The 288,358-nt window shown below is 33.4% G+C and overlaps 4 protein-coding genes across 4 annotated transcripts; 3 read left to right on the top strand and 1 right to left on the bottom strand.

The window, feature by feature from the left end:
* Positions 1-46,883: 46,883 nt before the first annotated feature.
* LOC129220091 (uncharacterized) lies at positions 46,884-89,432 on the top strand. Its single transcript, XM_054854430.1, has 12 exons — positions 46,884-46,994; positions 48,117-48,208; positions 50,096-50,249; positions 50,879-50,952; positions 51,078-51,273; positions 61,002-61,033; positions 63,723-63,819; positions 75,777-75,836; positions 83,138-83,211; positions 84,511-84,738; positions 88,756-89,392; positions 89,428-89,432. Exons 3-12 carry the CDS (start codon positions 50,153-50,155, stop codon positions 89,430-89,432), a joined length of 1,500 nt encoding a protein of 499 aa, XP_054710405.1. The 5' UTR covers positions 46,884-46,994; positions 48,117-48,208; positions 50,096-50,152.
* Positions 89,433-129,249: 39,817 nt separating this feature from the next.
* On the top strand, positions 129,250-155,139 carry LOC129220088 (uncharacterized). The gene is made up of 6 exons (XM_054854427.1): positions 129,250-129,353; positions 134,824-134,961; positions 145,581-145,745; positions 148,308-148,434; positions 154,022-154,316; positions 154,987-155,139. The coding sequence occupies exons 1-6, from the start codon at positions 129,254-129,256 to the stop codon at positions 155,137-155,139; spliced, it is 978 nt and encodes a 325-aa protein (XP_054710402.1). The 5' UTR covers positions 129,250-129,253.
* Positions 155,140-171,404: 16,265 nt separating this feature from the next.
* Positions 171,405-254,607, bottom strand: LOC129221519 (microspherule protein 1-like). The gene is given in 15 exon segments (XM_054856011.1): positions 171,405-171,552; positions 173,266-173,385; positions 173,387-173,482; positions 177,497-177,579; positions 190,537-190,629; positions 195,077-195,105; positions 196,305-196,380; positions 198,763-198,898; positions 201,203-201,314; positions 203,327-203,436; positions 213,686-213,766; positions 222,978-223,016; positions 223,183-223,508; positions 229,834-229,908; positions 254,531-254,607. Coding segments are annotated over 14 exon segments (1,431 nt in total). The 5' UTR covers positions 229,889-229,908; positions 254,531-254,607; the 3' UTR covers positions 171,405-171,477.
* A 346-nt stretch (positions 254,608-254,953) lies between these two features.
* LOC129221520 (dnaJ homolog subfamily B member 11-like) lies at positions 254,954-281,219 on the top strand. Its single transcript, XM_054856012.1, is given in 11 exon segments — positions 254,954-255,035; positions 256,796-256,952; positions 260,189-260,286; positions 269,676-269,805; positions 270,893-271,035; positions 275,993-276,075; positions 276,180-276,237; positions 279,496-279,607; positions 280,751-280,798; positions 280,800-280,911; positions 281,006-281,219. Coding segments are annotated over 11 exon segments (1,086 nt in total). The 5' UTR covers positions 254,954-254,955; the 3' UTR covers positions 281,071-281,219.
* The last annotated feature ends 7,139 nt before the right edge of the window (positions 281,220-288,358 follow it).

Raw genomic sequence — 288,358 nt, 5'->3', positions numbered from 1 at the left:
TCACTTTCAATTTTAATGACGAAGCTTTTTTGCCCTCAATTTGTGTAATGATTATTTTTTGTAACTATTGTTTCAAGGAACTTTTTTTAACATGAATTGGCTGAAGAGTGCTGTTTAACATATACATTAGATCGCGGTTCATTAAAAAGAGCAACTGTTTTAACTTTCAAAGCAGTTTCTATTTCTGTAAGGTACTGTACTCTATTATTGAAAGGTACACATTTTTATTTATGTTTTTTCATGTAATACACGTTTATTACTTTCGATTTTAATGACGAAGCTTTTTTCCCTCACTTTGGTAAATGATTATTTTTTGTAACTAAAATTTCAAGGAGCTTTTTAATATGAATTCTCTGAAGAATGCAGTTTAATAGATACATGAAATCGTGACTTTTGAAAAACACCAACTTTTTCTTTTAAATCCAGTTTCTATTTGTATAAATGTATTTTAAAATGTTGTTTTTTTTTTTTCTTTTTTTTTTCGAGGAATTCATAGCAAATGAAAATGAATTAAAGCTTTTAACAACTATTAGCGAGCCATGCATTAGAAATGTGGTACATGACCATTACAAGCTTAGCTCTCACACCATTTTCTTGATTTTGAGAATTGTTATGCAAACGATTTATAACATACTGTTGAATAACTTCTCCAAAAAAAAAAAAAAAAAACTCACAGATAACTCATGATAAATTTAATTATATTTTTTACTCTGAAATATATGCATCAGTATTGTCCTTTTATACCAATTGTTTAGTTTGTTTCAATTGTTCAGATGTTTTGTAATTATTATTGGGTATTGGAGTGATTTTTTTCTCTAAAATGTATGCTGTTTCTTTTGTTTGTAACAGTTAGAAATATGGCTAAATATTGGTTTATTTTATTCCACCTTTTTTTTTGTTTTTTTTTCATTTGTCTGTATTTTTATCAAAGGAAATCAATACTACTGTAAATCATTCGTGTGAAAAATGCAAAATATTTATTAGTTTATGAATAAGAAATATGCACTCCCCGTTTATCTTCCCCATCTGTCTTAATCATTTTACAATTTACAGTAAGCAAAATTTATTTCGTACTTTCTTTTGCATTATGATTTGAAGTTGAAGTGTATTTTCTTTTTACCCATTAAAATTTTCATTTTTATTCATTATGTATATATTTATTGCGAATATAATATTTAATGTGTCATGCATGAATTTTAATTTAGTTTAATATTTAAGAACTATTTGTGTCGATATTAAAACTCGAACGATATAAATTTTTAATTTAGATGTATCGGAGTATTTCATGTAAAAATTAACTGTTTTTTTTTTAATGGATTGGATTATGAAAAAATCTAAATTTTTATTCACGGTAGAGCTATTATGAGATGTAAACAATGCCTTCACGGCGGCCATGTTGAATGAGCGCGCAGGCCTTGTGTTAAGATGGCTGTGCTCCTTCAACCGCTGTAACATGGAAATCTAGTAAATGGAGAGGTTTGGGGGAGGAGTTATGATGTCAAATCAAAGCATTTTGCTACCGATATTTCCTACGGGTTCGTATGCCCTTGAAAAACCTTGAAAAAAATCAAGAATGTTTCATCAGTGCAATTTTCTGAACTTGTGTTCGATATATAGCATCGCGAAAAATTACTTCCTGTGTTTGCGAGTTCAATCTTTTTGCATCTTGTTAATATTTTGATGTTTTTGACAATCAGAAGTTATTTTAACATTCTTTAACTTAGATTAGCTTATTTTATGTTTAATTACAATAGATAATAAACTACTTTTTTTTCTGAACCATGGTAACATCAAACTTTCTTGGACTTCGCCGAAAATTGCTTGTCGTGTTTGAGATTTCAATCTTTTTGCATCTTGTTAATGTTTTGATATTTTTGACAATCGGAAGTTTTTTTGACATACGCAACCAAAGATAAGCTTATTTTTTGTTTAATTTTAATAGATAATAAACAACTTTTTTTTTTCGAAACCATGGCAATATTGAACTTACTCTTACTTCGCGGAAAGTGCTTGTCGTGTTTGAGATTTCAATCTTTTTGCATCTTGTTAATGTTTTGATATTTTTGACAATCGGAAGTTATTTTGACATACGCAACCAATGATTAGCTTATTTTTTGTTTAATTTTAATAGATAAAAACTACTTTTTTTTTTTCGAAACCATGGCAACATTGAACTTACTCGCACTTCGTGGAAAGTGCTTGTCGTGTTTGAGATTTCAGTCTTTTTGCATCTTGTAAATAATTTGATATTTTTGTCAATCACACGTTATTTTGACATACTCCACCATAGATGAGCTTATTTTTTGATTAATTTTAAAAGATAATAAACTACTTTTTTTTCGAAACCATGACAACATTGACCTTGCTCGCACTTCTCCGAAAATTACTTGTGTTTGAGATTTCAATCTTCTTGCATCTTGTTAATGTTTTGATATTTTTGACAATCGGAAGTTTTTTTGACATACGCGACCAAAGATAAGCTTATGTTTTGTTTAATTTTAATAGATAATAAACAACTTTTTTTTTCCGAAACCATGGCAACATTGAACTTACTCTTACTTCGCGGAAAGTGCTTGTTGTGTTTGAGATTTCAATCTTTTTGCATCTTGTTAATGTTTTGATATTTTTGGCAATCGGAAGTTATTTTGACATACGCCAACATAGATTAGCTTATTTTTTGTTTAATTTTAATAGATAATAAACTTTCTTATTTTTGGAACCGTAGCAGCATTGCACTTATTCGAAATTCGCGAAGAATTGCTTCTTGTGTTGGAGATTTCAATCTTTTTGCATCTTGTACATATTTTGCGCAATCGAATGTTATTTTCACATATGCTATCCTAGACCAGCATATTTTTTGTTCAATTTTAGTCATGTTTAGTTTTAGAGAATTTTTTTTTTTTGGGGGGGGGGCGGGATTATGCCAACAGTGAACATACTTCGCGAAAATTTGATTCTCGTGTTCAAGATTTCAATCCTTTTGCATCTTGTAATTATTTTAACATTTTTGAAAATTGAAGCTGTTTTGACATGTGCTACCTCAAATTATATTATTTAATTTTATTTTTAAAAACTAAAACTTTGTATCCTTTTTTTTTAATACTCATAATGACTATTTCAATTTGAAAATATAGCTCTATGAATCTGAATTTACATTTATTTATTACATTAAGTTATCCAGTAAAAGCAGGCTCAAATTTACATTCAGTGTATTAATCGCTTAAGCAGCATTTGTATATTTTTGGGTGTGGTGACTTCAATGAAAAATTTTCTTTCTCACTAATTTTTATGTATACTTAAAGACAGTTACAATATTTTTTGGTGCCGGAACAACTAATACATACATATGAAGAAATAATTTGCAAACCTCTAAAATTTTTGAACTTAGTCAGTCAGTAGCGTTGCCAGAAATTACCTCCTCCTTTGGTGTTTGGTCATAAACTCTCATATGTATATAAACTTACCATACTTAGGTTGGAAATATGTGTAAAAACCGAGGGCTGTGGAGGGGGAGGTGGACTTCCTGGCATCTAAACTATATCTGCTGTATATCATGTATATTTTCTTGTCTTGCGGTACCTTATATCAACATGAATTCTCTTTAAACTGGTTATGTGAAAAATTTTGTAAACCATTATGTGCTAAGGTGCTTAGTGTAATAAATGTATCTAAAAGGGTTTTATTAGGTATGCACTGATTCATCGGTCACTTAGGTGATTATTTTTGATTAGCCAGTTTTTATCTGTTACTTAGTAGAAAATTTATTTTACAATTCAAGTTACTCTGTAAGATGATCAGTTACATGCTTGCTTGTCACCCCCCCCCCCCATCCAAATGTTTGTGTAAATAATATAATTCAATGGATAAAAAGTTCAATTGTACAGGAGGTGATAAGGATTTATCATTAAAAATCATTATTATAGTTAATTAATGAATTATCTTCATGTATTTATTGCCAGGCAGCTAATTTGCCTTTTGGTGCTTCCCTGGGTTTAACTGTGAATGGTCCTCCCAAGGTCCGCTTTTTAATCCTAACTGGTCCTCTTTGGTCCCCTTTTTGATTCAAAGTGGTCCTCTTTTACCCTTTTCTATGGCTAAAATGTGTTGGGAGCCCTGTATTGGGCGACAAGTAAAGCAAAGAGGGGGGAGGGAAGGTGAGTCAGCGATTGCACGTGTCTCATTGAGGAGAGAAATGCTGATCCACGTGCGCGAGCAAGCCTCATCGCGTCGAAGCGAAGGGACAGGAAATCCTTCGACCTTGGGCAACAAGTAAAGCAAAGAGGGGGAGGGAAGGTGAGTCAGCGATTGCACGTGTTTCACTGAGGATAGAAACGCTGATACACGTGGGCAAGCAAGCCTTATCGTGTCGGAGCGAAGAGGTCAGGGAGAGGAGGGAGCAAAAGTACTAGTAAGAGAGAGGGATGGATGTCCAGTTTATAAAGGGAATTTACCACCTCCCGCACAAAAAATGGGTTGCTTGGTCAAGTAACCTAATGGGAAACTTTAGCCAATCGAGGGATGCCGAAGGCAAAAAGTGCAAAATGGGGGATTTTTAAAAATATTTCACTATTGTTAATTAAAAATACTAACGAGAAATAAAAAAATATTTTTTATTTTCATTTAATCCAGCTTTCTTTACTACTGATTGCACTTTTAAGTTGTTTAATGCTAGGTGCGCGCTTATGGAAGGTGCGGCGCTTACACCGGGTGCGGCGCTTATTCCCGAAAATACGGTATTGCATATTTTTGAAAACTTTTTTTTTCTGAAAAAAGGAGAAATGTTTTACTGCTACATTCTAAATTTTCAGAAAGAAATATTTGTCTGGTGCAATTGGATGGGAATCTATGACAAAGTAAACACAAGAAAGGGGCAAAAAATCATATAACATTTGATTAAGAAAAAACTAATTAAAATTTTAGAATTTTGACTTTAAGGTACACACCCTCGGGGTATGTTCGAATTTTGTGCCAAGTTTCAGAGCTGTAAGTGCTATGGGGTCTTCTGGCCATAGAGTACAAACAACGAAAGAACGAAACACAATCTCTCTCTCTCTGTATATATATGCTGGGTGTTCCATTTTCATCTGCTAGACTTTTATTTTCTCAACCGCTAGTACTAGATATATACTTCTAATTGAAAAAATGTTCAAAATCAGATGCAGAGTTAAGATATTAAAAGTTTGAAGTGAAAATAAAGAGTCAAAAAATACAAAATTTAACTTTGTATACGGGCCCTAGATCCCTTACTAATATTTAGAGAAGTAATCTCCATTGAAAGCTATTACTAAATGTTGGCCCTCGGGAAAAGGACCAACGGATGTGGAATGGTAAGTTCCGGAGAAATGAAGTAATGGAAACTGAATTTCAATTTAAATAACATTTTATTTAAAACATATGTATAAGTATAAATAGGAAAAACAAACTTTCAACATTTATAAAATCAAATCCCCATAAAAAAATTAAATATTTCCCCCCAACATACATCAACAAGAAATATCACATTATTCGTTTTCTCTAAATTTCAGTTCTAAAACGTCCTTAATAAAACAACCCTAAACACAATGCCACATTGTTGGTACAGTCCAGGAAAAAACTAATGGAAAATTTCATACCCCTGGGAGTCCACACACAAGCACTTGGCACACAAACATGAAGGCCACATCCCCCAATAGGATGAACTGTTGAGTTGAAAAAACACGTCCACACGTGGACACAGACCATCCTCTGTCAATGGTCACTGCATTCCAGGCACACCCATACCACAGTAGAGGACTCCTCACCATATGCAGTACAGGAAATTATTTACCTGGTTTGTATGCCAAACAGGAGAACATTTAGTAGTAGAGGACACACAGTCTATTAGAGGTCACCTCACCCTAATAGGGGACACATAGTCTATGAGAGATGCATCACCCCACACTGAACCCGTACGGTCCGACCAGCTCGGAACCTAGGATGAGCAGCTTCGAATCCTCCGGTCCTGTTAAGCCTAATTCTCAATACATCAACTCTTCTTTCTAAATTTTATTTTCACAAAACCGCCTTCCACTTATCCTGCACTACCAGCAGGGAAAACAAATTTTAATTTTTACATTTCTTTATTAAACTTCCACGTCCCCTGCGTAGACAAATCAACCAGAGCTCACATGCTCACATCAAAACAAACCCTCTGCAGAACGGAAGCAAATCATAAGAGATCGATTGATTGATTGACTTTCTATTTAAACCATCACTGTTACCCCGACGCAATGACGTGACGTCATCAAAATTTGCATCTGTTGCATCCAGGGTTGGCTTTCTGCCGGCAGAAACTGGTTATAACCGGTAAAAACCGGCAGAAACTGGCAAAAATTAAAAAGCATCTTTATTAATTCAAGTAATTTCAAAATGATATTTGTTTAAGTAAACTGAAAAATATAATTCCATTTCATCATTGTAAAAAAAAAAAAAACTCATTGCCCTTGATTTAGTTTGATCAGAAAGAGAACTATTCAACTGCAGATGCTCGTAACATTTGTATTAATCTAAAGGAAGATGAGAATCTTAAGGCCACTTAAGAAAAAGAAGTAACTTACAGATTTAAACAGGCAGTTACTGATTGTCATTCATTAGCTTATATGCGTCATCTAAAATGCTTGGGATTAAAATTATCATGTGCTCAAGAAGAAAATGCCAGAATTTTACTTGTCCATAGTAACCTCAATTTTATACCTAACATCACAGCTTTACAAAACAAATTGACCCTATTTCCCAAAACTTATTTTTCCAGTTAAATTTTAAAACCACCACAGTTACTACATAGTGGACCAGTTTAAAAAATAAATATACAATTGATGAAAGTTTCAGGAATCTTAGCTGGATCTTTGATGGCATTGCCATCTAGTTCTTCTGTTGCGAGAGTATTCTGTTATTTCTCCTCTATTCATTTTAAATTAAGAAATCATTTATATTTTCAATCCACCTTTTCTTAGAGACAGCTGCAGGGTGCAAAAAACATAATGTTTAATGATATTGTTATTAAATTGTGCTTTGGCTAAAATTTCATTATTTTCCAGTGCTAAATTCCTATTAGGTATCAAAGATTTCGTTTATGTCATTTTTTGAGTTTTTGCCAGGTTTTTGCCATGCCGGTTTTAACCGGTTTCTACCAGTGGTTTTAACCACCTTGGCAGAAACATGCCAACCCTGGTTGCATCTCAAAGCAACTCAACACAGTTACTATTTTAACTATTGCTATTTTTAAATTATCTTCTTCACTGATTTCAGCAAAAAGATCCTCAACTCTTGAGGCCTGACGTCACGTCCGCTGATGGGCGAAACACGTGATTGACTTGTTGGGTGTTTAGTCACTTGGGGATTGCATACGCCCGCCGGTATTTAAACGTTTTAAAACCGGGAATCTATTTTTCTCGGATAGGTTTGAATTTGCAGGTAAGTTTTAAACAATTTAAAATACATTCAAGCCTTTTACGAATCTCTCCAAGAACCAAAAATAATGGCTTTCGCCAACACTAAAAACATTAAAAAAAAGACATTTTTGCTGCTAAAACTCAAGGAGATATTCCAGTTCAAAGTTTTAAGGGACCATACAGAAGATGAGATTGGAACTTATCGCCCTTTGAGAAGAATGATAGGTTAGTTGTCAAAGTAAAAAAAAACAAAGTATTTATATTTTTCATTGCTATTCAAAAATAAATGCGAATACTATGCCATGATTGGCAAAAACTTACTACAATACTTCGAACAATTTGAAAAACCACGCTCTATACACACATATAATTATAACACTTGTTAACCGCTATATTTCCACCCGAAAAGTTATTGACGGCTAGTGACAAGTGGTGTAAGTCACAAAATGTTGAGTTTCATATCTCGGTGAATATTGATCGTACTAATTTTAAACTTTTTGTGTTGGAATTATTTTTCAATGGAGATTATTTCCCTAAATATAAGTTAGGGGACCTGAGGCCGGTATAAAAAGTTAAATTTTGTATTTTTTGACTCATTTTTACTTGAAACTTTCAATATCTTAACTCTGCATCTGATTTCAAATATTTTTCCAATTGGAAGTATACATCTAGGACTAAAATTTGCAAAAAAAAAATAAAGATCTTGCAGGTTAAAATGGAACATCCTGTATATAGATTACAAAAAGCTATGAGTTTGATTTAAACTTAAATTTTCAGCACCAGAAGCATTTTGAAAAGAGCAACTTTGCGAGGAACAAAGACATAGTTTATGAAGATTTACCCACCTCTGATGAAAAAATTGGAACTAGGGCTAGTGCTATGGCAGAAGTATGATTTTAATTTCTGGAACTAGTTATTTTATTATGTTCTGAATAAATTTTAGAGATATATTTTTCTCTTTTGCTGTGCAAATATCGTTTTCTATCAACATGCTTTTATTACATGCAATATACCAGACAGCCGGGTTATCACATCTGGAGACTGTAGTTTCTTTCTTATTAGAACTAATCAGTCTGGTATAGTGAATAATCGAGCTGGAGGTAGATGTCATCTCGTTGAAGCTGAGAATGCCAACAAAGTGGCCATAAAAAGTGAATTTATCTCACCAGCGAATGTCCCCAGCATGATGCGGTTCACTTTTTCTAACAGTTTGTTGGTGCTCTCAGCTTTAATGAGATATGATAATTTTGTATCTCGCCAATTGGCTTGTGCCCATGTTACGGTTGCACTTTATGATAGTTTCGTAATTTACTCATCCATCTTATGATAGTTTTGTTCTTAAAATTGGAATAGAAAAAGAACCACATCGAATTTTCAAAAAATGCTTTGAGGTGCACACCCCTATGCTACAAACTAACTTTGTGCCAAATTTCATGAAAATCGGCCGAATGGTCTAGGCGCTATGCGCGTCACAGAGATCCAGACATCCTACAGACATCCTCCGGACAGAGAGACTTTCAGCTTTGTTATTAGTCAAGATTGTTAATTTCTGAATTTATAATTGTAAGTTTTTAATGCTTTAAAAGCAAGTGGGCAAAAGGATATTTTGTCCTAGAGCACATTTTTCCCGGTTTTTTCCAGGTAGAAGAAACTGGACGAACCTGGTGTCAGTGGTAACCTAATCTGTAGAGGTTGCCTTTATATTTAGGAAACTGTTACTCGCATCGTAATGTGATTCTGAAGTGTTTTCTGCTTATAACTTCAAACACTAGTCCACATGTAATCAAACCTTGGGAGAATTATGAAAAATCAATTTTGTGCTTGTTACATTTTGCTTCAGCTACTGCTCTCTTTTAAAGATGTCTTTGGGGATTAGTACACAGTAGACCGCTAGTTGCAGTGCTTGGTTTCTGCGAGCCTCCCTTTCTCTCACTACATTTCATTACATTTTTCTTATTTTTTGTACCACATAGGCTACGCGAAATGTATGAGTGATCTTTTTATCACTTGGATTTATATAAATACAGATAAGTATTCATATCTACTAGCAGCTGGTTGTTATTAACATTTTGTTTCTTTATATGTTCCAGAATTCATCAACTTACATAGGTGTGTGCCCTATATGTAAAAAAAATATTCCTTGGATTGATATGAACACTCATGTTCCAAGTTGTGCTACATTCAACAATAAATGTTCCAGATGTGGGGAAAAAGTGTCCAGTGAACAGTTAAAAGATCACATGTTAAGGTTATGTCCAGCTTTGAATCACAATAAATCAGGTGTGTGGATGCTTTTACATTATTAATCATTTAACTTTTTTTTTTGTATTGAAATTTTGTTTATCAAATCAATCAATTTGAAATCAATAAATAATACTGTAAAAAGTCAAACACGAAATCCGCTGAACTTCGACAGTTCAAAATTTCAGACACTTCTTAACTTAAGATAGTTAGCATTTTGCTTATTACAAAGCTCATTACCTTTGGGCACTACTTTGTCCCAGTGGCGTATCCAGGATTTTACCAAGGGGAGGGTTTGATCATATGATGATTTTTAATGATATATATTTATATATATTTCATTAAAATCATCATAAGAAGTTCACACAAGTTCATAATTCAAGCTAAATTTTTGTCAAGGGGGGTTAAACCCCTAACCCCCCCCCCTTGTATACGCTACTGCTTTGTCCACATGTTTAGCCTGGATCATGTTTGTAATACTAAAAGAGTGATTATTTTAGTTTTTTTTTTTTTTAAAGTGAACAAAATCTTTCGTCACATAAAAAAAAAAACTAATATTTTTAAGGCATTTACTCATCAGGTAATGTAGTTAGTTATTTGAGCAGGTTCGTTATTTTTGTGTAAACCCTTTTAATCTTTAAAGTAATGCAGTTGCACCTTGTTAAAGCAAACTCAAAGGGACCTTCAAAAATTTATTCCACTTAACCCTAGTTTGCCTCATCCGAAAAATTATAAATTCTGTTATGTGTAAAAAATACCCCAGGCTAGGGACCACAAATATAGTTAGTTTTAGCAGTAATTTATTTTAAGGGTGTTCAAGTTAAGAATTTTGGACTGTATAGCCCTTTGAAATAAGTTTTGGGAATTGGAAGTGAAGGGATTGGAAGCTCTTTGAAATAAGTTTTGGGGATTGGAAGTGTTTTGAAATTTGGTACAAATGTACCAAATTTCAAAACTGTAATGTGGACTACAGGGTCTCCTGATCATCGCACACAGGCAAAAGACAAATAAACATATTCTCCTTTATATATAGGTTCATTAACATGATCTTCACATAATGTTAACATTCAAGCATTTCATTTTCATAAGTCTGCTGCTTTGCTCTTGAATGTTTTGCTTGTGCGTATTGTTTTCTCCTCTGGATAAAAAAATCAGAGTCTTTAGGGCTTCATCTAACCAGTCAAACACAAATAGTGGAAGATACGAGGGACCATGGAGTGTGAAGTACAAATATTGTAAGCTCTGTGCAATGATAAAAGAGATATAATTTTTATTTTAATGCTTTACAGGATATGCAGTTCGAATATCTTCAGTAGATGATTCATCTAGTAGAAGCTCAGCTCCTTCAGAGAGCAACAAGGATCGCAGTGTAAGCAAGCATTTTTTTCTATTTAAAAAAAAAAAAAAACCATCTAAGAATGTTTTGACTATAAATACTAAAACATCTTTGAAGTTCTTAAAACTCTTTTAAAAAACTTGAAAAATCTTCGAAAAGTTGAAATATAACTGTAATTGAGTAAAGATGCTTAAAATTTAACTATTCATTAATTATAGCCTGTTTATCAAAAGTGAGGACAATAAGATTTTAAACTAATATACTTCAGTCATATACAGTACTTTTACCAGTGTGGAGCTCATTATTATACTGAAATAAAGTGACAATTTTTGTGCATATAGTATCTGTATTCGTTTTGTATCTATCTCAAAGAAAAAATTCCTCTACTTAATTTACATATTTATGCACAATATAAATGCAGTTTGACCACTGATTTTATGAAATTTGCAAGCTTCCAGTTAAGATGAGTCTATATGAATGAAGGGAAAAATAAAAAATTTGATTCGCGCGTTCCAGTCATTTGAGTGTGACTTTGCTTAATTTAGAGGGCACCATACATCTGCAAAAGCTGTCATCCCTGAAAAATAATGGATGCATCTATTTCCACCTGAAACCCACATGTTTGCCTTTCCAATTAATCTGTGGTCAGATGTAGTCATTAAAATAAAAAATAATTTACAGTTAGAAGTTAACGAAAGTTTTTTTTTTTTTTTTTTGTCTTTCTTTTTTTCCCCTGTGAATACTGAATTTTAAGTTCAAGACTTTAATATTATGTTATATGTTACAGACTGCTCAAGAAAACACATGCCCTTACTGCAAAACTAAATTTCCTAAAGTGTCTGTTGTGGACCACATGATGAAGTGTTGCCAAGAATATCAATGCTCATTTTGTTTAGAAACTGTGCCAAGAAGAAATAAGGAAGTTCATGAAAAATTCTGTCCTAAAGTGATGGGAAATCACACAAAAAAAAGTAAAGTATTAGAAATTTAGTTCTTTTGTTCCTTATTTTATTGAATTTTACTCGCATTTCATTCAGCATTTGTTTTCATATGTATGATATTTGAAGAGTAAATAAACAACATGATTTATTGGTATACAACATAAAATATTCACTTTATGTCAACTGGATAAAAAGGTCTTGGTCTGAACTAAATCATTGCAATGATTTTTTTTTCTGTTAAACTCAGCATTTGTTTTATGATGAAGACTTTAAAATATTGGAAAATTTTCCTAAAAAATCAGAGCTAATGCTACCAATCTAATGGAAGCTAAACATTTAATTAATGCAGTTATGTAACAAACTGTCAACGTAAATTACCTTGTGAGCAATGATACATTAAGCTGATGACGAAAAATCACAGAATTTTGGCAGTAGCCAGTAAAGAATCCTATATTGATCTAACATTGGGTTTTGCAAATATGCAAGAAAAACATGAAAATTTGTTGACTAAGTTAAGGACTTTGAATTCACAAATTATGGTTTTGTTTTCACTAAATGCTACATTCAAACATCAGTGAACGATTACTGACCGTCTCCGAAAAATTCTACTATTTACATTGTTTTTGCTTTGTCTTTTTATCCCTTTGTTCTGCCACATAAAGAAAATATTGTATTCACAATACAAAGTATTTCCCTCTAAAATTTCAACCTAACTTTCCTTGAAATTCATTCTTGAATCAATTTTGATTTTTAAAAACAATTCTTTTATTTAATGCTTTTCACTTTGTATAAATTTATACTCTGTTGCACAACTTTAAATTTATATCATTTTTCAAAATGTGCATAAAGTGGATTATCTGTGTCATTCACTTATCCGGCCCATCCCCACCCCACTTAATGGGGAGTTTGCTGTATTTGGATTACTGTTCTGTTTTTGGATCCCCCCTCCTATGAAAACTGCATAGAAACAAATTATGAAAGCTCAAAATATAAGTTTAACTCTTTAGTTTCTGTTAATTATCCAAAAGCTAAATTTTACTTACTATCTTTTGAATTTTTTATGTGCACAATATTTAATATCTTTCTCAAACACTTGTTACTGATAGATTATGACTAATTTGGCACCTCTGCAATATATTGCTCTGTATTACAACAGATGAATATTTAAAAGATTTTCAGAGGAAAAAAACTGCAATTCAAGTACATTAATTAGTATTCACAGCAGACTAATTAATGAATAGTTAGAGGGCAAAATAGCGAGAAATACTGCTCTATTTCAGACAACACAGGGTTGCCACGCACCGGGAAAACCTGGAATTGTCAGGGAAAATAAAAATCGCTGAAAATCAGGGAAATGTCAGGGAAAATGAAAAATTGCATATTTCCGATCGTTCTTAGCGCGGCCTGCGGTCTATGACGTCAAAAAAAAAACTTTCTGCCTTGTTTTTTTCGCCGCCATTCCCTTCCCATTCGTCGTTTTGTCATTCCCCTCTTTCTTCTTCCCCCTGCAGTTCTTTTTATCAACAACTCTGCCATAGGCACGTGCGCCATAGCAGTGGGTGTGCACCATAGCAGTCAGCGGCGGACATGCGCAGAAGGTACTTCTTTTCTTCCTCGTTTGAGCGGACTCTGTTTAAGCGCTGCTTGTTTACGTCAGCAGTTCTGAAGTTATGATGCACAGCACGTTGTTTTGTCTGGGAGTGCCGACTGAAGTTTTTAATGAGCTGCAATAATCTTTTCATATTTTATATTATTTCTTTAAATTAATTAATGAAATCGTATTATTCTAAACAATTTTGTTCTGTAAATTTAGTTCATTAGACAATTTTAAACTTAGAAAGTTTCTTTTTTACAGAAGTATCGCTAATCTTTTAGTATTTTGGTAGTGATCTTTTAAGACTTCCAATGCGCTTCTTTCTTTCAAAATAAAAGTAATCCGATTTAAAAAAAATCTGCACATCAGAGAAGTTTCTGATCAATGCTCAAACTTTATGACAGGCTGCCCACAGGAGTGATTATGGCGCAAGTTGCGCCATCAATTTTTTGGGGGGGGGGGGGGATTTTTTAATTATTTATTTTACTTTATTTTTATTCAAATTATTTACTCATATTATTTTACTTTATTATTTTCATCTGTGTGTGTGTATTTTATTGGGGAGCGAGCACACTTTTTTTTCAAAACAATAATAATTAAAAATAAATAAATAGGTTTAAAAAAATAAAAAAAAAGGGTTAAAAATAAAAAAAGCGCTAAGGCGTTCAGAAATATGGGGGGGGGGGAGCACCCCTGTTTTATGGGCAACAAACAGGGGAAATATGTGAAGCTAAAAGGTGCATGATTTTTTTACAGGCCAAAGTCTAAAAGCGCTTTGAGTTCAATGGATTGGAGGGGTAGAAAGCAATAATTGAAAAAGTTTAGGTTTCATAAGTTTTAGTTCAGATTATTTTAGCAATTAACTTTATTTTTGTGATACAGATGTCACAATTGCTAATTCTGCAGTTCTTTCACTTGATGTAAGGCAGTGGCTCCTCGCTATTGAAAATTAGATATGCCACATTTACATTAATTGTTTATTACAGTAATTTGCTTCACTTGTGTTAGTACATTAGGGTAGTTCAAAAATACACTTAAAAAAAAAAGGGTTTCTCCTAGAAAACAGGACACCACTCAATGTTTTTAGACTTGTGGATAGTAAAATACTGGAGGAATTTTAACTTCCTATTCGAACTGAAAGAGAGTGCTCGACCCCCTCCCTCAAACTTCATAAGTATGAGGAGGGGGTTAAAAAAATTCATTGAACTGAAAAAACAATGTTACATACTATAATCTACACGAGTTATATGCATATTCATTGCAATAAAATAATTACTTACATAAAAAAAAACAGCTGGGGAAATTAAATGTTTCTAAATCTGACTTTTTCTATGCTACTAGAGCTAATGTTAAATGGAGGTGTCATTGAGCACCCTCTTAAAATTTGAGCAAGAAGCTAAAACTTTTACAGCACAATACTATTAGTAAGTCTAAAAAAAATAAGGGGTTCTTGGACTCGAGCCGAGAGAGAAAAAAAAATTGAACCACCCTTAGTACATATTTTTGATTATTTCAGCTTGAGTAAATTAAATTTGGTAGCCATTGTTTGTAAAGTTTGAAAATGAGGTAAGTTTTATCAAAATTTGAGATGTATATATTAATGTTGCAAAATGAAGGTGGAGATTGATAACCTGGAATTTTTCTCAAAACCACCTGGAAAACCTGGAAATGTCAGGGAATTTCATTCTTGAACTTCCGTGGCAACCCTGCAACAGGATGTTTAAGTGTTAACATGAAACATTCCAAGTACAAACATAAAAGTCATTTTATTTCAAGTTAAAAGTCTTTTTCCTGGTTCTCTATAAGGAATGTAAATCATATAGAACTGATCAACTTCCATCGACGAATATCATGCATTAACAATCAAATGTGTGAACAGAGAGCCAAAAAAATTGAGGCAGTGAAAGAAAAAGGATGCAAGTGCCAAAATTAAAAATTTGGCAATAACCAGTACAAATAATAGGAGAACCTCTTTTTTGTTTTAAGGCAAGAGATGCTACTAGCAGCTATGGACGGTATGTGGCATGGTTTTTTAAAAAAAATTATTGAAGTCTACCTAGGATCTGAATTTTAAATGTGTTTGATTTGGAACTTTAAGGCTGCTCTTCAGTGGGGAAGAAAAACGATCTCGCTCGAAAATGGGCTTTTTCTTTAAACGAAAGCAATGTTCATCAGTGAAGTGATTGACACTTCAACAACCAATAGAACGAGCGGTGGCCGATGAAAGTGTGGATCATGTGACCTGTCACATTTTGCAGGGGGACAGACCGGACGCTCCCCTGCTGTGCAGAGTAGTCGAAGGAGGTAATAGCTGACGGCGAAATGAAACCGCAGCTTTTTACAGACCCTTCCAAGGAAATTCTAGTTCTTTCCCTCTTGAGTCTTGACTACATAGGTAAAAGAAAAATTACTCAGTGTAAAAGGCGCGGCATTTTGCAATCCCGCTTGTGATATTAATTTATTTGCATTCGCACTAAAATTAATTTTTGAAACGAAGATTCTTTTCCCCATTAATACGGTTCCTGATCTCATCTAGGAAAAATTAACGAATGAATGAATATTTGCAATAAATAAATTTATAAATTCGTTTTATTTTTAGAAAAATGTTCGTTATTGAAAATTGATAATATCAAAAAAGGAAGGAAAAAAAAGATAGCCTACATGACCACACTGAATTTTAACGAAATGAACTCCAAATTCTAACAAAAAAAATATTCTTTAAAAATGGATGATCCTACTTAATAAATCTGAAAAATCGAGTGCCGAATAAAAGTGGGGACTAACTAGTTATCGGTTGGCGAAATTCCTTCACTTCCTCTGCCTGTTTGCCACTCTCCCCAACCCCATCCGAGTTAGCAGAAAACATTCTTAAAAATGAAACTAGATCCTCTTTGCATAGTTAATACTTGATTGTACAATAAACATTAATGCCACTAATTACTTACATTAACCTTTATTTGAACTGATAATATTTATATTTTAGTGCTAAATTAAATACTACTTTGTTGGTTAGTTACCTGTTTTACAAATGTAGTGGCGACTAGAAAAAAATGTGGCTACTATAAATGCCTTTTCTCACCACTGGTGACCAGAAAATTCCCCTAATCTTTATCTTTGAATCCTTTTCTTTTTGAAAAAATATTTATTTATTTATCTAAGTACTATATGCAGATGAGAAGGCTACGATAGCATTTCTCAAGGGGTTGTTATGGTGAAAGTTCTTTCAAATTGAGCATAACAACGGCAAAGTCGCGGACGGCTACGGATAAGGATTTCCTGAATTTGAAAAATTAAAGATTTTTCTCTGATCTTTGTATGGGGATCCGGACAAAACGTTCCTTTGTATGCAAGGGTGCTCACCCTGCTCCAAGCTCAAAGGCAAAAATCACTCCTTCCCCCACTCTCAATGTTTGTAAACTATCTTGCGTTGAAATTTTGCAATAAAACTAAACCTAGCACTTTTAGAGTCTCAGATTCCCAGTTAGTAAATTCGGCAAAATACATGAGGTATTACATGCATTATATGACCAAAAGTATTGGGACACTTTCAAAAATTCACAATTTTACGGATTTCTCAAAAAATAAAAGACCAATTGCTCTCTGCTCTGTAATTTTTTTCTCATGAAAAGTATACTCCAGACGTCAAATCCAATAACAATTAAGTCTGATATTCATTTAGGGGACCAGCAACAAATAATCTGTTCTTATCATGAATCACTCTATAACGATGGCAGGAAAGTGTTGCCAGTTTGCTAACAATTCCTTACCATTCGTCGCCTATCCTAGAATTATAGAAATTCGGCTCATTAGATTGCTGATAACTTTTTAAAATTTAAAGAAATTGCGGTGGAATTTTTTTCATGGATTGTAGGATGTATCTGAGCTTTGAATTATGAACGTTATAAATTGCTATCTTTCGTGTCTGCGCAGTGAAAAATTAATAGCTTTAACTGTTCATATTTCAACAAATTTTCAACATTTTAACTTCAAATTTTATTATTATGTTTCTCTAAAATGCTGTCAAATATTTTAAAAGTTTAGTAACGTTTGACGAAATACTCTGCGTAATATAAGGTGAAAACCTTCAAAAAAATTTTGCATTTTTGAAAGAAATGCTTATATTTCCATGGGTATAAGAGATACTTTCACAAAAATATAAAAATAAGTTTTTGATAGATTTTTAACTCATTTCTGAAAATTATAGCTTATTCCCAGCAATTTGCAATGAAAAATTATCAAAAAACTTTTTTACTCAATTTGTTGTCGGTCCCCTAAATGAATAGCAGACTTAATTTTTATTGGAAAATGACAACTAGAGTATACATTTTATGCGAAACAAATTATAGAGCAATTGGTCTATTATTTCTCGAGAAATCCCTAAACATGTGAATTTTTGAAAGTGTCCCAATGCTTTTGGTCATATAGTGTATATAGTGCTTCTACTTCAACACATTGAGTTTTTATTAAAATTTTCTAATGAGTCTTGTTGGTGTCTGATCCTCGTTAGTTGTCATAATAAATATTAAGGGTTGTCCTTTTTCTCAGAAGGCACGAAAATATTACCTACATGTATATCTGCCTGAAAAAAAGAAAAAAAAAAAATCTTGAAATACTTAGATGAAAAAAATCTCAACGCCTCGCTCTGCCAGATTTTAAAGTTTTTATCGCTCTGCCACGTTTTCATGCATCTTGCATTTAATGAATCAATAATAAAAAATAAAAAAAAGGGCAAGAAACAGATTTGCAGGAAATACATAAAGTTGAAACAAAAATGAAAATGAACAGCTTACATTTAGGAAAGCAATTATAGGTACAAGTAAGAGTTCACAATTAAAAAAAAAACAAACAAGACAAACTTTTTCTTTTAAGTTCTGTGTTACGCACTTCTGTGCCGAAAAATTATCGTATCCTGTCTTCAGTCACAGAATAAAATGAATGTTCTAATCCAATGATTATCAAGTAATTTTCATTCGTATAGAACAAAAATCTTTTTTGAGATCCCACATTTTCTATTCTATTGACTCCTAGTAATATGTAAATACAGCGAGAGAAAGGATTTAGCTTCTTGTTTAGGAGAGGGAACCATTTCTATATTTAATTAACATGATCTTTATCGTAAGCATACTATTTACTCAGAAATACTCCCTATTTTCCCAAGCACTCTGTTTGGGGGCTATGCCTTTTAATTTTCTCGAAAATAAAAATTTTCAAAATGCACTTTTAGACGATCTCTGGTAGTATTTGGAAGTAAGTAAGAGGTCCTGTGATCTTCCACCAGCAAATTTTTGAACTTGAAACGCCAAAAACACAATTTCAGGTTCTTCAATTCTGTTAGGAAACGGGGAGTTCGGAAGCTTTCCCCGAAATTTTTCGAAATAGTCTAAAAACGCAGTCTTAGTGTGATGTTGGTGGGGAGGCAAAATTTTTAAAGTGTTATAAACATGATTGTAGGCCATCTTTATTAACGTTGGGGACATGCAGGTTTTTGAAATCCAAAAATGCAATTTTAGACGACTTTTTTTTCTTTTTTTTTTTTATGGTCAAAGAAGGACTTTTCACAAACTCCCTTCCCAAAATTTTTTGAAATTAAAGCCATAAAAACGAAATTTAAGACGATCTTTAATGATGTTTTTTTAAGGGGGGGGGGGGTGCTTATGTGACCTGAAAACCTTTATGCCTGTAATTAATTTTTTCTACATTGTATTAAAATGTTGATCTAGCTTCTGAGAATGAAAATAGAAAACAGTGAAAACTTGTAACCCCCATTCTATATTGTTCACATTTTAGTTAGCTTTGTCGGCAACATAAGGCTGAAAACGTCATTAAAACTAATACATACAATGCTTAGTAATTCTACCACGGTGTGTTTTTTACATTAACTGAATCATATTAAATTGCTAATATATTTTTCATGATTTTCTATGTATTTAATGAGTATGTTGGTGTACGGAATGTTTTCCGCTATTGAATTTTCCACCTCCCAAACCTTCTAAAGAAATTTGACGAGTCTGGCTCTTAAAGACACAAATAATTTTCAAAAATGTTTGTTGAGCTGTGGAAAGCACTTTATGTGTGTACCATTTGTAGTAACATAAAACACATGTAAAACGATGCAAAATACCCAGTATCTGGAATACGATTTAATCTATATATAAAAATATTTTTCTACTGGAAGGGAAAAATGTCAACTTTTCGCATTCGACAGCATTGTAACAATGTTCATTATATTGTAAATAAACAATTTGACTCAGAAATATTCCTTTCAAATATATTTCTTTTCAAACCACAAATTTGAAAAAAAGCAGATGTTGCGAATTTAACAGCTAATAGCACGCATCTACATGGATTCACTTTCAAAAGCACTTGATTCTTCACGAAAGCCTTAGGAAAAGAGGAAAGAAGAAAGGACGTCCAGCGGAGGTCATTGAGGGGAACTAATGAGAGGGTAATAAATCTTACACCCCATTAGCTTTTACCCCTCAAAAAGGGGAGGTAACTATTCTAGGGCGGGGCAAATGCAAAAAATGAACGTATTTTGAAATTTTTTTCAATAGTTAGAACATGATATTTGTTTAAAAAATGGTCGCATTATTTCAAACAAGATCTCAAAAGAGAGCTGGAAATATTTTGCGTGTCAGGGCGTTCTTAAAATTTCGATAGCACGAGTTGCAGATGTTTTACAGAGCGAAATGTCCAACAGTACCTCGTTTTCGAAGAAATTCATTTTTTCTCGAATTTTAAAAAATCGAAGAATGGACACATCAGAAAAGTAAAAACTAAAAGAAACAGACATGGTCTTGAAAAAAACTCAGAAAAAAAAACGGATCCGAAAACTTTACAGGAATTTGTAAAACAAGCTCCAACTTTCCCCGTAGGTTAACATTAGATCCGAATCTTTCAGACTCTCAGTGAAGAGCACCCTTAAGAAGTCCACTTACATCCCTTTGCTTCTCAGTGCCTCAATTGTAAAATATTAGGAGCCATGAGAAAAAATTAGGTGCCTGACAAATTATTTCTCAGCGTTTTAGAAAATTCAGTGGCTTCTGAAAGATTCTTGTTCCGAAGGATCCAGTCGCAGAAGTATTTTTTCTAGTCGCCTGGGCAACCAGATACCCTGAATATAAAGGTAATGAAGACCTATTTGTCAGGGGACCCCCTCCCCCCATATCTAAAACTGATGAACCATGTAAACGGTAGGTGCGGGGGACTTCAGGGTACCATATTATGTATGAAGATAATTATTGTCGGGCCCTGTGTATCAAGATTATTATGGTCAGGCACTGCGTTTGAAGATATTACTGTTAAATCCTGTGTATGAGGATAATCAGGGATGCTCACTTGAAGGGGTCATGGTGCAGACTGCACCATTGAAATTTTCAGGGGGGGGGGGGAGGATGATTTAAGGGACATTTTCCTCTTTTTTAAGGGGCCCTGCCCTAGCTCTTGTGGGGGGGGGACCCCTGGGATAATTATTGTTGGGGCCCTAAGTATGAAAATTACAAACATCAAAAAAAATTAGTTGACTGAAAAGTTTCTGAGAAAGCAAAAGTTCACTAATTGCATCCTTAACATAAAGCAATAAACAAATAAATTCATTGTTGATTCAATTTATTCTTTAAGCCATTTCTTAGTCCCATTTTTTAAATTTTATTGATGACTGATGTATTTTGTTTTGTAGGTACACAGTCAGTAGCAATGTCTTCCAGCAAAACCTCAAGGAACTCAAGAATCAGAATTGGGGATGTAAGTTTGTTTTTAAGTTTTTAAGATGTGCAAGTCAAATACAATTAGTGTCATATTTCTGCCCAGTGGCATAAAGCATTACAACAAATGGCCTGTCTGCATAGAGTATGTTTAAACATACAGTTTGTAAATGTACAAAACATTTAAACATCTATAGAGGTTTATGAAAAGATCTTTAAATATTTAATTTTCAATAGGTTTTTAAAGAAATGCTGTGCGGAACAATTTTCATTTGTTGTTTTGAAACAAAACTAAATTTAAAAAAAAAATGAAATGTAACTAAAAGCAAGTGTAGTGCCATATATCTGAATCCGGCAATATGAGAGACACCGGATATCCAAAATCTAGTATCAGTCAAAATCACTATCCGGTGCATCCTTGTATAAAAATAGTTTGAAAATGCTAAGTTGTTATTAACATCTACCAACATTTGTTGTAAATTATGATGCATTTTATAGCCCAGTAAATTTAGGCCAAAAATAAGGGTCGATGCGCCACAAATTTATATTTAGCTGAATTTGTCAGGAATAGTTCCTGAACATGTGTAGAACAAATTCTGAAAAGTCCCCTAAGTTCCCATGTGAGCTTATTTTCTATCCAAAATGGCGGATCAAAGACGGCCGCTTAATCAGGGCCGTCGGCAAGGGGGGGGGGGGTGTTACACCCCGTAACTTTTTTGGAGAAAGGGGCCGCCAATTTTACGTTATTATTAATTTCTAATGTAAGGAATAAAACCGCAAATGGAAAAAAATGTGGAGTGTTCTTAAATGAAATTTAGAAGAAAAATGAAATATAATTAAAATTTTATCTAGCAGTATCAGTAAACCTGAAATCTAAAACATCCAGTACTTATCATCTATTGCGGCCCTAGTCAACAACAACAACAAAAAAAGAAGAAAACAATCAATGGGGCCGCGAAAAACAGCTAAGAATCGTTGCGAAAAATGTGGAATGTTAATCGCCAAGTGGAGGGCCGCGGGAACGATTACATACCGGTCGTATCTCATTAGGAAAAAAAAAGTACTGTGTAAACACGTACGAGAACTTTAAAAGTTACTCCAACATTTTTAGTAAAATCTATTAAGTGGAGTAGGCATGAATCAATTCTTTTTGCAGAAGTATTACATTAATCTGTTTCAAACTGCGACAGAGTTCTTTGAAATTTAAAAGAAAAATAAAATAACTAAAACATAACTAGTAACATCAGTATACCTGAAATCTAAAACATCCGGTACTTTTCAACTATTTAAAAACTATAAATGGGGCCGCAAAAAAAAAAAGAAAAAAAGGCAACATTCTTTTTGGGTGGCATTCGATGCGGAAAATACGAATATATCGCTAAGTGGGGCCAGGTGAACCTGAATTTTACAAATCGATCATCCCATGTTTGAAAAAAAGTACTGTATAAATACGCGCAACATTTTCAGATTTTCAGCACACTGCCACAGTGGTGCTTCAAGAAACTTTCCTTGGGAGAGAAGGTAAGAGGGGGAGGGGGTAGACTGTTTCGCAGAAAAAAGATGCTATTTTGTGTCGAAAATCGAAGGGACTAATTGCTTTATAGCCTGCGGATCTGTAGTTCTCGCCACGTCTGGTTGTCATTTGATAGTATCGTACGGGGCTCAAGCAGTGCCTTGCAGCCCTTCGTCCCCTGTGTGGTACCATCACGTGTTCTAATAGAATTCTGATTGGTGTGTCCAGTTTGCATGAGGGGTTTTTGTTCCGAGTGTGACCTTGAGAGCCCGAGGAAAGCAATGCTGAAAGAGAGAGGGGAGTTGATACATTTCCGAGAAAGCGTCTGATTTTATTTTTTACTCGTCCACTGTCAGTTGAGTGTTGACAGAAATTTTTCCTATTATTAATTGGAGCTCATGCTCATAGCCAAACACTACTGGAGGAGCTGCATAGAAAAGCTGCTTTATCCAGCAACATTAAAAGTAAGTAGCAATAAGATTTTTGAACGAACTGATTTAGTCCATATTGTACTTGAAAGCGGCGCTCCGCTTTTTACATTTCATGTCTTTAACTTTTATTATTTATATTTGCTCCTCATAAAAGCACTCTTACTCTCCCTCGGCCCCTCCCAACCTTCGCGTGTAACTTCACTTTTTACTTACTTTTTCTTTATTTTTTTCAGTTAGAAAAAAAGAACAAAAAAACTTCTACATCTATAAACTATAATTGCCTTAACTAATTTTGCAACCATTAAATGTTAATCTTGTGTATGAGGTCATTGTAATACCTTAATAGGTAAGATTTGTCTTACATCGTGGCGCACACTGCGGCACTGAAGTTTTTAGAGGGGTGTTTTAAGGGGTATGTTTCTTTTTTTGGGGGGGGGGGGGGCGCCCGAGTTGGGGGGTTCTTTGTGATATTGGGGGAGGGGAGAATGTGCTCTTGCTCTTGGGGGAGATGGGCACCCCTGTTTTGCAAGGGAAAATTTAATATTTAATATTTAATATTAATATATATTTATATATATTCTTTCTTATTGAACAAAATTATTTTCTTCTGTATATATCAAAATTGTTTATCAGTGTGGAGTATTGTTAAATTTTCTCGTGCGTCATCCCATAATTTGTGAAATTTAACATTGTTGAATGTGTACAAAAGGATGACATATTTAATAAAAAAAAAGGGAAAATTTATTTCATTGATGAGATTTCAATTTAATTTTAAATTATTAGGGTCCCCGCCCCCTGCTCGTTGACGCTCAACAACCTCCAAAAATTCTTGCAGTATTTTATTTGGATCGCGAAGATTTATGCCTTTTCGAAAGAATCAGATTAAAATAATTGCTACGATTAGAAAAAATAAAAATTCCATTCCACCCCCTCCCCTAAAAAAAATAGAATTTAAGTAACGAGCTCAATTTATTTCGAACAATGTTAAAATCCCGCTCCCTCACGAAGAAAAAATAACTTATGAAAATATATTTAGCAAAACTATTAATAAACTATTAAAAAAAAACCTTTAAAACCCAAACTCTTAATGTATCGTATCACATAAATCATTTGAAGTGCTTGATATCAAATGTCTTAGATTTCTCATTGCAAGCTTAGACGTTATCATTTTTTCAGAATCCTTGCAAAAATGTAAATGGAGAGCACCCCATACTTTTTTACATTAAAGTTGATTGTTTGATCAATTTTTATTCTCATTGCTTTAAGCTAATTTATACTTAGCTGTAGCTCTGTGGGGCATCCTCTCCCTGTTGAATGTACTTTACATTTAAAGATTCTTTTTTACTTTTTAGTTCATTCTCGTACAAGAGCGTGTCAATTAGTTTTTTAAACTATTGTTTTATTAATATTTTACTTAGCTATTTCTAAGAGTCATTGCTTTAAATGAGTTAAAATTTTTTGATATTTAAGCAGGGCCAGTAGAAGTCATGCCACCCTAGTCGAAAACAAAGGAGCCGGCCCTTGGAGGGGGGGAGGGGTTTGGAGTAACAGTAGTAAGTTTTATGGGGGGGGGGGTGCTGGCAAGGGGCCGTTGGATCTCGGTGGTCCTGTATTTAAGGCTGGAAGGTCTGACTTTTTAACCTATGTCCCTCTTGCAGGCAAGCCCGCGTCACCTCTCCAGATATTTCCTAGGGCAGTTTCTATACTGTTTAAAAACTAAAAACTCATGGTGCAACAGTAAATCTGGGGAGGGGGTGGCGCATAATGAAGCGCTTAGCTCTTTTTCTTTTTTACTTTTCTGGTGGAAAATGTAACACTTTTACGATCTAAATTTTTAATTTAAAAAAAAATATATGTAGAGAAAATTTCATGAGATAGTACTTTTTCTCCAACAACTCCCTACTGTACCTACCTTTTAGCGCGAATTTTAGATTTGTCATATATCACAAGAGGAGTAGTGAACTATTGCCATGACCCATGCCGAATGCCGGAGTTCGAGCTCAGTTCGTCTCGGTGGAAAAAAGCTGCCCTATCCATTAGAATTCAATCACTTGTGACTGTTCCTGGCAAACATTTTGACTGTTAGAGACTGTTCTGGTAGAAGTTTGCTCTGTATTGAAATAGATGTATTCAGCTGGGAATTAATGGATAGGGGCGGCTCCAGGGTCGTGCAGTCTGGGCAGCCGCACAGGGCCCCACCGCTAGTGTATTCCGCGCTGACTTACAGTAAATATCTTGGAATAAGAAATCTACAGTTTTTGAAAAAACAAAAACTGAAAGTTTCTTACAAGTTTAGAACAACTTGGTAAAACTATTAGAGACTGGAAAATGCTTTAAATAAATTTATTTATACAAGAGTCCTTGAAAATAATTAAATTAGTCGTTGAGTGTTCAGTAAGATCTCTAAAGTTGACCACCTGCCTATGTTGACTGCTTTTGTCGGGAACGGAATTGGACCTACCTTATATAATGAAGGAAAACCTCTGTAACTTGACCACCTCTCTATCTTGACCACTAATGTACATCAAATTTGGTTTGGAGTATTGTAAAAAACCCTTTGTAAGCTGACCACTTGGTTTATTTTTTTTTAAAACAAGCAAATTATTTTATTTTATTATTATTATTTTTTAAAACTTTCCAAGAAATATTTTGATGCTTAAGACCAGCATTTTACCAACTAAATAAAACAGCAGCATAAAGCTTATGCTGCTCTTTATTCTCCGAACTTGTTTTTCTGTTGTTGTTCTATTTGAGATTGCCCTTTTGTACACTCTGTTCAATGAAAACAGAAAACAAATGTCTGTAGAAAAAGTACAAAGTATTTTCTTCCAGTTGCAATATTTTGTGGCAACACTGGAACTGTGCTAAAAAGAAAAGTTATTTATTTCTAGCGCAAGAGATTAAGAGATAGACCATTTTCATTTTCAACTGCCTTTATGAACTAGGAGAGTTCAGCTTTGTTGTTCTTTGTAAAAGTTTTACATAAAATGGCTTCAGAAAAAAGTTAGTTGAACTTGAGATTGATAAAAAGTGTTACGAAAGGAGGTAAATTATTTTCCAAAAGTGTTGGCAACCTTAATTTGCATTAGTTTTTTCTCATTCGTTCTTTCCTTCTTGCAACAAGATTGCGTCAGCAGAATATACAAATTACCAGTAGCATTTAAGCTCCCGGCATTTTGCCTCATGCTCTTCCCTTTCAATTTCAACTCAAGTCCGACTTGGTTATTTTTTTCGGCAGCTCTGTTGAGTCTGTCAGTTTTTGCCGATAGCTTCGGCTTACTGCTTTTGACGTGAATATCATAGCTCAACAGTGGCGTAGCTAGACCCGACTTTCGGGGGGGGGGGGGGGTTACTTCTTTTACAAATATATAATACAGTCGAGCCTCCATATATCGAACTTCCACATATCGAAATTTTCTATATATCGAAATCCCAGCAAATTTCAATGTTCATTACATAGAAATATTGTTTCTATATATCGAAAAAATCTCTATATATCGAAAAAATTTTCGAGACATTCGTAGATTTTTTTTCCACTTTATACTGTTTGTCTCATGAAAAATGAAGGTTAGGGGAGAAAATAATGTTTACTGAAGGTTGCTAAGAAACTCATAAGAAATCTGGGTTTGAGGGGTGTGTAGATAAATCGTTGTTTCGTTCTGGAATTCTTAAATTCCCTCAAGTTTATTTCAGATCTAAGTTGTAACCAGTAACATTGTAAAATCAGTTTCAAGTTATCCCTTTTGTCTGTTGATTATCATTCCTAGTATTTTAACTTCAGTAAAAATCGTTCAAGTTAAGTAGATTGATTTTTTACTTTTCTCTCGTATGCATTGTCAAAACGAAAAGCCCCTCATGTTGCGAATCAAGTTGAACTGCCGAAGAATGAAGATGTATGAAGGCACAAAAATGTAATTTCTGTTAATTTTTCAGTTATTAACTTTCGTTTAATCCGATGCTCGTATAAATTAGAAATTGGGTTTCATGCACGAAAATTAGTTTTAATTTTAATGTTTTAGGAGATTTTTATGATAAAATAGGATCCTTTCTATATATCGAAATTTCTATATATCGAATTTTTTTCCGGCTATTTGCTACTTCGATGTATGGAGGTCCGACTGTATATGTATATATATATATATATATATATATATATATATATATATATATATATATATATAATCGCTTGGAATTTTTTCCTTTTCTTCTTTTTTTTCTTTCTCTTCTCTCTTCTTTTTCTCTTTTTTTTTTGAGACTAACGTTTCGGGGGGGGGGGGGTTGTCCCCAAAACCCCCCCCTTAGCTACGCCCCTGTAGCTCAATATGATTAAGGTTTCATACTTTGACTTAGATTATTGGCTTTAGAAGTCATTTAAAGTATAATGAGCTACTTAATACTGTAAAGAGCGTATTCTCAATATTTCGTTTAACATGTCATTGTAAATATCATAGCCATAATAAACAAGTTACTTTTAACTTTGGCTCTTCTTGATGTTGCACAAGATAAATATGTTTTTTCAAGAAGTATCACACGTCCTGGTTGAGCTTCCACTAAAAGTTAATAAGATGAGCACTTTTAAAAACTCACAGTTTAACATGTTTTATGAAATATTAAAATTAATTGAAAAGGTAGAACGTTGGATAAAATTAGCTGACACTTACGGATTTTCTAAAACTACAGTGTCTAATTTAGTAAAAAACGAGGGAAAAAAAACAAAAATATTTGAATAACATTTTTAATTATTGTTTCAAAGTAATGTTGAACAATAAAAGTGAGTTGAACAGAAAGAGTAAGTGCCAATTATTCCAGAAATGAATGCATGGTCCATGGTGCAAGAAATGACAAAAAAAAAAAAAAATCATTACCACCCTTTATAAGTTGACCACCAAAGTACTGCACCGCAAGTGATCAACTTACACAGGTTTCATTGTACTTGAAAAGTGCTTCAATTTTATTTCTTATCTAGTGTTTTAAATTGTTTGAATGTCAAGGATTTACTCTTTCGTTACCTACTTTTTGAATCTCCACACCATTTCTTTTAAGAATTTTATTTATTTTTTACTAGTTATTTTGTTTGTTGTTTGGTTAAGGGGGATGATCAAAAATTAATTCTAACAAAGGCCGATGTGAGCAAGTGACGATACGTTGTCCATTCTCGTCTCCCTCGATCAATTTCGACGATTTGCCAAACCGAAAAAAAAAATTATTTTGCAGTTTCTTAATTTGCAAAAAAGAAAAAAAGTGTGAAACTTGTAAAAAGTTATGGTTTGTCTATTATTTTATTGGTATTTTTCTAGTTCGAATTATGCTGGATAAGGCCTCAAAACGCAGGATTTTACACCTATTTTTCCAAATTTTTCACGGGAGAGAAACCCATGGACTCCCTCAAGCTGAGTATTCTATATCGCATTTAAGATCGTCGTCTTCTCAAACCCTCTCCTGACACTCCCCTCTTTCCAAGTTCAATCGTACAAAAAGTCTGTATGTATGTGGAGGATTGTATCGAAAAAAAAATGCTTTGTTAATCTTAATTAGGTATAATTAGGATTAAATTATTATTAACACAGATTTGTTTTATTTATAAATTAATAGGGGGGCATTAATAATAGGATCTACGTTTCGAAAACATTTTTAACGATTGAACTTTTATATACATTTCCTTTAAAGCTTTCCACTCCTTTACGGTATGCAATCTCAATGAAAGATCACAGGGAAAAAAAAAGGATAAAAAAAGATGCTGCCTCATGATTGTCAGTGTTGATTATTCTAGGATATACTCAGGACAAAACGCCAAAGGGTAAGATTTTAACAAACTAATGTTTGAACTTCTTGCATTTACATTATATTTGTACAAATAGTTCTTCATTTCAGTTGAATTTTTTTTTGCATATACTTGAAAACAGTAGAGCTGTTTAGGCCCCCCCCCCCCCAGATATTTTAGCTAGCGACGGCCCTGCGCTTAGTACTTTTTCTTTTCCTTATAACTCAGTCAAAAATGAAAAGTTTTCAGTTCTGAAAAAAACTGTAGGCTGTGGAATTAATATTGTTTCAATACATAACTTAAAATAACCAGTAAAAAATTTCTAAAGTTTGTTTTGACACCAAAAACTGGAATTTCTGTGTTCTATGTAACATGCAGCAGTACACATAAGCTACTAAAACAAATAATTTTTTACATTTTTTGAGGTATTGTTCAAAAAATATTTTCCGTCATACATTAGTCAATAGTTGTTATTTTTCCGTTTAAAAAAAATGCTATGTATGTTTGAATTGGTGCTTGTGTTTTACCAACATATCCCCATTTCCCCGTAAAAAAAATTTAAACATATATGATCTGAAAATTGTGTTTTTTGTCTGAAATGCAAAAATTTTTGGTGGGAAAATTCAATGCTAATCTGTTTAGCTGTTTAAAACTACCATAAATCGTTAAGTGGCTCCAAATTCCTTTTGTAATATTAAATGAATTAAAAAAAAAAAAAAAAAAAACTCATTGTAACGATAAAAATATGTAAAAAATTGTTCAAAACTTTTTTTTCTTTTTAATAACAAGATCATTGTTATTTCAAAATGGTATTTTTTGTACATTTTAGGTCGCAAATAGTTACTCAAGAATGATTTTTTTAAAAATTAGGTTTCCATATAATTATGTGACAATGGAAAAAATGTTGGTGAAAGCTCACTGCCTTCTACTTTAGGAAGTTCTTTTGGGAAAGTTAAACTTCAGAAGAATAAAAGGGGTTATTAATAAGAAATGAGAGTTTTGTTCAGTCTTCCTCAGTTTTTGACCAGGATGCTCCTGTTTTCAAATCAAACAATAATTTACGAGATAGCTCAAATATGAATAAGCCCCTCAACTACCCCCATTTTTTGGTTGGGGTTCTCTGTGAAAGGATAAAAACACATTGAATCACACACATGCTATCATTGAATTAGTAGAGCCTTTTGTTAAGCCACCCACCACCAATCTCTTTATCCATTAAAGATGAAGGATTTCTTACGCACACATTGGCATGGGAGGAGTTAGACACATAATAAAAAGGCATATTCCTCAAATACTTCAGGTGTCTTCAGGAAAAACTTCTTTTTATGTGAAGCAGTGGTTTTTAATGGATGCGCTGATGCATTACCAACTAACATTGGGAAGAAACAAGGAAGGGTGATGTCGAAAATGTTTGAGACTACTGCTTTTTGAAGAAAATGTTGTGGGAATGACTTTATAGACTAACTTTTTGCAGAATTCTCAGAACACATCAAGATTAATTCAAATTATGATGGAATACTTTGGATTAGAAGGACTGACTGTTGTACAAGTGGATAGGGAAGCCAATGTATTAATTTGCTTAATTGCAATAAAAACATGCCAGAACAGCTCCAGATCAATCGCAGTAATAGTTACTGATACAGATCTGCTCTCGATTTTCAGTGAAAAAGGTATGTCTGGAACATCACTATTTTTACCCCTAAACCAATTTAATACAAAGAAAAATGTTGCAATATATTGAAAGTACAAGAAGCCTTGGGTCTCTTCTTTTGCTCCAAGCAGCCACAGGATGTGACTCCGACTCCACGTCAGCTATATTCAGAAAGGGTTCTAAAGGAAAATCTCAAACTGCTTTTTCTGATCCCACAGCTCAGTAGTTTTCTGTTTGATCCATCCAAAAAAGGTCACCTAGATTGTAGAAGTGTTGCTGGTGGGAGTAACACTTAATTCTCTAGGCATCTTACGATACAACCGTTGTAATAAATAAGTAACCAAAACTCCTTCTTCAAAATTTAAAGCTTGGCAACTCTTCCACTCACAAGTGCAGTTGCTTCACAGCATCCATTTTGTGTTTATCCAATAGTACAACAGTGGCTTAAGAAAAATATGAATCCAATTAAATAGTGATGTGTTATGAAAGGAGATGGACTGCTCACAACGCTTTTTGGCACTTCCCGAACCTTCCGAAAGAATTCCGCATTTAATGTTTTGTTACAACAAATTAACAGTACTAATGTGAGACTGGTTGCCAATGAAAACGCAGACCTTTAATGTTCCAAGTTTTGAATGCATTGTTTAGGTAAAATATGTAAAAATTCAACTACTTTGCACAGTTTCGAAAATAAGGATGATGATATTGACCATTGATGCTTTTTTTACTCTACATTTTTACTGACATTACTATCTCTTCTTTATATATTTTACATGCTTTTCAAAAAGATATTATATGTCAGTTTTTAAAGTACTAAATAAATGATATTCTGCAATTTTTTTGATAATTCATTATAAGATCACTTTTTTTTCTCTTATATTCTCATTCCAAAGCTAGAAATAGCAAGATTTCTTTCAGAAATGGAATAAAAGCTACTTGATTATTCAATGAATGGAATATATCAATCATTTTGCCGTTCATATTTTAAAAAGAATACCATAAAAAATTCTTTATTTTAGTAGCTTTTTCGTTCTGCTTTACAGTCGACTCCCGCTACAACGCGATTCGACTTACGCAAAATGGCTATAATGCAAGTTTTTTCTGAGTAACGAATTTTAGGGCTAATGCAAATTCCTCTTCTGCAATACAATTTTTTTTGTAAGGAAGTATTGGTTTGGTTATTGGGTCTTAAATATTGATTTCGTGAATATATTTTATCCCTATTGCGTCACTGAGAGCGAAAGTTCCCTTCACCATACTAGTCCACGCATCGTAGTGGCACCTTAGTCCACTGTTTCGTCTAAAGTTTGTAAAGATGCTTAACTAAAAAGTACGTCGACAGTAGCACAACATTAAAGTATAAGTGATGTTCGTGCCATGTAGTTTTATTTCATGTCTTTCCCTGCCATTGATCATTTATTTTGTGCATCTTAACAAGAAGTTTTTTTATGTTGAATGTAGCAGCTTTTTTATGTTTTAATTACAGTAATAGTACAGTTCTTAATTATAAGAAACTTTAATGTTTTGTTGAGGAATGCTTTAAAGCAGTTTGAGAGGTATTTATAACTGTCTTAAAGAATTTGTGTGGTATGTTTCAAAAGAAATTGTGTACACACCCTTTTCTACAACGCAAAATTTCAACTTAACGTGAAGAGTCTTGGAATGCATCGATCGCGTAAGTCGGGACTCGACTGTACGTAGAAAATAGAAATTTTAGCTTTATGATGTCAAAACAATTGTTTGAACTTTTGTATTGGTTATTTTAGGGAATATGAAACAGTATTACTTTTAGAGCATACAACTTTTTTTATAACTGAATAATCTTCATTTTTGACCGAGTTATAAGGAAAACAAAAAGTACTAGGGGCCATCTTTTTGATCTGCCATTTTGGATGGAAGCTCACATGGGATCTTAGGGGACTTTTTAAGATTTACTCTACATGCTATGAGTAACTAATTCTGAAAATATTTCACAATTATAAATCTGTGGTGCAAAAAATCCTGACTTTACTTGGCTATGTATTGTTTTAATTATTGAAGATTTAATCTGTAGCTGAACATAGCATTACCTGGAATTTACATAAATACAAATAAGTATTCATATCTACTAGTTACTTGTTGTTATTTATGATATGTGTGGGTTTTTTGTTTTTTGTGCATTCCAGATTGCATCAAATTACATGGGTGTGTGTCCTATATGTAAAGGAAATATTCCTTGGGTTGATATGAACACTCATGTTCCAAGTTGTGCAACATACAACAATAAATGTTCCAGGTGTGCTGAAGAAGTAGCTCCTGAACAGTTAAAAGATCACATGTTAAAGTTATGCCCAGCTTTAAAAGGCAATAAATCAGGTGGGTGAATGTCTTTACATGATGAACCAATCGTTTCTCAGTCTTTTTTTTTTTTTTTTTTTTTGAATCCAATTTCTTTTTTTTTCCTATTGGATGTTTACTTAGTGAATCAAGATGAAATCAGTAATATAAAATCAGATGTACGGATTCCTCTGATGTGTAGTAATTCGGAATTTTTCATCAATGATGTTTTTTGAATCTTACGCAGAAAGAATAAATAAATGAATGGGTTAATTCTTGATTTATTGCTTAAACCATTTTTTGATGCTATTTTTTCAGTTGATTATTGTCTGATGTCATTTCACCATAGGTTCCCAATGTCATGTTGCGCGCGATTAATTTTGTCAAATTATACGAAAACCAAAAAAAATCACGATTTTAGGCCGTGGAAGTGGAAGCATCGCTGCCGCGCATAACCTCAGACCAACGACTGCCTTGAATGCCCGAGAACAAAAATTTAAAAGAGACTTACCCGGGGGTGGTGTGTTAGTTGACGATAGGAAGCACAAAAATAATTACCATACATTCTTTATTCAACGTTACTTCAAAGCAGACATGAAGATAGGCACTAGGCGTGGTGATCACCAGAACATTTCACTTAGTATAAAAAAAACAAATGTGAGGAATACAGACTTAAGAGTTCATGAATGGAGCTGGGTTTTGTTGCTAAGTTCGTTAACGATCAAAAAAGGTAGAGTTCTCGCGGAGGGTGGTGGAATATTTAAATTGAAATGGAAGAAGGACGTACAGTTCGCTATGAATATGGTGGGATGTTATCGAGGGATGGCTTTTGATAAAAAAAATGTCCGTTGCAGGCCGATGTACGTTGAGACGAAAATGGTGCAGGCTGTAATCACCATGGTGACAACGTTGAGCTCGTCACACGCTTAAAAAGGAATCGAGGTACTTTCAAGGTAATTGCGGATCCATGCCGTCACCTCATGCTCATTTGATTATCGAAAAAGTAGTTACATTAAGGGGACGCTTCAGGTGCACTCTGCGTGCCGCCATCGGACGCCATCATTCAAACAGGTGATGGATCATCAATGCACTCATCTTCAGCTGCGACGAAGTACGGTCTTGATTAATATATTTTAAACATATATGAAAAAATGAAACGTTCACCTCATGTTGAGGTTATTAACGATTTTGCGGCGAGCAACGGCCGTCCCCAGACGCCGTGCGCCGATGCATCATTATCGCCATCGTAAAACAAAAACCGGAGCCGCAGAAAATGCGACCGTGCGGACAGAGAGCAGCAAGTCGAGTGAAGTGGGGTGGAAAAATGAATCGGCAAATGAGCGATCAGATCCGGGTACGCGGTGATGCGCGGGAACCAATGAGTGCGTTTGGCGCCCAAACAACGAAGGGAAGGGGACGCTACGCCATTTTAATGGCCGACAAGAAGATGCAAAAAATCGGATCGACGCTTGAAAAATTGACAAAAAGCTAAACGATGGGAAAAGTGAATAAGTCATATTTTGATATCGTAAAGTGTGCGAAATTTAACGGGGGAACGCGGGGAAAACGTGGAATGCACAAGAAAATAAAAAAACAACAAAATGGGGGAAGAAAATGATTAAAATGACCGAAAACATGGGAAAAATGTAAATGGGTAAAAAAATGTGATATGCATTATCACATACACTGGCAAAGCGAAAGAAAAAAAAGAGAAAAAAAAAGAAAATTTTAAGTCCAGCTCCAATTTACCGAAACATTACACAACAAATTCATACATCATATATATTCAAATGCATAAAGAGTTGTAACATCCAAAAAAAACATGGGATACAGTTTTATACTATCGTCAAGGTAGAAAATGGGTAAGTCAAAGAAAATGAACTGTTTGCATTTTCTTTTTGCATGTCATGATTGCACCCTGCTCACACAACAATTTGCCACACACGACCAACCAAAAGGACAAAAAAGTACACACAGTTGTGATTACGTGAACAACACATAGCATACCAAGAGTTAAAAATATAAACATTCAAAAAAAAATTCACAACAACCCAACACATGTAGAAGGTATGAATACAAAAAAATGCAATAACCCTCAAATATGACCATTCTCGATATGCATTAAATTATACAGAAACATATTAATGCACAAAAAACATTAGAATCATTATCTTGACTATCTATGTCAAGTGTTACACATTAGGGTAACATGAGTAAAAAATTTCAAGTAGAAATTTTTTTTTTTTTTTTTTTAAACAGTTCATATTGTTAAAGAGTTCAACAGCGTAGTGCACCAAATTACCAGGAGCACACTGAGTACAAAATTTGTATTTGAAAAAAAATTGAATGTTGAAGACACACTAAGATTGAGACGGACAAATTCATAAGCATGAAGAGTAAGACATAATAAGGAAAAGCGGTTGTAGATATTAGGACATAATCGAGAGATTGACATTATTATGTGGAGGAAAAATTGTTACGCACATGTTGACATACATATGTTGGTACCAACAGCAAAAAATATGACAGCGTCCTGTCATACGTAAAAATTAAAAAAACACATAAGAATACATTTCAAAAAAAAGAAAAAATGAGATCGACTTGCCTTGTATTAACAATACATTCTCATCACTGTGCTCCTCAATGAAAACAAACATAGGGGAGAAAAAAATTACGTTCATAAAAGACATAGAGAGAATCACAAGCAAAATGATACGGATTCCGGAATTACAATCACGACCAGCACGACTGCCCGTACATAACAGCAAGTGGCACACCCTATGATTAAATTACTTACAACTACGGAGAAAGTAACGGGTTTGTTGACTGGGATGCTGAGGTTGGTGGGACACATTGTTATCTGTGTTAACAGACATTAAATTGCTTTTGCGAGGTGGGGCTAAACGTAAACGATTGACATGAATTACAAAAGGTTGCGCGGAGTCATCACCTAAGAGTTTAATTTTACAATTTACCTCCCCTACTTTGCTTACTACAGTATAAGGACCATCAAATCTAGGTTTAAAAGTGTCAGCCGACTTCATGTATACAATATCATTTTGTTTAAAATTTCGACTGTGAGAAGCAGGCAATTGCCTATTGTTTTGATTGATCTGTTTGAGTTGTAAAGAAGAGTACGCCTCCTCATAGATTAGGCGAAGATCCTGCAGAACATTTTGTATATAATGTGAGGTGTTAAGAAATCGAGGTTGCACGTCATTATCAAAAGTGTCAAAAAACAAGGATAGTTCCCTTCCCAAGTGCAACATGTTAGGAGTGAAACCAGTAGATGAATGAGTTGTCCCATTATATATAGACATGTGAACCATAACAGCAACTTCTAAAGACACATTCTGCTCGAGTAAAGACAGTAAACTAGACTTGATTTGACTATTAATTCTCTCAGAAATCGAATTGGACTGGGGATGAGCACGAGAAGAATGCTGAATTGTAACACCTAAGGCCTTGTTCAGAGAGTGAAATACATCACTGTCAAACTGACGGCCTAAATCTGACAGAAGATACGACATTCTACCATATAGAGAAATGTAATTCAACATGTGCTTAACTATTGTGTTGGCAGTAATATTTTTACAAGGATAAAGGACAACGTGACGAGAAAAATGATCAGTAACCGTCAAAATATATCCATATTGGCGAATTGGACCTACCAGGTCGATTGAACAGAACTCACCAGGTCTCCTCGGAATCCAAATATTTTGCAATGGGGCGGGTTTAATGGAATAGGGCTTCAGTCGAATACAAAAATCACATGATAAAACAAAATTCGACACATCCCGATACATTCCTAACCAAAAATATTTACTAACAACTACCTCATACGTTTTCTTTATTCCGGTGTGAGAAATGTGACAAATTTGCAAAACTTTAGCTTTCAATGTGTCGGGAACAACAATAGTAGGTAAACAAGTTTTGTTGCGTACATGCATTAATAGGTTTGTAGTTGGACAAATGAAAAAATCCTTAAGCTTGTGAGCATGATGCAGATTAGGCTTTTGCAAAAAGGAAACAGCTTCTTTAATGTACGGATCATTAAGTTGCTCACGTAAAAAGGTTTTAATAGATATTTCATTATGTGCATCAGTTTGGGCACACACAAATGAATGAGAGCTTAAATTATGACCTGACTGAGGTTCACATAGGGAAGTAGGGTGCGGTCTCAAATAATTAACCACATTAGTGGATTCAACACAAGGAGTATTAGAGGGTATATCACACAGCATATTGTCAGGGGTGGAAATATCAGTGAAGGGAAGGATCAACTCCTTATCCGCATTGGGTTGAAGAGCTGATTCATGTAAATTGGGGTCAGGGCTCCGAGAACAGAAATCTGCTAAAATATTCTGAGGGCCAGGGATATATGAAAAAGTATAGGAATATTGACCAATTTCTAACAACCAACGAGTAACAACATCGGCTGGCGAGGTTACATTGCTGTAACGCTCTAAGGGCTTACTGTCAGACATGAGAATAAATCTTCTATTAAAGAGGTATGTCTTGAATGCTGTCATTCCTTTATATATAGCATACAACTCGAGTTTAATTGGAGGATAATTACGTTCAGACTTTGACAAAGCTTTACTAAAATAAGACACGGGTTTTAGAATACCGTCTCTCTTTTGCATCAATACAGCAGCAATTCCCTGAAGTGAAGCATCAGTATTTAAATAGAAATCATCATTCCAATTTGGAAGAACCACAAAAGGCTGCTTAAAAAAGGTAGACTGGAGATCATCAAAAGCTTTTTGGTGAACATCATTCCATTCAAAAGGTTTATTTTTTGCGGTTAATTGTGTCAACACATGGGTGCGTTCAGCATACTTGTGAATTAAATGCCTATAAAATCCACATAACCCCAAGAATTTCTTGACCTGTCGCACAGTGCGAGGTGGGGCAAATTTGGTAATTTTGGCAATATTAGAAGTAATAGGTTGAATACAGTTGTGTGATATATGAAATCCCAAATAATCAATTTCGGTCTGGAAAAAAACACATTTAGATGGCGATAAAGTTAGATTATGTTTGGAGAGAACAGAAAAGACAGCCTCGAGCTTAGATACCATCTGGTCAAAGTTTTCGGCACAAACCAAAAAGTCGTCTTGAAATGCATGAATTCCGTGAATTCCTAGCAATTTTAACTCATCAATTAACTGATCCACGGCAGATTGGAAAATGTTGCTACTTACCTTAAGGCCAAAGGGCAAACGGTTATGAGCAAAAGAGCCAAATTCGGTCGAGAAAGTCACAATATCTTGGAGATGATTGGGAAGGAGAATTTGCCAATAGGCCGAATGCAGATCTAAAACGGTATAGTACATATAGGATGAGACGGCATTGATTAACGTAGAAATTTTGGGAAGTGGGTATGTGGAACTTTCGATGACGGAATTTAATAATCTTAAATCTAATGCCATACGGTACTTAGGTGGTTCATTAGGCCCAGATTTCTTACGTACCATTATCATCGGACTCGCATAGTGGCTCACATTTCTAGAAATAATTCCAGCCTCAATTAATTCATCCAATTCTTCCTGAACCTGTCCTTTTAACGCCTGAGGAATTTCAAAAGGTAAGGCCTTAATTGGATTATTGTTACGCAAAATGACTGAAGGAGTGACAATGTCAGAACACCCTAAAGCTTTGACAGATTTACTAAACACAGAAAAATTTTTCATCAAAATGTTTAATAAAATATCTTGTTGTGAAGTATTTAAGTGATCTAATTTAAAATCTGAAGGACTCAGTTCCTCTTTCCTGATTTTTAATACTTCGTCTGATGCAATAATTTGGTGACAAAATTGGGATTGATTGCTTGAGCATGTAGTTTCATTCAAAGAATCATTTAAAATTTCAAACTGTTCAGTGACATGACCCATTACCATACCTTTATTTAAATGAAGAGGATTGTTACCTATATTTCTGATAATAGAGGAGAAATTATGTTTCTCGACTAAGTGCACAGCGGGATGAATTTCACAAGTTATGTCATTAACGGTAGGAATAAAATAAATTTCAGATGATTTGACCGGTATGTCAGATAACGAAAAATTAGCAATGGCAGTTTCCCCCGGTTGGATAATTAATTTGTTTTTAAGAGCAACAGAAAAAGCCTTGTCACTATGCAGAGAATTAATTTTGGCCAAATGTTGTGAGATGTCAGTTTGAGGCATTAAAGGAGCTTTAAAATTATCAAAAGTGGCACTGCCGGTCTTAGTGTCAATTAACACATTGAAACGGGTTAAAAAATCATAACCTAATATCCCATAAAAAGAGGAAGGTGCAAAATCAGCAACAAAAAATGGGTGCTTAAAGAAATTTTTACCAATTTTAAATGAAACCTCAGCGCACGCAGAAAATGATAAGTTAGAATTTACAGTCCTGATTGTGACAGTGCGTGAGAGAAATCTGCATTTTGTCAAAGATTTTATCTGTTCGAAAACAGCTTTTGAAAATAAGCTGACCGAAGATCCTGAATCCAAAAGCATTGGGAATATCTCATGACCAATTGAAATATTAAGTATAGGTAAGTCGCTAACCTTGTTATCAGAATGAACATTAAAAATGGATTCGGATTGTTTGCATTGAGACTCATCAGGCATTGAAAATTTCGACAAAAATTCCCCAATAGTATCTTTACCAATGGAGCTATTTAAAAAGGTATGTAAATCTGGATATGTATTATGTTTCTTACATTGAACAGATTCAGTCTCCTGTACACTAATATTTTGAGGGACCAGAGATGAGAAATCAGTTACCGAGGCCAAGCCGTCCCTCATGGATGACCCCCTCGCCAGTTTAAATTGTCTCCATTTTGTGTTGGAGTATTAAGTCTTACTTCCGGCGATGAAAATCTGTTTTGCGACAGAAAATGTTGGGGTGGAACAAACTGGTTGGGGAAATTAAAGTTACCTCGTGGCCTAAATGGAATACGAGGGGCAAAAAAATTTTGTGTTTGAGGCCTATTGTGACCTTGATTTGAGAAATTGTTAAGGGGTTGACCCCCATTGTAAATCCGGCAATTAATCATTAAGTGGTTTGTTCTACCACAAAATACACAAAAAGTGTTATTAGAATTTGGAGAGGCTTTTTGCTGGGGTTTGGGCAAAACAGTTTTCTCATTAACGGAAGAGACGCGAATGTACAAAGGACATTCAACAAGTGGGTGTGGACTTTCCCCACAAAGACGACAATTTGACATTAATTTAGTGACACATGTTGTTAAAGATCGTAAATTTTCGGCCAAGGCATCTATTTGCACTTGAGCACTAGTCATAGCATTTGTCAATTTTGGTTGGCCTGTTACATGTAAACAGTGTAACTTATTAGCCTTGTCGACTAAATCGGTAAACTTTGACGTGTCGACATCAAGTAGTTTGTCCTTGATATTCAATGGTAAAGCCGCCAAAAATTGGTAAGATTTTATTTGGGTGAGGGCAGCACTATCCGTAATAAAAGGATATGCTGAGTGAGCAGCACGTTCAACACGATGTGCTAAACTCTGAATACTCTCATGAGTTTCAAATTTGATATTTTGAAATTCTGAAAGGGACACAGAAGAAGGGGTATGCATTTTGAAAAATGCACGCAATTTGTCACAAGCCTGGTTAAAAGTCATAGACTCCAAGCAACTGGGATTGGTCGCAAAAAAATACAAGGCAGAGCCGGAAAGTTTTGACTTTAAAAACATAAGAGTCGTGGGATCATCCCAACCGTTTAAATTCTGCAAGTCCTTAATTTGTGATATAAAAAATTCAACAGTTTCTGGCTCGCCTGAATATGAGGGAATGGGGAAGTTAAAATTCCTACTCGCCACAGCACCTTGAGGTGACTCATTGGCCATATTCACACCTTGGGGTGGGTCGGTTTGAGTACTATCAGTTGACATGGCAACAAATGTGCCGTCTTTTACTTTAGCACAAAAATCAATGAGCATCTAATATAATTTTCACTTAATTCACACGGTGCAATCATGAGAAACAAAAATTTTTAAATGCAAATATTGTTGAAAGCACATGCACACACGAGAATAAATGCAACTAATAAAATAAAAAAATGACATCAAATTTTTGAACTAAATTAAAAATATAAAATTAATATATCCCCCCATTAACATCACAGAAATACAAAAAGCCATATGAAAAAAACAACAAAAGTGCATATGCATTCAACTTCAGAAAAAAAAGGCATTCAAGACCTGGTCAAAAACGGCGCCATTATGTCATGTTGCGCGCGATTAATTTTGTCAAATTATACGAAAACCAAAAAAAATCACGATTTTAGGCCGTGGAAGTGGAAGCATCGCTGCCGCGCATAACCTCAGACCAACGACTGCCTTGAATGCCCGAGAACAAAAATTTAAAAGAGACTTACCCGGGGGTGGTGTGTTAGTTGACGATAGGAAGCACAAAAATAATTACCATACATTCTTTATTCAACGTTACTTCAAAGCAGACATGAAGATAGGCACTAGGCGTGGTGATCACCAGAACATTTCACTTAGTATAAAAAAAACAAATGTGAGGAATACAGACTTAAGAGTTCATGAATGGAGCTGGGTTTTGTTGCTAAGTTCGTTAACGATCAAAAAAGGTAGAGTTCTCGCGGAGGGTGGTGGAATATTTAAATTGAAATGGAAGAAGGACGTACAGTTCGCTATGAATATGGTGGGATGTTATCGAGGGATGGCTTTTGATAAAAAAAATGTCCGTTGCAGGCCGATGTACGTTGAGACGAAAATGGTGCAGGCTGTAATCACCATGGTGACAACGTTGAGCTCGTCACACGCTTAAAAAGGAATCGAGGTACTTTCAAGGTAATTGCGGATCCATGCCGTCACCTCATGCTCATTTGATTATCGAAAAAGTAGTTACATTAAGGGGACGCTTCAGGTGCACTCTGCGTGCCGCCATCGGACGCCATCATTCAAACAGGTGATGGATCATCAATGCACTCATCTTCAGCTGCGACGAAGTACGGTCTTGATTAATATATTTTAAACATATATGAAAAAATGAAACGTTCACCTCATGTTGAGGTTATTAACGATTTTGCGGCGAGCAACGGCCGTCCCCAGACGCCGTGCGCCGATGCATCATTATCGCCATCGTAAAACAAAAACCGGAGCCGCAGAAAATGCGACCGTGCGGACAGAGAGCAGCAAGTCGAGTGAAGTGGGGTGGAAAAATGAATCGGCAAATGAGCGATCAGATCCGGGTACGCGGTGATGCGCGGGAACCAATGAGTGCGTTTGGCGCCCAAACAACGAAGGGAAGGGGACGCTACGCCATTTTAATGGCCGACAAGAAGATGCAAAAAATCGGATCGACGCTTGAAAAATTGACAAAAAGCTAAACGATGGGAAAAGTGAATAAGTCATATTTTGATATCGTAAAGTGTGCGAAATTTAACGGGGGAACGCGGGGAAAACGTGGAATGCACAAGAAAATAAAAAAACAACAAAATGGGGGAAGAAAATGATTAAAATGACCGAAAACATGGGAAAAATGTAAATGGGTAAAAAAATGTGATATGCATTATCACACCCAATCAGTGGAAATGCCATCTAACAAGGGCTTCAGAAACTCAAGAATCAGCATTGAAGATGTAAGTTTGTCTATTCAAATATAATTGACGTCTTCTTGCTGCCCAGTGGCGTCTTAGACAATAGAACAAAAGATTCGCATGCCAAGAGCATGTGTTTGAATCCAGGCAAAAGGGCATGCATTTTATTGATCTGTTAACACTTGGGATCGTGTTCTAGTGATTTGGGACACACTTTTAAGGTGTAGTTCCTTCTGCAATCTTTAGAGGCACTTCTTGCTTCAAATGTTTAACCTAATATAAATGGGTCATTCGCACAGAAACTGTTATTTTCATATCTCGGTTATAATTTATGAATGTTTTATGACTCATACATATTTTTAGGGGTTCAAATACTTTTCAGGGTAGAGTTTAACAAGATCATAAAAATAAAATTTCTATATTTTATTTTAAATGTCCTTAATGCAAGTCTAAAGTGACTAAATGTCATTCCCTCACTTGTCCCTACTGTTAGTGAAAAATAAGCAAAAATTATTTCTAAAAGAAAAATCAATAAGTTCACATTTTTGTAATTTTTATTTTAAAATATTGAAGCATTTATGTAAAAAATAATAATAAAATTAAAAATAAAATAAAACTCAATTTTTATTAAAAATTAGCTCAAGTAATTATTTTTAAGTTTGCCCCCAGCGATTGATGTCATTCCCTCACAACAGCGGATTTCCTTCAAAAATCACAGCGAAATAAAAAAATTTCATCAAAAAATATGTTTTAGAGCTGGAAACCCACATAAATATGGCAACATGTTTGGGTCTTTAATTTATCGGAAATTATTTCTTGGAATCTCTATAAAAGCATAAAATTAGAGAAGGGTTTTTGCATCTGTCATTTCCACACATCTGTTTTTACAGAAAAATAAAGTAAAACACTGCATGAAAACTGCATGATCATAAGAGTAATATAATAAGAATCCAGTAAGTTGCTTCCCGGTTTGAGAATATTTATACAAATAAACTCAAATATCAGTTAGGTAATCAACTAGAATCTAATTTTAATGAATTCGTCATTCTGTGAGGGCTTAAGTGTTTTTATAATGTTGAGGGTATAATGGGCTATTCAAAAATATTTTTGTTTTCCAGGACCAATATTTTTTTCATGAAACCCTTGCATATATCTATCTGTGAAAAATATTTCATCTGATTTTCTGATTTTTAATACGCTACAAATTGACTTTTTATGATAATGACCCAAAAACATTAGGTCCTTTAGGTTAAAGCCGAAGATTTAAAAATGTCGAAATTGAAGTAATATTTGGTTTTACTTATTCAGTCAGATCAATTGTGATTTACATAAAATACACTGTCAGCTCAGTCATTCCATCCGAGGACTGTTGGATGAAATGACTGAGCTGGCGGTGTATTTTATGTATTTCTGCCTTAGCCCTGGCTATAGGGTGGTAACTTACTGACAATTGTGGTTTGTTATTGCAATGAGTTAAAGGAAGAAAATATTAGATGCAATCCAAAATTTTAGATGGCAAGTTTGACATCTAGGATTGAAAATCTGTGCCTAAAATGAAAATTTTAGTTGTAAAATATACCTAATAACTGGCTATTTCAAACACTTTTAATGTGTTTTCTTTTGGGGTTTTATTTAAGAGCAATATTCACTATTGCTCTTTTATTTAAGCCATTGTAAATTTGGCACAAAAAGCTAATCCACCGTCTTAGATCATATTTTTCGGAGATCCTAGATCCTCGGGATTCGGACCTAGGAAGCTGAACATTTGCATAGGTTAGTTTCAAAGGCATCTCTAGGCCTCTATAAAATTTCATCCAAATCAAAGATGGTCGAGTGGGGACAATTTGAAAAATTAGGTCAATTGACATGGAATGACTCAAATATCAATATAGCCCACCTTGAACCAGAGCATTTTTTAAGGAATTTTAACTAGGCAACACAAGTTTAACATAAAGGCTGTAACCTTCCCAATAATTTTCCTCTTTTCTTAACAAACATGTGTCATCGCTTCAAAGTGGTATTTCTGTAATCAATACTGTTTGCTCTGAGGCAACTGTATAGAATTTCTGATTTAAGAGAAAGCCGATAAGAACAAACCAATTAACTACGACGTAAAGGGAACCGAAGGGCGGGGGGGGGGGGGGGGGGGGGGGGGCGGGGGGTTCCCTGGAAAATTTTTGAATTTGTTGTCTTAAAATTGCATTTTAGACGATCTTTGGTAATGTTAAGATAGAAGAGGTTAGGAGGCGCTTCCCTGTCTATTTTTCGAAATTGTAGCTCTAAGAATGCAGTTTTAGAGGTTCTTTGATGATGTCAGAGGAGGAAGAGATTTGGGAGCCTATCTAGGGAAATTTTTCTGATTTGTAATCTTAGAAATGCATTTTAACTGTCTTTCATAATGTTAAGGGCTTGGGTGCAACTCCCCCCCCCCCCTCCCCACCGATTTTTCAAAATTAAAGCCTTAAAAACACAAACATTATCTCCAATAATGTTAAGAAAAGGGAGGTTTGGAGATTCTCCAGCAGATTTTGTTTGCAATTGTAGAGCTAAAAACGCAGTTTAATACAATCTTTTCGCGATGATACAGTGAAACCTGTGTAAGTTGACCACTTGCGGTGCACTACTTTAGTGGTCAACTTAAACAGGTGGTTAACTTAAAGAGGTTGAATTATATGATATAGATCTAATTCTGTGCCTAAAAATAGCAATCAACTTAGACAGGTGGTCAACTTATAAGGGTGGTCAACTTTACAGGTTTTACTGTACATGGATTACAGATTCGGGGGTCCACACCAAGAAATTTTTCTAATTTACAGTCTTAAAGATGCATTCTAATTATCTGTGGTAATGGTAGGGGAAAAGAGGTTTGGAGCGCTCCCTTGGAAATTGTTTGAAATTGTAGCTCTAAAAAGGCTGTTTTAGACAATTTTTAGCGATGTTTAAGAAGATTAGAGATTAAAAAGCCCATCCCAGAAAATTTTTCTAATTTATAGACTTAAAAACACATTCTAGACTATCTGCGGTAAGGTTAGTGGTTGAAGAGATTCTGAGGGTCTGCTCTCAAAATTTTTTCAAAATTGAAATCTTTAAATTGCAAATGTAGGTAATCCATGACTCATGAGTCACCTTTAGAGGACCAGCAATTTTTCGAAATTAAAGCTCCAAAAACGTAATTCTTAAAGACTTTCAATGTTGTTAGGGAGGGAGGAGTTCTCCCCTGGAAACATTTTGAAACTCAAGCGCTTAAAACAAAATTCAGCCTGATCTTGTATGATGCTGGCGAAAAAGAGATGTGGGCTATGCCCTCCCTCTGGCATTGTTTCCATTCTTGTTAGACTTCACATGAATTACAATGAAATTGAATGGTTAAAAAAACTGTACTTGAAACTTCCTCAGTGTGGTTTTATGGCTTTTTGGCATTGCTTTTATATTCATGTTAAAATTCAAGGAATAAAAAGGATTTTTTTATATTTAGCTCTAAAAAAGGTTTTTAACTATGTTTGAAACTTTCTCAGGAAGGGGTCATGACCCCCCTTTCATTGTTTTCCTCATTGTTAGACTTGTATGCATTATAAAGGAAATTTTTTGCATTTTTGCTCAAAAAAAAAGCAGATTTTAACTATTCTTGAAATTTTCTCGGGGCGGGGCATGCCCCCCCCCCCATTTTCTCATTGCTGTTTGAAACAATTTTTGACCTTGTCTTTAAAAATTACTGAAAGCTCCTTCCTTTTTTTTTCTTGACCTCCTTGATGTTTTCAAATTGATGCTGTTTCATCTTTTTGGTTCTCGGAAATAAGAAAAAGAAAAGTCATACAAAGCCTGGTCAGGCAAGTGAGGTGAGTGGAGCTTCACCTTACGACAAACAACATGTTTCCACTTGACGTTCTTTTTGATTGTCATTCAGCTTCCGAAGAACAAACTTGTCAGCAAATCAAATCTTCAGATAACATTGCTGAACTGAGCTCCAAGACAACCATTTGTACCGAATGGAAAGCAAAATTTTACTTGTACACGTTGTTTGTTTAAACTTGCCATCACAAAAATCAAAGCAATAGCAAAACAAATTTAGCAAAAATAATCACTGCAGATAAGCCCAACCAGCCAGATCGACAACACTGGATCCACTAAATTGGCAATGAGTCACGCCATACTCATCTAGCAGCAGAAATGCATGCTACACAAACTCCGCCAACAGCAATGCTCTTCCGGTTATTTTCAGATCCCCGCTCATATGTGTATAAGAAATGAATTTTCATGTTTTCTGTAATGTTTCACTTAGTATGAATCCTTTTTACTCTTTTTTTTTCTTTCTAGATTTCAGAAGAGACAATGCAAGGAAAATGTCCATATTGCTCAAAAAATATTCCCAAACTACGATATGAAAATCACTTGATGTACTGTTCTCAACGGGAGAAAAAATGTAAATTCTGTGAATCAGTTATAAGTATTGCTGATGAAGAAAGTCACTTGAGCAACTGTATAGGATTGAATCCAGTCAGGGACAAAGAAGAATCTTGTAAGTAATAGAATTGCCAATTATATGTTCATTTGATTTTGTGTAAATTGATTTGCATGAAAGAGAAATTTGACATTTATAGATTTGAAGATTTTAGAATTTCATTCTGAAAATGCACTCTTTTTTTTTTTTCTAAAAACAATTGTTTGAAGCGTTCCTTATAGTGGTTGTTGAAGTATAATATTCTAGTAGTCTATCATCTTTTGCACAAAACCCAGGGGTATTTGTGATCCAAAATTTCAAACATTTTCAAAAATTTTGGATTGTCGCTTCCAAAAATTTTGGTCTGTCAACATTCTAAAACTGAAAAACTTTTTATAAAATTTTTTTTAAAAATAGTTGTATGCATATTTGAAGACTTTTTATGGGGTAAGGGATCGAGCTTCTGAAAATTTCACTGTTTTGAGAAAATTTTACTTGGGTCCTCTTGCACCCTTGACAAAACCCCATAAGTCAGGTGAAATATTTTTTTGAAAATAGGAGGCACTACAGGGAAATCCTTTTAGTCAAACATTCAACAATGTTTTGCTCAAAATTGCTTTTTTTTTGACTGACAAAGCTTTTTCTCTGTACTTTTCAAGTACAGAAAGGCCTAGATCTTGTTTGAGAAATGGCATAACTGAGTGTACTTCAATGTCCCCTCAATTACAGTGATTTCTGTGTCTGATTTAAATTCCACAAAAAGATTGATAAGCGGGTCATGCCTACAGCCAAAATTAGTCCCATTGCTTGTGAAACTATTGAGAGAAGATATCCTTGTGGCACATGGATGCATGTTTCCACTAATGAATCTATGATTGATAGAAGTGCTGGGGCTAGAATCTACAGTAAACATTTTGCATTCTATAAGGTAGTAGGAAAAGATACAACCAGTTTTGAGGATGGAGTGAAGGCCATTTTTATAACTGTCATTCAACTATTTGCTCGCACAGATAATTTTTCTCATGCTGTCATTTTATCAGATTGCAAAGCTTTATAAGTTTTTGTAAGTTAAAAACAAAAAGCTGTGAAAAGTCAAATAATTTGAAATTCAAGTAAAAAGCACTTGTTTTTATGTGTTATTTTTTTTTTTGCATTCATATCATAAACAGAGAAAAACTCATATTTTACTATGTAAAACAGATGCAGCCACAAATTTGACATCTTATAATACTGCAGTTGGAGGTTACAAAGCAAGAGAGAGAGACAGAAAACCTACAGCAGGTTTTGGACAGGTGAGTATTTTAGAGTGTGTAGTTAATTCCATCATAAAAAAGGTTGAATTTATATTTGATGTGCAATTGAGAAGCATAACAAACTACTAGTACTTCAATCAAACTACTAGTACTTGGAAATTTTTAATTTTATTTTCTTCCAAACACATAAGCTGTATTATTCTTATTACTTAATTTATTCTGCTCTTTTTTTTTCCCTTTTTGTTTGAGAAAACTTTGATAAATAGAAGAAAGATGATCACATTTTTCTCAAGCTTCTTAGAAACATGGAAAGTAATATGGTGATAAGTGCTAATGAGGGAGGGGGGGGGGAGCTAATGTAAGGAGTTTTGGAATTAGCTGAAAGCATTCCTTTTCTTATGCAGGGCTGTTAAAGATCAAGGAAAACTGAAAATACCAAAAAATCATGGGATAATGAGGAAACCAAAAAAAAAAAAAAAAAAACGAATGGTTGGAGGAAAATTTGGTGAAAGAGGAAGCTAAGCCTGTTATTGTCACTTAAATACAGAATGTAAAAAACATTTCAAAAGAAAAATCAATTATTATAAATTTTGTTAAATTATCCCTATTTTTTTCTTCTAAGAAAACATGTGTGAAGATGTGTAGGAATGTAAGAATGGTTTCTGAATTTCTTTCCTTCTAAAGTTTGAGTAAGTTTAGTTTAATATTAGGGATGATAGTTCTTGTCATAGTATGACCCAATTAGTCCAGACTGCTGTAAATTCTGTAATCAGAAGTAATTTAGGAGGGAGGCAGAGTATTTTTAAGCTTAGAAGCCCTAAATTTAAGGTCCACCTGTATACTTAGGTTTTACATATTGTGTACAGAATTATAGAGAGAGAATTTGTGTAGAATGGTAGATATTATGTAGTAAAAAGAGAAAAACATAAAACTAGTGTTCAAGAAAATAGGTTACATTTTTCGTTTTCTCCTGGCTTTGCTACCATTCATTATTTAAAAAATCATGTAGTTTTGTCCACTCATTCGGCGTATCAAATTTAGTTACAGAATTATTCACAATGCAATGCTTTGATCACAAGCATAAAAGTTTTAAAATGTGGTATCATTATTAATTTAAATATAAATTTTATACTAACAACCCTTCCAATTGCTTCATTTGTTTATTTTTGACAATGCTTAGAAAAGCATGGGGTATCATTTTTAAACAGCCAAGAAAAGCTTTGAAAATTGCTTCCAAAATGCTTTGTTTACTTCAAGAGAAGGGAAATGACTAAAATGTTTTTAAAACAATGGTTTAATAGTATATTTATTAAACAAAATGGGTACAAAATCATTATAATTATAGGTAATATTAGAAAGAGATTAACAAATGAAAAAATTTCGCTTTTTCTATTGGAAGGTCATAATGTCAAAGGAAGAGGATCTAAAATTTTTCTGTGAAACAAGGATTATACTTTTCTTTAAAAAATGCAAATTTATATAAATAAGCAACAAAATATTCGAACCTGCACCTGTACCTTTGGGCGGACAACAACTCAAGCAGTAGGAGATTTATCAACTGGTACACAATAGAATTTCACGCCCTTACTTGCTGTAGAACAGTAGAGCAGACACTGGTAAAAACATACCATGCTAGTGTACACTCACTTCATACTTTTTCAGATCACTGTTGAGCTATTAGCAAGAGTTTAAATTGGACACCCGGTAAATCCCCAGTTTCCAGAATCCCTTCAACTAGTTCGAATTTCTTAGGTTTCACTGTATATATGTTACGTCTTCAATCTGAAAGTCTAAGTTTATTTTTAATACTATGTGTTACTTTTTAGCAATATTAATTTGAAATATTTCTCCTGCTTATAAGTAGCTTTCAATTAAAATGAAATTTTTTAAAAAAATGAAAGTTTCTGAAATTTATATTTATTTTAGCAGACAAAATCTAGTTGTTGTTCAGCCAGTCCTTGCAAGAAAGATACCAAAGTCTGTATGTTCTGCAAGGATAAAATCCCTAAGTGTGAGGAGAGAAGGCATTTAGAAGTCTGTGCATTTAAAGAACATGATAAATCTCATAAGATTGCTCCAGGTAATCATTATAGTTTCTTTCAAGAGTTCTTTTTATTCAAATTAAGGATTTTAATCTTTATATTAGCTGGATTTGAAATCATTTTACACTTTCCAAGTAAACTAAGATCCAGGGACTCCAACTATTACTTCTTCTCCCTAGTCAAGCTTCTTCATAATTTCTGCAATTTTCACTGTCCTCAGGAAATTTTACTTGAATTCATGATCATCTCTGGTATCGAACTATGCTTGATTTTATTGCAATAATTTTTGATCCACTTGCCATTCAGTGAACCCCTTCCTCCCAACTGGAGGTTTCATGCCTAACCTTTCCCTTAAAATATGTTTTTTTTTTTTTTTTTGGGGGGGGGGGGTATATTTAGGGAATGCTTAGTGGTTTTGAGTGTTCTTTTAAAAAGTGATTGAGTTTGTAAAAGTGTGAATTAAATGGACTTTTTTTTTTTCATTATTATGAAACTTCTGTGTTGCAAAAATTGTAATGACCTTAAAAGACTATGTTTTTCAAAATGATTAATATTGAAAAAATGATTTTCCTATTCAATCTATATCCCAAAGAGGTACATTTAAAATATATTATTTGTTTGAAAATATGAAATGTATATTTTTTCAATTGAAATTTTTAATTACTAGCAAATGATGAATGGGAAAAAAGAGATGGCAAAAACAGTGGTGCAGTTTCAAAATATTCGAAATTTTCCAATAAAGTAAGTATCTTAAATGTACTTGTGCAAATTTTGAAATTTCTTTATAAAAATAAACTTATTTGTATCTAGATAGGTGATAGTCCTTCTTATTTCTAGTTAGTTAGTTCTGTTTTTAATCTTTATAGGTGGAATCTAGTTTGAAAAAATGCATCTATTGTGATGTGTACTTCGATGCTATTTTGGATCCTAAACATATGGATGAATGCATACCAAATTTGGGACAATGTACCTTATGTTACACAGTAGTGACCATAGGAAATTTTAAGAAGCATTTGGAAAATGATTGTTTGAAAAATAAAGATGATGAAAAGTGGTCTAAAGGTTTGTTTGACTTATTAAAGATTTTGAATGTAATAAGTTGCAAGTTATAATAAATAATATTAAAGTAAGGCTCATGAAGCAGGACCTGATAAACTCATAGAGGGCCCAGAGCCTATTGCGACATCAAGTCCTGTCCCAATTATTACAATATATGAGCTGCCCAGAATGAAAGTGTTGTAAGTCACCAAAACTATGTTTTGAGTAATTGAAGTTTTTGTGTAACAACCAGTAAAAAAATCTAGGTTATACATCTTTTGAAATGGTTTCATTGTATTTTTCACATAATAAAGGCTTAATTTTTTACTGTAAACTTAAATTGGCCAAAAACATTCATTTAAAGCTGTACAGCTTTGAGTGACTTACACTACTGTCATTCTGACCGTTATATGAGATTTGTGAAAAAAAGTCAAGTTGCATTCTGTTTTTGTATTTATTTTACAACTATTTTTGTAAAATAATATGAAGTTTAGTTTTAAGTGACTTCTTAATGTTTTAAGCATTAAAATATCAACAATTTTAACTGAAAAAGTTCAATTTTTAGCTTTTTTCTATTGCTATGGAAATGCCAAAAAATTATGATGCTAGATCATCTTTGTTAATAATATTTTCGGCCTCATAATTCATGGTCAAGGGACCTACATTGTCTTCATCATTATTAGTACATAATTTTCAAACTACGGAAAAATCTGTGGCGGACTAGAGCAGCGTTGGCAAAAACCCGGGTTTTCTTTAAAAGCCCATGTACCCAGGGTTTTTTTGGGTTTTTTTAAATAAAACCCAAAAAAACCCAACTAAAGCTGGGTTTTTTAAAAAGAAATGTGGGTTTTTTGTCTTTTTTAGGGAAAATGTGGGGTACTTGTAGCATATTGTAGCTAAGTATATGAACATAGCACAAAAATTGTCTTGGGGTAAAAAAAGCTGGAAAACTAGTTAAAATTCATCGTTTTCTGAAGAAAAGTATAAAAGACGACGAAACCCAAGAAAGGTGAAGTTTCAGATTTTTCAGTTTCCATGATTACCTACAGTTAAGGCAAAGTAACTTCTTGAGTGATAAAATCTATTGTTCGTTTTTAATTACTACATTTTTTTTTTGCATTTTACTTTATTATATTTCATTTTGTTATGCAAAACAACTGTAGAACCTCAAATAGTTGAAATCCATATTTACTGAATTCCAGCTTAATCAAGACATTTCTTTGAATTTTATGTTGCCTGCTTTTCTATTTCTGTGTACAGAGTAAGAAATATTAAACTTTTTCGTAAGATAATGAAAATACTGTACATCCTATTCTGTTTTCTGTCCGACCGTTTGTAAAACCAATTAATTTCTAAAAAAAAAACCTTGTTTATTCGAGATTTGCAACATGTTGGGTTGCAGAAAATAATTCACACGAAAGCCTTTTAGCTAGAGTAGTTTCCTCTGTACAATCTACAAATATTGAGAAAATCAGACGTGACAGGACTTAGTCAAGATAATTTGAGTTATTTATTGACCAGTTAAAGGAAAAAGATAAATCTATGTTTTTTAAATCATTGAAGTATTTTTTTAATGCCCTTAAGATTTAAGAAATACTATTAAAGTTCAAAATTCATTTTTTATGTCCATTGTCTGTGGTGAAGAAGACATAAAAAAGAAGTTTAAATTGTGAAAGTATTTAAATTAATTAATTTTTTAAAAAATTTGAGAAAATTTTAAAAAACCCAAAAGTGGGCTAAATAATGGGTTTTTTCAAAAAAAAAAAAAAAAAAAAAAACCATTGGGTCCAATCCACAGCCAACCCTGGACTAGAGAGATAAAAGGTAGCAATTCATCATGCCATTTTTTTTTTTTTTTTGTTCATGGACACTGGTCTAACATAAAGGTACAACAGCTCATAGGATAAATGTTTTGAATGAACTGGATATTTTTTAACTTTTAAAGACAGTGGCGTAGCTAGGGAGGGGCGGAGAGGGCGGTCCAGCCCGGGCGGCACTTTTTGGGGGGCAGCAATTTCACACTTTTGGTGCGAAAAAATTTAACGCATATTTCCCAATAAGGAAATTATGCTTTTGATCTATAACTGGCGGCAAAAAATAAAAAAAAAAGTCTTCGAATCGTAAGGTTTTGGTTCAACTATGATAATTAAATTACTCTTATACAAAACATGTGTTTTTCTTGTGGACATCTCAGCACTATTATTTGTTTTTTCTCTTCCTTCGTCTGAAGCTACAGACTGGGGGAGGTGGTAGTGTAAAGTTAAGGGACCATGATTTTTTCCTTTTACTGTTAAGGTTCACTATTGCGAAAGAAACAATACACTTCATAACGTTTCATTATATGATGAAACTATTACTTTATTTTAAGAAAGTTCCTTGAAGAAACCACCTTATTTAAAAAAAAGAAATCACTTTTTTTTTAAAGGAAAGTGACAACAGTAGTAAAAGGAGAGAAGTCTCAAATGGTGGGTGATTTCTTGCTTATTTTGAAGCTAACATTATCTGTTTCAACAATTTCTTTGATTGGTCATTGATTACAAAATTTTCACTAAGACAGAATGAATTTTATGTTTATTAAAAAAAAAAAAAAAAAAAAAACACTTATTCGCAACTCAAATAATAATTTCTTGTGATACCGTTTTATATCAGCAAAATCTTTTTTTAACAAATGAGTTAAATGAGTTTCAGTGAGAAACTCATTTAGTCATTCATTTTAAGTAAAGGTTTTTAATCAGTAAAAATTTTTCTAGGCAAAGACTTCACATTTCCATCAATCCACATTACATCATCCACATTTTGATGCTCAACTTTTTCTTCTCATGAATCATAGTATGGTGAAACGAATGTAAAGGGTCTCTTTATCTTATCCTCAATCAGTGAAAAATAGAATCATCCAAATTTGGCAATATAGCAGTACCGGATCTAGGGAAGGAGGAGGGGTGAGTCTTGCTCGTACCCTAGGTGGGAACTTCTGAATTTGTCAATATTAAGTGATTTGCTAAAGCACAGATCCAAACGGGAGTTATAACTCCCCCCTGAGAAACCAAATTGACCCTTAGTTAGCATTTCTAAAACTTAAAATTAGGAAAATTTCCCTGATCTTTAAGATCTTTCCTATACTGTCACAAAGCTTAAAATATATTTTCAGGACTTGAATTTTGAAAAATTTCCAGAGGAGAGCCACTAACCATCCCATTCTCCTTTAACTTGGCCAAACATATCCTAAAACAGCGTTTTGTATGGCTCCATTTTCAATCCTCCCCCCGTTTTCGCTGTGTAACGTTTCCAAAGAAAGCTTTAAAATGTTTTTTAAGGCCAGAGAGTTTTCACCCACCAACAACAGCTTAAAATTGTTTTCTTAAACCCTCAAAAGATGTCAAATTTTTCGGGAAGAGCAACCGAACCTTCCTATCTCTTAACGTCACCAAGCACCCCTAAAGTGCAGTTTTAGGCCTTGAGTCTCAAAACATTTCCAAAGGATAATGCCCACCCGATCCCTTCTCATCTCATCTTTTAGCCTATTATAGAGTTTTTAAAACTTCAATACCAACAAATTCCTGAGGGCGGTCAAGCTCTGACGCTTCCTGTAACATGATTAAAGATAGTCTAAAATGCGTATTTAGGACATCAACTTCAAACTTTAAAATTCCCAGCTCATTCATTGTCTCCCAAAATAGCTTAAAGTAGGCTTTTCGAAAGTTAAATTTCAGAAAAATTCTAAGGTAGGGACCCTAAATGTGCTCGAAATCTCTAATGTCATCACAGTTGGTTCCAAACTTCATTTTTTAGAAATTTCTGAGGGAAGACCACAAAGTTTTTTTTTTCTCAGTGATGAAGAGTTTAAAATAAGAAAGTTTTGAAAAAGATTTTGGGCGGGAAACCCCCTTCCGAACTCTCTCTCATTGCGTTGTTCGCCAAACCGGCTAAAACCGCGTTTTTAGGACGTCATTTTCAAAAAGTTTCAAGGGGAGACGGGGAAACCATTTGACTTCCCAACATTTGGGAACCTATGCCATCAAAGATAGCCTTTGCATTTTTTAAGCTTCGGCATCTGAAGAGAGCTCCTGAATGTTCCCTATTCTCTTTAACGCCATCAAAGATAGACTAAAATTGATTTCAAGTTCGAAAATATTTCGGGAGGAAAGTCCAATCTTTGTTGGAGTTTGGGGAGGCCCTTATACCGCTAGATACTGCCTATAGTTATGTGTTTTTGAGTTTAGTTGAAAAGCTTTCCATACAGCTCCCCCGAACCTTCCCCAGTATCTTCAAGTATTTATAAACAGCCTAAAATTGCTTTTTTTAACATCTCAATTTCGGAAAATTTGCTTGCGAAGTCCCACCCCCTAACGTCACCAAAGAAAGCATAAAACTAATTTTTATTTTGAAAAAAACAATCTGGATTGAGTTCCAAGCCCTTTTTTTTATAAGCGTTACTTAAAATTGCTTAAAATTCCGAATTTTGACTTAACTTTTGGAATATTTTGTTGGGCATCTGAATTCCTTTTTTTCTTCTGCAGGAAAAATACGATACGAAAGAAAAAAGATAAGTTTCTTTTCTTCTGTTTAAAAATCTTATTAAATACATTTTACTTTTTTATGTATTAACTATTTCCCATCAAAAGGGCGGCAAATTGAGGAACCGCCCCGGGGGGCAGAAAGTGTAGCTGCGCCACGCTTAAAGATCTGTAAAACATCTTTTTAACAGCAGCAATAATATGATGTCTGATGTAAACAATCTTGTGCTTGGCGATTGTTCAGCGCTTCCTTCAGGCAAGTCAACACCTTTGATCTTTTGAGTAATGATACAGCCTGGTACATTATCGAGTGAAGCCTTGGAAAAGTTAACAAACTGTCAGTCTGTTTTATGACTTACAACACTGACATTTTCAATCTTACAGCTGTTTGGTTCGTTTACATAATGGGTACTGCTCAGAGTGGCTAAATGTTGAACTACGGTGTGACTTACACCATTGTCATTTTCAAGCTTACAGCTGTTTTGGTTAGTTAACATAATTGATGCTACTCATAGTGACTAAATACTGTCTGCCTCGCTTATCGAATATTGTCGGTTCCAAGAAATATTATTGGATTGATCGGGTAAACTCTTTACCTCTCTAAAATGACGACATTTGTCTTAAACGTAATAATATAAATCAATAGCTAAATAAATGAATTAGTTAATGTTATTGGCAAAAAGTTATTGAAATAAGCTAAGTTAAACATAATAGTTGAATAAGCAGTATATATATTACAAGTAGGTATGAAAATTATAATAAATAACTTACAACTTGAGTTATGAAATCTTTGTTTTACCACCTTTTTTCAGTACATTATTTTGAAAAAATTCTGTAAAAGTGGGTTGCTTGTTCAAGGTCTTTTGGGAATATGTATCTGACTCCCCCCCCCCCCCTCTCCCTTGTCTGCTGTGTTTTAAATTTAATATTTATCAATTTATTATTGTCTAAAATGTGCATATTTCTATGTGTTTTGTATTTGATATCGACTGGGCCATCTTTTTTTGTAATGGCAACGATAAAGGAAACTATAGAATAGTGGAAACCATTTTGATGGAATATGAATGTTGTTTTTTCCGCCCAATGTCGGCGTGTAATTGTCGTATAATTACTTGATATTTTATGTCAATAATTGTTCTTTCTTAATTTATTCTAAAAAAATTCAGCAAAAATATTGCAAATCAGCATTATTGGATTATCCTGGGAAATTATTCGATAAAGCAGAGATCTTTAACTTGCGTCTATGGGAAATATTCTGTACCGCAAGGTTTTATTTAAAAAAGGGGGTATTCGTTTATCCGTTACTCGATTAAGCGGGGTGACAGTATTGAACTACTGACTTACATCACTGTCACACTGAATAGAGGAGCTAAAAAGGAACATATTTTGTACGTAACCAAAATTTGAAAAATGTGACTTACACCACTGGCATTCCAATACAACTCATGTGAAAGTCACGGTTCAAACTATATATTAGAAATATAATTCAACAATTGAGACATTGCAAGTTTGTATAGTCATTTTTAATAATACAGCTAAGTTATACATTTGTAATATTTATTCACTATTTGTATATTATTCACTACATATTTAGTTGCTGAAAGTCGCATAATTATATGACGACACAATGGGAGTCTTACTGAGCTCACGTAAGAGCCACATGCTGATCTATAAGCTACATCTGTCCTCTGTTGCATTAAATACATCCTTGTAGAAATTATTTGAAACAAACTCAAGAAATAGAGAAAACTAAGAAGAATGGTATTTTATTTAAACTTATATAAAATCAAAAGTTTTAGTTAATATGATCTCCACTAGTCTTTTATTAACATTTAGACCCGATACGGCATTGAATCCAGCATTTTTTTTTCAATCACTTGTAATATTTGGTTCCTTGTACCAGACATAAATGGCATGGTGATTAGCTTCTCTATATTTGGAACAGTCATTACACAATAGGCGATTCTTGCATATAGCACAAAGATCCTCTATTGGGTTGATATCAGGAAAGTTCGCAGGCTATTCTGATGTCTTAATTTGGTTGTCAGACGGGAATTTCGTGACCATTTTGGACGTATGGCAAAGGAGCTAAATTCTGATAGAAAATCCCTGCTCCATCTAGGGTACCCATTTTTCAACTATGGTAAAACCTTTTTTTTTCTAGAATAGTAATATATTGCTCAGAACACATCATACCCTCAACAGGCTGCAAAGAACCAAACCCCTTGTAATGAAAAACAACCCCAAAACATCTTCTTTTTAGGGTGTTATACAAATTAGTTCATGTGGCAATTCTTTCACCTGTAGATCTCTGCACATGTTGAGTTCTTGCTCTGGGATAATGAAATGACTTAGATCGCTAAAAATATTACTTTCCTCCAATTTTCAACAGTCCAATTCTTATATTTTAAAGCTCGCAAGCTAGCACTTTTTCTTCATTCGCTGGGTCAGAAGCTGTTCCGTCGTAGGCCAATAGGATGGCCGACCGGCTGCAATGAGGCACCTCCAAAACAATAGAAGAGCTAATAAATATTCCATGCTCTTTTAAATCTCGATTAAGTGTTGCACTAGTCTTTTTGAGGGTCTTTTTTACTTTGCACAGGGCTCATAGTCCTCCTATATTTCCTATATTTTCACAATTTTTTCAGATATTCTCCTATATTTTCTTACTAACTCCTATATTTTTTTCATTGGATGTTAAATGCTACCCAAAAATGCAAAAATCGTTGAGCCATTTTTTTCTCCTTTCCTTTCTCCCCTGAACTATGTAAATTGATATTTTTACTCATCGAAATTGTAAATAACAGCTATATTTTCTGAGAAAAGATAAAAAAATGTTCACTATTTAAAGATGTATGCAATCCATGTTATTTTTCTTTTTTTCAACAGAAAAAAAAAATCTTGTTACATACATTATATACATTTGTGTAGATATGTATGCACACACTAACAGAAAGTTATTGATGTTGACTTGAAAATGCCGTCACAGTGAGCGCTCAGTAATTGAATCAGCTTCTTTAATGAATCGGCTCCTCAAAAACAGAGCTAAATCCAACTTTATTATTAAAAAATTGCCGGATATTTGAATCAAACACTCTGCATAAATGAATCGAGCATTTGTTGATTGAGCCATTTCCAACAGACATTAGATGCACTAGCCCAGGTTTTTTGATCCAAAATACCTTCTGGAGAGGGTTTTCGGTGAAAAAATCCTTCTGGAGAGGGTTTTTTGATGAAAAATACGTTCTGAAGGGGATTTTTGATCAAAAATACCTTCTGAAAGGATTGTTTTTAAAAAAATCAAAACAGCTATTCTCGTCATATGCATAAACTACTGTATTAGAATTTACATTTATTTCAAAATCGGGGTGTTTTCACCCCCCATCCCTCTTCCCTGCGCCACCGAAAGCCCCTCTTCGCTGCGCCACTGATTGTGATACATAAGTGAAGTTTTTTTTTAATATTTTGCCTTCATTTAGCAAAATGATGTTTTTTTTTCTGTAAGTAGTGAAACGAGGGGGAGGGGTGTTGCAATGCTTTTAGGGACAGCTTTCTCAGGATAAGTTCAACAAAATCGGTGAGACAAAGAGGGACATAAAGTCGACAGGACTTCTGTACTTGGCTTTCTCATCGTCAGCGTTAGCATTGAAACAAAGAGGTACCAATACCAAGGACTAGAGGCAGATTTATGACATAATGTCGAAATTAAGTACTACCTATTTTTAGCAATCAATAAGAGATGCATTTTTTAAAGCACATAACAAAAAATCTGAATTTCGTAATTGCTTTTTCATACTGTTTTATGATAAAATTCTTTAAGTAATCAGAGTATGGATATTGTGATATACAGTATACTTCTAATGACATCTGGTTTGTATAAAAAATTAAATAAAGTTCTCTTAATAGTGTATGTAGAATTCCATGTAAAAAAAAAAAGCACACAACATGCACACATTTTTGCTTTATTGATTCAAAGCTGTTTTAAACAAACATGATTCATGTAAGCAGTGGTCACTGTAGTAGGACTTTCTGATGATTTTCCAAATGTGCTCCGATGGCTTACTTTCTTTTTTGAGTGTTTCACTTTCACTAATTTCTGTGTAGGTATGAAAATTCATTTGCTCTCGCATCTGTTTCTCTTCACATTGCCATGACTTCCATGCAATGCGATGTTGAAATCGTATTGATAATGGCACTGTTTGTTTTTGTATATGTGCTCCAAACATACTAACTTCTATATTTTTTCAAAATTCCTTTTCTACAGAACTCCTACATTTTCCCTTTTAAAACTCCTAAATATTTTTCTACCAAACTCCTATATATTTTTTTCCATTTGTTATGAGCACTGTTTGCATGGGTGGAAAAGAGTCATCTTTTGGTATTGTTTTCAATTTTTGACCACATTTTTCTACCTGCTTTGGAGCTACAACTTGTTACAATACTGACGCCAACTATCTTCGAAATCTCTCTATCAGTCCTTAGGTGTATGTTTAGTAAGAGTTAATCTTAGTACACTTTCGCAGTGTCATATCCATCGCTGATGATAGTAAATTCTCAACCGATTAGATCATAGCTAAAGCTTTTTCTCAATGGAAGCTCAACTTCTTCCTGCACATGCACTCTCAGAACCCCTCTGATTGGTCGAAATTGATGATAGGTAAAAGATTTATTCATGCCCATCCATATTTTTACAAGTTTTAGTAAGATTGGTGAAGAATACTAGGAATGATTTAAAAATGAATGACAAAAATATTTTGTTTCAATTACTTTGCATAAGGGTGTATGCTAAAATGCTTAAGGCCTTTGTGTTGCAACAGGGTAGAGCGTGTATAAGGTCCAAATGAGCAGTTTGGTTTTTTTATGCCTTACACAAAGAATATTTACATGCTATTAGATGTATTACACTTACGTATCTCGGATCAGGCCTTGCGTTATGAGCCCACAAACACACAAAAGTTTCAACTGTGAAGGAGTGAATTATTCTCTCAAATTAAAGTTACTATTTTATAAAGGTCCAAAGAAAATATTTTTTTATTATTTCTAAACTGAGTCAAAAAATTATCCTCCCTCCCTTCCCCTCCCCTCGGTAGCTGCTAAATTATTTTTTTATTATCATTTTGAAATGGTAGTGCAAAAGCTCTTTTTTTTTTTTTTTTTCTAATTTTGTTTTCTTTGGTTTCTTACTAGATAATGTTATAAAGTCATAACTTATAACTTTGGTATTTCTTTTTCTTATAGCTGGTTCAAAAAAGAAAGGAAAGAATAAATCAGTATGTGTTAATGTTTTTTTATAAATTTTTATTCTTTACTCATGCAGCTATTAATTAATCATTTTCAGTCATAAACAAAATTATAGTGATTTCTTGTCTTTGTAAAGTTTATTTATATCTTGATTTGGTTGCTATAAGTTACATATGATAGCTATTGGTTATTTATGTCTTGACTTGGAAGCTATAAAGTTGTATATGTCATTTAAAAAAAAAAAAATCATATTTGTGATAAGGGAAAAATTAATATATATATTTTTTAAATATTCAAACAAAATGATAAGTTAAATGGGATAAAATATTTACATGGTGAAATTTTACTACTTTGGTAATCTGACGTAAGAAAATTTTAATTTTTCACCTTTTGCAAATTTAATTCATAGTTGATTATATATTTCTTGAAGTATACCTTTCAAATTCGTAACTTAGGCAAAAATTAAAAATTTTTCTTTGATGTATATTTAAGGCAGTGAAAAACTAAGGGATGTACGTGGACTTTTTCAAATTTTGTTTAAAGTTCAGACCCTAGGTAGGCTTTATTTTTAATTTTTTTTTACATTCTGCATTATAGCAGCACCCACCAGAGCTACTAGTACAACCTCTTACCCCATAACAGAGAAGAGAATCTCCAAATATTTGCCCTAGTTATCTTGGAATTTTTAGTTTCTTGCCATTTATATCCCTTTGCTTCTCACTGCCTCATTTGAGTTAATGCTGCATCATGCAATGAATATTTTTTTTTTACATAATAAAAGCTGCTTACAAATTTATTATAATAATTTCCTTACTTTTGGGGTGGTCTAGTCTTTTCCTAAAATTTTGATTTTGCTTGTGCAAAAATTTTTGCTATTTTATGTTACTCTTTCTCTGTATACTTAGGTTGTCGCGTTTGACTGCATTTGTTAATTCTTAATTCTGTACCTCAAAGCCAGAAGGATGTAAGTCACATTATGATAATTTTACAACAGAGAGGAAAAACTTTTTCTGGCTCATGCAAAGGCTGGAACACACTCTCTTTTAACCATGGTAAAAAATTAAAAATAACTTTTTAAAATGAATTACTTTCACAAGGCTTGATGTGAAATAGGCTTCTACATAGAATGCACTAACAAATGGAAAATTTCAATTTTTGGACTTGCGTCCGTCTGGCTCTGAGGTGCAGAATTTATCTTTAAGAAAATAAAGTACAGTAAAACCTGTAAAGTTGACCACCTCTGTAAGTTGACCACCCGTCTATGTTGACCGCTTTTGTCAGGAATGGAATTAGTCCTATCTTATATAATGAAAGAAAACCTCTGTAACTTGACCACCTCTCTATCTTGACCACCTGTCTATCTTGACCACTAATGAACCCCAAGTTTGGTTTGGAGTATTGTAAAAAACCCTTTTTAAGTTGATCACTTGGTTTATTTTTTAAAATTTTATCCAACAAATTATTATTTTTATTATTTTTTATAGCTTTCCAAGAATATTTTTGATGCCAGACTAGCATTTTACCAACTAATGAAACAGCAGCATAACTAAACCTCCTTTTGAGTTTAACCACATGGGAAAACTACTAAGAACCCTTTTATTCTCCAAACTTGTTTTTCTTTTGTTGTTAAACGAAAAAAAATTTTATTTTTTGATTAACTATAAAGTTTTAGGAACTATTAATATAAAATGAGTAACTTTTCATAAACAAAAGACTTTTTTTTTTTTTTTTGATCAATTTACTGAAATTTTAAATTTGCATAACATACTATATATCGTTCTGGGAAAATAATCTCTAAAAATATTTGAATAACATTTTATATTATTGATTCAAAGTAATGCTAAACAATGAAAGTGAGTTGAACAGAAAGAGTAAGTGTCAATTAGTCAAAAAATGAATGCATGGTGCAAGAATTACAAAAAAAAAAAAAAAAAAAATAAATAAATAAAATAATAATAATAATAATAATAATAATTACCCCCTTTATAAGTTGACCACCTGTCTAAGTTGACCACCAAAGTATTGCACCGCAAGTGGTCAACTTACACAGGTTTCACTGTAATTGCAATGGAGATTAGTTAGTGATTTTTCTGAACTCATTGGTTTTGAACTTAATTATTCATGCCTTAGTTTAAAAATGTTAAATTTAGTAAAATGTGACACTACTTTTAAATGTTTCTGAAGAAGAATATGATCTAATTAGTACCCAATTTTCCATAAGGCCAATGAAAGACCTTTTTTTAAATTAATTCAGGCATGTTATCTGACAAAATTTACTATTATAATCCAAAAAGTTTAGATTAAATCTATGACCGATTAAAATTTGGATTTTGATTCGTGTAAGATAGTTCGATTGAGTACCACTTATTTACACCCTGGTACTGCAGTATATAGGCTGCAAAGATAAAAAGATGCAGGATTGTAACTCTACAGCCCTTTCTACAACTATGCTATTCAAGGGGCCCCTGCAGATGTGTTGGACTTTCAGTGCCAAAATTTTTAAAATGGGCTTTGGTACTAATTCGAATGACAATCTTATGCGAATGTTAGCATGATTCACGATAGAATAAGTAAAAAAGGAAGGGAACCAAGGTAATTCAATTTAGAATTTACATGACAGTGATATTTTCTTGTGTATTCAAATGCAGGCAGGGAATGAAATTTCTTAATTTTGCTATCATATTTATATTATTTATATTGTTCATAATTTTCATACAGAATATGAGTTCTTCAGCTCCTCCAAAAGGATCAAATATTTGGAACTTCTTCAAGAAATTCACTGCAGATTACGGAATGTCGTCAGGATATGATGCAAGTAAGTTGAGCTATATTTTCATCTATAAAATTGCTGTACAGAATTTGTTTATACTTGTTCTGCTGCTTTATTTTATTCTTTTTCTTATACAAGGTTATAAATTTTTTACTCTGTGAAAAATCTACTAAGAGCAGCCCCTGAAAAAAAGAAAGAACGTCTAAGCTAGACACTAAAAGCTTTTATAACTGCTTTGATTGACTAAATTCATTTACCAAACCATTTAGTTAATTTTCTGAGAAATGCATTTTGTGTCATTCCTCATTTCTAGCTTGAAGTTTTGATCATATTGATATTAAATTTTATTTGATACAAGTAACTAATTAACACTAGAAAGATTGTGGCCCCTCTCGTAGTTTGTTGTTCCATAAATCGAATAATAACTAACTGAACATTCTTTAGTTTTCTGAATCTTCATAAAATTGCCCCATTTAAGTTCTTATTTAATCATTTAGTCATTGGCCTCATAGCTGTGTAAATATTGAATGTTATATCTAGAAAAATAGGAGGGACCATAGTGGTCTGTATGGTATTTTACCAAACAGAGAAATTCTTTTCTTCTACTTATTGTAACATGAAAAAATGCTATTCACTGTAGTTTCACTTTTACACTCTTCTTTTTGCAGACGGTTGATATTCTAAATGCTAAACACTACCAACTGTCCACCAGCCAAATAGTAGCATTGCTCTTTGAGAAGAGAAATTCTGTACCTTAGAGCCAGACTGACATGTCCAAAAATTGGGATGTTCCATTTATTAGTGTAGTGTAAAGAAAGTCTATTCCGCATCGAGCCATGTAAATGTAATTCTTTAAAAACAATTCCTTGTCAATTTTTTACCAAGGTTAAAAGAGCGTGCATCCCATCTTTTACATGGGCCAGAAGAAAGCTTTTCTCCTGTAAAATTGTCATAATGTGACCTATGTTCTTCTTGCTCTGAGGTATAAAATTAACTCCACATTCTGCCGTTTAAGGATAACATCACTGAACATTATCCCGCGCAGTTTTTTATTTAGCTGTAACAAAAAATGCCTATGGCGTGTGAAATCAAAGAAGTTTTTAAAGAATTAACTCAAAAAATTGAAAGCAATTACACTATATCCCTCTGTTTTTCTAGGCATATATTGCAATTTTCAGTCTTTCTGGTGTTGATGAACCTGAACTGTTTAACTATTTTGCTATAATAATCCTTCCATAACTTGGCAGGGTCATCAAAAACAGTTCTATCATCTAATTTTAACTAATGTGTGTCTGATTCATAATGACTACTAACTTGAATTGAGACATCATATGAAAAGGTTTGTTGTTTTTTTGTTGTTGTTTTTAATCTCCCTTGGGTCTGACGGAGTCAGACCAAATCGATAAAGCCGTTGACCCTTATGAAATCTGACACTAGCAGTGGACTGTCGAATATGTCGTTCCAGTTCAATCCCAGGCAGCTCAAGATATGCTGTGGTGATGCCTGGTCTTGTTGGCATTTAGGGCAGATGGGGAACCTCTTGGCGCTTCCAGAGAAAGTGAGACTTTTCAGATGTCCACTGGCGAGGCGAGACAAAAGGGTGTTAGTCTGCCTATCACAGGGAAGGGCAAGAGATTGTCCTGGCCTTTTGCCTTTGTACCAATTGTGAGGTGGAGGTATTAACCATTTTTCTTTATTATTGGCTTTTTGCTTGGAGAACAGTTCTAGATTGGTGAGCTCCGAGGTGAAAGGTGTTGGATGGGCAAGAGTCTCTTTGGCAAGAGTATCGGCCAGCTTGTTACCGTAGATATCGACATGGGAAGGGATCCATTGAAAGTGGACCTTATGCTGAAGGGCTATGAGCTTTACTTTACGTAGGATTGATAGACTAGTTTTGTCTTCTATGAGGGACCAGTTTCTGAGGTGTTGAATTGAGCTTTTACTGTCAGAAAGTATCCAAAGATCTCTGAAGTTGTTTTCGCACATAATTTTCTCCAGTCCTATGTGAATGGCAATTAATTCACTTCGGAAAACTGAACAAAAATCTGGATTTCGTTGCTTTAGGAAGAACTTCTCGTGAGGAGTTTTAATGTAAGTTCCACTACCTGCCTGAATATTCATTTTGCTGCCATCTGGATATATTGTAATATCATTTGGAGAGATTTTATTGATGACTTCCAGGGCCAGTTGTCTAAGAAGTTCAGGAATACATTCTTTCTTATTGAGAGTGGTAAGGAGTCCATCACAAAACTCAACATTGGAGAGGTCTGTACAAGTATTTAAGTTACAATGAATATAGTGAGGTTCCACATTTGATGCAATTAGTTGTTGTGATTTTATCAGTGAAAAGGGGCTGTTTCTCTTTAGTCTTTTATTGCTTGTCCAACTGTTTAGGTAGCAAGCAGTTTTGTTTCCATGATCTATACTAGAAAGTTTATTGAAGTATTTGACTAAACTGGCCTGGCGTCTCATGGAAAGAGGCTGTAGATCTGCCTCAAAGAGGATGCTTTTTGATAGCTGCGTTTCATTCCAGTAATAATGCGAGCAGCACTCAACTGGACCTTTTCCAGTTTATTCAAGTTGGTTTCAGATGCACAACAGTAAATGGGATATCCATATTCTAAGATTGGCCTAATAAGAGCCTGGTAGGAAGTCTTAAGAGTTTTTGCGTCTGCTCCCCAGTTTCGACCTGCAATGTGTTTCAAAATGTTGAGACGCTTCCTGGCTTTCTGGACTATGAAATCAATATGTTTATTACACAAAAATTCTGGATCAAGGATGAAGCCGTAACCGTCGCTATAAGGAGGCCCTGACAACTAGCGGCGCAAGTTGGGTGACTCATTGCTTGCCGTCCGACTGTAATCTCAACCGCAGCGTAGCTTTCCGCTTGCTTGCTTGTTTACATGTGCGAATTATTTCTCGATTATGCTAAAATTCTACCCGTTTTGTATTGTTAAAGTTTTACGTTGTTGTTGTTACGTTTTATTGTTGAAGTTCCTCGTTATTATTGTTATTGTTTCCCCATCATTGGTTAATTTTATTTCTTGCTGTTTGCTGTTTTGCATCTCATCGTGTTCTCCATGCCGGACCGTTGTTGTGTGCCGGCTTGCAAGTCTAATTATACATCTAAAGATTCTGTGGGGTACGTAAGCATTTTCAAGTTTCCAAAGGATGATGAAAGAAAGAAATTGTGGTTGAAAAAAATCCCTCGACTAAACTTCACACCTACCAAGCACTCGGTTGTGTGTGAAAAACATTTCCGAAGTGATATGGTAATTCGAGAAGAGAATTTTACAGACTCCAAAGGCATAATTCACAAAATGAAACGCAAGAGTCCTGTTTTGTCCGATGATGCATATCCATGCATATTTGATGGATGTCCTTCCTATTTAAGTGAAACAGTAGCTTTCAAAAAAAGACCAAGCAGAGAGGATAAAATATCCAAACTGAATAGTGAGCGGATCTCAACATTTGTACAGGAGGATCAAATACCAAATTTTAAAGCATTTGTTGATGGCTTTTCGGTCAAGATGGAAAGTTTCTTTCAGCGAGAAAATATTTTAGTTTACCGTTCGGAGTCGAAATTTTATGTTCTGTACATGAGTTATCATCCTTCCCCAGAAGTGCTGAAAAGTGTCACAATTGACAATGAGATGAATCTAAGCGTTTTCATAATGCAAGAACAATTAGATCTTAGGAAACATCTAGCACACATTTTGAACAATACTGAAAAAATAAGCTTGTGGAGTGAAGTAGAAAACATCCTGACTTTCATTTATAACTATTACGAAACAAACCATTTAAAATGTTCGGAAGATCCATATACTGCTGCTGTACAAGCATGGGATAAATTAGGGCAAGAAACTGAAAATGAGTATTCCTTTCAAATGTTTATGCTCGAGCAAATGAAGCTTCATAAAAAACCAGCTAGTGGTAGAAGGTATAGTCCCCATCTCACTACTTTGGCATATTCTGTGTTCATCAAGTCAACTGCTGGCTATGAAGAGCTTCGACAAAGTCAGCTTTTGTATTTGCCATCAGTTAGACACCTGAAATGACTAACTTCATCTCTGAGTTTGTCAGCATCAACCAATAATGACAGTAATGTGTTACATTTAGAAAAAAAGTGTCAAAGCTTTTTGGCTCATGAGTGAACCGTCAATTTGTTGATTGATGAAGTACGTGTGAAACCAAACATTTCATACAAAATTAAAGCTCTTTATGGGTTTGCTGAAAATGAAGCTAAAACTGAAGCTGCTTCAGTTCAAGCTTTCATGATGACTTTAGTTTTTAGCAATTATAAGGATATCATTGGATTAGTACCCGTAAAACATATGAGTGCGACAGATTTGACCGAGTTAACGAGAAGTGCTCTGTCGATATTAAGTCAAACAAATTTTAAAGTTCTGTCATTAATATCTGACAACAACCCCCAAAGCAGAATACTACTAAATTTGCGACGTACGTCGCAGAACAGATGCCTGAGCTGCAGAACAATTCTGTTCAAATGTGAGAGGAAATTTTCCTCTCAAATTTTCCAGACAAATTTTCTGCAGAAATTCTGCAAATTTCATTGAAATTTCTGCAGAAACCACGGTGCCAAAAATTTGCAGAAATGGCGATGCCGAAAATTTGCAGAAACCGCGGTGCCGAAAATTTGCAGAAACCGCGATGCCGAAAATCTGCAGAAACCGCGGTGCCGAAAATCTGCAAAAACTGCGGTGCAGAAAATCTGCAGAAACTGCGGTGCAGAAAATCTGCAGAAACTGCGATGCAGAAAATCTGCAGAAACTGCGATGCAGAAAATCTGTAGAGTTTGCAAATTTCTTAAAATTAGTAGAAAATCTAAAATTGTCTCAAATTACGATAATTTGGGGGAAAGCTCGCGATGTTGAATTCGATTAGTCCTTTGTAGGTTTTTCCCAATCGATCTTCATCCTCTACAATTTCCACCATGCATGTTTAGGAAACATGCCAACATGTCCATCGCTGGAAATTGCGTGTCTTGTTTAAGATTTCAATCCTTTTGCATCCAGAAAATATTTTAATTGTTTTGAAGTGTTTTATTACATGCAACCCAAACTCAACTCATTCTATTTATTATTTCAGTAATTTCTTTGTTTAGTAACATTATTTTAATTGCTCCTTCATGTAAAATTAACCAAAAAATGTGGTTTTGACACCTAGGTTCGGATTTTCATAAAATTTTGTATCTTTGCTTTTTCTATGCATTTTGGAAAGCATATAAACTATTTTTGGAGAATCGCAATCGGTTTAGGTTTGACACCTTGTTAAAATTTTTTTGATTTTATAGTTTTCATGATCAACTAATTTTCCAAACTCAGTGCTCTTTAATTAGTCATTTGGTTGAAAGCTGTGATGTTTCCGGAAATATCTCATTTCCACAAAAATAAATAGTAACAGTCCAGCTAAAAAAGACTATGTGAAATGATTTTGATTTTTGCCACCCAACTTGTTTAAAATGTCACGTTTTTTCGCGTACAATGCTTAAAGTACTTGCAGTACAATTTTAGTCAAATGATTTTCCGTTGCAGAACATCGTAAAGTATTCTGCTTTGGGGACAACAACCGAATAAACAGAAACATGTTCCAGAATCTTCGACCTCTGGCAGATGACAATATCTGCATTAAAAATCCTTTTGATGATTCACAACCTCTATTTTTATTATTCGACTCCGTACATATCATGAAGTCAATAAGAAATAACTTGTTGAATCAATTAGATTCTGAAAAACATTTCTTTGTCGAGATTTTAATGACTTTACCAAGACTGTTTCTGTAAAATTTTCTTTTTTAAGGAAAGTTTTTAACATTGAGAGAACCTCTATTGTGAAATATGCTCACAAGTTGACTTTTAAAACTGTTTATCCCACAAGTATTGAAAGGCAAAACGTGAACTTGGCTCTCAATGTATTTTATGAAAGCACACAAGCTGCTGTTCAAATGTATGGACAGCAGAATGTTTTTCAAAACTGGGAGGCCACGGTTAATTTTTTGAATGTGATAAAGAAGTGGTGGAATATCATGAACATCAAAAATCCTAAGGTTGGAATTCTGAAACGAAATGCAAATTGTTTGGACTTCCGTTCTCTTGACGATGAAAGGTTTCAATTTCTGGAGAAATTTCTTTCTTGGGTAGAGGCTTGGAGCAAATGAAGTTGAAGCCTCACTCTGGATGTTTGAGTGAGGAAACTTTTTATGCACATACTCAGACAACTAAGTGTATGTTGTCTATTATAAAGCATTTGCTTCAGCAAGGAAGTTCATACGTTCTCACCGGAAAATTTCAAACAGACTGTTTGGAATCCAGATTTGGAATATATCATCAAATGTCTGGAAGCAACTACCATGCTTCCGTTATTGACATTTGTGAAAGTGAGAGGAAGCTCAGAATCAAGAGTATCCTAAAGCTTAATTCTTTCAAACTGGGCCAAATTTCAATTAGAAGTTTAAGTAGTAGTGATACTATATCAAGTGACGTTGAGGAACTTGACATCAGTGATTTTTATGACGTTTTATGCGACATAAGTATTGATGTAATTTTGGACGAAGTAGAAGTTTTAACTTATATTGCTGGATATTGTGTCTTCAAATTGAATATCTCCTGCAATGAGTGTTTGGGAATCTATGATTCAAACCACAACATTGTGATAGAGCCAAACGCAATTGACCTAGCACCAATTTCAGATAGTAACTCTGACTCTTTCATTAGTATTTTAAACAGAGGAGGGTTAAAAAAACCATCAAGGCTTGTCCTAAATGTGCTTATACACTTGTATTGTGTTTTTAAAGAAATCCTTACTCCTAATTTTGAAGAGAAGTTTCAAAAATGCAGCATGCAGCAGTATAAAGTTCTTGTAAATGTTTTTAAATTCTACTTGATCAATTGTGATCGGTTTTCTTTACACGAAAAATGTGATTTATGTGGAAAGGAGTTATTTTATTCAATTAACAAAATTATCCTCATTTTCAGCAACATTTGTTTGAAAAATTACACTAAGGTTTTGAATGACAAAAATCTGGTAAATTTATAAGAGGGCAAGTTAAAAAAAATTCAAATCAAAGTAAAATTGCTTTACTTTATTGTAAGTAAAAGTTTATCATATTATTTATTTTGTTTCATATTGTCTCACAGTCAGCATATTTTCAGATTTTTATAAATTATAACCTGTTTTAAATTTAAGATGTTAATTTCAAATAAATTGTTCGAACACATGTGTATCCTAATTTTTACCTTATCTCTCCTGTGTGTTAATACAGTATTTATTATATACATGCATGAAAGTGCACCCTAATTTGTTTGATAAATGTTTTTCAGTAATAGCTTTACTGCAGTACTGATATCACAAAATGTGGACAAATTTTTACTATAGGAGGTTCAAAGTTTCTTTTTAAACAATCTGGCAAGTTTTTTTACTTAAATATTTTGAACAAATTATCCATGTTACTAATGTTTTATAAACAAACTTTCAGTAGTTTGATACTGAGATAATTATTTAATTTCTTTACAGTAGCTTTAAAGAATATTTATTGCAGTAGAAATGTTCAAATTTTAAAATTATAAGGATTGAATAGAGTACTTTTGAATAATTCATTTATATTTTGTGAAGGATAAAAATTTGACAGGTATGAAAAGAAACTTATTTTGTTGAGTTTTTTATGTTCATTACAAATTAATATGTACTATAGTATTATCATTATCAATGATGTATAACTTCCTTTCTTGGCGTTTCTTACCCAATATACATTTACACGCCTTTATTTGATACAAAATACTAAAAATTACTGGGAGAAGTGTATTGTTATGCATTGCAACATATTTTTCTATGGTTGAAATATTGATGTCAATAATATACAGTTGACTACCTCAAATCTGTGGACCTAAAATCTGTCTAAACCCTACACATGATTTGAGATGTAAACAATGAAATTTATTATGAAGTGTTAAGATTTTGGTTGAAATAACATTATGAATGTTACATGTTAAAAAGAAAGAAAAAAATGTTATAGCTTTTATTTGCAAAAATTCAGTTTGAAAAATCTATCATAATAATTTTTTGTAGTCATATGGCAAGTTTCCCTTGTTTTAACTTTTTGAAAAACCTTTTTTTTCATCAAAACTTTTGTAAACTGAGTTCACGCATTCACATTTTATCTGATCAGATGTAGATCATGTGTTTGAGAGCTATTTGATTTTATAACAACGTACCTGTATTCGATGCAAAACACTTAAAATTATTGAATGAGTTGAGAAATGTATTATATTATACTTTTTTTCTCTTGCTGTGTCAGAACTATAAGAAAAGCCACCAACAGACTTCATGCTGGAACTTTAAATGATGCATTGTAATTTTTGGGGTGTCGCTAAAATACAATTTAAAATATCATAAAAAACTGTTTTACTTATCTATAAATTCACAATAATCTGTTTTGTATAAAATAATTTTTACTTAAAAACAGTTTAAGCTTTTCCTTTATTGACTTTTACAAAAGTTCAATCACAACTCATTGCTCTTTGTGTTGATTATGTTTCCACATTTGATCTTTTTTAAATGAATTATTTAGGACATATGCATATGTATAATAAATACTACTTTTGTTGCATTAATTAAATAACATTTAACTGTTTTATTAAAATAAAGTTAAAAGTTAAGTAGAGCTTTTCAAATTTTGATTTTCTGCATCAAATTTTAAGGTTTATTTGCACATTATAATTACTCTTGAATTTTGCTTTGAAAAAAAATGCTTTTTAACATTTTGTTGTAATAAAATACGGAAACTTGAAATAACATTTTAGAAGTATTGTTCTTTTTTAATTATAATTATTTATTTATATATAATTTAATTACACATAGTTATTTTTTCTTTGCCAAGCTATTTATTGTACGTTTACACTATGATTTATTTTTCATTAAAAACAGCATATATGCTTATTTGCAGCTCGATAACAAATTTTGAAACAAAGAAATATTGAAAAAATAAATAAATAAATAACTAAAAAGAATATTGTATGTGTGTAAAACATCCTTGCAAAACACATTTTTCTATTTATTTCTATTCCATTTTTTTATGGAAGACTCAAAAATATTTTCCAGAAATTTTTATTTTTCAGATATAGAAAAATAAAAAAAGTCACAATGTACTTGTTTTTATTTGTATGTAGTATGAGTATGTTCCATAATTTCCATTTCATTTCAACTTGAGTTTAAAAAGCAGGAGCAGTTATCTAGAAAGTAGAAATTATTGCTTAGTATAGCAGGATTTCACTGATTTGTTTGTTTCGCTACTACATTCTTTTCACCGCCGGCGGCGGATGGAAGGCGAAGTGTGAGTCACTCGCAGCTGTCATGGCCTTCTTCTTTCGCGTCGGTTACGATGAAGCCCAGGTATTTTGGGTGTTTCTCGTAGGTGAGTTTCTGGTTTTTGAGCATCAAAGAAGGTTGATAGTTATAAAGCTTTTTATTGGTGGTAAAGAAAGTGGTTATTGATTTAACTGGATTGAAGTTCATTTTATGTTCATCTGCAAACTTTGAGATGGCGTCCAAGGTACTATTGAGTTCGGATTCAATTTCATCGATTGCTCTGCCTGAGCTCCAGATAACAATATCGTCTGCAAACATTCCAACAAGAGTCCTCGTGGAAACGGTTTTTTCAATTCCGGCCATAAACAGAACAAAGAGAGTTGGGCTGAGAACGGTTCCCTGGGGAACACCCTGGCCTAGGCTAAAAGTATCGGAGAGGGTTCTATTGAACTTAACTCTAATTGTTCTCTGTTTAAGGTAATCAGAAATCCATGCTAAAGTGTTTCCCCGGATTTTAAAGACATCGTGCAGTTTTATTATAAGTTTATCCTTCCAAACTCTATCAAAAGCCTTCGTTAGGTCCAGCAGAGCTGCAACATTGTGGTGGGTTGGCCTAGAGTTTTGGGCATCTCTGATGGTTTGGGCAAAATAGAGTACTTGATCAGTCGTGCTGTGGCCTCTCCGAAAACCAAATTGTTCTCTAGGGAGTAAATTATTTTTGCTCAAGAAGTATTGGAGTCTGATCAAGACCATTTTCTCCTTGATTTTCTGATGGTACATGTCAGTGCTATAGGTCTGCAATCACCAGAAGAACAGGTATTATTATTTGGCTCCTTTATTGGTATGATAGTGGCCCTTTTCCACTCTTGAGGTAATCGTCCATTTCTTCAAGAAAAGTTGAAAAGGTCTAGTAGCTTTTGTTTTCCAATGCCTCCAAGATTTTCAATCATATGACCGTGAATTCAGTCTGGGCCTGGTGATTTGCTAAGGTCAAGAAGGGACAAAGCGAGCAAAAGTTCTTGGTTGTTAAACTGAGTAGTCATTGTTGGGTCTCCATGGTCCGAGCTACGGCATCCATGAACAATGTTTCTTGCTTTAAGTAAGACATGTTTGTCGTCAATTGTGAAGTTTAGTCTGCTAATTTGTTGGTAGTGAGCAGCAAGGCCATTGGCGGCAGATTTATCATCTGTAAACATTTGTCCATTCTTCTTCTTCATCAGCACAACAGCCTGGTGCAGGCCAAGGCTTTCTCCGTCTGCTTCCTCCAGGCGGTACGACACGTTGCCAGGTTTCTCCACCTGTTCACTCCCAAAATTTTAAGGTCCTTCTCAACACTATCCAGCCACCTTGTTGCTGGTCAATATTATAAGAAGTAAACACTTCTATTAGGTTCTTCAGTGCTCCACCCCTATATAGGGTACGTAAGTTCCATGTCCCAATTTTCAAATCCATATTCATTCCATGTCATCTCCGTCGATTCCATCCGGATTTAGCTTCTTGAGATTTCTGAACAAGATATGTTTTCCGGGGTGAGGTTGTTGGCCTCACGCTCAACCCCCATCCTGGAGGACCAGGGTGTTCCTTTTAGTCTGGCACCTACCCTTCGACCTGTCCGGCTTGGGAGACCCTACCAGTAGCAAAGCTACCGCCGGCATAGCTTTCCGGGTCATCGGTGCACGCAAGCTCCACCGCCCCTTCAAGGCAGAAACACCATCGGTGAGCATTTGTCCATTGCTGTCTTTAATTGTGTTGCAGCTTACATGCTGGGGTTGTTCCTTGTTAATGCCCTTAAGAAGTTTCCAAAGTTTTGTGTCCGGCGTCCTTGCATCAATATTACTACAAATCTCATTCCATCTATGCCTTTTGAGCTGAGAATAGGCAAGTTTAATTTCTGCATTAATTTGGTTGATCTCAGTTCTCACGTTATCATTTGGGTGCCTGGTAGAATCTAAAAGTAGTTTTCTTTTTTCAAATAAGGGTTTTAGAGTGGTCATCAGTTGGGAGTAATGAGGAGGTGTGTGTAGGTGCTCCATCATTAAGTATCATAAATTCATTGTCATCAACGATCTCCAGGATATCTAGTCCTCTGTCATTATCTCTAGAACATTCCCAGGAAGAGTGTTTTGCATTGAGATCACCAAGGATAATAGTATTTTTGTCCATAAGGTTGGAGAAAAAATCAGGTAAATGTTTTTGGTTGGGAGGATGGTAAACATTGAAAATACTTAAGTATTTTCCTTTCCAGCGTGTTTTGATACCCTGAATTTCCAAATCTGTAGTTGCATCTGAAGGAATGTCTAAACTTTGGTAGTTGAGATCACGGATGAAGAAGGCCAAGCCTCCTCCTCCCTTAGTAGATCGGTCTTTCCTGTATATATTGTAGCCTCTGCACTTCAAGATTGTTTCCGTCTTTAACTTGGTTTCTTGCATAGCAATAATTTGAACTTGGTTTTCGTCTGCCATTTTCAACAGTTGGTCCAGTTTGACTCTAATAGCAGAGGTGGTTAATATGCATTTGTGTTCCTATTTGGGTCATGTTATCCCTCTTCTCAGGTTTAATCTGTTAACTGAACTGAGCATTGACATTAAGATTGTACATAGTCTTTTGTTCTAAAGAATTTAAATAAAAGTGTAATGTATATTTTGGTTGTTAAATTATTAATTCTTTTTAATTCAAAGCTGTGGAGAATACTGGGATTTATGAAGCAGACCGTGACTTCTCATTAGTTTATGAAAAAAGTAAGTGTTTTAACTAAGTATATTTTTTAATGAAGCAATTTAAAAAAAAATCAATTGTCACTGGGAAGATATAGTGAAGCATCTATTCTTTGTCCTCTATTTGCGGCATTTATTTTCTATGTTTTACTTCCAGAAGTGGGTAAAAATTCTGTGAAATAAATTTTTAAAAAATATCTCTGATTTATATATCCATTTTAATTTTAGATCAAATCATTTCAAACGCGCAGTTTGTGTGGTAATGCAATTCAAATGGATTACCCTTCTCATGGCCACTTTGATGCTTGTTAAAGAATAAGTTAATAATCAAAGAAGTAATTGAATTGGCATTACTACTCTATTTATGCAAAACAACCTAATCCTGAAGGCAGATAGCTGTATATTATGACTTGTAATGCATTTTTCAGCCGCAAATAATTGCTTTTGTAATGAATTTCGTTTTGAAACAATTGCTTACCATTTACTGGTTTGCATTATTTGTATTACTACAATAAAATAGAAAACAGTATTGCAAATGTGTAACATGTTCATATCTTAGCTACCTGCATTACATTTATATTTATGCATGCTCCTTTCATAATTTTTTGTACAATGTTTAATGTGTTGCAAATATATTTAATAACTACATGTAGGAACTTTAAGAAAGATATGTTATGTTTTCCCAATTACCTGCCCAACAACAGGGCTTAGTTATTTATTATTATTTTTTCGGACAATCACAAATTGATTATCCTCACTTGACCGTCGTGGATGTTTCTTTGATTTTTCAAATTACCATGACGATAAGAGTAAGTCTAGCTCATTGTTTTTAATATTTATTTAGAGCGACTAATTTTTGTAGTCATGGTTATAAATCATCTGCAGTTTGCTTTCTTTTTTTTTCCAAGGCTTATTTCAAGGAGATTCTACTCTTTAAAAAAACATGTTTTTTTTTTGGTAAAATAATGCTTTTTCGGGGAAACACCTGCATAGATGAACTTTAAAAGGAAAGCAAAACAAAACAAATAAAAGTACTATCTAGAAAATCATCGGTCATAATATGACAAGTTCAAATCTCTTTTCCATTGTCATTGCATTTGTAGAAACAAGAAACCCAAAAGGTAAGGTCCCATCACAATTCTTAATTTCAAAATACATAAGATAAGAGGGCGCTACAGTTGCTGGGGAGTGTTTTTGCTGCTCCTGAGATAAGTGATTTTTTTACTGTAATTGTTTATTTTACTACTTTAGTTTCAGTATTTTTATTGTATTTTATCATATAATTAAGTATTCTTGTGCTTTTAAGTCTTATTTTTGAATTACTTGCTTTCTTAAAGTGTTTTTCTATTCTGTGTAGCTAAACCTAAATTGTGCTGAGTTCTTGTTAAGCCTGACTGCTCTGTTTAGGGTGTAACTTGTTTATTTTAATTTACTGCTTATCTTAGGATTTAGTAATATTTGTATCTTTTACTTCCAATGCTTTCTTAATTCTAATAATTAGCATTATTTCTCCAATTTTGTATTTTTGTATTGACTTTTTAAGTGTACCATTTTGAGCTAGAATGGGAGTTATATGCATAATGAAGGAGGTTAAAAGTGGTAAAGGGGACAAGTGGATTTCTTGTGACCTATGTCAGATGTTCTGCTTGTTTAAGGGGAAGGATGAGTCTGAGAAGGATTTCATTTGCACAAATTGTGTTAAACTCTCAGAAATCAGAGTTAGGATGCTTACTTTGGAGGGTGAGTTAGCATTAGGCTGTAGGCGTGTAAATGGGGTAAACACTCCAGAGGGAAAGGGGGAAGTTAGCAAAAAGGAGGTTGGCATTAGCTGTGTGTTAGATAGTGGGAATATTCCAGAATTAAAGGAGGAAGTTAGTAAAAAGGATGTGGGAATTAGCTGTGTGTTAGATAGTGGGAAAATTCCAGAGGTAAAGGGGAAAGTTATTGCTGAGGCGACTGACTGGGAAACAAAGGGTATAATTTTGGGAGATTCAATGGTGCGTGAGGTGGGAAACTCAATAGGCAGAGTTAGACGTAAGGTGGCTAGATGTTGTTTGCCAGGGGCTCGGGTGAGAGATGTAAATAGGGTTGCTGAAAAGAAGGGGGTATTTAATAAAGAGGATGTAGTTACTTTGTGGGTGGGAACTAACGATGTAGGCCATAGTAACAATGATGAGTTTACAAAGGAATGGGATTCCCTGTTGGACAAAGCAACCAACTGTTCGGCAAATGTCCAAGTGGTTGGTTTGCTTCCCAGGTATGGAGTGCATAGGAGTTGGTTAAACCAACGGGCTAGGTGTATGAACCTGGTACTCAAAGAAATTTGCATTAAGCATAGTATCAGGTTTATTGATGTGTGGAATAGATGTAAACGAGATTGGATTGCTAGGGATGGCCTACATCTGAGCTCTACAGGGGTCAAAATGGTTAGTGGTCTGATTTTAGAGGCTTCAGAATCAAAAAACTAAGTTGGAATGGGGGGCATGGTTTAAGGAGCAGAATTCGAAAGGGTACTAACTATCGGGATTTTAGTAGAAACGGAAATAGGGTGGCTAATAAGAGAAAGGATTTTAACACTTGGGATTCAAACAATCGTGCAGCATTAAATAAAAGTAAGATGGGCTTAGTTAAGGTTTTTTATACAAATGCTCGTAGTATTAGGAACAAGATGGAAGAATTGAAAAGCATAATTATAGACGAGAGGTTGGATATTATTGGAGTTACCGAGACATGGGCTACCGAAAGTGATGATGATTTATTATCTATTGCTGGGTATAATTTGTTTAGACAAGATAAAGTAGGTAAAAGAGGTGGTGGGGTTTTATTTTATGTCAGAGACACTTTAATTTGCAATGAATTGGTAATTAATGATAAACCTAATGAGATTGATACGATTTGGCTGGAGTTGATTAGTAATAAGGGCAAAAAACTACGTTTGGGGAATATTTATAGGCCACCCAACTTAAGCCAGGGTCAAGACGAACAGATGTTTAGTATTATTAGTGACATTTCTAGCAAGGGGTCAGTCATCATAATGGGAGATTTTAATTTTCCAGGAATTGATTGGAATAATTTTTACCATAGTAATAGCAGAGAAGAGGATTTTTTGAAAGTAATTGGTGACTGTTTCTTAGATCAAATTGTAACTCAGGGTACTCGACAGGACGCAATTTTAGATCTAGTTTTCTGCGACATGTTCAGGGGTTATGGGTAGGGGAACACATTGGAGATAGTGACCACAACAGTATTAGGTTTGGGATTAAATTTGATATGCACAAAGTAGAGAATTTTAGGTTTGTGCCCAATTTCAGAAATACTGACTTTGTGGCACTTCATCAGAGTTTGAAAACAGTTTTTTCTTCTGGATTGGACAATAGCGATGTGAATCTTCAGTGGGCAGAGTTTAAGGAAAATCTAGCGAATATGGTTAGGGATCATGTTCCTTTTAGGAGAAAGGGTGTCAACACTAAAATTTGGCCAATGTGGTTCTCCAGGGAAACTAAAGACGCTCTAAATTACAAGCAAGCTGCTTTTCATAGGTTTAGAGAAACAGGTCACAGTGCAGATAGGCTCCAATATTGTAAGGCAAGGCGTAAATTTAAGTATTTGGTACGGATTCAGAAAAGAGAGTTGGAGCAAAGACTGGCAGATAACATAAGCAGGAATCCCAAGAGGTTTTTTGCATACGCTAATTCGGGGAAAGTTCGAAATACTCATATTGGGCCACTGGTTGATGAGCACGGAATTTTAATTCAGGACGATAGTGATATTGCTAATGTTCTTAATAACTTTTTTTCGAGTGTTTTTAACGATAACTGTATCTCAACAGTTGACACCAACAAGACACAAGCTATAGTACAGCTTGAGGACTTTGTATTTTCCAGGGATGACGTTTTACTTCATTTGAAAAAAATTAAAGAGACTAAGGCTCCGGGGCCAGATAATAGTTGTCCGAAAATTTTAGTTGAATGTGCAGAGGAATTAGCAGATGTAATCGCAAACATTTTCAATGCTTCTTATAATTCGGGGACAGTGCCAGAGGACTGGAAGCTGGCTAACATTACACCGCTCTTCAAGAAAGGGTCTAATGGGAGTGCGGGAAATTATAGACCTGTGAGTCTAACTTCGGTGGTTTGCAAAATTTTTGAAACATTGATGAAAATTAAGATAGTAAATTTTCTAGAGACTAATAATCTATTGACTAGTTTTCAGTACGGTTTTAGGAAAGGTAAATCTTGTGCAACTAATTTATTACATTTCTATGACAAAGTTACCATGGCTTTGGACAATAAGAAGCCTGTAGATGTTGTTTACATTGAATTTCAAAAAGCTTTCGATAAGGTACCGCATGTTGCTCTACTTAGCAAATTAGCTGATATAGGAATAGGAGGGAAACTTTCATTTGGGTAAAAAATTGGCTGACCGGAAGGAAACAAAGAGTAGTTGTAAGGGGAAATTATTCTAATTGGAGTGAGGTCTTAAGCGGGGTTCCTCAAGGATCAGTGTTAGGGCCTGTTTTGTTCATTATCTTTATGAACGATATTCACAAAAATATTTCTGGGAAGATGAATTGTTTTGCTGATGATGTCAAAGTTATGGGGACTGTAGAAAATGAAGAACAAGCAAATCAGCTGCAAGAGGATCTAGATCATATTACAGAGTGGGCTGATAAATGGGGTATGGCTGTTAATGTTGGGAAATGTCAAGTGCTACATTTAGGGCATGGAAATAAGTGTACAAGTTATTATTTGCAAGGTTCAGTCATTAGTCAGGCAGACAAAGTTACTGATCTGGGGATCCTAATAAGCCAGGATTTAAAGTTTAGCCAACAGTGCAGCATTGCTAGCAACAAAGCCAATAAGATGCTTGGGTTTATCAATAGATCTATTTCAAATAAATCTAAAGAAGTTCTTCTGCCCTTATATAGAAGTTTGGTAAGACCCCATTTGGAGTATGCTGTTCAGTTTTGGTCTCCTTATCTTAAGAAAGACATTAATGTATTGGAAAGGGTTCAAAGGCGGGCTACAAGGCTAATAAGTGGACTTCCCAGATCCCATTCCAGGCCTAGAAGGCTAAAAATGTACAGTGTTGAGCAAAGAAGAGACCGTGGGGACATGATTCAGCTGTTTAAATTTATTACAACGAAAGATGTTACGGGGCTAAAGTTTAGCACTGAAAACAGGACAAGGGGTCATTGTTTTAAGCTATTTAAATCTCAGGCTAACATGGATATTAGGAAAAATTATTATTTTAGCAGGGTAGTGGAACCTTGGAACAGCTTACCGGAAGAGGTGGTAATGAGTAAAGGAGTAGACAGTTTTAAGAAGGCCATTGATCTTCACTGGGGATTGTAAATTGACTAGGACCAGTCTAGCTGGGCCCAGAGCCTGTTGCTGGTCGTCACTTTTGTATTTTGTATTTGTATAATTTGAATTCAAATTTGAATTCAAATAAATGGCAAGGGCTGGTTGTTTTTATTTTTTTCTTGATTCACTATAAGATTTCAAACTGCTAATTTTTGAGTACATACTCTTTTGCAAATTGTAAAATGTAATTTCCATCCAAATATCAAGTGTTAATATATAGATAGAAATTATAATTAAGTGCACAGAATCTCAGACAGGTTGATGACACGCATTTACCAATCCAACATTATTTCTCATAAATTAGATAAAAGTTGTATACTCATGTTTTCAAGTTCTAGAGAATCCATTCTTGAATTAAAAAAAAAAAAAAAAAAAACTGTGCTAGGAAAAATAAGCTATTCATGTATATCTTCAATAGAATTCTTTGTTCCCAAAGCATATGCAATATACATCCTCCCAAATTTGAGCCGAATAAGGCTGGAATTGTTTATGTGTATAACAGGAGTCTCTGATGGTTCGCTTTTCCCACCCAAATCCTGTTTTTCAGGGTAAAGTCCATTTTAGATCAATTTTTAACATTTTGGTCTGATTAGCTCGCTTTTATATTGTTTTTACTGAAAATTCAGATTTTAAATTTTTCATTACGTTAAAAGATACTGTGTGCTGATTTTTGTTACACCCAAACAGGCGGCCGCGGCGCCTTTTTCTATTGAACCTGTTTTTTTTTTTTTTTGATTTCGCTTCAGATTGACGTCATTACTCCTCCTTCAACCACTGCAGCATGTAAATCTAGGAAATGTAGAGGTTTGGGGGAGGAGTTATGAACTCAAATTGAAGCCAGGAGCTACCGATATTTCTCCAAGGTTCGTACGGCCTTGAAAAACCTTGAAAAGTGCTTAAAATAAAAATTTCATTTTCAAGTGCTTGAAAAAATTTTATAACCTATAAAAATATGTGAAAGTTATTTTAGTACTTGGAATCGGAAGAAAATCATTGAATTGTGCTTAAATATATTTCAAGAACATTTCATCTGTGCAATTTTATGAACTTGTGTTCGACGTGCAGCATCGCGAAGCATTGCTTCCTGTGTTTTCAAGTTTGCATCTTGTTAACATTTTGAATGTTTGATAATCAGTTATTTGGACACACATTACCTTAGATTAGCTTATTTTATGTTTAATTTCAATAGATAAGAAACTACTTTTTTTTTCGGAACCATAGCAACATCAAACATACTCGGACTTCGCCGAAAACTGCTTGTCGTGTTTGAGGTTTCAATCTCTTTGCATCTTGTAAATATTTTGATATTTTTGGCAATAGGAAGTTATTTTGACATATACCACCTTAGGTTAGCTTATTTATAGAGTTAGCTTTTAATAGAAAATAAACTTTCCTATTTTTGGAACCAAGGAAACATTGCACATAATCAAACGTAGCGAAAAATTGCTTCTTGTGTTTGAGATTTCAATCTTTTGCACCTTGTAAACATTTTAATCTTTTGAACAATCGAATGCTATTTTCATTAATGCAATCTTGGACTGGCATATTTTATGTTTAATATTAGTTATGCTTAGTTTTAGTTGAAAAAATATATATATTTTTGGAAAACATGCTATCAGTGAACGTACTTCCTGAAAATTTTATTCTCATGTTTGAGATTTAAATCTTTTTGCATCTTGTAATTATTTTAATATTTTTGGAAACTGGAAGGTATTTTAATATGTGATACCTCAGATCATATTATTTAATTTTTTTTTAAAAAGAACTAAAAGCTGAATTACTTTTGTATCTCTTTATATCCTTCTTTGTTATTGAAAATACTTATAATGCTTAATGTAAAATATCCTGTGATTGTTTTGAAAAACTATGTATTCATTCATTTATTAATAGGTAAAAGTCATTTTGAAACTTATGTTAATCAAGTTTAAAACACTAAATATTTTCTTTGAATATTTTTAGGTGCATCTGAAATAAAACTGCCTTGTGAATTTTGCGAAGAATTATTTTCTATGGTGTCATTAGTTGAACATCAGGTACACTCCTACTTATTGAAAATTATTATTTAAGCTCTGACTCAATTTTGAGAATAACATTTCCTGGTCTTCGAAGTGCAATATCATTTGCCAATATTTCAAAGTGAGTCCCAGACAAGACAGACTTCTCAATACTGGCTAAATAAAAAGTAATATGAGTTGAAATTGGAGCTGTGCCTTAGAAAACCCCTTAGCTTTAAAAATACTTAAGAGAGTTCAATTGAACCCTACCCTCTGAATATCTGTTGAAGTTAAATACTACTTATAGAAATATTTAATTTGTCGTGTTTGAATTTGTCTGAAAATATTTTTTATAACTTTAAAAATAACTTGATAGAATTATGTTAGGCAAGGTAAAGTTAACCAAATGATTTTTTCAAATATAAATTTGAATGAAATAATTATTTATGTAAATAATCAATTTTATTCTGTTCAAAATTTGCAAAAAATACATTAATTTTACACATTTAAAATTTTTTAAACAAGATACATTGAAGTATAAATAAATTATCCTTTAATGGAATAATATAGTTTTTAAAATTTTAAAAATACTATCAGCTCCAAAGAATCATTAAACATTTTCAAATGTTGCTGCTAAATTAGCTTAATGCTTTTAAGAAACTAGCTGAATGTTTGACTTTGACCTAGAATAAATGTCCGAATCTTGGATGTTCTGCCATTTGTTTCTTTGGAAATAAACAAATTAGTAATGAAAAGCAAGACATAAATAATAAAGAAAAATCTCCTTGATCATCAATGCTCAAATTCGAGATTAAATGCTCATTATTGAATGAACAAATGGTGTATATGCGAGTACTATTTGAATTAATTTTTACCTGCCTTTCAACAGAAAATTCCTTTGCATTTGTTTTTCATTTTAATCTAACTTGGGGGTCTTCAACCTACAACCTACAAAAAGCTTACAAATTGATTTTTTTCCTTCAATTATTTGAGAAAAAAATTTGTTTTTGAGCATTTTTAAATAAAACTAAATACTCAAAAACCACTACTGAGCTTTCTATAAAGAAAAAAGTAATGAATAAATCTGTGGGTGTATGGGGGGGGGAAGCGCTAACTGAACCATGTGAACTGAAATACTGTCAGATTATTGGCCCTACTCATTTGGAAAAATTTACAATATGGCCCTTAAGTTGAAAAAAGTTAAATGGAGGCCCTTGATCTAAATTATAAAATTGTAAATATACTTTATTTTAACTACTGCTATTATATAATTATTGTTTTATCTTGTTTAATTAGTGAGATTTTTAAAGTTGTATTTTAATATTTTTACTTTTATAGTCTGGATGTCGGCCTGATCTTGTTCATTTTCCACCAAATCATGATAGACAAGATGTAAGGAAAGCTTCAGACTTATTGGCAACAAATTTTTTGGATGAAAATTCATTTCCTGCTGATAAAGAATTTACTTTGCCTGAAATGAAAAGAAAGTTAAATAGAAATCTTTTTTCTCGATTTGAGACTGATGCTGCTCCTGGGTCATTTTTGGAAGAGTATAACACTTTTGAGGTAATAACAGCCATGAAAACCTAAAAATTCCTTATTTAACAGGGTTCACATGGTCCTTGAAAATCCTTGAAAGGTCCTTTGAATTTAATTTTACCAACTAGGTGCCTTGGAAATGCTTGAATTTCCGATGGCAGAAATTTCATAGTTCTCCTGATATCCCACTCGAAAATTTAAATCAAATGTTTCTTTGAAGTTTATTATGATGTTATAAAATTAAAATGTGCTGAAAAATTAGGATGGGATAGAATGTCAAAACTCGAGAGTTTTGATAGTAATAATTTTGCATAATTCAAAAAATATTGTTACTCAAATTCAGGATTTTTTAAAAAAATCTTTCTTAAAATTTTGGTGATCAATTAATGAAATTAATAAATTCTTAAGCATCATCAAGCTTTTTTTTTCTACTATCTTATTTTAATCTAAACAAACTGTTTATGAGAGGAAGTAGTGGTGTTTGGATAAAAGTTTAATTGACGGCCATTTCCAAAAGTTAGGAAGTCTATTTATTCTATTTTAACAACATTGCTAAAATCCATTGTTAAAACCTGGGCAAAAGCAATAAAAAAAATTGCGAAGAGTTGTAAGATGTTTTGCACTGAAAAGTTAGGGGAATAGAAAATGTAAATGGTACTATTTACCTATTTCATCCCTAAAGATAAACAATTATTATATTTTAGCAAAAGTCGTTCAAAATACAACTAATAAAAAGCGATTTCAATTATATCAAGTATAAAATAGATTTTAGTTCGGTTTGATTAAATATATTACTTGCAATGAAGTGAAGCTTCACATTTGTGGATTTCAGGGTGGAAAATCTGCTCCAATTCTGCGCAACAACTCTGATTTTGAAATCCTGCTACATTCTGCTCCCAAAACTGAAATTCATTGATTTTGTGCCAGCCTACACCAAAAATAAGAAATAAAAAAATTTTGTTTTAAAAACTCGCCCAAGTCGGCCATAGAATGTCCAAGACTTCCACATTCTTCTTCAAAAACTGAAATTTGCCAATTTTGTGCCGGCCAGCAATCGAAATTAAAAAAATAAAAAATTTCACTTTTTAGTTTTCCAAGAAGAAAAAAAATTTCTTTCAATTTTTTTTCAGCAAGGATTCTGAAAATTCATAAACTGTTGTCAATTTTTTCAGTACAATTCGGAGTTGCCACCAATTTCAATTTTGGCGGAAGACTCCCATTTTTTAGCCGAATATTCTACTCCCTTGCTTTGCAGTTTATTTTCCCCATTTTTTTATATTTTTTTGGTCATTCTTAATAGTTTTCAGACTGTTAAAAAAAAATAACTGAATATTGATATTAAAATTTTTATGATCAATCCTATCACTTCGAAATTGTTTGTTGCAGCACTTTGCTATGTGAGCTGATAAAATTTATGTAATGAGTGTTGCTTATCTGTCGAGTGTAATTCTTGCATTAATAAAAGTTCATGTCTTGTGAAAATTCCCTTTACTTTATGCCGTGAAAGCGACAGCAAACTGGATAGATTGAAAAAACTGTCAAAAATTACATCCGTGCTTGAGGTTGCAATCCTTTTTTCATCTTATAAATATTTCAATGATTTTAACCTATGCTAAGTTAAATTGCCTTATTTTCGTTTTTACTTTAATAATTATTTTTTAAATTTGATTTGTTATTATTAAACTATTAGTTTTACTTTGTAAATTAATCTGAAATGTTGACTTTTTTTCTATTCTGAAGTCTGACTTCCATCCAATAGCAATAAAACATAATTTTACAGACTTTAAAATTTCAAAAGATTCAGTAACACTTGCATGGGTGGTTTGATTTACATTTACTATGCACTGCTGGGAAATTTTCCCAATCTTGTCACAATTTCTTAAATTATGAAAAGTTTCTGAAGTGAATATGATCCTGTGTGCATAGAAATTGCTAACTTATAACATTTGTAAGAAATAATATCAAACAGTGCATGTTAACCTTTAAAATTGTATTTGGACTTTCTTGGAAACCACAAGTTACTGTTCTAAAATGCAGTGTAACCTGCTCCAAAATTCATCCAGAAATGTATTTTTGATCCCCCCCCCCCCTAAGATTCGTAGATGATTTTTATTTTTGAAATGTGCTTACTCTTTTATATAAACAAGATTCATACAGGTCATGGAAATCCTGGAAAGTCATGGAAAAAAAATTTAGATTTTAAACCTGGAAAAATCATGGAAAATTAATATTTTTATTATAAGTCATGGAACTTTATTTCAAGTCATGGAAAAATGTCTTGGGCAGTAAGAAAGTAACAGAAGCTAAAAGAACATTAGAAATTTTCAGTGATTTAACAGTATTGCATGTAAAAGCTATTTACACTGGAAAACTGAACCATCCCAAAAAACGAACCTGAGTTTTGGAATCCTGTTGCATCCGCTTCTGTTACAGCCGTTTGCCTTTTTTTGTAATGTGGTTTTACACTGCTGCTTATTTAGAATTCACATTTTTTTTCAGCACATAATATATTTTTTTAGAACTGGACTTGCACGTTCTAGATTTTGCCACACCCACTCAAAAAGTATAATTCAATTGCATATAAGTCCATTTCAACCACTCATACAAAATCATTATTAAACTTGTCAGAGTTTATCTTAATTTGTTGAAGGCTTTAGAAAATAAAGGTTTAATCGGGCAATATAACAAAGAAATAGGGAATTCTAATACTTAAAAAAAAAAAAAAAATTTACTGAAAAACAAAGCTCAATTCAATGAACGAAATTCAATGAATGAAATACTGTCAAGTTACATAGATTATTAGATACACTGTTGGCACCAAAGGGCAGTATTTTTATAAAGTAAATTTATTTTTGAAAACTTTGTAATGAATCATAAAATCTTTGTCCCATTTATTAATATTCTGCCCCATTTATTACTACAGTAAAACCTGTCTAAGTTAACACTTTTTTCAGGCACGGAATTTGCCCTTATCATGTAAATCAACCTCTGTAAGTTGACCACCTGTTTAAGTTGACCACTGAAGTAGTGCACTGCAGGTGGTTAACTTACACAGGTTTCACAATATTATGCTCTATTTATTGAATTATTTAATCTCTCTAATTTATTAAATTTTTTAAGCTATATATTGCATTCACTATTTTTACCTTACTCAAATTAAAAAGAAAAATAAGAATAGTTATTAGTTTCTGTAATATGGGCTGATGTTTTTTCAGTCACAAGTAAATGTTTTGATAAGGTAGTGGCATTCACATAATAGTTTTGCCAATACTCATTGCAGAAAATTGGCAAATAGTACTATTTTTTTCGTGTAACAAGGTCGTGAAAATGTTTATGAAATCATGAAAAAGTCTTGGAAAAGTCATGGAATTTTTTCATCCAAATAGAGTATGAACCCTGTATAAATGATTACTTGAAGCAATAGTTGATGGAATATTTGCTCATCTGCAATGTTCCATCGGGTAATGAAATCGAAAGTGCTGGTCTTACTGCTTTATTGGGTTTTTTTTTCAGTGAACTCAGTCAGAAGTTCTACAAAAACAGATAGAAAAACTTTTCTTGATTTTTTTTTTTTCAGTCATAAAAGTTTTTATGAATTTTATTTCTAAATTTTATTTTTAAGCTAAATTTCTCCTTTTCCACTACTTAAAAAAAAATCCTTGAACTGAATGGTATTTTCAGAAGATTTCCTCAACTTTTCCAAAATCTGGAAATTCCATGTTTTTTCTCACTTTTGCAGATTTTCACAATTGTTCTCCATCCTGAAGTAGTAAGTGAGAAACTGATACTGACTTGAAAAAAGGAAAACATTTGATTTAAATTTATCATGTGTTTTTTTATGTCTAAAATGTGTAAATCTATGGTCTTTGAGTTTTCTGAAGAAGACCTGGAATTTTTTTCTTGATTGAGTGAGAACCCTGTGTATTTGTACTTAACAATAACTTTTAATTTCATCTTTATTTCTTTTCTTTTTTTAAATTATTAATTTGAAATTTTAATCTGCTTTGATGCATTATGTTGTAATGTATTTATTTATCTTGACAGGAGAAAAATCATCAGTATTCTGGAAAAGAAGAATATGAATTTAATTATGTTGCAAATCTCAGTTCAAAAAATTCAAATATGAAAAATAATACAAATGCGGTTGAAACTTTGCCTACAAAAAACACCAGTATCAGTAGTAAGAATTTAGAAATTCATAAACCAGAATTTTCAAGCTCACTGCCCATTCCTCATGCTACGGGTTCTAACTTTAAGATAGAACATATTACTGAAAAGGAGTCACATTTTTCACTAGGTGATTGCAAAAATGATGAAAATGAAAATATAAAGATTAAAACATTTAGTAATCAAAATAAAGTAATTGATTCAGACAGTTCAGATGAAAGTATTGATGATGTAAAAAGTAAAAAATTTAGCAGTCGAAGCGAAATAATTGATTTAAGTAGTTCAGATGAAAATATTGCTGAAGATGTAAAAAGTAAAAAAAATAGTAATAAAAATGAAACAACAAATTTAAGTAGCTCAGACGAAAGTATTGATGGAGAAAACATTGATGCATATATTACGTATTTGTCCAAGAAACATGAAATCCCGGATATGAACGATGATGAAATCAAACGCGATATTTATCACTTGGAGGAAAGTTTATCAGCCCCACACAAATCTGAATTGGTTTCAAGTATTCCAAAGATTAAAAATTCTTGTGAAGCAAAGAATAACCTTGATCACATTCCTGGAAATATTGATATGAATGGTATGGTTTTAAAAAATTAATTGCCTTTTTATGCTAGGGTTAAAAAATTAATTGCCTTTTTATGCCAGGTTCCAATTTGTACTGAAAGACTATATTCTGCCAAATATGCATGAATTATTTTTATTTATTTTTGAATAATCAGCCGAATTAAAAAATCAAAATTTTGTAGTTTTGTTTAGATTTTGTAAATTATTTTTTTATTATTAATAACAAAGCCTTGAACTTAGGATGCCTATATCTTGAAGTTTATACTCTTTCAGTACATGATTTTTTATACACTCACAAAATATTTTGCATTTATGATTGTTCATTATGCACTGCATAAAAACATAGCCCATTTTATTAATAATTTTTAGGAAATAGCTAATTTGATGTATTCACCTTTTTACCTTAATCACAATGGCGTGTTTAAGTGTTCAGAAGTTAGATTTTCTGAAGTGTGGCTGTTTTTGTAGATGTATTGCTTATGATCAACTTTTTTTTTTTTTTTTTTTTTTTTTTGTACTGCTCCAACTTTAGTCCTACTCCTTTAACTAAACATTATAGAACTAGATACTGACACATTCTGATATTATGTGTTGTTCTAACCATTAGCTAAAATCTTTTTGCAGTAAAAGGCCAACTATGAAGAGAATGACAACTTTAATATTTGCAAATTTTCCCTACTGTTAATTGCAAGTAAATTGCCACTTGTTTTTATGTTAAGAACGAATAAGGATGTAAAAGATAGAAAATCTGTATTTTATTGATGATAGTTCAGTACAGAAGCAACGTTTTAACGTAAATCATATGCACCAAAAACGAATCCTTTACAAAAATTTAAAATGATTTTTTTTTCATGCAAAAATATGAACATGGTACATTTTGGATCATGGTTATGTTTATAAAATTTATTCACTTTCTCGGTAAAGAGTTAATCAGCAAAAAAAAAAAAAAAAATTCCAATTTTTCGTTAAAAGATCAAGGATTGATTTAAGAGCAGGTTTCGAATTTTTACCTAATTTCATCTCTAACCCGTATGCAAGTATGTATGGTCAGTTCTTTCTTTTCTTTAATATGCTTTTTTTCCCCCTTGAACTTTCTCTGATAGACCCCAGTTAATCGGGGTAACAAATAGTCAAATACCACGGCAAGGATGGGAGGAAAATGGCTGAGTTCAGCGTCAGGATGGTAGGGGTCAACCTAGGACCACAACAGATCGTGAGGACAGAGTGATTGTCCAATCAGATGTCACAGCGGCTTCTTCATCTCTATCAACCATCAGACATTCAACCCAAACACCAGTTTCCATCATGAACATTTACAGACGATTGAGACAGTGAAATCTACCCTCACGCCAACCATTACGCCACCTGCCACTGACGCAAGCACACTGTCAAGCCAGATTACAGTGGTGCGTGGCTCGATCAAGTTGGAATGATGTCCACTTTGAACGTTTGGTCTTTAGGGACAAATTGCGCTTCCAACTGTGTCCTGATGATTATCGAAGACATGTTTGGAGACACCCAGGACAGGGGGGGATCCTGCTTTCACTATTGACCTCCACACCGGCTCTCAACAAGGCATTATGGTCTGGGGTTGCATTTCCTTTGACCACATTCCCTTTGGTCATAATTAGAGGACATTTACTGCACAGCGGGTAAGTCGACAACATCCTACAACCTGTTTTGCTACCTTTCCATTTGCAGTACCCTCGGCTGGTTTTTCAGCAAGACAATACGAGACCACATACGGCATGTGTTGCTATGAACTGTCTGCAAGCTTGTCAAACACTTTCTTGGCCTGCCAGATAGCCAGATCTCTCTCTCATCGAGGGATATGATGGAAAGGTGATTGCATCTGGCACGGAATGTTGATGACCTCGTTCGACAATTAGACTGAATTTGGCAGGAAATGCCACAGGACACCATCCATTAGCTTTATTGGTCTATGCCATGCTGTGCTTCAGCTTGTGTCTAGGCTAGAGGCACTTCAATACCTTATTGAACTTGTTTCTGTAACTCTGACAGAAATTATTCAATTGTTCTGAGATTTTCATCATTTACTATTCTGTACTTTGTTTTCCTGTCCACTAATTTTCTTGTCAATCGGACGAATCCTTCCTGGTGCATTGATTTTTTTGTTATAGAGTGTAGTTATAGGAATGAACTTTTATCTGAAACATATAACATTTTACAAAATTTTGGGAAAAATTTCATATGGATTGGTGGAAATGTTGGCAGTAAAAACATTTTCTGCACCTCTGGTTCCCGGTTCAGAATGTCTCAGCAACAATAAGGTTGGAAAGGTCTAAGAAAACCCCAATATTTCCGTCAAATTTGTACAACTCATGGTGCCTTTACATTCAAGCCCATGTTGTTCAGCATTTATTGAGAGGATCTTCTCTAGTTTCAGATTGGTCCATTCTAAACTTATAAATAAACTTGGTCTACAAAAGGCTACAAAACTGATATTTTTTACCGCATGCAACAAGGGAAAAAATATTTAGAATGAGACTAAATAAAACAAGCGACTGGCTCTGATAAAGATGTCTATTCTATTAAGTCTGTAAGTTTGAAAGTGTACTAGATACATGAGCAATCTTCTTACAGCGTTGGAAAATTAAAGGAATTAACAGTCATTAAGTTTAGTTCCAGTTTTTTTATAATTACTTTTTATTCTATAATTATAAGAGCTCTTTCATTTATTTCTCCTTTTTTCTCCAAACGAACAACCTGTTGAATCAAAATTATGCTTGGGATTGTTTACTGCACATCATTTCAGAATTCTAAAACTCCAAAAATTTGTTCTAGTGTCTAAAATCAAAAACTATAAAAAAAAGATGAATTTTTTAATGTATTTTTGTAATCAATATTGAACTCAAGTAGGTTTTTCATGTCAAAACCATGTCAAAAAAGGGTTTTTGACTTGACGGCTAAAAACCGTGGTTAAAAGCGGATAAAATCTCCGACTGTCAAAAACTTGCCAACCCTGATATATATGTATGGGGCAAAAAAAAATTAATGTGGCAATAATGTTGAATTTCCGCATTTTAAGAATTTTTTTTTCATCGATACCCCTTGCATACCTTCAGAAATGTTCTATATTATGTATGTTTAAAAAAAAAGAAAAGAAAATATATGTACCCGAGCATTATACTTTTTATGTTTTTTTCTCTTATGTGCAAAAAATTATTTCACATGCAAACATATTCTTTCTTTTTTTTTCTTTTCTTTTTCTTTTTTCTTTTTTGAAAAAAAAAATAAGTTTTTCAATTTTTTTTTATAGATTTTAAACTCTCATGCCTCTATGAAATGCAAAAAATTTTGCTCTATTTCGAATATTCAGTTTCACTTGCATGAAATCAAATTTCGGATGAACTTGCATCCCAAATTGCATGTCTGTAGCTGCAATAATATGCCATTGCCCATTCTTATTCAGCAAGTAGGGTGATAAAAAAAACTTGGTGGATCACTAGTATGGTCATTGATTCTTTTCCTTTCTGTTTCATATATTCAGCTGATGAAAGTTATGATAATATGTTGTTGAGTGATGATGATGATCTAGAGAACAGACTTGATAAATATAGTGCTCCTATGGAGGCCGAGATGCAGGAAAGAGATTCTGTCAAGCGGTACTTAGCTGAAATAAACTGGTAAAATATTTTTGAAAGAATCATTCATGTTTTAATGAAATACAATGGCTGTTTCCTCTAAAGTAGTTTATGTTTCAGGTTAAGACATGTTCTTGGACCCCTGCTGTGCATCGTTATCTTCTTTTTAATTTCTTTTTATGGTACTAAAATATTCCATATTTAGAAATATTAGTTAACCTAAATGTTCTAAAAAATTTCAACTAAATAATGCATTACACTGTGTGACACGATTTTTCTAACATGAATACAATCTCCTATGTTAAATTACTTATTTAATCGTAACAAAAATTGCCAAATGATATGGATGTCTAACACGTCACGTTTCTTGGTTATAGCATCTATAACATTGTCAAGCCCCCCTCGCTTATAATGTGATAAAAAGAAATAAAATCCATCTTTAGTTCAATAAATTGAAGTATAAATGAACCTGTTAGTATGTACTGTGAAAAATATCATCTGTAACAGTTATTGTGTGGTGAAATATATTATTTCAATCTGCATTGCTGTAAGGTTCTGAAGTGGCAAACTTCATTTTTAAATTGACCTCTTATTGTGCAAGAAAATGATTCTTCAGCCCACATATGAAAATTGGTTTGACAAAAAAATTTCTCAAAGCTATGGATAAAAATTGCAAAGGATTTTTGTATTTGAAAAGTATTTTTTCCAAATTTAGTGATGCTAAATTAAGGAAGGCATTTTTGTCGGCCTACAAATAAGAAAGCTTATGAAGGACAATGACCTTGATGAAAATCTCACCCAAAAAGATAGCGGTTTGGTTATCTCTGAAGGACATAATTAAAAGATTTTTAGTCAGTCATAAAACTAAAAAGTTTTTAGTGGAAAAAATTGTTGCGAAAAAAAAACGATGGGTTGCAGAATGCCATTGAAAATACATTTCTTGCATTCTCACTTCGATTTTTCCCCTCCCAATCTTGCAATGGTGAACACTTTCATCAAGGTATCAAACGTATGGAAGAACATTACCAAGGAAAATGGAATGCAAAAATGTTGGGAGATATATGTTGGTTTCTAATTTAAGCGGAATTCACTATTCACAAGAGGAAAATTTAATTTTTCATCATTTTCTTTTATAATAACATGTGGCTTATTTTTCTACTCAATGATAAAACCTGTGCTATTTCTCCTCAAAATGTATGTATAAGTGCATGTTGTTACTATGTTTGCATTAAGGTTTAAAATATAAGTGGATAAGCATGTTTTGATTAGATTTAAAATGTTTAGCCATTTATAGAAATTAAATTTGTCATAACTTTAACAAGGTATGTGTTACAAAAATTTAATTTATATTCAGTGAATTCGCTAGAGCTCAAAGTCAGATAACTCGAATATTGCTATAACTCAAAGTTTTTATCAAGTCCCGACCCCTTTGTCTTTAACTCCATGCTAATTATTCTCAATATCTCAAAGTTAACTTCTTTTAACTCAAAGTTTTTTCAAAGATGACTCAAAATTTATTTTGAAAGAACGAAAATCAAAGACAAACAAACAAAAAACTATGAGAGAAAAATTAATTTACATTTGCTTGCAATTCCTGCACAATAGACCTCTAAAGCAAGAAGATCACCTGTTGAGCCAATGTGCAATAAAGAAGTTACATGTGCAGAAATAAGTTAGTTTGTTTTCTTTAGTTATACTGTACTGTTTACGCTTCAACATGTTGCTGAACTACGAATTTGCATTTAATGTGTCAAGTTGTCAAGTCAACTGATTGTACCTTTATTCAAAGGCTGACCTAATAGTCCAGGCTAGAAGGACGTATACCTCTTTTTCGAACATATATAATGTTTTTTGACTGTTCCTGTAGGGGAGAGGAGGGAGGAATGGGACAGTGGGAGGAGTGGGACAGCTAAAATTATGGCAAAATAAATTACTTTATTTTATTGCCAGTTTGACCACTAGAGGACCTGTTTATAGCTTCTTTTTGTTCCATACTTGCAGTTTATCCAGCAGGAAGTTTCAGTTAATAGTTGGAAAAAGTTAAATTTCTCACCTCCAAAGAAAGTTTCTAATCTATTTTTAGTTTTATTTCTTTATTTATGTAATTTGTAAAACTAACACAATGTATTATCATTGTAATCTTAAGTATATAATGTATGCTTATCTATAATTTAATTAAGCCTAAAACCAGCATGGTTTATGTGACAAGTTATTTTTTAGAAGCAATGTGTAGAGGGAGGAATGGGACATGCCCCATAAATATGTCCCTTCTGTAAAGGGGCCGTTCAAATATTACGTAAGCATGTTTTTATCAATTTTTGACCTCTCGTCCCCCCTTTTCAGCAGAAATAAGCAAATCGCAACCCCCCTTAATAATAACATAAGCTAATAGCAACCAAAAGTTGTGGCTGCAAGAGGTAATAAGCAAGTAGGAAAAGCAACTTCAGCAAAGCGTGGAGAGCTTGTAACTGTATTATGCATCATTAATGCAATAGGAAATGCAGTACCACCTGTATTTTTTTTCCACGAAAAAATTTCAAAGATATTTTTATGGAAGGAGCACCTGTTGGTAGCATTGGCTTTGCCAATCCCAGTGGCTGGATGAATGCGGAAATCTTTTCAAAGGCACTGGGCCATATAATTCACCAAATCAAGAGTTCAAAAGATAATCCAATTTTGTTAACACTGGACAAACATGACCGGCCTATTACAGTTGAAATAATCAACAAGGCAAGAGACAATGGTGTTTTTATGTTAACGTTTCCGCCTCATTGCAGTCAGGCTTCAACCACTAGATATATCGGTATATTCCTCATTTAAAAGCCGGTATAATGCAGCTTGCAATGATTGGTTGATAAACACAATCTGGGAAAACTATTAACATCTACCACACAGCAAAGCTTGTTGGGATTTCCTACCAGGCATCATTCACACCAAAAAATATTACTTCCGGGTCTAAAAAACCTGGAATCTATCCATTCAACAGCGAGCCGTTTGGAGATGAAGAGTTTTTGACATTGTATGTTACAGACCATCCTTTGCTGATAAATAATGATAATAACAGTAGTTTCCTTCACCATCTAAACCACCTGACAATCCTGTTAATATCGTTGTTAGCATGCCATCCTCATCTCATATTTTGTCGCTTAGTCCTGCAGACATACGGCCATTTCCCAAAGCAGAACCTAGGAATCCCCTGAAGAAAAATAAAGAAGAAAGGACGCGAACAAAGATATTTACAGATACCCCAGAGAAGATAGAAATTGAAGAAGCAGAAGTTGCCAGACTAGAAAAAAAAAAAAAAAAAAGCATCAACTGAAACCTGTATGCAAAAAAACAAAAAACTAAAAGTTAAAAAAACATTTGAGTTTAAAGCTGAATCCAGTGATACTGAAGGGTCAATTTCTTTACACGACACTTCAGATGAAGAAATATTTTATCCTCATATGCATGATGACGTGGAAATAGCACAAGAGACTGACTGGATGGAGGACAAACCAAACATAGGAGAAAATGAATTTGTGCTTGTCAAATTCCTTACCAAACGGTCAATTGTTTACTATGTTGCAAGGGTGGAGAGCATTTATGATACTGAAAGCTACAATGCAAAATTTATGAGAAAGGACATGAAAGGAAATTTTAATTTTCCTCAACAGGATGACTGTAGCATTATAGATAAACCAGATATTATCATGAAATTACTGCCACCGCAATTGGTTGGTGGGTTTTAGTAGAGCACAGTCTTGTTTTTCTTTTAATGTGTACCTTTCTAATTATGACATTCGCTAATTTTTCTGTAAATTTCAAATGTGTCCCACTCCTCCCATTCTCATGTCCCACTTCTCCCACCCAGGAGGGTGGAATGGGACAAAATTCTTGAAATTTGTAATTAGTCAAGTGTGCAAATAATAAAATGTTTAAACATTGTGTATATTTTTAAAATGTAGTTATAATATGCAAGTTTATTGTGTGAGCTTTTGCATTTATGAATAAGTAGAGGATTATGAATAAGAATCATTTATGTGAAAAGGGTCCCAATCCTCCCTCCTCTCCCCTACTATTTTGACCTGCTGATTCCAAATCCGTTGAGTGCCAGATGCTAAACCTTGAGCATTTTTGTCAAAATGGCAATATTCAAGATGGCGGCTATGAAAGGTAAGAAGCAAAAATAGAAAACATAAGTGCGATCAAATTTTTTTGAAATTTAAAAATTATTGTAATTTTTGCCAGGACAAAATATGTAGTAAGCCCTTATTTCATCCAAACTCTTTTAAACCGAACATCGCTTTATCCAGACAGCCATTTAGATGTACAGATTGTATAAATAAAAAACGAGTCGGTGCACTAATATTTTTTGTAGCCCTGTGTTATGCTTGTGGCACTGCGATAGAAGTTACTGTCGTGCCAGTGACGTCGAATGGCGTCAACTGCAGCAAGCTGGAGTTTCTTGGGAATTTTTACTGCATGCAGTAGTTTATTTGTGATTCATAGCTCAATTTATAGGTTATTTTGTTTGATTTTTACTTTCATTAATTTGGAAAACCTGGGTCATAAATCTGGATCAATGACGTTCTACTGTTAATTGGAAAGAAATATTTATAAAAAGAATACGAACAAAATCAGTCCGCCCACATACAGACTGTAATAGAACAAGTTGTCGCTGAAACGAAGAATAGTTTGCAAGAGAAAAATGATATTCAGATGACTTTGCACAAATTGTGTTTTTATTTTTCTTAAAAGTAATTTTTTAATTGTTGCTATCATTATCGTTATCATTATTGACATTTGGTGGTTTTGAAGGATACATTTCTTAATTGTTGCTATCATTATCGCAATCACTATTGTAATTTGATGGTTTTGAGGGATCTTTGCAGCCAAATCCATAGCAAAAGCAGAATCCAGGACATGGCATAGAGAATTTTCGGCATTGAGCATATTAAATGCTGCATCCAGCAGTGTGCTTGCAACTGTTGAAGTTGAGCATTTCGCTTGGAGCTGACAAATGTCATGGCCATAATTCATCTAGGTGTTCCAATGGCGACAATAAATTCTGTGATACATTCAGCATCAAAATTTATTTCCCGTATATATGGCCACAAGCAGGATGCACTGACTCTAGAAAATTTGTGACAAATTATGTTGTAAAGGGAGATCTGAATGGAAAGAGTCATTTATGTATCCAAAACTTAGCGGTTTGCCTTCTGGAGAAGGAAGGCAAACTGCTAAGTCAGTAACCTACTAACTGACCTACTAACTGACCTACCTACTAAGTTAGTAACCTACTAACTCTGAAGCTGGTTTTTATCCATACTTGAACACTACCAAAAAATTTCATAGAAATCACCTGGTTCACCTTTCTCACTTTCTCTCAATCCTCTTGATTATGGCTAGGAAAATTAGCAGTGTATTACAGCCAGTGAAAGCATGCACTGTTAGGAGGTTTAGCATGATTGTTTACTAGTTTCTGGTGATCTTCTCTTCGTGATCAACTCTGTTCCTTAAAGCATTACTCCCGTTCTTATATAAAGATGATGAGCTAAGATATAAAGAACCTGTGTCATCAGAAATGACTCTTAGATGTGACTTTCCTTTTGCTTATTCGCAAATTATGTGGTTTGCTATAATCACTTCAGCTGTTTTCAGGAAAACAGAAGTCTGCTTGCGCTCACACACCAATTTTAATGGTAAAAAGATCGGTACCAGTAACAATTACACTCACCTAAGTGGTGTTGGCAAAAGCCTTTTTTTTTAGGTTCTTGGAGAGATTCATAAAAAGCTAGAATGTGTTTTAATATTGGAAAACTTACTTGTTAATTCAAACTATCCGAGAAAAATAGATTCCCATTTAAAAGTCATAGAAAACTGGCGAGCGTGCAGAAATCCCCAATGTCTATACACCCTACAGTGATTGATTGTAATTGTGATTGACGGGTGTATTAGAGGTTTTTGCCTATCCTTCAAGAGGAGGCTTGTGCCCCAGCAGATATGAGGGTTGACATCCCAGAGCAGGGAGGAACAGTGAGAAGACAACACAATAGATGGTGGTGCCATCTATGGACAGTTTGAGAATTTAGAACCAGGCCAGGAGCCGAATAACTTTCTGGTCTGGCACCCCCAGAGGTATCGTTTCACTTGGAGGACATTGTGACCATGAGCATATTTAATGTCGCCCAGTCACCATTAATGACGACGGCGAGAATCGGCTTTGACCGGCGAGAATCAAACCCGAAACCCTCCGGCCCCAAGTCCAATGCCTTACCGATCAGGCCACCAGGGCCTCCACCCAACAGTTGATCAAGTGTTTTGCCCATCGGCAGAAGTGACGTCAGACCTCAGGAGTTGAGGATCCTTTTGCCGATTGCATAGCAGGAAAACAAATTTAAAATTACAAACAGTTGAGTTGGCTATGGGATGAATCAGATGCAAATTTTGACGACGTCATGTTGTTGTGTTGTGGGTAACGGAGATGGCTTAAATAGCAAGTCGATCAATCGATCCATCTCTTATGATTTAGTTCCGTTCTGCAGACAGCTTGTTCTGAAGTGAGCATGCGAGCTCGAATTGATTTGTCCACTCAGAGGACGTGGAAGTTTTTTTGAGAGAAATGTGAAAGTAAAGGTTCGTGTGCCGGCTAGAAATGCAGGAAGTGTTCTAAAACAGTACCCTATGTTTGGAAGGTGGTTTTTAAAAAAAAAAGAATTTAGGTTTAAGGAATTGAAGTATTGAGAATTAAGCTTAACAGAGCCGGAAGATCCAATAAAACTTATCTTAGGTTTCAGAACTGGTCGGACCGTACGGTATTCAGTGTGGAATGAGGCATCCTCTCATAGACTGTGTGTCTTCTACTACTGAATATTTTCCTGTTTTGCTTGGAAACCAGGTAAATAATTTCCTGTGCTGCATACGGTGGGGAGTTCTCTACTGTAGCATGGGTGTGCCTGGAATGGAGTGACCATTGACAGGGTATGGTCTCCTCCACAAGTGGACATGATTTTTTTTCAACTCGACAGTACATCTTACAATTGGATGTAGCCTTCATGTTTTTGTGTGCCAAGTGTTTGTGTGTGGACTCCCAGTGGTATGAACCTTTCATTAGTTTTTCCTGGACTGTACCAACAAGGTGGCATTGTGTTCAGGGTTCAGGGCCGGATTTGGAAGTGTGGAAGCCCCGGGGCAACGAAGGAGTGAAGGCCCATAATCAGGGTTCGAAAAGATCATCATATTTTCGAAAATATCCAATACTTTGATATATACTTGAATAAATTGATATATATGTATATATCGGATATTTTCGACCCGTGAAAGTTAGGATATTTTGTAAAAATTTTATTGTAGGGCCCCTTTGTTGTGGAGGCCCCGGGGCAGTAGCCCCGCCTGCCCTCCCCTAAATCCAGCCCTGTCAGGGTCTATTTATTAAGAACGTTTTAGAACTGATGTTTAGAGAAAACGAATATGTGATATTTCTTGGTGAAGTATGTTGGGGGGAAATGTTGTTTAATTTGTTTAATAGGATTTGATTTTATAAATGTTTGTCTTTTCCTATTTACACTTATGCATTTGTTTTGTATAAATTGTTATTTAAATTGAAATTCAGTTTCCATTGCTTATTTCTCCTGGACCAACCATTCCACATCAGTTGGTCCTTTTCTGAGGGCCAACAAGCGGTGGGGTGTTGTGGAGAAGAGTAACCATTACACTTTGACATAGAGGGACATTAATTAAATTCAGTCTGCTCACAACCAAACTTAATTACTTTCATCTTATTGGCTGCTACTTTCAAGCTGTTGTCTCTTTTTGCAATTTAGCTGACAATCACGACAAAAACATTTTTCTCGACATTGTGGCTTGGTGCTAAAGTTATTGTATTTGTCAAACACGAAATGTCCCTTGGAATACTTTGTATGCGGAGCTTAATATGATTTTCTACAGTATTAATACAATCACCCACCACTGTTAGTGTTGCGGGCCGAGATACTGCCTCTGCGTAAAGAATGATAACTTCTGGGGGACCCCTACGTCCTACTTGTAATCTACTTTCAGTTTTGACTTCAATGCAGATTTATTTGAATCTCAATTATTTCCATCATCATCACATTAAGCAGTAGGATGAGGAATCAGTTCATGACTAAGTAATTTCTGCAAGGAGACTGTTCCCTTGATGGTGTCATTAAACAAATTATTTTAGCATACATAAATCCTGTATCCAGTGTATGATGTTAATCACCAATTTTTTGGTGAATATGGTCTTTGTTTTAACCGCCTTTCTTAATGTCTGGTGGAATTTATGAGACAACTATTTCTCATATGCATGCCACTGTGACTTGCCAATTTTAAGTCTTCTACATTTAAAATTCTATCATTATTATTGATAATTATACCAGAGTAAATGTTAACCACTCCAATCCCTGGGTGATCAGAGCTATTTAATGCATCATGCAAGTGGAAAGTTTTTCATGAATTATTTGTCTGCCATTTGTGTCTGAAGCAATAAGAGTGTAATGCTCTTTGGCATGAAAAGCGAGTGCATTTTATACCTCACCGTTCTTCATTGATTCCAATTTGTTTTTCAATCGACTAAATATTCCTCATAATAATGCCAAAGTAGCAGTTGTCGTTTTATTTAGTGTTTTCCCAATAATATCTGATGACCCATGACCATAGCTTATATAGGTACTACTTAAGTTTTCTGATATGTTTTTAGCAATCTTTTTTCCTCCTTTTGAGTTTATTGTTACGCAAAATCAAAACTTTTATACTCTCATCAAATTTGAAATCAGCAAGCCGCGTTCTTATAGAAAACACCAAAAAACCTTATATATATATATATATATATATAAATATATATATATATATAAAAGAGATTTCATGACATTTCAATGGACACTAGCCTGGGGTATAAGTTAAGATGGGTTCCCCTTCATTCTTTAATTCGATCATTTGCTGATTAGTTCCTGAGAGAAAGAGTGAGTTTTCTTTACTATTAAAGATGTCTAGGCAAGTACTCTGTCAATGATATTAAAAGGAAAAGAAAAACTTCTAAAGCTGAAGAATCCATGAATCCGAGTTTGAAACGAATGAAGATGTGCACCTTTCCTGAAGCAGAATCAGCTCTATTCAAGTGGCTCCAGCAGTATCGAAATCAAAACCTTGCTTTTGATTTTTTTCTCTCTATATTTTTGATTAAACTGTGCATAGTATGCTTAAAAACTTTTAAGTTCTATAATTTTGTCTGTTGTATGTGCCAGTGGCGGCTCGTGGCTTAATTTGGCGGGTGGGCCCGCTGTTATCAGGGGCGCCCTGATGGAGGTCATTGTGGCCTCCCAAAAGTTTCTTTATTTGGCAAATTTGGTGTTCATATAGCTTTTCAGGTCTAATGTATCTTTTAATTATGTTTTAGTATGTGTGCATGCTTTATTTATATCATTCGGTCAAGTTCGGAGCTTCATTTTGTGAATTGAGAACTCAACCACTCTCCTCCCATCCCAAAAGGTCGGGTTGCCTCTAACGATTGTATAAAATTTTCACAAGAAAAAGGAAAACAGATAAAATGAAGAGAACTAAGATGGGCATGCCAAATAATAAGGCAATGAAGACCAATACCCCCCCCCCCTCCTTTTTTCCATACAGAATAACAAAAATTAGATTGTGACTGGGATCATGCAGCAGCATTAACTTTCTTTTTAACATGTTTCGTTATTATATGAGGTAGTGAGAAGCAAAAGGATGTAAGTGAACATTTTCAAGTTTTGACTAAAACGCGTTTAAAGATATTTTCCTACGTAGGCTTTCATAGATTTTTTTTTTCTAAATCATGCTGTAGAGCAGCAGCTACCAGGGCTACTAGTGCTAACTCTTGCCCTAAGACAGAGGAGAGGTTCACCTACCATTTGTACTGGTTATCTCCAAATTTTTAATTTTGCCACTTACATCCCTTTGCTTCTCACTGTCTCATATATATCAAATTACAAAACTGGTAACTATTTTTCCTAGAAACAGTTTACTTAATTACCAATATATTCTTTTTATAAGAAATTTAATTTACTTTTAATTTTCATTGTGTAATAATTTAGGTTTGCTGAGCGTTAGAATACGTTAGCGTAGAAAAGGCATGATAATAAGGCCAACACGATTAAGACTTATTACTTTAACCAAATATCATAGTTTATAAGAAAATTGAAAAAATCTCATCCAATGAAGATTATTTTAGGTGCAGCTTTTAATTCTAAAATTTAAAATCTTATTATATTAGCATGACACTGAAAACCAACTGAACCTAAATTCAAACTAAAACTTAAAAAATGGGAAACGCCTTTTCGAAAATAAAAAGTCCATTCAAAAATTTCGAGAATGCGCTCTAAGTTCCATAAAGAAAAATAAACAAATTAAAATGGACATTCCATGCAATTAAATGAGTGGGAACCCAAAATATTGTAAATCCCAGTACCTCATAGTAACAGCCGTTTAAGATTAAAGAAAAGGAAAAAATGGATTAAATCAGAAGAGGGAGAGAGAGAGAGAGAAAGATAAAGCGATGAGAGAACTTTTCCTTTCCCGTGGGGTGAGCTCCGAAAATTCTGCCCATCACCTCACTGAAACTTTGTATGAGCGATGCGAGACGAAACACATTGCTCCCATTGATTCTACTATTGCTGTTGGATGAAGATATTTTTCGAAGGGGCAGGAAGGGAGCCGGCCCATGGCCCATACGCATCGTTCGGTGTGATGTCGCTTGTCGCTTTCGTTACTAATGCTCGCAGTTGGTTAAGTTGTGGGCCGCCGTTAAAATGGCCTAAAGAATCATTCTTAAAGCGCTGTCGCTATTTGATAGAAAAGGAACACTTTTCTCTTATATTAGCGATTAGCAGAGTGCTGGAAATTTAAAATCTGTTTCATGCCCTGATTTTATTTAAAACTGAAACACAAAAGACATTTTTAAATAATCTAATTATGCCCTATTTTGTCGGGTGGGCCCGGCCCACCCGGCCCATAGTGATGAGCCGCCACTGGTATGTGCATATTAATTAAAGTATTCGATGATTTTTAGTATTAAAATGTCGAAAACCGAAATTAGCGGTAAGTCAAACTTCTGATAAGTCGAAGTTTTTCATCGGTCCCTTTAGATTCAAGTTATTGCAAATTGACTGTATTTATGTTTAGCTGCCTCAACGTGACATAAATGAGCTATTTTTCTCAATACTATAGAAAAAGTAAAATTTTGTCACACAGTGTTATTAATGCTACAAAATGCTGCATGATAAATCTGGTAATATGGAGATTAGTTTGCTTTTTTTAAACTTTAACAGGCATGAAGATTTGTATAGAAATGGGTCCTCCATTTCTTGATTCTTCCTTTAGTTGCCAGCAAGGTTTTGCAAAAAAAATATACTTAAGTTATTTTTCCTCCACCACTGGGCTTCAGGGAAATTAACCGGTCCCCTGGAAAGAATATTGGCACAAGACCTTACTTCAGACAAAAATCTATTTCCTTTGCTGTCTTTTTCCCGTATATCCTTCTCCATTTTGCTGAGCACTAGAGATTTTTTTCGGCAGCTTAGCTCAAATGCAAACCTTTGTTCCTGTTTCTATCACATACCCTTAATGACCTCCCTGCTTTATAATACTTAGGTTATGGAAATGTTATCCAAAAAATGTAAACCTTGGTAAATCTTAAAGAATTACGGGTTTGTCAACTTTCTGCTTAGAAGGGTGAAAGAACTGTGCTGCAAAACTGCGCCAATTTTCAATCTCTGGTACATCCTGATACAAAAAGCTAGGTGTCCACACACTGGGAAAGTCATGGATTGTGACTATGATCGAAAATGGTTGTGGAAAATTATGATTTTCAGAAAAAAATGCTCAAAAATCATGGAAACTGACAACTGGTCATGGATTTAGAGTTCAAGAGCATGCAAATTTATTGAATTGTACAGATTAGGTGCATTCATTTTGGTTATTGTAAACTAAATATTAGTAATTATTAAATTATTGCTAGTCACAGATTTTTTTAGAAAACTACTAGCTTTATAAAAAAAAATAGATTCATTATTTGTTTCTTCAATAAAATATTTATTTAAAAAAATTAAAAGGAAAAAGAAATAAAAATCAAGCTAAAATGTTTTGCTGTTCAACAATAGTTTTACTTCATTATTGCTGCATATTTGAAGCTTTTTTTTTTTTTTGTTTTGAAAATTCTTTTGCAGTTAAAACTATTTTTCAGTATTTTTAGTGATTGAAAAATTATTGTGTATCATAGCAGATTTTTCGGAGAAAAAAATAATTTTGTTTACACGTAAATTATTACCTACTTAAAAATTTTGTATGATTTATTGGAATCCAAAAAATATTTTCAAAAATTTTAAATCTAAAAACATTGATTCTTGGTAGCAAAATAATTAAGTTCAAACTCTAATTTTTTCATGTGTATCACTAGTCATTGTTTCATAAATTGTTTTTCAGTTGTAATAAAAGCTGAGCTAGTTATATATGTTCACAGCATAGATCAATTGCAATTCAACTTTCACAAAACACTAATTTAGATATTATTGTGTGAAAATTGCATCCCGTAAGTCATGGAAAGTTGCGAGCAAAAGTCGGGGAAAGTCATGGATGTGAGCTTGTGCATGGTGTTAACTTTTCTGTGTGCGCCCCCTCAACCCTAAGCCCTCTTGTCGGAGGGGTGAGTAAAACCACACCTTATGAGTTGCCTTCCGAACGTCAGAGGAAGCAGCCATAAGGCTGTCGCCCCAAATCTCAATTTGTGTTAAAGATACAAGCGTATCTTATTCTTACATCATATAATGCTTTAGTTGGAAATAAATTGTTTGTTTTCAGCAACAACTCATCAATTCAGTCAAAAAGGTTAAAATACAGTACACTGTCAGAAATTTAGTATTCCCCCTTGAGCCTGCAGATCCAAATGAAATATGCAGAACTTTGCTTTCATACACTCACATCTTTTTGCATTTGAAAAATAGGGTCATTGTAATCTCAAAGCATATGTCTACAATATTTTTTGAATTTCTTGCTGGTGCTGGAATCCAGGGCCGGATTTAGGGGAGGGCAGGCGAGGCTACTGCCCCGGGGCCTCCACAACAATGGGGACCCCACAATAAATTTTTTACAAAATATCCTAACTTTCACGGGTCGAAAATATCGGATATATACATATATATCAAGATATTCAGATATATATCAAAGTATCGGATATTTTCGAAAATATGATGATCTTTTCAAACCCTGGACAGGGGCCTCCACACTTTCAAATCCGGCCCTGCTGGAATCTGTTTATCAGTGTCTTGTATTATATGCAATTTCTATACCTTGTATATCTTATGGAAACTATAAACAAGCGTTTAAAATTTTTTTAAAAAGATGCATTGCAACATCATGATGTAAGATTGGCAATGCATCATGATGTAGAAGTTCCTACATCGCCCAGCCCTACTATGTATATAACTATTTAAAAAATTTATAGTTTATTGAACGCATTATCTACCTGTCGCTAATGTTCGTAAGAAAAGTTCCTCTGGTACCAGATGAAATTCAAACTAATCAAAAATGGCGCTCAAAAATGAATGCATGCTGACATAATAAAGTTTTGTAAGGTGCACAAATGTGTGGTTGTGGTAGGTAATGTGTTAATGTACATACAAAACAGTCATATGAGATCTGATTTTTTTTTTGTAACTAAAAACGAGAAGTGATAATTTTTTTCACAAAAGTTCAGTAAACTTTTTTTTAAATTGGTCATCCTCACGAAAAGAGTCATTTTCAAATCTTTCTGATATTTCCCTACTGTTTTTGATGTTGATAAGTTTTTTGCCTCTCACTGAAGAAATCCAACAGTAACCACACTTTTGCAATAAAAACTGCTTACTCATATTTCTCAGTACAAGAAAATGGAAAATGTGTTAAAAATAGTGTACTTGACTCCCTGGAGCATTCCGAACACTTACGAAAATGAGTCTGTTTTTGAGGAGGATTATATTTGCACTAAATGTGCTGAACTCTCAGACTTAAGACTTAAGATGCTAGTTTTGGAAGCCCAGTTAGCATTAGGGTGTAGGCCAGTTGTAGAGGGTATAAATGTTCCAGAGATTCAGGGGGAAGTTTCAAATGAGGAGTTAGATTGGGAAACTAAGGGTGTAATTTTGGGGAACTCTATGGTAAGGGAGGTGGGTAACACAGTTGGGAGAGTAAAGCGTAAGGTGGCTAGGTGTTGTTTACCAGCTGCTCGGGTAAAAGACGTTAATATGGTTGCTGAAAAGAAGGGAGTATTGAATGTCCAAAGTCCATGTCCAAAGTAACCAGGACATGGTTACTTTGTGGGTGGGAACAAATGATGTAGGCCACAGTAAAAATGAGGAGTTTTCTAGGGAATGGGAATCCCTGTTGGATAAAGCAACCAGCTTTTCGACAAATGTCCAAGTGGTTGGTTTGCTTCCCAGGTATGGAGTGCATAGGAGCTGGCTAAATCAACGTGCGAGGTGTATGAACTTGCTACTGAAGACAATTTGCGAAAAGCGCAGTATCAGGTTCATTGATGTATGGAGTCATTGTAAACTGGATTGGATTGCTAGGGATGGCCTGCATCTGAGCTCTACGGGGGTCAAAATGGTTTGTGGATTAATTTTAAGGGCTTCGGAGTCAAAAAACTAAGTTGGAATGGGGGGCATGGTTCAAGCATTAGGTATCGAGAGAATGAAATTTTTTTGGGTATTGCTAGAAATGGAAATAAAGTGACGAACAAGAGTAGTAATGTTAACAATTGTAATTTAGGAAATTTCAGTCTGTTAAATAAAAGCAACTTAGGCATGCTTAAAGTTTTCTATACCAATGCTCGCAGTATTAGGAACAAGATGGATGAATTGAAAAGCATAGTTATGGATGAGAAGTTGGATGTTATTGGAATTACAGAGACATGGGCTACCGAATCTGATGCAGAGTTATTACATATTGCTGGGTATAATTTGTTCAGACAGGATAGAGTAGGTAAAAGAGGTGGTGGGGTTTTATTTTATGTTAGAGACAATTTTATTTGCAATGAATTGGTCATAAATGATAAGCCTACTGATATTGATATGGTTCGGCTGGAATTGATAAGCAGTAAGGGCAAAAAGCTACGCTTTGGAAACATTTATAGGCCACCTAATTCAAACCAGGGACAAGATGAACAGATGTACCGTATTATTAGTGACATGTCCAGTAAGGGATCCGTTATCATAATGGGAGATTTCAATTTTCCGGGTATTGATTGGAATAATTTTTATCCTGGTAATGGCAAAGAAGAGGAATTTTAAAAGTAATTGGTGACTGTTTCTTAGATCAAGTTGTAACTCAGGGAACTCAAGAGGAGGCCATTTTGGATCTAGTTTTTTGTGACAGAGGTAGTTTTGTTCAGGGGTTGAGTGTAGGGGAGCATATTGGAGATAGTGATCATAACAGCATTAGGTTCCGGGTTAAATTTGAAGTGTGCAAAGATGATAATTTTAGGTTTGTGCGCAATTTCAGAAACACTGATTTTGTTGCACTTAGGCAGAGCTTGAAAGAGGTTTTTTCGTCAGGGTTGGAAAATAGCGACGTAGATCAGCAGTGGACGGAATTTAAGGATAAACTTGCTAAAACCGTTGGGGACTATGTTCCATTTAGGAGAAAAGGTGTTAGTACCAAAATTTGACCCATGTGGTTATCCAGGGAGACTAAAGAAGCTCTTAATTATAAGCAAGCCACTTTTCGTAAGTTTAAAGAAACTGGTCAGAGTGCGGAGAGGCTCCACTATGGTAAGGCAAGGCGAAATTTTAAGTATTTGGTACGGATTCAGAAAAGGGAATTGGAGCAAAGGCTGGCAGATGACATTGATGGGAACCCTAAGAGGTTTTTTGCTTACGCTAATTCTGGGAAAGCTCGAAACAGTCAAATTGGGCCTTTGGTTGATGAGTATGGAAATTTAATCCAAAACGATAGGGATATTGCAAATGTTCTAAATAACTTTTTTTCCAGTGTGTTTAACGATAACTGTATCTCAACAGTTGATACTAATAAGACACAAGCTATTATACAGCTTGAGGATTTTGTGTTTTCCAGGGAAGAGGTTTTATTTCATTTGAAAAAGATTAAAGCAACTAAAGCTCCGGGACCAGATAATATCTATCCAAAAATTTTAGTTGAATGTGCAGAGGAATTAGTGGATGTTATTTTGAATATTTTCAATGCTTCTTATAACTCTGGGATAGTGCCAGACGACTGGAAGCTGGCTTACATAACACCACTCTTCAAGAAGGGGTCTAAAGGTATTGCTGGGAATTATAGACCTGTAAGTTTGACTTCGGTGATTTGTAAGATTTTCGAAACTTTGACCAAAATTAAGATCATGAAGTTCTTAGAGACTAATAGTCTGTTGACTAGTTTGCAGTATGGTTTCAGGAAAGGTAAATCCTGTACTACTAATTTATTGCATTTCTACGACAAGGTTACCTCAGCTTTAGATAACAAAAAATGTGTGGATGTTGTTTATATTGATTTTCAAAAAGCTTTTGACAAGGTACCGCATGTTGCTCTTCTCAGCAAGTTAGCTGATATTGGAATAGGAGAAAAAACTTTACTTTGGGTTAGAAATTGGCTTACTTGTAGGAAGCAAAGAGTAGTTGTGAGAGGAAATCATTCTAATTGGAGTGATGTTTTAAGTGGGGTTCCTCAGGGATCAGTTTTAGGGCCTCTTTTGTTTATTATATTTATGAATGACATCAATGAAAATATTTCTGGAAGCATGAATTGTTTTGCTGACGATGTAAAAGTTATGGGGATTGTCGAAAATGAAGAATGAGTAAAACAGCTGCAAGAGGATTTAGATCATATTACTAAGTGGGCAGATAAATGGGGTACGGCAGTTTATGTAGGGAAATGTCAAGTGCTACACTTAGGTCATGGAAATAAGCGTATGAGATATCGTTTACAGGATTCAGTCATAAATCAGGCAGAAAATGTTGTGGATCTGGGTGTCTTTATAAATCAGGACTTCAAGTTTAGTCAACAGTGCTGTATTGCTAGTAACAAAGCCAACAAAATGCTTGGGTTCATCAATAGATCTATTTCAAACAAATCTAAGAAAGTTCTTCTGCCTTTATATAGGAGTTTAGTAAGACCTTATTTGGAGTATGCTGTTCAGTTTTGGTCGCCTTATCTGAAGAAAGATATTTTTGTATTGGAAAGGGTTCAAAGAAGGGTAACTAAATTAGTAAGGGGACTCTCAGATTTAGATTATGATACCAGACTTAATAGGCTTAACATGTATAGCCTGGAGCAAAGGAGAGTCGGAGGGGACATGATTCAGTTATTTAAATTTATCAAAATGAAAGATGTAAATGGATTAAATTTTTGCGGGGAAAGCAGGACAAGGGGTCGTTGTTTTAAGCTATTTAAATCTCAGGCTAACTTGGAAATCAGGAAAAACTACTACTTTAGCAGGGTCGTGGGCACTTGGAATAGCTTACCGGAAGAGGCGGTAATGAGTAAGGGAGTGGATAGCTTTAAGAGGGCCATTGATCTTCATTGGGGACTAATTAATTGACTAGGACCAGCCTAGCTGGGCCCAGAGCCTGTTGCTGGTCGTCACATTTGTATTTGTATAAATATTGATTGAAAGTTTGTGAAATAGACTACAGTAGACCCTCGTTTTACGGGGGTTTATTTTACACGGTTTCGATTATATGCGGTTTAAGATTTGACACCTTTATTTTCTTTTACGCGGATGCGGCAATGCAAATAGATAAAATTTTCCCTTTTTCAAAATCCAAACTCCTAAACATTACAGATTACGCGTAATCAACTGCATTTTAGCGTGCTAATAATCGAGCTTGGGCCACTGGTGACATTTTGTGCAACTGGTTCGAGAGCTCTTTCCAGAAGTAAAGTTATTAAACTCACGCAGTTCAGAACTCACTGGAAGAAGAGCTTTTAGGAATGACAAAGGAGGCCCAAAACCAACCAGGATACTGACGTCGGTGACCCACAACCAAAAACGTTCACATTGAAAATTTTGATCCATTCCTAGACAATAGAAATGATTTTTCTGATTTGTTAGTGAAGGAAGATTCTATCATGGAAATGATGCAAGTGATCGGATGCATTAATGCTCTGCAAGAATTACAGAGAAAAATTCTTAACGACTGCTAAAATATGATCATAGCCAGCTCCTCTTTATAAACAGGGACTCATTAATTAATGTTTTCTTTATGCATGTTGCGCATGAAAGTCGATATAAGTACACATTAAACTTATTATACAGTTAGTCATCACTAGAATGAAGTATTTTGTTATGTATGGAACCAAACCCCTATTTAAACACTAGTATTAGGTCTCAATTTACTCGGTTTCAATTTACGGCATTTCCGTGGAATGTAACAACCGCATAAAACAAGGGTCTAATGTAATTTATAAAGAGTTGTTAGTAAGACAACATACAGAAGATTTATCAGCAACTTTCAAAAACATTTCTTATAAATACCAAAACAAAAAAAAATCTTCAAAACATGATGAGCTTCTAAAAAGTCAGACAAATAGTTGATAAAAATAAATCTTTTTCTTCTAAAAGGAAAAAATGCTGTAATTTTTGAAGGTCCAAACATGCTGAAAGTCCTTGAAATAGAAAATTACTAATCCATTATAAGTATGTTTACATAGTTCCTTTCAGTATTGTGTTTCTGTCTGTTGCTTTTTGTGCTAATTTTTATACCTTATCAAAAGTACACGAAATAGTTATTCCGTGTAAACCGCTTGTTTAGAGGTTTGTTCTGCTCTTATAAAATAGCTAAACATGTATAGTCTGTTTTCTTCTCTCTTATTAGCCAGAATTACCTATCTGACTTAGTTGAAACATTAGGATTTATGTTACAAAAAATGTCATGATTGTAAAATCCTGGTTTACTTATGGCATTTTGGATATGCCTTTCAAATATTCATTTGTCTTTAATGGATATTGAAACATTTATCTTCCTCCATGCACTGGGTTATGGGTTCAACTTTTACCTATAATGGCAAATTATATTTATTAGTAATAAATGATATTCATTGGATGCATTATTTGAAAGTGGAATTTTATCACCTTTGTTTTAAAATTTTTGCTTCTTGCAGTTTTAGTTTTATGTAAGGTTTGTTATTGTATCTATTGTGGTCCATGTTTTTGTTACTTATGAATTTCAATGGAACTAACATCCTCAAGTTGGTTCTCAAAGCTTCTACTGTACTTGTCTGTGGGGGATTTCACACTCCTAGCTAAAAATGGAGCTTTGCAGAAAGTCTGAGTTTTTTGTTTCAAAATCAGTGCTAAGTGGAAATGTTAAAATATTAGGATATTAATTTAAGAAAAAAATAAGATATTTGTGACGTAATACTGATGATGATGAATATTATTTTAAATATAGTTTTCATGTGTATAATCAAAATATTTAAATTATTTCTACTATGGTGTCTCTAGTACTGGAGAAAAATGTTGAAATATTTAAATGACTTATAACTGGCATATACTTTTTTTACATTTAATTCAACTTTTTAATTGTTGAATTAAATTCTTGCTAATGTTCAACTTTTTAATTGTTTAATCTTGGTAATATTATCCAATTTATGTTTAAAACAAAAATTTACAGATGTGAGTATAATTTTTAATCAAGACATTTCTATTTCTCCATTTTCAGCGAATTGAGAAAGAAAAGAAGCCCAGAATTCAAGGCAGAAGCTTTTCACAAGGTAAGTAAAATAGAAGAAAGATTGATGGGAATAAAGTATACGTGGATTGTGTGCTCTTCATGAAATACAGCTTTTATATTTAAAAAGTGAAAAGTAATTTCCAACTGCTTCCTGATCATTAAAAGCAATAAGATATTTTGTTGGAACCTATTCCGCTGGGAAAAGCTCAAATACTCTGCTTTTTTCCCTTGATTTTAACAGAGGATATGAATGCTTGTGCTCTGGGAGGGGTTTTAACCCCAAAATCTCTCCCGTGACTGCGCCACTGCATTCCTGTATGTTATGCGTAATATTAATCTAAATTAGCTATAAGGGCAGACAGCCCAGGCGGGCCCAAAGTTCAACTAGTTTACAGCCGGACGCTCTACCGAAAAAAACAATTTGACCAAACAACTTAGTCCAGTGCTTTTAAGCTTTACTTTTCTTTCAAAAAAAAAAACCAGCTGAATTGTGAATTTTTTTTCGCCGATAGTGGAGCAAAAAATTGGAAAATTGGATTAGAATTTTGCTAAAAAAATATATAATCTGCATAAGAACTACAGGCTGCAGCAAGGAGCATTTCCGAAAATTTGATTTTTAAATCGTAGGTCTATTTTTCGTCATTAGCCGGCTCGATAAGCATTAAAATTAGGTGGGAATTTCTTCAAGAAATAAGAAAGATCTGGCTTACTGACAGAAAAATAATCCACAGAAATAATATATCAGATAAGATATTGAAGAGAAGTGCTTTTATTTTTGAAAATTTGTACAATTTGTTATCACAGGCTTCTTGACCCGTTATGGTTTAGGTCGCAGCACGTGTTTATAATTTAACTGAACGATTAAAATACAAAATCAGTTGAACTAACATCGTTTATAAGCGTAGCTTTTCGAATGTAGTAAAAATGTGACTGGCTATTTGTTTTTTGCCAAAAGGTGAAAAAAATGATATCTTACCCAATAAGTTGTTAGTAATTTTAATGTTTTCCTTTGTATTCTCTTATAAATATTCATAGGTTAACTTAATGAAAAGCGTAATTTCAATCTGGGTTTATAATTTCTTTATTTATACAAAAGGGCAAAAACTGTCATCAGAAGAATCTACATTTCAATAGTATATGATTTTTTTTTTCTGAACGAAAAATTATTTACCCTGTAGTCTAAAATCTGAAACCTGATACTTATATTTTTGCTTACGTCATACTCTTTTTCTGACCGTAGCCAAAACTGTAATGACAAAAAAAAAAACTTTTAAATGTCAGGAATATTATACAGGCTGCATCTAGGAGTTTTCCCAGCTCATTTATTTTACTGCCTCACGTACGTTACTTATGGTTTGGCAAGGGTACATGCGATGCGCGAGATAGGTCTAATTTTCAGATTTCAGCAAATTGTCCAGGGCATGCCCGAACACTCATCCTTCTGGTTACCAGACGAACACTCTACCGATCAAGCTATTCAGCTCTGTCACTCACAGCTCAAGTTAAACTTATAAATTTAACCGAAAAACTTAATCTGATGCTTTTAAATAGGTTTTTTTTTGACAGAAAAAGCAATGTTTAGACCCTGGGTTTATTTTTCATTAGCTTGCTCAAAAAGCTTTAAAATGAAGGGTAAATCAAGGAAATTGATCAAGAATTTAGGAAGCTCTTGCGTAGGAAAAAAAAACAGGCTAAAGAAATAATATATAAGGATTGCTGCCTTATTTTCTTCCCCATGTAAAAGTGTTGCTTTTTTTTTCTGTTCTCATTGGTATTGTGGAATAATTTTAATGCTCCCTAATATTTAGATGTCTCTTTTTTTGAATTAAGTTACCCCTTACTCCAGCAGAGTTACTAGTATATTTGTTGTTACTTTTTCGTTATATACAGTTCTGTAGTTGGAAAAAATTTTGTAACTTAATTTTTTGACATGCTGAAATAGAACCTGCGATTTTTGGAATGGAAAACATCTCTTACTATTCGGTAACTGAGAAACATGTTACAAAATGAACTATATTCGCTTTATACATCTAAACCTGAATAATGTTTTTTTGATTCATTTTTCACAGGCACACTTTCTCACGTTTAGATAGTTTAGTTAGTTATCCTTCAAAGAAGATTACTGATCTAATGATTCGAATGTACGTGAGTATGTTGTGCAGAGAAATCACCTGCAACTTTTTTAAATGAACGAAGTCGTTCAAATGAATGAGTTAAATGAACGGATCTACGAACGATCCTCTGATGAACGGATCACTAAGAAGAACAAAATTGCCCACCTCTAGTATTCATTGCTGAACTGAAAAATTCTTGGGGCAATCTCTGGTCTGCCACTGACAATTCAAAAAGCGACTATTTTAGCCAAAATATATGCAAAGATTTTGCTAGTTAGTTGTGAAAAACTGCAACTATTTTAGTGAAAAGCTACTGAAATACATAAAAGCTTTTAAGTTTTTTCCCCCCTAAGGCATAAAAACATGAAAAACTTTGCAAAAAAGTTCACCCTATACTTTTCAAAAAAAAAAAAAAAAAAATCAGGAAAGTTTTTCCTTTGTTTCCTTTTTTTATTTTGAAAATAAGAATTTTAAAAAGTAGAAAAGTAAAATGTTATAAACATATTCACAATTAGAAATGTGTGATGATGTTCTTATTTTTGTACAAAAGAGTTGTTTTTGCAATCGTGATTTTTGTAAAAGGTTTGTTTTTGCGGTTGCGAGTTTTGCAAGAAGTTCACTTCTACTTCTGTAATTTTTGTGAACTGTTATTTTTTTTTTCTGAATGGATGTGAATAAAATTTTGCTTTTTAATTTCGTGTAACGTTATTACATTATTTATTTATTTATTTATTTATTTTTGAAAATTTGAGCTAGTTTTTAGGTTATCAGAAATATTTCGAATCTGTCATTTCTAAGACTTTTTATGCTGTTAGCCTTTTACTGCTGCCTTTAATTAATGGCCAGACACTGAAAATCAATGCAGAATGTCTCACTACTTGTTTCTTCAATGTTCATTCAAAAGGTTAGGGCAAAGATCTGGAAAATTTGTTTTTAAGTTTTTTTGGGGAGGGGGGGGGGGCAATTTTCTGAAACTGGCGACTATTTATCATATTACAGGCTTCTGAAACAGCTATTTGTAGTAGAGTAACTCAGTGGTAGCCCTGTAATCTTATTTAGTTACAATATGTTAGGTAATTATTTATCAAATATAACTAGAATAGGTTATTACATTGCTATTGTTAAATACTGTTTTCATTTCAGTGGAGAACAGCTAAACCTACAATTGATTCCAAGTCCTGTTCAAGTAGCTCAAGTTCCTCAGATACAGATTGATTAATCGATGATAAATACTTGTACATAACTGTTATTTTTCCATTTTTGTACTTCTTATGTACCATGTTAAGAATCTGATATATAGAAAAAGAAAATTATCTTGTAAGTTTTAAAGTTAGAGCAGTTAAATAAGTTTAACACGGAAGTGCTTAACCTGAAAAATCAATTAGCACAAAATGATATAATGGTCCGGACTGTATACTATTCAATTTAATACAAATCTTTTAACGTGAAAAAATATTTCGGTCCCCTTAGTTTTATGTTAAACGTGTTTACATTGTTATAATGAAACTTGTAAGAGCTTTGGAGCACTGTGATGGACAGAGAAGGAACTATTTTTAGATACAATTTTTTCAGCATAAAATAATAAGCATTGCATCTTAAATAGCAAAGAAGGTAATTTTAACACATACTGCACTGACACATCAAATCAATGTACATCTTGAGATTTTCAAACATACTTTCCATTGATTTTGATTCCATCCTTTAAAAGAGCTAAATATTGATAAAAATTGTTATAATAACTGAGGTTATATGCCCAAAATAGCCACCAATATTGTTACATAAGTTTTCATTGAGGGAAGCATGTTTTGCTGCATCCTCTTGCTCTCTTTAATAAATTTTAATGATTTTTTTAATTTTAAAAGTGAAAAGGGAAACACAATTTTGACTCATAAATTTTTCCATTTGTTTTTGACAATTTGCTACTTCATGTCAGCAACATCTTTTGAGTAGCTGAGTAGCTCCTCAGTTTTCTTCTCTTAGATTTTATTGCAGAAGAAGCATGACAATTATTTAAAAGAATGAAATTAAACTGAATAGTAATGGAATATTTTGTCAAGCAATGAAGTGAAACTTTAAACCAAGTGTTTCAAAATTTATTTATGTATCCATTACAAGTAATGTGTAGTTTTGGATGCTTCGGTTTATTATTACATTAATTTTTTTCTAATAATTTTTGAGATGATTTATTACTTGTGTGTAATTTAGTATGATATAAATGTAAAAAATGTGAGAGAAATACATCCTTAAAATAAAATAATATTTATGAATAATCCTTAAGAAGAATTTTAGACCCTTGTTTTCTATAAAATGGTTTATAAATCTGAAATATAGTCAGTCAACAGGGTCATGGGTTACTGATATATAATCACATACTATAACTATAGTAGGCTACAGTGCATGCCTCCCCCTTAAAATTTCTTACACTCTAAAGTTTGAAATTGGAAAAATTTCATTTATCATTTCAGCACCACAAAAACAGACAAATGTAACAAAAATATTTCATTGAAATAAATTTATAATTTTGTTGCATTTTAAATTAATTTGTTTTTGTACTGAGTGAAATGTTTGTTTTGATGTACTTACTATAGTTGGGGCAAACCTAATCTAGCAATATTGTGAAGACCATAAAGATCCTAATTGCTGCATTATGGCATCGCCAGGTTAGGCTTGCCACAACTAAAGGGATTTATTAGTTGAATCTCTTATAGTTCTTTTTTTGCAGTATAATTTTATCATGTATGGGGACATTTCTTGAAGAAAAAAAACCTTAGAAAATTGCATATGAAATGAAGCATTCATTTTTAAATGACATTCTAACTTCTGTCTGGTGTTCTCAAATGATGTCACACTTTGAAGAGGGGAAGGGGTTCAGAAAGTATCACAGTTTGTAACACAAGGGGGGAAAGAGGGGATAAGAAGTGAGATCACACATTTTTAAGAATATGTTAATAAAAAATAGCATGACATGTGACGAGGGGTAAGGTAAAGTGTGACACTTTGTGACAAAGGGGGGAGGGGTCAAAATGTTGAAAAAGTGACATTATTATGAACAGCCCCTAAGGGATGTAAAGTCGAAACTTTCCTGCTGGAAATAATTTTTATGATAGTATTAAAGATCCCCACAATTTCTAAAACACCCTTTTTTATCATTATGTTTTAAAATTAATTTTTATTTATATATATTACATATTTTAATTGTGTTACTTAATAGTGATTTAACTTTTTTTTCTGCATAAATCTAAGAAGTACTCTTGATTGAGTTATACTGTTTAAACATAAATAAGTATCGAATTTTTACAAAATCAAACTTTTCTTAATGTTTTTAAAGCTATGTTTTTTGGTATTAGTAGTAAATATTCTTTAAAACTTAAAAGGTATTGCAACCATAAAAAAAAAAATCATGTGCAATGTTTGTTATCAAGTTGTTTTGCCAAATTTAAAACTTTGAGATTAAATGTTGTAATACAATTTTTTAAAAAAAAAATCCTTGTTACTTCAGAAAAGGAAAAAAATATAATAATAATTTAGCAGAAACAAAACCAGTATGTTCTCATTGAACTTTTACTTGCAGCTTGGCAGAAGAAATAAGAAACAGTTTTCTCCTTCTGGAGGTTTTGTCACAATTTGCACATTATTTGTGACTAAGAAACTCTAAATGATTCTCCCACAATTGTCTCCCTGGCGTTTTGAAAAAGCTGGTCTAATGCTGTGGAAATAGCAAACTAATGATTTAACTTTTGGAAAGCATTGAAATTTCAGAAATTAGAAGTGCATCTTTGTTACATAACATTCTACAGATAGAACTTGATTCATTATGTAGTTAATTCATCTGTAGAAGGGATGCACACTAAAAAGCTGGATATATATTCTCCCAGCTCAGTTACGCTGAAAAATATGACTCCTTACTAATTGTGGTCAATGAAAAGACGTAATATATATCTTAAAGTTTTTTTTTTTGCCCCTTAATTGGGGGAAAAAAATGAAGTCTGTATGAAGTAGATTTTTATTCACAACAAGTTAGATTCAAGAAATGCGTTGATGTACTTTTAGTTTGTTTGGATTTCACTGTTAAGTACATTTTTGTTTCACAATCTAGAAAAAAGCCCCATCAAGGCAAGCAAATAATAAGAAGCATAAAATAGTTTGAAACAAAAAAAAAAAAAAAAACCACACATACACAAATTGAGTCATTGCTTTACTTACGATGTGGCAGCAACTATTTGGTGGCATCTGTGTTCATCTTTTGTGAAATATTTGATGAAATTGCATTTAAAAAATGTTTATGATATGATTCCATTTTGTCAATTATTATAATTTTGTTTTATTTCTAATGAAGTTTGGAGACTTTTTATCAGTTTCTGGAATTTGAAAATTGTGTGTAATGTTTCAAAAACTTCTATAGTGTTGACTGGAAAGGTTTATCATTTCCACAGCTCATAAAAGAGCGAAAAGTTGTCTAATTTTTGAAATTGAACTTTTATAAATAAAGTGTTTTAATAATTAAGATGCGCATTTATTTTTAAAGTTTCCTACACATATTTCCACACTTTTATTATAATTATTATTTATTTCATCGAATGGTACGAACATGGAGTATGATTAAGTTCAGTGCATATAGAAACCCAGGACACACTTAGTATGAAATAATAAATTGAAAAAGGTGAAAGCTTCTTATAAGGGCCCCTATCAGTTTGAAAATACCAGTAAATTGGAGAAAAAATGCATGCGCTGCCGAAATATTTTAAATAATAAGAAAGTTTAAAATAGAAGATAGGGTATTTAAATTATCTTATACAGTTTTTCTCTATTTAACAACTTCCAAGGAACCACAAAAAACCGTCCTAAAAGAGAATGCTTCTAAAACTACAGTGAAGCATCCGGGGCAGTGAAAAATCGTCTTTAAACTGAGAAAGACGTTAAATAGAGCGTCGTTTATCAGACAACCATCTGTATATTATTTCTCTCGCCTGCTTTTCTGTCCGTCTCCCGAAATCAACCTTATTCCTTTATCAAATTCCATGATTTATTCCCCAATTCAAAGCTTATCTTCCTGGCTAATGACAAAAAACAGACCCATGGTCTAAAAGTGTACCTCTTCTCTGAAATTTAAGATTTAAAAGTCATTTGCGTGTGTGAAAAGAGAACTTTTCATGGATAAATCAGTTTTTCAATAGAAATCAAATAGGAGCTTGGATTGTCAAAAGAGAAAGCGTTCGGCTTTCAATCGATTGGTCCCAGGATCGAGTCTCTGTTCAAGTGACCGGCTTTTATAGCATATTAAAGTTAAGTTAATATTTGCTTAAACTTCTTGAGAGTTAAAATTAATGCAGTACGAATTCTTCTTTTGACTCCTGATGCAGCTTACAGTTCTTATACTGCGCCCCCCCCCCAAATGAGAAAAATACTCCTCAAGACAACCCCCTGAAAATTTCAATGGCGCAGTGTCTGGTCAGTCTGCGCCATGATCCCCCCCCCCCACCAAGTGGGCACCCCTGTGTTATACAGTTCATTAAGCATCCTGAGCTATGACAGATTATGCCTTTTTTCGATTTCTTTAGTTACTCGTGTCCGGTGAATTTCTACTAATCGAATATGTGAATTTCTGCGTGGTAATTTTTACAGCAGTGCCATACATTGAAAAGTAAATGCCTTCACATGGGTTAGCTATTTCCAGAATCAAACTCCCATTTTTTGGAATTGTGTTGATTTTATCGTTTGAATGTAGAAATAAAGCCACGAAATTTGAGTCTTCTACCTCTTCTTTCTTTTTAGCTAATCTACCCCGTTCATTTGACGTCACTGCGGCTCTACGACGACATTGATTATGCGGCTTGTAAACTCTTCTTTCTGTTTAAAAAAGAGGTCTTTTGAAAGTTTTCAACTTAAGAAACGTAAAAGAATGATGAAAGATTTATTTGGTACGAAATACTCTTTATTTATATTTTCATTATTTAAGCCTCTTGGCTCATTATCAGAAACATGTTGAAAACCCACATTATCTTTTCATTTTCCAACTTTCTCAGCATTTTTTATGCAGTCATACATCTTTATAGTCCTACGCATGTTCAAAACGCATATCAAGTCCACTGATTTTCAATCAAACGAGTTTCTACTGCACTATTAACACTGAATACTTCACCGAAATACTCACACTTTTTGTTTTATGTTGCATGTCCTCTTTTGTGTTGCATGTATACTTGAAGTAATGAGTGATCTAGCTTCTAGTTTTCGAAGTGACATTTTTATAATACACTGCTCGACTTTCAAAATGCAATGCTAAGAAGGAGTGGTCAGAAAGTGATGAAATTTGCGAAAAAGACAGAGACAGCAAGGAATAATAAATGATCTTAATTTCAAAATGATAGAATACAGAGAGAGAACGACATCGACTCAATAGGATGTAGGACCACCACGGACAGCGATACACGAAGAAACACTTCTAGGCATAGAGTCGATAAAGGTGTGGATGGTGTCCAGAGGGATGGCTCTCCATTCCCTTTCAACCATTTGCCTCAGTTCGTCTTCTGAACGTTGCAGGGACAGAGTCTGCAAACGGCGTCCAATCACATCCCACACATGTTCGATTGGTGACAGGTCAGGAGAGTATGGTGGCCAGGGAAGCATCTGTGTGCATTGGAGCGCATGTTGGCAGATGCGAGCACTGTGTGGTCAGGCGTTATCCTGCTGAAAAATTGCATTAGGTAGCCCTTGAAGGTAAGGGATTGCCACCGGCCGCAGCACATTATCCATTATCCATGTATCGTTTGGCCGTCATAGAGCCCTGAATACGAATTAGAGGTGATATGGAATTGCAATTGCGCCCCAAACCATTATTCCACGTTGTCGTGCAGTGATACGTTCCACAGTTACAGCCAGATTAGATCTGTCTCCACGTCGACGCCACACACGTATGCGGCGACTATCACTGGATAAACAGAAGCGGGATTCATCTGAGAACACGAACGCCATTCTGTCATCCATGTACCTTTAGTCCGGCACCATACTAAAGGTTGCTGTCTATGTTGTTGGGTCAATATGGCAGTCTTCTTAGCGGACGCCGTGATTGCACACCACGATTCCACCAAACGAAGGGAAATGGTTCTGGTTGACACGGGAACGTTGAGGTATCTTGCACCTGCTGCCGAATCGAGGAACAAGTGACTTGTGGGTCTGCTACAGCTTGTCGGTGAATGCGTCGATCCACGCGTTCTGACGTCACTCTGGCTGTCCCTGCACCCCTCAATCTTGCCACATTTCGTTGTTCCAACCATCTTCGGCATAGCCGATGCACTGTGCTCGCATCCATGTGGGTATCAGCTGCGATTTGACTTGCGGACCAACCTCCCCTTCTCAGTCCGATCACCATACCCCTCATAAAATCGTCTATCTGCTGGAAGTGCCTTCGTTGACGGTGGCCTGGCATTCTCTCGTGTTACACGTATCCTCTAAGACAAAAACAAAATTTTCTTCGCTAATTCTCCAGTCAGAAATAACGACACGAATATTGCCCATTCTGCAAGTTCCTTCCCTTAGTGCCGATTTACACGATTCCCGCTTTCGGACATCTGACGTCATTTTGAGCTCGAAAACCAGTTTTCGCGCCTCCAAAACCTGCCTGACTTCATCGGGAATGGGTTGTGGATCGTCCACAACTCCAAGTCAGAAAAGCGAAGTCCGACGTGCAATGATTGGCTATTGATGTCACATGCTTTCGTTTCTATGGTAACAATAAACCTTCTAAAATCAGGGAAAAGGTAGCCATCTTTGTGTCTACGGTAATGATTTTGATAAAGTGAATTTCAAAGTGTAACTTCGAAATTGAACAAAGCTACGTAAATCATTGATAATCGCGCGAAATGAATGTGCCTCTTTTTTATGAAGGACCATCATGCACTGGGAAAAAAAAAAAGCGATTTTTAACATGCATGGAACTGCAGCGTAGCATCTATACGAATTAGTTGGGTAATTCTTATCGGCAGAATCATTTCTGTATATTCTGTCATAAGAATTATCTTGCTGGCAAAAAGAAGATATTATAATTTTATTCTTGCTTATGGAGGCAATGAGAAGATTTACTAGATTTTCAATGTTACACCTGAAACCTTTTCAAGTAAGTACCATTGTGATTGTTTATCATGCAAATACTTTGTGATATTACTTAGATTATTATGTAATAAAAATAATGACATTGTTTTCATTAGTAGCTAGAAGTGTTTAAACAATGTTTTATGCAATATTGTAATAGCTTCATTTCATAACAAATGAAGAAATCTTAAAATAATTATCAATCAAATGTTGTAAAGTCACCTTTTTCGTAGGAACTTCCAAGTAGGTACATATTCTCAATTATGGGACCGCTTATAGTGCAATGGATTCTTTTAAATTTACTGTGTTTTATTCTAGGGCATAATTGTTCGTAACTTATTATGGGACATAATACTATGTGTACTAGTTATTGTAAAAAAATATTCACGACAAATTGTTATGTGCTGAATCAGTTCATGATTTGGCTGGGCTGAAGCTCTGTTCCACTCCTATTTTTAATCAACAATTGTACTAAATGTTGAAACAACAACAGATTTTGGCAAAATATTCAGTATTCAGCTGAAGATAAGGACAGAATTTAAACTTAATGTTCAGTATTCAGTGCATCCCTAGTTTTTGGTTTATGCGGTCTTTTAAAAAAAATTCGAGTTTACGGAAAAAACACACACAGGTATAAATTTTACATTTAATGATAATGATAAAAATAAATACAATGTGTACAAGTTAATTACAACTTTTTCTTTAATTTCCTGATAAATATTTTCCATGAGCATTCAACAGGAGTTGAAAAGAAAGTTATTATTCATTAGTTGGCTACATAATAAGAATATTAAATGCAAAAATTTTGTTCGATATCTTTCTTTCCAAAGTTACATCAACATTGGAAAAGGATAGGCATTACTTGCGAGCGTCAAACTATAGTGAAAGGTGGGTGGACGAAAGGAAAACTATCTCAATGCATGTTACGCATGTTCATTTTAAGCTATATTTATCTGATTTTTCTGTTTATATACAGGAGGGGGTATCTTCAAGGGGTTTTTTTTTCTTGCCATCATTGAATAAAAAATGACCATAAACATCTTTCATCTGACTAAAATTTCAATCTTTAAAATAGTTTCCTCTCACATCCTTCACAATTAAACCTCTGGTTTTGCTAATCAACTTTAGCTGAGGGTAAAATATTTATCTTCGTGTTTGTTGTTTCTATATTCATTTCCTTTCGTGCTTGCAAGTAGCGAGAGTCAAAAAATAATAATAATTTGAATTTTGACATCTTGAATTCAAATTATGTTTTTCGCAATCACTAGTGTGTATGTAGGGGTGTGTGTTTGTGTCCAGGCATGAATGTGGGTATATGTGTGTATGTATGCGTGTGTGTATATGTCTGTGTGCAGGCATGAGTGTATGGGTGTGGGTATGTCTGTCTGTGTGTGGTGTCTGTGTGCAGGCATGAGTGTGTGGGTATTTGTGTGTGCATGTAGTTGTGTATGTATGTGTGTGTGTAGGACATGGATGCAAAATGGAGACGGTTTTGGCTAGGGGAGCAGCATCGTGAAGAGCCGGTCGACGGTGATGCTGCAGAGGGTGCTGGTGGGAAAATAAAATCATAGGACATCAAAACAGTCGAATGAAAGCAATAAGCAATCATGATTGCTTAAAAAAACCGTAAAGATACACTTCTGAACATTTCTATGGTCCAGACTGCATCATGATCCCCCCCCCCCCAGTAACTTCCCACCCATAGTCACTTCTTTGACCACCAGACAAGGCGGTTGGTAAAACTAGCATTTGTAAAAACCCCAACTGGATTTTTAAAGGAGCACCTGGATTTTTTCAGGTAACTTTTAAATTTTGGTTTCGTTCAAAATTTAAACTGATTATTTTTCAATTAAATCATGGAAAAAGTTAAATAAACAATAAAAGTAAAATCTATATATCTAAACAAAATATGATGTATGTTAGTGATTGTGTGTGCTATGTAGTTTATACAAATCCACAATTAAGGCCAGATTTTTGCCAAATTTGTCACAAAGGTCCTTTGATACTTGAGAATTTACATGAGGAGTTTCACCCCACGGTGCACAACCATGGGAGGGAGGGGGGTTCCTTACACAAATACAGTTTATCAAATCTTGTGCAGAGGCAGTGGCGTAGCTACATTTTCTGCCGCCCAGGACAATTCCTCAATTTGCTGCCCTTTGGTTGAGAAACAGTCAAAAGTATTTAAAGGAAAAATAAGAACTTAATTACGAAGAAAAATAAAGAATATGCTCTATTCAGAAAAAATTTCTAAATTAGCCCTAAGAATGCATTTTAACCTTTTGGTGACACTAGGCAGGAGCTTAGAGGCCGGCACTCTGCACAGGAAATTTTCCTAATTTAAAGATCTAGGTATGCAATTTTGTGGTTTCTTTGGTCCTTTCAAAGGGGGGTAATGACATCCTTTTGGATCCGTGCTGGGGTGCCTGTCTTAATGTTGAAAAACTCGGAAATTGCCGCTTTCCTAGATCCAATACTGCCATATTACAGAATTTGGATGGTTTTCTTTTTCACTGATACAGGGTGATAAGATTAATGAGCCCTATAAGTTCGATTAACCATACTGATTCATGAGAAGGAAAAGTTGTGTATTGAAAATCATTACTTTCCATGTGAATGTGAAAGGTTTACTTAGACATCAATTCACTAATTAAAAACCTTCTGCTTAAATGAATGTCTCAGTTTGAAACTCGCTGTTTATAGGAATTTTACTGATATAAAGCAGTAAGATTAGTCGCAGTTATTATTTGAGTTGTGAGTAAGTACTTTTATAAGATAAACATAAAATTAATTCTGGTCTGAATAAAAGTTTTGTAATAAGTGACCAATTAAAGCAATTTCTGAAACAGATAATGCTACCCCAAAGATAAGCAATTAATTGCCCAGACCTCTCTTTTCTTACTCTTGTTGTAACTTTCCTCAAAAAAATAGTTTTTTTCTTAATAAGGTAGTTTTTGAGTAACTTTCTTAAAATCAAGTGCTAATTTCATATTATAACGAAAAGTTTTTTTTTTTTTTTTTTTGCCTCCAGTAATTGATCAGAAGCATGATTTCCCTATTAGCAAATGTTGAACTTTTTTCACATCAAGAGCATGAAATTGCCACCCCCCAGCAAAATGCTGCCCGGGGCGGACCAACCCCTCCGTCCCACCTTAGTTATGCCACTGTGCAGAGGTCGTGCAATGCTTAGGAATACACATAGGAGGGTATTCGTCTACCTATGGGGAGAACGCCCCATAAGGAGTTTTCCTTATACAGCTCCATAACTTGCAACAGATCTTTGCAAAATTTGGCGTCTTTTTGCGATTTTTAATTTGTGGTAATTCCTCTGCTTCGTGTTATCATACATAAAAAATAGTTTGCTCATATGTATATTATTTAGATGTGCGTAACATTTACTGTCTGGCCACGGATTGTATGGAAAGACAAACATCCGTTTTACAGCCGGAAATGGACAAATCTATTATTTTTTATCGATGCCAGCTTTTGCAGAAGCAGAGTCTCATTCAAATGAGTGGAATACGGGCATCAAATTTTTACTTTTCCCCCTTATTCACATAGATTCGTCTTATCTGGACATATAAAAATTCCATGCAATCCGTGGTTGGACAGTATGTACTTCGGACAATAATTTAGGTTAACTTTTTAGTTCTGAAAAGTAATGACTTGACCATAATTATTCAATTCCCCTCCCTCTCCCTTTATTTCTTTTACTATTTGTGTATTAAAAAAAAACTTTGGAAGGACTACATATTTGTTTTAGATATTAAATTCAATGCCTCTTGTAACAGTTCCGTTTTCTTGTAACGGCTGCATATTAGCCATTTCCCATTTTTCAAAAAAGTACTTATCAGACTAAAGTAAGCAAGAATTATTTCAATAAAATTCCAAGACGTTTTTTTTTTTTTTAAATTGTTGGGGGGAAATGTTTTGATTAACTGAAAATGGCCATCTTTTTTTTAACAACAGCTCAATGCAAGGTTTCCAAGAGAAAAAGCCATAATTCAAAAGTCAATTCCTATCACCCCTCCCTTACATCCACCCTTACTCGAAACAACTTCGAGATGAAGAGATAACTAACTCCTGCTCAAAGGTAAAAACGTACACTGTGTTCAAAATGAAATATATATACATTACTTTCCTTTTGATACATCAAATAAATGCCAAACGTATTTTTTCAATACTGCATTTGTCTATAAATCCTCACCCCAGGAGTTAACTAGAATTTTCTTGAACATTAATGCATAAAGGCGCTCAAAAGACATTTGCACAATGGCGCCAATCAGGCTTGGTGCGGGCCTGCATACACGTAGATTTGCACATGTGTTAAATGTAGCCTCCCCCCCCCCCCCCCGAAAAAATATTTCAACACCACTGTTAGTATTATTCCACAATAACATGCAAAGCAGTTCTAAAAAAATAGACATTTTGATACATCACTACAAGCATTTTATTATACAGTGAAACCTCTCCGAGAAGCCACCCCTTCGTTCAGTGAAAATGTGGACACAGAAGGGGTGGCCATACTTAAGAGTTTTCATTATTGAACTCGAGCTCTACTATGAATTATATAATTCAACACTTTTTAATGATGTTTCAAGAAGGGGTCAACATACACAGGTTTCACTGTATCACTAAATGAAAAAATGCTCCTCATCGAGTTCTGAAAATGTAATAGCAATAACACAGCAAAAATTATCAACTGTTGTTTTCCGAGCGGCTATCAGAAAGAAAAACTTTTGCACACTGAGAACAGTGGTGTTCCCATAGGGTACATTCCATGTATGCCGTATATTCTCAAATTTTTTTAGACATATAGCGTATACCTTCAAGTTTCAAAAATTTCCATATAAACACATATTACATATATCGTTGCCTCAGAGCAACACTAAGACATCTAATCCCCGAAATAACATTAAGATATCCTACTGTTGCTCTGAGGTAACGATTTGATCGCATACAAATATTGTGCGTAATGGATTACTGGGAGTATACCCTCAGAAAAATAGATGGGAACATCACTGTATGAGAATAATTTGCACAAGCCAAAAACCTCATTTTTGAAATTGATTAAAATAAGCAAATAAATAAATATATGTTTCAGTATTCTAAAAATTATTTTATTTATGAAATCCTTGTGCTATTTCATTTTTTCATGCATACAACAGCAGCATGATGTGATAAGCTCCTAGAACATAGACCATTCTATTTTTTAAATTAATCTTTGAATTTCAGGGGAGGGGCGGGAGGGAATGCTTGTTCGTTGAACCCAGAATTATCTTCTATTTATTTTTTTAGCCTGGCTTAATTGTGCACATGTTATGTATTGAATATGCACACAGATTTAAAAAAAAAAACATCGGTAAACCATTACCGCGAAACACGGGAAAGCACTGTTTGGCAAATTTAGAATTTTTTACTTCTATTTTTAGCGTGGCTCAAAAAAAAGATTAAAAAAAGCGCTATCCAAGACATGTTTTCTAAAAAATAAACCTTGAACATTTACGGAAAACACTTCAATTCTTTAACAATTAAAAAAAATAGTAGGAAATAACAGAAGATTCAACGGAAGCAAATATAAACAAACAGGTGCAGACGCCCTGTCAAAACATCGAACCGGTTACGAAATTTGCATACGCTTCCCGCTTTCCGCCTTCGTGTAAATGAGCAACGATTTTCCTCTGACTTGTGACGTCACATGTCTGCCGTCCGATGTCCGAAAGCGGGAATCGTGTAAAAGGGGTCTTATATCTTATTACTTCACGTGCGTCGGAGAGCTGCACATTTCACATCATTTACATAACTCAATGATGTACGTCTACTCTAAAATTTGCATTAAATTTCTGAAAACTCCTTCTTGGTGTTGCATTTTCAATGTCAAACAGTATATGATCAGTTTTTTACGCTAGCTTTGTTCGCGTTATGATGCCCTTGGATTCGCGCTTGACTTGAGATGTATGGAGGCAGCATAGTATTTATTAGAGTCCCAAATTGTCTCTAAGACAGATATGGGGCTGTTTTGCGAAAGGGATATTCAACTGCATTCTTAATTTTGGCGCATATAAAGTTTTAAAATGAGAATTTTTTATCTAAATATATTTAAGTTTCGGATTCAAATGTAAGTATTGATCATGGAGGAGTTTAGTCTACTAACCGAGCTGATGCACTTTTCGGTGTATGATAAATGGCAACATACTTGCAGTAATTTTTCATTTTTGTAAATAAACATCGATGTCGTATATTTGAGGTTTCATACTGAAGTTTTTGAATTGATATTTTTGTGATGCCTTTTCTAATGCGAGTGTTATTGTCGTTTCTATCTGTTAATGCTGGCTTCAATGGATTGTTGTTGTTTAATGCATTTCTTTTGATTCGTTCCTTTGGCAGTGTTCAAGGTAATCTTTTGTTTCAGTGTGATGTACATGTTAGTCACGTTTTTCAAACAATGTTTATTGTGAACTAATAAAAGCATTATATTTTCGCCAGATATTATTATTCAAAATTTGTTTTCCTCGTTTAATTTTTGTCGTGTATTCCGAAATATTAACCAAGATAATGCTGTCATATTCATAATTATTCTCTGGGTAATTGTTGGTAAAGTCATGCCTTACGTAGGATAAATATACGTAAGCGGTTGAGGAGACGTTATAACTTTACAAAGTATTCAAATTCATAGTAGTAGTGCTTATTTATGTATTTAAATCAAAAAATTAAAACATTATTTTTGGAATTAAGTTTTTTTACTTTATGAATGGAATTTTTAAGGAATACACGTGGTGATGGGAAAAGTTAAAGACATTTTTAGTAAATTCTTCTTATCGAGTGCAATTTTTGTACCTTTTGTAAAAAATTGAATTAGATTATTTCAATGTATTGCTTCACAACGTAGAGCATTGTGTCCCATCCGATGACTTCCAAATTCCTAGAGATTCGTAAGGTGCATAAGAGGATTTGAAAATAATATTGAAATGGCGGAATTTTAAATCCAAGCGTGCCAGAAAAAAGCATTTGTCTTGACTCTGTGACATAGTTCAAGCTTCTGCTGTAAAATGGTTCCCAAAGCTCACTTAAGACCTCTGTGAACATAAACCTAGGTATATGTTGACAGATAGATATAAATTGAATGACTATGAGAATTATTGTCCATTGTGATAAATGCTATAAACATATACCGCCCAATACCCCTCTACCACATACTGCAGTCTCATTCATATTCAGGATCAGACCCGCCGTAAGCGGGCGTGCAAGGCGTGCGCCGCACACCTGAGGAGTGCCGAAGGGGCGCCAAAGACAGTTTCAACTTGCTAAATCAATGGAAACGAAATTAAAAAAATTAATTTGAATTTTTGGCATCTTGAATTCAAATTATGTTTTTCGCAATCACGAGCGTGTGTGTTTGTGTAGGCGCATGTGTGTGGGTGCGTAAGTGTATATATGCATGTGTGTGAGTGAGTGTTGTGTACGTGCGTGTGCGTGTAGGTGTTCGTGTGTGTGCGTGTAGGCGTTCGTGTGTGCGTGTAGGCGTTCGTGTGTGTGTGTGTAGGCGTTCGTGTGTGTGGGACATGGACGCCACCGCCCAGCAAAAGTGGATTTCGGGGGACAGTGCTCAGGACCAGCCGCGCCGCCGCCGGTGGATGGTGGTGCTGCAGGCCTGGTCCAAGCTGAAAAAGGCACGGACGCCAAAAACGGTCAAGTGAGAACAATAAGCAATTGTGATTGCTCAAAAAAAAAAAAAAAATCAGTTTTGACTTTCCAACAAATTTTGTTTGCTCAAAGCGACCCACCCACCCTCTCATAGGAGACCATTCAGTGTAAGAAAATTTTATAATCGCAAGAAAGAGGGCTCTTTTAGCTTCACTCTTAGTACCACCTGTGGCCAGTGCTCAACAAAAAGCAGGCGGAAGAGAATCTCATGACCTTTTGTGACCTTTTCCAAGCAGACCAGATAGCCCTGTTGTTTTTGGAAGTATATCAAGACAAGAAGAAAAAATAAATGAAAAGGAACCCTCTAGGCTGGAGAGGGGCTCACGGTTTATTCACTGGCAGTGTAATAAAAACTTGTTCTGCTTGTGTTTTGTTCGGTCACTTTGTTCAGTGTTGCCGTCCCGTTGGGACATCAAGCCAAAAAGGTAGTGATGTACGGGATTGGGGTGTGAAGTTAAATGGCTGGTCTTATTATAAAGACTTATGTGCTAATCATCCCAGCTCATTGGAGTCCGGGCGCCAGCCGGGGATGAGATAAAATGTGTTTCACAATTTCCAGAATTCTTTTTCATGTCTTTCGTGACAAAATACGGCCCGGATAAGCTTGAAGGGTTATATAGAGGTATGCGTCTGAAAGGATTTCCCTGAGGTTCGGCATCTTTCGGCGGTCCATCCACGGTCCGTGAAAAATGTGGTGATGATCCGGGAACGTGACCTGAAAGTATTGATACTCATAATGCGAATGCTTTGGTAAGTTGTGGTCCTGTTCAGGTACATAATCACAACTTCCCCATCAATGATGCTGGTAGAAAATTTGCTGCCAATTATTACAACAGAAATCTTTCAAATGGTTAGAAAGTCAATAGAGATTAGCTTGTTTATTCCATTTTGAAAGATTCAGTGTACTGTTTCTGTTGTAAAATTTTTGGCACCAATTCAAGTAGTATTAGTGATGCAGAAGGCTTCTCAGATTGGCAGCATTTGTCATTAAATTTAAAAAGGCATGAAACAAGTGTTTCCCATAATCAAAACTTAAAATCCTGGTACAAATGAATGAGATGTTAAAAACTAAGACAACCCTAAATCAAATGCAGCAACTGAGGCTATTAGATTCCAAAAAAAAGTATTGGTACGATGTGCTAGAAAGAATAATTGCAGTCGTCAAATTTTTATCGCGGCAATGTTTAGCTCTTCGGGGTTCATCGAAAACATCGTTTGAACACAATAATGGAAATTTTTTAAAAGCAATAGAAATGATTGCATCTTTTGATTCAATTATGCGGGAACACATTCTTAAGATTGAATCCTCTATGTGGTCAGATTCAACTAGTATGGCTCATTATTTGGGAGAGGACATTCAAAATGAAATCATCGATTTACTCGGCAGGACAATAAAAAGTTATATTTTGGATAAAGTAAGAGAAGCGAAGTATTTTTCCGTTATTTTAGACTGCACACCAGATGCAAGTCACACAGAGCAATTAACAATAATACTGAGACATGTTTGCTTAAATAATACAAACAAAAAATAGAGATATGCGAAAATTTCATAGGTTTTTGTTCTATAACCAGTTCTACTGGCGAGGGTCTGTTGGATTTTGTTTTAAAATTATTTTCAGAGTTAAAACTTTACATTCAAAATTTGCGTGGCCAAGGATATGATAATGGCTCTAATATGCGTGGAAAACATATTGGATTGCAAAAGAGAATTTTAGAAATTAGTAGTCGTGATTTTTTTGTTCCTTGTTCAGCTCATACTTTGAATTTGGTAGTCAATGATGCAGCAAGGATTTCGCACGGAACTATTAATTTCTTTTGACTTGATCCAAGAACTTTGTTTTTTTCTCTTTATCTACCAAAAGATGGTCCATTATTTGCAGACATTCAGCCGACATAAAACTCAAACCTTTAAGTGCTACGCGATGGTCAAGTAGAATTGACGCAATCAAACCTTTGCGTTATCACTTCGACAAAATATTTGATGCTCTGCTGGAGATATCAGAAAATTCTTCGGATTGGGACCGCACTACAACACACAAGCTTATTCACAGCTTATTCACATGCATTAAACATGCTAAATAATAAATTTATATGCTCAATTATTATTTGGTTCGATGTTTTAAACGAAATTAATTCATTAAGCAAGATGATGCAAAGCCCGTGCTTAAATACACAAATGTGTTTAAATTTTTTAAAAAATTTAGTAGCAAAATTTGAGGAATGTCAAACAGATGAACAGTTTGAAGTAGTTTTAGAATAAGCTACCAAATTAGCTTACGAACTCAACATTGAAGCCGATTTTCCGCCTGTAAAATCACTCCGTCCAAAACGAAAACCCAAACAATTTGAGTATGAACAACACGACGAAGTTCTGTTAGATCCTAAAACCAATTATAAAGTAGAGGTTTTTTTTTTAGAATCTTTATCACACATTAATTTCTTTAAGAGGTCGATTTGAAGAACTACGAGCATTTGACGATGTGTTTGGCTTTTTCGGTTGCAAATTATTTAGTCACACAAAAGATGAATTACTAAAGCATTGTAATGATTTACATTCAAAACTAAAAGACGACTCAAGAAATTAAGCAGACATTGACGGCGTGGACTTATTTGATGAGATTAATGCTTTAAAACTACACTTTCCAGATAACGAGTCTAATGATCCACATACTCATTTACAATATCTCTTTACAAAGGAATTAATTTCAACTTTTCCCAATACAGCAACAGCATTAAGAATCTTATTAACTCTGTCACTTTTGGTTTCATCAGGTGAAAAATCTTTCTCGAAGTTAAAAATCATAAAAAAAAGTTTAAGATCAACTATGCATCAGCAAAGACTTAGTAATTTGTCAATTTTGTCTATAGAACATGAAATTTTAGACAATTTGGACACACAAAAATTAATAGCAGATTATGCGAGCAAGAAAGCAAGAAAAGTTCAATTTGTGTTGGATGCTGTATTAGCACATATTAGCACACAAGTCATACAAATATTATCTCCCTCTCTTTGTTCTAGAAGTGAAGTCGCATCCGTTTTTAGGCACTACCTCTACTACCTCACCCTATAAATTCTCCACTTTCTTGAACCATTCTATTTATTACAGGTATTTTACTTTAGCAACGATCTGAAAAAAGACTGCCTGGTTTCATTTTGCTCTCTCTTTTTTTAAATTCGTGCCTCGAAAAGCTAGACATTGACATATCAAAAATTTTACAATTGCAATCATTTTTTAGATCATCGTTCAACAGAGTGCTTTTTGCACTTCTAATAAATTTTACTGTGCCTTATCATTGATGTACTTATTTATCCAACATTTAGTTTACTTCAAACCGTTTATTTACCGACCGAATGTGCTAAACATTAGATTATCCTATTCAGAGCAATGCAACCTACTTGAAATATCACATGTTGCTCGTAGTTGAACATGGTTTGTTCTAAACAACTTGCAAGAAAGCAAAAAAATACGCCAATTTCTTTGCAGGTATTTTTCATTTCTTTTTTTTTTCTGAAAAACTGTCTTTTGCTTTGTACATTTAGCACGAAATAAGGAATAAAATGTTGTGTTTTCTTGAAGGAATTTGACAATCCGAAAAAAGTAAGAGTTACTGGGAAGTTCTTTTTCTTTGTTTTGCTTGTATTTTTCCTTTTAAATCAAAAAATGTTATTACTTACTCCCTTATGTTTTCTACTTGATATGATTATTGACTTCTTCTCTACACCCACTCATAATCATATTGGTTTTTGTAACTGTTTTAAAACATTTTTAGTGGGTTTGAAACTTTGTAATAGAAATGTAGTACAAAAAAAGTTCTCAAAATAAACATACAACTAATTGCTGTACTTATTTCTGTTACTGTTTCAAAGGTATATTCTTTCAACTATATAATCATGATGCATAATAAAATAGTTTTCCTCTATTTATTATATGTTTTTTGTAGACTTCAATTTACGTCACATGACGTGACTGTACATACTTTTGAGACATTGACTTTGATTTTATTTCTATCATTTTGTATTGATTTTTTATTAGCTTCATCACTTGTAATTTATTTTATTTAATGAACTTATTAAAAAATAGTAATGTTTTCTTTGAATTTGATTTGCTTTTTAAATTGGTCATGATATTTAGAGGAAATCAAAGTTTCTGTTTATTATAGGAAATGTTCAAGTTTGTCACAGTGTAATACCACCAATTCAAGGACTCGAATATGAAAACTGCACAATGGTGTGTAGTTTAAAGTTTCAGCATGCTGTTTCGGCTATAACAAGTGATGAACTGACTTTATGCGTAAAGAGTATGTTTTTTGTTCATGTACCTCTGATTTATATATATATATATATATATATATATATATATATATATATAATAATAATAATAAAAGTGAAAAATATTGAAAAGACCACACCAAGAGCCCATAGATGCGCAACGCAGCAAAACTAAAAAGCCAAGTAAATATGAAATTAAGCAAACAGAATTACAAATATTAAACAAAATATAAATAACAAAAGATGATAAAAAGGAAAAATGCAAACAGCTATTAAGTAGGAATAGATAACGAGTGAATCCAGAGCTAATTATCGGAACTTGTTTTCCTAATTAGTCGAGGCGAAACCCCCTGCTTTTAGTTTTAGGTTTGAGCTCTAGGTTATTGTTTTTAGCTTAGCAAGTGGTGCGTTTGCGCATTGTTACTCAACATTACATGTACTGGAGCTTAAACATTCTCTTCTAGTTTATAGTTAAAATTTTGGTCTTTTGACCATAATTAATGAATCCTCCACGGCTGATGAGCTCTGGATTCACTCTTTATCTATTCCTACTTAATAGCTGTTTGCATTTTTCCTTTTAATCATCATTTGTTATTTATATTTTGTTTAATGTTTGTAATTCTGTTTGCTTAATTTTATATATATATATATTTATATGTATATATACATATAAAATAAGATGTTTGTGTGTGTGGCGCGCTTCCTGGGAAAACGGTAAATCCTAGAAAGATGAAATTTGGTATACAGGTGCAGTTTTTGTCGAAGTTGTGCACCTCAAGCTTCGATTTTATATATTTTAATTAGAAAAAGTTAGTTAATGTTTTATGTGTTTTTTTTGCACTTTTTAGTACTTTTTACCTCACAGACCCCGAACCAATTGTACCACACAAACATTTTTTGTATTGTAGTGTAGGAAATTTAATTTTAAATATGATGAATGAAAACATTTTAAAAATAGAGCAATTTTTGTATTTTTTATCAAATTTTGAAAAAAACTTCAATTTGCATTTTTTGCTGTATCTATATTACTTTACATTTCGTAGTTGTGCGCATTTAATTCAATTAAAACAGCGAGATTTTTTTTCTTTGTCAAACGCTATACTTTTTGCTCACTACGGGGAATTTTGGAAGATTTTTTTTTTTTTGTTTTACTTAAATAAAAAAAATGAATTTTTTGAGTGATCTTTGTTTTAATTAGGAAATGAGCGGGGAGATTAAAATAAATAGAGATGGATAAGAAAATTTAGAGAGAGATCGTAAAGGTAGATAGCCGCCGAAGACGGCAATCTCAGTGTAAAAATGTTAATGGCACAAAAAAAGATAGATATGGATTGATTAATACTGCTGCCAAATTTATTTAATTAGCCGTCGAAGGCGTCAAACTTGAAGTAAAAAGGTAAATGACAAGTTAGCCAAACAGCCGCCATACGTGGCTGCTTGCATAGAAAGGCGAATGGCGTAAGAAGGCGAAACAGCTGGTCGCCGCAGGCGGCTAGTATATAATATATCTGTTGTACATATGTGTAGGGGAGAGTGGATTGCAATGAAATGAAATTTGCTGTCAATTATGTTTCCTTGCATTCTACATTACACAAAATATATCTTTCTTGATACAATTGTTCATAAATTCTCACGTGTATGATAATAGCTACTTTATTGCACTTAAAAGAAAAAAAAAATCTTCAAATTTATGTAAATGATTGGTTTGGAAAATACTCATTGTAAGCTATACACCATGAACACTAGTGCAATATAAAACTGCTATTTGAAAGGATGCCTATGAGGGCAATCTCTTCCCAAAATGGGAAAAAACATTGATTGAAACAAAACATACAAAATACATATTTAAAAAAAATGCCTTTTTAAAGGTTTTAAGTTCTCATAGGTAATTTTAAATTATAATAGCAAGAAAACAAATACACTAAACATGTAATTTCCATTTTGACCTATTGATATATAAATATACAGTAGGCCCCGACTAATGTGATCAGTGTTATTGTTATCAGAATCACCAAGTCCTGGAACTCTTGTATATTAACACCTGTTAAAAAAAGTCGGATATTGTAATCAGTGCCTTCATTTATTGTTATCACTTTTTCATAAACTTTTAATTTTTTCCCCTTTTCTTGTTCCTCAATTAACAGAAATAGTACAAAGGCAAACTAATTTTCAATGTGGCATTTTATAGGTTTTGTATATCAATGCAATCTTTCTCTAGCAATGAAACAACAGGAAGTTCATTCTGAGACACCCCCTAAGTTGCCTTTTGTTTGCACATGCAAAAAATAAGTCATTGACCATATTGCTAGACGTATAAACTGGTATTTTTCTTTGGTAGCCAGTGCATAGCTACCAAGTGCTTCGTTTTTCCTGGAGTTTCTCCGATTTTTATTGAGTACTCCAAAAATCTGATTTATTCCAGAAAACTCCGTTTTTTTTGCCTTTGCTTGTACACTTTTTGATTTCTGAGGAAAAAGAAGAAATTCCCCTATGCTCGACGGCAGGAATTGTGCACAAACTCAACAAAAGAGAAGACAATTTGATGCTTTGGAAGCATTAGTGTCAGGATATACACTGAGGGGGAATGTGGATCAGAAAACGTCGTTTTTTCATCAAGCATTTCAGCTACGTGCAAAATGTAGCCGCCATGTTTGGTCATTCACAAGATGGAAATAGATGACGCTTAAGTGCCTTCGTTTTCAAAGACAAAGCAGAATTGGGTGTTTCTTTTAACTTCAAACTCATGAAAATAAGCAAAATGTGTGGGGTTTTTTTCTTTTTTTGTTATTTTAAATATTTTCATTGAGAAATATGAAAACAATTATACTATTTAAAATTTCATCTTATCCTTCTTGCTTTCGACACGAATGTGCTAAAAATTCGCAATTAAATTGTTGTTTCATGGGGATTTTTTGTTTTAAAATTATTTTTATGCAACAAATTCAAAATTTTTTATCTGAATTTTCAACTTAGTTGCCATATTTGGTCATTTGCGAGATTTAAATACACAAGACTCTTAAGTGGCCAAGTTTTTAAAATCGGAATTTGATGTTTATTGCAATGCAAACTATTGAAAATAATGCAAAATGGTTTTTTTTTTTTTTTTCAGAAAATTCTTAATTTTTTTTTCTTGAAAAATGCAAAATTTTTTCTTCAAAATATCATTTTATCCTTATTAGTTTAGATGCTAATTTGCTAATGTGCTAAAAACTCACTATTTCATCTAAATTTTAGTTTTTTAAGGATTATTAATGATTTATAATTACTTTTAATGCAACAAATTCAAAAATCTAGCATCTTAAACTTTTCATGTTGCTGCCATGTTTGGTCATTTGCAACATGGAAGTAGACAAGACTATTAATAGCCTAAGTTTCTGAACACAGAATTGGTTAAGATAAATAAATACCTTTGTGCTGAATAGTAAAGTCAGACCAAACAACGTAAGTAGAAGCACAAATTTGTAAATTACAGCAGACACGTGTTTCGGCGTTACAGGGAACGCCTTTTTCAATGCAAAAAATAATGAGCTTATGGATGAAAAGACATCCGACAAATCGGATGTCTTTTCATCCATAAGCTCATTATTTTTTGCATTGAAAAAGGCGTTCCCTGTAACGCCGAAACACGTGTCTGCTGTAATTTACAAATTTGTGCTTCTATTTACGTTGTTTGGTCTGACTTTACAGAATTGGTTGTTTATCTCAATGCAAACTATTAAAAATAACAAAAGGCAAAAAGTTATGTTTTTTTTTTTTAATTGTTTTCTTGAAGGGGAATTTTTGTCTTTGATCCTCATTGCCTTAAAAGCTTTGCTATAAGTTGAAACTATTTCATCTAAAATGAAGGTTCCTGGCGGACTTCTGATTTATTTATTTATTTAAAATAAATCAGAAACCTATTTTAGCTTAAATTTTCCATGTGCGAAAAAAGGATTGTGTAACTCTCTTTAAATCCTATTCGTCTATTTTTTTTATGAAAGATGTAAAAACTGTCCCCCCCCCCTCTAGTTTGTATTTCAAAACTTGGTGGCATTGGTGGCCACTAAGTTTTTGGAGTCTAGTGGCCACTAAAAAAATTCCGAATCTTGACCTTTTCTATGAAGTTGCTTTACTTCTAAGTATAAGAAGTAATAATGTTTTTTCATCTTCAATATGTTCTTAGGCAACGCATTTTCAATACATGTAGGATATGTATAAAAGAATATTTTTAAAAAATGTTGTAGTTTTATTAAATCAAACAGCAATTATGGTTTTTTTTTACTTTTCAATATGTATCTATGTAATGATGCTTTTTTAATGTAAAATAATTTTATTTTAAACTTGGTTGTAGTTTTGTTAAAAATCTAACATGAAAATTCAGAAAAGCATTGTAAAGGTGCTTAGAACTTAAGTGCTCTTATTTTATTTATCTTAAGGATGGCAGGTATGCTAGTGGCTATTAACACAGAAAACTTTGGTAGCCACTTCAAATTTTTGGTAGTCAAACACCCACACGCATCTTTATATATATATATATATATATATATATATATATATATATATATATATATATATATATATATATATATATATATATATATATATATATTTGTAAATTTGTATAGGCGTAAGTTAAAAATCTTTACCCTAACCAATAAAAATCAGAACCAATCATTATTTTCTTTTTCTCATTGAAGAAATTAGAGTATGACTTGGATTGAAATATAATGTTGCTAATTAAAATTTCAGTTTACAGATCTATTCAATATAAAATATGATATATTAGTGCAGTATACAAGTGTAAAACTACTTAGTACTCTTTTGGAAAATATTCTGCAGTAATTAGTCGCAGCTTGTATATGATAATATATACATGTGCAACACCATTGTCACATTACATGTTTTGGAAGCAGAGAAATAATGGTGCTTTATAAATATTATATTTTTGAAGTAGAAATTGGCACTTGAATTTGTAATGCATATTTTAAGTCAAAACTTTAGTCAAAGTGTAAAAAACTGTGTGATATATTTACAGAATTAGTTTATGTTCTTCAAAAAGAATAAATAATTTAAAGTTCTAATAGAAGGGAACATTTCACTAGGAGTATTAATATATTTTGTTAAATGCAACAAAATAAGCTATTTTCTTTGATAGTTACTTTGGAATATTTTTAAAGCATAGATATATTAGATTTAATGCAACATTAATATTAAAAAGCATCTGCTCAAGTGATCAAAACTGAAAAAAAAGTAGTACAATTTGAACAATTTAATATACATAATTCTGCAAAATTTGATGTCTAGAGTGACTGACTTTAATGGACACCTGCCACTATAAGTTTATATCCTTACTGAAATCCTTGTTCGTTATTTTTTGGCCATTAAATTTGATTCTCAGCCTTGCTTCAAGTGTATCTCATTTTAAAGACATGCTCTTCATGCCTATGATATCTTTCCTAGAACTCCACTCTCTCTCCACCTCAGCATTACTAGAGGTAATGCAAAGCATGATATCCAGTAATTTTTGCATTTTTTGAGGTGACTCAGTTGGTCACCTCAAAAAATGCATTTTTTTATTACTGACATTGCAACATGCTATAAAATATCCCTTGTTTCCAAGGTTTGAGATGTTTTTCAACAATGTCTAAAAAATTTGCTAAGGCAAATTAAAAAAAAAAAAAAAGAAATACAGTGGGGATAAAATGTTACACTTTTAAGTTAAGCCTTTTGCAAAAATGTTCACTTCTGATGCGTGGTATTACTAAAAGCTAAAAATAATTAAAATAAAAGTTGCAAAAATAAATAAATATAAACAGAATTTATTCATTTTTAGTTATTAAAATATAGTTTTCAACTGTCAAAAACTTTAAAACATTTGAAAGGTACAAAAGGATTGAAATTTCAAACACTGGAAGTAATTTTTCTCAAATTCCGTGTGCAATGTCGGCATGTCTCCCGAAAATAAAGGTATTTATTATTTGTTAAAATAAAACTTAAAATAATCAAATTTAAAGTAGCTTATGCCGAAACAACTTCTGATGGTCCAAAATATTGGAATATGTACAAGACAAGATATGTACAAGGATTGAAATCTCAAGCACGTGATACAATTTCCTGCGAAGCACAATTACAAAGGAAGCATGGGTCCAGAAGTTAAATCCATTTATTAAAATTAAACATAAAATAAGCTTATCAATGGTAGCCTGTCATAAAATAACTTCTGATTGCCACAAATATTGAAATTTTTACAAGATGCAATAGGGTGGAAATATCAAGCCACGAGATGCAAATCTCTGTGAAGTATGATTTCCAAGTTCAGCTTCAAAAGCTAATTTATTTATTAAAATATAAAACATGCTGATCTTTAGTAGCATATGTCAAAACAACTTTTTCTTGTCAAAAATATCAAAATATACGCACAAGATGTAAAAAGATAGAAATTTCAACAATGAGGTGCAGTTCCCCGCGATGTACGATTACAAAGGAAACATTGGTCCACATGCAAAAATAAATCCATTCATTAAAATTAAACATAAAATAAGCTAATCTAAGATCGCCTGTGTCAACATAACTTCCGATTATAGAAAATAATTAAATATTTACAAGATGTAAAAGTATTGAAATTTCTATCCCAAGATGCAATTTTTCGCGCAAAGTTCGATTTCAAATGCAACATGGCTCCCTAAATAAAATCATTCATCAGTCATTTGACTTTGTTTGGGTTAGGGGATCATTTCTGCTGGAGCATAGGAGTTTTTCACTTCCCCCCTGAATGAGCAGTGTTTAACCACGTGCAGGTGGTTTTAAGCATCAAATGCGAGGTTTCAGCGATTCAGCTAGGAGAGAGGCATTATTTCAACTTTTCTTGTACATCAATGAGTGATGTCACGCCCTAGAGGAGCATGAAAAACTGCTTTCGAATCACAATGAAAACAATAACGAAAACTTGGGAAAGGTTTTATTTATTTATTGATTTTTATTTTTTTTTTGGTCACCCAGTGGCAATCGGCACTGAAATTTTTGGTCAACACTGAAAATGTTTGGTCCCCACTTGGCGAGTGGCGACCACTAATCTGCATCTCTACATGTTGCAGGTGGTTATCCCCTCTCACTGTGAGAGAATTAATACAGTTTTTGAGAAAGCAAGTTCATTTCGTATTAGTTGAGCAGATGGGTTTTTTCTTTCTATCCAGTTACACTAAAATTTCAGTTTAAATTGTAAAACATTCTAGCCATAGAGAAAGAGTGCGATGATCTTTTAATGTCTTATGAACAATTCTATGTAATTTCTTTACAAAACATGGTTTTTTATCTTAATGAACAGCGTTTTAAGACTGGCATTGTTGTTGATTTTATTGCTGCAGGGATAAGGAGATAACAGTTGGGGTGGAATAATTAGTTTTAAAAAGAATCAGTTGTGTTGTCACATCTTGATTTAGTGTGATCTCTGCAATAATAAAATCAATTATTGTAAAGCACTGGTTGGTAACCCGTCGATCTTGAGCCCATTTTCAGTCGATCACAACAACATTTTAATTCCTTTTTTTTTACAGTTAGTTTTTAGAGTACCATTAATAAATATCATTTTCAAGGAAAAAACTTGACTCATTTTCTTTAAATTAGATATATTTTATAAATTAATTTAAAAAATGTTTGCCAAAATTTTTAACATTTTCAATTTTTCCCCTTTTTAGCCTACTTTCCCAGTAAAAGTCAGAAAAAGAAGAAAAAATTATGAAATAAGGCTTAATGCATCTTAAAAATATCGCAAAAAACAAAAAAAAAATCAAAAATAAATAAAATTATTAAATAAATATCGAAAAATTTAAAATTGGAAAGTAGGGTATTGAGATGGGGAAAAATGTCTGCCTGTCAATCTGTCTGTCCCCCCCCCCCTAATAACTTTTGAATGAATAGTCCGATTCGAACAAACTTTCTTTTGTTCAAAAGATCTCGGCGAGGACACCTCATTCCCATATTTCACTTTTTGATTTGAACTATTTTTTATTCAGTTTTGAACAATTCAAAAAACTTAACATTAGCGCCTTTGGGGAAATTTAAGGCAATTCCGAACTGTGAGGCAAATTTGCTTCAAACAAACTTTGTAGGAAAAAGCTTTTGATGAAAAACTTGTATATAAAATCTCTTTTTAATTTGAACAATTTTCCTTTCAATTTTGAACAGTTCAAATCCCTTAACATTAGCGCCTACGGGTAAACTGAAAGTCAAGGTAGATTCTGTACTTGAAGGCGGATTTACCTCAAACAAATGTTGTTGGAAATAGCTCTTGAGGCCAAACTCCAGATTTCGACAATTTAGGGACACCTGACTCCGACTCCGAATCCTGTGCCCGACAATTAATCGAACTCCGACTCCCCGACTTCTACTCTGACTTCGTAGCTTTGGCAAAAATTTATACATGGAGGACAAATGACCAAGTCCGATCCTCGGATATTCGACTCTGACTCCTTTATCTCAAAATGAGATTGACTCCGACTTAGACGCTATGGTTTTAACTGTGAAGTAATTATTGTTGATATGACTTGTTTTTATTTTCACACTAAAGTTTTAATTTAGGTATTCAGTTTTCGGCGAATAAACTCGAAGTCATTTATGTTTCTACATAAAGATATGCGCAGACGATTTTTTTTTTGACAATGAAAAGTATTTCTTTAAGTTGACATTTTATTTTTATTTATTTTGGTAAGTGCATTAATTCATTTAAAAATTATTTTCGGCAACAGGGGAAAAAAACGATTTATTTTTATATGATGTATTTATTTTAATGAACTTATGAATTTTAATTATTATTTCTTCGTTTTAAAAGCTGTTAAAGATTTTTTTTAAGTGGAAAAAAGTGTATTTATCTGTTTTTTTTTAAAAGGTGCTGCTATTTTATTTGTTCTTTTTTTCACATCTAATTTTTTAGATGAGTGAGGAATATTTTATTCCTAGAAATTAGCTTAAGATATTTAAAAAATATGTTTGAAACAATTAGCGATTTTAGCTATTTTTGAGAATATTGATCAGGTACTAGAAAGTAGTATGGGTATACGGGAAAGTAGGCTCGTATAGTTCTAGACGGAATTTCTTGTTGTTCTTGATAAAATAGTCTGCAAAATTTATAATAAATTTACAGAAAAACTTTGACATGAATGTTTTGTGACTTTTGAGGGGTAAGAAAACATTGTTCTGAATGGGATTTTGCATTGTTTTTTTCTTTCAGTTGTAAAAAATATAAACACCCCACTTCAAGGGTTATCCTAAATGTAAATCTATCCTAAATTTAGTGGATTATTATTTCAAGAACATTAAAGAAAAAGCTGTCTTTAATATATCAAACATGTTGTACTTAGTATCAATTTAAAAAAAAATTGTTAAAACATTATTTAAAAGAACAAAAAGAAAAAATCATGTGAGTTAGGAGTACACATTTTCTTTCTCTCTCCCCCGGAAATTGGGTATTAATTGTACTGTCAAGTAGAGCAAAACCAGCTTCTATCACTGCAATTATCATATTAAATAACAGGAAAAAATAATTTTTTACTGATCTGTAAAGATTTTTTGGAACCATTTTCAGTTTTAGGTCAGTTGGAAAAGTTGGTAAAGTCACTTGCATTCAATTTTTGTAGAAATGCACTTACTAACAATACGAAATATCAGTCGTCTCAATAAAAATGTTCTTGGTGAGTTTAAAATACATATTGCCGTAAAAAAATTTTATTTTGTAGTTTATCCATTTTAAAAGGTACAATATATTAGTGTTCGAAATTGTTTAGATGTGAAGTAACAGTGCTCACTTAATAATGTTTTAGTAGTTTAAAGTCGTTATTCTATCAGCATCAAAATCTGTTTTCACAAAAGTTAAGCTATATGAAGTCAACTGTGTAGTTTCAACCATGCATAAAAAACACAATCGCTGAAATCTACTCCTCCGCCCCCCCCCCCCCCCCCCTAAAAAATCTATCTTACTTTTCGCCGAAATTAGAAAGTGAAATTAGAAAGTCGATCGTCAGCTAATTCAGGTTGCCGACCTCTGCTCTAAAGACTGATTATGTTATCATTATGATACAGATGCTTACATTAAGGAGATATTTAGTTTAGCATTACAAGATGGGAGGGGGATTGAATAATAAGTTATTTTACATTACATGAAGTACTTTTAAATACAATTGTTGTGGCAGTTTTGAACCTCTCATGTCACATGGATTTTCCCCTCCTAATCAAAGCTCTGTATCTATATGCTTGTGCAATAACTTGTGTATTCAGAAGTCACTAATTCCAAGAAAGTCAAAAATAAGTCAAATTATAAAACTAGTAATCAGACAAAATTAATTTGGCATCAAATTATATCTGGTCTGATACTTATTGTCATGCCAAGGGCTGTCAAAAGCATGTTTTTTTGGGGGGAGGGGGGGGGGAGACCTATTCCATGAATTGAATATTATCAATCCTGGTGCTCTGTTATGTTTACTTTGCTCTGCATACATATATGATTAAAATTAATTTATTGCTTTATGAAAGCTTTTAAGTATTTATTGTCTTTCGCTAAAATTGTATAGTTTAGCATTATGAATTGATTTATTTTTATTTCATTTCAGTGAGCATAGGAAACTGCAACTTAATAAATTATAGGATTTTCAATTTTTTGTTCATTGATATATTTTAGACTCAACTGTAGCAGTATTTTGTGCCAACCATGCCGACTGCCGTCAGTATCACATTGGAGCGTATTGTAAAATGATTCCTTGTCTATGTACGGCAAAGACGGGACCTCCTGGATCATTTATATTTGATCCATCTTTTAAGGTGCCACGATTAAGTACATGTGTAGGTAAGTGATCGTTCTCCTAATTTGAATTTTACCCTTTTTAAATTTGATTGAATACAATGTTTATTTTTAGGGAAATGTGCATATCATGAACGTTCCAGTTTCATGTACAGTACAAAATGCTTAATGTTATGTTAGCTTAGAGTAAAAGGTATATTGTTCACAGTGTAAACATTCTTGGTATTCATGCTACTATTTACAAATACATTATAGTGGTAAAAACTTTTAAAAGACAATTTTCTGGTAGAAATACTGTCTTTTTCTTTTCCGATATGAGCTGTTAGAGCATCAAATATCATATTGTTTGCTTATTTGGATAATTCTAGATGATTTTCAAAAATTTTGAATTAATTTTTCATTAAAGTAAAGTCTTGTAAGCAGAAATGCACTGAATATATCATATTTTGCCGCCTACCAAATATTTAGTTAATATTTCAATCAATTGTTTGGCCGAATATCCAATGTCTGATTGCAATTTTTTAACTTTAATATTTCCATTTTTATTTTATGTTAACTTAAAATAGAAAATGTTTATTTGTTTATTGTCTTTTGTGAAATGTAAATACATTGCCATTAATCATCTTAAATTTATCTACATTCGAAGTATAATTATTAATAAAAAATAATGAAGTGAACAAAACATTCATAAAAACAAATTAGCAAACTTTTTTCTATTAAAAAAGATTTTTCAAAACCGCAAAACACATGTCGACAATCAATTACTAATTCATGCTTTATTGACATTGTATTTACTATTGTTACTAAGCAATTAGGTGTTTAATTTTTCTTTTTTTTTTATATTACCTAAATGTTACTGCCAATTCTTCTTTCTTTTAGGTTATTAACTTGATTGTAACATCTGCTAAAGTGCATGCTGCTGTAATATATATTGCAAACTGAATGTTTTGTAAGGGCACCTTCATATATGTAAATTTCAACAGAAATGTTTGAAATGCAAACTTTTATATAAAATAAATGCATAATGTTGTTGCAATTGCAAGTCCCAAATTCGTACAGAGTAATTGTATTAGTTATAATGCTATGTGAATCAGAACCTGTATTTATTGATACATTTATTCGAACAAATTAGTGTTTCAGTCAGGGCTGCAAAAAAGCCGGCCTTTCCTAAAAAAGGCCAGGCCGGGGGGCTTTTATTAAAAAAGCCGGCTTTTTTTTACTTTTATTAGTCATGTATTATATTCTTCATAATAATGATCTCTATGCATTTTAATAAGCTAACAAATGTCAATTTAGGTAAAAAGACAATACATTTGCTGAAACTAAAATGATAAAAGGAACACATACACAAAAACTGCAAATCATTTCTGGCAAAACCCTGATACTTTTGTTGGATGATCCACCAACTAAGCTGTTGTCTTTAACACTGAAAATAGCATCCTTGTAACCTTAAAACACTTGTATCAGCAATTTTCCCTTTTTCATGCCTTATTAATTGTTCTCTTTATTTTTTTTAAATCAATCTTGATGTGTATTTGTAAAACAGAACTAAATTTTGCATTTATTAAACATCATATTCTAGATTTCTCCTGCTGTAGATTAGCACCTTAATGTGAAAATGAAAACTGATTGTCATAATTAGTGTGGTTTAAATCACACTAATTTTTTTTTTTTTTTCCTCCAGGTTCAAGTCAGACAGACCTGTTTCATGTACTTTCTTCTTCCCATGAACAAGTATTTTTTAAATCCTGAAAATATTAAACTACCATTTCCCGCTACAATACTACCCAAAGTAAAAAATTTTAAAAGACTTATTGCATTGATCAGTTGGCTCAGTTTTTACCACAGCGGCAACTATTTATGTAATGCACCTATTAAAAATTGTAGGTCTATGTCATTCAGGCAGAATTTAAATTCATTCACCAATATGGTCTTGTTAGTTTTTTTTATGTATTCTTATTTAGGAAACTTATTTTTTCTAAAAATGTTTTTCACTTTTCTTTAGAAAATAAGAAACAGTTTTGGTGATTAAAAGAAAAGAGAAGTGCATAGTTATTTAAAGTCTGAACCAAATGACTGGTAAAACAGCAGCATTGTCATGTGATCTTTTGAACTTAACTAAAATTTATTTATAAACATTTGAATTATATTGAACTAGACTAATTTCTTTATTATAGATCAAGTTTTTTTACAACTACCAAATTTTTATTCTTTTTTCATGGAATTTGATTTAACACAGTAGTAGTATTTGTATGTGAGTAGTAGAATTTGATTTAACACATTAAGGATACAAAGATAACTTTAATTTTAATTAAATTACAATAAAAATCCCCAAAAAAATTATTTTCTTCAAAAAGACGGCTTTTTTTAAGCGGTTTAAACCAAAAAAAAAAGCCGGCCGGTCTTTTTTGGCCCGGCTAAAATTGAACAGCCCTGGTTTCAGTTGTATAATTTCTTGTAAATATTGAGCAGTAAATTTTCTCTTGTCCCCTTTTAAAAATTTAAATTTGAATGTTTATAAATCATCTCTTTATTTTCTTAAAAGAATGTTTTTAGTATACATTTAATATTTATTACTAATGTATGTATGTATTTTCTGTCCATTAGTGTCTGCCAAATATGTGAATCCAGACTTGCCAATTGTACCATTTCCTTGGAAGACACTTCTTATTGTTTGTGCCATCGTTTTTGCATTTGCTACTTGCCTTATTTGTTTGCGGTGGCTTTCCCCTATGTAAGTAAATTTTCAAAATCGAAGCAACATAACAGGATCTTAAAAATACTTAAGTTTTCTGTATTTAAAATACTTTTTAATGGTTTTTTGGTTTATGAAGAAACAAAGAATGTGAGGCCAAAATATTTAAAGCTAACGATTTTTAAATTAAAATTATTTTACTTGTTGAAATTATTACTTCTGTTTGCACAAGCCCTTACAATGAAGTTCCATAAATTTCTGATTTTGTGTCTGCAAAAATATATTCAAGTTGAAAGCATATGAGATGTTAAAAGCGAAGCACTCTTACATTGGGTATACTAAATTCTGAAGACTTCCACTAGATTCATAATTAGAACTTTTCATTCTCAATATTATTTTAATCTGAAAAAACAACATTGTTGAAGTCATAGATTTAAGCTGTCATACTCGGTCTTTGCAATTTGATTGGAACTAAAATTAATGCTTATTTACTCAGTTGGAAGCAAAAGCATTTGTACCTCCGCATCAAAACTTTAGTTTAAGATATTGCAGAAAGCTGTCACTTATAAATGTTTGTTGAATATTATCCATCATTCAAAACTATTGACCGCAAGGATTTAAATAGGGATGCACTGATTAGCCAATTGGCTGGTTACTGACTAATTGGCCAATGATACTAGATCAATTACTGATTAATCGGCTGCCGCTTCATTATAATGTTGATGATTTTCATTGCTGCAATTTCCGTATCACCTTTTTTTAAAATTTATAATTAATTTTGATTTTTCAGAATTAAGTAATAGCCTGTCTTTTCTGTGACTGATGATTTATTTTTCTCTATTTTCATGCTTTTAAAAAAATTGATAATAAAAAAAATTATTCAAATTCTGTAAGTCAATTTTCTTATGATTGTTGATAAAATTAAATTTTGTTAAGCAGACATGAAAATTCAAATATTTGTTAGCTATGATCAGTAGAGGCCTTTAATCTAGTTGCCACTTTATTATTATGTTTAGTAGCCATCTTATAATCCAGGACTTTTATTCTTTATGAAAATCATAAGACAATCCTAAAGCACTATACTGTAGGTAAAGTAGTACAAAAACCCATTGACACATGAGACATGTTAAAACATTGTGTACATTAGGGTGGGTCGAAAAACAACTTTTTTTTTAATTTCGATGATGGGTAGTGCGGAAAAGGTGCCATTCGTGGAGCAAAGTGCGCATAAAAAATTTGAATTTGTTCTGACAATTTCTTGATCTGCCGCAATTGGGTTGAAGTTTCGAAAAAATTCTGTTTTTTCAAGTTTTTAGCCAAAATTAGTAAAAATAGTATCTTTCTATTTTCGATAAAGAGTTACGCTGTAAAGGTGCCATTTGTGGCACTAAACTCCCATAAAAATTTTGACGTGTGAGGTATAGTTCTTTCTTTTGCCACAAATGAGTAGAAGTTTCAGCAATTTTCAGTTTTTTTAACATTTTCAATAAAAATTCTCAAAAAGTAAAAATTTTGTTTTTGCTATATTTCTCTGCCATAATTATATACACTGGTGTGCAAAAATTAAGGACGAAGTCGAAAAATTAGCATATCAGCTGAACGAAGAGGCAGAGCGGACAGAAAGACCAATCAGGAGATTAAGTAAGGTGATGTACGGTAGCACATGCGCAGATATGCAGGCAGACGTAATGGGGGAGTGTCTGAGTAGTATAAAGCATGTTGTCGGTGTAAGACCAGTATTTCTGGCAAAGATATTACACTCCGTATAGCAGTTAAAATCACACCGAGTTGCTGCCTCAGCGAGAAATGGCGAATAATCAATCTGTTAGACAACATCTGGATGCTTTTACCCAAGGTCGAATCATTGGGAAGTTGGAGGAAGGTCGCAGTGTGACAAGTGTGGCTGCAGAGTTCGGAATTGCTCACAGCATCGTTTCACGACTTTGGAGACAATTTCAAACTACAGGAACAGCTATCCGCGGGTTCAGTAGTGGTCATCCACGAGGAACTACACCCGGATACCAGATGACCGGTATATTGTCTTACAGGCCAGAAGAAACAGGCGGCAGACAGCGGGAGAAATCGCTAGACACATGACACAGGCGACTGGAGGACCAATATCGCGTTTTACCGTGGCCAGAAGACTGCAGGGTGATGGTCTGTTTGCACGACGCCCTATACGGTGTGTACCTCTAACGCCTGCCCATCGGAGAAGGCGTTCTCTGTGGTGCCGGGAACACCGGAATTGGAGAGACAATGAATGGGGACGAGTACTCTTTACAGATGAGAGCAGATTCAGTCTGAGTAGCGATTCTCATCGCATACTCATCTGGAGAGAGCGGGGAAGCTACAATCATCCCTCAAACATCATTGAAAGGGACAGGTATGGAGGTCGCGTTGTTTTCATTTGGGGAGGCATCATGCTTGGTAGTCGTACAGATCTTCATATCTTCAACGCAGGTTCAGTCAGCGGGACTTGTTATTGTAACGAGATTGTTCTTCCATATGTGCGTCTTTTTAGAGGCGCTATGGGTCCGCAGTTCCTTTTCATGGACGACAATGCACTATGTCATCGCACAGTAGCTGCCGAACAGCTCTAAGAGAGTGAGGATATTGAACGTATGAATTGGCCGGCACGATCTCTGGATCTCAATCCCATTGAGCATGTATGGGATTTTCTAGGCAGACGCTTGGCAGCTCGTACCTTACCACCAGTAACGATTCAGGAGCTTCGATTGGCGCTGCAAGACGAATGGGCAGCAATGCCTCAACAACTCATTGACAACCTCATTCTCAGCATGAGCAGATGCTGTGAAACCTGCCTGACAGTCAGGGGAGATCATATCTCCTACTAAAGACCGGATGTTTCTTGCTGGACACCCATCCAGGGATGTTTCGGCCTTCAGTCGCATTGCGCTCCATGCTACTTTTTCAATAACGCTTCTTTTTATCCCTCTGATTTCTCTTTTAGTAAGTGTTGCTTACATTACACATGTCCTTACGTATTGGGGATCTTACGGTATTAAATGTGTTGATTTGGAAAGCTTTTGTACAAAGTTATATTGAAAAAACCGTCTCGTCCTTAATTTTTGCACACCAGTGTAGTTTTATCACATGTGATGCATTTTTAGATGCGTGGTGTGCTATAAATTGACTACTTGTATAATTTTTTTAATTTAAAATATGCTATTCGAAAACTTTGTGCAGCTGTGTTCAAAATTAAGGTTAAACAGCACAGAACTTAACAAAGAACTAAAGATGTGGATGTACAGAAAATTTCTGTTTGTATTTTCAACAGAGAGGATATTCTGCATTTTAGTGCTTTTACTTCTGTTACAGTATTGCTACAATGAAAGCATCATTTCCTTCGTGGACATTGCACAAATTCGGTGCTATTTCTTAGCAGTTTTTCTATTTACTACACACAGCTGGCGTAGGACTTCTGGCTCTAAAATTTTTTCGGATACTATGTTTATTCCAATTTTTTCTGATGAAAGACATTTTGTGGTTCGAGGTTGGTTGACATTGGTTGAGAACCAAACCGAGCATATCGTCGTATTCAGTTAACCTGAATTTTAATTTTGGAACCTTAAACATTCAAATTTCTTGATACTTTTTTCTTCTTTTAATTGCTTTCTACTTATTCAATTAGTATTCATCACAATGTTCCTACACCTTGGGTTTCGTCTGTTTCCATTGCTGTGGTAGCATTGCTGTGAATTCTTAGGAAGGCTATGTTATTTACTCTTTTAAATCCCTCTTGCATACCCTAGTCGTTTCTTTAGGCGAATCATATGGGCAAATCAATTCATACTGTGAACAGTGCGAGAAAACGTAAGGCATCTTTGGGTTTCGAGGTACTTAAGTGCAAGCAAAGAATTCTGTAGGCAAGCTGTGAGCCACCAGAGCTACGTAATAGGCCCTGGTTGGCTGTCTTGTAACTTTGGAGAGCACAGTCTAGTTGAAACAGTAGCACAACTATCAATTATGTGTTTTTGGTCTGTGCTCAAATATTCTATTTTTTTTTTTTTCTTTTGGCAATGTAGAAATAAATGACAGAGATATCCTAGAATGATAGCATAAGCAGGTTTCTGCATGCCATCAGCTTGGGTTTGATTGGGCCAGAAAGTTCTTAGGTTCAGTACTTTCTCTAACTTATTTATCAGGTGTCAAACCGGCAGTTCATTCGTATGAAAAATTTACACCAAAAATGTTACAGTTCTTTATTTATGTCCTTCTTTTTTTAACGCCTGCAATGACACCATTGTTTTTTGTTTTTTCTTTTCATGTTCTTACGGGAGTGTCGTTTCACGTGACTGTTTTTAGTTAAGAAAGAAATTTGTTCTTTTTTAAAAAGATTTATCTTTGATTAAAAACGAATTCTGCTTTACTCCCGTTGGTTTTGAACGCTAATCAAACAGAGACCCGCACTGAGTTTTCTAATAGCATATTTTAAATTTAAAAATTTATACGCTATAAGTAGTCAATTTAGCACACCACACATCAAAAAATGCATCACATGTGATAAAACTATAATTATGGCAGAAAAATATCGCGAAAACAAAATTTTTACTATTTGAATTTTTATTGAAAACGTTTAAAAAAACAGAAAATTGCTCAAATTTCTACTAATTTGTGGCAAAAGAAAGAACTATACCACACACCTCAAAATTTTTATGGGAGTTTAGTGCCACAAATGGCACCTTTACGGCGTAACTCTTCATCGAAAATAGAAAGATATTATTTTTACCAATTTTTACTAAAACATGAAAAAACAGCATTTTTTCGAAACTTCAACCCAATTGCGGCAAATCAAGAAATTGTCAGAAAAAATTCAAATTTTTTTTATGTGCCCTTTGCTCCACCTATGGCACCTTTTCCGCACTACCCATCATCGAAATAAAAAAAAAAGTTGTTTTTCGACCCATCCTAGTGTACATGTGAGAAACACAAGTATTAAAGTGTTGGAAAAAAATATTGTTGCTTCATTCATCAATTTAAAATATATATATATATATATATATATATATATATATATAAAGCATGTTTTTAAAAATCAAAACATGTTTCATATCATTTTTGTAAAATGTAAAAGCAGTAGTTTTCAAGACATCATAAAATGTATGTTGTAGTTATGTGTATATACAATGAATACCTTGACTGAAAAACAATGAAGTTTTTTTTTCCTTGCCCAAAAGGGAACATTCCTTCAAACGTTTGAAGCACAGAGAGAGAAACAGAGGGAGACATGCATATAACCATCTTACGATCACCTAACTTTATTTTTTAACAATGAAAAAATTAGATCTTCTTCTTGTTTATAAATTTTTTCTTTGGCATACATAAAATATTTTTAATGAAAAATTATTTTCCCACCGATTATAAGTAATCAGCAACGTGGCTGATTACTGACTACTGCCTCAGTGCATCCCTTGATTCAAAGAAATACTTTATCAGTGGGAATAAAGAATTTTGGGGCATTCTGAATAAATTGTACATAAACATTTGTAAAATTAGCATTTGACTTTCTTGACTTTGTTCCCTATGGTTGTATGTTCTGTGCTTCATGAGCAGACTGCTATACTTGAATGCAGAAATAATATTTCATTATATGCTTTTATTACAGAATCAGGTCCATGCAAGCTAAACGTAACAGTAGAGGTAATAGGGAAAGGCCAACTGCAACTCAAGAAGAGGCAAACCTGTTTGTTCCGACTAATCAACAAAGTGATTCTACCCCGTTTACTTATTACATTCCTCAGGGACTGCCGCGGATCTATCGAGCCAATCCCAGAAGGTCTCAACGCAGTAGAAGAGCTTCATCGAGAGCTCGTTACGCTACTTGCTCTCAAGCTGAGGCTAGCTTGTCTAGGACACAGGCTAATCAAGATAAACCACCACCATATGAAACAGCAATTCAGGTAATGGTTTGTTAAATAAATTTCTCATCTTTTATCAAAATTCTGGTAACCAAACCAAAGGTTTCACATAGTGTTTCACAATTATTGTTTATGTATTTTTTATATTGCTAATCCTAATTGGCAAGGAAGTTCCCTTCTCCTCCATGTTTTCATAAACTTGTGCTTATTGTTCTCTTTTTCCCTCTTACAAAGTGCTTTTTTTTATAAATCTAAAACATAGCTGCTCATCCTGCAATTGCAATTATTTTCACTTATTTTGCACTAACATGTGCAAAATAGGCAGGTGGCCAAGTGCTGATTCCTGGCGGTCGACAAAAGTCCACACAGGGAAGGCAGCTTTCTCCCAAAGTATGAAAAAATTCACAAAATAATTTTTGTCTAGAGCAATATAGTTCAGTAACATTAGAAAGACTGAACTTTGCTATCTTATATATTAAAATCCAACTTCTCAAACGCGAAATGGCAACACCTGCCTGTACGTAGGTGTGTATGTATGTCATTCTAACTTCTTGAAAATGGTAGCAATTTAAGGTTTTAACCAGGGGTCAATAGATTGGTAATTTGTCAGGTTCCATGTTTGTTAAACTTGTATCTTTGTACAACTTCAATTTATAAATACTCTTCATTTTACACTCCAGATTATCTTGATTTTTTTTCCTGTTTACTATAGCTTCCTCCACCAACTTACGAAGATGTAGAAAGAGCTATTAATGAAAGTCAAAATCAAAGTGCAGACAATTCAACACAGACAAATAACCAAAGGGTTGAAGGGAATGCAAGATTAGAAAGTGTAGCAGAACATCCTGATTCATTACCAACATAAGTGCAAGGTATTGAAGCATTTACATTATGATATGTGATCTTCTGAGAGAAGATAAAGGTTATGTACTTAGTTTTGTTCCTTTTTCATTATTTTTAATTTCATATTTTAATATTGAGACTGGCTACTATGCCAAGAAATATTGTTACCGAGTGGAAACCACAAAATTCATTTAATGCGTTGTTCTTAAATTTGACTCTAATAGAACTGTTTATCATTGACTGATCACTGACTGGTGACTCAAAATTGAATTCTTACCAAAATTATTCTTAATTTTGTGGCAATGGAATCAATTCATACAATATTCATATTGCACTTAAAGAAATTTTAAATGCTATTAAATCAACGCCCACATTGACTTCTAGTACAGAGGACAGCTCTACCTAGCCGCAATCCAATGATGGGGTTGCTACAACGATGAATTGAAACTCTCCTCACAAATATTCATATATGGTAAGAATTCTTAAAATAGTATTACCCAGTGGCTATCCTACAAAAGCGTTGCTATGGCAGTGGGTCCAAACAATTCAATTCAAATTAAATTATAATTTATAATTTTTTTAAGTTTATATTTAGAAATTAGCCAACAGTTAATTTTTTCACTATTAAACTCAAATATTTTCGATAGATGGAAGTGGCTTCCTTACCAACATTGACTGGTCCTGGTTTGCTCGTTTTGAGTTCTTTTTTGCTTTATTTTAAAAGCAAGAAAGCAATCGACATTTATTATGATAGGGGCGTTGATTAAATTAAGCATTGGGAAATGTAATTTTAAACTTTTCATGTTTGATAAAGTTACTATTTATACTTTAAAATAAATCTGCATTTATATACATATGTACAAATTAGGAAAGAATTGTTAAATATGCTGTAAAATTTGAAAATGATAAGTATTTATGTTCTCACTTTTTCCGCGAGATGTTCTCCCATTTGTGGTAATCGGTCATTTGAGTTGTGTACATATTTTTACATTTCAACGTCCTTTTTAACTTATAATGTATTGTTTTTTAAGTACTTTGTTACGTGTGTAAGTTTTTTTTATTTTTTCCTTTCTTTCTTTTTTTTTTTTTTTTGAGTTGTGGATTTGACTAACCATCATCCATTTAAATGATAAGCTAGTTAAAAAAAAATAAGTTGCTGCAAATTTTAGGTAAGTGGACCCCCTCCTTGTTTTTCGCTGAAAAAGATTTCAACTTGTGATGCAATTGTGAGTGTTATATTTCCATGTATAACTTAGCATCAGAACATCTGTTACATTTGTCCTATTTGTGATAAAATTAATATTGTTCTTCACTGTTTGTTTTTATTCATTAGATATTTCTTCATATGTCAGAAGTAGGTTGCATTTTGAAATGAAATTGATGGAAGAAAAATAAAATCTATATTAATTAATATCCCTCCTTGTTAATTGGTCATACACAGACATCATTTTTAGCGATATAAAATGCAAACTTTTTCCTTAAGGGTGTTTTTATTATGTATTATGGAACGTTTGTAACTAAATCTGAGATGTAAAAATATTGTTAAATTTCGAGTTAGTATTTTGTGTTGAAAGTTCCTTTTAAAACTGCATTTTATATCTCACACAGTAGTTGTTAATTTGTGATGATTAGTTTGAATATATCCTTGTATTTACTGATCATCAATTTTTTAATCATCAGATTTTTAAAAAGCTATGAAACTTTTGTTATTATTAAAACAAGTGAACATTATTGTGAAGTTTTACTATGTGTTTTGTACCTTATATACATTCCATGTAAACCAGGGGCATTACAAATTAAAATTTTTAAGAAAGTGGAAACTCTTAATTTACTGAATGAAATTCGGAATTTTACCGAATGATGAAGCACAAGCATGCACACATGCCTGCATATCAACTGAAAAAAGCCGTGTAAGCATCATTAGAAAAACCTAATTGCAATGTGTTAAATCTAAATGTACCAAACCATCAGACAGAAATTTGCTGAAGAATGAAATCTTTTATTAGCTCACATTGATTTCCTACCAGAGCACCCCCAATGTTAATATTGATACTCAGTTTAGGTTTTTAAATTATTCCCTTTCAGAATTTTGTCAATTTGGTTTTCCATTTTTATCTTGAAGATATCTCAATTCACATTATTATATCTATTCAAGAAAGTGAACTGACATTTTGTTAAAAAGAATAATGTGTCATATCATTACACACACACACACACACACACATATATATATATAACTTATTTTTTCTGTTAGATCCATAATTTTTTTGTTTCAGTCTATTTCATCCAAATTTAATATAATATTAATTTACCTTATGTTAATTGCAGAAGGAATCATTGCAATTACTTTTGTTATGTTTAAAAATGCTTTTGCTCCATAAAAATTCCTTTTCTACCAGTACTTGCATTTTTGATACACCTTTTCATCAAGTGGATTATGTCTGTATGTTTTCAAAGTAATTCTAGGAAAAAGTCATTTTTTATCATTTAACTCATTTGCTTACAAATAAATTATCTTGCTCTAATTTTGTTTTACTGTTAGAGTTAAAATATTAACTCTCGGTAGGTAACTTATAAAGACTGCATTATAACAGGGTTCGTACTTCCTTAAGAAACCCTTAATTTGATGAAGCAAAATTAAGAACCTTAAAAAACCCTTCAAAAGTCCTTAATTTTCTGAAAATTTCCTTAATTTTTTAAACACTGTATCAAGTTTGGTACCCTTTTTCTTATTTTTTCCTTTTTACCCCTTCAAATCTTTATCTTTTGCGATATCTGCCAAAAACGTATGTTTTGGAGACATGCCAACCACGTTAATCTTTTTAAATGTTGGAAGGTTTTTTTACCATATGCTACTTCATACCTGTTTATTTTTTTCATTATTTAAATAATATTTTTATTTCTTAAATTTATTTTAGAAAAAATGCAAAAGACTATCAAAGAAATGTGGTCCAACTTCCAGTCTCTGATTGTATTTAAACTTGTCATGGTTACAATTTTTATGTATTTAAAAAAGCTTTCAATATATTCATGGTGAATCTCTAATGGTTTAAGGTTAGGCTTTACGGCCTGTAAAATTTTTTGGAATTTCATGATTAAATGAAGAAACTTCAGTTTTTTTTTTTTTAAATCCTGAAATAGTATTAAGTTTTTTTAAACCAAATTATAAGTTTCATGCAAGGAAAACAGATAATCAATTATATATACATTCATTTTCAAATTTTTTTTGTAAAAAAAATATTTCCCCCCAAAAAAATATAAAAAATATTGATATTATTGAGTGATGCAGCCAAGATTGAACTCTGGCTCCATCAACCCCTTTATTCGGGGACTTGGGAGTTGGAAATTGATGCCTCTTTTAAAACCTAAATTCATATAGAAATAAACAAACTTGCAAGAAATAGTGCAATATAGCAAATTTGTACAAAATGAGATTTTAGTAACAATAACAAATGTTTAGAATTAGCAATAATAACAAAACCCTAATTCAAATATCTTGAAGAAAAGAGGTTTTAGTTCTTTTCCTTCAATTTGCCTCTCACTCCAATCATGTATGCTAAAAAACAATGCTTTAATATAAAACTAATTTTCTACAGCTATCTCCATTTTCCTAATCTTTTTTATGACTGAAATTTGAGAAATAAATGCTACGTTTTAAGAACAATATGTACCATCTATTATATTAATTATTACCCAATCATTTCAAGCATAATTAATAGGGAAAAAATTTCGTATGATCTTTGAAAATGGTTAATTCGCTGTTTTTTGTTGAATTTTGGAATGTCATGGACTCAAAGGGCTATTTTTATCAAATCTCTTTTCTGCTTGATTTTAAAAACTCTTTTTTTTTGGGGGGGGGGGGGATTTCCTCCTTTTTGCTCTTCGATCACTCTCATCCCAATGATGTGAAATTTCGAAATTTTATTCACTGATAATGAGACATCCAAGTCAATTGCACCTCTCCCTGCTTTTTGGAAACTGATGTATTTGTGCATATATATTTAATATGTATCATGTACTTTGCCCCCCCCCCCCCCGGAAACTTTTAAATGGTGTACGTAAAGCTATCTTATCATTTCCCGGATAAGTCCTTAAAAATTTTTGCGAGTCTTTAAAAAGTCCTTAATTTTTACTTTTAAAAATGAGTATGAACCCTGTATAATCTCAGGAATAGGCAAATTGATTTCACCTAAAGATGGGTCATTGAATCATGGCACGCATTAAATTCATTAATATTTGCATGAGTATATCTCTTTTGTTAGTGATTTAAGATGACGCAGTTTCTGATATAATTTATCTTTTTTGCGCTATTGTATTAATTATGATTGAAACAATAAAAATGATTTCATTTTTTTTTAGTTCATCTTCACATGCTCTTAAATTATTTTCAGTGCACCTCTTTTAGTTAAAAAAATTTTGTAGACAATGCATAAAAAGAAAGCAGCTATTTTTGCAGTTTTATAGCACTTACTCTATTTAACCGTTTTCACTTCATACAAACTCACCATCATTTAATACATTATTGTTTGAGATGTTTTCATGCTACCAACTAAGGTAATACTCATATATTTGGAATATTGCTACTAGGAAATGGACTATTCCATAATGTATATTTTTTTAATACTTTACTGAATTGAATGTCCTGTTTCATTGATTTGATTTATAAATAGTGATATATTTTATTGTGATTTTATATTTAAAAAAGTTTTTCTTGGGCACAGCATCAAATTTTTTGTAACCTGTATTTCTCACTGATAAATATTTATAATAATAAAGTTTTTAAAAGATTCGCAAATCCAGAGCTCAAATACGCTACCTTGCGGTAATTAACAATACTACCAAAAAAGGTAAAACATTCCATTCCACGTCTTTTCTTTGGGGTTAATTTCAGGCTTCAGACAGTTTGTGGTGTAATGTAATTTGAGAAGAATAGAAAAAAAAAAAGCTTCCCGCAAACACGATGAAAAATTACTGTCATTCACTAAGCGTCAAAGCAAGTTATAAGTTACGGCATTTGTTTGTTTTACCTTTTTCATCTGCCATTAGACAGTGGCTGCAGCACACCCTATAGTTCATGGGAGTTGCAAATAGAACTTTTAAAGATGAATGGTGGAATATTTTGTATGAAAAACAAAAGCATTAGTAACCTTTTTCTTGTTCTTTCTTTGTTTGGCAATGAAAAAAAAAAAATGTACATTAAAATTTTGGAGTGTTATTTTTACTTTCATAATAAGTTATTTTTTTAAAAAAATTTCTACTTTTTATAAAAAGAATAATATTTGTTGTTTTAAAAGAACCTAAATTTTTTTGATATTTACATATATTGAGATTAATCTTTAATACAGTGCTTCAATAACTTTCACTTTAATTTCTCATGCTATTTGTATGTAATTGTAATGATTATATATTTTGAATTCCTACATCATCATCTTTTATATAACAATAATTAAAAACCCTTTCAAACACATATTTTTGTAAGGTTTATTTATGAAGTAATTTGAAAGTGCAAAAAAGAAAGAAGTTTTGTAGAAAATAATACAATTTTAATGCCAAAGTTCTTATTACCTTGTTTCCTACAATTTTTTTTAAAATGTTGGCCTAATCTTTTTACATGTTTACTTTTCTGTTGACTTGATTATTTTTATATGGTTCTACACTCCCACGCTTTAATGACACTTGATGGCGTTTTCATTATGTAAATTAGCAAAAACAAAAAAATGTTGTTTATGCCACTGCCATGTTTAGATTTTACATTTCAATTGAACCTGTTTCATCTATGACTTGATACATTTACTTTTCAGATTATTTTTTTTTAGCAGTTTAATAATTTTTTCCCCCCATTTAATGGAATTTAGTGTTGTAGTGTTTATTAAATGTTTATGTAAAAGATATAATAATGTATGAGATCACCAAACAAGCGTTTTTTTAAAAAAAAATTTTATACACATTTGATTAAACATGGTGGGCAGCAAAAAGTAAAATGAAAAATAATCACTAGGATTAAAAGTTCACCAAGTGTAGTATAACAGAGTAACTTATAACAGAAAAGTACCATTTGTATGTTAGTAATTTTATATTACTTCAGTTATTTATTTTCTCCAAGGAAGTAAACAATGAATTTCTCAAAATAAAAAGCATTTGAAAGTTATCAATTCCAAAAAATAATTTTTAAAAAGTAATTAAACATTTTGAAAAGACAGGGTGGGGTGAGAGACTTGGGTGAAAATTTCCAAAAAGGTCTGAATAATCTCACTCATAAAAGCATAAATTTTAAGAATTTAAATAAAAATTAATTAAATTCGAATTTACATGCATATACAAAATTGCTTAGAGGAAAACAAAGTTTTTAACACCCAAAAGAATGTCAAGTAATTTGAAAATGTAGTTAAACTGCACCTGAGTATAGAATACATTATTATTAATATTTTTTTTTTCATATAATGTTTTATATTAATGATGAACTACAAGTAGCAAAATATTTCATCTATTTTCATTAAGCATTCCAAGACCCCGTGCTCTCGTAATTTTTCCAAATCTATTTATCTTTGTAATTTTACTATCTCCAGTATTGCACTTAAAATTTAACTTAGTTACACGGTTTTAGACGCATGTAAAATATTACCAATAATGCTAACTTGCAAATGAGTGTTAGAATACAAAAACAAGCAAAAAAATTATTTTTACATAAGGTAGAGAACTTTGGCATTAAAGAAAAATTTGCTTTTGTGTTTGGCAAGCTATACGTTTTATACAGCTTTTGAATTTTTGTCTTCCATTCTACTGAATTAAAATGCTGAAACTAGGCATAAATGTTATAGTGCCTTTTTACGCAGCATTGCAGGATTTTGATAAATATTTTGTTTTGATGTGATATGAATTTTAAGCTTTTTTCAATTATACAACCGTTTTACTTTACTAAAGTATTTTGTATAAATTTGTACAATGGTCTTTCATTAAATGGCATGTTGGTTACAAGTAAGTAATATTGCTTTTATGTACATGTATAGACAAATAATCTAGATGTATGATAAGTTTCAATAAAGTGTATTGAAATAAGTGAGATGTATGTTTATTAAACCACAAACACATCCACACATCAAAGTTCTTTTTCTCCTGCTTCAATCTCTGCCTATTCAGCTGTGCTTCTTTTACATTTGTAAGCTTGAATACAGAAAAAAAATACCTATATTTAATATAGTACAGTAGAACTTCGATTTAACAATTTCCTTCATTTAGCGATGCATTTCACAGGTCCGGGTTGCAGCAATTTCATAACTCAACTAATATTTACTCATTACTTGTCTTTTGAAAATTGGTAAAATAACAGTTTTGGAGACGATTCATGTGAAATGTAGAACATAGTCAAATAGTCGGGAAACAATTTTAGAAACTATGATTAGGAAATGTCAATGGAGGTTCAATATGGAATTCTAGGACACTGTCAAATATCACTAATTCTGCAATGCTGAAACTATATTTTGAATTTAATTTTTGGCAAGATGTCATAAAATGGTCGCTAAATAAGTAGGTAAGTCTAAATTTCTACACCATGCTCAGCAGTTTAACTATGCGAGCAGCATCTTTTTTAGGCTCAAACAACTGGATAAGTGTAGCAATTAACAGTTTCAGTAACGGTTTATAATAATAGTTTTGCAGATTCTGTTAATATAGTATATTAACAAGAAGTTCCGTCTAGAACTAAACAAGCCTACTTTCCCGTATACCCATACCACTTTCTAGTACCTGATCAATATTCTCGAAAATAGCTAAAATCGCAAATTGTTTCAAACATAATTTTTTAATATTTTAAGTTGATTTCTAGGAATAAAATGTACTCCAATCATCTAAAAAATGTGTTAAAAAATGAATAAACGAACAAATAAAATAGCAGCACCTTTTAAACTAAGCAGCTAATACACTTTTTTCCATTAAAAAAAATCTTTAACCGCTTTCAAAACGAAATATAATAATAAAAATTAATAAGCTCATTAAAATAAATACATCATATTAAAAATATCGTTTCTTTTTCCCCTTTTGCCAAAAATAATTTTTTAAATGAATTAATGCACTAACCAAAACAAATAAAAATAATAAAATGTCAACTTAAAGAAATAATTTTCATTGTCAAAAAAAAAAAAAGTCTGCTCATATCTTTATGTAGAAACATAAATAACTTCGAATTTATCCGCCGAAAACTGGATACTTAAATTTAAACTTTAGAGTGAAAATAAAAACAAGTCATGTTAACAATAATTATTTCACAGTTAAAACCCTGGCTGCGGAGTTGGAGTCACTCATTTTAGGATAAAGGAGTCGGAATCGAATATCTAAGAATCGGAGTCAGTCATTTTTCCTCGGTGTATAAATTTTTGCCAAAGCTACGAAGTAAGAGTTCGACTAATTGTCGGGTACAGGAGTCGGAGCCTGGAGTTTGTCGTCAAGAGCTATTTCCAACAAAATTTGTTTGAAGTAAATCCGCCTTCAAGTACGGGAATCTACATTGACTTTCAGTTTCCCCATAGGCGCTAATGTTTAGGGATTTAAACTGTTCAAAATTGACGGAAAATTGTTGAAATCAAAAAGATATTTTATATGCAAATCTTTCATCAAAAGCTTTTTCCTACAAAGTTTGCTTGAAGCAAATTCACAGTTCGGATTTGCCTTAAATTTCCCCTTAGGTGCTAATGTTAAGTTTTTTTGAACTGTTCAAAAATGAATAAAAAATATTTCAAATCAAAAAGTGAAATAGAGGAATGAGGGGTCCTCGCCGAGATCTTTTAAACAAAAAAAAATTGTTTGAATCGGACTATTCACTCAAAAGTTAAGAGGGGGGACAGACAGGCGTTTTCCCCCATCTCAATACCCTACTTTCCAATTTTAAATTTTTCTATATTTATTTAATTATTTTCTTAATTTTTGTAATATTTTCAAGATGCATTTAGAGGCCACATCAGACAGATTCCCAGTTTTCCACTCTGTATGTTAACCTACGGGGCAGAATATCTTCTCATTCGAGCGATAGCTCATCGGGAAATCAAGATTTTCAAACTTTTCTTTTTTGGACTTAATCTATGACAACTATGGCGTGTTTCGGTCTCTGCGGTAATCTATGACGACTATGGCGTGTTTCGGTCGTTGCAGTTTTTCATTAAAATAATTCAAAATTTTTTTAAACAAACTTGAAGTTATATTTTGAGAAAAGGTGAATTTTTGACGAACCATGAGGAGCATTTGGATTTTTAAAAGAAGCAAATCATAGCATATAAGCTCAGTTTTCTAAAGATGTTAAAATATTTTTGATAGCTTTTTTAGAACATCAGTAATCATTTAAAAGGTGAGCCCATTCCAATTCACAAACTAAAAATTTCCATCCCCCTTTACGAAGGTACGAGATTCGCCTCTACGCGAGTGATTTATGGCCTTTGCACAGAAACAGTCGGTTTCCCCACTTGTGGGCGGGTTTCTTCTCCACCTTTGTCCACAGATCAAATGTCCGAAAAGTCTGTCTGCAAAGCATTTTTTTCCTTCGCTTGAGAATTGGGAGGAAAAAACCTTTGGAAAATGACGCTACTTAGATAATTTTAGTTTTCCTTTATTTTAAATAATTTTTTTTTTTTTTTTTGTAAATTATGTATATAAACACAAAAATTTAAGCTTTAAGCATATTTGAATCACACTTCAAGTGCAGTAGCAAAGCTTTTTGATGGGATTGAGAGTTAACGTGCTCCTCTCGAAGGGATAAAATTAATTGAACTCGCCCATTAAATAATTTTTGATTCATTTCATCATAATGTAAATACACATTTTTTTTTTACTTTTTAAATCATACAAATAGGAAAGTATTTGAAAAAAAATCACTTTTGTTTTCTTTTCAAGTATTGTTGGAGTTTAAGGTCAGTGCGAAAGAAGACTTGTAACTCACTGGTTTTAAACCCAAGGGCATATACTGTCATGATCTGTCCATTACTTCTTTTTTCATAGAATTAGTTGTCTTGATCTGTCTAGTACTTCTTTTTTCATAGAATTAGTAATTAACATTTTAAAAAAATGCATACATGCGAAATTTGAAGAGTCATGGCGGGCAAGAAAGCAAATCATAAGTTTATGATGAACTTCTTTTCAGCTTATATGAAACCATATGGTAAATTAAGAGTGGTCCAAAATAGGCCCTTTTTATTATTTTTTATTCCATCTGCGTAAAAAATAATTATTGTGAAGTCTGAGCTCATAATTATAACATTTAGAGGTAAATAACAGCCTCGAAGTTCTGCATTTTTCCATTTTATGCTACAAATGAAGGTAGAAATAAAACGGACGCTAGGAAAAGTACATAAGAAAAATAAAATTTTAGTTTTGTGTTTGCATGAAACCTCGTTATTCGTGGGTTTTCGAAAATTAGTCCCTTGTATTAGACAGAAACTGTACTGAAAAAAGCCGCGTTTTGATAGAAAAGGACTACCTATTTCAAAAACAATGAAGCTTTCAGGTGATAAAACGTTGTCTTTTTTTGCAAAGTTAAAAAAAACTGCGGAACCCAAATCCAATGAAAATATATCCTCAGATTCTGAGACTAGGACGGGGGGAAGAATCAGTCTGTGAGTATTTATCAATGTCCAAATTACATTCATAAAATATTTAATTTTTAATTAGATTTTCACCGCATTTGTAAGTGAAGCTTTAATAGTTTATTTCTGCATACAAGATGCATGTGTCGAAAGAAATGAACCGTCTTTACAGAGATATCATTACATAAAATCTAAAAAACTGCAGCGACTGTCGTAAGAATCTATTATCTTAATGTTTTTTCTTATTGTGTGTAATTAATGTGCAATAACTTTTTAGTTACGTCAGTTAATGTTAACCACAACATTTATGCTAAACAAGATGCCCATTATATTATAAGTGGCTATGTAAAGCTGAACAGGATTAAAACTTTTTTCAACACAAATTCAAATTTCACCGTTAGAACAGGAAATATCATACTGTTCCTTTACAGCTTTTCAAGATGAATCCCAGAGATCAAACTAAGTGATTTATTTCAATTATTATCATTTTAATTAAATTTAACCTAAGTTCAAGAAAATTGCCGTACGTGAGACTCCATTCTGAAGCATGACTAAAGGGTGTTCGTGATCCGAAATTTTCGAAAATCTTGGGTTACCCTTTCCGAAAATTTAGTGCTAACAATGCATTATAAACCTGAAAAATTAAAAAACTTTGGAAATGGTTGTTTCTATGACTTTTGTTTCAAATTTGAATTTTTTTTTACGAGGGGAGGGGGGTGGAGCTTGTTCATAGTTTCTGAAAATTTCAGACTGCTTTCAGAAAATGTTATTTGAGTCCACTTTCACCCATGGCCATGACTCCTCTAAAATGAAATCCTGTATCCACCCCTGATGACGACTAATGCATGCATTTGGTTTTGCAGTGTTGGCTTAAAATATTTTATTTAAAAAAAAAAAAAAAAAAAACTTTGTTCGTTCAACACGACAGAAAGGGAATTTTTGACGAACTATGCGGAATATTCGCATTTAAAAAAAAGCAAATCATACACATGATCTCAGTGGCGGATCCAGATGATCCAGTTGGGAGGGGCGAATGAGTCATGCATTACGGGGAGGAGAAGGTGACTAATGAAATTAAAATTTTCAAAAAGTTTAAGAACTAAAGCATCAAGTGCTTTTTTTTTATCGAATAATGTATATGATTCAAAGAGTTCGAAGGAAAGTTATAAGTGTTTCAAGTACCATTGAGAGAGAGAGAGAGAGAGAGAATAAAAAAAAATTGAAAAAAAAAAGGGAAGAATTCCTACAAATATTCTAAATCCTGGTCTGGGTCCATTAACCAAATTAAACCCTTCAACTTTTGATCCGTTTGAGGACTCGTGAAGTATTTTCAGTAGCCATTTAGGTCCTCAATTGTACTTTTTTCCTTATGAAAGAAAGGTTGCAGTATCAAGATGACTACATTTTTTACCAGTTTTCGTACCAAACATAAAGAAATACAAATATTGCATTTGTAAATAAAATTTGAAGATAGTTATGTATTTGTTTGTTGTTTGAGCTGTTTAACATTAGTGCATAAGTAGGAGAGTTTATGGGCACTCCTCTGGAACAGGGTGGCGACAGAAACTGAGAAAAAAAGTTCCCTGACTTTTCCCTGATTAGGTTCATCAAATTTCCCAGATTTACGTTACCAATGATAATGGTTTCCTTTCGTTGCTCTGCTTGAAATCCATTGTATGTTTGTATAAAATGCAGCATCTTAAACGTTTTAAGTTATGTAAAGTTATTGAACTAAAGATATAATTTTTAAAAGATGCTGTTTTTTTAATAAAATGTTTAAAAAAAACATATCAAGTCAATTTTTTTTGGAAAAAAACCTTACAAAACAGTATATTAAATTTTTCTATATGCAAAGTTATATAAAATTTAAAAAAAACTTTACTTCCAGTAACTACTTCGCATAAGAATTTTAAGAAACTATTGAAATCACTCTTAAAAACATATATGTATTTATGATAGAACTAAAAAGTAATTGAAATTTTTTTGAACTAAATTTTCAAACAGTATAATAATTTTGCAAGAAAAACAAGTAATAGTGAAATAATAGAAATAATGTACAGTTATTCTTATGTAACTATTTGACATATTTATGCAAAACAGATGAAACCTTTTGACATCTATTCATAAAAAGCTTTTCTCTAATCAAGAACGTAGGTTTTAATGAATGATTACAGCATTTTAACAATAGAAAAATAAAGATATTTACTTAAGTGCACAAGTTAACTCTATTTCAAATGATTTCAGTATGTACCGAAAAAAATCTTAGGTTGCTTTTGTAACAAACAGCTTTAAAATGCAAGGGGAAAAAAAGCAATTGGTTAATTTCAAAATATATAAAAGAATACAACTTGGTTAAAAAAAAAGAAACATTTAAGCCTGAAAAAAAGAAAACCTTTCTAATCTGCGGTGACAGCAAATAGTATAACGGCAAAAAACAAAGTTTTTTTGATTCAAAGTTCTATTTTAGCAATTACATAAAAAATGCGAAGAAGTAACAATTTTTAAGCTTTTATCAGTATTAATTAAAAAAACAAAGATTTCTTCTTGAAATCTTGATTACGATACGCTTATTACTTCGAGACAATGGAATAAAGGCAAAGGAGCTAAGGCATTAATGACGGTTTCCTTTTTGCCTGTACGGTTGTTTATTTTACGTGGTATTGAAAGCGTGAAAGCAAACTTCAAGCTAGGTAAAATAAACAACTTTACAGACACAGAAGCAATTTTAGGAAGTTCTTCCTGTGGTTAATAAGTATGATGCAATACTTTGAAGTTGAGGAAAAAAGATGCACAAATATGCGGCAGTGTATAATCACACCTCATAAATGAAAATTGGCGGAAAATGCATAGATAATTAGGGTACTTAATTCTGCAAAGCCAAAAAAAATTTTTTTTCTTCATAAAATCAATTTTCCTTGTTTTTTTTGTTATTTTTTCGAAATTCCCTGATATCTCCCTGACTTTTCCCTGATTAATAAAGTTCCCTGACTTCCCTGACCTGTCGTCACCCTGTGGAAAGTTTTGACAGGAACGCATTTTTAGACTATTTGGTGGTTAATAGGAGGATTATTTCAGTGTAAATGTGAATATGTGTTTGACATCTTATTACGTCAGAATATATGCTGTTTTAAATGAATCAATTAACCAACGTTTTGAAGCACAAAAATTGCAAATTACTAAATTTACTTTACAAAAATACTTAATTTTGAAGCACAAAAATTGCAGACATGTGTTTCAGTGTTACAAGGAACACCTTTTAAAATGCAAAGAAGTGTAAGTTTCTGGATGAAAAGTCATCTGAACTTTTTTGCATTGAAAAATGTGTTCCTTGTAACACCAAAACACCTGTTTGCAGTTAATTTGCAATTTTTGTGCTTCAAAACCTTGGTTAATTGATTCATTTAATTTTCAGCACAAACGTATTTCTTTGTTATATGGTGTTTTGCTTTTCTTTCAGAAATTTAAACAATTTTCAAGCATACATATATTTTTTTGGTTTTGCTTATTCCCCCTCATATGAGAAATTAAAACACTTAAACTAGGCAAACAGTGTTTTGTTCACTAATTTCAAAAGTTCATTTTCATTAGTAAACTTGTTGTGAAATTTTCCGGTAACATTTTTTATCCTAATGAAATTTCAAATAGAATTTTACTTCCTTAACTCAAAATAATAATGTAAGAAATGAAAACCAGACAAGAGCGACAATAAATTTAAAGGAAAAAAAACGTAAAAGTATATTTAAAAAAATAGATTAAATTCTGACAAATTATTTTCTTTTGCACGCGTCAAGGGGGGGTGGTCTGCGAAGTTCACAATTTTTCTGGAGGGGGGTCTGTTTTTCCGGAGGTCTGGCGTTTGGGAACTTCTGCTGTAGATTGCAAAAGGTAAAATAATACTGAAATAGAACTGTTATACAAAAAGTTTTGCTTTTCGAAAATATAATTTCAAGTCAAGGTAGGCTCTTAAAGATTAGGGGGGGGGGGTATTTTGGAACATTACTTCAAATTTTGATTAATTGTTTCATTCTGATGAGTTCAGCCAACCTGTAGGAATTTCGCGCCCATTAACCTGAACTTGGTGCTAGACAATAATGATGCGGTAATATTTGGTGAACAAGAGTGGCAAATTTAAATCGCAAAGTGTTCCGCAATTTACTTAATCAATCCTGTGCCTGCTTTTGATTTGCAGATTGATAATGCTGCATTTCGAAGGAAAACAAAATGTTAATGATCCTACTGCATATCCTTCTTGTGCATAAAAAGTAGCATGTAAAAGCATTTTAGTAAATCAAATTTAGAAAACAAATAACGAATATAATAATTAACTGAATTTCAAGTTGCAGTAAGGTCAAGTACGAAGGAATATGCTTGGAAACAAATCTGTGTCACACTGAGATTACCCGAAAAAGTTTTAAAAATGACCTTATAAAGGATTATAGTATTTAAGACCTGACAATATATCAAATAATCCATAACATAGAATTCCTAATCAATGAGCAGGGATTTTAGAAAAGTGGCTTTTTATGCGGTTTAACTCATATCGAGGTTTGACTGTATTCAGAAAGAAGTTAGAGCAAAACTTTTAATTTCGCGCCTCATCTTACTTTGTAGTGTTATTAAGCATATAGAGTTATTCAGGATGAAACATGTTTAATTTTTAAATGGTGGCAATTCAGCTGCAGCGTCCTTTTCCAGTGAAAATAAATGCTGCCAATCTCTAAGAATTTAATTGCTAAATTTGGATAGTATGACCCTTGTAGTGCTTAAACATTTTAAATCCACTGTTCAAATTCGGTACATTTGATTTGAACACCCTGTATAGTGATACTGATTAAATGGAAGTCACATGAGGGGTTAAATATCAAAACCAGTTCAATTCATTTTAAAAATTTTACAGGAGGCCGAAAAAATTTCATGGTCTGTCCACTTAATTTTTTAGCCAAAAATGTTTCTGGGAGGGGTTTTCAAAATCGAAAATTGTTGCTTTCTTTCCCATTCATTTACAATGCGTAATTATTCAATATCAAAAAATTTCTACAGATTAGTAATTATTCAAAGTAACTGCTTAAAAACAATTAATAATTTCTATTGATATCACTATAAAATGAAGAAAATGGAAAAAAGCACAGAATATTTATTATTAGTTTTACTTTAATCTTATATTCATTTTTTGTGTGTTTTTCGCGAGATCATTTAAAACCTCCTCCTCAAATACATTCATGTCTTTAAGAATGTCATATGCTAGCTAATAACGGTTTCGATCTTTCGATGAGAATTGGTTAAGAGCCTCAGAAAATCTGGTGCGGGAGGCTTCCTCTCTCTAGATGTCCGTAAAAAGGATTTGTGAAGTGATGGAAGTGCTTAGGGACCATGATAAACTGTAGAGCTTTATTGACACCATTTTAGCTATCTTATACCGGGGGGGGGGGGACCTGGGGGGGCACATTGCTGCGTTGTATGAATAGCGTAAAATTTTAATCAGGAAATATTTAAATATTTTCGGATAATCCGAGTTTTCAGAAATCCGAGGAAGCATGAGCCCCAATTACCTCAGATTTTTGGGACTCTACTGTACTTACAAAATTAAAGGCAATGTTACAAGGCTTGAAACATGTACATGTGCAAAGAAAGCTGCTTTAAAGCTTTTAAAAATTTGTTATTTTTCTTGTAAAGGTTTTAATAGGGAAAAAATGCAATATTTAACCTAGCATTAAAATCAAATATATTTATTTACAAGCTTTATACAAATACTGTTTATCAAATGCTGTGAAGAAAGATATTAAGGCACACATATATCAGCAATTGTTCTTTGCTTTAAGTGGAGCTATTGCTTCATGATTCACAATAAAAATGAACCGCAGAATTGTTATCTGAAAAATATAAGGATGATTTAATATAAAACAGATAGACAATTGGAATAAACATGTAACATTTTTTATTCAACAAGCTTGAATGCAGACTTTTTTTTTTGTTCATGAGCAAACCTCATTACAAGTCACTTTTTTGGACTACCTACAAAATGTCTTCATAATAGAAATGACATCTTTATTGGAATAGCTTCAGAATACATGATTAAATAAATTATATCAAAATTATGGCTTTGTTAAATTAATAAACATGACATTTTACATCAGATTTAATTAACATAGTTTTTAAATTATTAAGACAAGGTTAAAATCCTAAGAAAAATTGATGCTTTTTGTATTTCACACTAAAATGCTTCCTAATAAGTGTTTGCGTACTTCTTTAATAATACTTGAAACAATCCTAATGTCTATAAAGTTGATTTTTAAGTGAATACAAAGGTGCTCTGATGTAGCCCACTATCAATAAGGAAGAAATCAACTCTCAGAACCAACCTAGCCAATCTAAGAAGTTTAATATTATCTCTTTCCTCATGTGAAAAGTTTGCAATGACTGTTCAACTGCAGCTGAGAAGCTGTGGCATAAAATACAAATAGTTACTAGTAGCAGAATTCACTTGCATTGTACTGTTTACAGCACCTTGCACCATCAATTGATACTCGTTGAAATATTTTTTATAATACCATAACATTTCCCCTTTCTTCAAGTACATTCAGTTCAAATTCAGTCATTCTGACCAGGAACTCTCTTTGACAGTAGTTTGTAAGTGGGACTTTAATTATGAATACCCTGCATATATTACATGAGCTGCACTTTTCGAATAATAATATAGCTCATACCTTTTAATATATACTATGCACACATAAACCACTGCATTTTTTTTACTCCCCCCCATTCTGCAATTTCCCCCTCAAAGCAGTAAATAAAAACAATAAATTAATTTTATGCATCTCTTTAAATAAACTATGTTTAATTTTTGTAGTGTTACTTAAAATTTTTAACACTTATTTCATGATCAAAAACAGTAACAGACATGCTTAAGACATTGCTCTCAAGTTAACTCAATTTCCTGAGCCTTTTAATGTATTTAGAATTTTTAAACTATTTTTCTCTCATGCAACTACATCTCATCTAACGTTTGGCTGCTTTTGGATCCTCTGAATTAGTTAATTCTATTTTTATTTTGCTGAATTTCCAAAAAAGGTCAGACCCCCAGTAACAGACACCAAAAACATGTGATGATATCCAGTAACAGATAGGATGTGGAAAAGATGGGTAGTGGACAAAATTCCCTTTTTTCCCTTCAAAATGTGCAAAAGTTCTTTGTTTTTAGAACTAAAGCCTTATTAAATTCAAATGAACACGAAACACCAACTGAACCTTGTAGTAGTGGCTGTTCATAACCTTCCACCAATGCCTTGGAAATACCAACTGGCTCATAAAATTCACTCCGATATACTAGATGGTTGCACCATATTCATGGGCCGCAGTAACATATTTTACCCACTTAAAATTCTAATTATTTAAATCAAAATTAATGATTGACTGTTACTGGTGCTGTTACCATACTATTTGTTTATTTTATATTTAAACCAGAAAGTTTGGAAATAACATAAATAGATTATATTCATCTAATTAAAGTACTAGATGCAATTCAGATTTTGTAATTAATGTATATAAATAAATGTATACAACTTTCTTGTATTTAAATTACTTACTTCTATGACTGAATTATTATTAATTTTGCATTTGTTTCCACTTAATACTGGCTTGCCATCAACAAAAATAGCCTTCTTCCCTTCATTTATAATGAAAAAGTCTCCATTATCCTCCATTTTTTATGATCCCTTGCCTACGAGAAATTTTCCATGCAGGCCCTTCTTGTGAAAAATCTATATCAACTTTGTTGTCTTTCGCAGAACGACCCAAAGTTACCTTAAAAATAAAAAAGAACATAAAATAATAGTTTTTTGCTTCATCATTACTTCAAGATAATTTTTTATGGCAGATATTAATCTTTTTGCTTTTAAAATTACTAATGTCGATCTTACTAGGTGAAAGAAGGGTAAAACCGACCTAGACCTCCAAAACACTCAAAAAATGAGACATAGGATGTAACAGGTGTAGTCAAAAAAGAAAAGAGTTGAGATACTAAAAAGCTGCTGCTTCCCTCTCTCTTCCAAAAAACTTTACTTTGCCATTCATATTTTCAAATTTTTCGTTTAAAAAACATGTTTTTGTACTTTTTCTGAAAAGCATTCTGGATAGCTACTGCAGAAAAGAGTAAATATTAAAAGTAGTTTTTACACAGTATAAAAAAAATTATAATTAATGGCAATTAAGAATGTTCACTAATAAATTATGGCGAATTTCTCCAAATTTTTTAATACTAAAATATGTCAGTTTAAAAACCTAGAAATACTGCGGTGAACCCAGAAAGTTTCGCCCCTCAGAGAAATTAATAAGAATTATGAGTTAGTGGTCTTTTTTAAACATTCAACAAGTCTTAATGAATACGGGGGGGGGGGGGGGGGGGGTCGGCACACTCGTCATCACCCAAACGAAATTTTAAAATAGATAGATTAATGAATTAATATATATGTATATCTATAAACTGTTGCTCCTCCTTCCATTAAGAAATAAAGATATTGATAAAAATAGGTCATTTATCATGTTACATTAGCAAGGTATAAACATTTTCACATCTATATTTGTTTACAAAAGTAAAAACTGCATTTTAAGCTTTGAGGGTCATTATAAGACATACTGTTTGACCACAGATTGTATGTAATTCGGCAATCTGCCAAGTAAAGACGATTCCATCTGAATGAATCTAGCAGGGGAGAAGGAAAAATAATGATGGGATTTTGATGCACGCGTTTCATAATGTCACTAGTGCCTTATTCATTTATTTCATTCTCAAAAATAAAATAAAGAGGAAAACAAAAATAAATAGTTACCATGGAAACAACAAAAAGAAAATAAAATGTTTTCATTTCGTTCAAGAACGTAAAAGCAAAATTGGTTAGCTCAAAACTTTGTTGCGAATAAATAAATCAATTAATTTTTGCTGTGAGAATGTAGATCGAATATACTTTAGATTTAAAAAAAATGTTGCTGTGAGCAAATTTTCATTTTTACAAAACTAAGGCTAAATAATAGAGAGGCAAAAGTGCACATCTGAAACAAACCAACATCCCTATAAAGTAATAGATACGGTCCCATTTCCGCCTGTAAACCGGATATTAGCCTTTCCATGAAAACGATGGTCAGACAGTACACGTCTCCTGAGTTCATATTTCTTACTCTATTAAAAAAACCCTAATGATGATGTGGGAGAAGTCAATGAAGTAGATGAAAGGTTATGATGTATATTGAGCTGAATTACATAATTGACACATAAAATTTCTAACAAAGGGGAGTAATAGATTAGATTTTATAGTTAGCAATAGATTAAAATAATGCTGGAGTACTGTTTTTATACAAAATTTGTTGTAAAACATTATCACATTTATTCAGCGAAATGATCTGAATTCAAACCAGGCACAGTATTTCGATTAGTACAAGTTAGGTGGACAAAAGTCATGTTCAAAATTCTAAACTTTGGTATTGGGATAGTGTAAACAATAAATCAAAGCTTGGTACAGTGAAACCACTCTGATCGGCTACCTGCAAATTTTCGGTTGTTGAGAGGGGGTGGCCGCTTCAAATGGTTTTTTCGTTTCAGTTACAATATAATTCTATAACACACAATATAAGCAAGTCTAATACACAGAATGAAGTTTGAGATCGTTTTAAAATAGAAATAGTATATTATTCAACTATTGTTTAGTTTTTGAAGAAAGGATACAATTTGTGACTTAAGTTTTTAATCTTCTCCAACAATAGTTTTTAAATTCGAATTCAAAATGTTGCTTGTTGCAATTCAAAATGTTTTTCAATTCAAAGTCATAAATAAATTGCTCAAAACCAATTTATTGGTCATTGCATCTGAATTTCTGATGACTTTATTTATTATACCCAAAATCATTTCAGTAGAAAGTTTAGTTTGCTCATGTTTACAAAATGCAAATTGATTGTCAGAGGCCAAATTAGTGGCATAAATATGTACTTGCTCAAAAGATGTTAATTACACACAGCGAACTGATTAGTTAATTTAAACCAATCTCAAAATAATATATTACATTTGATTGAAAAACACTTATTTTCGCATACTCGTTAACCAAAAGATGTTTCTCTCAGTCGTCAGTGTAAATATCAAAGCTCTCCATTGCTGTTTCATGCTGGAAAGAATTCAAAATCGTACTTTACGCCAATTTTCCGTGTTCATATTGCTCAGAATTTCAATATGTAGTTCCAGATTCATAAAATGATCTCTAGCAGTGTTGTTTGCAACCCAGATTACATGTACACACTGACCAACTAATAAAATAAACATGAGTGACATTTTTACTCCTAAATTGTCGGAATTCGTTAAAGGCCAATAACAATTCTTCCCTTTAAACTGAAAAGCTACAGATTAGAAGCAGAAAGTGAATAGATTTTCTTGAAAAATGGAATGGACGCATCCACTTGACTGCCGTTCAGAAGGGCTGGCTGGCCGTGGATAGGCATGTTTTTAACATTAAGTCTATGAGCTAAAAAATTCGTGCCACAAAAAAGTAGCCGTTAAAAGGGGTGGCCGCTCGGAGAGGTTTCACTGTACTTAGTTATTTGTTTATGTCTAACTCTCTTCCGTCACATGAGTAATAAGGTTCAAAGGTACGTATCCGTTTGTAATAGAATAAATCAGTTCAGTTCCAGTGATCATTTTATCACACAAAATTAAAGTGTTCCTAATTTCATATGATTTTATTGTTCAAGATGGATATTATTTGTACTAGTAAGTGCTTTTTTTCCCTGATTTAATCAATCTATCAGATAGTTAAACAATGTTAAAAAGTTTTTTAAAGACAAAGTGTTTTTTGTCTGTTTCAAGATATTCAAGTGATGGCAATGATTTGTACCTATTTGTACCCGGGCTAAATTTTCTGCTTATAGTAGCTGCAGCTTTCCCATTAATTATAAGCTGCATTATAGTCAGCACACTCGAGTACAATATATTTATTTTCCCCAAAGCTTTGGGTGCTTCAATCATTCTTCAAAAAATCCCTACTCGAAAGAAAGTACTCCAGAGAAAAAAAAATATGTTGTACTCGATTGAGCTGACTATAATATGCCTTATTAATAATGGGGAAAAGTGCAGCTATTATATGCAGAAAATTTAGCCTGGGAACAAATGGGTAAAATCATTACCGTCACTTGAAAGGTTTTAAACAAGCAAAAACGTCTTCGTTTATCTTTTAAAAAATTTTAATAGTTTAATTATCAGATAGAGTAATTAAACTAGGAAAAAAAGGCACATACCAGTATAAATAATATCCACCTTGAACAATTAAATCATGTGAATTTAGGAAAACTATAATTTTGTGTGACAAAATGATGAATTCTGAACTTGACTTTTGTCCACCTAGCTTGTATTAATCGAACTACTGTGCCAGGTGGCAAATGGAAAGCAGTAGAAGTGATCTGAATGGAACTGCTTGCAATTTCAAGGGCTTGGTGAGCGACAGCGAGCAGGAGGTAGTAGTCCCCCCCCCCCCCCCCGAGTATTTTATAAATTCTCCAAAGAAATAATTACAAATTAAATTTTTTTTACATTGAAGCAGCAGAATTTTAAGTTTTAGCAGAAAAAAGTTATTGTTTAAAACATATTCTGGTTTTTTCCCCCTTCATTTCTTTTTTTTTTCTGCTGTTAACACAACAAACTTCAAAATTCCACTTCAGAACTTAAAGGATAAAAGGCCTTATCAAAAAGTGAAGTACATAAAATAAAAACTGAAGTAAGTTGCAGGAAATGTAGTTCCAAGATGTACAAAAATAACTTAAGGCACCTCTGTTTTTACATACCTCTGCTGATTGAATAAGATATCTGACAATTCTTCCAGTTAACACTGCAAGAGTTTTTTTGTCAAATTCAGGTATGCTTACACCTAAAAATTATGAAACACAAAATATGAAAATTTCATTTTAAAATTAGAATAAATTACAAATCAAAGTTAAATACAGTGAAGCACCATTTATAAATTTCTCTTTTATACATTTTTATCAATTATACGTTTTTTAAATTGGTCCCTGCAGAGTCTAATACACATTAACCCAGTGTTTTTCAACCTGTGGGTCGCGACCCCCCAGGGGGTCGCGAAGCCTTTGTAGGGGGGTCGCGAGAACTCAGTAAAAAATCAATAAATTTTAAAAAGGTAGATATATTAAGAAAAAAGTCGCGAGAACTCAGTAAAAAATCAATAAATTTTAAAAAGGTAGATATATTAAGAAAAAAGTTTACAAAATGATACTCGTTATGTTATTTATACACATTACACATTAACATACTACACATATCACACATTACCAAAAAATAAAATCTTCGAGTACTCGTTCATTTTAATGTGAAGGTTGCGCTTGATTTTGTTCAATCAATTTCTCCCATCATGGATCCGTTTTTGCAACATTAAGTATTAAATCGTTTTCCAAATTTAAGCGATTCTTTAGTTTACTTTTTATTTGGGCCATTGATGAAAATGTCAACTCGCACAAGTACGAGGTAGCAAATGGAATCAAACACTTCAAAGCCTCGTTTGTTAATTCTGGGTATTCTGTTTTTCTTTTTAACCAAAAGGTATCCAAATTTTCAGACTTGAATTCCAATTGTAACATCCCATCGGCAGATAATTCTAGCAGATTCTCTTTGAGCTTAGTTGCTAAATTCGCCTCATTTATAGCTGCATTTAAAAACGGATTTAAGATCCATCTTTGCCCAGTGCTATCCGATATCTCTTGCACTGAGAAGTAATGACATAATTCTTTCTTCAAATTATCTAACACCATTTTCATACCAGATATATATGAATTGATGTTTATCTCGCTTCCGACTTCTTCAATGAAAGACTGTGTCGACGAAAATGAATCAAAGTTGTTTTGATTTATAGATGATGACCAGAATTCAATTTTTTTGATAAAGGCATGGAGTTTGTCTTTTGCTGTAATGACATTTTCATCCCGCCCTTGAAGACTTTTATTCAAGTTATTTAAATGCTCAAATAAGTCCGAAAGAAAAGCCAGTTTCAAAAGGAATTCCGGGTCAGAAATGAATTCAGAGTAATGTGACTTGGCTTGCTGTAAATATACTAATAGTTCAGCGCGAAGTTCCATAACTCTGGTCAGTACTTTGCCTTTCGATAACCACCTAACCTCTGTATGGTAAAGCAAATTTCGGTGGAGAGCCCCCATATCATCACAAATGAGTCGAAACAATCGAGTCTGCAACGCTTTTCCTTTAATAGAATTTACAATACTAATAATAATATGTAGAACTTGACTGTATTCTTGTGGCAAGGTTTTGGCTGCAAGAGCTTGGCGATGGAGAAAGCAGTGCATCCAACAAGCGTTTGGCATCTGTTCTTTCAGTCTAGCAATAAATCCACTCTTCGCACCAGTCATGGCTTTTGCTCCGTCACTACAAATAGCAATGCATTTTTGTGCCCAATCGATATTCATATCTTGCGTAGCTTCAATGAATATGTCATGCAAGCATTGACCTGTAGTATTTGTGGGAAGTGTCTTGCAAAATAGTATTTCTTCAATTAATTTTTCATTGGATTCAAAACGCACAAAAGCTACAAACTGCGCACAACCCGCAATATCCGTTGATTCATCAAATTGCAAGGACACAAAAGAACTTTTCTTTATTTTTTCTATGACTTGATCACGAACATCAGTCGCCATATTGCTTATCCGGCGTTGAATAGTATTGTCAGAGAGAGGTATACTTTTGAGCTTTTCGATCTCTTGCTTGCCAAACATAATCTCTGCTATATCTAAAGCCGCTGGTAAAATCAAATTTTCGGCGATAGTGTGAGGTTTTCCTGCTTTAGCCACACGAAAAGCTACTCGATAACTAGCAAGCAACGCTTTCTCATTTAGGTTGGACATTTGTCCTATAGCAGTTTTTTGATGTTCAAGAGCTTTTAATTTTCGCTCAAAAAATTCCACGGGTTTATTTTTTTCATTAGGATGTTTTGTGTTTAGGTGGCGTACCAACTTCGATGGCTTCATGCTTTCTCTTGACAAAATTTCAAAGCAAATTACGCACTGCGGTTTATTGTCAATCACAGTAAACCCAAATTTCAAATAATTCTCGTCATAAAGACGTTTTTTCTTTATTCCACTACTCCCGCTAGACGTTGATAGTTCTGATGATCTTTTCAGAAATTTATCCATTTTCAATGAAAACAAACAACACAAATAAATACGTAAAACAAGTGTTTGATATCTTACACACAGTCCGTATAACACCGTAGTTTCACTTCCGAATCGTTTTCACGTATCGCGGTCTTGCTTCCGATTTCACTTGCTTTGCGCTCATGCACTCAACTGCAACTGCCGTAGCCGACCGCCCCTTTTATAGGCCTGCGCATTCTAGCGAGAATCATCTCGAAGCGTAACGAAACGTCTCGAAACCTGTGGACCTTTCGCGCGGGGGACTACCAGTGCCATCTGTCGGTAGCACTCGGAACCTGTACTGTTTTACGTACTTAATTATATATTTATATTCGAATCCTAATAACGCAAACGCCTAAAACTTTTGTATGGATTAAATATTTTTAACATACATAAAATAAAAAAGGTCGGGGGGGGGGGGGGGGGGTCGCGAAATATTTTTTGATACTAGGTGGGTCGTGTCATGAAAAAGGTTGAAAAACACTGAACCTATACCGTAAACGCGGGCTACTTTGGCCCAGATTTTGGAAATGTTCTCATTCTTTTCTCTTTCTCTCGCTCTCTCACACACACACAATAATTTTATAACTATTCATATTTCCAAGCTGTAGAAAGTTGTTTTACACATCTAGAGATCTGTTATTGTTTTTTATTTGGGCCAATGTTACCCTTGCATTGGGGTTACTTTGGCCCAAAGTGGTTTTTCCTATTTAAAATCATCGTAAAACTAACTACAGTCAAAGAAAGACGTGTTTTCATAGAAAAAACTGTTTATTGAAAAGAAAAATACATTTTACAAGAAGTTTGAGTCAGACATATTAGTTTTAAGGAAAAGTATTAATTTTTTTAAAAAATATATGTGCATACCTAGTTATTGTCTAAGAAATTATAGACGGAGAACAGTCATCTTTTCATCAGTTTTGGAAGCTGAATAATTTAATTAAGATAATACCTGAAATACACCACCAGATCAGTCATTCTAGCCGAGGACTTCAGTTTTGTGCTTATTAGTACTCATCAGCCCGGCATAGGAAGTGACTGAGCCAGATGTGGAAAACCTATAGGATGGTAACTTACTGAAAATACTATGCCTTGCCTTCAATCTTAGAGTTGAATCAAACCATTGCTTCGGTCACTCGTCTGGTCTGCGCTAATTCTATTTTAGCTACCAGTTTGTTTGGCTCTCTTGGCTCCCTTAAGAGATTTTCCACCTCCGGCTCAGTAACTTCCTATGCAGGGCTGATGAGTGATAATAAGCATGCAACTGCAGTCCTCGGCTGGAATGACTGAGCTGGCGGTGTATTTCAAGTACGTCTGCCTTAGCCCAGGCTATAGGGCGGTAACTTACTGAAGATAATACCATTCGTAAAACAAAGGATCCTAAATTTTCAGTCACTTCCAAAACTTTTTGGTGCGTTCCATTGCTTTCAACATTAGCTCCTTCTTCTCTCGCATAAATAGCTATCCCTAGACACCAGAGCTCATTCCATTCTAGAATAATAAAATTCCGTAATCTTTCCAACAATTTTAACAATATTTGTAAGAAATAGATGCAACTGGGTTTACCTTTTTCTAAACCTCCTGCAACTTTTAATTTCTCTTCATCTTCAATAATGAGCCATGTAATTCAGCGCTAATGAATTCAGTCTGCAATATCTCTCTTTATCCATTACCAAGAATTCCAGGGTTTTTCTTGTGTTTTTCCTGTTTAGAGTCTAAATTTTAGCTATTCTTGACTTTTCCAAATCTGTTTTGCGGATTTTTTCAAGTTTTTATGCTGGGCCAAAGTAGGTCGTAATTTTTACGTAAGAGATATGTTGTCACTGTCAATTTAAAAAACAACAACACATAAATGAGAAGTACAAGTATGGCATAGAGTATTAAATAGTGCTCATAAATAGGTACTTAAGAAACTCTTAGCTGGTGTAGAACTGCTTCTACATTTAGAAGTTTGAAAGGTTATGAAGGCACATGTTAGCACAAGGAACGCAGAATCACTAGTGCTGCTTCTTCAGTAGAGCTATAGAACTGCTTGGTATACATAATTGAGGTCTTGGGGATGCTCACTAGTGGAATTTGTCAAAATATATTGGAAAAATTGCGACTTGAAGGTTGACAGAGGACGTTGTATCTTTTTCTCCATTTGGGTCAAAGAAGGATCCTAGGGCCAAAGTAGCCTAACAGTTTACAGTACCTAATATACTGTAACGGATTCGGTGCGACTTCCACTTTCTTGAAATGAAGACACAGTTCTTGATAAAAACACAGGAAATTTATTTACACTATGTACAGGAAAGATCTTCAACAACTGCTAAATTATTCATCAGCAATTAAGCAATTATCACACAACACCGTAAACTCAACGTTTACACCCGTATTTACTTCCAAATACGAAAACAACACAGCGAAATGCCTCGCTATAAACAGAGCGAAATGTTCTCAGTTCGAAATATCAACCGAAACTCACTGTTTATCCATCGCTAACGGCTTAAATACACCGAAAAGAATTTTCTCAAATATTCCACACGCTTCTCGAAATGCGTTGACCGTTATCAAATTTTATCAATGAACAAAAAGGGAATAGGGGTCGTATATTTTAGCCATATGAAAAAGGGGTTGTATATTCATTACGGGAAACTATTTACAGGTTACGTTACTACAATAATTACTATTTACAGGATTTGTAACATTGCCCCCTTCCTAAGGACTGCACGTCCCGGGCAGTACAATCCCCAGAAAGGGTGCCAAACTTCTAGCACATGTTCACAAATATACACATTAATTAATAACTAACAGATACAGAAAACACAATAATAACAAGAAATATTACTAAACATTAAAAGCAAAAATTATCTACAACTTTTATGTTATCAACCATGGTTGTTTACGTAATACTCATGAACTATGGCCATAGTATGGGGCTAACCGATCATAATGTACAACCCTAGGTTTTGCATTAGGTGATTTTTGGATCCTCACTACGACGTCATTTAGTCGGTTAAGGACTTTGTAGGGTCCATCCCAATGCGACTGCAATTTGGGTGACAGACCTTTCCGTCGGATGGGATTCCATAACCAAACCTTGTCGCCTTCGTTGAATTCATGTCCAGTAGACCTTGTGTCGTATCGGGTCTTCATCTTCTCCGCCGCGATGTTGATTCGCTCTCGTGCGAAGTTATGAACGTCTTCCAACCGGGCCTGGAGATCCTGGATGTACTCCTCAGGCGATGCAGGCGCATCCGGAGGACGACCGAAGACGAGATCACAAGGTAGCCGAAGCTCTCGTCCGAAGAGCATCTGAGATGGGGCATATCCGGTAGTCTCGTGGACAGCACTGCGGTAGGCCAGCAGGAACAAAGGTAGCTTCTTGTCCCAATCCTGTTGATTTCTGGATACCATAAGTGAGAGATTGTTCAGGATTGTGCGGTTAAATCTCTCCACCATGCCGTCCGATTGTGGGTGTAGTGGTGTTGTCCTAGTTTTCTCAATTCTGAGAATTTGACATAGGCCCTAAACACAGCAGAGATGAAATTCCTCCCTTGATCGGAATGAATCTGCAAAGGTGTTCCATATCTCGAGATCCAATGTTGGACTAGAGTCTCTGCTACGGTGGTAGCCTCTTGATCTGGAATGGGATATGCTTCCGGCCATTTGGTGAAGTAGTCGATGGAAACAAGAATGTATTTGTTCCCATCAGCAGTTCTTGGTAGAGGACCCAGGATGTCGATCCAATTCGTTCGAAAGGAGCTCCAACGTTGTACAGATGTAGCTTCCCTCTGCTTCTCTTCTTCGGTCCTTTACGAGCAGCACAGGCGTCACAAGAATGGCACCACTTCTCCACGTCATCCTTCGCCTTGCTCCAGAAGAAGCGCTCCCGAACTTTATTGAGAGTTTTCAAGACACCAAAATGTCCTCCAGTCGCACTACTATGTATTTCTTTCAGAACATCTGAAATCCTGGATCGAGGAAGTAGTAACTGCCACCTAGATGTCTTGCCGTCGTCAGATTCCCATTTCCGGTGTAGCACGCCGTTCCGTAAATGGAGTGAGTTCCATAAAGCCCAGTATCTTTTTGTTGCAGGACTGAAGATGGAAATGTCCTGCCAGCTAGGGCGTCGACTATCACTTTCCATGAACTCTAAAATTGGTTTTATGTCGGGGTCTTCAAGTTGATCTTTTCGAACTTGGTCATCACTCCATGGATCAGGTTCTGATGATGTTGGAGTCACTGTCACCTGATAGGCGGTAGGGCTAGTCGTTCCATACTGTTTCTCGATTCGGGAACAATAGTGGCAGTTCTCAGGACAGGGTCTCCTTGATAAAGCGTCAGCATTACCGTGAGATAACCCTTTTCGATGCTTGATCTCCATGTCATATTCCTGGAGCCGCTGTATCCATCTGGCTATCTGACCTTCTGGATTCTTGAAGTTCAAAAGCCAAGTTAACGAGGCATGATCTGTCCGAAGCAGAAATTTTCGGCCGTAGAGGTAATGATGGAAGTGTTCTACAGCTTTCACTATGGCCAGTAACTCCTTTCTGGTGACGCAGTAATTTCGCTCCGACTTTGATAAGCATTTGCTCCAGTAAGCGATGACATGTTCATTTCCGTCAATTTCTTGGGATAAAACAGCTCCGATGCCCTCGTTGCTCGCATCAGTGTCCAGGATAAAGGATTTTTCAGGCTGAGGATAGGCGAGGATAGGCGTTGATGTTAAAGCCTCCTTCAGTCGTAGAAATGCAGCTTCGCATTCTGTGGACCATTCAAACTTTTGCTTGCTCTCCGTCAGCTTATGCAAAGGTCGTGCGATGTTGGAAAAACCCTTTACAAACTTCCTGTAGTACGTGCAGAGCCCCAGGAAACTTCGCAGCTGATGGATGTTTTCGGGATGACTCCAACTCCTGACCGCAGATACCTTTTCTGGATCGGTTTGTACACCTTCAGAAGAGATGATGTGACCAAGGTAGTTCACTTCCCGGCGGAACAAATTACATTTGGACGGGCTTAACTTCAAATTGGCTTCCTTAAGCTTTTGCAGCACCTTCCTAAGATTTGCCAGATGTTCTTCGAAACTGCGTCCCACGATGATGATATCGTCTAAATAGACCAGACAGGATTCGTAGGAAAGTCCTCTTAACACTGTCTCCATAAGACGCTCGAACGTAGCTGGTGCATTGCAGAGGCCGAAGGGCATCACTTTAAACTGCCATAAGCCTTGTCCAGTTGTAAACGCTGTCTTCTCTCGGTCATCAGGGTGTATTTCAACCTGCCAGTAGCCGCTCTTCAAGTCCAGGGTCGAAAACCACTTGTGTCCGGAAAGAGTGTCCAAGGTGTCGTCGATCCGTGGAAGAGGGTAACTGTCTTTCTTGGTGATTTCATTCAGTCGTCGGTAATCGACACAAAATCTGGTGGAGCCATCTTTCTTTCGGACCAAGACGATGGGAGAGGCCCAAGGACTGGATGACGGTTCGATTACATCATTCTCCTTCATCTCTTTCAGGAGTGTCTCAACCTCTTCCTTCTTGGCAAACGGTAGTCGTCTTGGATGCTGTTTAATAGGGAGGTGTTCTCCAGTGTCAATCCTATGCTGCGTTAAATTCGTACGGCCAACATCCTCCGATGTAGATGAAAACAGATGCTTGAAGTCGTCCACCAATTGTTCCGCAGCAGTTCTTTGATCTTTCGATAATGGCGCACTCCCAATTAACTTCGACGTCAAGGACTCAGAAGACACAGTCTCAGGGGAATTGATTCTTCTAATGATGCAGTTTACTGGAGTACAAGTTGCCAACACTTCACCTTTCCGGATATTCCTTGGCCTTTCACTCACGTTGGCGACTCTCACAGGAATTACATCCTTAGAAAGGTCCACAAGCGTAGATGCTACCAGTACTCCTTTTAGGCTATTGCTTAGGTTAGGGTATTCAATGAGTCCAAATCGAAAACTATTGCTTTCTTCAAGGGAGCCAGGTATTAATGATTCTGACCTTGAGGGAATCGATAAATCTGTTTGAGCTATTATTTGATGAGCGGATTTTACATCACTCTCTGCAGGGAAAACGGCTATGTCTTCTCTCATCGAGTGCAGCTCATTAGTCTTGAAGTCGAGAGTGAAGTCATATTTCTTCAAAAAGTCCAATCCGAGAATGAAGGGGTCCGTGATATCAGCAACGAATGCCGTATGATGGTAGGTGGCATTCCCAAACACTATTTCCAAGTCCACTTTACCCTCAATCTCAATTTTGTCACCTGTCACAGTCTGGAGACTTACGCGTGGCGATGTCCACAACAGTTTCAATCCAAATTCACGAGCCACATCTGTCCTAATGATTGTCACATTGGCTCCAGTGTCAACAATCAGTCTGCAGGGGTTCCCATTTACATGTGCGCAAATGAAAAGTCCATCACTGCCACTACTAGAAGAGGAAATCTGCAGAGCTTTAGTGGTGGTGATTTCCTTCCCTCGCGTAGCTTGGCGAGCCGGACAACTCCTTCGCAGGTGTCCTTCACTACCGCATTTCCAGCACTTCTGCTCTTGTTTCTTTTGGGCTGTTATGCTGCTCAGATGTCTTGTCAAGTCACCGAGTTGTCTCTCAAGTTCAGCGAGGTGGGACGACCTGGAATCAGACTCATCAGCTTCCCGAGTCCGGATTAGATGGCGATCCACACGGGTTGCTTCTTGGGCGGCCTCGTATCTCATCGCATACATCAAAGCGGATTTCAAGTCGTTTACATTCGCCATCCGGAGGGCCTTCTGGATCTCAGGATTCCGAACTCCGTCGATGAAGTAGTTGAGTGCCAGGTTGTCCCGAACATCCGCAGGACAGTCGCAAAAAGCAAGATGAGACAGTCTTTCGATGTCCGCCGCGAGCTCTTGCAGGGTTTCTCCGGTTCTCTGGAAACGGGACTTCAACTGGAGTCGGCTGAAATCTTTCTGGCACTTCTCACCGAAGCGAAGCTCCAACGCAGATGTGAGGGCGGCGAAATCCAGGCGCTGGCCAAACTGCGCACAACCCGCAATATCCGTTGATTCATCAAATTGCAAGGACACAAAAGAACTTTTCTTTATTTTTTCTATGACTTGATCACGAACATCAGTCGCCATATTGCTTATCCGGCGTTGAATAGTATTGTCAGAGAGAGGTATACTTTTGAGCTTTTCGATCTCTTGCTTGCCAAACATAATCTCTGCTATATCTAAAGCCGCTGGTAAAATCAAATTTTCGGCGATAGTGTGAGGTTTTCCTGCTTTAGCCACACGAAAAGCTACTCGATAACTAGCAAGCAACGCTTTCTCATTTAGGTTGGACATTTGTCCTATAGCAGTTTTTTGATGTTCAAGAGCTTTTAATTTTCGCTCAAAAAATTCCACGGGTTTATTTTTTTCATTAGGATGTTTTGTGTTTAGGTGGCGTACCAACTTCGATGGCTTCATGCTTTCTCTTGACAAAATTTCAAAGCAAATTACGCACTGCGGTTTATTGTCAATCACAGTAAACCCAAATTTCAAATAATTCTCGTCATAAAGACGTTTTTTCTTTATTCCACTACTCCCGCTAGACGTTGATAGTTCTGATGATCTTTTCAGAAATTTATCCATTTTCAATGAAAACAAACAACACAAATAAATACGTAAAACAAGTGTTTGATATCTTACACACAGTCCGTATAACACCGTAGTTTCACTTCCGAATCGTTTTCACGTATCGCGGTCTTGCTTCCGATTTCACTTGCTTTGCGCTCATGCACTCAACTGCAACTGCCGTAGCCGACCGCCCCTTTTATAGGCCTGCGCATTCTAGCGAGAATCATCTCGAAGCGTAACGAAACGTCTCGAAACCTGTGGACCTTTCGCGCGGGGGACTACCAGTGCCATCTGTCGGTAGCACTCGGAACCTGTACTGTTTTACGTACTTAATTATATATTTATATTCGAATCCTAATAACGCAAACGCCTAAAACTTTTGTATGGATTAAATATTTTTAACATACATAAAATAAAAAAGGTCGGGGGGGGGGGGTCGCGAAATATTTTTTGATACTAGGGGGGTCGTGTCATGAAAAAGGTTGAAAAACACTGAACCTATACCGTAAACGCGGGCTACTTTGGCCCAGATTTTGGAAATGTTCTCATTCTTTTCTCTTTCTCTCGCTCTCTCACACACACACAATAATTTTATAACTATTCATATTTCCAAGCTGTAGAAAGTTGTTTTACACATCTAGAGATCTGTTATTGTTTTTTATTTGGGCCAATGTTACCCTTGCATTGGGGTTACTTTGGCCCAAAGTGGTTTTTCCTATTTAAAATCATCGTAAAACTAACTACAGTCAAAGAAAGACGTGTTTTCATAGAAAAAACTGTTTATTGAAAAGAAAAATACATTTTACAAGAAGTTTGAGTCAGACATATTAGTTTTAAGGAAAAGTATTAATTTTTTTAAAAAATATATGTGCATACCTAGTTATTGTCTAAGAAATTATAGACGGAGAACAGTCATCTTTTCATCAGTTTTGGAAGCTGAATAATTTAATTAAGATAATACCTGAAATACACCACCAGATCAGTCATTCTAGCCGAGGACTTCAGTTTTGTGCTTATTAGTACTCATCAGCCCGGCATAGGAAGTGACTGAGCCAGATGTGGAAAACCTATAGGATGGTAACTTACTGAAAATACTATGCCTTGCCTTCAATCTTAGAGTTGAATCAAACCATTGCTTCGGTCACTCGTCTGGTCTGCGCTAATTCTATTTTAGCTACCAGTTTGTTTGGCTCTCTTGGCTCCCTTAAGAGATTTTCCACCTCCGGCTCAGTAACTTCCTATGCAGGGCTGATGAGTGATAATAAGCATGCAACTGCAGTCCTCGGCTGGAATGACTGAGCTGGCGGTGTATTTCAAGTACGTCTGCCTTAGCCCAGGCTATAGGGCGGTAACTTACTGAAGATAATACCATTCGTAAAACAAAGGATCCTAAATTTTCAGTCACTTCCAAAACTTTTTGGTGCGTTCCATTGCTTTCAACATTAGCTCCTTCTTCTCTCGCATAAATAGCTATCCCTAGACACCAGAGCTCATTCCATTCTAGAATAATAAAATTCCGTAATCTTTCCAACAATTTTAACAATATTTGTAAGAAATAGATGCAACTGGGTTTACCTTTTTCTAAACCTCCTGCAACTTTTAATTTCTCTTCATCTTCAATAATGAGCCATGTAATTCAGCGCTAATGAATTCAGTCTGCAATATCTCTCTTTATCCATTACCAAGAATTCCAGGGTTTTTCTTGTGTTTTTCCTGTTTAGAGTCTAAATTTTAGCTATTCTTGACTTTTCCAAATCTGTTTTGCGGATTTTTTCAAGTTTTTATGCTGGGCCAAAGTAGGTCGTAATTTTTACGTAAGAGATATGTTGTCACTGTCAATTTAAAAAACAACAACACATAAATGAGAAGTACAAGTATGGCATAGAGTATTAAATAGTGCTCATAAATAGGTACTTAAGAAACTCTTAGCTGGTGTAGAACTGCTTCTACATTTAGAAGTTTGAAAGGTTATGAAGGCACATGTTAGCACAAGGAACGCAGAATCACTAGTGCTGCTTCTTCAGTAGAGCTATAGAACTGCTTGGTATACATAATTGAGGTCTTGGGGATGCTCACTAGTGGAATTTGTCAAAATATATTGGAAAAATTGCGACTTGAAGGTTGACAGAGGACGTTGTATCTTTTTCTCCATTTGGGTCAAAGAAGGATCCTAGGGCCAAAGTAGCCTAACAGTTTACAGTACCTAATATACTGTAACGGATTCGGTGCGACTTCCACTTTCTTGAAATGAAGACACAGTTCTTGATAAAAACACAGGAAATTTATTTACACTATGTACAGGAAAGATCTTCAACAACTGCTAAATTATTCATCAGCAATTAAGCAATTATCACACAACACCGTAAACTCAACGTTTACACCCGTATTTACTTCCAAATACGAAAACAACACAGCAAAATGCCTCGCTATAAACAGAGCGAAATGTTCTCAGTTCGAAATATCAACCGAAACTCACTGTTTATCCATCGCTAACGGCTTAAATACACCGAAAAGAATTTTCTCAAATATTCCACACGCTTCTCGAAATGCGTTGACCGTTATCAAATTTTATCAATGAACAAAAAGGGAATAGGGGTCGTATATTTTAGCCATATGAAAAAGGGGTTGTATATTCATTACGGGAAACTATTTACAGGTTACGTTACTACAATAATTACTATTTACAGGATTTGTAACAATACGTTTTTTCATTTGTAAGCTTTTTTTTCTTACAGACCCTTCAAAAACATATAAACGGTGCTTCACTGTATACATAAATAAACTGAGTGTAGAAAACTATGTTTCAAATAGAAAAATTTCACACAATTCAACAAGTAGGAAAAACACGATTTGAAAGTTTTCCTACTTGTTGAAGGGGTGAATTTTGAAATTAAGGATTTAAAACTTTTTAGAAGATACTACTTTTAGAACCATACAAAGCACAAAAATTTTGAGAAATATTTCTTAAATTCATAAAAATCTAAATTGCTCATAACTGAATGAAAAAAAAAAAAAAAAAAAAAAACTGCACATTCAAAAAAGAAAACAAAATTGTGAAATATTTTTGTGAATTTTTCATGTAACTTACCAGTTACACACTCAACAAGAGTTTGCATTTTTGGGATCTCATTCTCAAGTTGTTTAATTTCCGCCAAACTCCTCTGTCTAGCATGAGAAAGCTCTAGAAAGTAAGAAATTGCATTTGAATACAGCTTTGAATAATGGATTTGCTACTGTTTTTACACAAGCATTTGACTATAAAATGCAATGTATTTCTACAACCCTTTTCTGCTCCCTTCAAAATCCCTTGATGAGATTTCTCTCTCTACATCTCTCACTCATAAAATTTCCAGGCTGAAATGAAGACCAAGATAGCAAAAATAATACATTTATGCTAATACTGAATACATTTTTATCTCTAAAATAAAAGGAAGCTCGGTCTCATTTTGGGGCACCCACTTTTTGTTATGGAAATTTTTTCTAAACATTTTATGCACATTGATGCAACACTGACTAATGCTAAGTGGCTTAGCAAAATTCAGATTAAAGTTGATTCTACCTTACCGACTGACAGAAATTTTGCTTATTACATGGATGCCACTTGCCAAATCGATTAACTCTATAAAACAAAAAGTAGAGAAAAGTTATGAAGAAGATGGGGTTACTCATAGGAATAAATAGGCCCTCGTGTTGCATTTTCTGCCATCACATGGTCTGGTACTGAACAAAAACATTAATATAAATTCATATGCTAAGCATTGATAAAGCACTATTAAAGCAGAAATAAGGATTTTTCAAGAAAGTGGAGTTCATCGATTTGGCAATTGAGACATCCACATATGTTGCAATTGAATTCTCAGCAATATGGGTAATATCATGCTGAATCATATTTGACACTTCACAAAAGAAATTAAATGCCATAAAAGTACATTGTAACAGAGTTGAATCAAGTCCCACATTTGAAAATCTAGCTTATGGCTACATCAAATGCGACCTCACTTTCTATAATTATTTAATTCTTTCAAACATTTCTGTTTAGCAAGTTCTAATGATTGCAATCCCTTTAAAAAACAGTTAAAAGCAGAAACTGGAATTGCTAAGCACAGTTTTACAGTTATATTTAGGCCCCCTAAAGTTCTGAGGGGAAACTCAAGCTTCACAAGCCTTTTGGCTAATCAGGCCCTGATTTTACCTACCACAGGGTGGCGACAGGAACTGTGAAAAAAGTTCCCTGACTTTTCCCTGATTTCCCTGATTAAGTTCACCGAATTTCCCTGATTTACGTTACCAGTGATAATGGTTTTCTTTCTTTGCTTTACTTGAAATCCATTGTATGTTTGTATAAAATGCAGTATTTTAAACGTTCTAAGTTATGTAAAGTTGTTGAATTAATGATATGTTTTAAAAAGATGCTACTTTTTTTAATAAAATGGTTAAAAAAAACAAGATTATTTTTTTTTTTTGGGGGGGGGGGGAATAACCTACAAAACAGTATATTAAATTTTTATACAATGGAAAGATTATAGAAAATTAAAAAAAAAAAAAAACTTTACATCGAGAAACCACTTAGCATAAGAATTTTAAGAAACTATTAAAATTACTTTTAAAAACATATGTATTTATGATAGAACTAAAAAGTAATTGAAATTATTTTGACCTAAGTTTTCAAACAGTATAGTAATAGCGAAGTTTTCGATTTTTCAATTTTATTTTTATATGATAGAGTAACATGTATGAACATCATAGGTGAAAAAAATTTTGCGATACGATAAGCAGTTTTTTTTTAAATTAATTTTTAAAGTTCAAGCGCCTGTGACGTCAGATGGCATAGGAAGTGACGTCCGATAGGAGAGAAACGCTAGCGAACCGGTTCCCATGTCATGGGAGAAACCGAAGAACGTGCATTCGACTTCGAAGATGAAACGTAAAAGGCTTATCTCCTCGCATTAAACTCCTCGCGTTTCTGGAATATTAAACCTCTCATCCTCTCGGAAATATTCGAATATCACCATTGATATTATTTGAGGAAGATTACTTAGATTGTGCTTTAACGAATCCGGCCTCCATAGTGTGTTCAAAAGGATTATTGAATTTCTAAAAAATAAAAATATAAGCGCGCTCAAAATGTCCCTAGCGAAAACAAGGGATCTTCGGCGGAAGGCTGCCCATTCGCGCCCTGTGACGTAAGCTCGTGACGTTTCAGAAAAGCGCACTTTTGCGCGTGGATTTTTAAAAATTCATTAAAAATCAACCACGGTGTTTTAAAATTCGGCGATGGTGAATTTTTTAGTTTTGAGGGTCAATTAACAATATGCAATAGCCAAAATATGAACATTTAATAGGTTGCAACTTCCCTATTGTTGCAAGAATAACAAGTAATAGTGAAAGAATAGAAGTAATGCAGTTTTTCTTATATAACTAATTGACATATTTATGCAAAACAGATGAAACCATTTGACAAACATTCATAGGGAGCTTTTCTCTAATCAAGAACATAGGTTTTTAAAGGATGAATACAGCATTTTAACAATAAAAAAAAAAAAAAACATATTTACTTAAGTACACAAGTTAACTCTATTTCAAATGATTTCAGTATGTAACGAGAAAAAATCTTCGATTGCTTTTGTAACAAACAACTTTGAAATGCAAGGGGGGAAAAATGAAAAAAAAAAGCAATTAGTTAATTTCAAAATATATAAAAGAAGAATACAACTTGGTTATAAAGTTAAAGAATCACTAAAGTCTGAAGAAAAGAAAACCTTTATAATCTGCGGTGACAACAAATAGTATAACGGCAAAAACAAAGGTTTTTTAATTGAAAGTTCAATTTTAGCAATTAAATTAAAAACGCGAAAAAGTAATAACTTTCAAGCTTTTATCAGTATTAATTCAAAAACCAAAGATTTCTTTTTGAAATCGTGATTACAGTAAACTAATTACTTCGAGACAATGGAATAAAGGCAAACGAGCAAAGGCATAATTGAAGGCTTCCTCTTTGCCTGTATGGTTGTTTATTTTACGTAGCATTGAAAGCGTAAAAGGAAATTTCAAGCTATGTAAAATAAACAACCTAACAGACACAAAAGCAATCTTAGGAAGTTCATCCTGTGGTTAATAAGTAAGATTCAATACTGTGACGTTGACTAAAAAAGATGCACAAATATGCGGCAGTATAATCGCACCTCATTAAGTTTACTTTTTTTTGAACAGATAATTGGCGGAAAATGCGTAGGGAATTAAGAGTACTTAACTTTGTAAAGCAAAAAAAAAAAAAAAAAAATTTCTTCAAAAAATCAATTTTCCCTGATTTTTTGTTATTTTTTTAAAATTCCCTGATATTTCCCTGACTTTTCCCTGATTAATAAAGTTCCCTGACTTTTCCCTGATCTCCCTGATCTGTCGCCACCCTGTACCAGATCACAAGACTCGAGTATTAATAATGAAGTTAGAGATAGTCTGGTCACAAAATAGAAACATTTCAATGCTTTCGCACATGGCACTATATTACTATTTTTATAGATTTGTAATATACAGTCATACTTAGTATTAATATACAGTCTAATATGGTTAATAGGACCACATCAAGACCGATCCTAATAACCGCCTGTTCCAATTACAAGACCAGGACACGTGTGGCATAAACGAACATGCTATGCATAACATATTAAAATGCTATTATAATCATTGTGAGGCCTACATGCATGATGATCATACAAAGAAGAAATATTACTGGTTATAAAACTATTTCATTGAGAAATAAATTAAAATAAAGCAAAGAATCTTTCTGGACTTGTTCACACACACAAGGTGTTCAGACTAATATGCTTTACATACATTCCTTCCAGTCAGTATTGATTCAATTCAATAACCAGAAGCAACTAAAAATGGGAGAGAGGGGAAAAAGAAAAAAAGATCTAGTACTTAACAGCTATTAAAAATTCCAATGAAATGTTAAATTACGTATTTTACAGATAAAGATTTTTTTTTTCTTTGAAAAAAATTACATTTTATTCATTGAGCTATATGCTGATTATTTAATTGTATGTGCTAACTAAACTGAATACATTTGAAATTTCACTGAACTTTGATCTTTGCAGGAACAGCCTCTCCATGCTGTGGCAATTTGCTAAATATTTTCCTTGTAAATATTACTGGGCTTAATTGAAAATTACAAAAATCGTAACTAACTTTAAATACCCTAATTTTTCTGCTGACTCACTTGAAACCTGCTTCAAGCCAGCAGTTAAGGTCTTTTTTTCTTATTTATTCTCATTTTCTTGGTTTGATTAAACAGATTTTGAGTTTCAATAAGCAAATAATATTATTCCTTAGGTTTTGGCTTGGTTTTTTAAGATTTGGTTCAAATAAGTGGATTCCAATTTTCCAGTGGATTTAAGAACTAATATTTTTCTCTTTTAAATAGTATTAAAAATATATGCATATTGCATACTATACTGGAAGCAATTCATTATTGATCAGAAAAGTATTGTTATAAAAACATTTTTAACATAACTTTTTCACTTTCCATGTGAGTTGGAAGAACTTTCAACCTAACTGGTTGGAAAAAACATATACATATAAATAAATTTACTTAATGCCCAAAATACTTAATAATTATATATACTAACCTTCTTCCAGCACTGAGTTCTTTGTTTCCCTAAAATAATAACAGTAAAAAGAGTGAGCAGAGTACATATACACTTATCAAAGAACAAAGAATATTTAAATAGTGTGACTTCCTTATCATTTTCCCCACATAAACAACAAACTAGAGCCCAATTCAGTTTCGAGGGGTGGTCTTTGAGGTGGTTAAAAGTTTGAAATATTGCACCATATTACTATGTAAATATTTTGTTATGTATAACTCATAATTAAGGACTTTAAAAGAAAATTCTTGAAATTCGGGCTTTTTGCCGAGTGGATAAAATTATCTGACAGGTTTGTAATTTTACATAGTAGTTTGCGTTTGGAAGATTCAAAATTCCCGCATAAAGATTAAATGTTCTGCGAAATTTAAAATATTTTATAAATATCCTCTTAGTTTGATTTTTTTCTCTAAAAATTATGAAAATTGAAACCTCTTATCAGAACCGAAAAACTCAGAGTCAAGAAAGTTTTGCATAGTAATTAGTGTTAGGGAGTTACAAGTTTCCCGCATTAAGGTGAAGTGCTCTGCACAGTTTTGATTTTTTTTCGCCCGCCCTCCCCCTAATGTACATAAATATAACAACGTCCTAACACTCCAGTACTATTGAGTTTTAAGAAAGTTGATAAATAAAACTAAGGGTATTCATTTGTGCAAGTGCTTCAGCTCCATCTTTCAATCAATAAATCACACCATATTCTCTGAATCTTTATTCTTTCCCCTTTATATTTTGGATTGGAGAATTCTTCAGTATGAGAATTATCTGTTATTATTCGCTCCTTTCTCGTGAAGGAGAGATGAAGGGTGAAAAAAGGAGATTACACAGGGGTGCCCACCTAAGGTGGGTCAGGGTGCAGACTGCGCCATTGAAATTTTATGGGAGGGGGGGGGGGTGTTTTGAAGGGTATTTTTCTCATTGGGGGGTACCCTTGGATTTCATGAGGAGTTTTAAACTTGAAAGTAAATTATTGTCCAGTTTCCAATTTATATATATTTTTCTCAACAAAAGAGATAAAATAATAGGTTATTTTCTCAGAAAATAGATGTAGAAAGGAAACTGTCTTTCCTAATAAATATGCTAAACAGTTAATATAGGTTTAAAGTTTGAAACTCAGCAATAAAAAATAATTTTATTTTTGCTTCAGTTGACAATTAATCTAAAATGATGAAGATTTTTAAGGTAACAAAGAAACAACAAAAAACAGACTTACTGCACATCAGAATCTTCCAGAAAATCTTCTGCATCAGAAAAATTTAAATGACTCTCCACAGGTAATGGCTGGTGCACTAAAATTCAATACAAAAGTTAAGGTACATCACATACAAGGTGAAATTTAAGTTAAAAAGCAGCATAATAATAAAACATTTCATTTTTTAATTAAAGTAGGGTAGTGTGCTAATTATCAAATGCCAATCAATTAAGCATTCTATTCCTTTCAGTTTTTTTTTTTTTTTTTTTCAAAGATTAAGCACTCAAAATCGAAAACATTACCCTAACATATAAGGGAATAAGGACTTAGGAGAAAAGGGAAAATTAAGGTGAAGACAATTTTATGTCTTTAGTCTAAAGAGTGAAGGATAATTATTGCATACCATATTTTTTCAATCACTTTTTATTCCCTATTAAATACCATTGAAATATACCTTTGCTACAATAAAAGTATATATTTTGACAGTTAAAAGCATCCCTGAAGTCCAATTGCCTGAACTTTTGCTCATCTGAATAAGAGGTCCTGACAGATTTGGCTTACTAACGTAATGTATAACAGGTTACTAGACACTATAATACAATTAAATTTATTGGTGACGCATATGATAAATGTTTGTGGAGAAAAAGTAGGAATGCAATCAAGGCCGTATCCAGAAATTTTTTCGGGAGGGGCCCGGATTTGCCCATTGCCCTAACACACACACATAGATACATATAGATACACACATACGCATAAAAATATTTAACATAGAAGATGTTTTTGTTTTGAATTTTAATGATTCCACTGTTGGACTCTTTTTATTTTTATTTCTTATTATTTTTTTTATTCACCTTGTAGTGGTAAGGATAACAGGAGAGTGTCCCCTTAAGTTAGCTGTAGAACATCCATAATTTCAGGGGGTTCGGGGTTTTTTAAAAACAGATATAAAAATCTGTATTTTGAGGCCTTATATGGGGTAACTGAGACTACAAAAGTATGAAGAAAAATATGCAAACAAAGTCTTTAATAGTTATGCATTCTTTTGCAGATCAAGGTCAATCAAAATAAAAATTGCTTGCTCGACAAATCGTTGACATTAATTGACAGAGGAAAAGCAGCTTTTAGTGTAGTTTGTTTTTGATCACCTTCCCCAACATCCCCCCCCCCCCTTTCCATCAAATGCCCTACAGTATAAAAATTGTATAAAATGGTTTGAAAGAAATGGTGTAGATATTCAGAAAATAAGAATGAAAGAGTAATATTCTGGCCATTTGGACAATTCATACTTTATTTTCTTGATAAGAGAAAAAATTCGAAAACTTTTCAAGGAATTTCAGAAACTTAAATGATTTTCAAAGACTCTAGAACAGTTGAAATTATTCAAAGCACTTAATTTGCACTTTTCAGAAGTTGATTACATAGTCTTACAAAATGATTAACTTTGAAAGATACACCCGTTTTCTGTTAGAAATAAATGTAACATTATATATTTTTCAAAGCAAACAATTTTTTTTCAACCACAAGTAGTGCAGGAAATAAAATAGAGTGGAGTAAGTGTTATTTTTTTCTGTTTTATTAACAGTATGCAGTAAAAGTAAGATAAAAACAAGTAATAACAAAAGAACTTCCAAAATACTGAATTCGGGGGGGGGGGGGGGGGCCTTCCTTCAGGATGCGGCCCATAAATGCAATCTCACAATAAGTACAGTCGGTTCTCTGTTTAAAGACAACTTTTCACGGTCCCAGACCCCCCACTGTAGCATTAGAAAAATTCTGCTTAAGAACACATTCTACTTCAGAACATTTTTTTTTTTTTTTTTTGCGGTCCCTTGAAAGTCAAAAAATAGAGAATCGGCTGTATTAAAGCACCTCTTTTGGAACCAGAGATGTGATTTTACCGAGTCAATATATCATTTAATATATTTTAATTGTTATCAAGCATGTATAGAGGCAGAAATAAAAAAGGAGTTCATCCAGAACTGAAATGCCCACTTTCCTTAACAATAATATTAAATTTACAACACATCTTTCATACTTCCTTATTAATGAGAAAGGTCATGTGTGTTTCATTTTTATTTCAGGAACTATTTTTATTGTTTCATTTCTCATTTTCACTATCTACCCTCATTTAAAGGTCAAAAGCTTGTTTGCTAATTGGATTATTAGGGGAAAACCCCTTTCTTATTCTGTATTTCATAAATTTGAGGATGTATTACTTTTTTTTTTTTTTTTTGCAAATGAAGGAGCTTAAATTTAAACTCAACATATTGAGTTTACAACCCTTTTTATTACATAAGATAGTTGCTTTACTTTTTAATCCTTAACATATAAAAAATATATATATATTTATGATAATAATACTAAAAATATTAAGAAATTAAGAATGAAAATTACAGTTCAATAATCATTTGGGTAAAAAAAATATAAACTTCAGATTTTTGCACTTTGTTTTTTGAAATCTAATTTTTCTTAAACTTACCAGTTTGATCATGTAGGAGATTGTATTGTTTCATTAGAGTCCAATGAGCAAATAGGACTTTTGCAGTTCTAGACGGTAAGAAAACTGCTACATTCAAATCAAGTAAACTTTGGAAAACTTCAAGATTTGCAAGGGTCTGAAATGATAACATGTGTTGTTGAATCAATTTTTCCATGAAAAGTGACACCATTTAAATATCATTAATTGCACACATCAATGAGAAGAGGTTTGCAATTGAACATGCATACAAAATTAAAAATTTCATTGAAAGCACAAAATGACAATGAAAGTTTTAAAACTAGATTGCGCTCGATAAATGTTGCTTTTACCAGGATTTTCAATATGGTTGCATTTTTCACAAAATGAGAAAATACTATGTAAATTATGAAGAAACAAGGCATTTTCGCTTTTTTGCTGAAATAAGAAAAAAAAGGGGGGGGGGGAGATTTTGATGTAAACTGATTTGAAGAATTCTATTTCAAGACCATCATCAGGTTGTCCTTGCTCCTAAGAGATAAACTTCTATAGGTAGAAATTAATTTTTTTCTCCAAATAATATGAACAAAAAGAAAGAAAAAACCTACGCCATTGCATCAAAAGGCGTTTAGACAAAGTGAATCTGATAAATCTCCAGAACAGATATGTTACAAGCTGTTGCTGTTTTTTTTTTTTTTTTTTTTGAAATTATCATTTGCTTCATTTCCTTTTTGTAGAAAAGAAAAATAAGCACCTGGGAGAAACCAAAGCTCAGATGAGTGTGGTGCAAAAATTGGATAGAAAAAACTGAAGCGAGGGGGAGTATGTTCAGGATTATGGAAGAATTTCACTTTTAAAGAAAAGGGGTGGAATGAAGGTTTCACGGTGGATTACTTTCAGGATTTTGCAGTATTCTAGGAAACTGTTAGCTCTTCCAAGACATGTTTCTTTTGTAGTTATACAAAGCGAGTATTTGTGATGCTGTTTCACTCATTCCTGAATGTTTAGGATGGAAAACTTGCAAGAAAAGTCAAATTAAGTTAAGAAATCGAAGTTGGGGTAGCAAAGAAGAAGGAAATTGCATTGATGTGAGTTGTACCTCAACGTACACTTTCAACAATAAAAAAATCAAGATGTTTACCAATGGGGTATTTCTGATAGAAAGTCTATTGCAAAAAGAAAACACTTAATAGATGGAAGATATTCAGAACTTGAAGAGGCCTTAGTAAAGTGGTTACTAGCAACTAGAAAGCAAAATGTTCCATTATCTGGACCAACCACTCGTGAAAAAGCAGACGTTTCCGCAAAAAATATTGGCATTGCAAATTTTGAAACAAGCATAGATTTTATGGACTTGGCAGCAGTCGATGACGTAATTTTAGAGGTATAGTAATTGGTGAAGAAATTTCATCGAGCATAATGGAAAATATTGAAAATGAGTGTTGTGATGAAGATAAGGAAGAACTTTAATCAGTGATAAAATTACCTTCTATTCAAAAATGCAAGAAGAGCAGCAGATGTATTGCACAATTTTCTAGAATGCTGTCAGAATGTTCCTCACTCACTATTTGATGCATTGAAAGTATCCGAGGACAATTTAATGAAACAACTAATTTCTGCTCAGAAGCAATGTTTGTTAACAGATTTTTTTTAAAAATGTATGTATACTTTTTTGGTAAGTAAGAAATTGCTATATTTAGCATAAAAATTTAAGCTATTTTCCAACCTATACAAACTCCTGAATTTATATAATTATATATGTTAATTTTTGTTTCCGTTTTCAATAAGCGGAATTTTTGATAACTCAAATTTTTTTTTGCTTTCTCTTCAACTTCCACTTAATGAGGTTTCACTGTATGTTACGAACGTTAAAACGATTGAAATCTTGAACACAAGAAGCAATTTCCCATGACGTATAAGTTCAATGTTGGCATGTTTACAAAAATACAGTAATTTTCTGAGCATTAAAATAAGAACGATACCAGGAAAACAATACAAAGCTCTCCTACAGTACCATATTTTATGTAGGTTTGCAAATCCTCATATATATAATAGCCAATGATTGAGTAACGCGCGAGTTTCAACAATGAAACTCGCGCCACACGGCATGATAATTCGATAATATGTTTTGGTAAAGTTTAACATGCAGAGAAAGGCTTTATTGTGACAAGGCTGAACTCAATCCGGTAATTTAACTGTTTTACTGGTAAGACTTTTATCATTTCAGGGGAATGAAGAAACGAAAAAATGTCCAACGATGAACGCCACCTACTGGAGTTAAGGGTTAATACACTGGAGTTAGGGTTACAATTTCAACTATCAAAATATCACCAAACAGGCAATGGCTTTGTTGAAATGTAGAAGCTATTTTCCCCCGTCATACTTAGACAGGCGATTCTCTAGTTAATAAATAATAAGCGTAAATTTTAATTTAATGTAGAAAAATATCATTACAAATACCCACTGTTGATGGAACAGAAGCAATTAATTTTTCTTCTTCAGCACTAAATAACACTTTGGCTTGAATTTGAGAAATCACTTCAGGGTTAAGTTGCTTTATGGCAAACAAGGCAGTCCTAAATATTTCACACAAATAATTGAAAAATTAAACTATTAGATTAATAAATCAAAAAACTGAATGAAATAACTTAAATTTCACAAGTAAATAGTTATTTCAAATTCAATAATTTTAAACTTAGCATTTTTTCCTGAAAATATTAAAGAAAAAAAAGTGTTATTCACACTGCATAAGCTTATACTGCCATGCTAATCACTAAAGTCATATCTGCAGTTTTCATCAAAATTGATTTATTGTCACGAGGTGGTTCTTTATAACATATTTCACTTTTTTATAATGCTTTATGGTCGTTTGTGAATAGGAAATATTTTTAAAGAAATTCTGAAAAAAAGTGGAATCAGTCTCAAATATATGGAAAAGTAAAAATTTGAACAGCAGTTTTTTATTTTAAGCTCAGCTGCAGATACTGATTTTTGGGTTTAGCACATCATTATGAGCAATATCTTCAGCAGTTTCATGAATCAACCATCTTGATACAGTAATTGCAATTATCTGTTACTATGATTTCTACACCAAGATTATTATTTTTTTTTCTTTCAGTTTCTTTCTATGCCACACACTAGCATACTCTCAATATTGATCAACCAGTCATTGGTAGTAGGGGGATGTAGGGTGAAGTGGAATAATTAAGATATCTTAACTTTCTCAAAATGAATAAGTCGAAAATTTGTTCTGAAAACTACAGTACAGAAGAAAAGAATAAAAGAATAATGTAACAGTATAACCTCGATTTAATGATTGTCAAGGGACTGGAAAAACTTATCGTTAAATCAAGGAGCATAGACACTTAATGCAGTCAAATCCGAACCAGTGAACTGTATCATTAAATTGAGGAAATCATTAAATCGAAGTTATACCGTATTTTGCTATAAAACTTGCATTGAAATATTATTTTTTATATTTTTCAGAAAAATTGTACCTTCAAAAAAAGAGGAAAATTTTTACTTTAAAAACTTTCATAGGACAAAGTTAAAAAATAAAATATTTTTCTAATGAAATATTTTCTATTTAATTATTAAAAATATTTTTCATCAAATAAAGGAATGAATAAATAATGAAACAATAAATTGAAAAAAGTTAATCAATTAATGTATGGGAAAAAATAAATTAGTGAATGAATAAGTGAATTAATAAATGAAGGAATTCACATTAACTAATAAGCAAGTTATGCAATAAATAAACAAAATGAACTATTTTACTTTGTCCCATTCACTTTGCCCCAGGTGCACTTGACAATTTGTATTAAGCATTTAAAATATAAATATGCTTAAAATTAACTAATTAAGTACTGCACTGAACATCAGTAGCTTTCAATTGACGTTTAAGATGTCAATTGCAAAAGCTTTATCATTTTATAATAACAAAATTGCGTTTGATTAATAACAAAATGTTATAATTGTATCAAATTTTGGAAATGACTTGTATTATTATATACCTTGATCTTCAGAGTTATTTATTTTTTGACTGGAATCAACTATGCATTTCAGAAATAACTTAAAATATTGTTTAATAGGTGACAATGCAAACTGTAAAACATTTGATCATTTCACTTTACTCTGCTATTTAACTTTGCCTTATATTTCGCTACATACTAAACTATGATTGACATAACCTTAAGATTTCCACATTCATTTTATTGAAGAAAAAAAGTCTTGAATACAGCGGCTAAAAACAATAATTTTTAAAAAGGTAGTGACTAATTTAAATTGTTGAATGGCCACTGACAAAAAAATTGAAATTTTCAGGTAGAATAAGAAATTAGAATATATAAAAACTGTTAAGAGAAGATAAACCTTAGGGGAAAAATCAGTATTAAGAAGAAAGGTTATAATGACTAAGAAAGGACAGAACTTGTGAAATTTAGGATTTCAAAAGGATTTCTAGGGTTAAAATTAAAAAATGAGTCAAATCAATGATTTTAAAGGGGGAAAAAAAATCTTTGATTTAGATTACTGACAACCTGGAGTAAAGTGTTTATACAAACACAAAATACCTATTAAGGATTCTTACTTTGAAACAGAAACATCATATAAAAGAGAATACCATCTCTGCTGAACTTCTTTAAGAGTAAAATTAGAGGAAAATTTCACTCCTTTGAACACTGTTTCCAAATCATTTGTCTGAAAAATAAAGGTGCATTGCTTTCATTTCCAGAGATGGTAGAAATAGAGGTTATTTTTAAAATTGAGAAAACATTATTTATCAAATAAAATAGTAAAAGTATAATACTAAAATACAGTACAACTTTGATTTTACAAAACCTGATTTGACAATTTCCTTAATTTAATGGTAGAGTTCATTGATCTGGTATTGACTATTAAGCGTCAATATTCTTCGATTTAACAATAACTTTTTTCTGTCCCTAGACAATCGTTAAATCAAGGTTATACTGTACATCAATACAAAATAACAAAACTCATACACATTTACAACAAATTAATGTTAAAAAAGGTGTGCAAACAGTTACTTACCTGTTGTATGGCTATAAACTTTTTATACTCGAAATCTTTTTAAAAAATGTTTTTATTTTTTTGCATAGAATTAAGAAAGTTTTTGAATTTACAATGCAGAAATAACAAACCATAATCAAACCATAATCAGCAAAAATAGTTTGTTTATAAAAGCATTAAAAATAACAATTAAAAAAATACAGCGTTACAAATAAAATACAAGAACTGCAATAAGAGGGCATACTCAAAGATGCAACTGTGGGAGAAGGAGTTGTTACACACACTAACTCTTAAAACGTTGCAATATATTTTAATGAGCGCTTTACTTTCCTATTGACTAAAATATAACAACTCCAAGCAAAAGTTTAATCTGCTGAGCTGTTTGAGATACCCACATTTTAGTTGTGATGTTCATGCATGTTGAGCTTTACTGAGGATAAGCACAAGAGTGCAGGGGGGGGGGGGGCGGAGGGTTGAGGAACTCAGTATTCAAACATATTTTGCAAAAATACCTAATGATACAAATCAACAGGTGAGTTAAGCAAAATTATCAATAAAGTTTTTTACCATAATTATTGAATTATTATTATTTTATTGCTATTATTTTATTTATTAATACTAAATTTTGCATAAAAATGTTGCTTTTAACTAAATTTGTTAACCCAATCCTTGACCCGGCCAATACAGGGTCGGGCACAGCTTTTGTGTAAAAACTGCTGCGGTCGATAAGGAATCGTCTAAGAGAGTTGGTTCCTAACTGACTTGAACGATCCTGTATCGGCGCAGCGTTTGTAGTAATTTTTGCTTCGGCTGAATACGTGTCGGCGGTTCTTCCAGGGGCAAACCCTGTTATTGCACTTCACTGTTGTGCTCTGGTGCTTTGAGAGGAGCAATACTCAAGCTCTTTTACCTACGCAAAGATGCGTTGCGTTTTGGGTTTTAGGATGCTGCGGCTATTATATAATTTTTTACAAAATATTACATGATCCTTTCGGGTATTCTTAGATAGTACGAGTATATTACTTCAAATAATCAAGCGAGGGATTTTTCTCTTTTCATGGAATATTTGTTTCTGAGCATTCTGGAATTTGAACTCATTAAATGAACAAGTCTGAAAAATATTTCCCAGTGACCACTATTTGCAAGCTTGACTAAAACAAAGAAATCGAACTAATACTTTTTTTCCCCCTTTTGAACCAAAATTCACCTTCTTTTAAAAGCGTCCTTTGCAAGGTCTATAAAAGTTTTTAAATTTTATATCTTATTTCACACAATATAATTTTTAAAAATTATCTCATACATTTCAGATTTTTATGAGTATGTTTTACATTTTTTTCAACTTATGTTTACTATGCATTTTGTTCTTACGAAAATGATCTTGTATTTTTTAAAGAATAACTCGATGCTCAAAAGTATTCCTCAGGTCTCAGTAATTTTGAAAACGAAGTAAAGGTCTTTCGTAATTTCGTGGAAGTGAAGATTTTTTTTTTTCCGGAATGCCTTCATGACTTTTATGTTCGTTAACATTAAAAAAAAAAAAAAAAGCAGAAAGAGTATGTGCAATAGTTCTATGCCAAATTATCTCGAAAATGAGTGCATGATGATCAAATACCTCTTCAAAAAAAAGAAAAAACTAGAAAATCGAAAACAATGCTCATAAAATCTATCCTTACTAAGAGTAAATAATGCATACAAAAACAAAGGTTATGCAGAAAAAATAAAAGTAACAATGTTAATTAACATATTTTCAAAATGATGTTACATAAACTAGAATATTAGGAAATTATTCAAAAATAAGCATCACCAGTTTCTCTCCTAGCTGCTAATTTTGTATATCATAGGGAGTTCCCAAACTTTTGAATTTTGCGTTACTTATTTCAGAGTTAGACTGTTCCTAGTTTATCTTTATTACATCATTGACACTTCACAACAACCCTCTCTTTTCCCTGTAGCAATCACTTTGGGAAATCCTAGTATATGATAATCTTTTCTATCAAAATTTTCATTTTGTTTTACTGAGACACATCTGTTGCACGCAGTTTTAATTACATTTTACAGCTAAACATTCAATATTATCTGATTTTACTATTAAATGATGATTTTGAGTCGGTTTTCTAAAGCATAATGTTGTAAAATATTTTGAATAAACCATCAGAAACAAAAAATATGCCAACCATGCACAGTTTATATGAGAATTGCTCGTGAAAAACAGAAAACGTATGTGAAAACACAAATGAAATGATAATATCTGGAGTTTTTTTTTTTTTTTTTTTTATGTACGCTTTAATCATACCAAATAAAATATTCTTCTATAGATGTTTTTTTTCGTACTATATTTACTGTCTTAAAACTACTCCAATGCATTAGTTGTACCTTTTTCTATGAAGATTAAAAACTAAAAATTTAACATATGGTTTCTTATTGATATAATTAGCAATTAATCCTATGAAATCACCTAAAATTTATCAAAGCATATTTTTAAAGAAATTTTGACTCGAAGTTTTTCTTTTTTTGAAGTAATCAAATGCTCCGAAATATATCAGTAAAAAAGCTTGTGTTTAAATTCCTTTCCTATTTCAATTATTTTGTGGAAAAAATAATAACAAAGATGGGTTGGTAGATGGTTTACAAGCTTGAGCAACTTATATTCGTGGACTCAGTATTGGAAATAAGTTACCAGAAGTTAAGATAAAAGGACAGACGAGCTAAGATATCTTTCTGTGTTATTGGTCGTTTTGAAGTGTCACAATGCACCAAATGTCACCGAAGATTGCTTCTTACTCTCTCATAATAAAATCATTCACACACTTTTGTTCCCTTCTTTTCTTGTACTAAAGTATGTCAAACATTCTGAAAAAATACAAAAGTAAACCTTATTTAAGCTATTGAGTTCAACTTGAACAGACACATTATAAATAACCATGTGGAAGGGATCAGTGCCACACTTTTATTTAAATCCCATGGTCTGATTTGATTTGGACAGCAGGTTTCTTCCCAAAAGTGTTCCTCTGGGATGTGGCACAGCATCCTTCATCTTTGCTCTTTCTTAATTGCCCCATTGGGTGTACCTTAGGGCAGTGGCGTAGAGAGAAAAAATCCTTAGGGGGGGGGGGGTAATTTTTTCTGAAGTTTAAAGTAAAGCTATGCCCTCGAGTTTATACACACACACAAACACACACACACACATATATATATATACTAGCAAAAATACCCGGCGTTGCCTGGGTCAGTAATAATTATTAGAAAAAATCGTTACTTGCTTTTGTTTTCTGTTTTAAGTGAAAGAATTTAAAACATATCTTTTTGACGTGATTAAAAATCGAGTTTCTTCCTTACCCATAAAACTGAAATAGCAATAAGTATAAAGAACAAAGCAGTATTGATTTAGAAATGAAAGCACTATATTTAAGCATATACAAATTTAAAAAACATGAAATTAATCTTCTCATGTTTAAAAAGATTAATCTGTTGATACTTTTTTTTTAACATGGAGTCTAAAACCTTCTCTGTATGGCTAATGAAGTACGAAGTGATTAAAAAAAAGTAGCTGTGCTCGTAATCCCCTTATACTTGCTTTAGTTATTTCGGGAAATTTCAATCATTGTGGCTCTTGGTGCGATTTTACCGAATTTGCGAAAGTCGTTTCGGGGTACCTTCGATGATGCTCCCCCATTCTTTCCTTACTTAGTAAAACGATATGATATTAATTTTCATTACAGAGATATCGTCGCCAGATGCTGAGATATTTTTGGTCACCATAAAATGTCGCTAAACAGTTTCATCCGAAATGTTACCAAAATAAGTAATAAAATTTGGTGATTGTTTGAAATTGTGCAAAAAGGAAAATTAATGGAAGTTTTTGTGCTGTTTATGGATTTGCCTAATTTAGTTGCTGGATTATTTAACACAGTAAAAAAAGACTTTTGAAAATTCTTTGATTGGCGATATTTTGTTTACATGGTGAAAGCTGAGAAACATTATGACGTAGTCTTCGGCTTCAAAAACAGCAACGTTGAAAAAACTGCCAAATGCATCAGCTACGGAAATCTTTCTGCAAAAATTTTGGCGATCTGCTGGTTGTTTGGATAATGAGTAAGTGTTCAATCAGCATAAATAATAATAAAAACCATTAATTACATTAAAGTTCCGTTTAAATGGAAAATCATCAGCCAAATCATGTATTATTTGCCTATTTTGTGCAAAAATCTTACTTCAAGATTTGACTTGAGAAAAGCCTTGAACAATCACGAAAAGCAAAGAAGGTCAACAATACAACAATTATCGCTATCGACAGGAGTTGAGATGATACACTAAATACTGTATTGAGTTGAGGAAAGCCTTCGAACGTGGATCTAAAAAGCTCATAACTCGTTTTTTATTCTACTTAGAAATTTCGAACAGGTGCCATCTTCAGCAGAAAAATCAGAGCTTTCGATGGACTTATAATGTAAATATGTGCAAGTATTTTTTCATCCCAATATTAGAGAATTTATACATTAATTGTGTTTTATTGCCCCCCTAAAGGGGTTTTGCCCCCCATAACGGGACGAAAACTACCCTATGTGTTATTCTGGTGCATAAGCTATATTATTGTAAAGTTTCATCAAAATCCGTTCAGTAGTTTTTGCGTGAAAGAGTAACAAACATCCATCCATACATCCATACATCCATACAGACAAACTTTCGCATATATAATATTAGTAAGATATATATGTATATATATATATACATATATATATATATATATATAACATATATATATGTATATATATATATTAAATTTTTGGGGGCTCATGGGGGGTTCTAACCCCCCTATCCCCCCCATGGCTATGCCACTGCCTTAGGGACCAGGAGTGGAGGGGGATTTAGGTTGCTCTATTTCGAATGACAGAAATTTCATTCACAGTAAATGTTGAAATAGTATTCAGTTCAGAGACGCCGAGTTGCAAAAATTATTGAGGGGGCTAGACATCACCGGGGGTTTAGGTGGTTATGCAATCCCACGGAGGTTCTCCCCCCCCCCCCAAATAAAGGTCAGATTTTTGTACCTTGAAAGTGCCAATTTACATATTTTCTGGTGTTTAATTTAAACAAACAAATGTGACATGGCATTTTTAACGTAAAACAATCTAAAAAATGGTATACAAATTTTCTAGTTCAACTAAATCATGTCACTTGTCTTAGAAAGAGACATTTTTTTGTTCTTTTCTACGGGGAGCCGTGCAGTGCCGTAGGGAGGCATTGAAAAAGATAGGGCACTTGACTTGCATGGAAGGGCACTCCTAGAGGTGTTGACTTAAAAAAAAATATTGTAAAAGGGGGGGGGGTCTTGCCACGGGAAATTTTCTAAATTTCAGATCAAAAATAGTGAGCTTCAAAGTTTTTTTAAAGCATTTTAAAGTCATTTAATCAACATTAGAACCCCGAAAACTCGACAAGCCTGACACATATTTTTTGGCTTTGAAAAAAAGAAATAATAAATACAAACACGCACAGTATTTTTGTAAAAAGGTAATTTAATTAACACATGTTTTTTAAGACCAGTTGTTTTTTTATTAGTGATATCAGCTGACATATTCAAGTCTAAATGCAGTTTCTCAATGTCTAGGTCATTTTTGAAAAACTCACTTGATTTTTCAAAATTTGTTTCACTTTTGTTTAATAAAAGCAAGCACTCTTGTTCAACTGCAATGACCTATGCGAGTCCAGTTGATGTAAACCGCCCAATAATGCAAGATTGTACCTTTTTACAAACCTGAATGTATTGCCTTGTACTACTTTGGGATTTTGAAAGTGTACAGTGAGCTGGCTTTGTTGTATTCATACTTCTTTGGTATACATCGATTCCAAGGAAGCGAAAGGATCATCATTTTGTAAAGGTTTTCCTTTTAAACACAATTCCCAAAAGCATTCAAAACTATCACGCCTCTCATTTAATATACAAATCAAACCCTCATATATTTTTTCCAGATCAGCAACACTTAGAAGAGCGTGCCGCAGCGATTCCCACTAGCTACAGACTTGACCCGTAAGTTTGCGCACTGGGACAAATTCTTAGTGTGCTTGCAGCACCGTAACACCATCATTATTCACACCACTCATTTTCAGTTAACCTGCTTACTACCATAATAATTATTTGTTTTAACTCATTACTGAATGTATTTTACAAGGTAAACTATCTTCAAACAAGGAAAATAAAAGATAAATTTATGAGTTAAGAAAGCATAATATGACTAATAATTTTCTTGATTTATTGTGGGGGCCCTGCCCCCTGAAAAATACTTTTGAGGGGGCTCGGGCCCCCTCAGGCCCCATGGAGTCGGCGCCACTGATTCAGTTTTTATCTTTTGTGATTCCCTTAGCTTTTAAAATATTTTCCATGCTTAAGCAAATGATTTCGGCTCTTTTCCCAGGAGAGATTACATTTACTGCATTTTAGAATAAATGAACAACAAGCAAGAACTCTTTCCTTTGTTAGGAAACTTGAATGCATCAAAAGTCACCAGCAAGTAATGCCTCTTCCCATTTAGCAAACCATTCAAGCAGTTGCACTGTTTATGGTTATTTCATTCCTTTGCTGTGCATTGGAAAAGATATTTGAATATTCCTCAGTCACTTCTTTATAGAATCCTGCTTTAAGCGTTAATGAAAAATTAATCAGATATATTATTTGAAGTTTTTTCTCGAATATCATAAAATATGGATGATTCATTACTACTTGATTCATATGATGAAGAAAACAGTAGCTATGATTCGGATGACAACAGCTGTGAATCAGATTTCGATGATTCCCAAAGTGACTCAGAATCAGATTCTAGCGATAATTTGTCAAATGTGAGAGATTGGTGCAAAATCAGCAAAAATGATGTATCACAGCCTCTTCCTGGATTTCCATTCACGGGAAGTCCAGGTTTAAAAGAATTTATCCAAAACGCTGCTGATCCAATGGAATATTTTAACATATTTTTTAGTGATGATATTGTTGAACATATTGCATATGAAACAGATATGTCAAAGATTACCTGAAATATGCGACATTAAAGCCCCACTCTAAAGCTAATAAATAGAAACCTTCTTCACCGGAAGAAATAAGAGTTTTGTTAACGATTTCCATTATTCAGGGCATTGTACAGAAGCCGAAAGAAAGTCTTTTTTGGACAAGAAAGAGATCAATAGAAACACCTTTCTTCAGAAATGTGATACCTCAGAAAAGGTATTATTTATTAACAAAATTTTTGCATTTCCTCAATAATGATGCTGCTTCAGAAGATTTTCCAGAACTGAAACTTTAAAAAATTTGGCCCATTTTTGAGCACCTCAGCAAAAAATATCAACTGCATATATTCTGGAAAGAGATATTTCTATAGACCAGCCTCTGATGTAATTTTGAGGAAGATTGTCCTGGATCCAGTTTATTCCTACAAAGAGGGTGAGATTTTGTATTAAGTTTTTTGTCTTGTCTGAGGCAACATCTGGATACGTGTGGAAACTCACTGTGTATGTTGAAAAAACAACATTATTTGATGAGGAATTTAAAGATCAGTACTTGGCAACAAAGTGCATTTTGACTGTAATAAAATCTCTTTTAAATCAAGGGTACTGCTTGTTCACTGATAACTTTTACAAGTCTCCTGAGTTATTTGAAGAATTGCTTAACTACAAAACAGATGCTTATGGGAATGTAAAAAGAAATCGAAAAAATTTACTCGCTGAATTTAAATTTTCTCACCTGAAGAAAGGGGGCACAACAGCCTTTCAACAGGGAAAAATGTTAGCCCTCAAATGGAAAGATTAAAAAGATGCATGCAAAAGATGTATGCATGCTATCAACTGTACACGATGCCACCCAAAAATGTATTTAAAAAAGAGGAAAATATGTCATGAAACCATCAGTTGTTGTGGATTATGATGCAAACATGGGAGGAGTTGATAAGTGTGATCAAAGACTCTCATATTATTCCACTATGAGAAGGCAAACAAAAGTATTATAAAAAAAGGTTTCGTCACCTTCTCAACATTATTATTTTCAACAGCTACATACTGTATCGAAAAAAATCAGAAGTACCTGGAATTTTTAAACTTTCGTGTCTAGCTTGCAGAAAGACTTATTGAGAAATTTCAAAACTTCAAAGTTACTATAGTTCCAGCAAGAATGACAGTTACTGTTAATATCTTGCACCTAACTGAGAAAGGCATTTCTTAAGTTACATCCCACCTACACCATGTAAAATGGAACCAAGAAGGAGGTGTATAGTGTGCCAGCAAAAGAACTGCTAATTTTAAAAGAATTTGAAAAGATGTTTGTATAGTGTGCAGTGACTGTGATGTAGGTTTGTGTGCTATTCTGTGCTTCGAAATTTACCACACTAAAGAAGAATTTTTAAAAGTTTAAATGAACTTATATAGACTCCAAAAGGTAGCAAGCATACCTAATATCTTTACTACAATGAACTTACTTGGATTGATAAAAATTTAGTAAAAATAATTTTAGAGTGTAAATAATATTTTTCAAAGATTTGATACACAACTCTATGTAAAATTGTAAGTAGTTTAATTTCTTTTGCTCATCTCTTTGTTGAAAATTTTCTAAACATGAAAGCTAATATCAATTGTTCATGTATGCATAGAATGGCTATGAAGATATAATTTGGGAATAACTTCTATTTTGTTTTGTAAAAGCTGTGAATGCTAACAATAACCACCTAAAATAATTTTAGAGTGTATATTAGATTTTTCAAAGATTCGGTAAACAACAATTCTCCATATTATTGAAAGTAATTTTTTTAATTTATTTTGCTCAGTTGTTTGTTGAAAATTTTCTAAACATAAAACGTAATATCAATTGCTCATGTTTGCATATAATAGCTATAAAAATATAATTAGGGAATAATTTCTATTTTGTTTTGTAAAAGCTGTGAATACTACAAATGACATTTAGAAAAAAAGGAATAGAGTACAAAATTTTGAATTGGAAAAAAATCAGCGAATAAATAAGTAAGAAAATAAATATAAAAAAACTGATAAAATCATAATGTAAAACATAAAATAAATTAAAGGTATGAAAACTGATTGTTCTTATTTTTGATATATTTTATTTTGTTTTCTTCATTTTTTAATTTGTAAATTTAATTGTTATTTCCATGAATGTCAGCAGACATACACTTTTGTTGCATAAAAAATACAGTACTTTCTAATCAAGAAAACTGATTGCGAATATAAATTTCAAGTTCATGTTCGACTGCAAAAACAATACTCAAATAACTGTAGCAAAACAAAGAGAAAGGGGTTATCATAGTGTAGTGAAATGCAACTGGTTAAGTAAGGTACGGTGTGTTCGCTTTGAGGTGGAAAATATTTTTCACCTGGTTAAGGGAATTGGTTAAGAAGGATTTTGAAGACTAGTATAAGAATTAAAAAAAAAAAAAACTAAGGCAATTTTCCTACAAAGAAGTACAAAATGTCTGCTAACGAATTTCCAAATGCACTTTTATACTAAAAAAAACAGTAAACATTACACTAAATAAGATAGTAAACATGAACTATGCTTTAAAAGATAAATTTCATTTAATCCTTCTGCATCAATACAGAAAGCAACAGATATTTCTCTAGCTCAATAATTTTCTCTACATAATAAATAAGAGGGTTAGAGGTGCAGTCCTATACAACTCAGATTTAGTTTGGTAAAAACATTAATGGAAAGTTAACATATTTCTTCATTATATGCTCTTCATCATACGATAAATAACAATATCAAATGAACAAGAATCCTACGAGTGAAATAGGACAGAGAAAGAAGGGATCATTGCATATTTTTTCTAATATGCTGCTTGCAATATGTTAGGAAACTCAGCTAACTCTATACTCTTTAGATAAGATGGCAGAAATCATGTAAATATGGCCTAGCAAAAGCATTACATACCTGTTGGACAGACAGAATGAGATTAAGATCATCAGTTGGTTTCCATCTGCTAACATCTTTAGTTAAATGAGTTTGATTGTTCTAAACAAAAGAGAAACAAATAAAAATATCTATTATTTAAAGAGGTTACTTACTCTGAAATTCATCACAAAAATTTACAACATCAAGAGATGCATAATACAATGTTCTTAAGAGATGCTATGCTTTTCTTTTGTTATTTAGCATTACAGAAAGAACTAATTGCGCTTTGTCAAGAGTTTATATGCGTGCTTCACAAAAACTACCTAATAAGCTCAAACTCACAAAAATAATAGAATGTATTAACAATCAAAAGTACTTTAAACTCCCAAAATTTCAAGCCTCCAGTGTGGTAACATTTTCTGCAACTTTAGTCTAAACATGACATCTAATTTCATAAAGCTGATCCTTCGTTTTGGAGCCCTTTATCTGAGGCATCCTAGATCATCAGGATTAGGATCTTGGAAGCTGAAATTTTGCATAGGCTGGTTTCAAACTGATGGGCTATAATTCTTCAGCATAAAGCAAGAAAGAGAATAGCCCAAGTTTTGCAAAGAATAATGATAATTCAAAGCTATTAAATTAGCAAAGTGTAATACGCAATTGGAGTAGTCGAAATATCAAATAGAAATTTATCTTCTGCTGCATGAAGAATCTTATATTTGATAAATTTTACATAACCTAATGACTTTAAGTAACATATTAAGGTTATGTATCTACTTAGCAGAGTAAAGTGTGAACTAAAAAGATGAAAAGACGAAGATATTATTAGCGAAACTTTATTCCATCTTACTAGATGATCGCCATTTTAAAACTTCAAAAACTACTTAGTGTTGCCAAAACAATAATAAAGAAATATATATAAACAATAATACAACTTTAACACTTTCCCTTATTATTGTTTAGTGTTCCTGAATTTAATTTAGCAGTTCTTAATTCTAAATCAGTCCTATTTTGTTGCACAGATTTAGAATCCTAGGGCCGTAAAGTGGCTTATTTAAAAGGTCAGCTAACTGTAGTTCAGTAGGAACTCGCTTTACAGTAATTTCTTCATTCGTTACCATTTCTCTCACAAAGAAATGTCTAATCCGAATGTGCCTTGTTCTCTTATGGAATTCTCCTTGATTCTGAGATAATTTGACTGCTGCCTCGTTATCCACTTTAAGTTCTGGTACCTGCTTTAATTTTTTATTTCTTTGAACAATCTCTTAAGCCAAACTAATTCTCTGGCTGCTTCACTAGCTGCAACTATCTCCGCTTCTGTAGTGGAAATTGTTACAGTAGACTGTCTTTGACTGCACCATGATATTGCTCCACCAGCGTAAATACAAACAACACCTGTTGTTGAACGGCCTGTTGTGGTGTCTCCTCCATGGTCAGCATCACTATAGCTTTCTAGAATGCCTTTCTTGTATCCTGATTTGTAAACTAATCCTTTGTTTAAAGTTCCTTTCAAGTATCTGAATATTCTTTTGACTCTTTGCCAGTCTTCTTTACTTGAGCTTTCTAAAGCTCTGGAAGCTACTCCTACTGCATAAGCTATGTCAGGTCGAGTTCCTGTCATGATATACATTAGTGCTTCCACCGCTTGTCTATAGGGAAATGTTGTCTCAGTTACTCTCTACTTTCCCTGATTGAATACTGTCTTTGATAATGGGTGTAGACACAGGATTACAATCACTCATGCCGAATCTTTCAAGAACTTTCTTCGTGTAGGCTGTTTGAGATAACTTTATAGAATCATCTTCCTGACGATGAATCTCAAACCCTAAGTAGTATTCAGCAGGTTTTGTTGTAATTTTGAATTCTTTCTTCAGATCTCTAAGAAAATTTTCTAAGTGTTTTTTACTTGTTGACGCAACTAAACCATCATCAACATACAGAACTAACATAAGTAATTCCCTATTGCTTCTTCTAATAAACAAGCATGGATCTGATTCACTTCTTTCAAAACCAATTTTACGCAAATATTCTCCAAAACACTGGTTCCAGCACCTTGGCGCTTGTTTCAGACCATAAAGACTTTTCTTTAAGTGGCATACTCTGTCAGTACCATCTTCATAGCCTTCAGGTTGACACATGAAAATATCTTCTTCTAACTTGCCATACAAAAAAGCTGTTGAGACATCAAATTGTACTAAACTCATATTTTCACTTGCTGCTATACTAAGTAAAGTTCTTATGGTGCTTGTTCTTGCAACTGGACTGAAGGTCTCTTGAAAGTGAATTCCTTTCCGTTGAGCGTAGCCTTTTATTACTAACCTTGCTTTGTATTTATCAATACGACCATCTGGATTTCTTTTTATTTTGTAAACCCACTTGCATGGTATCGGCTTGACTCCTTTAGGTAGTTTACATAACTTCCATGTCTGATTATCTTTCAGAGAAGTCATTTCATTGTCCATGGCCTTTTTCCAGTTGTTCACTTCAGAACTTTCTATAGCCTCTCGATATGTTTCTGGATATTTTTCATCATAGACGAAGGATTCAATTTCCATGATGTATTCTTCAAATCGCTTTGGTTTCTTTATCTGAGAACGATCTCTTAGATTCATACCATGTGAAGACTTAAGTTCATCCTCTTCATCTGTACTTTCAGTTTCGGTATCGGACATGTTAATACTTTCCTCTCTTAATTCTTCTTCCTCTTCTTCACCTGTTTCTTGATCTGGTGGATGATTTATTGAATCTGAATTTTCCTGTAAGACTGTAATATGTTTTTCACACTCTTTCATTTTCTCATGAAAAATCACATCTCTTGACAGGATTACTTTTCTTTCTTCTTCTATCCAAATTCTATAGCGTTCATCCCCATTATAACCAATCAGAAAACCTTTTACAGCTTTCCGATCCATTTTCTTTCTTTTCTGTACCGGCACATGAGCATAACAAAGTGAGCCGATTATACGCATGTGTTTTATCCTTGGCCCTTTTTCCAAACCATAATTCATGTGGACTAGCGTTTTCCACGGATGAAATTCCAGTTCTGTTTAAAATGTATGCAGCTGTATTAACAAGCTCTGCCCATAAAAATGCTGGAAATTCGATTTCTTGGTTGAAATACTTTAGCGTTCTGGCCATTTCTACGATTGTTCTGTTTTCTCTTTCGCTCGTTCCATTTTGTTCTGGTGTGTATGGTGCTGTGAGTCCTCTGAATAATTCCTTTCATTTGAAGAAATTCCTCGAACTTCTTGGTTGTCGAACTCACCACCATTGTCACTAAGGATTTCTCTAATTGCATGTCCCAAATTTTCAGCATGAGCTATGAACGATTTTAGAGAAAACACGACATCCGACCTATGTTTCAGAAAGAAAACATACCGGTACTTAGAATAATGATCTTTAAAACACAACAAAATACTTATACTTCCTGTGTGACTCTTCGAATGGTCCACAGACGTCAGTCGACACAAGTTCTCCAATTCTTGTAGCTTTTGGTTTGGTGCCGAACCTTAAACGATGTGCTTTACCATATATGCAAGGCTCGCATGGCTTTTTATCAATATTCACTTTGATATTAAATTTATTTTTGAGCATATTCCTAACGTGACGCTTGTCTTCATGACCCCATCTACTGTGATACAATTGCAGCAGGGAACTTTTCCCGCTATACGTATCTGCAATTTGAACTTCTATTTCTTTATCTGGAAGTATTGGCTCTAGAGCAGCCCTGTAGAGAGTTCCACATATACTTCGAGTACCGTAAAGCTTCACTTCATTGTTGATCTTCAACCAGCATTCAGTAGGAGTAGAAGTAAACTCACTATTCTGATTTCTATTTTGAGCAGCTAACACTGAAAACAAATTTCTGCTAATTCCAGGAACATACCAGACATCTTTCAACTCAATTACTTCTGTAATTTCTTCCAACTGAAGCTTTGACTAGAATGCTTCCTTTCCTTAAAGCTGTCAACACTTCGTTTCCTGCCGCTTTTATAGTATGGGTGCCCGAAGAAGGAAATGTCTCAAAATTGCTAAAATAAATAAATGTGTTATATGTTAACATGTCTTGTCGGCTCCGTTATCTATGCAAAATGTGCATGTTTCCCCTTCTGATAGGAAACATTCTTCACAATAGGATTTCATTGCCGTACTTGGCGATGAAATGTTCATTTGATTATTACAGGACTTATTCTGGAAGCTCGAGCTTGGCTTAGGAGGTCGACCATCTGCAATCCATTTGGAACATGACTTGACCCAATGTCCAACGGCTTTACAATAATTACAAATACTTTTGTTGCTTAACTTGTTCTTGGCTTGAAATTTCTTCGCATCGCGCTTTATTTTTAGACTTGGCGACAACAAGAGCTTCTGCAGCTTTTTCACTGCTTTCATTGTTGTCGGCGAAATTTCGCTCAAACATACTTAAATGAGCAGCCAAATCTTCGAAAGGCTTTTCTACATCTTTTGCAAGAAGCATCCAACTTGATTTGAATGATTTGAAGTTACTTGGCAAAATATGTAGAATTTTGCATACGAGCAACATTTCCGGAATTTTATTTTCCCCTTCAGCTATGAGCCCGCTGTTCAACTCATTCCACAAAGTACTTAATTGTGCAACATGGGTTGAAATGTAATTTCCCAGAAAGTCCAACCAAACTTAAAAAATTCATTGCAGATTTTGAACAGTTGATCCTTTGATGAAGCTTCAAACAACGTTTTTAAAGCTTCCCAAGCTTCAAAAGCTGTCTCTTTGTCCATAATCTTTCGATAAACGGAGTCTGTTACTGTACTTGCGATCATACTCTTGGCATAACTGTTGGCTTTGCGGTATATATTGGCGCATATTTCATACTTCTGGACTTCTGTAGCATCTGCTGTACTAGGTAATTCTTCTGGTTTCTTTAACTTACCATCAATTACGTCCAATGCCCCTTCGTGATAATCTAATATATCTCTTATCTTCCGTTTACACATTGAAAATCTGCTTCTCCAGATAACGGCTTTACAGTTCTTGATAAATCCATCTTGAACTATTTTCTTTTCGGATTTAACTTACTCTCCGCTTTAATCTTTTAAAAACGCAATGAGCTTGCTCGGCGCCCATAACCTGATAAATTTTACATAACCTAATGACTTTAAGTAACATATTAAGGTTATGTATCTACTTAGCAGAGTAAAGTGTGAACTAAAAAGATGAAAAGACGAAGATATTATTAGCGAAACTTTATTCCATCTTACTAGATGATCGCCATTTTAAAACTTCAAAAACTACTTAGTGTTGCCAAAACAATAATAAAGAAATATATATAAACAATAATACAACTTTAACAATATTAAGTGACGAAAAGTCATTCTTTAAAAATATCAACGATTTATTAAACAATTAACAATTGTAAAAGATAAAATGAGAAAATAATAAAGTACAGTAGAACCTCGATTATCCGAAGTAATTGGGACCGAACCTACTTCGGATAATCGAAAACTTCGGATAATCGAGAATTTATCTATAATCATCTAGTTTAATATGTAGAGTCGTCGTTTAACTGTTATGGCTATTTTTACTGTTAAAGAAATTAAAATTATAAATGAAAATTAATTTATTTCTGGAACAAACTTTACAATGGTTTATATGGAAGTTTCATCTGGTGCAATTTCGCCGTCCTTTGCCGTGCAGCTCTATCCCGAAGTTTTCTTAAAATCATGAGTTCAGAGGAATCACACTGTTCCTGTTGTTCCAACCAAGCAAGACCTTTTGCAAAACTCTCAAATGCATCATTGTTACTTATCTTATTTGTTCCAGAATCATTCTCATCTTCATCATCATCTTGTTTTGGAGAATTCCGGACTTCTGCTATTAAGTCCTCATCATTGAGCAACTGGAAGCCTGCATCTTCCATGTCACAATTCAACCAATCTGTAATTTCTCTATCACCACAATTTTCAAAGCATTTCATTGTGCTGAAAACGCTTGAAAACTCAGTAACAATATCTTTCGCAATGTCAGTAGCATTTTCATCTGTGCCACTTGAAAAATTCGGCAAAAGTTTTCTCCAACTTCGTCTTAGTGTCGATTGCGGCAAAGATTCCCATGCGTCACTGATCATATAAATGCAGTCTTTGATGTTGATAGTTTTCCAAAACTCAACTATTGAAACTGCACCAGATTCAGAATCTCCTTCAAAAAGTAATTTTCTGATAAACTGCTTTCGGTAACGTCGTTTTAAAGATTCTAAGACTCCCTGATCCATAGGCTGCAGCAGAGATGTTGTATTGGGGGGCAAAAATAAACACCGGATGTTACCAGATTTTAAAGAGTTATGTTCCGGATGAGCTGGACAGTTATCGAATAACAGAAGCGCTCCATTCAAATGTTTTTTTTCTTGCCAAGATTTCACTGCAGGCACGAAAATATCAAAAAACCACTTGGAAAACAAATTGGAATCCATCCAAGCATTTTTTTGATTTAAATAGTGTACAGGAAGAGCAGATCTGTTTACATTCTTAAAACATCTTGGATTCTTACTTTTCCCAACAACAGCTAGTTCAAGCTTGTGGGAACCCGATGCGTTGGAGCAGGCTAAAACAGTGACCCTATCTTTCATTCGTTTCCTTCCGGGAGCAGAAGTTTCATTTACCGCAGCTAAAGTTTTTTCAGGAAGGGCCTTCCAATACAGTCCGGTTTCATCGCAGTTGTAAATTTGATCTGGGGATAAATTCTCATCTCTTATCAAATCTTCAATCTTTGCAACAAATGAATCAACTGCAGCGACATTTCCAGACAATTTTTCCCCCTCGATATTGAGTTGCCTTATACCATGACGAATTTTGAATTTCTCTAACCAGCCACTACTGGCTTTGAAGTCATCAGAACCACCAAGCTTCGAGTTGAGAATCAAAGCTTTTTCTTGAATCATTGGTCCAGATAGGGGTATTCCTTCACATCTTTTCTGCACAAACCATTTGTACAAAGTCGCATCTAAATCTGTATGATCGGCTAATTTCATTGTTTTTCGGAATTTGGCACCTTTCGTGATATCAAACTCAGCAAACACTTTTTAATTTTTTCCGAGTTTCTTTTCATTTCGCTCACGGTTGACACACCAACGTGAAACTCATTCGCAAGTTTTGTAACAGCTTCACCAGATTCTAGTCTCGTTACAATATCATATTTTTCCTGTATGGTTAATACGATTCTTTTTCTCTTAATGGAAGCCATCATAAAGAAGAAAACATGAGTTTCAAAAATAAGAAAAACGATGCGTTAGTTCTATCAGATCCCCCGGCAGGTCAAAACTACCAACTTCACTGATAGCACTCAAGAAAATTCTGATCGAAAATGTAGGAGCAGAAAAAGAGAACCCACAGATTAGCACGAAATTTCCGGGAAATTTCGAATTCTGGCCAGCTGCCCAGCCCAACGCGACAGAGAACAGCAAACGGGTTTTCCTTCTTTTCCCTTTTCCTGGAATAGGTTCACAAAGGATAAGATTCTACCAGGGATAGGATATATAGGATATAGATTCTACTAGATAGGATATATAGGATATCCTATATATATAGGATTCTACTAGGGATAGGATATATAGGATATAGATTCTACTAGATAGGATATATAGGATATAGATTCTACTAGAACTCGACGAACTTTAGCTTTAGTTTGTAAATGATGAGATACATATAATTGAATAATAACATTGTACTTAGGATAAACTTAGTGTTTATCACAAACACAACAAAATTTTATCCAAAAGAGAGATGGTCGGATGGGGAACACGAGGTCACTTGACATGGAACGACTATCATTTAACAGATCATTTCTAAATGATCATATTTAAATTTTTAGACTAAGGTTCTAAACAAAAATAAAATTGTAAGTATTATTACTGTAATATAACTATAAAAATACCTGAAAAATATTAATATGATTCATCATCAATATCACTGACTCAACAACCCATTGTGAGTGCAAACCTTTTCCATAAGTTTCTTCCAGTTGGATCTATTTTTTGCCTGACTTCTCCAATTAATATGATTAGTACACATATTTTTATATTACAAATATTGTAGTTCAAAAAATAAATACAGTCGGATCCCTCTACAACGGGATCCGACTTGCGCGAAATGGCTATAACGCGAGTTTTTTTTTATGAGAAAATTTTTTTTATTGCTGATGCAAATTACTCGCTTGCAACATGAAATTTTTTGGAAAAGAACAGCAGAGCATTAGAATGGGCTTCGTTGACACTAAATATTGGTTTTGTGGACAGACTTTCGTCCCTTTAGCATCACTGACAGCGGAAGTTCACACATTGTATTACTCTAAACATCGCTTTGCTTTAGTTTATACAAATTACTGCTCCGATTCTGAACGGTTTTCTTTTCCTTTTTATGAACGTTGATAAAACAGAATGGTTTCCAAACAAGGACTTTCATCTCAAGTTAGCAAAAGTGGAAAGAAAAACAGAAAGTTTCTGACAATGCAAGAAAAGGTAAAGATTCTCGATGCTTCAACAATTATAAAGTGTCTCGAAGGTAGCACGATAATTAGGTATGAGTTAATCTTCGATACATACAATTAAAGTTCAAGAAAAGGAAATCTGCAAAAGTTCAGAACTTAGTTTTAATAATGAAGCTCGCAGGGTAGTGTCTGAGCAAAATACAAACATCATGAAAATGGAAGCCAGGCCAGAAATAATGGTGTTCCCACTCTGCATAAACTTCATGAATTTTAAAATTATAATTAAAATTACGATATCTACTGTTCAGTGCTATTATAATGCAGTAATGTTCTTTCTGTAAGTACTCTTCTGTTAAAGTACATGTATTTTATTGATCATTGATTTTGCGCTTCGTAACAGAGTAATCATGTTAAATGTAAAGTTTTTTCTAAGATACAGTAAAAAGTCAGTTCTTTATAAAACATACGGTAATATATATAGCTAAAAAATGGTTTAAAACAATTTGAGGGGTGTTAACACATGTCTGAAATAATTGGGTATGCTTATAAAAAATTTACAATACATAAGTTACTAAACATACGTTGTTCCACAACGCAAAATTCCGACTTACGCGAGGGGTCTTGGAATGCATCCCTCGCGTAAGTCGGGATTCGACTGTATTGAAAATGTCATGACATTTTCAAAATAATTATTGGATATATATCGTGATACATGCCAACTGATATATATTGATGAACCCTGCTACTGGTTGTGTAAAAATTTACAAAAACAAAATCTCATAAATCGTTATTTAAAAAAAAAAAAAAAAAATCAGCCAGTGATCACTATAATAAGGGCACAGATTTTAAGATATGTGTGTATTTTATACTCACTTTTGGTTTTTTGATTCTCTTCTGAGGGGGTCGAGTTTGCTGCAAGAAAATTTCAAAATCTGAGAAACTAACACATAAATATAAAGCACACAAGACAATGATAATACTGAAATATAGGTTGAGTAATATTAACATTTTCCCTTTTTTGTTTCGATTACATTTTTGAAAACTAAGTCTTAAGTGCAGATTTTCTAAAAAACCATACCTTCTTTTTTTCAGGAACATCAACATGTAACTGACTAGTGCTTGGAAGAATATGAGTAGGGGTTGCCAAAGTAGGAGTCGACAAGGATACAGCTTGTGATAGCAAAGTAAATGGCACATTCTGTGGCCTCGCACGACTTGTTTTGATCAAGCTGCTTTCAACCAGTTCATCATCAAATTTTTTACGTTTGATAGAACGAGATGAGCTTCTACGTTTCTGTGATTGCTCGGTCGATATTTGGCCAGACTTCATTAAAGGGTTATTGACAAAAATACCAGGACTTGGCAATTCAGGGACTTCAGCTTTCATAAAAATTTTTGGTGAAGCTGAAAGATAATTAGAATATAATCACACAAATTAGAATTAATAATATGAATACTAAATCTAAATCAGTTATTTTTTCACAAATTTATCTTTGTTGAAAGTGTTTAAAAAATAAAAGTGAAGAATAAGAATTATTCAGATAGTGTACAGGGTGGCGACAGGAACAGCGAAAAAAAGTTCCCTGACTTTTCCCTGATTTCCCTGATTAAGTTCACTGAATTTCCCTGATTTACGTTACCATGGATAATGGTTTTCTTCCTTTACCCTACCTGAAAACCATTGCATATTAAATAAAATGCAGTGTTTAAAACGTTTTAAGCTGTTAATTAAAAATAAATTTTGAAAATAAGCTTTTTTTTTAGTAAAAATTGTATATTAAAATATCTAAGAAGAAATATTATAGGAAATCTAAAACAAATACTTGACTTCCAGGAACCAGTAAACATAAGAATTCTAAGAAAGTATTAAAACCACTCTTAAAGACATATCTAATCATGATAAAACTAAAAAAGTTTATTTGGAAATAATTTTGAACTGAATTTTCAAGCAGCATAATTGTTGCTGAGAGAATAACAAGTAACTGTGAAAGTATAGAAATAATGCAGTTTTACTTACGTAAATAATGGACATAATTATGTAAAACAAATTGGAACCTTTAAACAACCAATCATATTGAGCTATTCTCTAATCAAGAACTTAGGTTTTAATGAAGGAATACAGCATTTTAACTATTAAAAAATAGTAAAAATATTTGCTTATGTACACAACTCAATTTCAAATGATTTCATTATTAGTCGGAAAAAATCTTTTGTAACAAACATTGAAATGTAAAAAAAACATTAATTAATTTAAACATTTATAGTATATAACTTGGTTTTAAAATAAAAGAATTTTAAAGTCTGAAAAAGAAAAAAAACCCTTCATATAATCTAAAGCGACAGCGAATAATAAAATGGCAAAAAACAAAAGTTGATTTTCATTTAACATTCAATTTTAGTAATTAAATCAAAAATGCCAAGTAAAATACCTTTCAGCTCTTAGCAGAATCAATTAAAAAAAAAAAGATCTTTTCTTGAAATTGTAATTACAGTACGCAAGCTACTTCAAGACAATGAGTAAAGGCTTTACTGGCGGCTTCCTCTTTGCATATAGGGTTGTTTATTTTACGTAGCATTAAAGGCCTGGCAGAAAAATTCAAACTACGTAAAATAAACAACTTTACAGACACAGAAGCTTAGGAAGTTTATCCTGTGGTTAATAACTTAAGATTCAATACTTTGACCTTAAGGGAAAAAAAATGCATAAACATATGTAAGTGTATAATCGCACCTCAATAATTTTACTTTTTTTAAACAAATAATTGGTGGAAAATGCATAGGAGATAAAGGTATTTGATTTCGCAAAGCAAAAAAAAAATTTTTTTTTCTTCATTTGATCAATTTCCCCTGAATGTTTATTATTTTTTCGAAATTCCCTGATATTTCCCTGATTTTTCCCTGATTAATAAAGTTCCTGACTTTTCCCTGATCTCCCTGATCTGTCGCCACCCTGGTGTAGTGTTCCCCCAGGAACTTTTTGGAGGGCATCAACCCTGCACTCATTTTTACAGTTCTCAATATGCCCTTCTTGCCCCTTTGAAGTTTATGAAACTTCATCACAAAAGTAAACTAAACATTCATGCTAGTGAATGCGTGACAAAACTGAAGATTCAGTCTTGAAAGTTACTCTCTCATTTCCCTTATTCACTATAATTCAATTTGAATATAAATAATATTTTGTCAGTTTTGAGTATAATGTTTTAAACTGAATATTAAAAGACTTATTAATAAAATAATAATCTTTAATAGGTGTGTGGCAAAAAAAAAAAAAAAACCTTCAAAATGCTTCTGACACAATTCTTGCTCATCCTCATGCAAAATGACCCTCTGAATACAAATATGAGCATCATTTTTCACCTACATGCAGTGGCGTACCGAAGGGGGGGGGGGGGGCGGAGGAGGCGGTCCGCCCCAGGCCCCGCTTTGACACAGGCCCCCAAATTTCAATTTTTGGTTTTCACCAATATTGTTGCATATCTTGATTTGAATGCTTAAACAAGTTGGCTTATTAAATCATAATTTTTTTAAAGACCAAATATTTGTTCAGGGATACAATCAATACCTCTTCGGGATCAATGTAGGGTTTATGATACCCAGGCCCCGCTTGGACATAGGCCCCAAAATTTTAATTCGTTTTCTTTTTCGCCAACGTGCCTTATGTCATGGTTTAGATAAATAAAAAGTTGACTTTTTATGTAGAATGAATATTTTCTCAGTGACTCTTGCCTAAACAAAGAGAGGGCAAATTATGTCCCACAGGCCCCAATTTGACATAAGCCCCGAAATTGTATCTCATTTTTTCCAGTAGATCTGTCATATACATCATGATTAGAAATATTAATCAGTTACCTATATATGCGAGTATATATCATAAATTTTGTTAAATATGACTTTTTTCATAGTGACCCGTCCTAGTGTACAAAGGCACATGAGCGCTTGGGCCACGAATTTAATGGGGGACCCAAATTTTTAAATTAACTAAACCTATAAAAATCATTTGCTTTTATTTTGTTAAGTGCTTTCAGCAAAGTTGTCTATCCTTTGTGGCGTTGGAAAAATCAGTCAGATAATTTTTTCTTTTTACCAGCTGCACTTCTGTGGTTTTAAGTTTCGTCGCCTGCCCGAAGCTGTAACTTCTAAGAACAAATCGGACCCTTTCTGACTCAAGCAAAGGGGACTTCCTTTTTGCTATGCCCCTTTCGACAGCGTAAAACTGTTTAATTGGTCAATACTTCGGGACTTTTGACCTTGACTGCATAATACCTCCTCTCATCCATTCTATACTCGATTTCAAGCTTACTTGACTATGGAGAAATGTGCTGCGGCCAAGCAAAAGAAATAGTTCCTAGCCCTTTGTCCGATTATCGGGGAAAATTACACTCTTCGCTTTAGAAATCGGATTAGTTAGTTATAGCCACGCATACGCAAAATTTTTTTGTCTTAATTTCTGTCAAACATTAAATATTTTTAATTCTACCAGCGAAGCCACGTAGAGCGTTTTCTCCACTTCAACCAAACGCGCCAGGCAAGTATAGGGTCACACCAGTGTTTTTTTTGTCTGAAGAACATAAAGAGCGTTTATTTTTTTTTTTTTGTGAGTGAGACCTAGCAGAAAAGTTTTATTTAGACTGCAAATGTGTGAATTTCATCCTTATTTAGGTAAGCATGTTTTAAAAATATTTTTCTCTGAGATTAGGTGATGTTATCAGGTAAATAGTTCCCTGGTGTGTCTTACTCAAAGGAATAGTAAAGGTTTTTTTTTCTGTAAAAGCCAATTTTTATCCTAAAATTAATTAAATCTGGAATGCTTAAACGTTTCTGTTCACTGTACTTGGATGTTCAGATGCAATAAATTTTTAAGATACAATATAATTTTAGGACTTTTTTCTGTTTTTGATATTTTCTGACAAAGCACAATTTTATTAAAAATATAGTATTTACTAAATTTTCTTAAAACCATATGTTTTACTGTGGTATTTACAATAGTGTCCGAAATCAAACCAACACTACTGAAATATGTAAAAATGTACCACTTAAAATAATTACTGTAATATATGGTACGTACAAATAGTTTGAAAAACTTCAGTTTTAATACCAGGTAGGCCCCCATTTCGAGTAGTGCCCCAGGCCCCCATCTGTCTTGGTACGCCACAGCCTACATGTCCTACTTTTTGGGTATGGCACCCCCCAATTGTTTTTCAGTTTTTTAGTTTTATAGGCCATTATCTTTATTTAAAGGGGAAGGGAGCATTGTATTAGTCATTAACACTTTTCTGAAGAGCTAGAGATGTGCAAAGTTCAAAATTATGAAGATTTGAAGCAAGTTGGGGAGACTTATGGGGGTATTCCCCCTTAAAATTTAAAAAATAATCAAAATCTACTTTTTTTTCACATTTTTTTCTGCAAAACATGAGTATATAGAACACACTCCTATGAAACATATGTTCTAAAAAAAAAATTATTTTAAATAAAAAAGTTAAGATTCATCTCATTTTGCATAGTCTGAGTCAAGATAATTGACATTAAAATGATCTTAAGTATGCTTATAAGATAGCATTAATGAATATTTATATTTCTGGCGATACACTGCCCCCATTATATTTCACTATATAAAGAAGTGATAAATGATGGAGCCGGTGCATACCCAGAAATATAAATATTAAAAATACGTTATAAGCATATTCAAGTTTATTTTTAAGTCATAATTAAATTTTTGAATGTAATTTGAATAATACTGGCAGGTTCTTTACTGAAGATCTGCAATGCGACTCTTGACTATGCAAAATGCGATGCTTCCAATAGTTTATTTCATTTTTTTACAAGGTAAAAATTTTTTGGACATGGGACTAATAGGAGTGGGTCCTATACTCTGGTTTTATGCCAGAAAAGAATAGTCAAAATTGCAAAACAAACCCCTAGAAAAAAAAGCTAGGTTTTGATGATTTTTTAAACATTGAAAGGGGGAATACTTGTATTTTGTGCATGTGAAGCACAAAATAGTAAAAAAAGCACCTTCTCTACAACAAAACTTCTATTACAATTTCCCTTTTTAATTGAATACTTCAGTCTGAAAACCAGGCATCTTCCTCTTTTTTTAAAGAATTTAATTGAGACTATTTAACTTTCCAGTTAAACTAATGTAGACACACCTTTTAGCCTGAAATCTCTATTGAGTTTGAAAGCCTGCCATATACACAGAGATGACTTGTTATTCAACTGAACTTGGACCAGCATAGCACATAAGCTCCTCAACAATATTATACTACATTGATAAAATTTATGAACCACATAACAGAGATTCATTGTGAAAGAGCTAACAACAAATATGTTTCTTGATTTCAAAAGCTGGTAGCCGTTGTATTTTAAGAAAATTGTATTTGAAATGGCAAAATAAGAAAAGAAAAACATAAGAACTTGCTTATAATGAGCGTGAAAAGACTGCAATATTTGCTAGTTGTAACTGAGTACTCGTAAAAAAAAAGAGTACATAAAATAGCATAAAAATTAGTATATATTTTTTCTTACTTCAGTACGGAACTAAAGAAGTAGGTTAAATTGCATTAAACTAATTTAATGTCTCTTTCCTGTGTTATTGATTCAGAAGAATATTCATAGCATCACAGCTACCTCTTGCCTCAAAAAAGGGTTGAAGCTTCTCAGCACATCAAAATTAATTGAGTACGTTGAGGATTCTTCAGCTTCAAACTCTTCACACTTATTTGTCGTCATCATCCTTTTCATTATTTTTTTCCTCTGCATTAGCTTGAATATTTGCCACAATATCCTCATAAGTGATAATATTGGTTTGAACAAACACATATTTTCAAAAGCTTCTCTACTCTACAAATTAAAAAAAAGGGACCGTCATCACTTGTTCTCTTGATTTTATGACTGGCCACTAACTTTTGCTTGAGTTCAAAATATTGAAAGAATTTTTTCAAGCATAATCTGAGCTGGAAAGCCTTAGAATATTTTTGAATTCTAAAAATATTGTTTGCTTTAAGAGGGGTTTGCTTGTTGAAAGCAAGTTATATTCCCATAGATTTAAAATTGTACCAATTAAAATCTTTCTGACTTTGCTAAATCCAGGTTCTCATTAATTTAGCACTCATTATAAGCAAGTTCAACTGTATTACTGATATCTGGCAAAGTTTGAATTGCCTCAATTCATTGGCAAGTTAAGTAAATTAATGTTTGTTTTGTCAAAACAAGTACTCTAAAAGTTGCCCCATTGCCAATAAAGAAAGCATATTCAGAAGAAATTGCCAAAACCACAAGAAATTGTAGACATTAAAAAAGTTAAAATGTATACCAAGCGATTTTTTGGCTCTTTATTAGTTTTGATGGAGATCATTGGTTTTCAAACTGGCATGCTTTAAAAAAAAAAAAAAAAAAAAAAAAACCTCTTGCATTATTTTAAATTGCACACTACAACCAAATGAATCAATGAATGGAGAGTGAACTATTACAATGTAGTATTAGAATAGAAAAAGGAGATCAGCATTGTGATGAAGAGTAATAGAATGTGAAAGCTTAATGGCAACAAAATGAACACAATTCAAATTTTTACACTTAATATTTCTACAGCCAGTATGTTTAAAAAAATTTTTATAATGATTTCAAAATCTTAATTTTTTTAAAGAACAGTGAGTGTTTAGTTAGTGAAATAATTAATGCCTTATTAACTATGCGCAGCAGATTATTTTCTTAAAATAAAATATGACCATACCAGTGTTCGATGCCTCCTGTGAACTGTCACTAATTCCAGCCATTTGAAGACTCATTACAAAGTATTTTCAATGCACTACAAGGATAGAAATAAAAACAGAATTGAATATACATGTAAGAAAGATGTTAAACACTTTGAATAACATGCTTAAATTTTTAGCTATAAACAGATGAAAAAGATTAGATTTGATGATCTTCAAGTGATGATCTTAATTATTTACGTATAGCAGCAAGCTTACTACTACCTAAAAGAAACAAATACCCCAAAGTGAATGAAAAATTGGTGCACCCGTGATATTTATCACTAGTATCACACAGTTGTTCGCATCTATTTATGTTTACATACATACAGATACCGTGGTCTCTTTGCCTGTCCCTCCAGCACCCACTTTGAAAACCTCTGATAGTTTAAATGTATGTGAGTCTTGTTGATTTTCTTCAAGTTATGGCATACATTTATATCGTTTTTCATCTGTTTGCAAATTATTCACAAAATTCGCTTTTCCGCATGCATGCATTGTGCCACCGTATTATATGAATTTAACTGGAAGTTTGAATTTTTCCTTTGAAATTTCCTTTTTTTTTTGAGCTATCACGATTGCTTATTGCTTTCATTTGACTGTTTTTGGCGTCCTCTCTATCACTTTATTTATTTACCCACCGCCACCCTCCGCACCATCACCATAGCGAAAGCCGTCTCCAAGTTGCATCCATGTCCTACACACACGTGCATACATACACAACTACACACACACAAACACATACACCTACAAACACATACACATACACACACGGTACATACAGACACCTGGGTAGTTCTCAGGAAACATGACATCTTGAAAAAATTTTTTTTTCCAAATTTAAAGTCGTCAAAATAACTTATATATTTTTTTGTATATTCATTTAGTTACCTTTATTAATACCTTGCAGAGAGCAGTGAAGTTTATTGACATTTGCAGAAGAAAATAACTGAAGTAAAAATTCACCAAATTTTAAATGCCAGGAAAATGACACAGATGCCAGGAAAATGACAAAATTAACTAAGAAGTCCAGAAAACAGTTATTTTCAGCTCATGTGCCTTAAAAAAGTTAAAGATGAAAAGTAAAATTTAACGTTTTATGTAAATAAATTTATCTCATGGCTTTGTAAAAATATATACACATCAAATAATTCATAACATAAATATTGTGAATAATTTGAACAAATTATGTCATAAAAGTTAGAGTGACACATATAATAATGGAATACTATTTAATCTGACTACTTTATAGTTTACAAAAAAACATTATACAATAAAAACAAATCATTCTTCTAAGATTTTATTAATCTTGTAGCTTTCAGAAAAAGCAAAATGTCTGGAAGAGATTGGGTAGGGAGCACACATTTTTGAAATTATGTTACTCATAGGAATTTTGACGCAATCTTTCTTTACTGGCCACTTAAAATGATTAACACTTTTTTTGCCTGCACGAGCCATGAAATTAACTACAATATCATCATTAATAACTTCAACAACTTCTCCTGGAAACCATTCATCTTCGAATTGAACTGCCACCCAACTATTAATTTGAATTGTCTCAGAATCATTAGCTTCAGTAGTGTTTGCCTCAGTTGAATATGATGCATTACCAAAATTAAGAGCTGGTACTCCGACTATGGTATATTCAGAGTAGTCTAACAAGCCAATGTCAAAATCACATTTAATGTTACTGTGGCAGTTACAGCTCATTTTACGAAAAAAGAGGCTGGTTGGATCCTTTATCCAAAACACCTGGTGTACATTCATAGATCCCTTAAAAGGAATGATTTTCTTTCCTTCAATGAATTTATCAATTTCTTCTATATCAGAAGTTTTTACTTCTTTAATTATCATATTACACTCTTTTTCTACAACAGAAAAGAAAGTGTTCATATCTGGTATGTCTCCACCAAAAGCTACATATTTATCAGCAGAACGTTTTACAACGGCACCAACACCATCTGGTGCACCCTTTCTATGCCCGGCTTCTGTAAAATGCCAATGCGCAGATGACGCATTGGGCAAAATTTGATGCAAAAAAAATTTCAAAAGATAAAAATTTGTTTTATTTCTGTATTGTGTGGAAGGCGAATCACTCACAAAATGTACTTCTTTTATCTTCTCTCTTTTTGGAACACTGATTAAAATTTTCTTTATATGTGCCCAAATAGCACATGAGTCATGTCTTAGGGATTCTGATAAAGTTGCGAATGAAGAACTTATGGTTTTTTCTGCTGGTTTTTGATATAACACTCCTGTGTGTACAGTAAATTGTGTTCTTGAAGCTCCAAAGTGTACTTACTGCCTGTGGTTCTGATGCAAACTTGATATTGTAGTTCTCACTGAAATCAATGTGAACTAAAATTGATGCTTCAGAAAGTTCTTCTTTTAATTTATTGATCATTTGAAATTGATGTTTTATTCTGGCAATACGACTCAGATGATTTTTCAATATACTTTCTAATTTTAAAGTAACACTCTCAATTCTATCTGACAAAGTCTCTTTCTTGTATTTTACTATTTTTTTTTCTTTTCCTTCTATTACAATATTTTCAGGTTTCCTGTTCCATTGTTGATATGATATTATTTCGTCAGAAATAATATTAAATTGTAACTCGACTTTCGCAGTTTTTGCACTTTCGGAAAAAGCAATCTTCTGTTACATTTGTGCAGCACATAATATTAAATATTTCATCACAATTCCTTTCTTTTATTACTTTGAGACTATGAAGTTTCTTTACTAATAAATCAACATTTTCACATTTAATGCATAAGCATGTATTACGGGCATCGATATTTGGCTGCAGAATCCAGAATGGCTTGTATCTGCAAAAAGTACTGTAACTTATTGCGTAAGGGTGCTCCTTGTTAAATTTCGGATGTAAAGTTTTTAAAGAACTGCTCAATAGTCTTCTTTGCATCTTAATCTTATTAACAGTGACAGTATCTTTTTTTCCGGGGCATAGGTGAGAATTTTCATCTTTTTCCAAAAAAATCTGTACATCACTTTTAATTTTAAAACCCTTTAAATTCATTTTTCTTTCATAAATTAAATCTGACCTTATGCGATTAGCTAAGTAAGCTTTGCGCTTCATAAACATCTTACTTTCTCTCAGCATTTTATATTTTTTTAGAATTTTGCCTCTTACAACTTTATCAAATAACTGCTTTTCCTTGTAAGTTTTCATTTTCTTATAATTTTTCTCTAATTGAGAGGATAATGTTTCTGCAAATAATAATTTCTGTTTTATCTGATGTGAGATCCTGCTACCTCCAATAATTTTTTTCACTCTTTTCCTAGGAGTATCTTCCTTGTTCTTGCTGGAACTGTTTTTCAACCTGTAATACCTCTGTCGATATTTCTGGTATTTTCTTTCTGCATTTCTCAGTTTAATTGATTGTTCTTTTAATACTCGATATGCTTTTGCTCTGTCTCTACGAATTTTTTTTCTACCTGAAGATATTCTTTCATCTGTATGTGGGGTACATAAACTATCAATGGACTCTGAATCTGAAGTCCTTTCTTTTTCAGAAAGGGCATTCTTTTTCAAGCGTGCTCTGTAATTAGTAGTATTTGCTCTCCACTTCTTACGCTGCTTTCGTTTTTCTCTTTCACTCATATTTGCAATTGGTTTTACAACTCCTTTTTTTTTCTGTTCCGCATACTTCAATTTTCTTTTAGATTTTTCTTTTTCACAGAGCTCTCTATCATTTTTAATTTTCTCGTACCGTTTCTTTTCAGCTTCTCGTTTTTTTCTCAGTATTTCTTCCCTTGACTGTTTTTTAGGGCCCATTTTTTGGAACAACCTAAAAATTTAATTTTATTAAAAATATATCTTACAATTTTTATTATATTTAAATTAAAAATGTTTTATAAAATTTTTATTACATTAGAATGAAAAATATTTTAAACTATTCTACTTCACATCTTCATTAGTCTTCTATTTCTTTACTCAACAGCAGATTTTAAAGATTTAATTATTTAACTATATATATACTTGATATTTATAGATTTTTCTTTATATTTTATCTACCTCGACTTTGTACAAAAATACTAATTTAAAGCTTTTTATCAACTGAAGCCTTTTTATCAGAAATATGAGTAAAATATTGCTAAATTATTAACACTTCAATTGGGGACACATATTTACTATCAGCAATAAAATGATTGATGTACATTCAAAAAACAAACATACAACTCAAAATTATAAGCAAATATACAAATTCCCTCACCTAACTGTTTTGTTCCTATAACCACTGTTGTGTTGTAAAGTTTAAAAAATCTGAAACAAAATGATTTCTGTTTTTGTCATTTTCCTGGCATTTGTAAGCCAGGAAAATGACAGCCAGGATAATGACAATTTGTTATTTTATTGCATTTCACATTACTTTTCTTCAACTTTTAGGCCTAACACTTTTACTTTGTGCTGAAAACAACAGGGTTTCTAATAATAACTCAGGCTGAATTTTATAGTTTTATGTTATTAATGATTTCAAGAAGACAGGAAAATGACAGCATAAAAACCTACTCACCTTGTAAAATTTCTTTAAATAGATTTTTCTTTAGAAAATTTGCTCTTGAGCCATGCAAGAAGACATGTTCTAACAAGATGGCATTCCAATCAATCTTTTAACATAAGATGTTAAGTGCTAGCGCCATCTGTATAGGTTACAGGTAACTAAAATTAAGTGGCCAGGAAAATGACGTTATTTTGATGTGACAAACAAATTATTGGCACAAAACATAATTTTTAATGGTTATTTTTTAAATATTACCTTTTGCATTTTCTTTAGAAGTGCTTTCATCAGTTGAGATAAAAAAAATTAGACAGAGAAAAATGTATAGTGAATTTTGAAGCTAGTTACTACTGAAAATATTGTTTGCGACATACCAGGAAAATGACATTTTGAAATTTAATTTAATTTTTAAAATATAAATAACTGGTAATATCAGTACCAAGTCATTTTAAAATGTTAACAATAATGCTATTAATTAAAAGAAACAAAAAAAATTTTTTTTGTAAATATAGTATTAGATTTTGGAGTCTAAGACTGTAAATTGTCATGTTTCGTGAGAATGACCCACCTACACATACACACAACTACCCACACACTTATGCCAGCACACAGACACAAACACACATGCCTACACACACACACATACCCCCCTCACACAAACACATACCCCCCCCCCCACACACACACACACAAACATATACGCCTACATACACACACTCGTGACTGCGAAAAACATAATTTGAATTCTAGATGTCAAAATTCAAATTAATTTTTCTTTTTTTTTGGTGAGGGGATAGGACAGATCCTAAACTTAGGCGCCCCTGTATCAAGCAATAATGTTTATTCAAACGCTTTGGCTATTGCCACGGAAAGCCCGTGACGCTAAACAACAAAAACAGCTATTGCCACAGAAGACCGGAAGTACATCCAGGAGTAGTCTGTGACAGCAGCTGTGGCATTGTGCGGCGCAAATATTCTCCTTCTGATCCTGTGACTAAGCAAGCGTTATGAGGGGACAGTATGTTATGCATTTTGTTATTTAAAGGTGTTATTGAATGCGTTGCGCTCTTTTACAGATGACAAAGTTTACTTAGCGGAAAATGACCAGTGTATTTATTAAATTGCTTTGAAGCAACGGATTTTTTTTCGTTCCTTGCTTCTCATAAATGAAATTTCAGATACAGTGGACGCCAGTTAATTAAATCAGTGGTTAATCGAATCAGCCGCTTTAATGAATCAAATCGTCAAAAACAGTGCTTTATTGAATTAGCCGCTTCATTGAATCAACCGCTTTGTGGAATCAAAGCTCTTTTGATTAAACGTCATTCAAAAAGCGGCGGTCACTCACTCTATTTGTAATTATCACTTGATTTTTTGCGCATTGTGATAAAATTACGTCTCCCCCCCCCCCCTTTCCACTCTCCTCAAAAGAAGGACGTCGATTGTTTGAAATACACGCTATACGAATAACACCGTTTTGCGGATTTATTTTATTTTGTTGCTTTCAATCCCCCCCCCCTCCCCGCGCGCTCATTGGGTAAAAAGGATGTGGATTTTTTTTTTCTTTTATTACACACAGAGCATTATGAATGACAGAACTGTGTAAATTTTTTTTTGTGGATTTGATGTTATTGAGTTACTTTTCAATGCCCCCCCCATGGGCGGATTTATGGGGGGTCAGAGGGGGGCAATGCCCCCCAGTTTTGGGAGGACTTTATGTAGTAACAACACATCTTCCAAAAATGTAAAAAAAAAAAAATCATTATTTTTCTGTTTTTGAAAAGTTCAGAAGAGCATGGATGGATTTATAGGGGGGGGGGGGGGGCAAAGGGGACAATGTTCTCCAGTTTTGGGAGGAGTTTATATAGTAACAACTTATCTTCCAAAATCTTATAACAAAAAAAATCATGATTTTTTTTTGGAATAGAAAATTAAAGTTTATTTTTTCTTTTAAACTTAAAATAGCCGTTTCTTACAAAGTTCGAACAATACTGTACAAGTGTGTAATCTACTACTCAATTTCAGAGGCTGGAAAGTGCAAATTATTGATAGGTTCTAAAATCCCTGAATAGATTGGCGCAGTATAGCCTACAAAAGCTCTTGAACCAAAAACCCAATCTAACCAACCAAACCTTGAAAATAATTAGACAAGTCTTTGAAACTCCTAAGCAAAGTGTGCTTCAATTTTATTTCTTATCAAGTGTATAAATTAAGAATTGTTCAAATGGGTAGTATGTTACTCTCTTGATACCTATTCTCTAAATCTGTGCACCATTTCTTTTAAAGTATTAACTTGCATCACAAAGCACTTTTAAAGCGTAAAACGTAAAAAAAAAATATTTGCCTATTATTTCCAATTAACCCTTATAAGACTTCAAAATGCAGAATTTTATATCCATTTTAGATAATTTCCTCCGGGGGAGTAACCCCCGGGCCCCCTAAAACTGGAGATATTCTATATCCCACTTAAAAGGGAGCGCTGCGTTACTCTCTTAATACCAGCCCACTCTCTTTTAAAGTCAATTTGAAAAGGACAGCATGATTACACACAGTAATGAAAACGACACATAAAAAAGTAAAGAATGGACTTACGCATCACAGAAAACAGACAAAAACATGGGAAGGGGGAGGGGAGGACAATTAAAAATGTTGCTCCAAAAAAAAATCCTACCTTCCCAGGAACTCAGTCCTAAATCCGCCTATGCCCCCCCCCCCCTGTGCAAATGAAAGGATATCAATGAGTCTTTTTTTTTTTTAGCCATAGCGTTTTTAATGAAAGAACTATATAATATTTTGTGGATTTGAGATTCATTGTATCTTTCAGTGCTCTTCTACCCGATGGCGAGCGCAAAAAAAAAAAAAAAAAAAAAAAAATTAGGGAAAGGACATTTTTAAAAATTATATGTGTACTATTTTAAATGAGAGAACTGTGTATAATTTTGCGGATTTGATTTATTTACGCTACTTTCGATGTTGCATTCTCTTCGCCCAATTAAAGTTGTTGAAATATTTAAGAAAAATGTCCATTAAAAAGCTTTAAAATTAATTAATTTTTGATCAGTAACATGGATTGTTTTGCTTGAGTGTTATTATTAATCACACTCTTAGATTTAAACTGCAACTTTCATGGGCGACCATATGCAAAATTGTAAGGAAGGGGGGCTTAGAAATTTTCCCCATGGTTTAGCAGAAGCTTTTCCAGATCGAAACCGATTTCAGTACAGATTAGAGATATTAAAATTTGACACTTTTAACAACTTATTCATTAATGGTGGGAAAGAATTTTTTTTGCAAAGAAAAAAACACTAAAAGCAAGGAAGTTCTCATTTCTAAGGGGGAGGGGGGCTTGAGCCCCCACTTTTCCCCCTATATGGGCGTTCTTAGCAACTCTCTTCTCTCTCTCTCTTATTTGTGTATGTGTGGACAAATTTTTCCGCTTCTGGGGAATTGCCAGTTTTGTCTTAAAATCAGACATTTTTCACCAGCGGCGCCCATCCCCTCTAGAGTAATGGTGCACCTCCAAATACGAAGATCATCAAGCTCAAGAATGAGATTGCACACCCCCCCCCCCCCTTAAAAAAGAAGAGAAATACTCCAGAAAACATTTCTAATGTTCAATGACACAGCCTGCACCATTAACTATTACGGGGGGGGGGGGAGCACGCATTCCTGTTTTCACATTTCACACATACATCATACTTACTAAGACCACATTTTACACATACATCATACTCAGGCCGCATTCCCCAATAATAGACTAAATATGCACTCCTTATGCACGAATTTAGTGTTAACCACACATTCTTTTAATTATCATTCTTGAAAGTGAAACATTAGTATTCTTTCCTTATCCATAGCGACATCCTTTTTTAATTTCAATGAAAAACAATAAGTGAAGACAAGAAGCGGGCGCTGATTGCAGAAAAGCAAGAGTTATTTACGTTTGACCAGTCAGAAGTCGCTACAAGATTGGAGTTCGACTGAGATTTTCAGTGCCTTATTGAAATTTACTAAATTGGGGTTTCTTGAGTGATAGACATTTCTCTTTGATGTTCTTAAAATATTTAGATTTAAAAATTAACTTATTTTAATATTGTCTCGGAGGCAAATAAAAAGGAGTGTCGAGCGAAAAGGCAGAATAATTTTTAAGTAAAGAAATATGCTAAATTAAAAACCGAAGAACAGAAAAGTGTCTTCAAAAAGTTTTTAAGATGGGCAGTTTTCAAAAGCGGAAACTTGCAAGTAAAATCGAAAAGTGAGGAGTCTGGTAAGAAATTCACTTGAGTGAACGTAATGACTGGGAGATTAATCAAATAGACGGAAGAAATTATTCAAATCGTGGATTCGTAGATGAAAAAACAAAAGAAAGAAAGAAATGAAGGAAAAATCATCTGGATTTTGACATCTTGAATTCATATTATGTTTTTCGCAATCACGTATTGCGATAGGACCCTACTAGTAGGTTTTCTTATCTCTACAAATGGAATGGGACGGAAATGGCCAAGAAATTCGCACCCGTCATATTATGACTGGTGGTTTTCTAGCATAGGTATCTCGCGGCCTATCCAAAAAAAAAAAAAAAGGGAATAGCGATTGGGATACGCTAATAAACATAAAGATTTTATGGCCGCTATCCATCAACACAATTATCATAAAGATTATTTACCGCGTATAACGTTATGTACCTTTATCAATCTTAAATAATTGGAATTTATAAGCAGGTTTATGTGAATTTTTGCATCTTAAGATCAACTATATGGTGTTTTTTCCTGAAAAACGTAATTTTACACCCTTCCCCCTTCCTTTTTTCTTCTTTTTTTACCTGCTTGAGTTAAGCATCGGAAAATTTTTTTGATAAAATCAATCCGTAGACGATTTGTAAATACAACTAAAATTTCGCTCCCTAAATAAATATAAAAACAACAGTTGTCGTGATAATCTGGAAAATCAGATCAACATCAAGTGAAGATAAAAGCAATTCGCGATTGTTCATTAACAGGATAATGCTGCTATTATAAATAAAGATGACAACTCTGATAAAATGGTAAACGCACCCTAGGCCCGACTTACTAAAAGTGAGGCCCAAGACTCACAATAATTTGCCCACTGCTTTTTATGTTCACTTTATAAGTTAAAACTTTTACAGCTCAATTAAGCTGATTGGATATTGACCCCCGCCCCCCCCCCCCCTCCCACTCAAATAAAAAAAAATTGATTACTTGCCAAATACAATTCTTTTTTTCAGTCTTCTTAGCTAAATTAGTCAGTTTATTTTAAGAAGAAAAAAAGCTAATTACCAGATTTAAGGATTTCTTTTACAGAATTACTAAATAAGAGAAATACTAACAAAGTATCAAAACAGTTTTTTCCGTTTAATATATCATTGATTTTTTCATTATTTTCTTAAAAATACATGATTCTTAAATGCTACGCATAAGTATTTCAAGAATTTGGAACCCTGTATAAGAAGATGAGCAGGCCTGCTTGGCCTGGGCGGTAATCAGGCCCTGAACGCACAAACTATTGAAGTTCAGAGCTTTGATTCAGCTTCACAGGCATAAAATAGCTTAATTAGATATTCGATCTCAAAACACAGTTTTGATCAAAACAGCACTAATACCTAATTTCGAAAAAAGTTCCAAAATCGTTTGGAATAGACTCGTTTATAATTTTTTTTTAATTTTTTTCAATTAAAATGAGTTACTGAGCAAAAGATAACTAATAATGAAACAACTCAAAGGAAGTTAATTTCTCCTGAAAGTAAAAATGCTGTCTTGAATAAACCAGGCAGCATAAGCAGGCTTAGACAAATCTCGATTAATGTTTATTCCTCCATTTTCTGTTATTATACTTTCCCTTATAGGTCTAACTCAGAGGTACCCAAACTTAAGACTTCCACGGACCCCCCTCACGATAAATTACGAACTTCGCGGACCCCCCCCCCCCCCCGGATCATTAAAATAAAAGATGATTTGACACAGTTAAATCTATTTTTTTTTTTTTTTTTTTCAAATATATTTTCACGCTTTTTTGCCGTAATATTTATTTATTCATTGTTATGTATGATTTTCAGCGCTCTTGTCTGGTTTTCATTTCTTGCATTATCATTTTGAGTAATGGAAGTAAAATTCTATTTGAAATTTAAGTGGGAAGAAAAATGTTATCATAAAATTTCTACAACAAATAAAATGAACTTTTGAAGTTAGTGAACAAAACACTGCTAGCCTAATTTTAGAGTGTTATTTTTTCATGTGAGACGTATTTTATGGCGCATTAAGATTTGAACTATTAACTATGGTTCGGGTAAACCTATCCTGGCAGCGTCGTAATGCTGTGTAATGGATGAGTCTTGAAAAATTCGGAGCAAAATTTTAATTTAAAGTATAATATCCAAGCTGTAAAACTCTGTGTGTGTTTACATCCGAAAGTTCTGACGGGGGGGGGGGGAGCCGTTGCGTCCTGCATGCATATTTAAGCAAGAACTTTTTATTCCTCATAAATGAGATTTCTTTTTGAATTAAAATATCGTTACTCGTTTTTCAACCTCAATTATATTTAACGTTTTAGCTAGATAGCACCGCGGACCCCCGAGGGTCCACAGTTTGGGAGACTCTGGTCTAACTCATGTTTAAACCATTTCACAAAAATTCATCAGCGCTGTCGAAGAATGGAATGTTTTAAAACTTCAAAGAATAAAAGAGAAGAAGTTTTATGAAACTACTAGGGAGCGCCGCCTCTTGCTCGCTTCGCTCGCCAAACCTCATTTTACCGAATCTTGTTCCCATTTTATAGAATGATAAAATGCGACCATGCGCGCATATCTTACAATAATATCTAACAAGAAAGAAAATTAGGCCTCACTAAAAAAAAAAAAAAGTTAAAAGAAAAAATATCAATGAGACGATTTTTCTTTAAATTCGCGGAATCGTCAGCAAAAATAGCCGAGAAAGGAATTTTTTTTTGGAGGGTTTTTTTTTTTTTTTTGCGTTTTTTTTAAATCCTGGAAATTTTGTTCCTATTATTTTGAAGGGGAGGAGGGCAATTTCAACTCTGCTTAGGAGCCGCGTAGAGCAAAATTCGGTTCTGCTCATATCTTCTATAGTTGGGGCAAAGCTAACTTGGCTGTAGTGTGAAGGAAACGATCAGAGGCTGACTGGGTCGCCCAAGAGGGCGCCAACCTTGACTCCTAAAGGGCGCACGCACATCGGGAGGCCCGGATCGACGGAGAAAAGAAAAGGGGGGAGGGTACACGAAGACGCATAGGTTCGAGAACGCACTAGTCCGCCCCTGGTTACAATTGCTGCCAAGTTGAGATTTACTTTATGTGAAAGTTTTAAATTAATGGAAGGAAAGCAACAGATGTTCTTATACAAATACACCGAGCCCGCGCTGGGCCACTAGTCAGTTTGGTCGTCGACTTCCCTTCCCCCCATCCCGCATAAAACTTTTAACTCTCCAGGGGCGTAAATAGCGCCCCCGCACATGGGCGCCCACATAGGGGGCAAGCGGGGGCTCGAGCCCTCCCTTAGAAATTAGAACTTTCGTGCTTTTAGTACTTTTTCCTTTGCATAAATGTAAAAACAATTCTTCTCTAGCCGTTAAAATGAATAAACTATTAAAAATGTCAAATTTTAATGATTCTAATCTGTCCTGGAGTCGGTTTCCATGGGGAAAATATCTTGCTAAACCATGTGAAAATATCTAAGCCCCCCCCCCCTCCTTACAATTTTGCATATGGGCGCCCTTGCCCCCGCAACACCCGAGATGTGGGAGGGCGCACGAGGTTTGAGGGCTCACGCCCCAGAAAAAATAAGTTTTCATAATTATTTATTCATTTTTTATGAATATTTATTTTTGCCTGATTCATTGTCATAACGTTATCCTGGGCTTTCTGAATAAAATCTCTAAAAAATTTGATACATGCTTTCATTTCACGCTTTTTTTATTTCAAGATTTTATTTTACTTATTTGTTATTATTTATTTATTCATTTTTTTTTCAAATTTTATTTTAAATTTAATTGCAATGTGAAAGATTTAATTTTGTTTCAAAAAATCTATATCAAAAATTTAACACAGAGGCGTATTCTTAATTTCGAAAAATTGTATTTCATTATCGATATGATTTACATCACTAACTATATTTGAGCAAAATTAACTTTATGACTTTTATACCTTCCAAAAAACTGTAAAACTTTTAATGTTGGGCCAGAGATGAAATGAATTGACGATGATGTTACGCATTTTGAGATCCCACTCGGCTATAAAGGCAAAACCAAATTTATGAAACAGAGTTGGCAGAGCTGCCAAGAGCAGCAAAGATTTATAGGGGAGAAAAATTTACCCTTCATATAATTTTCAAGATCCATTACAACAAAACATTACAACTCGCAACTGTTTTGAAAAATTAGGAATTGCTTATTATCCTCACTTGACCAAAGTTGATGTTGCTCTGATTTTTCAGATTACCTTGAAACCGGTTGTTTTTAATATTTATTTAAGGAGCTCAATTTTCGTTGTTAAAGATTCAAATTACCTGCGGTTTGATTTTATTCCTATTTTTGGGCGGCTTAGCTCAAGCAGACTTTGCATTAAAAAAAGGGTTCTTTTGGTAAAATTACGTTATGGGGAAAAGCATCTAGATGAACTTTAAACAGCTAAATTTTATCTAAATACAAAATTTCCAAATGACTTATTTCCATCATTTATGATTGATAAGAAATAAACGTACACAACGTTATACCCTGTAAATAATCTTTGTCATAAGTGTACTCTTGGATATCGGCCATAAAATCTCTATCTTTTTTCCCGCCGTCCAAGGCACTATTTCTTTTTTTTTTTTTTTTTTTTTAATGGATATGCCTCGTATGCCCTATTCTAGAAAATCACCAATCGTAACAAGAAGGATGCAAATCTTTTGTCCATTTCCATTTCATTCTATTTGTGGAAAAAAGAAACCCAACGAGCAGGGTGCTGTTGCAATTCGTGATTGCGAAAAACATAATTTGAATTCAAGGTGTTAAATTCAAACAAATGCTGGATGCCTAGGCGGCCAGTTCAACGCAATTAATGACTCTAAATGATCTCTCAAAAATCGGGACAGTTAGTCGCAGTAGACTTCCTCCCCCCCAATTCAAAGTTCCATTGGACCAAGTTGGCAATTTTTAGGAAAATAATAAAGTGAGAAAAATATAAAACGCACACCACTAGCGCAGATAGAATTTCTTTCTGTTTTTTTTTTTTTTTTGATCAAAACTCAAAACAATGCATGCGTGTAAAACAAAAAAATTAGAATTGGTAATAATATTAAAATAAGGACCCTGGTGGGTGTCCCCCCCCCTCCTCTCTGCGCCACTGAACCATACTTATAAGGCAATTCTTTATTTCAACACGTGAATTCCCCAATAGCATTAATTGATCGATCAATAATTTTTAACTTAAAAAGTGGAGGGGCAAGAGCACTTTGCTGTTGAAAGTAACGGTGCAGTCGCCCCTTTCTCCCCCGTATGAGTCGCGTATATTGTTTAGAAATATTTTGTTTGAAAAATATATTTTGATATTTTTCTATTATTCTTGTTTGAATTTATTGATGGGTATAAAGCTCTATAAATAAAAATTCTTATATAAGGGAAAACAAGTGAAAATGTGGGATAATTGAATGAGTTCAGCTCTTTCTGAAAAAAGAGATGGTGGTGAGAATTTTATTAGTTCATATTTCCTTAAAATTTCATTTTTTAAAAATAAAAATTAGGTGATCGATTTTTACCTTATAAATGTTTATGATCAGGAAAGGGTCCCTTCTACTAAATGAAAGATATATAGGAGAGAATAAAATTTTACATTAGAGTTAGGAATAAAATTATAGCTGGACTTTATTTATTTATTTATTATTATTATTATTGCATTTATTTATTTATTGTTATTTAGAACGCGGTACCTATAATGGAAATTTAAACTGCACTCTGTGCTTAGCTTTAAAGAAGTTTTGCTAATTAGACATTTCTTATCTTAAAAAAATGTATCTCTGATTAATTTCTTAAAGTTCGTTGATGAAATCAATTTGAAACAGTTTTTGAAATAAACGGTTGTTAATCTCATTTAAGACCAAAAATTTTGATTTGATGCCTAGATTTCTAATTCTAGGTGCCAGGTCTAAGCGTTTTGGATTACGTTGAACCTTTTATTTCCTGTCTTTATTGTGATTAAGATTAATAAGACCCGTGATTGACTCAATTGATGAATTTGTAAAAGTAATTTTCAAATGCAAATCAACTTTGTTTTTGAAAATCTACGAATATCCTATCGGCAGCGTGTTTAATAACAAATTTTATGTTTGGATGTGACATGTAATTGACTCATTGAAAATAGCGTCCACTTAGGCATCCATCATGACGCCTAAATTTAAGTACTCATTTCTAACACTAATTTGAAGGATATTTTATCTGATGACTTGTGGATAAGTTAAAAAAATTTTTTTTTCCTATTTCAGTATCTGTTACAAGCGGCATTGCCCCTTTACTTTTGAAAGTCTGCGTCTGCCCCCTCCTTTTTACGACTACGAGCCGCCCGTGGATGTGCTCTTAATTTTTAAGAAGATTTAGGTAATGCAATCAAAAGTCGTGGAGTCACATTCATTTTAGGGTAAAGAAGGGGTTAAGATAGGATGTTGCAGACATATTCTCAAATCTCAATCCTAGTACTTTGTGTAAAGACTTGATATGACATCCCCCGAAAGAAAATTCTGGCTGCGCTAATGTACTACCGTGAATACTTTTTACTGCATTTTTAAAGTTATATGTGTTGAGTGTTTTAAAGAAAACTGTTTTCATAATTTCCCCCTTATTCAGCCCTTCAACCAAAAAATGTTGTATAAACTACTTTAATTTCACCAAATTCATTTTAGTTCGTCTTGAAACCACTGAAACACGACTCCATGTGAAAAACTATCTTTTGTTTTAAAATAAAACCACTTTCTTTCCTTTTTTGGAAAAAAAAAGAAAAAAATCGAATCCTTGATTTGAATTTTGTTTTACATTTTCACTAAAAATTAAAATTTCTACAGCATCTTGTTGCTTATCAATTCATATATTAAAAAGCAGAAAAAAAGGACCAAAATTGAAAAAAAAAAAAAAAAATAACAAAAATTATTCTAATTTAGCCATTACGGCATGGAAGTCATCTGTCTCTCTTCAACTTCTAAGACTAGACAGTGACCTTGAGTGACCCCGTGATAACAACTCTTTTATTCCTTTTATACCACAAACCCAAAGAATGCAGGGGGTAGGAGGGAAGTCATCCACAGGTGTGGAGCGGAGCGCGTTTCAAAAGAAAGCTTTTGTCTTCCTTGCTGCCGATACCCCGTCTTTTAGCAGACACGTGGGAACGTTCTCAAGAGACAAGAAATGAAATAGGTGTAATTTTAAAAAAGAGAAAAGCTTAAGAGAGACTTTTTTGCAAGCTAAACACATACTTCATACTTCCAAATGTTATAATCTTGTATTGTCAACTAAAAATTTAAAGATTTGAACAGAAGCTGTATTTTATGTATATGACATTGAAAGTTAAATGGACTTTCCTATTCAGTTTTGTATCGCCATTTTGGTTCCTCGAAATGTGCTTCATTATTGTAAAAATAATGCGAATTCATCGTAAATTTATGAAAACTCAACTCTTTCAAAATAAACAAACTAGTTTTGACAAAATAAAGGCATACAGTCAATTGCCCATACTTGGGAGTTTTGAATTTTTACCTTTTGTAACACATACACATTAATCATATGTTTTCCATTTCCATTTGAACGAAGTATTCTTTTTTAGGATGGGCCTCAGTACTTCCCCGAAGGACAAGATCTTGATTTGTTAATATGTCCATTCCTAATATGGGACACTTAACATTTTGATCTTTAATATGTATGCAGCAAAAGATAATCGTTTGGGACACCAGCTATCATTTTTATGAAATTAATTTTACAACTCAATAAAGCAAAAAATATCACTAGATAGAAATAATAAAATCTTTTGTGTTGTCGCTCAAAGATTTCAGAATGTATACTTGCCCCTGAAATTATTGCATGTCTCCCTAGTAATATTAATTCTTTTGAATTAACGTTTTCCTCTATATCTGGAAGCATAAAAGCAATTGGAAACCCAAACACTGAATGCGGCTAATTTTTAGCTCTTCGTGTTCCTCATTTCACATCTTTTCATATTCATTTTCATTACTTCATAACACGTAAAATTCACAACAAATAAATTAGTCTAATCAATAAATACTTTGGGACTCCTTTCCATTAGTAGAACTAACATATGTAATATTTTGAGAAAACGTCTTTTGCTTATCAATTAATTCCAATTTTTTTTTAAACAATGACAACTTTTCTGTCCTGCCAATGTATGACACAATTATTGTCATCAGAATAATATTCATTTTTTAAAATTTTGTATCTATGTTTTTTTTCTTATAATGCAATTATGTATACTTTATTTCCACAATATTTCTCATAGACACTTTTTATGCCTTAGTACCTTGGAACAGTGTCCCAAGTTTGGAGTGTATTTGCAATTTCTGAAATTTATGACTAAATTAGTTAAACCGAATTAGTTAAGTGGAAATGAATTTACCCAAATAAGGCACAGGTACATTAGCCGAGATGAAATGTGAAACAAATTAAAAATAATGCTGCTCAGTTAGCGTAGGTAACCAAAATTATTTCCATTCTTAAAAATCGCATTTTTTTTTTTTTTAATTTTCAAAATCATTAAACTAATCCAAAAAGCTAAAACATCAAAGTTTAGCTCTCATAGCCTCAAAAGATTTATTTATTGTAACACCATTATTTAGAGGGCAGGTGTACCAGCCCTCTAAACTAAATTCGGCAAAATGTCCCAAGTTAGGGTACTGTCCCAAGTATGGGCACTTGACTCTAAGTAATTTAAACTGAGCTTTATTTGGGCAAGCGAAAATTTGTCAAATTTCACGTTTACCTCGAAAAAAGATGTGTTCCCGCAAACAAGGGTGGACACAGATTAGAATGTAAGAAGGTGGGGGGGGGGGGTGTAATTTGTGTAATAATACATTTGCATGATATTCTACATCCATCCATTTCGTATGCAGTTATTAAATTATGACCACAGACAATCGATGGATGGTAACATTGTCCAATTGGAGGGGGGGGCGTTCACGACCCCCATGACACTCCCCACGTATCCGCCCCTGCCTCCAAATTTTCTTTTTTATGTTTATTCATGAAACCTATTGTACAATATTGAAAATTTTTACAAATTGGAAAGATTTGCTAATACAGAGTTGTATATGCTTTTAATTCTCAATTTTATTTAACTTGAAGGCGAAAGAGGGGGTGGGGGTCATGTGAACACGGGGCAAAATATTTCATTAAAAAAATATTTTCAACTGTTCAAACTTTGATACAGATTTTCAAAATTTATTTTGCTGTCTTGGCCTTGGGCCCCTTAGAGGCGTGCCCCCCCCCCCCCCCCCCGTGGGGTTTGCGGGTACGTAGATTTGGGTCTGGCTACGAGACTTTAAAATTTAACAGTGAGCAGAGGAAAAAATTTTTCTGAATGATGCCATTGCTGTGCAATTGAAACTGACACAGTATAGGTTAAAAACCATTCAATATGTAATTGTAGATACATAGTATATATTTCATATTTAGGAGTGTGTGTTGAGTTTTAATTTTTCCTCACATTTTTACCAAAACATTACAAAAATGTATTCTTGAACTGTTAATGGAAAAACTAGAGTAAAGTTTTTAAAAATTTATTTTGTAATTTTTTTCTCAGTTTCTTGGGCTATGGGCCCCTTAGAGGCGTGCCCCCCCCCCCTCACCGCGTGGTCTGCAGGTACATAGATCCGAACCTGCTTGTATTTCATTTATTTATCCTGTTCATATGTACCCCAGGTTTGTGCACAAATGTCCCTCCCCCTGGCTCATGTAAACAATTGAAGACAATTTTATCAAATACTGTAGACTCTCGTTTTACGTGGGGGTTACGTTCCTCGGAAAGGCTACGTAAATCAAAATCGCGTAAATTAAGACTTAATATTAGTGTTAAAATATGGGTTATGTTCCGTAGATAAAAAAAAGACTTCATTCTATTGATGACTAATTATAACAAGTTTAATCTGTACTTATATTGATTTCTGTGAACAACATGTATAAAGAAAACACAAATTAATTTAGTGTTAATGAAAAGGAGCTGGTTATGATAGTCTTTCAGCAGTCAAGAATTTTTCTTTGTAGTTCTTTGCAGAGCATTAACCATCCATGATCATTTTCATGATAGAATCTTCCTTCACTAACAAATCAGAAAGATCTATTGTAAAGGAATGACTGAAATTTTTCAATGTTAACGTTTTTGCTTCTGTGTCATCGATGTCGGTATCCTCGTTGCTCTTGTCCTCCTTTGTCACTCCTAAAAGCTTTTCTTCCAGTGAGTTCTGAACTGTGTGAGTTTAATAACTTTACTTCTGGAAAGAGCTCTGGAACCAATCGCATATAAGATGTTTCCAGTGGCCCAAGCTCGATTATTAGCACGCCAAAATGCAGTTTATTGCGTGTAATCTGAAAACTTTAGGAGTTTGAATTTTGAAAGAAGGGAAAATTCTAATCTGTTAGTATTGTCCCATCAGCGTAAAACCGAAACTCATCCGCGTAAAATAGAAAAAAAAGGTGCCAAATCTTAAACCGCGTATAATCGAAAACGCGTAAAATAATCCGTGTAGAACGAGGGTCGACTGTACCATAAAGTAAATATGTATTTTTTAAAAAACCTTTAAAAATTTCATGACACAAAGAAAAGTTATTCGAGCATAGAAGGCCTTTTGTGCTGAGAAATTGATAATATTTTTTGAAAAATAAAGAAATATATTATCAAGGACGCCCACATGCAAAATTTTAAGGGGGGGGGGGGGCTCAAAAATTTTTCTCATGATTTAGCAAAATATTTTCCCCGTAGAAACCGATTTCAGTACAGATTACACATATTAAAATTTGACATTTTTAATAATTTATTCATTAATGGCTGAAAAAGAAATTTTTATAGATTTTTGCAAAGAAAAAAGCACTAAAAGCAAGGAATTTCTCATTTCAAAGGGGCGGGGGGCTCGAGCCTCCCCCCCTTGCCCCCTATATGGGCGCCCTTGTATATTATTGATAATTAAAAAAATTTCTGATTTCCCTGAAATTTCTATTTCCTAATCACATCGTTTTATTATGCATATACCTCACATTACTTATTATAGAAAATCAACAGTCATAATATGTCGGGTGCAAAGTTCTTGGCCATTTCCATTTTATTCCATTTGTAGAAACATGAAACCCTACCAGTTGGGTCCTGTTGAAATTTGTGATTGCAAAAAACATAATTTGAATTCAAGACATCAATCTCAAATGAATGTTCTTTGTCTTTTTTCTTTTTTTATTAACTTATTTTTTGTTGTCACACTGATCCTCCAATAATTTTTTCCTAAACTATTCTTTGGTAATTATAAACTGCTTGTTAATGACGCTGTGTCATCAGTTAGACTTCTGATTACAATGAATTACGATCTAGCGAATTTTTGGTGAATTTTTCTCCGTTAAATTAGAAGGGGGGATGATCGAACTGATTTATATGGCATTTGGCCACACCTACCATACATATATATTAATATCATGGACAGTTCGTTGGCCCCCCGCATCTCTACCTTATAGCATCCAGTTTGAGAACACCTGATGTGCTATTGTGTTTTGCCCCCCCCCCCCCCTGTAGTTTGTATTGGGTTTGCACTTTTTTTGCCACCTTCCTGAAAAACTTGAAAATAACTGCCCTGAATGATTGCCTGTCAATTCAAGATGAAAAATTAATCTGAAAAAAGATGATGCATACTTGTATACACTTGTGCTACTAGTAATGCAGAAAGAAAACGCACATACACGCGCGCGTCGCAAAATGATAAGATAACTTGCCTTTGTATAAATGTTTATAAACAAATTACTTACAATGTACCAAAGTGCCCTTCAGTATGGTTCCCCCCCCCCCCCTCCCCGTACCTGCTAACTTTTATACTATAACATGGCTTAAGAGGTTAGATATGGAGCACTGAAAACGACTCTGTTTCTTGACTTCAAGACTAGGAGCCGCACCGCATCTGATCCAGCACCCCCCAGATCGAGGTATTGATTTGGAACGAGAACTAGAAGAACTTCGTGATCACTATAAATTTAACGTACACTCGTCACCATTGCGAACATGGAAGGTCTTTGACCAACAACGGCAGCTATCGAATCCGCGAATCTCTAGTCACGAGTCCAAAGTTTTTACCGAGCAGACATTCACGACTGTCCATCTCCCACATTATATGATGCAAATTTATAAGGGGTTAAAACATTTCCCTCTCACTAAAAATTGCACTACGCACTCTCATTTAATGAAGTAATACAGAAATTAATTCAAAAACAATTCCAGAAATAATGTGCGTCACTGCCCTAGTTTAAACATATATGTAAGATTGCTCATCCTCAAACAAGGAGGACGCGAGTCCATGTCAGCCTAGTGGGAAACTCTACCAGCCCCTTGACAGGGCCCGGTGCCCTAACTGACAAGGGGCTCGCTTTGGCTCTCGGCGCCTTGTTGTTGTCCCCCCCCCCCCCCAGAGCGAGACTACTCAAAACGAAACCAATACCAAAATGCAAAATCAAACGACCCTAAAAACTTTCAATGACATCCCAAACCAAAGCCTGATTACCGCAGGGCACAGGCCCCTGCTCTTAGATTTCAGGGGGCCCAAAATCTCCTTAATTTATCATGCTATTGCTAATTAAAAATAAATAATGATTTCACTCAGAATCTAGAGTACAATGATGTCATTGATATTTTTGCAAAAGCGAAGACAAGGAAAAAATATCTTTATTTGTTGATATAAATTCCCCTTAAAAAATAGATCTCTTTGCAAATCTCAAAGACACTCCAAGTGGAGTCTGTATTTACCATTAAAAGTTATATCATAAATACCTTCGATATTGACGGTAAACTGGCAAAGTTTAACCCCACACATTTCATATAATTATCGTAATATCTCTTCTACTTTTTAAACGTTGTGATATGAGGTTACCACTAAATTTAGCATGGTTGTGTTAATACGCAAGTATCGAAATATTTTATACATTCAGAACAAGCCGAAATGTAGGGGGGGGGGGGACAAAATGAATTTCATGCCCAGTGTCTTCAAAAATCTTAGTCGAGTCCTAGGGGGGGGCCCTGTAATACAAATGAGCCCCATGTCCAATATCAGAATGATCGGGCTCTGCCCCAAACACTTAAATAATTTGAATCTATAGATTTCTGCACCTGCCAACTTTACAAAATTGAAACGCGTTTTCGTATATATAATTCTTAACCCCCCACCCCCGTACTTAAAATCACATGTGAGGCAGTGAGAAGCAATCTTCCAGTTTTGAGTAAAATGCGTTTAAAGATAATCCTTGGTAGGCTTTCATTGAATTATTTTTCTAAATCATGCTGTATAACCAGGGGTGTCCACTTACGGAGAGGAGGGGGGGGGGGGGATTATGGCGCACTCTGCGCTAGTGAATTTTTTTTTTTTTGGGGGGGGAGGTTTTTTTTGAACCCTGGTATAACAACACCTACTAGGGCTACTAGTACTATCTCTTGCCCCAAGACAGAGGGGAAAGGTAAGAGGATAGGTTCTCCTACTGGTTATCTCCCAAATTTTTAATTTTGCCACCTCATCCCTTTGCTTCTCACTGTCTCATATGCACTCTCAGTTCCATAAAGTAATTATTTTTAAACATAGATTAAACATTTGCCGTAATTTTTACTTAAATACTGCAGTGCTAAGCATAAAGGTCGTATCTGCACTTTTTATCAAAATTGAGTTACGGTCACCTTTTTTTCCTTTGTCACATATTTCACCTATATAAAATGTTTTATGGTAATATGACAATGGAAAATATTTTTTTTTAAAGAAAAAGTTAGATTTAAATGAAATACATGGAAGCGCAGAACTTTAAACGGCAATTTCTCGTTTTGGACTCAGCGGCAGATACATACAACTTTTGCGTTTAGCACGGCAGTATAGCTATGTGCATGGGCGCCCTTAAGAGGAGTCCTTTGTCTCCCTAGGCACTGGCACAGCCAATGTCGTAAATAAAGTTCGAGCATAAATATCATTCAAAACATTTCAACATAGTGAATGAAATTAATTAAAACCTTAACTTTTTAGAATGACAACGATGTTTTTTATTTATTTATTTATTTATTTAATAACAAATCTCCTTCTCTCTGATTGTGATGAAGAGAACAAAAATGCGAATTCCCTTAAAATGATAAAATGTCGGTTTAATATTAAAACAGAAAACTTTCACGAAAATAAGCATTCTATTGACACTTTTTAAACAAAAGAAGACAGTATTAGTATCTGTCATTCTAATTTATCTAGGAGGTTAGTACTCAACGCAAACTATATCGAAAAAAAAAAAAAAAAACGACCATGTGTGTAAAAATACATTAATTTTATGAATAGACGGAGGGGCAATGGTCCTTAATGAACCTTCTAATTGCCGGGCCTTCTGCAAGGCATTAAAACTATCTTCCCTTTACTAGCACTTCAAATCATAAATAAAAATAATCTTCAAATCATAAAATCTTCAAATCATTAAAAAAAAAAAAAAAAACACTTAATCAAAAATAAGTGTGATGTAATGTACAAAATGTATTTGTCGGCATAAAAATCTTTTAATATTCAGTGCACAGGGGCGTGCACAGAAATTTTAGGGCCTATTTCAAATGACTTATACGGGCCCCTCTCTTTGCCCCTACGTTCCTCGAAAGAATTTCACCCCTCATATTGACAATATCGGGCCCTCTTCAGGCTCGAACCAAGACCAACAGGCATCCCCCCCCCCTCCTCCCGTGCACGCACCTGACCTGCCCCAGCAACATGAATTTCAATCTTTAAAAGCAATCCTCTTATCCTCTTGCTCACCTCAAATCGTATATGAACTGCAATTTAACTACGAAGTAAAACTGGATAAAAAAAAATGCATATTATGCATTACTCGGCAATGCATAATTCGGAATGTGTACATTATTATAACGTACACTTTCCGAGATAGAAAATAAGAAGTAAAAAAATGCAGTGAAAATAACAATTTTAATGAACACCAGCCCCCAATCATAATTTGTAAAATATCCTCAAACAATTTGAAAAACAATTACGAGAAAAAAATGTGAAAAATAATGGATAAAATGTATTTAAGAATATAAAAAACAACAGTAGACCAAAACCAGGAGGTGCATTACGTTTCAAGGCCGACAGACAGGACCAAACGGCCATCTCAAGACTCTTCAGTGGGCACCTGAAATGCATGTCATTTGAATCCGGCCGTAAAGTCTTCCCAACGTGTTCCAAGTGCCATCTGCTGCCGGCCTCCCCGCAACACCTACTGGATTGCTTGGGGCTCACTCTTGAGGATGTCCGCGACAACCCACTCCTGGTGCTCGACTTTGCGAGGGTGCATGGAATTATGGATTTGATTTAGCTGTCGCTAGATCCTGAAGGATTGGACACAACAACAACAAAAAACAACACAATTTTATTACATAGACGACCCCCGCACATCGCGTCAGAATTAATACGTACAGCAATGCAACACGCGGAACGTTGCGTACGAAAAACGAAGATTTTCCCTTTCCCCAAGATTCTGTGCTTGGCAAAGAAAAAAGCGATAAATTGCCAATTATAGTAACCCTCACACTTCCGTCGCCCGTGACAATAGCTTATTTTGGTTACTTACTGCCACGGGCTTTTCGTGTCAATAGGCGCAGCCTTATTCAAATGACAGCAGTTTCATTCAACATACATGATTTTCTATTCAACTCCGTGAAGTTTATGTTCCATAATGACATGAGAAGTTACAGTCGAGTGTAATAACCAAGTAATAACATTCCAAATGAATCAAAAATGAATGAAATTGTGTTAACAAAGTTCAAATGTGCAACAAAATCAGGATACTATTTTCTTTGGAAAGGGGCACATTAAAGCTACATAATTTTGTGAACTGAAAAATATTTATCTGTTTTTCAACCGATTGTAATATTTTTGGGTAAATAACAGTTGAATCACTTTTTGTACTTACCTCCACAATGCTTTTCGAGGGACAAACCCCTGCGAATTCTTTTGTTTGTTTACTTCACGAACCAACGAAGAGTAGCTGTTGCGCAGCGCAAATCTTCCAAAGATGAATATGGGCGGGATGTATGACATTCTGCATATGATTACATTAAGCCACGCCTACATTTATTTTTTGATTGTTATTTGGCTTTCATTTATTCTTTCTCAAACAATTTCCAGAACACAGCAAAAAGGAAATCGAAAATTTTAAGCTCAGAGCTACTTGAAACTAAGTATAAACTCAATTAAATTACACAAAAGTGCTTTCGGTTTCTTCACTCAGTTCCGTACTCCTCCACGTTTAATCAATCCTACGATGACGTGTGTTTATATCCCATACGTAATCATAACCGAATAGTAAGCAATTCACAGCATGTTTATCAACTCGGTATGGAGTTACTCGGAGGGCTATCTTTAAATATTTTTACGTTACTAAATTTATTAATATTTATTTCTCACGTTTTTGGAGGGTGAGTAAGTTTTTTGATGAAGTTATTGCCTCAACTCTGAAAGTATTATAGATTTTAATGCATAACTTTGCCAGCAATACTGTCATTACCATTGCTCTGATACCGCTTTTCTACACCAATATATGTATTTTTTAATGCTTCATACAGTTGTGAGATGAGCCGTAGAAAGTAAACAACGAAGCGGTTCATTATTTTTTGAAAAATGGGGAATCCAATGCTGTTTATGTTTAATGCAATAAAATGTTTATGCAGTATATATTGTTGACATGATTGATATCAATCAGATAACAAAATACAGATATAAACTCTTTTACAAATTCATAGATTAAGAGTATATTTTGCGAACAATTAAACTTCAGATATTGAACGAAATTTTACTAATTTTTTTTCCTCAAATTTCTGAAAATGAAGTGTACTCTTCACTCACGTTAGGGATGCTTTTCAAACCTCCCACTTAAGTCAACTTTTTTGTTGTGAAAAAAAATATATGTATCATCAAAATTTTGATAAACATGCACAATTACTTAAGTCAGTGGCGTAGCTAGAAAATTTTCATGGAAGAGACATGGGTAATTAAAGGCCGAAAAGCACAATTTTACACCGTTTCTCACATGAAAAACTGATACTGCACTTTCTTTTAAATATTGTGCTGTTCACTATGAAATACTGTCATGATATACAACATCAATTATCAATGAATGAGAAAGATATAGAGTGCCTACAGTAAGTATGTGCAGTAATAAAAAATGCAGCAATATAATAGCACTGTTCAGTAAAAGAAAGATGTCAATGATTGGTGCTGTGCAGCTGATACGAGCAACAACATCTTCTGACAGCTCTTACCTCAGACAACTTGTTGCTGTTTAGAGATGAAAGTGCATTCTCAAAGCCAATATTTAGCTGCTAGCAATGAAACCAACCTAAGTTTTGCTTCCCAAGAGTCTCGTGTTGCAGGTGAGGAGCTCACGTCAGCTCTAATATAGTTACTTGTGGAAAAACTTGCATAATATCCATTTTACCTCAGTTAAATTTCATTGTAGTGTGAGTCCACTGATTTTTGCCTTCGAATGACAGGAAATTGTTTGTTTTAGATATAAGTAATAATCTTTAACAAATAATTTGAATTTGATCTTATAATCCTTATTATGTGAATTTAAAAAAAAAAGTTTTATTGTACATGTCTGATTGTCTAACTTCATCAAAAGTAGCCTACAATTACGTATTTAGGACCTTATTTTCTAAAATTCCTTATTTTCTAATTCTGTCCCTGACCCCCTCTCCATCATTCAACATCTTCTGAAACTTTGTTTTTAGAACTTTAATTTCAGGAAATTTCTGTGGAAGATTCTCCAAGTTCAAAGCCTTCATAAAAGGTTTTAAATCTTTATCCAGTGCTATAAACAAGAATTTGAATCCGGACAATAAGATGATGTTAAGTCTCTAAGTATCAAAATAAACAATCTAAATGCCACTATAAATGAATCAACTGTGCACTTACTTAATTTTAAGAAATCTTTTTCATACAGAAATCTTATATGTTAGTATTTAAAATGAAAAAAATAATATAATAATTGCAAGGGAATTTTTTTTAATAAAATTGATTGTATTTTAAAATTATTTTTACTTATTCATTTATGAAACATTTATCCTTTTTATTTGAATCAAATGTATATAAAAATTTGTCTTAAATCATAGTTCCACTAAAAGAAATCATGTAAATGTATTTTAAGTAGGCATGTATTTATATTTTTACCTTTCAGGCGTGATTTTTATTCCATATTGGGTGTCCCTCGATCTGCAACCCTCAATCAGATCAAAAAAGCGTACAGAAAACTAGCAAAAGAGTTTCATCCTGATAAAAATCCAGATAACCCTAATGCAGCCGAAAAGTTCCAAGATCTTGGTGCAGCTTATGAGGTTTGTCATTTAAGATGAAACATGTTTTTAGTAAAATGGGGAAAAACTTAAAACTTAGGAAAAAATGAATAAAATTGATAATTGTGCCTCAGCATCTGGTTGTCAAACCAGACTGTCGATTGTATTGCATAGTTCTGCTTTAGCCCAGACTTAAGGGCTGCTTATTAGGGTGGGTCGATTTTGACTTTTTTTTGAAATCGAAAATGCCTGTGGTGGGAAAAGTTGTGTATTGGCATCAAATGCTCGCATAAAATTTTTTTTGGAAATCAAAATATATTTAGATCCCCCGCCAGCCCCTTAAAGTTTGGCCAAATATGTAAAAATTGACATTTTTTAAATTTTTTTAAAAAAATCTTATGTATAATATTTTTAATCGCCTGTGGTGGGAAAAGTTGTGTATTGACATCTAATGTTCATTTAAAAAAATTTTTGGTAATTAAAATATATTTATATCTTCTGCCAGGTCCCTGAAGTTTCGGTAAATATGAAAAAATTGACTTTTTTCAAAACTTTTTTTTTCATTTCTTATGTATTTTTTTTAATCACCTGTGGTGTAAATAGTAAATAGTAAGACCTTTTGTTTGTGAACAAAATAACTGTCATTTCATATTACATATACCATCCCTGCCGAGAATCTGAAATTGCGCGTTTTGCCTTTTTTCTTTGCTCCTTTTGCTTAGTTTTAACTGTTAAATTGGACAGATGGTGTGATTCCTCCAAATGTTTATTTTTCTTCTTCTCTGTGATATAATGAAACTATTTAAATCACCCACCCCCAGTCTGACGAATCGGCCTGTTCTTGGCACTTAGCCAAGCATATATGAAACCAAATAGAAATCGCAACGAAAAACTCAGAGCAGAAGAATTGGTACAGCGAATGAAGTGTTATCAAGTATAATAGACTATTTAAAAACAACCCAAGTATCTACTGTGGATTTAATTGCAGTAGGATCAGATGGAACAGCAGTCAATACTGGTGTGAAAGGTGGTGTAACAAGATTGTTTGAGCTGCATTTAAAAAGGCCGTTGCAGTGGCTCATATGTGAATTGCATGCCAATGAGCTACCTTTACGATATCTGTTACGGCATCTTGATGGAAGCACTACAGGTCCTTTTACATATAATGGTCCTATAGGGAATCTTCTTGGCACATGTGAGCAGCTTCCAATTGTCAACTTTAAAAAAATCGCTTTTGATTTGCCTACTGTTGATACAGACGGACTTACCAAAAATACTTGTATCAAATATGTCAAGCAATATGTTCAGAAATTGTTCAACATCACTGTCCACGAAATAAATCACCAGGAAAGCTATCTCATGCTAGGTGACTTACAACAGCAAACAGAGTACTTCGTTTGTGTGTTGGCACAAAAGAGTCATCGCTGGAAATAGGGACTAATGTAGAATACATTATAAAAGTGTATGCAAAAGTTTGCTTTTTGATTAAAACTGAGCCTTCATGCATAGCCGGTGCACAGCATCTTTGGGAAGTTATCCACTACTCAAGATATCTTAGCGATGATCTGAAATCAGTAGTTGACCCTGTTACACAAAGAAATGATTTTTTTGGTCATCCAGAAAACCTGCTGATAGCCATGATCAATGACACACGATCCTCAGTAAGGAAGTTAGGCTACGGAACAATCCTGAAGGCCTGAACTCTTACTAATGAAACTGTTCGTGATTTTGTCATTCTACCTCTAAATTTTCAAGCAAAAGACTATACAGAATTGATAAATTGGCAAAATTGTGTCCTTATACAGATCCTCCACTCACCAAACATATACCCAATGCGAAACTTGAGAGAGTAGCTGAAACGGGTGACGTTATTGAAAGTGAGTTGTGGAATTTACCATCTCATACACAAGCGGTAGAAAGAGCAGTTAGGTTGGTGACAGAAGCATCTTTATCTGTTAGTGGAGCAACACGCCATGATGACTTTATACATACAACATTGGCTTCCCGAAAATTAATGCCAAAATTTGAGAACAAAGCAATGTATAAGGTGTAAAACTTCTTTATTACAAAAAACTCTGAGGTGAATTCTTAGTCATTTTCCACTAATACTTCTGGAAAATGAGCTAAGAGCTGCTGTAAAACTGCAACGACGGACTTCTGGTACTTTAATCTTTTATACCTATGTTTAAATTCTAAAGAATTCTATAGTGTTATTATAGAAAAATAAAGTATAAAATATGCTTAACTTTTTAAAAAAAAAGTGTTGGATAAAATTTTTGCTTTAAAACACCAAGATTTAAAAAATTATGAAAATATTCCAAATTTTACTGGTTGAGCGGAGCTTGAATATTATTATTATTATTACTTATGAGTGAAGAATCTTACTAGGCAATCATTTTCACTACGGGTGATTAAAAAAAATCAAACGTGAGAAATTTAAAAAATAACAAATAAATGTCAATTTTTCCATATTTGGGAAATTTCAAGGGACTGGTGAGGGATCTAAATATATTTTGATTACCAAAAAAAAAATTTATATGAGCATTAGATGTCAATACACAACTTTTCCCACCACAGGCGATTGAAAATATTATACACAAGTTTTTTTTTAAAAAAATCAAAAAATGTCAATTTTTACATATTTGGCCAAATTTTACGGGGCTGGCGGGGGATCTAAATATATTTTGATTTCCACAAAATTTTTTATGCAAGCATTTAATGCCAATACACCACTTTTCCCACCACAGGCGTTTTCGATTTCAAAAAAAAGTCAAAATCGACCCACCCTACTGCTTATTACCTGAGCTTTTACATTCATTTTTAAATTTAACTACAATCAGTTTGGCACAGAAAAGTTGTTTTAGAATAGAAAATTGTTTTAATGGTAAATGTTTCATGTATACCTCTGTTATAAGAAAGAAAAAAATTAGATTAATTATATTTTTAAGTAAACAAGTTCCATACACTGTTTTTTAAATAAATTTTTTGTTCACTAAAAACAATTTTTCTGTTTATTTCCACTGCCGCAAAGTTTCCACCAATATAAGCTCTCTACCCATGAGTAAGCCAAACAATTTTCATAAGCTATTGAAAAATATTAGTTGCAGTGATCACAATTACCATTCAATCAATGATGTGTTACTTCCCTTCTATCATTAATTCATATTTAGTTTTATAGCTTGTAAGATATCTATTGAAATTTGTTTTAGTGGCATGGTTCAATTGCGTATATATACTTTTTTTTCGTATCTCATTCATTTTATATACATTCTCTCTAGGTTTTATCAGATGAAGAGAAAAGAAAAACATATGACCAATATGGTGAAGAAGGACTGAAAAATGATGCATTTGGTGGCGGAAGTGACCCATTTGCCAGGTTGGAAATATATTATTTTAAACATGAGGACAATGAGAAATTTTAAATTCTTTCATTTTTGCTTTACAAATGAATACTTTTGCTGTATTACCTTAAAAAGCATTTTGTAATTATTTAGTACTAATTTAATCATTCTATTGATAATTGTTTGATGAAGTAGTTTTTTGAGTATTTTTATTTATTTTTTTAAACTTTCCTAGTATCAAATGTACTTCTAACTGCTCTTTAACTCAACATGGTGTGGTGTTTTATGTTTTAGGTTTGTTTCCATAATTGATGTCTGCCATTTTTTTTTTTTTTCTGTTTTTGCTTCACTTAACAATTCTGCCACTTTCACAATGGTCACCTTTAGAGATATGAAATCTCTAAAACCTTTTGAAGAAATCTAATTGTTCAAAGAAATCATTTCTTTGAAAGATTGCTCTCCTTATAATTTAATGCAGTCTATTTACTATACCTATTTTACTACAGTTGTTTTTGGGGGGGTTGGGAATTGGAGCTGTATATCTGGAAAAATATTAACAGGTCTCAATCCAGATATAAATTTGATTCATTTTGTTGCCCTTTAACAAAATTCTTGTTGCAATAGACCTTTTAACGAAATTCTTTGCCTTAAGTTCAGTTCTTTCACAAAATTTCTGTTGTAAAAGTGGCTCTGTCATAATTTTTAAGCTCCACAAAGTCATTTAAAATAAAAATATTTGTTAAAAAAATAAAAATCCTCAGTTATCCAAGTCGTAAATTCTGTAGAAAAGCCTCATTTCTCAGGTAGGCGTTTTGGCCAGACTGGTTTATCATTGTTAGAAAATGCTCCTTTTTTTCTCAAAAAAAAGGAGGAATTTTCAAAAAATATTTTCTTTTTCATAAAAGTAATGAAAAGATACAAATCTGGATTGACCTCTAGTTAAAATATTAGTATACTATTTTTGAAATATCGTGAATCACAACATAATGCAATAGTTCTCGTTACAAATTCAGTCGAATTAAAGGGAAACCAGCAGACTGCATGGAAAATCAATGTAAATTGTTTTCAATGGTAATTTAAAATATGTTGAGTATATTTCTATCTGCTGGGCAAATGCCAGGCTGCCTGTCATCCTCATCTGAACTGATGCAAATCTTAAGTTGTTCTCCACATGGTTGCTTTTTTTGAGCAATCACGATTGCTTATTGTTCTCATTCGACCGTTTTTTGTGTCCGTGCCTTTTTCAATTTGAACCAGAAGCCTCTGCAGCCCCACCGTCCTGTGCTGGCGGCGCGGCGCGGCTGCTCTGGTTTTGAGCTGTCCGCTTCTCTGGTCGGAGGCGTCCATGTCCTACACACGCGCACATTCACACACACACTCACACATGCCTGCATGCATACACACTGGTATATGCACACAAACAACTATTATGCACACGTAACTGCCCAGGAGGAGAGGCAGGCTTGGGGGGGGGGGGGGGACAGGAGCCGTTTCTAGAAACAATAACTCCAATGCGTAGGGTCCTGTCTCAGTTCGTGATTGCGAAAAACATAACTTGAATTCAAAATTTCAGAATTCAAATTAATTTTCTTTTTTTTTTCTTTCTTTTATTAAACAAAGACAGGGTTCATACTCTATTTGGATGAAAAAATTCCATGACTTTTCCAAGACTTTTTCATGACTTCAATGAAAATTTTCATGACCTTGTTACACGAAAAGAATAGCACTATTTAATCTCAAACTTGGCAATATTTGGAAATGAGCATTAGCAAAACATCTATATGAATGCCACAGCCTCATTGAAGCACTTACTCGTAATTTAAAAAATATAAGTGCACACTTAAAAAACTAAACTATTCTTATTTGTCTTCATCATATAAATTTAAGTAAATCAAAAATGCAGTGAAGCGAATATGATGATGCTAAAATGTCTGATATTTTTTTTTAAACAGACAGAATGATATTGAATGGGACAAGGTTGATTGAGTCATCACTAAGTTTCAATAAATTTCCTTCAAAAGTTACCTTTTGGTATCAACAGTGCCTTTAATCATCCACATAACTTGACAGTATTTTGGTTCTTTGAAGTAAAGCCACATAGTTTAGTTCTTTATGTTTCTAAACCAGATCTTTTTTGAAAAAACCATTCAGTAATGAATCAATCTTCTGATTCAACAGTATATTTGTTTTGTTTTCAAATTTGCATACTTTCAAATCTATATAAATTAATAGGTTCAGAAATTCAGGAACACGTTTAATTCCCGACATTGAACATAGCAGTGGGTCGCATGGATTAGTTTTGCGTTCCGTACATTGAGCACTACTGGTTTATAGAACAATAGAATTCCTCTTTTTCTGTATTCTATCACCTGACGTAAGATCTTTATTTTCTAAAACATTTAACAAATTAAGTTAAACTCTAATAAATACAATAAAGTCCTTACGAGTGATAGAATCGAACTTGCATACAATTGAACTGCTTTTTTTTTTTTTTTTTTGAGTGGGCGTGGCAAAACTAAAAACATGAAATTTTGCTACTACAGAATATGAAACATAAGAAGTGTTGAAAATAACAGAAAATTCAAAATAAGTGATGTCCAGGCAGGAAAATCACATCGCAAAAAATGGCAAGGGGCTGCGACAGAAGTAGATGCAATGAGATTTCAAAATTCAGATTTGATTTTTGGATTGTTCAATTTTCCACTTTTAATAGCTTTTTTGTGCTATACTGTTAAATCACTCAAAATTTCTAATGTTCCTTTAGCTACTGTTCCTTCCTCTTTGTCCAGGAAATTTTTCCATGACTTGAAATAAATTTCCATGACTTTCAATGAAAATTTCAATTTTCCATGACTTTTCCAGATCTGAAATTTTGTTATTTTTTTTCCATGACTTTCCAGGATTTCCATGACCCGTACGAACCCTGCAAAGATGAAAATCTTCCGCGGATCTGCGATTTTCCGCTTTTTGTATCTTTTTCATTTCCCGGCCGCCGAGCATTTTCAAGCGATCGATCGCGATCGCATTCTTCCCATCAGGATTTTTGCTTACTCACATGTTCTTTCTAAGGTAGAAAGAAGAAAGGAAATTCGTATGATTGAAGAAGTCTGCAGATATTTTAAAGATTTGAAGCTTTACCTTCAGAAAAACTGCAGTTTTCTTGCTGAAAATTGGGGATCTCTGATCCCCTGTCAACCCGCCCGGTCCCTTACCCGCCCTTGCAGACCAAGCGATAAATGCTTGGCTATGTATGTACTTTCATTCCATACAGAAATTTTCAATGTACCTTATGAGTACTTTTTTGTGTAGCCAGCTCTTAGTCTAATGAGCGGAAATATGGATCAAGGATCTCATTTTGATATCTCAGACCAGTCAGAGTTTCTCTTTGGAACACATGCAGGTCAGTGTGACCACCGAGCGAGATCCCTGCCCAAACCAAAATCAGGGCCGGATTTGGAAGTGTGGAGGCCCCGGGGCAACGAAGGAGTGGAGGCCCCTAACCAGGGTTTGAAAAGATCATCATATTTTCAAAAATATCCGATACTTTGATATTTATCCGAATATTTTAATATATATGTATATATCCGATATTTTCGACCCCTGAAAGTAAGGATATTTTGTAAAAATGTTATTGTGGGGGCCCCTTTGTTGTGGAGGCCTCGGGGCAGTAGGCCCACCTGCCCTCCCCTAAATCCGGCCCTGACCATAATTCCACCACCGCTTTAACTGTGGTCTTTCAACAGTGTTGGATTGATGGTATCTATTGCACTGTTCTCTCCAGATCAGTAGAAGCCCTAAATGTAAATTTGGACTCGTCTGTGATGAGCACAGAAGCCCATTGCTGCTATGTCTAGAAAACATGTTCTCTTGCCCAACATAAGCTAATCCTACTCTGTGGTTCATCGAGGGGAGCACATACAACTGGTCATCTTGCATAGAGACCTGCATTGTGAAGACAATTTCGCACCGTAGTAGCAGAGATTCTTCTTCCTGATGCTACAAAGCGGTCTGCAACGAGTTGTGGCATGGTAATGGTTCTTCTCTTTCGGGCCGAAAGAACTAGAAAACGGTCTTCTGCAGGTGTTATAGCTTGTGGTCGGCCTAGAACAGATTTTCTGGACACAGAATCTTCAGATTGGTATCCATCCTCAATTCGCTGAACATCACTATGAGACACATTGAGACGTCTAGCTGCATCAGCCTGCGACAATCCTATTTTCATCCATCGAACTGTCCCCACCTTAACGAATCGGGGTAAACGATGTCTCTGAGACATTTTCTAAACTCTATTGACTATTGTCACCGAAACTGCCAACAACAGTTGAAAATTAACATGACTTACACACAAAAGTACGATAGCTTGATATTTGCATATTTTTTTCTCACTCGTAAAAATATGCTCTTTTCTATAAAACAAAAGTAGTAGCAACCTTTTTTTTCATAAATGGTTTTAAGGTTCGTTATTATCATTCATGCAAAATATGCATTTTATTGATACTGCCATTTTTTTAATGGTGAGCTTCAAAAAACATGTTGTACCTTAACTTTTAGAGGCCATTATATTTAAATTTCAAGTCTCCCAATTTTTTCTCTTTTTTGACTTTGTGCTGTTTCCATCCCTGATTAAATTATTTCTTAAAATATATTAAATGTTGATATAAGTTGTATGAATTGGTACACATTTTATGAATATTTTTTGACATTATTCTTTCAAATAAGTATATGAAATATGTGAGAATAAACAAAATAAAAATTCAGTTTCTAATTTTCTGTTTCATTTTAGCTAGCTTACTGGATGAATCATTATTTTTCTGTTTGCTTTGAAGTTATAATGTGCTGACACTGAGGTTCTAATTTGTACATCAGAAAAAATGTCAGTAATGTCTCTATGTTAAAATTTGATCTTTTTGAAAGTTTGATGCAGTGTTCGTATGTCTGATACTGCAAAACTTGAGCAGTAATCGATGAATTTATTTGAAAAAATTCACCTTTTTCTTTCATGGATACATGATTGAAAGAAATAAGCATTGTCTAGCTAAAAATTTAATCTATCCATTGTTTTTCATTCCTGTTGATAGTTTTGAATTTTGTTGTTCTGCGGCATGACGAGCAACTCTTTCCAACATTTCGCTTTCTGTTTTCAAAACTTTTCTTGCAAATTTTTCTTACTATGATAAAACACGTAATCGTGTAGATGACAGCAACAATTGCATTTACATTTTAAATATAAAAATTCAAGGTCTCTATGTTTGAAACCTCAAAACTCGGAAAGTAGTCAATTGAAAATTTTACATGACATATCTTTTCTCCATAAGAGTGCTTTTTTATACGCCTTAACCCAAAAATTCTCAGCGTTTCATGAGAGTTAATTAAAAACAATCACGTCTGCTGACCAACAACTTATATTTGTTTTAACCTATTGTTAAATGAGAATTGAAGTAAACATGTGTCCAAAGGACAATAAGAAGCCCTTTTAGTCATCTATAAATTAGGAAGATGTCTGTTTGTTTGATCATGTAACACCATAGAGTGAGGAAATCATTTTGCTACATTACTGATCGCACCTACTGCCTTGAAATTCGGGACAAGATTAAATCATACTTGGCTAAACTCAATTTAATAGCTGAGCTTCTGATTGTAATGTATTCGTTCATGTTTGCAGACCATAAATTTGAAAAATACTTTTCAGGCTAAACATACGGCTTAAGGTGGTCCTTATTTATATGGGAAAAAAAAATTTTCGGAATTCAACAAGTGACGCCCCTTAGTTTTGTGACACTATAATAAAAAGTAACATGTGCAAAATTTGAACTCGATCGGTCAATAATAACACGTGCCCCTAGGCCGTTGAACTTTAACACTTTTGATAATTTTCCCACAAATCTTCGAGTTTTTACTTCAGACCCCGTACATCATTTCTCCTGGGTTAACAAAATATTTTTACAGTGAGGTAGCACTAAAATTAATCTTTTTAATTACTTTATATCATCTAAAGATTTTACGTTGAATAAGAATGAAATAAAGCTTTAAAAACTTTCCTTAATCGTAAGCTTTTCTCAATGTATCTCGATAGTGTGCATTTTTTCCGATAGTCTTGGGCGGTCTGTAAAATAAATTGCTTTGTGACTCATATTTGGTAAATTAGTTGTGAAATTCTTCGATTAATTGTGCTCCTCTTTCAGCTGTATCATTCACAGGTTTCAGTATTTTAACGAAATCTATTCTCTTTAAATAGCTTCCTTCATTTTGCCGTGAATCAGGGTCAAATAAGAAAAAATCTTCTAGTATTTGTAACTTATCAAACAGTTTTATTGACTCGTAATTGATTCTATAAAGAGGAAGATCTTTACTAAGAAAGTATTCCAAATCATCTATTGTTATCTGAAATTTGTTAAACAGTCATCAGACACATCTTTCTTATCACAAGAATTTTTTGGACTAGTCGTTTCCTATCTTCAAAGTTAATTCCTTCATCCAATATGGACAAAGCTACTAGTTTGTCCCCTAAATACCATAAGTGATTTATGAATTTTCTAATCACTGCTTTTGCTGCATGTTTGTCGTCATTTTGTACGCTGCTAGTTTTTCAGACATATTATATTATTCAAAGGAGCTTCGATTGGGTTGCTGCAAAAAACCATATCTTCATACAACATTTAATTGTAAAACAGCTTTGTAAATTAGCATTGAAGGGCTTTCTTTTCATGTAAGGTCAATTTAAATTGTTTGCTAAATATAAAAATTTTCAAACAAAAATTCCTTTTGCCACCCATGTGGCTCAGGGATAAGCTCCAGGTTGCCGAAAACATATTCCTGTAGGAGGAAATTCACCAGGAAATATTATTACAAGTGATGAGAATTCTCTGTAATCTTTCTCAATTCCGCTTTTTACGAATAATAATATGTCATCAACTTCGTCTTTTCGAATTTAAGTGGTATTTGTTATTGATTGAAATGTTATAAGCTCTAAATGATGGATATCTTTCCACAAAATTTTGAAGCTCTTAAATAATTGAACATCTGATCTAGGACTAAGAAAGGAAAGAACTTCTTTCAAGACACGCTCTGCAGTACGATTTCAAGTGCATGATTATGGCAATCCAAATGTAATATATCACCATTCAGTTTTTGCTCTAAAAAGTTGCATGCACAATTTATACAGTTGGTATTGCAAGTAGTTGTATCAAACACTACAGCTAGAACAGTTAGCAATCAAGAGCTATCATATAAGATATCATATACAACTTAAGAAATATCTAAGGAATTCCGAGAAGCTGTTCAATATTAGGACCTGAAGCTATTGCGGTAATCCTGTCGGCGTTCTTTTTCCAGTTACATCTGGATGTAGTTTTGTATCCGAGTGAATAACTACAAAATCTAAACTTAAATTCATGAAATTTAATTTTACCTCTCGAAGATTTTCTTTTGCTCTCTTAAGGAATGTACGATTGATCACTAGGTCATTTGGATTTCAATTTACTGCATCTACATAGGCTGTAAATAAATGAACAACATCTTTATCCCCAATATGGCATTTGTCAAACAGTGATGAAAGGCGAGAAGATATCAATAGTTGTCAAGCTTTTTTGCATTGTGCTAGATCAGCTGTAGAAAACAAAAGTACAACAGGTTAGGATAGATACCCATTTCGGTTTCTAAATCTTGTGAATCGCAAGAATTTGATAATAAAGGACTATGTACTGAAATAGAAAAAAATTAATTTAAAATATAGATTTCTACATTGTTCCGACCTGGATATTTTTTTTTAATTTATATTTTAGCTATGGAAAGTACTGTGTATTTTTATGTTAGGAGTAATCGAGGATTTTTCGAAATTTATCTTTTAAAAATAGCATAAGCATTTAGGTATGTTTGTAACTAAAGAACAGCATATTAAAATATAATTGCAAGTACTTATATTTATAGCATTGAAACCTTGTGACTCTATTTGACACACCTATTACATACACAGGGAATTTTGAAAATCAACACCCCCAAAACCTGGAAAAGGCAATTTTTCATTGCAAAGATCGTTCATTAATGGCCTAGGCAACTCATTAAAGGCCTATAGAATCCCTTGTGTCCATTTTGATGGGAAGAAACGTTCCCCTGCCGTTTGGTTGGAACAAGCGCAGAAGAGCGATACGCTTGACCCAAGGCCATTGGTGTAAATTTTATTCTCTGTAACATGTTAAATTTTACAGAATGAAAGTGGGAGAATGGTCGGTCGGGGAAGTAGCAGCACCTATTGAGGTTCAAAATTACTTTAAATATAAAATGTTAGAATATTTTTACATAAAAATAAGAAAATCCGCAATTTTTTCTTCGAAACTCAAAGAAGGGGACCCTAGGGGCACGTGTTAATATTCATGGATTGACTTCAAATTTTGCAAGGATCATTTATTTGTACAATGGAACAAATTGATGGGGCGTCGCGTAAAATATCTGCAACTTCGAAAATAAGGACCACTCTAATCCGGCTGTTTTGCTTTTTTTGAATAGCTATATAACTAACAAGTAGGCTTTGTAGGTGGGAACCGTTATCTTTTCTGAAATGGAAATTTTTGTAATGGGTGAGCGTAGTTCATTGTGCCCCAAATGAATTGCATATTTTCATTAAGTTCTTTGTTTCTACAAAGGATACATTTCTGTTCTGTTCTGTCATGTATCTTTTTATGTAATTCTCTTTTCTTGGGGATAAGAGATATGGGCTTTGAGGCACAGCCGTCTTTAGTATCTTAAGAATATAATACATACTACACAGAATATGCTTGAATCTTAGGTTACAAGTTGTGTGCATTTTAGTCGAACAAAGATTCTTTTTTAACTTAGGGAGGAGACATTTTTTTAACTCGAAGGACTTCCTATAAATTCTTAGCACGGTATTGCCATACACATATATAGCTAATACTTTTCATATATCTCAAGTCTTCGTTTGATCATTTTAATTTAATGAGGAAGTAGTGATTTTGGCTTTTTAAATAATTTGAGGGTAAACCTCGTATTATAATTTATTTCTTAAGAATTGGTGTGAACTAGACTTTGATAAATTTTCTGAAATGTTTAATTACAGTAAATTCCCGATTATCTGCGGATCTTTTTACATTTTGTTTTCAAACTTATGATTGTGTTATTGTTTGCTTTTAGATTTTACATATATTTTTTTATGCTCAATGTTAGCAATGCAATGTAGCAATGTTTTTAGTTATAATGTAAATGTATGTGCAAGTGTTATTAATATTTTTTAGCCATTGTATACACTAAGTATCGTTTTTTACCTATTTTTTCGGATTATTTGCGGTTTTTGCTTATCCGCGGTTACCGTGTCACCCTATTCCGCAGATTATTGAGTGTTTACTGTATTTCTAAAAAATGTAATAATTACTTTGAAACAAGTTTTAAAATAAGAAATTTTTTCTTATAGTTTTTTCGGTGATTTTGGTTTTTTCACTGGCGGAAGTAAATCTGGATCTCGAGAAATTCCAAGAGGAGGTGATATAATCATGGACTTGTGGGTCACTCTGGAAGAGCTTTATTCTGGAAATTTTGTTGAGGTACTTCTTAGTTGTATTGAAACTAAAAACAGTCATAATGCTATTTGTTTGCATAAACCCTGTTGGTACCAAGTTTGATTCACTAAACTCACAGAAGTTTTTAGTGGATTTTCTATCTTAAAAGCTGAAGAATATAATTTTATTGATGTGTGAGCTGGTAGTGCTGCTCAGTGGATTCCGGAATTTGTAAAATTTAATTATTTTATTTTCCAATTTAGGAACCAAAACCAAAAACTATTTAAAAAAAGCAGAAGTGTCCAAATTTTCAGAACATAATTATTTGTTTTACTTCGTATATCGGTTAACAAAACATTATTTAGCACAAGAAGTAATTTTTAGTTTGTGTATTCATTGTTTAGATATTAGTAAATCAATTGTTTTTATTAAACAAGCCATACTTGTTTGATGAAATTATTACCAACTGTTTGTGACATCTCAAAATACCTTTGGCTAAATAATGTCTAATTAATAAAGTCTAATTCATGTTTAAGTGTTTCTTCAGGGAAGGTTATTGTGTACATAATTCATCAAAATCTTAAGAAAAAGGTGAGTTGTTTGATTTACATCAATTTGCACTTATCTGCTCTCAATGAGCTCCAACAAAATGTTGTACTTCTCCCCCCCCCCTCTCTCTTTCTTTTTTCCTTTTTTGCTGCCACTAAATGTCCCATAACTTTAGCTGTCTTCTTCTTTTGCCATCCCCCCACCCACTTATAAGCCCCAATTGCTGCCACAAATGCTGCTGTTTCCTGTTACTTATGTCGATTATTTTCTTCCTGTTTAATTTGTGAGGTATATACAGTTCATGAGGAATTATTGCAATGGATTGAGTGATTACCGCTTCAGCTCCTCCCAGTATGGTAATATTTCAATGGCAGACTTTATGGGCCAGCCTTCTATCAGAAGGCAGTTGAATGAATTTAGTTTAATTTTGTATTATTTATTACTGAAATGTATTCTTGTCTTGATATATAGTACAGACATTTTTCTAATTTCTGCACAAACAATCTATTTTTAAACAAATTTGAAACCACATATGTATTTTTTTATAGTTTTAATAGCTTACATACCATTGTCCTTTTGGTAGGTTGTTCGAAATAAACCTGTAATTAAGCCTGCTAAAGGTACAAGGCAATGCAATTGTCGGCAAGAAATGGTTACTCGACAGTTGGGTCCAGGTCGATTTCAAATGACTCAACAAACTGTCTGTGATGAATGTCCAAATGTCAAGTAAGTTTTGTTAATTTAAACATTTTTCAAACTCCAAAAAAGTACCAAACCGCTCAAATTTTAGTTTTTGGGCCCGAAAATGGCATTAAATGGCTTTTTCTACCCGAAATAATTATCTGATCAGTCAATTTTAGCGCCATTCGAAAGCCCGCGAAAAATACCCCTGGAGTACATTTACATTCTTCTAATTTCAAAAAAAGCCAAGGCTGTAAAATCACCATAAGAACAGTTATAAGCATTTCTAAGCCTAATGGAACAGCATTTTCATGTTGGAAAATTATCGTTAAATTAGCCTGAACATAAACATTCAGAAGGTTGCCACTTTTTTTTCCTCGACTGTGACTAAATAAAATTTTGTTTTTGTTTTGAGGTAAAAGTTTCCCTTTTTGATTATTATTTGGCGATTTCTCTTCTTTCTTTCTTTTTTTTTTTTTTTTTTTTTTGTACTGCCAGCAGAAGATAATCAAGGATTTTAGTTGTATTTATAGAGGGTTGCGTTTAATCTATTCGGGAATTTTTGATTTGCTGTTTTCTTTCTTTAAGAATGATTATTTTGTTGGGAAATTTTACAGTACTTTTTTTCCTCTAATTGAAGCCTGGTTGTTGAACTTGTGCCACTTGACATAACTTTTATTTTCAAGGTACACCGTGCTAAGACAGGCGCTGCAGCTAGTTCATAATAAATAAAGAGGAGAACAAAAGTGTCCTATTCCTAAAATGTGTTTTTAAATTAAATGGGCGTTTTTTACTCATTTTTGTACTTTAGCAGCAGTAACAGGTTTTAGGTTGCAAACAAAGATAATCAACCAGTTTTGCTGCCTCACTGTCTAATAAAGCAAAAGTTACTCACACGTCACACTTACCTAGAATCAAGATGAGGTAGACTTAGTGATGTAAAATACCCGGGTATTTATTTTTAGGGGTAAATACCCAGGGTATATACCCGGGTAAATACCCAAAATGGGTAAATACCCGGGTATTTATTTAAAAAATTTATATTCATCTAAAATACTTTTCTGTATGTATTCCATTATGTATATATACAACCAACCATATACAAAACAATAAATTTTTGCCCAAAAATTGTATTTTGATCACATATTTAAAGAATTATTGTGTGAAACAGCTTAGCAATCTAATATGATATTCACATTAAATGTGTTGGATATGCCTAATCAATGTTGATAGCCAAATTTCAGATATAAAAAGCCATTCTACAAAAAGAAAAAAGCTTAACTGGTTACAAAAAAAAGCAAACATCAATTTTTTAAGGTCCTAGTCTTTTATAACCCAGTAATATGTCCCCGCATGACATCAAAATGTAACGAAATGTCGCTCAATTTATTATTACAATTTATTTACCTATATCTTATGCAGAAATTTCCTCCAAACTTAGTTCAATTGTTCATATGTATTCTGTATCACACACACATATATATATACACACACACACACATAATATACATAAACATTTAAAATTCATTTAAGATTTTTAATCTTTTATTTTAGGGTTTATGTTTAAAAAAGATAATAGTCACCTTTTAATACTACCTAAAATTTTTTTGCAAAATGCGCAATTACTAGGGGATTTACCCTGCCTTTGGATAAATACCCAAAAAAATATTTACCTTCCCACCCTACAGGGGAGCAAATGCAAATGAGCAAGGCAACAGAAAAGAAAATTTTGCTTTTTTTTTTTTTTTGTTTATTAATGTGAAAACTGTTTCTATATTTTCCATGCTATCACTTAAATATCAATAAAATAAATAACACCATAGTTTCTTAATAACTTCTCAGTTTATTCTTCCAAACATCCCTCATGCTTCCTTTTTTTTTTTCATTTTGGATATGACTAACCTAGATTGTGATTTTGAAATCCTGAAGTTCATAATGAATTGCTTATACTTCTCCAATTATGACATTGAAAAGAAAGGTTCTTTGGTTCACGATATGTTTCTTTCATGATTTCATCAAGTCTTCCAATAAAAAAAATATTATAAACTGTGTAATACATATGTATATATCAGTTTTACCAATTATTTCATATTTAGATTTAAAAAAAAAAATTCTCATTCGCGTTTTTGCATTTTTTATTAAATACCCAGTTTTTGGGTATTTACCCAGGCCTTGGGTAAATACCCAAAAAATATTTACCTACCCGCTGGGTATTTACCCGATCCACATCACTAGGTAGACTAGATGGAAACTATGTGATAACGAAGGCTTCTTTTGTTTGCTAAGTAGTAAGTATTTCAATCACTAGAAAATCACCCATCAAGGTATGACCGATGAAAATTGCTTCTACATTTGAACAGAGCAATTGCCTGTTTGGTGATAATTTGATAGTTGAAATTCTAACCCTAACTCCAGTAGATAAACCCTAAACTCCAGTAGATAGCATTTATTGTTGACCACTTTTTCATTTCTTCACTCTCCTGAAATGAGTCTTAGCAATAAAAGTCTGGTTACCGGATATAGCTCAGCCTTGACAAAGTAAAGTATTTCCCTGCATGTCAAACATTGCCGAAAAATATTATCAAATTATAAATAAATTACTGAATTTTTGGTGCTTCAACAATGAAATAATGCCGCCATGCATGCTACAGCCCACGGGTTTCATTGTTGGTTTGTTTGGACAGAGAATTACTTGATCAGTCATTTTGGATATTATGTATATGAGGATGTTATTGTCGGTACACTTTAGCCACTGTAATATTGTGAAGCTCTGACAAATTGAGCTCAAACGCTGACAATGTTTACCTCTGTTTCAAAAAATAGGGAGGGGCAATTGGCGCTAAATTGAGTAGAGAAACTTTCTAAGTAGTTCTTCAAAAATATTCCAACTAAAATCCGAGCCAATAACATGTTTATTTTTCGCTAAACTCCCCTAAAACAGGTAAACATAGTCAAGGTCACAGCTTAACTAATCAGAGCTGCACAGTATATAGTCACCTCGGGGCAACAGTAGAGTATGAGCAATTGTTTTATTGCTGTTCTGAGGCAGTGATATATGCTTCTGGGTTTTGTTTGCTTTGCCAAAGATCAGAAAATGCATACTTCTTTCAGCAAAATGTCAAGGAATTGTATTGTTTTTCTTTTTTTTGGTGATTGTGTTGACTATTGTACACTAAAGAATTGATAAACCATGCCTACAAAAATGTATGTTAAACATCAAATATTAATGTAATCTTTATACATAAAGGGCTAATCTCTGTCCGGATGTCCGGGGTAAACTTCAAAACTACTGGAGGGATTTTAACCATTTTTTCACCATAGATAGCTACATGATCGGGGAACAACTTAGGCTATAATTTATTGCTAAAAAACTTAGTTTAAGAACGTCGTGATCGAAAACAGTAAATGTTATGTAATTTCCACATCAAAATTATCACAGATTAAACACATTGTTTCGAAAATACGTTGCCTAACAACAGCAATATTAAAAGTAATCATAATGTAAATTTTGAATCAAGGCCTCTCTGGAGCAAGCATGACATTGCTTTCTTAGGAATTGCATCCTCATCTTCATACATAAAAGGCTGATCTCTGTCCGGATGTCCGGGGTAAACTTCAAAACTACTGGAGGGATTTTAACCATTTTTTCACCATAGATAGCTACATAATCGGGGAACAACTTAGGCTATAACTTATCAATAAAAAACTTAGTTTAAGAACGTCGTGATCGAAAACAGTAAATGTCATGTAATTTCCACATCAAATGATTAAAGATTAAACCCATTGTTTCGAAAATTTGTTGCCTAACGACAGCAATATTAAAAGTAATCATAATGTAAATTTTGAATCAAGGCCTCTCTGGAGCAAGAATGACATTGCTTTCTTAGGAATTGCATCCTCATCTTTATACATAAAGGACTAATCTCTGTCCGGATGTCCGGGGTAAACTTCAAAACTACTGGACGGATTTTAACCATTTTTTCACCATAGATAAATACATTATGAGGGAGCAACTTAGGCTGTAATTTATTTCTTAAAAACTTAGTTGCAAAAAGTTATGGTGGAAAACAGTAAATTTTATATCATTTCCCCATTAAATAATTAAATTCGCAACTCCAATAAATTATAGGGGGTGCAGCAGCCACTGTCTAATGGCGGATGAAAAAAGGTGAAACAAACAAATGCCATAGCTTATAACTTGCTTTGACGTTTAGTGAATAACGGTACTTTTTCATCGTATTTGTGCGAAGCTTTCTTTTTTATTCTTCTGAAATTACATTACACCACAAACTGCTTGAAGCCGGAAATTTACCCTAAAGAAAACTCGTGGAATGGAATGTTTTACCTTTTTCTTTAGTATTGGTAATCACTGCAAGATAGCGTATTCGAGCTTTGAAGTTGCGAACATAAAACTCATTGTTACAAAAATTCGTTGCCTAACAACAGCAATAATAAAAGTAATCATAATGAAATTTTTGAATCAAGGCTTCTCCGGAGCAGACATGAGTTTAAAGTCGTTTAAACGTTTGGAAACTACTTTTTGCATCCTTAAAGAAACAAAGTAGAGAGCTTTTTTTCTTTTGAGTGTATACTATTTAATTAAATAAAGCGCACGGTTTTTTCAGTGATCTTTGTTTTTGTTAGTTCATATTTTGGAAATTCTTCAAATTTTTATATGCTTAAATTCGTGCTTTCGTTTCTAAATGAATATTTGTTCGTTCTTTATACCTATTCCTATTTTACTTTAATGGGTAAGGAAGAAGCTCGATTTTTAATCACGTCAAAGTGATATGTTTTGAGTTCTTTCAGTTAAAACAGAAAACGAAAGGAAGTAGCGATTGTTTCTTACATTTATTTCTGACCCAGGCAACGCCGGGTATTTTTGCTAGTTAAATTATATATGTATCTACTGCACTTTATTTGTGCTCTCAACATGCATGTTTGCTATTTTAAAATCTGTTAATGAGAATTAAAGATTACTGTTTTCTTACATATTTTCTAGATTTGTAGATGAGGAAAAGCTTCTTGAAATTGAAATTGAGCCTGGCATGAAAGATGGACAAGAACAAAAATTTATTGCAGAAGGTAACCTTTGATACCAAGTTTTGTTTTACTTTCTAAAATAGCTTCTAACTAAATAATTTTATCATTTAAAAACTAGTTTTAATTTGTATGACTTCTTTTTTCAGGGGAGCCTCATATTGATGGTGAACCTGGTGACTTAAGATTAAGAATACAAACTTTACCGTAGGTCATAACTTATGCTTTTATACAAAAGAAAGTTAATCCTTCAATTGCATGTGCTAATGTTGGAGTAGACCAATGAAATAATGTTGAGTGATTGAAAATTTTAAGTTCCTATTTAAAATATTTTCTAGACTACTATATTTTTCCCCCTAACAGTCAGTATGTATGCTATACTGGTAGTACAGTGCAGAACCTTTTATCCAGGAACCAAAAAACCAGAAAACCGGCAACTGTTTGCAGATTTTCCCACCATTTTTAAAAAATACGCATTTTCGGCGTAAGTTTTTTTTTTTTTTGAAATACCTAAAAGAAGATGAACTGTTTCTTAAAAAATACCATATTACTCACGCAAAATTTCCGAAATATTTTCTTGAATTAAGAAGTACACTCTTAAGTCGGAAGCTTTCGTGTTTTATTCTAACTGAAAACTAAAGAAATGAATATTGTCGAATTCTAATGCAATATTTTGTTGAATGGCCTTTAAAGTTAAAGCCGTTTAGAACATCAGTAATGTAGCGAAATTGCGGGAAATGCCGAAAACCAGATTCGCGAATTTTCCGGATAGTTAATGGTGGAATCTAGAAATCGTTAAACGCATGACTGTAATAATACTGCAATCTAATTCCCATTGATATTGCAAAAAGCAATAGTTATCAGTAACCGCCGTATAATCACAAACAGAAAATCTTTATAAAAAATTTAGAAACAAGACGCGTTCATGAAAACAAATTTTTTTCATACAGAATAGGAGGAAATTCGCACATTTCCGTTCAAAAACTTGTTTCTAGCCCTTCCCTTCATTTTTTTTTTTTCATTTTAAAACATCGAAAAGTGTTTTTTTTTTTTTTTTTTTTCCAGATTGAATGTGAGGGTCTCCGGTCTTATGAATAACTTGAAGTTTTCTTGTGTTTAAATTATTCTTTCACTAGTAGTTTTTAATATTTCGATAGTATTTATAAGCATTTCTAAACTGTTTTCTTCTTATTTTAATATGTATTACTATTTATTATAGTAATTTAAGTTTTATAAACAATCGGCCAACAGAGATTTTTAGCGATTCAGAAAACCGGGAAATTCAGATATCCGGGATATCGATGGTTCCGAACTTCCCGGATAATTGGTTCTCTACTGTATGTATGTAAAAGATTCTTGCATTAAATTAGTCATGAAAATTTTAATCACGTTTCCCAAGTGGTACATCATAATTGCATAATAGCAAACCATGGTTTAAATGTTGACTTTGATACATTTTTTCCATTTTATTCTAAATTAGTTTGTGTGTGTGGGGGGGGGGGTAATGGAGATAAGTTGAAAATTTCTGAAGAAAAATCAGCATTTTAATATTTATTAGGGGGAGGTTGGATTTGAACCTATTTTATTGTAGCTAATACATGCATGATATATTTAGCAGTAAGTTACCGCCCCTAAGCCTGTGCTAAGGCAGTACATGTACCATACATTGATTTATGTTAATTTTCATTAAATTTATCCTTCTACTTAGGACCTTCTGTAATTTGTCTTGTTTTGGCTAGATGTGTCTGATTATGTTGTTTAAAAAGTGTAAGTCACTTGTACAAAAAATAACATTTTTACTTTACATATTTTTTTATCGCTTTTGCTATATAGTTTATTTTTATGTAATTGCTAAAAAGCATCAATTAATGTTTCAGCTTTATAAAGAATCTCAATTAGAATAGAAAGTAAACCCAAATTGAAGTTGATTAGTCATTTTACCCCTAATTATAAAGTGTTGTACACCAATAAGTTTATTTGCTAGGAGATTGTGTAATCACATCACAGGAATAGGAATTGGTCTACTTTCTACAAAGATAAAAAAACATTTACATTAGATTTTGGGGGGGGGGGGGGAGCACTTTTAAAGTATTGGGTTGAAGGTTGGATTTAAAAAGTTTTTCCTTAAAATATGCACTAGAAATGAATTTGTCTTGGCAAGACAAAATATCTATTTCACCTATGAGTTATTCAGGAATTTGTCTACAGATGTCTAGGAGTTGCTAAGATTTGATTTATTTATTGTAAATGTCTCTTGTAACTGTTTGTTTGCTGTTAGTAAACTTTCAGTCAAATAAATTGAACATTCATTATTTTTCATTACAAAAACCATTCCAGTAAATATTGTTAGCATGAACATATTTTTGTTCGTTAGCATTAATGTATGAAAAACCAATAATTGTTTATAGTTGCTTTTGTTTTTTGAGGTATTGTGTAACAATTACCAGAGTCAGATAAAAATATCAAGTATCTGCGCACGCAACTCAAAAGTATCTGCAAGCTAATAATTGTCTATCACATGAAAAAAAAGCAGGGAAAGGGCGGGGGTTTGGCTTTAAAAAAAAAAATTTTAATCATAAGAAATAAATACATTTTCTAAAAGTTCGTTGGCTAAAACAACGTTATGAAGCAAATACTTTGAGGTTACAAGGAACTAATTTTCATACCAATTATGTTTAACAAAATTAGTTATTTTTTCAACAGAAGGAAAAAAGGACTAAGGTGTGAAACTAGAACATTACTCGCAATTATGGCTAGATGGGCATGTCTGCAATGAATGTATCCACACAGAACCAAATATTTTCTTACAGCAGCGAATGTATCTGCATCCGTCTATATTATCCAGCTATGATTACTACGTTTTACATTAGCAATATTAATTTTAAACAAATTAGAAGTAAAGAAGGAGAACTTTAATGATATCGCTACATGTGCGTGCCCACAGCAAATGATCCCCACATTACGCGCTTACGTATATACAATCCATTTATAACTTTTACAAATTAATTAAATAATATCAGTTTAAAACGAATTAGAAGTAAGCAGTAAGAATTTGAACAATTATCGCGAGATGCGTATGCCCGCTGCCAATGTGTCCGTACAAGCAGTGAATACATCCACCGAACACGCAGGTGTATATACTATCTGGTAATCATTTTTACAATCTAAATAAATAATAGCAATTTAAAACGAATTAGAAGTAGAGAGTGACTTTTACGATTATCAGACGGCGTGCAAACTCTGCGGCGATGTATCTGCGCATGGCATGTGTGCATGCATCTACATTATCTAACTCTGACAATTACAATCATAAATTTTTTTGTTAATTGCTGTTAGGTTCTTTACTGGTTTGAAATAAACTAGAAACATACTACCGTGCATTTTCACTTTCATAATGATTGTTGATATGTGTGTGAATAATATCTGCTGTTTAAAAAAACTTTTTTCATTTTATTTTTATTCCAGCCATACAATTTTCGAAAGAAGGGGCGATGATTTGTATACAAATATAACTATATCACTTACTGATGCCTTATGTGGCTTTACCACAGAGATTACACACCTTGATGGCCATAAGGTATGTTGAAGTTTTGAATCATTATTTTATATACAAGACAATACTGGAGGTTATACTGTATAAATATAAGAAATAAGCAAGAGTTGTTAAAGCTCATATTTTATTTTTATTTTTTAATGTGACAGAAAATGCTTGCAATTGCTGCAAATCATTTCATTTATATGCCCAATAGTGTAAGAAGTAGGTTTTAAAAATAACTTTTTTTACTAAATTTACTTATACAAAGTCTCCTTAATTTTCATCTTTCAACATTGGCAGCTATGCTTTTAGGCACTACCATAAATAATTGATATAAATTAAAGTACTGGCAAATGAGGTCTACTGCTAATACTGCCCATATTTATACAAAACAGAATAAAGGAAGCTTCAAAATTTAAAGCATGTACTTACAAAGGAATAAAACAAAATATAATTTAAAAAATATTTATCAAGTGAGAAAATTGATGGTTTAAAAGCAAATCCTAAAATAAATACTGTGATATATGACTGAAGAGTGAATGTATACTTTTATATGTAAGTAAGTGCATAAAAATGTGTGATTGTCTGATTTTCAGGTATCAGCTGTACATATAGTTAAACTTATTTCCTTTTAAATCTGATTCTTGTCCAAAAATTCGAATTCAGTAAAAAAAAAAAAAACTTTTTTCTTCTAAGTTTTATGCAATATTCTTCTCCTAACCATTTATTTTCCCCTACTTTTGTATTCATAATGTACTACTATGCCCTCTATATTAAATTTGATTTAAATCATATGTGTTTACATTAAAATTATTTTAACATCACATTCTGAAAGCTTTTGTTGAAGTAATACTTAAAAAATATTTTGTTTTTACAAGTTTTTAGAACAAATTTCAAGATTAGTTATATTTATAAAAGTTAATTAATTACAAATTGATGTTGTGTCTTTAATAAATAAAGTTTAATAACTTAAATTAGAACTCTATGAATTTTATCCCTTATGAAAGCATTGATTGATTTTTTTTTTTTTTTAGATTTACATCAATAGAAAATATTGACTGGAAATTTTTCTGGCGATATTTTGCTTTCCTTGCTTGATGCAATTTTTAGTTTTTCTTTACATATTTTTTCTGGTTATTTGTTTTTATTTGCTTTTTTTAAAAATCTTTTCATTGTTTTATATAGGTAGAGATTTCAAGAGAAAAAATTACATTTCCCGGTGCTCGAATAAGGAAAAAAAAATGAAGGCATGCCAAATTATGAAAATAATAATTTGAAAGGAACATTATATATCACATTTGATGTGGACTTTCCGAAAGGAGAATTGTCTGTTGAAAACAGAGAAAGTAAGCAAATTTTTTTCTTAATAGATCTGTTAAAATATTTATTAAGTGGGAGATATTATTTTTACTCTGTTAATTTTAATAATTTTTCTTTCAGAAATCAAGGAAATACTTAATGAAGAATCAAAGACAAAAATATACAACGGTCTCAGAGGATATTGATGATTTAGATTTATAAATTGTAATTATGGACAATTTAGGTTGAAATATTTAATTAATTTTTATCTGTAAATTGAATGTGGCACGTCTTTCTAGTTCTGTACAGTTATTTATTATTCCTTGTCATTTCTACATAAAGTACAATCATTTTATATGAGCTGTCTCATTAATTTTGCATTCAATTTTTTATCCGAGCTTGACTTGTGATCATTTTTAATTGAATGTGCAAATTACTTTACATTTAAAATATCATCTAACCTTTTTTTTTTTTAGTGCTGAGTGTTTTTAATTTCTCTCTTTTTTTATACATATCTACAGAATAGGCTGAATTGAACAAATTTTTATTAAACTAATTTTGTTAAACAAGGATTTTGGGTTAACATTAAAATGTACAATTCTCCAGGGCCCCCATACAACACAAAAACCATATGCATAAAACCTACCATCAATTTATACTTAAAATTAACAATATTACCATTAATAATCCTATGTTGTATAATGTCATACCTTTGTTAAAACTTGAACATTGAAAAAGACATTTTTGTTGAGCAAAGATCTAGTTTTAGTTAGAGTGCTGCTCTTTTATTTGCAAACTATGAAGCAAGGACTTTTTCCATTCGTGCACTGATAATGTACACGTGTACACATTGATGAATTTTCATGTCAAAAATCCAATCCCATTGATAGCTCAATTTCAAGTGCAAATAAATCCCTTTCTTAAATATATTTTTTTTTTCTCAGCTAGAAAAGTTGTTTGAAGAAATCCTGAAGACGCTATGATTTTAATTTATGTTTTAGTTAGATGCACAAACCAGGTATTCAAAATCTTAGCAGTTAGCATTTGATGACAGAGGGTTTGTGCCTTAGATCACATCACTGGCAAGGGATAGGGGCTTGCACAGACATTTTGAAGCCCGTCACAAATGACTTTTACGGGCCCCCTCCATTTGTTCACCCTTACATATTATATAGATTACATTCGTCTTTGAAAATCTAGCACCCAGGCCAACAGATGTCTCCCCCCCCCCCCCCCCCGTGCACACCCTCGGCAAGGGATATTTTAAGCAATGTTGCGGAGTAGGAGAGAAAAGGACGAACTCTGGCTCCGATTCTCGACTCCTGAAAGTTTAGAAACCAAAATCAGTCTAACTCTTACTCTGCAGCCCTAGCAGGGTTACGCACTCGGAGAGAAAATGACAGACTCTGAATTTTGCAATTTCAAAGTTTTCTACTCCCAACACTGACTCCATTTCCCAAAAATCAGTCCGACTCTGATTTTGTAGCGCTGGTTTTCAGGAGAAAAAAAAGAGTATGCCTTAATAATGGCTACTGGGTTATAAAGAAAATACATATGAACGCTACATTTTGCCACACTACTTCATCTACCCTTTGAAAAACAAATAAAAGATTCCCAATTGTACCGAAACAAGAAGAGAAAATAAAAAGAGGGAATCTCCTCCAGTAAAAGCAAAATGTACTGTTCAAAGATCATTTTCAATGATATCTTTTGTATTGTATAGTAGGCATAAATATAAATTTAAAAAAATCTATCCCAGCTGAAAATCATTCAAAAAGAGCATTAAAAATACTTTTTAAGTGCAATACAGGATTCAGAATCATTGTCAATAATGTTAAAATTACTCGTTATGTAAAGCATTAAAAAAAATTACAATAAATAGCTTAATCTTTTTTATTGCACATTACATCTTGGTTTATATTTTATACCAATTGTTTTAACCAGAGCTTTTGTGCTTAAACTAAATTTTATATAACTATTATGAAGCATGCAAAGTTTTACTCTTCTTGGTTCTTAATTCAAAAATGATATTTATTTTCTTGCAAAATAAGCCACTGTTTAAAGAAGATCAACATTCAATAAAACTTTTTCTCAGATTCAATCCTGCTGTTGGAATTCTTATATTACTAGAAAATCGCCCGTCGAGATATGACAGGTGAAAATTGCTTCTACATGAAGGAAGCAATGACTGTTCGTAATATTTTGATAGTTGAAAATTTAACCCTAACTCCAGTAGATGGCGTTCATTGCTAACCACTTATTCATTACGTCATTCCCCTGAAAGGAATCTTACCAGTAAAATAGTGAAGTTATCCAGTTCAGCCCTGTCACAATAAAGCCTTTCCCTGCATGTCAAACAATACCAAAACATGTTATCAAATGATCATGCCATGGCGCGAGTTTCATTGTTGATGATGTCAGGAGCGTTACTTGATCATTGGCTATTATCTATATGAGGATTCCAAAGCACTTTCATTTCTTGCAGATAAGGATCAATATAACTTTGTATAATATTTATAGATTCAAAATATCCAGCAAATGAAGTTGAATTAAATCATTTACTAAATCAAGGCACTAACAAAAATAACAGTAACTTGTGAAAACAAAGGGTGTTGCTTATTCCAGACCATAAACATTGGTGTTTCCGCTAATCATGGATTAACTTTCATAGAAAGGCTGGGGGGGGGGGGATAACCTTTGAACAACAGCAATTATGTTAGTAAGGAGCAGATAAAGTGGAAAAGATGATGTGGCTCAAACGTATAAAAATGGTATGTTTTGATAGAAGTGGATACTGTGCTAGGAATGTGACAAATGGTAAGTTTTTTAAAAATATGTCTGAAATATTTTAAGTATTTTTAATGTGTTAAAAAATAATTTATTTATTTTTTAATTTTCAAGTTTATACTTTGTCTAATTCTAAACAATGCAACAAGTATTCTTAAAATCCATATTTTTTTTATTTTGCCAAACATCCTCTGTGTGTAATTTACAGGGTGACCAGTAATTAACGTGTTGAAAAGAAATCTAAATTTCTCAAGCTGTTTGGCGTATAAAGTCCAAACTTGGCGGTTTAGATTAAGTGCATTGACAGGTTTTTTTTTGCGCAAGTTGGCTTTTGTTGTTTATTTTCAGTGAAAATGTTGATATATAGCATTTTTGAGCGCTTTTTCATGGAACGTATTACTCGAACAACAACAGCCCAATTGTGTCTCAAAGAAAATTTACGACTGAGTTTAAGCTTAAGACAACACTCGCTTCTGAACGATATGTGGGAATCTTGGGAAATCGGTTAATTCCAGCAATTTAAAGTGATATGAATTTTGAAAGCACATGGTTCATGCAAGACGGTGCTTCACCTCATCGTACCAATGAAGTGCTTGATCGGCTTGAAGAGCACTTTAATGGACAGATTTTGGCTTTAGGATACCTAAAATGAAAAAATGTAGGAATTGAGCACCCTTTTCTCCGGACTTGAACACTTGTGATTCATTTTTGTGGGGTTATAACAAAGATAAAGTGTACACTAGAAATCCCAAGGGAATCGATGACCTGAAAACTGTAATTCAGGCATTGAAACTTCATCCCTTCAGCGAGTGATGCAGAATTTTGCTATTCGGTTGCGCCATATTATAGCTAAATATGAAAGAGACATGAAACGTGTACCCAGGGGGTAAAACTGTTTGAGGGGAAAAAAATACCGACTTGACTGACCAAAATTTATAAAATACTGACCAAGTACTAACATACATTTTAAAATTTAATAAACTTTGGCTAACAAAAAATAAGGATCATACTGAGAGAAATAGATGCCAGCTTTTATTGTAATGTGCAGCAACATAATGTAAAGTTTGTTTGGTACGAATTTTGACTGAAAGCTGTGATTTTAATTCATATATTTACTGAACACTGAATGAACTTTTATGAAACTGGGAAAACTTCTTAAAAGATCTTGCAACTGATCAAAATATTATTATAGGTTAAGAGCAGTGTTTCATTCACATTTCCACCCTTTGGTAAATGGGTGGTAACTTACTGAATATACCTGCCTTGCCTTCAATATTCGAGTTGAACCGAACCATTGTTTCGTTCACTTGTCTGGACAGTGCTAATTCTGTATTAGCTACCAGTTTGTTTGGCACTCTAGGCTTCCTTAAGAGGTTCTCCACCTCCAGTTCAGTCACTCCTATGCCGGGCTGATGAGTGCTAATAAGCATGAAACTGCAGTCCTCGGCTAGAATTTACTGAGCTGGAGGTGAATTTCATGTATTTCTTCCTTAGCGCTGGCTATAGGGCGGTAACTTACTGAATAAAATATACCCTTTCTAAAAAAGTTTAAGGAAATTTAAGAAAGATTTTCTCAACAGCTCAATGAAAATTATTTCTGGTTAGATTGTTAAGGTAGTAAAACTTGAACGAAAATTCATAACCTCCTTTCTAAATTAAATATACAAAGTCATTTTCCTTAACATTTTAATATATAGTTTAAAATAAACAATACAATAACTTTAAACATAATACACTTAAAAACATCAAACTTGCCTAAAATATCTTTAAATGCAAAATTGAGTCTAGAGAGCTTCACTTTTTTGCCAAGTCTCTGTTGAATTTAAATTTTGGACACTTTCTTTCAAAGAAAAGTTTCAGTTCCTGAATCCTCAGCTGAAAAAATAAGTTACAGAAAGTATAACTAGCAAATAAAAAAGTATGTACAATTTGTAGAAATAACCAGTGCTGTAATTGGGGGGGGACGGAAATGTGGGTGATGCAGTCCCCTGAAATATTTGGTTAATTCTTAATAATTGTAAAAATAGCACAAATTTAATGTTAGTTTGAAACTACCTTTTAACAAAAAATTTTAATTAAAGGTGGTATAAGTAGTCTGAACTACATTTTTTTTCTGCATAACAAAAATTTGTCAACCATGGCACCCCAATAAAAAGGTGCAAATCTAAAAACATTTTCCCTTACTGCACTGGAAAAAAAAAAGTGAAGGTCAAATTCTGGAACTAGAATGGGATAGGCATCATATGCAATGGATTCTTCAAAAAGTAACTGTAGATTTTCTGTAGTTCTTTAATGTATTAAAAACACTGCATAAAAAGTATAAGATTTAAAAAAGGAAGCAAAAAAATATATATATATATAGCCACTGAATTTTTTTTTTTTTTCCATTTAAAGAAGCAAAAATAATCTTCTTCCAAAGGTAACTTATAAAAACACAGGGCTGCTTTGCTAATAAGGCAGAGAAAGCAGATGACTAGGATGACAAAATTATACAACATCTATACAACTTTTTTCTTACTACATACCAGTAGCGGCGATTGAGGCTTACAATTTGGAGAGGGGGGGGGGGGCGCAAAAAAAAAGACAACTAAAAGCCATGGAAATTTTAGCAAATTTTAGCGGCAGCAGAAAATGAAAAAAAAAAAAAAAATTAACACGGCTCCCTGATTTAGAGAACATTGAAGCAGATAAGTGGAAATTAATGTAAGTCTTAACAACTTAAATCACCTTTTTCTTTAGATTTTGATGAATTTTGTACTCATTAACGTTCCCCAAAGAAAAACTTAGACATGCATTAGACTTAAGATAAATAAATACCTTTGTGCTGAACAGTAAAGAAAAACAACGTTTAAAAAAGCACAAATTTGCCAATTACAGCAGACACGTGTTTCGGCGTTACAGGGAACGCCTTTTTCATTGCAAATTTTACATGCAAATGTTTTTTGTCGGATGTCTTCATCCATAAGCTTATTACTTTTTGCATTGAAAAAGGCGTTCCCTGTAATGCCGAAACACGTGTCTGCTGTAATTGGCGAATTTGTGCTTTTTTTAACGTTGTTTTTCTTACTTTAATGCATTAGACTTACCTACATTATTTATCCCGAAGTATTTTCAGATGTCGCAAACACTTTTTTAAGCAATAATTTTAGCAAACAAGTATGGCTTGTTTAAGTAAAACAATTGATGTACTAATATCTAAACAATGAATACAAAAACTGCAAGTAAGAGTTATTGCTAAATAATGTTTCGTAAACCTATATACAAAGTAAAACAAATAATTATGTTCTGAAAGTTTTGACATTTCTGTTTCTTCCTTAATTTCTAGTTTTGGTTTCTCAATTGAAAAACAAAATAAATATATGAACCATAAAAGTGGCCGGCGGTTATGTATTGACACAGACAAAGGAATTTCTTTCAAATGTTTTTTTTTTTTTTTTTTTTTTTTTTGCATGTTTTTGGTTTATTACATACAATTTCCAAAAGTTCCGGAAAACTTGACAAAAAAAAACATGCAGAAGATTCTTTATAGCTGTGAATTTTTTGTAATCAGTTTCAACTTGCAGCAAGAGAAAACAAAGTCATCAGTATGTGGCGCCCATCCCCCTATGAGTAACGGCGCGTCCCCCTAAATGTCACAAAGACTAGAGCACCAAACGCCCCTCCAAAAAAGGGGAAAATAATTCCTCAAAACAACCTCCCTAAAAATTTCAATGGCACAGTCTGCGCCATGCCCTTTACAGCACCCGTTTATGTGCACACAGGGATGAATGATTTGAGCAGCGTCTTGTAGCATACAAAGATAAAAACAGTGGCGCCGACTCCATGGGGCTTGAGGGGGCCCGAGCCCCCTCAAAAATATTTTTGAGGGGGCAGAGCCCCTCCAATAAATCAAGAAAGTTATTAGTTATATTATGTTTTCTAAACTCACAAATTTATCTTTTATTTTCCATGTTTGAAGATAGTTTACCTGTAAAATACATTCAATAATGATTTAAAACAAATAATTAATACGGTAGTAAGGAGGTTAACTGAAAACGAGTGGTGTGAATAATGATAGTGTTACGGTGCTGCAAGCACATTTAGAATTTTTCCCAGTATGCGAGCTCACGGGTCAAGTTTGTCGCCGGTGGGCAGCTATGCGGCATGCTCATCTAAGTGTTGCTGATTTGGAAAAAAAATATATGGGGGTTTGATGTGGAAAAAAAAGGGAGGCGTGATAATTTCGAATACTTTTGTGAATTGTGTTTTTAAAAAAATCTTCACAAAATGATGATCATTCGCTTCCTCGGAATCGACTGATGCCAAAAAGGTATGAAAACAACAAAGCCAGCTCACCGCATTTTTCAAAATCTCAAAGGAATACTACAAGGCAATACATTGAGGTTTGTAAAATGGTGCAATTTTGCATTATTGGGCGGTTTACATAAACTGGACTCACACAGGTCATTGCAGTTGAACAAGGGTGCTTGCTTTTATTAAACAAAGGTGAAACAAAATTTGAAAAATCAACTGAATTTTTCAAAAATGACCTAGACATCGAGAGACTGCGTTTACACTTGAATATGTTAGCCGATATCACTAATGAAAAAAAAAACTGGTCTTGAAAAACATGCGTAAATCCTTTTATGAAGGATCCTTTTATTTTTTAATCTTTTTATGAAAATACTGTGCGTGTTTGTATTTATTTTTTCCTCTTTTCAAACGACA

This window comes from Uloborus diversus, chromosome 4 (genome assembly GCF_026930045.1).
Source record: "Uloborus diversus isolate 005 chromosome 4, Udiv.v.3.1, whole genome shotgun sequence".
Taxonomy (NCBI): Eukaryota; Metazoa; Arthropoda; class Arachnida; order Araneae; family Uloboridae; genus Uloborus; species Uloborus diversus.
The sequence above is the reverse complement of the archived record's forward strand: the minus strand, read 5'-3'. Positions and strand labels throughout refer to the sequence as shown.

Bases quoted from the DNA above. Each gene is read 5' to 3' on its own strand.
- LOC129220091 (XM_054854430.1), top strand. From the start codon at position 50,153: ATGTTCTGCAAGGATAAAATCCCTAAGTGTGAGGAGAGAAGGCATTTA. The intron at 51,274-61,001 runs GTTTGTTTGACT...TTTTTCTTATAG, and splicing joins TGATGAAAAGTGGTCTAAAG to CTGGTTCAAAAAAGAAAGGA. The intron at 61,034-63,722 runs GTATGTGTTAAT...ATTTTCATACAG, and splicing joins AGAAAGGAAAGAATAAATCA to AATATGAGTTCTTCAGCTCC.
- LOC129220088 (XM_054854427.1), top strand. From the start codon at position 129,254: ATGCGAGTGTTATTGTCGTTTCTATCTGTTAATGCTGGCTTCAATGGA. The intron at 145,746-148,307 runs GTAAGTGATCGT...TCTGTCCATTAG, and splicing joins ACGATTAAGTACATGTGTAG to TGTCTGCCAAATATGTGAAT. The intron at 148,435-154,021 runs GTAAGTAAATTT...CTTTTATTACAG, and splicing joins TTGCGGTGGCTTTCCCCTAT to AATCAGGTCCATGCAAGCTA.